Here is a 250394-nt window from a genome sequence, read left to right as displayed (position 1 = left end):
ATGCATTATTTATATGTCAAGGAATTTTCCGTATCTACGAATCTACCATCTGCGTTTAGTGGCAAAAATAACTAAACAGAGTTACTGTTCCACTTTCAATCATACCGTGAACACACGCCGTGTACAAACAAAATAATATAAATAAAAATTATCGATCGCTTCTTCGCTGACGAAAAAAAAAAAATTTATTACCAACGTGTCATGACCCGGTTGATACGCTATAACTTTTACAAGTAATATTTCTTCGTATCTCGAAAGATAACGGAAATATTTTATATGGAAAAAGTTACCGCTCCGCTCTGAATAATATTACAAACACGTACGATGTATGAATGCAAATAAAAGTTACGTAACTCTTACATAGCACAGCACAAAAGATCGCACATTCGTAGCAGTTGCAAAACAATCAACCAAAAACAACCGACAAATTTTATAAACACGTATAACGATGATTCGTACAAAATCGAACAACAGCGCATTTAAATTTTCACTAAAAAGTACCGCGTGGAAAGGAAAGGAAAAGAATGGTGGAAAAAGTATCGAGAATGGAGTTTCCACGTGGTGGTACGAGAAGGAAAACGTCTAACCGATATTAAATAAAAGAGGAACACTCGAGTGGAGTACCAAGCAACCCGATTGTCGATGGATCTTCAACGTCTGTTGTCGCGCGTTTCGTGTACGTTTATTATGGCGTACGATCACCATCGTCACTGGTGTGGATCGTCGGTGTAGCTGTTTGAAAATGCACCACTATTAAGCCGCATCCCTCGTATCCTTCCCGACCATGCGCGTACGGTATTCGTTGATATGCAGACGATGACACGCTTTCCGGTTCCGGCAGATTTCGCACTCTCGTCTCGTATATCGCGAGGCTGCTGGAGCTTCTCGCGCAAATCCTCCTGGGACCGCTTCGAGACGCACCGGTCTTGAGCTTCGTCCATTTTTCATCGCACGCAGAATATACGAGCGATCGTTATCGCACGATGAAGAGAAGCCAACACTTTCAAGCGGTTTTATTAATAGATGCTCTTCCGGATTTCATTCTTTAGAGCGATTTTGATCATCTCGGTTTATGAAGCTGAGAATTTTCGTGAGAAACTTGTTTAATGGAAAATAGGAATCGCAAGAGGAAGCAGGCCAATATTCGCTGAGAAAAACAAGAGATTTCGTTAGCGTGCAGTTTACGGTCCAGAACGGTAGGTTTCGACAAGGCGCAAGCGGACAGGGGCGGTAAAGGGGTGGATGATGTCCCGACGGTGAAAACTTTTCTCCTCGCTTTGGAAACACGATCGGACGATACATTGCCGGTACGTGCGGGGTATATCGAAGCTGGGCCACCGGTTAACGTCGAGTTTCGTGCATACGCGGGCCAACCAACGAAAAAGCTCGCTTGGCTGGTGCACGTGCGCTCTACGTACCGCATACGCTCCAGACCCGCCACTTCCCGCCAGAGAAAATTCGTTTTCCCTTCTTCGCTGTGTTCCAGTCTCCCCTCGACGATGCTTTCTCTTCGTCTGTTCGCGGCTGCATAGCGAATCGAGGCTGACACACGACGTACGAGCACGCTTGTAATCGCTTCGTGGCCCCCCTCTATTCGAAGACACACTTTTCTCCATTTCTACTTGGCTTCACATCCTTCGGAGACAATGTGGCGTCTGTCTTCGAGTAGCGGCCTGGAAAACGCGGCATTGCGCTAAAACTCAACCGCTTCTTCCGTCCCTTCTACGCCCACCCTTCTCTTCCCTATCCGTCTCTGTCCCGGGTGCAGACAACAATAACGAGACAAATATCCTTCTCTTCTCGCTTTTTCTGTCTCTGCGCGTAACTCTTCGACCGACTGCTGCAAATCACATTAGCGTCAACCTCCTGACGTGTTTCATTGTTTTGCAAGTGAAACGATGGCGACACGATGCTCGACTACGAATGCCTCTCGTCCATCCTCTTTCTTCCCACTACTACGGGTAGGTACGCTTTCTCGCGTAGCTTTATGATTCGCGTTTTCGGCTGGCCAGACTCGATTGCTTGGTTCCTCTCGTGTCTGGGTCACTCGACCTCGTTCGCCCTACGCCCATTTCCATCCATCCGTTCCTCTTTCTCTAACACGTTCGTCCTCCATCTGTTCATCCTGTTCCGGCTACGTTCGTTTTCGTTCCATCTTCGTTCAGCTGCGAATTTGAAGGATTGCGACGCGCTCGCTTACTCGTTCGTTTCGAGTTATGCAACTGAAGCACCGCTCGACTGCGTGATTATTTCATGCGTGAAAGTAGCGCCGGGAATACCAGTCGCATAATAATGTTGAATATGAAATTGCCGGGGTGCGGATGCGAAATCTCAGCGACGAAGCCGAAACGCTCCGAGGATTATCGTTTGACGCGGTCCGTGTTTCCTTTCTGCTTCGATCGCGAATCAAAGCCGATTCGAAACTTGTTGTAGAAACGTGTATCAATCCTACGCGTTTATTATAGCCGTTGATTCGCTAAATTATTCCCGTTTGTACACGTTAACAGCATAATTGGTTAAAAACGCGGATACTCGGCTGAAAAAAAAAAAAAAAAAAAACGATACCCGGGATATTTACAAACCCGACAATTCAATTTAAAGGATCCATCGCAAATTCAGTACGTAACACGATACAGATATCTGTTCGAATCTCGATTTCGAGCCACCGGTAACAGTACAGCTAAACTTCGAATGTACTACACGTACACGCGTCGCTACGATTCTGGTTAAAATTCAGGGAACCGGTGTATCGCCGGTGAACGGTGAATTGGTCGATTTTTATTGGCGCTTCCTAGTGCATTCGTGGCCCCGTTTCAGGAAGTGCACTCCCGCCCATTGTTAAGCAGATTTATACGATGCACCGATGACTATCGGAAACCGCGTCCACAGAGCCCTACGTTCATTGCCTTCCCATCTTTCACCCCTCCGGCCTCGTCCAACTCTTTCTTCGACCCCTTTGTTTTTCCATCATCTCTCTCTCTCTCTCTCTCGAGAATTTTCGCACGCATATTCTCGTCTCGCTCGAGCAATCGCCGCTCTTCTGCTCTGCTTACTTCCGGTCAATTCGAGGCCGTCGGTTCCATCGACGAATTATCCGGCACGCGAGCCAGCCTGGGGTGCGTTTCACCCTATCCACCTATCACTGTGGAATTCGAATGGAAAATTCGTGTTTTTATTCCACTGGATGTCGCTCTCTCGCCGAAGATTTATATGTTTTTATGCGTCACGTTGTTCGAGCGTGGATCGGCTTACCGAACCACCCCGCCTCGCATCCGTAATATATTTATTCGGACGCTGCTTTTGTACCGTTTCGAGTTTCGATCGGTTATGCTGGCGATTGTAGCCATTTCAGAGGATTCTACTCTCTACTTGTTCCCTCGATTTAAACAAGGGAAACTCACGAATCCAGCAACGTTCCGGTAAACGGTATCGTTCGAGAGTGTACCACTTACCGGGACAAAGGACAACGTCCCCGAAGAGCTTTATGGCACCGCAAGTTTGGCAACTAACAGTTTCTCCTACGTGCACCCGACTGCAATAAGAATGATTCGCCGTTCTCTTTCACCCTCGTTGGGATTCCGTGTTCATCGTTTGCCGATATTTCGAAAGTAAACTTCTACGAAGCTTCGTTCACAGAATCTAATGAGTCCGCTTGCTTTCGCGGCCAGTTTTCTTTCAAGTTTCCCTCGCCTCCTCGGCAGTCTTCGTCCAGACTCGAGCTCAAAGGGTGCTAGCCTTAATCCCAGATACTTCGATCACCTTTTATCCTTCTTTAACGACGCAACAATTTCACGGGATTCGACTGTCTTTGCGTTGCACATTGCGACACGATCGAGTTTTAGCAAGCTGAAGAAACAAAATAAGCAACCATTTTGTTCTACGTTATAGAAGGGACATGTATCCACAGATGAATAAATAAAGCGATGAAACCGGTTGTTACTTTGCGAAGAAGCATCACGGTTCGATACGTACACCACCGATTAATAATTCAATACCAATTAGCGAGCACTTCAACAACGAGTTGCTCGTGGCTCGGTGTGTTTCATGGTTCCACATCGCGGCCTGGCTAAATGAAGCGTTGATAATCCCATCTCGGACGATCCTGGTCTATTAAGAATCCGATCATAAACGTTCGCTTTCTTGCGGCTGTCCGTTATAAATGAAGACCACCGTGCCCGGAGGTTAGCAACGTACCGTTTCCTCAGCCAGAAATTCCACTTCACAGCCAGAAGGAAGGAATAATTCTTAAATAAATTTTTCTTTCGCGAAGGCACGCGCCGTGAACGAGCAATTAACCTCGACCGCGGAGGATACACCGTTTCTTGAACGAGGAGGGGTTCCGTCTTTTCGGCGGTAGACGATCTTTTAATCCAAATTAATGCTTTTAACGAAATTGCATGGAAGCCTGCAGCGATGCTGTCCTTTCCATGTGCCCCTCGGCTCGTTTTTTCTCTTTTCTTTTCTTTTTTTTTTTAACTGCCTACTTGTCTTTCACCGCGTCTCTTTGCTTCTTTCTTCCTTTCTGTTCTCCTCTGTTCTATCCTGTTTGTGGGCCGCGATCGATAATTTTATTTCACGCTGTATTCTCCCCTGGCTCGCTGAATTTACCCACTTTGCGAATCGACCTACTTTTTTCCTTGCTTCAATTTCATCAACGTAGGACAATCCTAAATCTTTTATTCCCCGCGTATCCTCTTCGTTTCTAAAGATCCCCTAGATTTCTCTCTTAATACAAGTCATCGTGTTTATAGATTTCTTTTGCCCCGGCTAAGTTTCCAGCAACGAGCAAACAAGTTTCACCCGAGGGAAGAAACTTAACGGAATGTCTGAATCTTCTTCCTTAATTATTACTCACAGAGATAACGCGATACCCTATACTCGTACAGAAGCTAGAGAAAACGCGCAGACAGATTTTCCTACGGTTTTAAATTAGAACGGCAATTGTAAAATTGCCCCGTGTCCGATGTACCGTGAAGGGGAGGCAGATACGAAGATCGCTCGGCAATCTTAGCCATGCTTATCAGCCAGCCGTGGCTGCAAGTAGTGGGACGAAGAATTCATTGAACTCTAACAGGCACTAGAATGGAACGATTTAGCGCAGCGGTGTACAACACGATCAGAGCAGGCTGCTTCGTGTTCGAAACGGTTGTGGTCGAAACGCGAATACAGAGAAAAAGACGGAGAGGGACGAGACCATCATTCCCTTCGATCAAGAGAGCGTACTTTCATCCAGCTCATTCCGGAGATCGTTCGTTTGGTCGTCCCTAATGCCGGAGCAATGACCTTGCAGCATTTCGCCGTGCAAACTGCAACTCATTCGGCTGTCTCTCTTCCATCCCCCTTTCTCCCCCTTTCTCTCTTGTTCTCTTGCTCGTTGGCCCGATACCCTCGCAGCAGAGATACACTGCTCTACGGTCTCTCGTTGCAATCTGCAACCGTTGCAACGACCACTCGAGTGTGAACGCAACGGGGATCGTACTTGATCGTTTTAAAGATCGAGAGAACTGGCTTAAAGAGGATATGCTGGATTTGCTCGCTGACCCCGCTGCATTTCTTTCCGCTCTTTATCCGTGTAATTCGTAATCGATGGCCTCTCGGTTTCATTCGGTCCCGTTGAAACCGCGATGATCTTCAACTTCCTCGTCGCTACGTACGAGAGGTATTTGATTGTTGAATGGTAGGATTACAGTTGGCCTGGTCGAGATTAGACCTGACATTAGAGTAATTAGAACGAGGGTTTTAATATTTCCTGGGGCATTTGTTTGGTAATTTCGAATTAGATATTGTATTAGCAATTACTCTACCGTCGTTAATCTGTACTTTAGTATCATTAGCGAACAGTATGTACCGTACAGGAGCGAAACGGAGGACGGTTTGGGTAAGGTTAGGGTAGGCTGTAACTCTGAGGATGTCTACATACCTGAAAATCCATTTCAGAATTACCTACGTCCTTTCAATCGCAATGGTCTAGCCGAGCTTAGTTTACACAAGACCACAATTGCTTCCTGTCGCCAAAGTTTCTTCGAATAAACTTTTGCACAAGAGGAACCGGACGAGAACAGGTAGCGCGATCCCCCTCTGGTACCATTCAATTTAATCAGTCGAATACTACGTTGTCTTTAATAGAATGCTTTATAGGGGCGAACCGTGTTTCGACATTTTCCAGGGAAATCGCGAGCAATCCCCGGAACAAGACGAAGGTTATTCGCAGAAATCGTGGCTGAATGAACGCGAATTCCGGGAGATTGAGAGCAATTTCCGTGGTCCGCGACAAAACAGAGATTGCGATTTCAGCGTGAATCATTTCGTGGCCGTAACTTATCAAGCACGTGGTTCGCTCGAGGATTACGTTGCAGCGGGTCGACTGAGTTTTTGTTAGAACACTGGGATTCTGAATGGAAAGCTCGGCTACCTGCTAGGCTACGCGCGTATTCGCCAATCAAATTTCTTGTTTGCACTGTTAGGTTCGTTTCACAACGACCATTTTCTCTGGCGCCGGAAATGCCTCTTTCATCCGCGCTACCAATTTTCCCGCGTTCCTTGCCTTTTCTCTTCACCTTTCACCCATCTCAAACACCATAGACGTTTCCTTACCACAAGAGCATCACGGTTTTATCGGCCCTGTGTGAAAATAGCGAGCGGTGTAGGACGAGTAACGCTGGTCTGAAGCAAGCCTAACCCAGCTAGAAGGGAAGAGAGCGGACCAAAGTCTGCTACGAGGCTGATTACGAAATGGAAGCAAAAAAAGACGGCATCAGGGTATCGGGCCGAAGGAGATAAAAACGAGGCAGGGAAAACGAAGGGAGCGAAAGCAGGGGAGAGGGTTCGTTCGAGATTGCCTCGACGGTTCCGTCGGCCCGGCCCTTAACGAACCTTTAATGCCTAGCCTGGCATGGTGATGAAGGGAGCTCGAAGACGATCCCGTGCCGCCCGAAAGCGACACCGAATTCCCCAGCATTTAACCCGGTGCGTTAACCTTTCTGAAACCGAAGCAATTGCACTCATTGTCCGGGAACGATAGCCACAGAAGAAGTAGGATGAAGCCAGAAGACAAAACGAGATGGTGATCGTTAAGAGAAAAGGAAGAACGATGCAAGAGGCGGAGGGGAAGGATGAACGATTCAACGTCTAATTGGACGTGTACTTTTTCACCGGACCTTCCATTCCAGCGGCCGAGTGTGGGTGCAGGCGGCGGCGTTGGTCGGGGTGGCATAAAAGAAAGAAATCATCACGTACGACATTTGCCCCGTTGCATGTTTACTATTTCGTAGTACGTAGCTTGCCGGGAAGCCGTATCGTAGGTATGCGTGTCACGCGGCACCCGTGGAAGGTTAACGAACACGGTCACCGCTAATTGACTTTTTAACCGCTAATTAAGCCCGAGACGAGCCCAGCCGCACGATATCGTTGCGCCAGACGGTAGGGATGTACGGTTTTCGACGATGTGCACACCTTTTAAGTAGTTACACTCGTTGCTACCAACTGCGAGACCAATCGGTGCTGAAACGACGATGATTCACGGCTCACTTTCACTATGCTTACGACTCTATTGGGATCTGAAATTCGTGCCCCGTATTCGGAACGCGTTCTTTCTTCGCCAAAGTACCGTACAGACGACCCATCAAGATGCGTCAAATGTTCCTCTACACAGAATTAACGTGACTTTGCAGAATTATCGATGGCGTAATCGTTCACCTTTCCTCTGGTATCAGAAGCGATAAACACCGATCCCCTTTGGCTACGCGTCTCTGGCCACTGACACGCGATACTTTCGATTCGCGTACTTGAAAATGTGGGTTAATGGACGCGTCGATCTCCCTTACGGCGTGGCGTGGCGAGAGGGACCGTTGGTCCGGCGGTTGTTTTTCGGATGGAAAAAAGTTCGCACGGTCCAGTTGCCTCAAGGCGAGCCGGTAGATTGTGCAGACCCACGCAGGCTATCATCGAAGATTGCACCTGTGCGAGAGAATACACGGGAGTGTCTGGAGTGACCCCGTTAACGGGTCCTCGGCTTTCGCGTGTACGCGCCGGTAACATGGAATTAGCCGTGCAACAAAGGGAAATCGAGTGAACAGCCTTGTCGTCTGCGTTTGTTATCGTTGGCGAAGGTGGTAACAAGAAAAACACGATACGCAAATTTAACCTTCCTTTTCGTTTGATAAAATGGTTTATTTCAAACGAACACTGAGATCGTTTAAAAATATTCCAAGCTAGCGTCCGAAAGGAAACCGTGCCGCGACACTCGCCGATTAATACTTTAAGCCGGCGGTTTTTTGTCCCGAGTCGGTGAATTTAAATATCAGGCTGCAGAGCTTACAAATTTAACGATCTTGTCTGGCAGGCACGTAGCTTAGCAGCAGCACGGAGCACAGAAGTCATTAATTAAGCCTCGTCGTCCCTAATTCGTCGTTGTCCGATTTACTCTCGCCGCGAGGCGTCCCATGCTGCGCGCCGGCCATCGACACACTTAAACGGTCAGTCCTGATGTCTCCTTTGGTAACATTACGTAATTACCCTTCTGTTCGTTACAACGGACGAGGTAAGAAACGGGCTGAACGTTGATAGGGTGAAACGGAGAGAAGCGATGAGTCAGCCGAGACGGTGCAGTCGTTTAACCTCGGGTCGCATTAGCCGCAATCGTTACACCGAAAAAATAATTACACCGGTCGTTACACGGACCGCGTCCCCTCCCACTCGAACGCATAGCTCCGCTGCTTTATCGTGAAACGTGCAGCGGTTGCGGGACGCGCGTGGACTTTTATTCTGGACCCGCGGCTATCAGCGCAACTCGTTCTTAATTGTTTCAATTCGGGTCGTTGCGTCTTAGAGCGGACTGGACTCGTGCACGGGCCAATCGTAATTCCGACAAAGTGGCCCAACTACGTGAGCACCGACTATTTTCACTTTGCTCCCTCGTTCCTTAATAATTGACCAGCACCTAAACGGTTCCACGTTGCGGCGATTTCACGCCATCGTTTTCAATGCCCTCCCCGGTCTATGCGCGTTCGTTGAATCGATGCGGTTTCAAATCGCTGAATAACAAGTGGAATCGTTAACTGTCCTATTTCGGACCACGTCCGAATAGCTGGGAGCCGAGCAACGCGGTGTATCGAAGGCGAAAGGTAAAGATACCGTTCGAAAGCCGAGAAGCACGAATTTTGCCAAGGTATACTTATCGCGATCCGGTGTCGCGTAAATTATGTTCGTGCCATTATCGCACCCCGAAATCACGAACACCGTAGAAACGATTCGCCACGGTCGAGGGCAGCGGTCTTGAGGGGCGGTGGGTTAGGTTCGTTGTAGTGGTTAGGGCAAGTGGTAAAATGAGATTCGCGTGTACATTTTTTTCTTATCTGGCGCACGGGACGCGAGCGAAACTAGACAGGAGGGTTCGAAATTCTGAAGGGTGAGAACACCCTACGAACGGCGTACAGTCTACTAGCGTTCACGAAACCGTAAAATATCTTGGCCGGTGAGATATTTCGCCCGCAGGTCCTCGCTTCCGGTTTCGAAGGAAAGAAGAGCGAACTGCTGCTTGAAAACCGTACGCGTGGAAGCGTACGAGATGGACAGAGGAAGACGACGTAGGGTCGCCGCGAGAGGACAAGGGGAACGAAAGAGAGAGAGAGAGAGAGAGAGAGAGAGGAAGAGAGGAAAGAGACAACGTCTGGAGAATACAGAATTGGCCGTAACATAAAGAAGCGGAAGGTACGAGGATGGCAACCCTCGTGAAGGGGAACTCGTGATAACGTGCTTCGGATATAAGTACCGCGGGGAGTATGAACGTAACTCCTCGTCCTTGCACAGCTGCGTAAGTATACACTCTCGCAACTTCTCGCGAGAATACGAACCACGAACGCGTCCTACCTCGCCTCGTCTCACCCCGAGAACGCTTCGTGTGTCCGCGTTTTCGCATTTCCGAGGCTGAAACTTTATCTTACTTTACGACGAATCAACGACCGCGCTTTATCATTGTTCTCGACCCCCTACACTCTTTATGCCCAGCCAGTATTGCGTCCAGATTACGGATACTCACGATGGTAACGAGTCCGCACAAAGGTCTCGTTCCTTTCTTTCCTTTTCTTTTATTCTTCCTTTTTTCACCAGCAGCGAACGTTGGTTAAGACGGTCGAATAATCTTAACGAGACGCGGTTTCTACTTAGCAAAATTAGACGTTCCGCTTCCACCGGTGTCGTTCTTGGTCCCCGTAAGCATCGTCGCGCGAGACAGATAGGATCTTCCCGTTAGTAGCAGCGCCAGCTAATCGCGCGCATCCCATCGAGACGCGTTCCGTGTAAAAAGAGCGACAGAGACAGACAGGATAATCTTAGCTCGAGCGAAGCGGAGGCAGAATCCCTGCGAGAACAGGCCACTCGACCCAACGGTCTACCTCCCGTCCCGCTGCACCGAGAGGCGTGCACTCAGCCCGAATTTACACGCCAGTGTTTACGGGCCAAGATGGCGCCAGGTTACCACCCTTACGTGCGTTAACACCGCTACGAGAAATAGTGGCCGCGCACCCTCGTCTTCCTAGACAATGGGCACGATACCGTGGCCCGCAACAATGCTCGTCCAGGCCGCAACCGAACACCGTCGACGTCTCGAGGGGAAATAAAAAGAGAACGTCTCCTCGGGAAGTCTGCTTCTGGGTGACGAGGACGTTCTCGACGATCATCCCTTGGAATCACCTGCGATTCAAGCGCGGACTAGTTCCCTCTTGGACTCGGTATTTTGCAATCACGCGGTTGCAAGCCGACGTTTCCTGATACGATGAAGCCAGCCAGGATTTTTAAAGCATTTATCTTGAGCAGCGCTCGGATTCAAGTCTCGTGAAATATATGGAAGGGAAGAAAATTTTCTAGAAACGAGACTAGCCGATTAATGATGGCTCGTTGCGGGATGGATTAGTGAGAAACGATGTCGATGAATAATAGTCATAGTGAAGATAAATACTGTGTGAAGTGTTCAAGGAGCAGCAGCAATCGTTTGATATACGCAAGAAATTACATAAAAAATTAAGACACCTGTATGATATATAAGTACTTGTTACTGCTGCATCATACTGCCACTTGTGTCTAAGGAGATTAACCCACATTTCTATCTCAGCTATCATTACACGGTCATTAGTATAGTTGAAACACGTTCGAAATTTAATTACGTTACCTGAAACCTTGTCTTTCCAAGAGTGAGTAAGAAAAAAAAAAAAAGAAGTTGATTAACAGCAATTACACGAATGGCGAATCTTCGTTGCACATGCATGCCAGAACCGACATAAATCGTGGCCAATAAGTCGTTGGCTGTCGAGCGTCACTGTACATCCTCCAGTCGCCATAATCCGTCGGATGGACTGCATAATTCATTCTCTCCGTCATTGGCAGGCCTCGAAGTCCGATGACTCGTTATACCTCGGCGCACGAGCTACGATTACCGAATGGTAATGGCGTCCGCTCGCATACTCTTACCGTTCAGTTTGGAGTGTAACTCGTCACGAACGGCTGCGAACCGACTGCAACTGCAATTAACTTGCCCGATTTGTCGTCTGATTTCCATCGCCAGCTACCATCTCAGAATTCTCAACTTTTTCTAATTAATTAAACGCGTCTCGTCGAGCTCGAGGTCGATTCGCGTCCGTGATCGAGATGATCCAGGCAACTTTCATCCCAGACAAATTGCTTATACCGTATGACGTTCATCGATTACCAAGGGTTGCGTTGAAATCTTTCATAAATTCCTTTTCAACCGTGATTCGAGTTCAAAGTTTCAACGCTTTCGTCGAAAGACTCCATCGTCATGCGTCATTAACACGATCTCGAGCTCGCACTTGGCGAACGTGTTTCTGTTCGTCGTCTAATGGTCGCTAATATATCATACTTTTTTTTCAGCTGTCACCTATGCGTCATCTATTTCGCGATCACGCGTTGCCAGTTTCCGTCGACGAACCGACGCTACGCGACGCGACGTTTCATCCATCCTCCGTCACCTCTGCTCTCCACTTACAAGTTCTTCCACTCTCCTCCGCCTTTGTACATCCTTCCGGTATCCTTATTCCGCTTCTATTCCAGAGCCAGACATGCAACATCCGTACAGCAAATACAATTTTATAGTCGATACTATTCCTCCTCGAGTTTTATCATCGATTCACGGGAAGGACTGTTGCATCGCTCTGGATATGCATATCTCTGTTATCAAGTCGATGCACACGGCTTCCTTTCCGACGTTTTCTAGCCTCCTCCGCGAGACACAATACGCATTGCATCATATGTATGTAAGTCGAGCTACGTAGGCTCTTTTCAGCCAGGAATCTGTTATTCACTGGTTGCCGCGTATTTTCTCAAAGAGCCTTGTCAATACCTTCGCTGCCAATCTTTGCATCGCGCGTACCTTTAATCCGGTCTCGCGAGGAGGGAAACGTGCAACACCCCTCGAGACGAGGGCGGAAACGGAACGGCGCGAGTAAAATTTGAAATTTTATGTGTAGCTGACACACCGTTTCCTCGAATAATTTCGAAACCTTCCGCAGCCTCGCTTGGGGGATCGAATGATCGAAACGTCGCGTCGTGTCGTCGAGGAACGTTGCTTTCACTGAAATTTGAATTCTCCCCACTCGCGGCGATGTACGGTTTATACCCAACGTATCGTTCTAGTTTGCTCGATACTCTTTTTTCTCCATCTTTTCACGTTGCTTTCGTTACGCGCGTTTGCCTGCAACGTATCCACACGACGAAGAACTGGCGTGGGCGTGTATGCGTTGCACGCTCGCTGTATAAGCACGCGTCGCTGTGCCACGGCATCCTCGAGGGTGCTTCCCTCGGGGATTGGAATGCTTTGCCGCCCTCCCCTCTGACCTCGCCTCCGGCTTCTGCAACCCTCCTCGCTACAGAAAATCCAAACATTCTTTTGGGTTTATCAACTTTGTGTTTAATTCAGGAGATTCCAGCCGGAGAAGATCCAGCCAGCTTAGCGTCCTGAGAGGCGACCGGACGTAGCCAGGGGAACAGGGCGTCGCGTCGCGTAAATATTGCTTTATAATAAACCCGAGGGTTCAACGGTGAAAAAAGGAAAGCATCCAGAGAGCGTTTAACGTGCTTAGAAAATGATCATCGAGCTCGATCTAATAATCCTTCTCTCCTCTTCCTCGTCGATTGGTTTACGAAACACGCCGGCGAAATCCGGTAAGTGGGCTGCGCGATATTAAAAAACTGCTGCTCGTTAAAAAATACTTAACCCGGTGGAAATTGCAGTTGGCGCGAAGTTGGCGAACGAACGATCGACAGCGACGGGTTCGATGGAAATGGAGAGTCCCTTCTGGTCGACGATATCGAGGCATTAATTTCACGGGTCCCTCCCGTGGCGTGTACTTTAAAACTCGTTATTACGTAAGCGTACATGCTCTTGCACCAAGTTACGAAAGCGTTATCGATGCTCTTTCTCTTTTTCTCTTTTCGTTTCACCGAACCTTCGCCGGACGGTGGTTCTCTTTCCATTTAATTTTTATTCCATTTATTTTTTTTTTTTTTGACGAGAGAGTATTCAAGAGCGCGAAATCCGACGAACAACGCACAGCGTTCCGTTCTCCTATTATCCTTATTATCGGTATCAAGTGAAACGAAAGTTCGCAAACTTGGGAATCCCGGGCGTCGAGCTTCGTTCCGCTTTATCTGCGCCAACCAAACGACCACCTAGCCTAACTTACCGATTCCCGACCTCCTAATCTCGCCGGGATACCACTGGCTAACGTACTTTCCGACCCGATAAAGACCGTTTCCTACGTTAGATAAAGAGCCTTCACCATCCGTCAGGCCATGTTTCCACCGCGGTGTTACCTTGAAAAACGCGTCACGTACCGATGGAAATCCCTCGGAGCAGATTTCACCGCGAACAAATTCTCTGTCTCTCTTCCTTCTTCGTTTAGCTCGTCGGCGAACCGGTAAAACGAACGCGTGATTCGCTGTTCATCGATCTTCGACGGTCTTACGCGAGTCTGCGAAGCTTTTAAACCTCGGGAAGCGGTGTAAATCGTTCGCTGCAAGACCGTATGCATTTTCTGACTTAAACTACCGTGTCTAAGACGGTTCACTTTTGTCTTTGTCACAACTCGCCAAGTCTTGTACAGATAAGACTGTTTTCACAGTCGGTTCATACGATTTTCGAAAGTCTTAACCAGACCTGTACCTCAGTCTTGCTCGTTGTTTTCGTTAACGAGTAATTTATCATTCCCAGGGGCGGCTTGTCGATGACATCTTGAAACATTTGGAACGCTTCGACGCGGCGAGAGGAATTAATTCCGCGCCGAGGAGGTCGGCTATTATTTTTCGCGGCTTCACGGGATCGTGATTCGAAGTTTTTAAGACGACGAAGGGTTCGAACGTGGTGAGGGCCCTTGAAAGTAGGTAGTCGCGTGTTTGTGACACGCTCGTCGGTTCGTGCGCCCGCGCGCTCGCGCGACCTGTATTGATTGAATTAATTGAGTGGTCGGAATGGCGGGAGGACGAGAACGGCGGTGCACACGTGCGCATGGTTCATAGATTTCCCGTCGAGGTCTATGTAAGCTTGTACGCGGATAAGGGTGCCGGATGAATGGACGGATGAAATGGATTTACACGAAGCGGCCGAACATATTTCAGGAGATCATAAGAGCGAGCGAATCTCAAAGATGGAGTGGAAGAGCGGAGAAACCGGGAGATCGACCGCAGGATATGACAGCCGCACGAAAGCGTCCTTCCTCGTACCGTGTTACGACAAATGTGTGCTAGCAGGATCGATCGAACGTCTCGCGGAACACGTGGTTCGGAACATAATGGGAAATCGATATCATCCCGGAAACGTCCCCTTCCGAATTCGTCTACGAAAAACGAACCATTTTATTCCGCGATAATTGGAATAAACGGCTCGGTTCGTGCTATTTGGCATAGACTAGAGAGCAAGAAGCGAAACGATGATCGTGAGAAAAGGGAAGCTTTCCCGACTGAAATGCTGGAAGGATCAATTTATAGTGGACGATGCACAGTTCCGAGCTATTAAACGATCAGAAACACAGAAGCAAGTGGGCGTCGAGCATAGCACTGCGACGCGGCGTCGTGCTACACTTATATTCCTCAAACTTTACGACGAATGAAAGAGACATTTCTTGGCGTGCTACCAAGAGAAATATCTGCGGAAGAAGCGCGTGTGGAGCTTTTATAACGGCGCGGAATATGGATGAATACTCTTTCGCTGAAAGGGGCTACTCTTCGAACAGAAAAATTATCGGCATTACGATTCTCTCGGTTATTAATGGGCTCACCATTCAGCTTGAAATCACGATCTCACTAATAAATAATTTCCTCGAAGAGAAATCCAGATATACACGATATCCTGTTTATCAAATTTTTTCCTTTCAATACGTCTGGAAACAAAACATTCAATAACTTTTTTTTTTACCATTTACACACCGTATCGAAAGATAGGACGATAAAAATATTTTTATCATTGTACGCCGTTCTAACGCTGACAGTACCAGATAGGTTAAAACCAGGCAGAGCATTTGGATGTAGAAAATATTGGGATTTTCTGATCTTCCTACCACCCTGCATACACTACGGCCCGAACAGGGATGAATTTAATGCTCACCCCGTCACCACCTTTGCCCAGGGTCAAATCCCAGCTACCGGAGGTCCAACAGGATTATCGTAATGGTTCGCTAAGGTTCAACGCTGGTTCTCGACCTCTGTCTACGTTCGAAATCCTGGAACAGATCGGTTGGGGAGTTCTCCGTTTGCCATCGTTCCTCGATACGCGCTATCGAGCACAATATCGAGGACGGTCCTTTAGTTATCAAAGCCACACGGAGCCGAGAAGCTTACACAAAGCTACGGAATTATTATATCATCTCCAAAACTGTTACTTTACGGTTTGACCGAATTAATCGTCGCCACGTTTCGTTTCAAGGTAAATTATACGATTTTCACAACGGTAATGGTAATTAGAAACATCGTCAAGCATGGAACAGGTCAGTTTTACGATGCCATTTCGACTTCATGAGGATAATAATGGAAGATACTTAATGCGACTATAATGATTTACAACGACCCATTTGCTTTCCATAATATCATTTAATCGCCAGTCGTTGAGCTCATTTTTCGACCGTTCCAATGTTGGATATTTGTATTTCCGGAACAATTCACATGGTACGTTCACCAAAAGGGAATTTGTCCGTTTGCTTTCACGTTGGTCAGCTGTAGTTTTTCATCTCGTCAGCTTCATTAGCTTCGCGAGACACGTTTCGCGTCCGATGCAATGAGACTGCCGGATGTAGAAGACACGAGAAGGCAAGAGACAGGAATGATCGACTTCTTTTTCCTGCACGGAACGGGACAAACGGGGAAACGACGGGTCAGAAGGTAGCAAACTCGTTTCTTCCTCCTCCTCTTTCCCGCCTGTTTCCCTCTCGCTTCGGCTACCATCTCCTCTCGCGTGTTCTTTTTCTACTTTCTTCCTTTATTTCCTACCCCTGTCTCCGGTTAACGTCGCGAGTCACGTCGTGTCAGAAGGGTTTTGCGAGCCACCGGATGACTGCCGGCGGGTGATACGTCGCTTTCTCGCGTGACGTCACCCCCTTCACCCCTTTATCGCGGAAGAAAAGCGGCTGATAGCGTTGGCGGTGGTCTGGAAAGAGAGGAAGGAAGAAGAAACGTGGGGTTGGAGTCGGGTGACCGTCCGCGGAAAGCTCCCTTAGATGCGCCAGAGAGGCTCAACGTTACAAATGACCGCGGCGCTATGCATATCCGACCAGACCCGAGCCATCACGAACCCTTCTACGAGTTGAGAAACATCCCTCGTCCTCTAATACGTCACTGACGAACTTCCGCTACCCTTCTCTCCTCTCTGTCTCTTTTCCCGCTTTCCGCCCTCTGCTACTTTCCGTCACACTTAATCGCCGCGACAAGTGCCATTATTGGAAAATTTGTTTTGCCCGTCTTGTGAAACATACGGAAATTTCATGGATGCATTTAGTTGAAGTTCTTTTTTCCTGGGTATCTTCTACAGCGAAAGCTTTGATTCTTATGAGTGGACGCGTTTGATGAGTTATTAAAATCCAAGCCTCTTTATCATTCGCGAAATTGCAGCTTCCCCTTTCCGTTGAACACTTCAGTGAAGTTGAACGTGATCGAAACTTGAAAGGAATTTTTGCATAAATCTGTATGCGATAAAGAAGGCCGAAAGAAACGAGACCGTGTACAAAATTCGATTTCCGTCGATACAGCCGTGAATCCTCGTTTCAGTCTGCCGGTCCCGTACAACCCCCTATTATTTTCTTTATCGCGCACTCCCTTTTGGCTGGATAAACGACGGAACGGATCGCATAGTCGAAAAAGCAACGACGATAATTCCTGATCAGCGTTAGGCTTCAAGATTTATCGATTCGACGCCTATTCTGCGGAACATGGATATAAATGGTGACGATTACCCTCGAACAACGTGAACGGATTTCTTGCTCGAAAACCTGTTGATACGTAGCCGAATCGCGTGTATGGGAGAGAACAAATATACGGGAAGCAGTATCGCAATCGCAATTATGGTGAACGCATTTTTTTTTCTTCGTCTTCGCGCGTTTTCCACCCCTCGTATTCACTGCCGGTAAAAAGAGCAGAAAACAGAGAACGTTCGAGGTGTGAGAAAAGAGGAAACGAGCCGCGTGTACGATGAAGGAGGATAGTCGAACGCGTTGCAAAAGAAGAGAGCTAATTTTTAGCGAGGGTGGAAGATGAAGGTTGCAGAGGGTACAGCTCGGAGTGGAAGGAAAAAATGGAAGGAGATAGGTTGACCTTCGCGAGGAGGATGGCAAGTTGAACCGGAAAAGACGGGGGGTGATCGCGTTTGCATGCAAATGCTGCGCGCCACGAGGTAAATGTTTCTGCACGATAAAAGTCTTGTAGAGGCTCGGCAACCATAGCGCAAATTTACGTGGATCCCCACCGCTCGTCTCGAACCCTTCTTGCCAACAGGATGTTCAGCTTATACGGTCGCTAAGTGTCTGCAGATATATGTATGTATATGAAAGGGGGGTAGGGCGAGTAGGTAGGAGGCACTTCGGTGCATCCGAATTATTAAGAACCCCTAAGCCACTCTTACCACTCTCCTATCTCTCACCCTCGGCCCACATTCCGTGTCCTGTTCGTTACATTATCAAAGATGAACGAACGTTGCTGTTATCTACGATCACTTTTTAAACCACCTTCATGCCGATATGTTTATCTATCGTTTCCAAGATGGTTCCTCTCTATTCGCAATTATTTCGTTGGAAAATAGAATTTATTAAGCGCGGTCTTTGTCGTGAGAGGGATCACGATACAAATCGTTATCCTGGCTCGGTGGTTTTAGCCGGCTCGCGTTAATTTCCCTAGCTACGGAAATCCTAATTAATGAGGGTGTATTATGAGGCAGGGGGCTTGCCGGGTGGGTTCGAACGGAGGTCAGGATGGGGTTGAGAACTGGGCCAGATTGGTCGAGACGATGTAAAGAGGCGGGGTACGTGCGATGCAAGGGAATAAGAGAGGTGAAACAGGGAGTGAGGGGAGTGCAGCAACTAATCGGGTAATTTTTCCGGCATCAGTCGGTGAATATCAACGCCGGGGTTGAGCCCCCTGTGGCGTTAAGAACGACAAACGATCGCCGATCCGTCTGGCTCAACTCGACTTCCTACCGACAGTCGCTCGCTCTGCACCACCCCATCGAACCCCCTCCCAAACCCCTTTTCGAACCTGTCCTTTTCCCCCGAGGATCCAACCTTCAAATCCCTTTTCTAGCTTGCGGAACGATCGTAGTTCTACCACCCTTCCAGGCATGTTTTTCGAGTGCGGAACTTGCACGCACACACGCCCCGCAGGAAGTCTGATCGGGACGGGTCCGCCGTTTCGCACCCCTCGAAGCGATCCTTCTTGAAGCGTGTCGAGATAATTGCTAGTCGAGGGGGCACGAGCACGCGTGTTTGAACCTGCTGAAGGGAGCATTGTTGTAATTCGGAAACAGGTAGATAGCATCTGGTCGAGTCGATCGTCTGGAAAATATAGGTCCAGAAATTTTGTCACCGTTTCTTCTTTTTTACGCTCTACCTGTTTTTTTTTCCCCTTGCTCTATATTCCGGATTACGTCGTTTTGTCGGGAACGTTAGAGCACGTGAATCTTCCAACAAAACGAATTTCGCTATCCGAAGTAGTAGCGTAGCTGGAAGATCCCGGGGCGATGGGACACGGACGTTATCAAGCGAATTGCAACATGGGAAAAGTTCGAGTACCTGCGAACAAGAGAAAATCGTGTCACGAGAGGAAAGAGTAACCGCTTGTGCCGTGCGGTTAACCGGAAACGGAAAAGGTCAAATCGCGTCTGCGGCCAAGCTCGGACGGCCGACGAAGAACCGCGATAATTGGAACAAAGAGACTTAGTTCCAAGGGCTAGAACAAGTCCCCATCCTCGGAATCTCTCTCCTTGATTTTCCGCCTCTCTCTTTCTGACAGCGATAATGTTCAACTCTTTCGAACTCCGGTATACTACTTCCGGGACACCAGGAAATTTTTCCCTTTCCTTTTTCACTTCTTTTATCCTCTGCTCGTTTCGACTCGTTCGTTTCTGTAAATATTCATATGATACCTAAAACTGCTTGCATGAAAATAACTTGATTAATTCAAGCAATTTTTTTCAATTTTACAAAGTCGCCCGTTTAATTTGTTTTCAAGTATCTCGATTAAAGTGTGTAGGAAGAGATGTTCTGTCACCGTTCACGTGCACCGAACGATCGATGAATCATCTTCGAGTCATCCAGTTGAATCGTTAAGCTCGATTCTCTTTCCTCGATAAACGAGAGTCACGATGCAAGATGTAACGTCATTCTATTGTGGTCAATGCCAATTCTTAGCTTCCTCTCCGCGTTTACGACTCACCATATTTACATAATGGGTATCGAAAGCAGCGTGATTTCCACGAATCAATGCGTGTTTCTTATAACGCGATCGTGGCCAATGAGTACGCAACTGCTAGAGCAATGTGTTCTCAAGTGTCCCCAAGGAGGAAACCCCGTTTTATTCAGCGTTTCCTTCGTCGCCCTCTAACACTGTCGTTCAATCACTGTCCATAGAATACCTATTTCGCGGCTAAACGAAGTTAGCCTCTTCCTTCTCCTGTTTTTCTTTTTTCTTTCGTCAGATGTTGCTCGTCTCGATCACGAGGGAAAGAACGCGATAGGGTGTATGAACCCTGAAGAAGAAACAGCGACGGATATACAGTATCGTTCAAAAGTATTTGCCTGTCGTTAAGCGTATAAGATACTGCGGGAACATCGAGTAAAAAATAACAAAGTATCGGAAAACTGATCCAAAGTACTTACTTATATTTTCATGCAAGTTATGGTCTGTGCGCGTCAGCGTGCACCTTATTTTTATTTTTATGCGGATGGACACGGACAGGGGGTAAGTAGGTTGACGGAACGGTTTAGTATAAATGGACCTTTCGAAGGATCAGACACAGATCTCGTGAATAGGAAAAAATATGGATGGGTAAATACTTTTGAGAGGTAGTGTAGGGTGGCTGGAAGCACGACGAGGAAGATGACGACCAACGGAAGGGGTGGTGGATGGCGTGATCGGTGTTGTTTCAACGTGGACCGAGAAGAACTCTCGGAAATAGGATGGAAGGAGAGGTGGGAAGGAAAATAAGGCGGAAGCGATATTGCTCCATGTGGCTGGAAACTCGTTTCGTCCATTAAAGCGCGGTTTCTTGCCGGCATGGTTTTTACCCTTGAAAGGATCTGCGAAGCTGCTAGCGGACTCCTGGCCCCGACAGATCGTCGAAATATACATGGACGAAACACAGCGTAACGTCTAACGGAGCTTGTCTCGATATACAGCCTTCAGGATACTCCATGGTGACTCACCCCTGCAAGTCACCCCCTTGACAAAAGCCTAAGTGAAATTTCGTGCCGTCGTGTTCTCTTTCCTTTTCTCTCAACCCGTTTCCACGCTCGCTGAACATCGCAACGCTCGTCTTTACGAGTTGAAATAAAGGATTCTCCTTGGCTTCGCGAGGCTACCTTGCCTCTCTTCTACCCCGAAGCTGCTTCCAAATTTTCCTACTCCACTTCTCCTGACGGAAAGAAACCTTGGCACGACGTCCTGCCGCTTGTGTCGAGGCTACGGTAAAAACCGTTTAAAATACGAACGACCAAGGGAGGAGGGACAACATTCGAGAAATTAATTCCCCGGGATACTTAAACCCGTATGTATATTTTTCCTGCCGCTTCTCGGAATACTTGCCAGTCACTCGATTTAAAACACTTCCGTAAATTGGGGTCGAAAGAGAGGAGGAATTATTGCGAAGTTAAAAGAAAAATCTGAGCACTCCTTAGTTAATAAAAGAAATAACAGTTCCTATTCAATAATGAGAGAAAGGGTAATAAACGAAAATGATTTCTGTCGATCAAACGCCGAGCAGTTTCTCGAAGGATCATATATTTAACCTTCAACTACGTGGATAAACGAGCCTGAAACAACGTAGATGTATTGCCGGTAAAAAACCAAGCACGTTCGGTGTAACGAAGGCTCTTGCGGTAGGCGAAGTGTGTACCCACGCGTGCCACGACTCGAATAAAGGGGATAAGGTTCGAGGCCAGGAATATCGTTGATATATTGCGCCCAGTCCATATCTTCGTATTAACACGCACAAAAATGGACACCCCTAGTTTACACAACCGAACACTGTAATCCAAAGTAGTCGTAAAGTTGCATTTATTATCGTGGTTTAATATTCGAGCCGAATAAACAGGTTCTCCGACTGAGGTAAACCCTTAATATGTTACGGATTCCCTGATTGTTCGACGTTTTATTTCAACCCTCGCAATACGCAGATCTTTTTTAATTTTATTCCATGAAAATTAACGAAATTTTCAGGTACTTATTTTAGCAAGAATTCCCGAGAAAGTAACACAGCGGACATAAAGTAATCCCCTTGGTATTACGAGGGTTAATGGGACTCATCTTTCACGGCACATTTTTCGAGCCTGTTTTACTTTATTCATATTTTGGGAAGAATTTTCTGGTTTTCGTTTAACCCTACCGGCACTAATCTCTCGGGAATGTCATAGATCTCAAGATCATTATAGAAAAGAAGCAGGACACTGCACGCGTAGACCCTCGGTGACAAATGTTATCCGATTTTAATGGAGACAGGTCTCATAGGTCTGGAAGTGTCCGGGAATGGTAGGGGATATAAATTCCGGCACGAGTGATTTCACGTCAGTGATTTTAATTCGACTTTAACCTGTGCCAGGTTATCAGGTGGCAGGGATTACGGAAGGGTGGTTTTTTGTGGCGTTGAAATCTCGACCCCTAAAAAGTGGGGACCGTAGAGATAGGAAATTTGTCGGGGGTTATGCAAAGGACAGGTCTCTTCGTTATGCATAAAGGGAATTTCACGGCGCAGGCTTATTATGGCAATTAAACTAGATTATGTTTTTAATTATTAAAGCGGCACTTCGTGCCACGGAATTCGATGCTGCATCTAACAGCTAATCACCGCTGTTTCAGAAACGCTTTAAATAGACGTCACGCTTCGTTTGCACGTACGAAATTTTTAAATACCACAAAAGCGACGTTTCCTCGAGCGTTTACGTAAACTCGAGACATTTAACTCGGGGATTTTATGTTCGATGATTAAAGTAAACGAAGCCATTAGATATTTCGAATAATTCATTCCACGATAGATAAAGTAAAATTCAAGTTATGTGCACTTCTCCGCGTTAATGTTTTCCTGGAATTTCTTCTCCCTCCTATAAAACAGGACTATCACGTTTCACGTTTCGTCGATGCAAGTTAACAACAAAGTGCAACATTCGAAATGTCCTATTGAAAATGCTTATACGTAGGTAGTGATACCTACATTGTAGGAAATGTTGAATTAATCGTATCTTTTGATCTTGCATTTCGTTTCCTTTGCACTCCGACGGCTACTAATTCCAGTAGGTTTTCCCGAGGTGCGAGGAATAGTCGAAGCTGAAAGCACCATCCCAGATAGCACGATTTTGCGGTTCGCGACGACCAGCTCGCTTCCTCAGGCTTTAATGGACCACCGGGACGAAGTCACGGGGACAGGAAGTGCGCCCTCGAGAAGCGACATGAAATCGCGGTTAACCATTCGATTTTGCACATACGGCAACTGCTAGGAGGGAAAATTCGATTCTTCCTTAGAAGCCATTAAGTGCATGGCAAATAGGCAAGCACGTTAAGGTCCATCGATCAACGGAGAAATTGAACGAGCCAAATTAAAACGATTATGTTCTTTCGCTCCTTGACGAAGTTCACATGTCGAAATACGACCTCACAATAAATTTTATCGCTTCATCGGAAAACCTTTCTCTACCATGGTATATTACACGCATGTAACTACGCTCGTAGGTACGTAGAAACGCGTTACTCACGAACGAGGGAAAAAATTTGATATATCGCAAGTTGTCGGGCGTAATGTGTCTCATACATCATCCGAAGGAATGCGAATTGAGAGCTCCCTTAATTTCGTTCAAACCCTCTCGTACAAAGCATTTTTACGAGTCTGTTTGAAGAGAAGTCGGTCGATTGGTCCGTGACAGACTGCCACCGATGGGGAAGAAAAGGTTTCTTAAATCGCTGCGCTGTCTTTGTCCCACTCACAGCATCTAATATTCCAACCATAGGGGTCGTTTCTCTAATACCAGCTCCCTGATGTTTTACATCGTTTAATTCCATCTTTACATTTTGAAAATTTCATGCGAAATGTAACTAGTAACTGATTTTTGCACAAATATCCTCCTTTAAGCCCGAAACGATAATTCCTCTCGATAGTTTTATCAAGTTAAACACACTCGATTAAAACTAAATATGCAGCGACGATATCGAATGGTACACAACCTTCGTGTGCACACGTTAGTCCTCATTAGTAATCGGACTTTCCCGTTCTACCCTGTTTCGAAAGCGGTCGAGGAAATTTATTTCGAATTCGTGGCACAGATCGTGATTTATCACCGTCTCCTTCGCGCAACGCGAACCAAAGCCATCCATCGGATCGGCAGATGCAAGTTGCATCCAAGACGTAGCGTTCTTTATTGTCCAATGAACCGGACTTGGGGCCGAAAGAGATCGTTAGCGTTACTAGCACCCGTACGTCCTCGTCCCATAAATTCCAGCATCAAGGATGCGAGTGCACACAGTCTGTCCAACGAGGGTCATTCGAAGAATAACAGTTGACACGAATAGTTGCGACTATACGCGCTCGTTGCAGCCTTTGCCGTGGCATTATGCAACGTAAGTTACGTCACCCTTACGGTGTTTCTTGCCGGTGCTCCGAGCACGATCGCGAAAATCGTGAGCGGGCAAAGAGAACACGCAAGACACCGGGCCGAATGCTCGTTGATCATTCGTGTATCGCGCCCTGTTCACCTTGGACCACACTCTGCTGAAACTTGCACGCGTGGAAGCGCTAAAAATCTGCACGTAACTCTGGATAATTGCAACCTCGACGAATATTAATCTTCGCTCTGTAAACGGTCAACGTGATTTTCTAATTATTTTCAACGATATATCATTGCGCGATAATATACGTCTATGAGGTAAAAAAGTGAATCTAAGTAAGAAAATTACAGTAATATTGTAAAACGCAAAGTTGGCGAGGATCATTTTATGATAAACACAAGGGAGATAAGGCGGCAGACGAGGATACAGAAGTTCAGGATATCCTCGGCTATTGCACCCTGGTGACGGGAGACGGTCGACGGTCGAAAGAGGGTTAACGATCAGGTCATTGTACTGTAAGATGACCTTTCGAGCAACAGTAGACCCGCTGACCGAAAATACTCGTAACGAGCGAACTCGGCTATATACGGGCCCTGACAAAACGACGTTAAAGGGGTTAACAGTCGTTACGACGATGCTGTGTTAAGATATTATCGGAAATAGGCGATGTGAGAGCATCAGATCTTCCGGACCCGATACCGTTACGTTTTCTTCGTATTCTCCTGTTCACGGTGCCAAACGGCTAACGAAATACTGGCGTCGAACCGAAACGTTAAATTCATCAGCACGCGTTTGTTCATCCGTTGGCATCGCGACGAAATCCACGCGTATATTTTCCATACAGACACGAAAAAATAGGAGGAGAACAGACGGAAAGAAGAACGGAATTAACGAGAACGAAGCAGGCGAACTTTTCTGCGGATGTATGCGGTCGTACAAGTATTTTCCAGACTAACAAACATAGCTAACGGCGAAAATCGACGATCCTATGTATCTCGCAACAAGAAAGCTTTCGAGGGTTGGGCTTGGATCCAACAACAACCGCCATATTTATGGTGCCGAGCGTCTTAACCCAGTGAGAATCGAATGTAGCAGTGTATAAGTCGAGAGGTTACGAGAGGTCAGGATTCGATGGAACGCAACGGCGGAAATTCATCAGGAAGATATTAGCAATATTTGAAAGTCAAGACGATTATTTATCGTGCTCGACTGTTATTGATGCGCTCCGAAAGCACTATGCTCCCACACATCCATCCGCTATTTTTCTCGTTACGTTAACGTTAGACGACTTCGTTGGAAACGTATCGAGGGCAAACATTTCTCGATGTATTCTTGACCGAACGAATGCTGCTATCTTTTAATCTGGACCGTCGAAAATATTTCGTCGCAAAACGGACAGCACGGAGAAAAGGCTAAATAGAAGGAAGCATTTCGAATCTGGCGGTCAGCTTCTCCGTGCAGCAGAGCGATAGCTCGGCAACGATAGCTCGAACGGAAACGAGGTACGGTCTTGATAAGTGGAGCCGGTCTTCTAATTCCATTCGCCATAAATGCCGCTTACGTATCTAATCTGGCATTCCCGAGCGCTGTACCAGCGTCAACAAAACAGCTTTTAACGAACGCGCTGTATCCGTGAATCACGTACAACGACAGAACGCGTTCATCTCCTTTGCCTTCTCCGTTTGCACTCTGAAACACGCGTTGACTCACGACCGATTATTCATTTGCAAATAATTCATCGTTCGCGTTCGACGTCGGCCGCGAAAGACGACTAAACATACGTGCGCGAGAAACAATGGCACGGTAAGGTTTTCTGAAACGATTCGAATTTTATCGGTCGCTCGAATGGGAACTGTGCGAGGATGTATCGAGCAAACGGAGTTAACCAATTTAAACGTGTATTAAAGTTACAAGATTAGAATCGCAAACAGAGAATACAATCGCTACTCATGCAGTTCTTGGAATCTTTATATTCTAACGAAGAGAATGGGTTATTAGAGCGTGGTAAAGAAAAGTAAGCGGTAAGAACAAATAGTTTTGCATTAAAAGTAATAGATAAGATTGGAGAAAAATACATTAAAAATAACATTTATATTACAGAAACATTTCTTGGCGGGTTTGATCGTTATAGCGCTAATAAACGATAGCGGAATGCTTTACTTAAGCTTACGGTTTAATTAATTGAAAAAAAAGTGGTAGGTAGTTTAATAGGATAGCAAGGAAGAGAGTACAAAAAGGAAGATATAATTTGTATGATTCTGTATAAAACGGTTCTTCTAAGACCGTTCCGTAAGCATCGTAATCCCTCTAATTTCGTTCAAGGATATCCTGGGAAGAAAATGGCATGCGAGTCAAAGATCGTTGGTGGACGCGATGGAAAAGATTCGGGGAAGCGGCGTCGCGACGCTACCGAGCAGTGCTGCCACGACGCGAAGCGGTCGCCGGCCGCGTTAGAGCGTCGCCGGCAACGAGCGCGCGCTCGGTACCACTCGGTCGGGTTCGGCCGAGTTCGGCCCTGCTCGCGTACAGTTATGGCAAGGGAACGTCAGTCACTCTTCGGCGCTCGCGCGGAAGAGTCTGTACGCATTAACGGTTGGGGATATCGTTGCTCCTTGTGGAGTGTTTAATATCTCGTCGGTGTTTTTTCGCCATCCATCCCCAGCGACGTGTATTTAACTCGATCGTGGTGACCGGCGCGATTTTAAAACCGTGACGTAACCTCGCGACGTCTAAAAGTGTCGCGGGAAAAAAAGCCGGTAGGTGACGGCAGAGCCGCGTGTGTTCCTCGCTAGAGTGTGTTTGTACACGAGTTTTCGGAGCGAACGAACGCGAGTGATACGAGGCTGTTTCCTGCGAGAAAAGGAGTCTCAGAGAGAGTCGAAAAATCGGAACATCCTAGAGAGTGAAGTAGAAGAGAGAAAGAGAGAGAGAGAGAGAGAAAGGAAAGCGAGAAGCCGAATGAATCGAACAGATACCGGGTCGTTACTCGTGCCGGCGCTTTGACGTTTCGTCTTTCGTTCCGTGGTTACAAGGATTCTCGGCTGTCACGTTCCACGTATGATGGATGCTGTCGCGCGTGTCTCGTGTACGCGACGCTATCAAGAACAGACAGAGCGTCGATACGCACAAGCAACGGCGTTGCAGTGAGTTTCGTTGTCCGTACTAGCGCTAGTGGCAATAACAACAACAACAACAGTAAAGCCGGTAGTGCAACGAGATATATCGGTCTCACGGCTCGAAGCAACGCATTTCGTGGTGTTTGTGCGCGCGCGGAAAAAGGAAGCGGTTTGGAGCAGCCGGTCCCTCTCTAGTTCTCGTCGAACAGAGTCGCCCGTGAACCTATCTTCTCGCTCCGTATCGGTCCCTGTCGGTCATCCTACTACGGTGACGCCGTAACCGTCGGTGTTTCTTCGATGATAAGCACGTGTGCGTGCCACTACCTGCTGCTGCGTGTACGTGCGTGCGTTAGAGTCACGTCGAGTCGCGTATCGGCGTGCAGTTAGTGAACGCGCTCCGTTACCATCTAAGTCCTTCGTATTACCAGCCACTGAGCCCGCGTAGTTTTGTTCTTTTGTTATTCTTGTTGGTTGATTTGCTTCGGAGCCATTTCATTTCGTTGTGCCGGAGCCAGTTACGAACGGATCCAACCGCCGTAACCATGGATATCCTGCCGAGCGGGAACATATTTAGGGAGTTGCAAGACATACACGACACCGGATACTTTTCGGCCCAGCCGTCGCTCGAGGATCATTGGCAACAGGTAAGCGAATTCATCTACTTTCTAGCAAGTTTTCGCAACCGTCTACACACGATTATGTACTTACATATTTCTTTCGAACATGTCAATATATACAATGCTAGGAATTAAGCCGCGCTAACGAAGAAGTTCAAGTACCGGCCGTGAATTTTGAACGCGTAAAGGCGCTCGTAACCTCGACCGCCATATTTGAATTTCTAACGGTCAACGTAGTAAAGCCGCGTCGCGTCGTTGTCCATCGAGATCACTGACGCGTAATCAACCAAATTATCTGCTCGCTCGCGCGTCAATTTCACAAAACGGCCAAGATTATTTACAAACACGGTATCGAGTTAACATTGTTGTTGTCGTATCGGATATTTTCGTACGCTCCGAATTAGCGGGCAACGGTAGTGGATCGCGTACATATGTACATGTAGTTTAACCGGTGGATTTTTTGGCCGGACTCCGTTTAAATCGATTATCGATATGCGACGGGCTATTATGACGGGACGACCTTGAGCCACGGTATTAGATCGGTGTGTACGTTCAGTGACGCGGCCAAGCGTACTATAGACGGCGCGTCCTGTTTGTTTACGAGTGTGCAATGACCTTCCAGTGGCCGGGGAAGGCAAGAGGGGCGCGTACTTGTTCCCCATTCAATATCTCAGTCGGAGTACAACAGTTTCCTCGGTTCATTTAAAATACTACGAACGATGGCGCCATCAGACTATCCGCCTCTTTCCTTTTAAACCTTCAGGGACGATAAACCCGTATACCAGTCCGGAGAAAATCATCGCGGTACACGTGCGCGTTTGGTAAACACTTCCTTACGATCTTACGGCACAAATAAAACACTAAAATTTAGATATCGTAGAATTTATGTGTTAACCACTTAACTGCGGAGTTTAGGTTTAAAAACTCCTCGCAGTATGCGGAATTAGAAAAAAGTCATGCAAAAGGAGGAGGGGTTACATTTTTATTCGATACAAAATTAACAGTACATTGTTGAAAAGGTTGTTATTATTAAAAAATTTTTAATTGTCAAAAGATAATAAAATTCATATAAAATTATCAATAAAATTAAAGTATACAAATCAATTCGGAGAATAGTAGATGCATTGGAGAAAATAATTAACTCATTGTCAGTTTGTAAAAAATAATACATTGTATGGGGAATGCCCGATATATCACAGAGAATAATCAATTTTTTTAAAATTATAAAATACCCTAAAATACATTGTTGCAGTTCTATTGGTAATATAAAGGAAACATACCACCAAATGACATTTTTATTTCATCTTATTGAAATTTCGAGTTTTTATAGTCAATGATAATTTTTTATAGTAGAATATGTGTATACAGTCGAGCGCAATTAACTGGTTAAACGATTTACAAACGTAATTCATAATTTCTTACGAAATACTCTTATCCGAAAGCGTGTCAGATGGTTATAAAACGTATGATACAACTGGAAGAAAGGCGAATTCTCGTTTATTAGATAGCAGCGTGAAATGAATCGCGTAGTTTTTCCTAGAATCTGGTATCGCAGTTATCTTGCTGTTTGCAAACATTATCTAGGTCAGGAATTTAACTGTTGATTATATTTAATGAATTCTGGTGTACCCTGTTACTTAATCACCGCTAATTAGATGCGATAGCTATAAACGAGCAAAGTTGAGTTTCGTTTAACGGAGTCAGGAAATCGTGATCGATGTACACGTACACACTTATACACAGGCACGTAGAATAACGATTCAAAGGGTAATTAAGAGGAGACAGTTTCGATGAGCTCGAGAAAGTAAGCGAGTGTATCGTCAGATTTTATCGAGCGTTCGTGTAATACCTTTTAATCGTCGTTTCCTTTAATTACCGATGCCGTATCTGATCGTTGGGCTAGGAGGGAAATTTATGGCAAGGAAATCTCGGTTTGTCGTTTGGAACTCGACGTTTGACCCGCGCAACATTGTTGGGTCGGCTTTAGTTTGGCGCGCTGCCTAATTGAACGTCTCGAAGGGTTTCCCAATGGAAAACCGACCGCCACTTTAGTACTCGCTTTCTCCTCTTTCTCGTTAATTACCCGTACGATTCACTGTTTTTATTATCGGCCAAGAAATACGTCACTCCAGCCAGGCCAATGTCTATCCTTCCGTTTCATTGTCGATCGTGATTCTTCTGTTTGTTACACGATCGAACGATTCCCAGGTTGGCTCCGGTACGTTTGTAGAGATATTAACTAGCTTTTTGGGATAACATTTCGCAAGTTAACACGCTGATGTACACGGACAGCGTCATCCGATCGTTGAACATACGGTTCGGTCACATCGACAACGCGACAGCGTTACTCGCGTGACCGATAATGCGATTCGACAGGTGCTCTCTGTCGTATATTCTTGTATTCCGAACTTTACACGAGCCCGTTTCGCCGACAATTATCCTCGCTGCCGACGAAATGACCGGCCGATGCAGCGGGCTGTCGAAAACGATGTAACTCGGCCGATTTTCAGCCGTGAAAAACGAGCGAAGAGTTTCCTCGGTTTAAACGTGCGCGAGCATTCGATCGCGTGACCGTTCGTCAAACTGGAAACCTTGCTTGAAAACTTTACGACTTGTTGATTTGGAGTTCGGTGACGCGGTTCGTTCGAACGCTGCTCCGTTAATTATCAATTGTTATGACAAACTTGTTGCGCGTTCGTGTAGAAAGATAAATTAGACGGGAACGCGAGACGGTGTTTTTTCAGCAGGAAAAATAGAATTATGAATTGAAAGATGGTATAGGTCGTTTCGCAATGCTTGGATTCTTTTAACAGCAATTCCCGGAACGCCATCTATTAATGCAACTAATTACGATAATTGCCAAGACCACATGGAGTCTGCAAAAAAAATAAAAAGCGAGGATAAAAATAAACGGGTGTAAGGTGTCGGACGACCTTGCTGAAGTTTCCTTTCATCTAACACCTGATGCAATTACTGAAATACATCTTACGTATCGAGTAGCGATGAATTATTCATTCTTGATACGCTAAGCGGATCCAAAGGTCTGTAATATGCAAGTTACCGTACTGACCGTCTTCTTGCTAATTGTAGTATAGGAAATATCTTCTTTTTTGTAGAAAACAATTCAACCATCAATTGCTAAATATATATTTTTTGCTAGAACCATCCTGTTTGCTCGAATAATACGCGAGAAACGATACCATCATGCTCGAATTGTTCGTGAAATTGTTGATGAAATTTTTTACTTCAATCGATCGAGTTCGTTTGTAATATTCACGATTGAATTTTGCCTTCTATAGATTGTATGCATTATTCGGCGAATAAAATGTTGCGTTCTCTTTTATCTTTCTATTTAACCGGCATAAAACGATCAGAATGACAACGAGTCGCAACATCCAATCGACGCGAGGTTCGAAATTTTTCGCGTTTCAATCTCTGTTTACCGGTTGGTACGTGAAATTGCCGATACTATAAAATATGCGGTATATGTACAGGACGTTTTACAATTGTTCGCGTGAAAGTTTCGACTGCGAGCGTGATTGCCCGCGAAACTTTGGCGCGAATGAATCATACGCTCGTGACAGTCGCATCGTTCCTATTTTTGTATTCTTCTTAGACACCAATCGCCGATTCCACTTCGTATTACGACACATTCGCGATATTTTATGGCGTGTGTATCGGTACACGTACGTTTCACAATCTCCGTCCTGTCGTCGCTCGGATTGGCGACAACAAACTCTATCTCTCTCTTCCTCGCAGTTGCATTCGCTTATCTATCGAGAATTTCGTGAGAGTTTCTTTTGCACGACTTTCACCCAACCGTGTATTGCATCCCTCTTCGAATTTTACAGACGAGCTCATAAATAACCGAGCGATCGAGCCTGGATACACGCGAGAGATTGAAAATTCGCGTTCGGTTCGTCTACCCTTTGTTGCGCCGTGTTTTGCATCCAGTACGTAAGAATTGGTGCGACGAATCGAATCGAGGGTAACGATTGTTGAAATTTTAAGATAGTTCAACATTGAATACCATGAAAATATTATCCTTTTACATTTTCGAATATCTAAAAATTTTTAATAACTTGAAACCCGATTTCTAAAATAAAGTTGACTGTATCGTTGAATCCATAGAACCGGGGAAACACCAGTGTATATTTATTCGAAGCTTATCTCGGAAACAAAATTCGAAAATCCCGCAAGCTCGATATGTACACAATTTTTTTTTCTTTTAATAAAAAACGGGAAAAATCCCCGGATGTAACGAAACGATAGGGAAGGTTGGTTACACGGTGCGAGCGTATATTTTTGAAAATGTATTTCGTACTGATCGAATACGAGGGGAGATGTTCTCGCGCGTACATGCCTACACGTCCGCGATATGCATACATTGCCGTGGTGGATAGAGAGAAGAGAGGAAAAGTCTCTGGGAGGCTTTAAAATGGCACACGACACCGGTGACTTGACCGAGTGCCGGTGTGTGTACCGATCCTTTCCTCTGCCACTGTCTCCGCTGTTCCGTTTCTCTTGTGTTGGCATTGGAATAAGAATATCCGGACGCACAAAGGCGTTTTGGGTGAATGGGCCTGACGTAACTCTTTTGTCTAGAACACGGGACCGTTGGTACGCGACTATGTCCCGTTCGTATTTCCAGCTTCCAGCACCCCGGTTTTTCCAAGCCCCGAACCCCTCGGTCGCCTCTGGGCCACCGATGCGCGCAATGGGACGAGAAACAATGGTTTCCCGGTACAATGGCTCGCAATGTGAGTGATGCGAAAGATGCCATTGTAGCCGTGGCTACGGAACGTGGCATTGTTAACCTTCGATGGCACAAACTCCTTCTCTAGCTAGTCTACCTGCTGCTGCCTGCGTTTTCTTCGAACCCTTTTGCCGTACTATCGTGATTTCTGCTATCTTTCTTTCTTAATATCCATCCGCATCGATCAGCTGATCGTGTCAAGTTTGCCGGGTCTGTTCGCAACGCATGGGAAGTATCGATGCGTCCCGTGAAAACCTCGAGCGCAGGATGTTCTCGCGGTCGTTACGGTACAATCGCGTTTATCCCTCGTTCCCGGTTCCGTTCCAAGGGGTCCGTGGCGCGAACACGGCTCGTTTCGAATACGCAGCCTCGGGAACGCGTGGTTTATTTCTGAGTTTCGCCTTGGTGCGCTCACTACGATGGCATGCCGAGCCGAGCCGAGCCGAGCCGAGACGGGACGCGCGTGCCAAAACGAACACGCGTGCTTCTATGCGGCCGTATCGCGGTACCGTTTCCGTTTCGAATCGCGTTACGCGCCGAGGAGAAAAATCGATATCGTTTGGGAACGATTATCAATTCGGTCAGGTTGCTGGGGATAATTTTATCGCGGGTCAGACCGAGGTTAATCGAACTGATCTACCTGTACAACTTATTACCGGCTTGCAACGGCAAAGTAGATGCGTTCCACGATATCCGGCGTAACCGCGAGAGGGGCGGGACAGGAGGTAACGGGAGAGAGATTTGTTCGCGTTTAATCTGGCGATCCGGGTCGCGCCCAGGTCACCGGCAGACTGCTGGAAACCGGAAATGCGGGAAGGGAAGGTATAGTGGCGCGCGAGTTCGTTTGTAGAGAGTCGATCGCAACGGGAGAAAGAGATGAGAGAAACGCTTGGGAAAGCCGACAGAAAAACGCGACACAACCGATCAAACCGGTCGGTATATATGTACACGGTACGTAGCGGAGCTAGACGTCTTGGAAGGACGTTGGCCGCACCTCGGAAACCTACGCCTGCCATTTCTCATCGAAATGCGTGCCTTTGCGTAACCCAATGTCCCTCCTCCTATTCTCGAAACAATTTTTCAATGAACGAACTTGCCACTGAATCCCTCGATCGACATACACTGATTTGTAACCATTTTTATTTGGACTGTGCATGAGTTTCACGCGTTCTTCCAACCGATTGCCTCCGGTTATCGTAATTCTCTATCTCGTTTCTGTCTGTGAGTGATCTTCGAATAATTACGTTATCTCAAATCATCGATTCGTTTACTCCAGAAAGCTTCAAATTCTTCAATTAAAATCCTTTATCGCGTGTTTGTGATAGGAATAGATTAAAGAAATTTCTCCGCGTTCTATTATTTATTGTATCAGCGGGACGATAGAAAACGGATAACCGTGTGTGGGAAACGCAACCACGTACCCCGTTAATAATTGACCATTTTGTCGAAGACACAATCGGTAGAGGAAAATTTGCGTAGATAGTCACGCTCGAATTAACGCGCTTTTGCGCGAACCGTCGCTTGTATCGAGCTGCTGCTAGCAAAGCGAACAGAGAGGGCGGTAGAACAGAGGATACAAAACCAAAGAGAGAAACAAAGGACCGATAAAAACAAATTGGTCTTCCTCTACTCGTCCCCTTTTATCCGTCATTCGGTCGGTCGATTTGATCGGTCGGACAAATTTTGTGGCCGTTTTGTTCGACGTGCGCTCGTGTTGCGGCCAAAAGAAATATAATCTTATTAAAATTTATCGGACGTCCAAACGCGCGGAACGTTCGATATCAAACCAGTTGCGAAAAATCGTTCTCTCCTCGTTTTGATTACGTTTATTCTGCAAATTATTCTCATACTTTTCGAAACGATGATAAATTATCGTGCTTCAAATTACGCCGATCGTGCAAGGTCTCGTCTCGATAATAAGTACGATACGTAACATGTTGTATGTTTGTGTCACGTATTCGAGCATCGTGTAGTTTCCTTTAATTATTTACAGTTACCGAGATACCCGATTGCCGTATAACGCGATCGCTATAACGGTGCGAGCAACGAGTAAGTGCGATTTACTGTTTTGATCAATTAAGGTTAGTCGGTGGAGGTGGTGATTAGATAAGATAGCGAATCAACTACACCGATTACTTGTACTTTTCACGTTTATATTTTTCCATCGTTATATCGCGACCATAATCCGCGATGTTTCCTTTTTTTCTCAATCATTTTTTCTCGAGTGGTCGCCGAGAGATTTGTACAAAGTTATTTTCGCGCAACGATTGTCCTAGAAAATGTTTGTCCCCCTTCGTAATCGATAACAGCGTTTCGCTTGTTTTACAATTTATTTGACAATTTATTTCAGTGCTCACTTCCTCGTTTCAGCACGTTTAAAAGGTGTTGAAAATAAACACGCGTACGTTTATCAGCTGACAAAACGGTTTCGTAATCGGTACACGATAATTTTAAGACACTTACGCGAACCATCCCGGAGGTGATAAAACTTTTAGACAAGAACCTTTAGGAGACGTCGCGGAGTAATTACCTCGGACAGTTCGATCCTCGTTCGTCCTTACCTCGAAGGTCTTGCAACGTGCAAATATTGTAATTCCACAGTACGCGTTTCGCGTGTACCACGCCGAGGATTAAGACACGCGTCCTAAATAAAAAAGAACCAGGTTTCGTATTGTAAGTAAACGCTATTAGAATAACTCTGCTAGTTGATTAGCTGTCGGCTGTAAATTAAGCGAGAAAACGAGACAAGTTCGACGACGAGTAGGCTTAGACGCGTAGCTGATATTTAGAGAAGAAATCATCTACATATTATACATTTTCTTTCAACGATTGTCCACTCGGAAAAGTCATCAAGTTTTTCGGGTATCCCTTATTTAGCCGACGACGGTTAAACGGTAAGAACATAAAGGGCCGTTTAATTTTCGAGGATTGTGTACAATTTCTTGTTTACCGTGTTACCCCACGTTAATTCTTGCTAGTCGGGAATGTAACAGATGGTGTTTTCTAAGGGCCACTTTGTCAGAGTGACGGACAAAGCTCGACTTTTGAACCTCCCCATGGGAGCAGGGAATGTTACAAGTTAAATATTTACCATTTGTATGCAGGCGACGGGATTATAGGATCAGAAATTTCGAATACGACGAGAGGTGACGCCAGACCCGTCCAGCCTTTCTCCCACGAATGAAATTCCTGCATAAAAGAACACCCTGGTGTATTTGTTGAACGAAATTACGCAATTGCTTCAACGACGAAACAACGGTGTTTTCGAACACATGCTTTCTCTCGCGGTACAGAGTAATGTTCAACTTCGAAACATGTCAGATGGTCTTTGTTTGTTTACAGGACGACACGGTAAAGTTATTCTTAGAGCTCGGAGAACAGCGACTAGTCTAACTTTAGAGTGGCGCCTTTAGGCCGCGTTTCTAAACGCGTCGTTTAGCATTTCCTACTGGAAAAAATTCAAATAATCCGCTAATAACATTCCATGATTTTTCAGTAATTATTCTCGCGATGATTCAGCGAGACTTTTTCTTTCTTCAAGTAATTTCCTCGAGTATTAACGAGTGAAATGTCAGGATGGCTAATTGAATATCTGGTCCAGCTGATAAATGGAAGACGAGCGTGTTTTAAATTCGGCTTTAAAGCAGGAACACCTGCACTTTGGCCAGACCTCTTTTCCGATTAGACTTGAAGCTTCGACGAGGATCTAACTTTTGGTAACCGTCACTAATTTTAGTCTCGTACGTCGATTCGGTGGAAATAAATGGATCCGCTTAATAAACTCGAAAGGAACGTGCATTTCCCTCGGTTCGACCTGATGCTTGCTTCTAATTCGTGGACGACACGAATTCACGATAAATTCGGCGTCGAGAATCGATTTCAACAGACCCGGCCGATAACTTTGGATCGGGCGAAAATATAAATAGGAAAATGCCGAGCTCGGGAAATTCGCAATACCGTGCCGGGTTGATTGATGGACCGTGATACGTGTAACCGTGCTATGATTGATAGACTCGTCTATGCGACTAGTACGTTTACTTCGAATTTTTATGATTCATCGATAAGCAGCTTCCAGGTATACCGTGGTTCGATCAATGAAGCCGTTTAATTTGTATCGAATGACTCAGCATCGAATTGATTACCTTCGAAGACCATTTACGTACCTGACACTAAATTTCTTCGATCGTACGATTAACCGTATAAAAATTTTATTATTCACTCTTCAATATGTACATCCGCGCTCCTGCCACTCACTCGATAGAACATTCATAGAGTCCTGAAAAACTCCGCTTCGTTACGTAACTTGATTCAACGTATATAATTATAAAAAAGTATCATGAATATTGATGCTCGATACTTCGATCCTCGAGGAACTTTCGCTCGGCTGTTGGGATTAAAATCTCCCTCACTCTCTTTTCCCTCTGTTCTTTTTATTTCTCGCTGAATTTTCTCTTCGACCTCTGCTCTTCTGCCTCTTATCTCAGTTTCATCTGGCCCTTGTCCCGGCGGGTTCTACGGTTAAGCGGATCCGTAGCGACATTTGCATCGATGCTAGTCGCGAAATTTTGTCCTCGTCGATCGACGGTTAAGAGGATCGACGAGGAAATCCGGTCGCCAAAGGACAAACAACCGAGGAGAATAGGTAGATGACTGGATAGTTAGGCTCGTCTTAAGCTGTACAGAACGAAACGGCGCGGCGTTCTCACGGCCGGAAGCGAAACGATAAGTTGTCTGTTCGTTCAGCCAGCCAGCCATGCCGTTAACAACTTGCAGACACGCGTTAATGGGTTTCAGCTCTGTAAATACATTAAGGTTGCTCGTCGTTACAATCACGTGACCCGCAAATTTGTTCGCCGTTGTCATCGCGGAAGCATTAATGATCAGTCGATAATGTCAACAATCCAGAATTTAAACGAAGAGTAAGGATAGTGAAAACGTTGGTTTGCCCATGCAAAGATATCAGTCGTGCCATGAAATCTGTTTCAGGGGTGTAGGAAAAAAATTCTAAATTTTTTGGAGAACATCTGGCAGCGATAGAAGGGGCTGGCGCTACTTTTTTAGCTGTTCGCGACGTGAAAAATCGTCGAAAAGAATATGCCTGGTGTAGTACATATTTCAAGCTTGTCTAAATATCCGCGGGAACCTCCTATTCCCTTTGTTCAGTTGGAATCCAGCGACGAAATAAAAATTATTATTATCTCTGCTTGAAATATAACCTTGGAACAGAATTGCCCCGTTAAATCAGAAGAAACAGGTAGCATGTAACGCGTTACGCGGAGTCGGCTCGTAAACAGGATTCGTTTTACTCGCGGGACCTGAGACAAGGGAAAGAAAAACTCGATACGACCGATCGGTTTCATATCTGGTACTCGAATTTCCCGTGTTGTCCACGTAATCGTTACCGATCGCCCCGGCTTCCTTTCGCATGAGCGCCACTGAATGATTCTCGAGCCGATCGGCTGGCGTTGTAACGGAGCATCATTGATGTTAATGAGCTAGATTGGAAAGCTGTCCTGCGTTTGAAAGTTATTGAGCTCGGAACGATCGGGTACTCGAGCGAGCTGGTTCTCGGTGCAACGAAGAAACCACGGATGCACGCGTGCACCCTGCACCTGGACGAGCTCGTACGCACACGCTTCGAGGAAGCGTAATTTCATGAATGAAATCTGAATAAATCAACGTACCGTGTTATTACCAGGATAGAGCGAGCCAGATAAATCCTGCTAATAAACAATGACGCCAGTCTCGACAACTATCACGTTGGATTCACAACTCTTTCTTTTTTTTTTTTCTTCAACGACGCCAACGTGCTCTATCCATCGAGACGATATCTTTACTGCTAGCCACGTTTATCGCTAAGAAAACGCATTCGCTGGTTACACGATTCGCCAACGATAAGTCAACACGATGGATAACGTGGTCGAGAGGTGTACAAGCGATAACGAATCGTTCTTTTTCCATTTTTTTTTTTCATCGATTAACTTCGCTATTCGATCGTCATTGCAAGCTACAGTTTCGAACGATCCTTGTTACTTCTAGTTTGAGAATCGCTAGCACACACGCTCGATACAAATAAGATATATGCCCGGAACGTTATCAGAACTGGTCCTGTCGCTGTACAATTCAATTGAACGCGATGTCCTGGAACGATCTTGCGGTCACTCTTGATGCACGATCTCTTGAACGATTAGTTTCGTGATTCAATTGTCATGCCACGTTCAAGATTCAGTTCATCGAAGCTCTCACGATTGTCATGTACAATTATATTTAGTGTGAACGATCAATGTTATAGATTGTTCAATTTTCCCACGGATAAATAATTATTCTATAATTTTAAATGATATTCATACTAGAAATTACAGGTTAAATTAAACACCTAGTACAGGCAACAGAAGGTTGATAGCAACATTGTGCAAGGTTATCTGTGCTGGAGGGCACATCAGTCCTTCTACCTCGTGATCTGAGAATCACTGATAAGCGCGTACTCGGCCGATACAAATAAGATATTTGCTCAAAGCATTATTGGAGCGGCTCCTGTCGCTGTAGAATTCCATGGAGCAAGATGTCCTGGAACGATCCAGAGCAACCAGTTTCGCCATGCGATCGCGTACGAATGATTTCTCTTGTCACAAGAGATGATGGACGTGTATTGTGCGCCTACGTCCACGTAGAAGGGTCTGCTGAGCGTGTTAAGCCATTTAACAACGGGCCTCCTTTGCCGTATAGATATCGCGTCCCGGGAATAAATTAAATTTCTCCGATTCCTATTAATATTTCATAAGCGTTCCGTCAAATTGGGCGAAAGCTCGTCGACTGATCGTCTCTTTCGTTCGCGTCGAAGTTTGAAACATCGTCGAGGAAGAAAACGCGAGAAGATTGTTCGACGGGCATCGATAGCATCTTTAAATCATAATCGCGGTGTTTCGCAGATGGTAGTTTGTTTCGTTGGCGTGGTGCATTGCGTAGGCTCGTCGTTGATACACGATACCGTGACTTTCGACGCAGAAGGGATTGGCAGACAATTATTTACGTTCGCTTCGTCCAGCTGGGAAAAAAGACGAAATTTATTGTTCCGCTTTCCCTGTCTCAGAGTACAGATGGTAGGTGTTAAGCAGAGTGATGGCGGTGCCGTGGTAATGTCGGATCTACTTGCGACGTTATTTACTACTCGCGGGATACGCGAAACCGATTGTTACTAGAATCGAAAATCGCGTGTATCTTTGCTCGGACGTTCGTGAAGAAAATCGAATTACCTTCCGTCGTTATTTTAAACGATCGCGATCAATTGTATGCCGTTTCATGGCGTCCACCGTATCGAGGTCGAACGTCATTCCTCGAAAACGATTAGATTTTTCCTATTGGAAATTGCATCGTTACCAGACATCCCGGCAAGTTGAAAAGTTTGTGACGTCAATGTGCTTCGGTAAATAGGACTGCAGAGACAGATACGGTGGCTGGAATCGAAACGTGGAGTCGGAAAATAGATATTGATCGTGTCTCGTGTGTACAACTCGTGAGTACTACGCGTCGCGAGTACACGTGCGCGTTGTCAATGAGGGAAGGATTTTTTGAGCATCCCCAAGCCAGCGATGCATCGAATCGACTCGTCCCTCGAACACTCGTACATGATTTTAATGTAAATATTAAGCCGTGTAATTTTCGTTCGATTACGATTTAAAATCGGAGCTCGCTTCATCGGGGCAAAACAGTTGTAACGCGAGAGGGAAGGTACTCGAGGCTTAGTTTAAAGTGCACACGACAACGTGCTTGAAACACGAAGAGCGTGCGTGCGCGAACCTGGTTGTATCGTTGTCCCTTACGAAATTCGATACAAGCGCGATATCGATACCGACAGGCGCAGCAGAATGTTGTTTTCGCTGTAACACGCGGAGATCTGCTCGTTACCGCGCTTCGTTGGCCGCACAGAAATCGTTCTATGGACATGTCCTTGCGAATTTACGCGCGCGGATGTTCCGACTCCAGAAGCGAGCCTGCAGCTTGTCGACAAAAGCGAGAAACGATAGTTTCCGTTCCATCGATTAGCTCCCGAGCGCTGATAGAGGGGTGAACCGTGACCGAGACCTTTTCGAAATGAACTTGGATCCTTTGCCACACGCGGATACACGCGTCTGTTCAGCGACATTAATTAATTCGAAAAGGTCGGTGTAGGCTCGTTAGGTAAGCCCTGTGATCAGGTAATTCGCTGTCGTGTTAGGTGATCGCGTGCCGCGATTTTTTGGATGCTCCGCCGTGATATCGTAATCGATAAATAGAATTTGTAAATCTCACGGCAATTACTTAGAGCGACTCTAAACTATCAAGACCATTCTGCTGTCTTTCCGCGGAACAAGCATTGGTAATCGAGTAGAGTTGGTTGCTTAGTTGAACGATTTCGGTTTGTCGAAAGCAGTCCTCTCATCGATCCTACCTTAAATCGCTTTCGTCGCGGTCGTTCCGCGAACAAGCTGGAAACGTGCAACTCGTAATGCTTGTATTCATTCGACGTCGCGACTCTGGTCACGGATACTGCTACAAATCGTGGAAACGATCGTAAAATCTGCAAAGGGGTTGGGGGTAATTACGGAAGCGGCGCGAGTCTGAACGGCATTACTTCCGTCCGATATTTTTCCATTTTCACCGAGGTTGGTCGCGGCTGCGTTTTTCGACGGTCCTCTCGTTTTCTTTCGCGAGATCAATAAATCGCGGAACCGTGGAGCCTCGTGCACGCTCGTTCCTACGCGTCTGCACACAATCCTGCCCGCCGACAACCCTCTCTCACCCCGTTGCCTTTCACGGAAGCATTCGGAGCCGGTCGACCGAGCGATAATAAAATAATTCTCCGCCACAATAGACAATGCTCGCCGGGATGATAGTAATTCAAACCGGATGCAGGAAAAAGAGGCCAGTCGCTTTCCGTACTTCCGCCGGCTGCACGCGGATGCGCCCGCCACGTTTCCCTGTGTCTTTCGCTCTCCTTCTTTTTCTTTCCTCCTTCGCTTTCAATCCGTTCTTTTTCCCATCCTATCGTCGACCGTTTACCAGCTATTTCACCAGTCGTTCATCTCTTCCTCGACCGAACCTTTTCTTCTTTTCGCGCGAAAATTTGTCGCCAAAATGAAATAATATGGAACGCGTTGTAATTTACGCGGCTGAGAGATGGTTCGTTCGTTTTTCCGGGCATTAACGAAAAAATTCAAAAAGTCTCGCGAGTCGTTTATAACAACGCGGTACGACACCCGTTTTTCCGCACGGTCATGCTCGGCCAGACGATTACGATCGTTCCAGGAACGTTCGGTTGTTAGTTGGCGACAAAGCATCGCGTTGTATGTAAACGAATCGGTATCTCTGGCGATTTGCACAACGAGAAGGAGCCAGGGGTAAATCATCTACCGTCGGTGGATCGCGATCCTCGGTGCTCAACCACTCGCTCCGACGGATCATGATGAGATAAAGCGCGCACTTGCGACCGAGTATCTCTGGTCCCCGTAATTACTTGGCTGTCGTGGAGAAAAGAAGATCGTCGCTCGGTTCACGGTCTTTGCCTCGAAGACGGCCAACGAGTTTCTTCACGGCAGCTTCTTCTCCGCCCGGTTGTACTTTCTTTCCTCTTCTTTCCGCTTCTCTCCGTCAGCCCCGGCCGTCTGTTTCGTGCCATTTCGAAGCGCGGTGGTCCGTCTTTGCTCGAAAGCTCGACGGGCGAGTTTTAACGAGAAATTAATATCTCGAGTAAGTCGATGACTCCTTCAGAAGGAGGTGCTCTTTATCCTTTTCTTCGTCTATCTCTATCGTTGCACAGCACCCATCCACGCTGTTTCTCCTTGGTTTCCCTTCATTTTTTCTTGCGTCTCCCTTTTGCTACTCCTTCAGAAGTCTACTTTATCCCTCCGGTTCGCTCTAGCCGGTTTTTCGTTGCATCTTCCTCTTCTTTAAGACGAGGGACACTCATAAAACTTCCCTAAAATACGATGTGCTAAACTTCTTGGTCCTTTTCCGTGACTACGCACGGTTTCACCCCGTATTCTCTAAAGTGCAATCATGGGGTGGTTAATTAACCGAGTCGTACGGTTAATTAACCGATCAATGACCGCGTTCCCGCGATTAAAACGCAGGTGTATTCTTCTGGAACTTTTCAACGTTAAATTTAATCTAAAAAAAGTTCTATTTCACGTTCCAAGTCCTTGAATATTCAAACGAATCTGCCAGTATCTGGCAGAATTTTTCTTTACATAATTTTTAAATCGAGCTTTTTATCGAACTCGTATTTCTGTCCCCGAGATCCTTTGCTAAAATTGCGTCTGACGCCAACGATTCAAAATTTTTCACCGATCCGAACACCTGATGTCATCGCACAATGACGCGTCGCTTTCGAAAGAGATATCTTTCGCGCGGAAAACACTTCAGATATTTCCCCGTCGTGTTCTTTCCCGATACTCACTCACCTTCCGTACCCTATTTCTCTCGTCGGCCAGTTAATACCAGCTGTCGCTCAGTCGTCGGCTTCCGAGTACTGTGTTGGGCCTCTGGGTTAGCTTGTTGTACACATTCGAAACGCAGTTTTGGCAGGCATCTGGCAAGCATCCACGCCAGGATACTCGAACAGTTTACACCTCTGCACGTGGCGACGCCAGGATCTGAATTATTTTCACTTTCCATTTTCGAAAATGCTGGAGTCTAGGAGCTAGAAGCTTTGAAATATTACTTCCCCAACGTAAATCATAAAGGAATGAATTTTTCAAACAATCTAGATTTCCTCTATTCGTCGCATTAAAGACCGTCGACGCCGAGTTTCGATCGCAACCACGGTGCTCCAGTTGCTTCGCTTTAATCCACGAAGAACGGGACGCGACGCCAGCTGCTAATGAATTTACACCGTCGCGTCTCCTCTAACATCATTAGTATCTTCGTCACGGTAAACAGAGCCCCGTTCTGCCCCTTTCCATCGGCCAGATGTGTATGATCGTTAAAAAAGATTCCGCTCGAATATATAATATAAGAGGCATTTCAAAGTGTTCTATCTTATGTTCGAACAACGCGTGTGTCGATCGATTGAGCAATTTCGTGGAAACAGTGAAACCTGTGGTACTCCCATATTTAGTCTGCTGTCGAGTCGTTTGTTCTTCCGCTGTTACGGAACAGGCTCGGTCGCGTGGCGTATATGGAGAAACATCGCGGCGTACCTCTGCCGTGTACGAGCGTTATCGGAATGTATTTAAAACGACTACTCCATCCGCCGCTTCCGACGATTTTTCATAGAAAACAAACGAGGAAGGATAGTATTCGATAAACGTATGTATGAATAAAAGGGAGGATTTCGGAGAACTTTTTATTTTACTTTAAAGTATACAAATTGTAGTTACAGATAGGGTGATTTTTAATAGCACTCCCATGGCGACAAGGTTTTTCTCGCCAGCCTTAGGTCCCGTTCTAAATTCTTTCTCGACGATAGACATTTTTGCCGGTCGGTCTCTTGTCGTTTGCTCGCGTTCCATCGTTTCTTATCCAGCACACACGGGTCTCCCGGTTGCTTCGAAGAAAAGCACGTGGCGACCGTGAGTGGCGAAGAACGTTTTCGCCTAGAGGCCGTGGCCGCGGAGGGGGTGAATCCGCTTTAATTTTAGCCATGCTCTTCCACCCATGCCGTGGCCAGGCCATGGTATGCACGGTGGTGCTCTCGGCAGCAGCCTTGGCATCGCAGACGCATTATTCATACCTTAATGAATTCTCCCGTACCCCCTTCCACCTCTTTCCCTCCTTCGATCTCTTGCTAGCCCCATCGTTGCATCCGTTCCATCCACGTGCTCTTGTACTTCTACCCTCGCTAAGAAGCCACCAAAGTCTCTCTATTTTTGCGATAACATCCCTTGCTTCGCTCGTTTCCTCCGCTCCTACCACCATTTCGCCCAGATCTTCCCACCCTTCTACGTATTTTATTTATATTTTTTCCACGGTTCATCGTTCACCCTGTCCCTTTCGTCCCTCCTGTCCCTCCTGTAACTCGTCGTGCGACAAAGAAGGGACGTTTGCTATCGCGAGATGAAAAGTCCCGGAATGTTTGCAGTCGTTCGCGTAGGAAGATAATATATTTCGTGAAAAGCAGGAATATTCTCGAGTGTGTTTACGTTTTACTCTAGGCTCAGCCGAGGTACCGTCGCTTCGAATTTATTCCCCCGAAAAGTAATATCGGATCGTGCGTTAGAGCGGATCGGGTTATGCGCGACACGATATTACATTCAGGGACGCTACATCACCGTTAATACTGCGACCATGGATCCCACGATGCTATACGTCACGCGACACACCAACGAGAGCCACGATCGTCTCCGCTTTCCGCATCCCCTGTTTCTGCTAACTCAAGTTCAAAGTATCGATCATCCCCCGGGCCAGACGCGGCGGGTGGCAACGACGATACACCAGTTCCGGCCCAACAAATCGTACGCGTCTCGCGAACTCAAGTAAACGGTGCCCGCTAAACTTGCGCCTCTTATCTGTGCAAAGGAAGAAACATTTCATCTGCGCCGATTTTAACCCCTTTAAGTTGATGTTATTTAAAAATTTCACATTTCTTTAATCATCGAATTTTTCACCTATCAATTGAGATTCCCCTCTTAACGAACCACCCTACTCTAGGGTGATTCTTTCTTCTTTTTTTTTACAATTCTTCCCGCATCGTACTCAGTTAATTGCAGTATCTTCGAACCCCCGGTTCGGCTCGAGATAAGCCAGGAAACTTTTAATTGCTGCTTCCGAATATTTTTTTTCTATGCGCGAACTTTTCGACGAGCAGAGGGTGGCAAAAGTCTGCGCCTGCGAGTCACGCATCCTAGCATCCGCGGCTCCATTTTCTCTGCAGTCTGCGCGAACGTACACGCGCTCGTAAATACACACACCTGTCGCGTATCGCGTCCTGGTAATTTTCGTCCGAAAACCAACTAACCCGGGCTAGGAGTAACGAGGAACCAGCGGTAGGGCAGGGCTCGTTGGTCGCGCTTGGGATGCGGCTACCGCGCGATTTACGCGCTTTCCTCGCGCTGAATTTCAAATTTTACCGTTTCCGGTCTGGTCATCTCGCATTGTTCTCGCGCGAGTTTGCTTTTGTTGTCGTGCTAAGCGAGTTAACTTGGTCGAGGCTCCTCCAGTTCTTGCTGCAAAAGAGCACACTCGTTGTGAATATTGATGTCGAGGGTAGTTCACTTTTTCTTGCGTCTCGTGTAGCATATTTTTGCCTCTATTCCCTTAGCAAAAACTCCAGTCTAATTCACGGTAATAGAACAGCGAAAAGCACCGCAAGAACATCACGTAGAGCCTTGTTTCAGTATTTATCGCCGAAGAAGATACTGGCTTTTCGAAAATCGTTTATATTTAAAACTGATAACGAAACTTTTTCATTTGTTTTACCACGAGGAATCAACAATTTTTCGCTTCTACTAAAGTACAAGGTACGATGCTTCGTTCTGGGATCTAACATAGACTGAATCATCCCTTCAAAGGTATCAAGTTTTCCTCGTAAAACTCTCTTTACACATTTCCCTACAACTCGTTTCGCTGGTAGCCACTCCAACCAAGAATTTTACGAGATTACGTTGAATAGAATTTACAAAAAGAATTCATGAAGCACTACATGAGAGGCTGGTGTAGCTCGCAGTAACCGTAGTGTATAAGGGAGAAAAAGGACAGGGGATGGTAGATTGCGCCCGAGGTTAGTTAGCACGGCTCCAGAGATACATATTAAAAGGATTCGAATAAAACACCACCGAAAAATGTATCTCGTGTTGTAGCACACGTGAGATACCCTTGAATAACATTTACAAAACAACGCATCGGGTCTTTCCATTTCTATCTTCATCCCCGTGGCCCAGCGGTGGGCATAGGGGCAAGAAATCCAAATAATTTATTCGAACGTTTTGGAAGGGAATTTTCCGACATTTTTCTAGGCAGACAACGTTCGGATTATAGATACATCAGACTATTGTAGAGACACGAGGTTGATGCAGTCTAGGATGGCTCCGGTTGGCGCATCCCCAGCCAACAGGACGGCATTCGAACACGGCCCGTTACGATGCATTTATGCGGCCAAGGCTGCAGATAAGGAATGACACTGCTCTTCCTCGGCCTGGTCCAATCTTCTTGCCATCTCCGCGCCGTTCCAGAGGCTTTTACGTTCGATAAGATTTGCATGAAGGGCTTCCAGCCGACAGCGAGGCTAGGCTCTGCTACCCTTGCTATCGTTCCACCTTTCAATCGTAATGACGATTTATACCCGCGTGCTACCGTCATCTTCTCTTCTTTGCCTCACCCCATTTGTCTAGCAACGCTGTTTCGTTTACCCTCCACGCTGGGCTCGAGTATTTTCGAAGCTTCTTGCTATTTCTATCGACCAAACGATCGAATCTTGGAAGGGTGAAACGTGTGCCGGTATCTCTTCTTCAACTGTGCCTGGTTTATTCGAGTAGTTTTTCTCTTTAAGTAAATGTAACTTGGAAATCTTCGTACTTGATGCGGGTGCTGAGTTAAATATTTTCGAAAGGTTCCTACTGTTTTGAACGACCTAACAACTGAATTATCGAAGGGGGAAATGCGTGTTCCTTCGGTCGATGAAAAATTATTCAACTTTTGAACTATACTAAGTTAACCTTCGGGTACATGGACCATCGAAATGTCAGTGAACGTTATATTTTCATATGCCCCGGGCTGCTCGACGTTTCGCATTAAAAGGGATGACATCATCGATGAGGAGAGAGCGATACACGAAACAGAGTGGTCGAAGTTCTGGCACCTTGACCGAGATAGAGAGAATCGAGTTAAATCGATGTGTAAAAGGTGATTCGTTATCGAACCTTTTACTCGTTCACGCACAATAGCGGGGGAAATGTGCACGCGAAATGCAAATGTCGATATATTTTACCCTCGTCCGAAGTAAAGAACAATGTCGAGTAACCTTCTTTTTCATTCACTGACATTTATCCTCGGGCAACACAATCAGCGATAAAAACGTCGAGTACAAAGGCTGTGATTATTAATTGCGTGTAACCTTATTACGTGGAATTATCTTAATATTGCCTGACGATAACGTAATCTCTGGAAAGCCTGGGCAGGCATGACGCGTAGCGAGCCAGTTAACGCGAAATTTACATAATCAGCCAATTTCCTGATGCGTATTTTCACCGACGCTCGATATCTCTTTCCCGGTAATCCGGATCATCGACGGTTCCATAACGTTCGGATAGGTCCATGAATCACCGAGCGATCTCGTCTTCGAAACGGATCTCGATCGGCACACATTTCACCGTTTCACCGTCATTAAGAGAAATCAGGGATTCTCGGTTTACTTGAATTTCGCGAGTTTTTCATAGATTACAAAGCGGCTTCGGTAACTGACACACTTGGAAAATTTTTTAAGAATCTTAAGAATTTGATCGCATTCTGTTGGTACGTCGGTGTGAAGGACGGAAAGAGGAATGGGATCGCGTGTGTTGGCGCGAATTCGGTTCGAGAGGAAAGAAAATCCTTTCTCGTCACGACGGACGACTGAAAATCGGGGTACTCTGGCGGGCGAAGAAAACGAAGATTTATGGTCTCGCTCTTTCGAGATTCTCTTTGACAGAGAAGGCGAAAGGTTTCTCGAAGAAGCGAAGCGGGGGCCAAAGCTGTACGGCAACGGGCCGAGCCGAGTGTATTTAGGTCGCGACGAGCCCTTGGGCTGCTTCGTCGCGCGGAAAGACGAACGCGTGCACACATGCAACTCTCGCTAGCGGCTTCTTTTTTGCACGCGTGCAATAGCGTCGACCCGCCCCCTTTCCTTTTTCGTTCTAGCTGTAAATTTTGCTTTTCCACCCAACGCGAACGTTACCCCGTGCACCGTTCCTTTTGTTTCGACGCCATCTTTCCCCGCGAAGAGCGGCGGGTACAAAATGCGCTCTAAATTATTCTTACGGGTCGCGTTGAAATTATTTCTCGTTTCTTTGCAACGCGCCGCGAATAAACGAGGTGTTGCGCGTCCGCGTTTCTCCCGGATTCGTTCTGTCTCTTGTCCAACCGATTAATCGTCGATGATTCAATGGCTGACCGTGATTCATCGGTTACAAGAGTTCGTCATTCTTGTTGTTAGAGACGAAATGAAATTCAATATCCACTTATGAATCGTAGTTAATTACAATAGAAAAGTTTTGCTTCATAGGATCTTGAATATCCTTCGAATCTACTATCATCTTCACGGACTGTTTGAAACTATCGAGTCAGATTCGAATCTACCTTCAATACACTTAGATCCCATCTCTACCCGCTACCCTTCTCAATCAATATCTCGTGTTTGTACAATATTGCACACCGTTTCGATCCCCGGCAAGGTTACCATAGCATTCCGACAAACTTCCATCAATCATCCAGCAAGGAACACGAGTTAACGAAAACGCGTTGAGAACACTTGTCAAAACAGCGGCGCATTTTTCAGCCGTCTTTACCGCGTCGATTAATCATAAGAGAGTCAAATAGACCTCGTCCATATAGGAGGCTCGGAAATTTTTCCATTCGTAAACTCATCCGATCTGTTCATTTCGAACGATGAATTCCCGGTGCGATTGCTCGCGGCCGCCTTTTAACCGGCTGGTCGGTTCGGCTCCGCTTATCGCGATCGTTCGACGCTGAATCGCTGGACCGCGACGAACTTTTCACCTATCGGAATCAAAACGGAGCCAATCGTTCGCGAACGCGTCGAACGATGCTGCAAGCTGCTTCTATACCCTCGTAAGTTATGCGGAAACCTAATCGAGTTCGATTCGCCCGTTGGCCGTGCACGCTTGGTCGAAGCGCGTTATACTTTCTGAATAATAATCAACCGCGTGTGCACGCCTTTCCGTCCCTTGGAACGGCAACCGAATCCGTGGAACTGTGCGCATAGGAATTGGCTGGCGCGCAAGAATTTCCAGAAATAAATGGATATGGGAACCGGGATAGAGAGGAGGCGGAGGGGGTCAAGGAACCGGGAATGACGAGGGCAAAATCTGGAAGGAAAAGGGAAGCGACGGTAGCGAAGGGAGAAGCTGATATTAACGGTAATGAATAGCGACGGAAGAAAAAAGAAAAAAGACAAGCGAAGAGGGTGGAAAAATATAACGCTGCCAGGGTGGAACGGACAAAGAGAGCAATAAAAAGAGACAGAGAATGGTTGTGGATTGTAGAGACTGCAGGAGCTAAGGGTTCGTTTTTACGTAATACTAACGGTCACGAGTTTTGCAGAGAAGAGTTGGAAAATTGAAAGATAAAATGTGAAAATTCTTCGATATCATGACAACGCGACTTTTCATGTCAAAGTCATGGCAGTAAATGTTGCGACGTTACCATCACGTACCCTAACGCGAGAGAAACGGGGAGGGAAGCAGCAGGGTGTAGGATCGTATGGCATTATCATCGCTAATGAATATTCAGTTCTGCTTGGTTCGACCATTGGCGGGCTCAGGTCGATGTCGTGACTCTAGTCGCAGGTCCCGTGACGATTATCGCGATTACTCGCGGTAATCGTCCTGCTCGTTTCATCCCCTACAGCTCGAAATTCCCGAGTCGAAATATAAATTCTAGTTTCATCCCTCAAAAGGCCTCTAAAGTTCTTTTTATACTTACATTTCCCGTGGTAAAAAAATAATGTTGTTTTGGTTCTTTGGCAAATTTAAATTTTGACTCGAGTTTTCTCTCTGCTAGTTAGCATCCATCTCTGTCCTTGTTCGTTTCATTTTCAATCTTTTTGTTTCCCGTTTCGTTTCTCTTTCAAACGCCCTTTTCTTTCGTTTTTTCCTCGAATTTCCTTCTCTGGCTGTCATTTCCACTCGCTGACTTTCTCGAGCGGCCAACATGACGGGGCGAACGTCGTCTTTGGACGAGAATCGCGCGATGGAAAAACGCTTTTCCCCCAACGCTGTAAAATTTCCAGCCGAGGGCAATTACTTTTCGGGAGGGTTGGTAGTCGCGACTGTTGAAATTGTGCCTCGTAATTAAACGTAATTACGAGCTGGCTCGATCAGTCGTCACTGAGCGGGCGGGCAAGAGTGGCGCGAGCCTGGTGAAAATTAGGCCGAGCTCGTTTCGCATAATATTTCTTTTCTCTTTTTTTCTCCCTCCTCGTTTTTTTCACAGTCGCCGTAATTACGAACGACGCGCTGTTGCACTTTCGAGACGTCGTTGCGTAATCTCGATCACGACCGAGCCAACGATAATTGTACCATTATTTCCACCGTAATCGTTGCTCGATATTTAATTAATTTATTCCGATCGTTTGGAGAAAAAGGAAGAATATGTCTCGATTCTCTGTAAGGATGTTCGACGCGAGAACAATCGTCGCGTTTGCAATGAATGAAATTCGCTCGAATGGAGTCGCTTTTAGGGAGCAAAGAAAGCACCGGCGAGCAGCTCGGGGAAACTTTATTACCAGACTACCGGAGTCGTTATTCCTGATTTGCATTTGTTATTATAATTGGGAATAATCGATGCTGCCGGCGTATAACGACCAGACCCACCATTACCACGCTGTCCGAAATGGATCGGGACAATTACTGTCGGAGAAACGAGCTGGCTCGATTCGACAAAGTTTTCCTCAACTTCGCGACGTCTTCCTTCTATTCTCCATCTCTATTCCCCTCTCTCCTCGTTTTCTCTATTTTCTCTCCTTTTCTTCGTTCAACTTTTCCCGTCGAACGCTTCGCGATTTTCACGCAGACCGCTCGCTCGTGTCGCTTTATCGGGTATGAGAAATTGAGCTTGGTAATTGAGACGATGTACAATGTTATACAAACTCTGGGTATTAGATTTGATCTACTTTATCAATCAACTTTAGAAGAATCTTCTTTCAAGCTTTCTCAGTTTGCGGGTACTCGGCGCTTGAACGAAGCGACGTGGTTGACAAAGTGATCGCTAAAACGAGCATTGCTCGCGAGTTCCACGCCACATTCGCTCTCATATTTCTCGCCCGCGACGCGTTACTTACCGTTATTAAGGTGGTGTGTGTTCGCGACGCGACACATATGACCGTCCATTATCTGCAACGAGCCGCGAAAACTTATTTAACACTTTGAACGCGATGCTAGTCGAAAATCCTTTCAGTTCGTAATTTTATTTTCAATCAACCTGGTATCCTATTTAATTCAATCTGTCACTGTTTCTTTAATTATACAAGTGAAAATTGATGAAACAAGGGAGTAGTAAAACGGAATTTCATCGGCAGCAATAACCCGATTGCTCGTTCGTGCACGGCTTTCATCTTCTTTAGGGCTGTCAATGTGGCTCGGTTAATCACCGCGCTGGATATAGGCGACGAGCGCGTACACGACCGGAGAATAACGAGAAGAGGACCTCTCTAGGTGCACGATGGTGTAGGTGTTGTTGGTACGACGATACTGTAGATCGTAGAGAGGCAAAGAGCCCTCCGGCGCGGCGGTTGCTCCAGTTAACGCGGCCGAGCACTTATCGGAAATTATCAGCGAGACGTAACCTCCATTACGTAGCGAACTACAGCTCGTTAGGGCCTATCTTCGATGCAGGTTAACCGCGTACACCGTGTACCCGTGTCATCGGGTCGGCTATCGTGCACCAGGCGACCGCGAACTGCCTTCCAGTCTTTTCTAACGGGCATACCGTTGCGTCTTTTCCTTCCTTCTTGGTTCGTTAGCTCGTACTTTGCTATCGATGGTTAATATCGATGCCACTTAGAATTTTCTTTCACGTTCGGCAAAGTCGCGATGGAAATTTTCTGAAAGGCCAATAAGCGAAGTACATGTACATAAGTTGTCCACTTGGTTAACTGTACGCTTCGCGCGTCCATTATAATTTCTGTGGACATAACGTTAAACGAGCGTAAATATAGGATTGTGTTTACCGTTTTCTACCAATAGGCCAGTTCGGACGGATTAAGAATCCACTCTATCGGTGCCTGGTGTTGTTCCATGATCGCCGCTATTACTCTTGGCCGGTGGTTTCCTCCTGCTTCTTCCTCGAGGCCGAGACCCTGAAAAATAATTACCACTGGTCGGTTTCACGGGCCATCGAGAACGGAAAGAAAGAAGCTTTCTCGACAAATTGAGTAATAAATCGCGACAGTTGATCCCCTTTTTTCCCCCCTTCTGTTTCTCTCGCCCAACCCTCTCGATGCTTCTTCCGCTCGCGTCTGGCCGTTTGCCCTGGTAGGGTTGTATACACACGCGTAAGCAGAACTTCTCGCTCCGGTGACGCTTACTAGGATGATTTCGAGCAGGTGCGTTAATTGGAAAGTTAAGTACCAGGAAGTGGGAGTGTGGGAAAACAAGTTTGCGTACAAACTCGGTAATTGATGTCAGAAGAGGAGGCGGACGGTCGTGGATGGATATTCTCGTTTCGCGTGACCCGTTTCTTCATTTTCTTTTTCTCTTTTACGATCACTTATGATTAGTACAAGTAAGCATGAAAGAGAAGACGTCGAGTAACGAGGATTTCCGTTTCTATGCTTTGAATTAAAGAGACGAAACTCGCTGGCTGAATATCCACGCGATTCAACTCTTTCGAACGAGCCGGATCCGTGTCTTTGGTGAATTAGAAACATTAGGGTCGCTGCTCTAAACGATTCGTCGCTCGTTAGCGGTCCGAATGAAAAATCACAATTGAAAAGCGAGTAAATTGACGATCTCTCTATTTTCTACGTTACTAGTACCTACGCGCGTAAACTCGACACTCTGTGATCGATAAAAATAGCGTGGTGACGCGTGAAGGAAAGATACCGAGGAAAGTATGTCATCGTTCGAAAGCGACCCACCAGACGGTCTGTCGGTGGTTGCGTGAGCCGTACACGGATGGATATTACACCGTATTATTCTGCAATCAACTTGTCCTGTCGGTTAACTTCGATAACTGGATTGCGTCGTAATAAATGCTCGGTTAGAACCACCACCGGCTGGCAAGTTTCGCTCTCCTCATTGTTATTCCGTCGCGTGTGCGATGCCGCCCGCGTTACACATATTGTTCGAGGAGTGGCTGCCTACTCGAAAACTTGCACCTTTACACGTACACAGAGACACACGCACACGGTTCGTTTCATTATTCTCTCGTAACGCGTCAGCGGTATTGGAACCGAGTCTGTTCGTCGTTGGGAGGAAAGAAAAGCAAAGGTAGTTTTCAATGGAAAATCTCGCGGTACGGAAAATGGTAGCGAGAAGGGTGCAATCACCGGGTTTTCCATCGTCTCGTACCGTGTTTACTCTTTGGATTCGTGGATCGTTGACCACGATCGGGAGTAACGAGCGGAAAACGATGAAGTGTGATAGATAAAACATTCAGCCCTCGGTAGCTCGCGATGCGCCAGAGTTTCCCTCGTTTCGTCTTTGTTCTTCTAAGATCGACTGGGATGCTCGTAAATCGACGGTGAACCAGTTATCGGCTACGAGGGGAACGAAATGTTAGTTACTTCGCGAAGGGGCGAATCGACTGTAACGTTGCTTGGCAGGATAGATATTTGTTCTACTTTTAGTACACCCTAGGATCCTCGCCTCTAATGCATCTGGATATTCCAGCGGAACGACGTGGCTGCCTCGCTGCTTCATTTTGTTACCCTTAGAAAGAACCGAATAAATATTTTCAGCGTTCGCGAGTGAATTGCACGATTGCTTTAGCAATTAATTATTAAAAACTTGGAAGATTGATAGGACTCGGTAAACGTTTCAAAGAAATCAAACGTAAAGTTGATTGCAAACGAAGGTAATAAAAATAACGAACGAAACTAGTGATGTACAAGTTTTACCTGGCTGATGGAGTTGATGGAAAATTGCGTTCGCTATCGCAATTAAAGAGTATGGTCTGTCGAAAGATGAAGCGGCTGATATTGGCAAACGCGTCACGGCGAAATGAATAGGAAGGGTAGTGAAAGAGGAAGTAGCGGTTGACGTGGTCGTGTCTCGAAATTGATAAAAGTTTCAACACGGTTCTCGTCGTAAGGGTGGTCATAAAACCGCGGTGCAGCCTCCGGTTTCAGATTTCACCCGATACCAGGGGGGGTCGAACGTGCATCCTGCGAGTGGCGGTTATAGCTGGCAGGACTAAATAGAGGTCGGATGGAATCTCGTGGCAGGAAGGTCGTCGAGAATCGCGTTGGTTTGATGGATGACCCGGGGTTTCGAACTATTTTGCCTCGTCGGGGGCTTCGGGCAAAAACCGTTATGGATCGAGTCTGAAGGTATCGAAGTTGGCTCGGGGATAAGTTGAGAGCCGTCTAGTGGGGATAAGGGTAGGGGGTGGAGTGTGGTAGGGTGGTGGTGGTGGTTGGAGGTGAGAGTTCGACGAGCGATCGCAAGAAACTCTCAAAGAGAGGCTGAGGCGTACTATCGATTTTCTTCAGGGTAGTCGTCGTAGTCGTCGTCGTCGTCGTCGTCGTTGTCGTCTACGTAGACGACGTTGTACCTCGGAGGAAGAAGGTGCAGTCGTCGTGCTTCGATTCGTGAAATTCTCTTTGCCTTCCCTCTGTGTCGGCTTCGAGCGCAGAGGGAGAAGATGGCAAGCGGGAAGAAAAGAGGAGGAAACAGAACTGAATTTACGGTGCCACGCGTTCTGCAGAGCCTGTTGGTTCCTTCCTCTGCTTCTATCTCTCGACGGCGACTAGCAGGGAAATTAGAAGAATTTCGCGTTGCTTTGATCCCCGTGGATCCTTTCGATAGAATTTTCGTACGTAGAAACTCCCGATAACACGAGTGTACTATTTTTGTTTTTACCCTGAAAATTGATAGCCGATCGATTCTCTTTCCCAGCACACACGCCAGACACACGCCTGCTCCGTTTAACGTATTTCATTTTGCAACGTACATCGTGTAGCTGTTGCTGCCCTCGAGTGGATATGATAAAAAGAAAGCTCGTATCGAGAAGTTACGATGTCTCTGGGAATTTCTAAAGACTACTCTCTCTTCGAAAAGAATTTTCCTACGGAATATAATGTCGAGGCTCGACTGTTTCACCCTTTACGAGCGTACGAATACGATAAAAACGTATTATCAATAAAATACTAAGACGTTTCCGGCGAGATATCGGTCCGCGTCGCGGCTCGCGCTAGTAAATGTTATCGACATCGTTCCAGGGTATTTATCGACGCCACGATAAGTACACTTTACCGACGATTACAACCGCTCTCGAGATATCAGCCTTCGATGATTCCTTCGCGATCTACTTTCGAATCGAAGCGTATCACGACAGAAACCCGCTTGCATCCCCTAAGAAAGTACGCTCCCTTAAGCGTATCCTCGAGCAGGCGAAGAAATACGGACAAAGTTTCTTTGCATTTTGCACGGTACCGTTTCTTACCCTCTGTGTCCTAACACATTCGTATCCGTTTCGCTTTTTTCTGTCTGGGATCGTCGCGTTGGTTCGTCCAGCAACGGAATTTTTTCCTCGCCTAAGTCGTAGCCGGAGCCCTCCGGTGTCATAATACGATATTCCCCGCGAGTTCAGGGGTCTCCTAATGGAGTTTGCGTGTAAGAATGAGACAAGCTCGAAGCCAGCTAGCAAGAGACGACACCGGAGACGCCGAGGGAACCGGCATAGCGAAGCAGACGACGACGATGCTACCGGGCTTGGCAGGGGTGGAAAAAGGGAAAGAAGAAGGGCAAAGAGTCTCTCTCGCTTCCCGTTTCTTTCTTTACTCGTCGTCTGCTCGCGCGAGGGTGGGATCTATATAAAACGCGGCGAAGGTTAATTTTATTTTACCTTAGCGGGACGAGTTTGTAACAGAAAGCTGCTGCTCCTGCTTCTGCTTCTACTACTTGTTCGTCCTCGCTGTTTTTCTCCCTTTCCTCGCCTTCTTACGATACAACCTTTCCCTCGCGCTCTACTTCCAACCTCCCTTGATGGCCGGTAGATCGACGAAGAAAGAAAAGTTGATAAACAATCCTGTCGCTTCTTCCGCCCCCTTTGTCTCGTTCTCGAAGGCACGAGCGAGCCTCGGACGAATCGGTGGGGTGGTTGAAGAAAAGGGGAGCCGACGAAGTGCTGATATTAACACCTCCGAGCGAACGAAACGAATTATTCACTGGCGCGAGACGGTGGACGAGGAGGTGACGGCGGAGGCGGAGGAGGCGGTACGTCGTCTTGGGAGAATAAAAGAGTACTACGTGGGATCGAGCACGCGATGGAACGGGGGCGGAAAGCTGCACCGAGAGAAGAGCATCGCGCCTTAACCTCCCCCTCCCCTCCTCACCTTTTTTTTTTTCTTCTCTTGATCCGATGCTGAAAAGCACGTCTCAGTAATCGTACCGACCTATTGCGAATATCCAATTCCTTTCTTCTCCGGGCTGGCGCGCGTGACGCCGTTTCTCAGCCCGACTGAAACGCAGGCTTCGACGTGCCAGTTCCACTACTTGTCGAGGAACGTATGCACTTCCAAGGAAGTCTCGACGTGTACACTCGTTTCTCTTTAACCTCTCAGCCACGGCATAGAATTTCGCTTTTCTTTCTCCTACCGCCAGCCCGGCTGCTGAGAATGTAGCAAGCAATCGTTGCTCTCTTTTATATATTATCTACTCTTCGTTCGTTCGTTTCATTTCATATCAGTAAGAAATAACGAGAACAACTCGTCGAGTTTTCAATAATAAACGTATTTGGAAAAATCCTATCGCATCGAACGAAGGATCAAAATGGTTTATCGATTATCTGCGAATGATAAAGATGTTCAAAGCTCGATACTAAGGCGTCGATAAGTGACGTGAGTAATAGTAAAAGGATTTATCGAAGATTCAACAACGATAGAAAGAGAAAAAAAACGTTAACGATCCACGTTTACGATAAGTAGCACGAGCAAATCGCGAGGTAGTCGCGTTATCAAGCTTAAATAACCGCGGCTCGTTGCTTGACCGAATTTCATCGAAATTGATCGCGCAATTTCGTGGTCGTAAAAAGTATCAAGAGGCGGTTACGTGCAGTTTCGCTCGAGTTTCGCTGCGTAATCCACGAAATCATGCGTCAAGCGAGGCGTGCGAGCGAAAAGACCGGCTCTACTCGTGCCAAAAGTCCTTTCTTCGCGTCGCGCTGCTCTTTAATGCGCATCCAGTGCATTAAAGAGAGATTTATGTGTAATTCGGAATAACATCGCGAGGCGAGCTCGATTTTTTACGGCGAAGCAAATGGACCGCGACGACAGAACCGGTGCCATTATAACGAGCACTGAATTGCAGCCATCGCGCCGGTCAGTAAACGAAATACAGCGGACAAGTTCAATGGGGGGGACTTTGACGAATGAACGCGTTTATGGTTCGCCCTCGAAAAACTCTGTGCTCTTCTACTATATTCGTCGGGAATTCCATTTTCACGACATTACATGCATTAGCTTTCTGACAAGATTAAAAACTGACTCTATATCAGCGTTGAAATCCTGAAGACTCTAGTTTGGAAGAAGATTTGTTCCGAAAGCTTCTTTCCTTTCGCTCGACAGTCTGTCAAGTAACGAGACATGCTCAATATTCAGAAACGCGTAACATATGGCATTTTACCGCACGTGACTAGCCTGTTTACGATTTTGCATAGCGGAAATTCCCTGCAATTTACATCGGCTCCGGGGATTCTCGAAAGTCGGCGAGTTTGTCGGGTAGCAGAGAAAAGCAAGCCGCTTGCAAGCTTTTCTCTGTATGAATTTCGTATCTTTCGCGAAAGTGGAATGAAGCAAGGCAGCAACGCTCAGAGTAAATGCATGCACGCTCGCTTTAACGTCAGGTCCATTTTCTGTCACGCGAGGATCCCTTTTCCATCCGCACGCTCGCGGGAGCACACGACCCTGTTGCTTTTTCTTCGTCGAATTTCCCTTGACTAGCGTCCTTCGTAAGTAAGATCTCTTGAAATGTTATTTTCGCCCGCCTCGCTCGACTCCTCTCTTTGCCAGCCTCAGTATTTTTATGAGCAGAGTGGCTGGGTGTCCCGCGTGCGTCTACCATCTTCCGACCGTCTGCGCGCGATTGTAATAGCTCCCTCAGGCGTGTACGTGTACGGGGAGCCCTTTAGCGGTCGTTCTGAATTATGGTGGTCCCGTAACGTTCATACGTGCACGAGGAACACGACGGGACGAGCGTTCCGCGGAAAACCGTCAGGAAAGTGGCTTCCACTTCTCGAGCTACGAGCATTAGAGCGCGGAAAAATTGAGGCTGGTCGATGGTGTCGTTAAAGAAAATCGACTTCGTCTTTGATGTTTCCGTACGCTTCGATCGTGAAAAATTTCGGTGCTTCTCGAAAGAGACGCGATTTCGAACTGGTCGACTGCGATCTCGTCTCGTTTATCGATTCGAAAGCACTCGACGGACGAATGGATGCGATAGATTCGAAAGTTTACAGGATTTTCTGAATACGGAATGGGCCGGTGAGAAAACTGGTTCCTCGTCTAAACTCACCGACCACGAACAGCGATATTATGCACCTTCGACTCTCTTTGCAATCTGTACCGATCAGAGAGAATACGAGGAGTTTATCGCGTAATAACCGTGGCTGTTGTAAAAATATTCGAAGCTGCGAACGCGACTTTTACTGTTGGAAAGCGAGCAAGAACAAAATGGTCGGTGGATCGAGCGGAAACGGGTGAAAAGTTTTTAAAGCGTCGTAGGAAATGAATTTTAATAGAATATTTTTTATTGTGTTTCACAAACAACTTTCGACCTTTTATTTCCTACGAATAAATAAATAAACGTGTAATTTACACGACTTGAAATTTAAGGTAATGCTTATGGTCGTCGTTGACCACGTCATTTACATCTAAAGAGTTTCTCTCTCCGGAAGGGTTCGCGTCTTTACGATGGTATCCAGGTTTACTCGTTCGAGCGGATAAATAAATGAATAAATATTCGCTTCTCGTCGCCGGTGTACGGTAAATCCTTCTCGCCCACGTTCCACGAGCCGTATTCGAAATCGGATATTCGTTACGCGTGTCAGACACGTTATTCGTGCCAGGTAAAACGAGGGAGCTGACGGACATTTAGCGTTGGAAGGGCGGTTGGTCGCGATCGTTTGCTTCTGGCTGGAAGTTTTACAGAGAACCGAGAGCGAACAGCTACTTATCGGTCACGACAGGTCGCGCGTTACTACGCGTGGTCGTCCTCTTTTCATTTTCTTCGTCTACGTAGCTCGTGTCGACTTACGTCGCTGGCAAACACGAACGGGGAGTACACGAAGATTCCGATAGAAGGAACGTGGATGTGACGCAACGGCTGTTTGCCTTCGAAGATACAGCATGATTCGAGCGGATACGACGTGGCTCTCGAGACTTCGCCGTTTCCCAACGGAAACCAGAAAAATTCATGTCTCGCTACCCTCTCGCCGACAACCGCTTCCTCTGATTTCGTAGAATGGCAGATTTCTCGGGAAATATTTGTTATCCTAGACGACAGTCAACGTTGAAGCTACGTTTGGATTTTACATAGAATTTTTGATCCTCGCTGTTTCGACGAAGAAAATCCTACGGAGTTTGTTCGTTGCGTGGTCTGTCGTCGTTCATCAACAGCTTCGCGAGGGAAGTTTTTCTTCCACGCGCTGAAAATGGATGTTGTTCAAGGAAGAAGAAATACCCAGCGAATGTAGAAAGTAGGATGTTATTAACAATTTTTTATCAAATAACAAGATAGAAATAGAAGAATTATAAATAATTGATAGGGGTGTATGGATAGTCGAAATTCCTTTTAAGGAAAATTCTCTGGATACATTCTGATCGTAACAAACGACCGCCTCTGCGTGGATTCAACTTTCTAGAAGCTGAACTCAGCACGCGGAAGGGAAATTCTGGCCGAGTTGGCCTCTTCCGTGTTTTCCTCGCGGAACGGGTTCGACGCGAGCAAGGGTAGAAAAGCGAGAACGAAAGAAGTGCCGGACGTGTACGTGTACGGTTGCACCAGCGGCAGCGTTCAGGTGAAATATCTATCGTCGATATGGAGGAGAAGCAGAAACTTTTCCCTCCGCATTTCCCCGCTCGTATCGCGAGTACAGTTACGACATTCGCGGGAGATAACATTACCGATAAGCGACTCGGTATGTTTGCCAAAATTATCTACCTGTCAGAGTCGCTTCTTCTTGAGGCGTACTAGAATCGAAGAGGAAGAATTTTTGTAAAATTTCTTTCGATTATTCTTCCATTGAAGAAGGGTCCCAAGAAAAGCACCCCTACGGTGACGACAAGCAACTTGAACGTAATTTTAAAATAGCACGTAGGATTATGACGATACAGAAGGTCGCGGGTACCATTATCAGGAAGATTTATAAACCACGCGATGGCACAGTCTGATATGTCAGAAAGCATAATCGCGTGGACGTTGCGTAGCTCAGGGACACCGTTCGGAAGAGACGCAGCAGCAACCATCTTTTCGCGCAATTTTATTTACCAAGCAGTAAAGATCGGTGAGCTTTTTGATTGCGTTACGCCGTGGCAAAGCGGAATAGTCAAATGTTTATTCCTGATAAAAGAGAGCGGCGCTCGTAAAACGTATTCAACAACACGCGTTGACGTCGAACCGATTGTGAAGCAGAAGCATTTCGCGTGTTCCGGTTTATACGACGGCTGTCAGCTACCACGACTGAAAATCGATAAGTTTACGATTGATTTTTTCATCGACTCTTCCGGTTCCACGGATCGACTAATAACCGAAAGTCGAGCGTGGTTGATTCTCGTTCTTGTCCTTTTTTCTTTTACGAGTCAACTTCCGAAAACCATGACGCTTTTACACGTGTCTCTTTGCATACTATACTCTCATTCGTGTCCCATCGGAGCCGCATGGTCTTTGGTATCTTTTGGGTGGCTAGTTCGAGTTCCGCTTCCATAGCCCGACTTCTTGCGTCGGTTTTATGGATTCTTCCGAAACGGAAGCCCGGCCAGAGTTTGCCGCAACGTTTCCGTGAAACTTGTAGCGTTGCGAAATTTTCATCGTTCGCGTTGCTCTCTGAAAAGAGTGGTTGGAAAACGGGCGAGAAGAGTTTCGCAGTGTCGAGGAACTTGTAGCGAGTTGTTCTCTTTCTTCGTGAACCGTTTCTCGCTTTTCGATGGAACTTTGGAAAATTCATTTAGCTTTTCCTACTTCGCTTCTCGTTTACTTCTCATTCAGCTGACGCAAGAGCCGTTCAAATTATTAGGTCAAAAAGTAGAAAACAGCGTTTGAACGTTTTAGAAATGATTTGAAATTAGTTATCTTTCGACTCTGCGTAGATACCATTAACGATTATTATTTTCCTCGTTGAATTTTTTTCCTCGATCGTTCGATTGTTGGTTGACGAGCAAGCATTATCGAACAGCTCGTAAAAATGGTATCGTTTTATAGAGAAGGACAGGACAGGACAAACAGAGATATCGTGGAAGCATTAGTCGTGACGAAGGAGTGCTACGATTCTTCGGAAAAGGTTCGCCGAGTCATTCGTCAACCGCGTCGAGTCATCCGTCAGCTATCAAGGGAAGGGGACAAAAATAACCGTCAAATAGACGGGGAGAGCGTATCGAAAGAAGCGACAACGGAGAGGACTTTTTCCTGTACTTAAATCTTTTTCAACGTTCCCGCTGTGACGATGGGACGGATTCGATCGTGGTAAAAGCAACAACGTCTGTAAAGGATTTCGATTCCCCGTGTATTTTTGCGACGCCTCTTTTCCCCTAACCTCCACCGGAGTGTTCCTTAGCTGGAAACGTCATCGAGATGAAAAGGAAGCTCATGTAAATTACGATCGTCGCGAGACCCGTTGGGTAGAACGATGAAAACGCGTTTCTCGTTTCTTGTTCCCTGTACGCGAGCAGGATCGTTTCGGTTTCCACTAGTGTCGGGCGAAAAATAGAAGGAGAACAAGGGAAGAAACCGGGAGAAAGAGTGGCGGGTAGAAAAAGGAAGACGATGCTGGAATTGCCTCTCCGGTTCTGCCACGCGTATTGTTTTCTTTTCGCCGTCCATTTACTTTTCCTGCCTCTTTTTCGCGTGTAAGCTTATCCGCGAGACGGCCAGAGGGAAACGCACGTACACACAGGAAGCGTGCTTTCGTCATTTCAGGACGCTTAATTAGTCACGCCCGCTGGTAAGCGTCCGGCGAAAGATTTACGGCTACCCCTTCTTCGATGATTCGCAAAGCAACGACGAAGAAGATTTTTGCAAAGCCGGTAAAGCGAAATGAGAGTAAAATAAGTGTCCCGGTTTTTCAAGCTCGATCAGCACGTCGTCGATTCTCTACTTTCTTTCCACGAAGAAGAAAACACGGAATCGACGTGGCGTTCATCGTTGGGTGATTAACGATGACGGGAAGACAGGTAGGGTAAAAACTGGGGTGGATGAAGTGGATGGGCCGAAGGGCTGCTGGTGAACGTTATCCAAGCATCGAGCGGGCGGTGTGTAAACAAAGAAGGAAGAAGGTGGACCGGAAGAGCGGAAAAGAGCGTAGGAAGTGGAGGTTGGGCTCGGGCCGTCTACACGCATGGCTACACACAAAGAAACTAGCGGGCAACCCCAACCGGTCGTATCAAAGGCGTGCTGGGAAAGCTGCAAATGCGCGAAAGAATGGGTTAAAAACCCGAGGCGGCAGCCGTCGTGGTCGTCGGTGATGGTAGTCGACGTGCCGGTGCTGTTCCTAGGGGCGTGAGGGAACGGAGAAAAAGAAAACGGGAAGGGGTTTCCAGTGGAAAGGTTCTGAAGGACGTTGAAGGACCTTAAAATGAAAACATTCCGTCCTCAAAGCGCCCCTTCGCCGACACGCGATTCTCTCTTTTTCTACCCCCTTACACCACCCCTCTGTCTCTCGATTAACGCACCCTTCGCGGAACCTCATGTCGTTCCTTTTTGAATGGTGCGGCTCGATTCGCGGGGAAGGAAGCCGCTAGCTTCCCTTGATGAGGGCCGATTCGTTGCTCGCGCCAAAAGCTGGAAAGCTCGTTTGCCTCGCGTGTATGGAGCGTAGGTGTCGTGCGCGCGTACGCCTCGAAAAATTGCTCCACTTCCTTTGTGCGTTTCGCCAGCAAGAGGATTCAATGACGCGGCTCTTTTCAGCGACGCGACGGAATGCGATGCGTTCACAGGATTCTTAATGGGTTCGCTGGTTCGCCCGATGAATTCCTCGCGATTACCAACCCCTTACCGATTCGCTCGTTAACGCTGTCGATATAGGCGGATATCGATTCGAGGGCTCGATATCGTACGGTCAGGAATTACATAGGTTCTCATGAACGGTTGTTATTTCTTGAGAGGCAGTCGTTTTCGTGGAACGAGCATCGACAGCTAATTTCGCGAGAGAAGGTTCGTTTCATCCTCGTTAACGAAAGTGACGTTTCGAAGATGAAGACTGGCAACGAGAAAAAGATGACGGGGCTACGAGCAACGTACAGGCAATTATAATTGCCAGTATGGAATTCTTTCACTCTGATAATTAACGCGTTATTAACTGGTTGCTTTATGCGGTAGCTAACTAACGTCACCGGTTGATGAATTTAAATAATTATAATAAATAGGAAATAAGGATAGTTAGCGAAGTATGCGGTTCGTGTAACGGAATATCTACGATTATATTATTCGTTCCTCGACGAGTGAACGATCGATCGCTTCCCATTCCTCCTGTTTCCCCATCAAAGTCCCAAAGGAATCGACAGGGCTGTCCACCGTTCGATGCTCGCCGAGCACGACGGTGGACACGATACGTCGTTAATCTTTCGCTATGTGGTTTCCAGTGAAACCGGAAGTCCGCCTGGCAGCCAATGTCACTGCCAGTCGTCATCGTTCGTCTCGATGTAATCTTTGAAATTGCACCAGCACGGCCTGTTTCTCCAACGAGAACCAACCTGTTCCGTTTTTGACGCGTAATTTCTTCTGCGTTCGCGTGAAACCGTACACGGAACGACACCGTGTTTATAACTTACAGCTTTATCGTTTAGTGTTTCACAGGAAAAACACAGCGAAGGGGAATATTTAAATTGCACTATGTAAACCGTGTTACGCAACCAGGCTGGGAAAACGAGCAGCAAACTGTGCGAGAGATAAGTCGTACGATACGGAAGGTACGATTGTGTAACTCGTAGCAGACTCCAAGGAAATTGGAAAACAATATTACTTGCGATAAAACGCAAGTCGCTGAAAAAATATAGGTACCCTTTTGTTTAGAAAAACGAATGTCATCTTAAAATTTTTAAAGCACTTCCACTTCCGGAGCTGACACACGCATCGCGTGATACTTTTGGCACCATTCCGTGAAACACCCCACATGTGTACATAAAATTACTCTGGACATTAATTTTCGTACTGTATGTATTATTGAAATCGTTCTAATGGACCCTATTCTATATAATTTAGCCGATGTTCTTTCCCCCGGCATTGTCCGTTCGAATGTTCCTTTTTTTCGAGATCTTTTTTGGTAGAGGCAAGTTTTTAGCCACTAATGCGTTCGCACGAAGGGGTATCGTTAGATACGGCCGTGGCAGACGTCGAGTCAGCTCGGGTTAATCGATCACGAGAAGAAACGTACGCGGGTAGTCAGGGATAGACGAGCAGCGATATTTCTCTCGTTTTACAAGGGAAACGGTCGTAACCTCGGCACATCCGTCGAGAAACGTACACAACGCACATATGTAGCCACGCTTGCTAGCCGTTTCTGTAATGTCACGTATCTATCCTTCGTGTTTACCTATCGCATCGATAGCCGTAGCCCGAAGTTTCCCGGGAACCGAGGGAGGCTTTCGGGATACGACGGGGCGACGTTGGTGGCCGATCTCTCCTCGTTTTTCATCGGTTCCAGTCAATAAAGCTCGTGGCTCTTGTTTTGCCTTCGGCTGACCACGCCAGCGCGATTCCGTTCTTCTGCTTTGCAACCATCTCCGTCGTTTTTCTCATCTCCTACGATTTCCTCCTTCCACCTTTCTCTTCGCCGCCTTTCCGACCTTTCGATCTTCTGCTTCGCCCTGCTAATTCAGCCACGCTCTTTCTTTCCCACGAAAAGCTCGCGATAGAGACCAACAGAGGTTCGATATTTTGCCGGAATTATGAAGGCAAATAACCTTCCACGAAAGCAAATTGCAAAAATTCCCGATAAATGACTGGCAGTGGTTAACGTAGTTTAAAACGTCAGCTTAAAATTGACTTGTCGATTAAATTGCATTTCGCGTTTGACGGTATTTTTCGACTATCCCGATAGCTCGAGGAGGAGTCGAAAAGTTCCGCAGACAGTTTATAGAAAGTTTACTTTGCATACCTAACAGATATTTCGACAACTTAAAATTACTCCAACTAAATTCACCGCGCTAAAATACTCACTCCAATTTCAAAAATAAACTTGGGCTAATTCTCGACACGCTTAGCGAAGTATGTATTAACGAGCAATTAAGAAGGACGTTGCAAAAGACGTCTGGCTGAAAATTGGACCGCTCGTTTTCGTATATCCGCGTTGAATTTAAATTCGTCGTGTCCCTGGGATAATGGGGAACATCGTCGACGGGACAAAGTCGCGTACCGTGTTTTCGCGTTACGAGCAGGAAGAGCAGTGTGTACACCGACTGCTACCGGATTCACAGTCGCTGCCCTCGGTACAAAGGTTGCTCGTTGGCCAAACGACGAGCCCGTTCTGTGTCCCTTTTCCTGGACGTCTGGTCGTTCTGAAATTCTCCTCGACCAGCCCGAAAACTGGCAAAAGAGCGCGTTGGAAAGAGCCGCGACGAGGATATCGGTCGCCGGTTCTGCGCGAACGTTTCTAACCGGTCCCACAGGAAACGAGCGCGAACGAGAAAAGAACGAACGCTGGTAAGGAGCCATACCAAGGAAAAAGGAGTTTCCTTTGGCCAGGGGGAACGAATTTAAGAAAGAGGAAAAGATAACGATGAGACGCGTGGTCGTTGCACCCGTTGCACTCAATATAAGTCGGTGTCTCTTTTGGAAAATGATACATCGTATATTTAATAGTTAAGCAACAGATTAGAAGAGACTTTATGAAGAAACGATTTAGTTATTGCTCAACGCACGAGTGCGAGAATAACGGACGTTCCACGAAGAAAAGGAAAGAGCCTCTACTTTCTCTTGTCTCGCTCTCACCCGATTTGTCTGGAGTCGTTGCAGGAGGGCTGTCGCAATGACTGATCGACCACCTTCTATCTCGCCGGGAACAGACGAGAGGAACACGACGGTGTGTCTTGTCACCCTCTCTCTAGACCTTAGATTTATTTGCGCGGAGCCCCCGCTAGAAGAAACGGTAGGCTGCACGATTTGATCGAATGACTCCGGATCCTGAGATCGGTGATAATGAAATTGCCATGAAAAATGAGGAAAAATACCGGCTAACATCTTTACAGCTACAGACGAACTTCCTGTACGATAGGTTATACAAGTTGAATTCAGCTGGTGCTGAATAACTCAACAGTCTAATAACAAAATGAAATTCGAAATTCGAGTACCGAACGTTGATCGCATCTCGGAGAGCATCGTTTTAATTACTTATCGTCCGATCGTCTGGAAAAGTGCGCCACTCTCGATCCCCTCCCCCTCAGACCCTTCATCAATATTAAATCCACGGACTCGTGGAGGCGATGGAAAGAGGGATCGTCCTAAACGTCGCACGGACACGGACACGAGAACCGGCTGGGATCCTCGTTCCATCGGCGAGAGGAGGAAAAAAGGATCGAGGCGAGATCTTGTGCGATCGTACGGGTACCTGGCAGCCCGTGGGATAAGGGAAGATTAAACGAAACCTTAAGCGACCGGGTCGTTTTTAGCTTATACGGGGTGCCAAGGTTTTGGTGGGAGGACACGGGGGATGGCGCGTTGGAGCGTTGCGGGGGTGCAAGAGGGAGAGACAGAGAGGAGGTTAGAGGGATGGCTCGAAGGGTTCAGAGACACTTCCAGCAGGGGGTGTTCCCCGGATCGCGCGAGGGTGTTGGAGCCTGTACGTGTACGCACGCCCGTGGTTCGTTGTGTGAGTTGTGTAAAATACGAGCATGCCGGAGTTAAGCCGGCCATAGATCGTGGAAAGCGGAGAGTGAAAGAGCGTGAGAGCGAAGGGGCTAGGAGGGTCAGGAGGGAGAGTTTCAACCTCACCTTTCGCGCCAGCTACAGGAGTCTGCTCTTTCGACTCTGGAATCTTCTTACGTTTTCCTACCTTCGATTGTCTTCGTCGTCTCTCCGCCAGTTCCCTTCGACCCTTCTATCAACCCCTTTCTCCTCGTCGAGTGCTCGATTTCTTAGCCGCGATCGGTAACCAGTCGACTATTGTATCGTTGCAAAGTTCAAGAAGAAGATCAACATTCCCACCGTGGCTGGTGGAAAATTTTCCGCAAAATCTTGCAGTATTTTCCTCCGTCCTTTTGTATACGGATTCCTTTCCGCGTTATCTCCCGAGACTCTAAGAGTTCCTCGTTAAATTATTTATCTGGCAAGTTTGCGTGCGCCGTTATCTGCTTGCAGCGGACGCGACAATACGGCCGCCTCTTTATAATGCATAAAACATAAATATTCTGAACGATCGAGCGAACGGGACTCGGTGCTAGGAAGTTACCTAATTACCCCATCAAATTTGCATAGGGGTCGCGGCAGAATAGTCAATTAAACGGCACGCGGACGCGTCTTCGCTTTATTGCCGCGTCTTACGATAATAAGAGACGCTTCGATACGACGCGACGCGACGCGACGCTTTACACAAGCGTCCCGTTGACGGCACCGTGAACACGGTACCTCCAAGGGTACGTCGATATCTCGCTTGAAAAGAACCGCGTTACTTCTGGCGTCGTTCGTTGCCACCCTCCGCAAACACCTTGACGTCTGGAATAAAGACAGGGGTAGGGTGGTTGCGATAGACCATGTGCATTCGTCCCTGCTTAAAATGGATATTAATGCACTTAGCGGCGGGGCCGAGACCCGACCTTAAATCCTGGCTTATGAATGCGTAATGACCACCGGTGCGCAACTCCCCCCGAACCGCACGATTGCAACCTCCCGCTTCTAGGGGGGTTGTAAAACGCAAGTCAGTGAAACGAAATCAGTGTTTAGGTGATTATAATCTTCGCGAAATATTGTTCGAAATATACGTAGAACTTAGGCGGTAAAAATTTATGAAATTTAAAGAAAAAAATTGCGGATCTTCCTGTCGAACGAGTATCGATGAACGAGCTACGAGGGTGCAATTCTCAGGGCCATTGGAAAAATCGAGGGATATTAAATTTCAGGTCGGTCGACAGCCGGCAATAATGAAATATTTTTAATTGACTCGAATTCGCAGCTAGAAGCTCGATTATTGCACGCGTCTGCGTGGGAGTGCGATAAAACCTGCGTTTTTTTCGACGAAAAGGATTGCCTCTGATGAACGTCGCGAACTTTATAACTCCGTTGTTGGAGATAAAAAAAAAATGCACAGAGGTCTCGTTCGTTTAGAACCTACAGGATCCTTTGAACGTTTCAACGACGAACTTTTGTTTAACTAACGATCCTTTCATGAGTCGCTTAAAGCGATTCTGGTGTCGACGTTGGCGCTGCTTTTTAAAATACGACTCCGAAAGCTACCGGCCGGAGAAACATGGCGAGAAAGAGAGGTAAAAAGACGAAGAGGATTGCGTTCCGGCCAGCGAATAAACCTGGGGAATATCATTATCGCACAGCCACACGTGGGCATGCATACTTTGGCATTGAATTTCAGCACGCGTGCAGTGTTGCATCGACGATACGACCGGCCAAACTCTTTGGCCGCGTGCATTCTGAAAGCTTTCGACGTGATTCACGATTCGAACACGCAAACGTCCACGGGAAAACACCGCAAGGAAGCTTGCTCGACGGGTTGGACCACACAACTGAAAATTTCACCTTTCCTCCGCCTTTTCATCTCCTATGTACGTTGCATGTTTTCGCCCGATGTCACCTGAATTACCCGGTGAATTGATAACAGGAATTTTCAGAAATGCCAGATAGTCGCGTTAAATTACACGCGATAAACGGCTCGAGAGCTTAGAAACTTCCGCGTAAGCGAGGCGAGTTGCGAACTCCTTACATCATGAATACTTTGAAGTCGTTGAAGCTTGCTTGTAAAACTTCACTATCGTATATTTCATTTTCTCAATCATCTTCAAGCTATTTGGTATATTTGGTATATTTGGTATATTTGTTCTTACAATTCGAAAGAGAAGAGGGCAATTTCGAATAACGAGAGGCAGAGAACAGGATGAATGTTCAGTTATTGTTCTTATCGTATTCATCGCAGAGGCGCCGCTTTAGCGGTACGCCGTTAGCGAGATTTATCGAGCAGATTCCTGGGATGTCTAATGGCGTCTGACGGCGTCGCGGAGATCGTCGATACACCCGGAAAATCGGTTTCAGCGCCATTGCGCTTGGCTCTTAACGCCACCATGAATACCGGAACACGCGTTCGCCAACGCGATCGATCCACCGTAGAAAAACTCTTCAATTTCCATGGAGATTAGTTTTCATCCCGCGATACTTACGACTCTATCGAATTAAATGGAAGAATGTTTATTAATCCTGGATTAAAAAACAAAGATACACTATCCAGTATGACCAGAGGAAAATTTAGACATCGTCGTTTGTGCAGGATCGTTGCTTTTTCCACTGGATCGTTTTCCTTTTTTTCTCTTTCCTCTGGTTGCGTGGTTATGTGTCTTTAACGGAGCTGAAAGCGGGGGTAACTGCCTCAAACGGATAACAGCAGCGGAGTAACCAGATCTAGCAACCCCTCCTCGGCTGGCAATTCACTTGCTCGCCAACTCGCTCGTCCGTCTTTTCGCTCTTATCGACCGCAGCCTCCTATTACGCCATTTCTGGCGTAAAGTCGCCTTCCAGGCTCGCGTTTCCACGATTTTCCGTTTATTTTTTCGGCTGGTACGCGTGTTCCACCCGTGAACTTGCCGGATACGTCGAACGATCGAAACCACCCTTGTTATTCTCTTCCGTTGTTTCTATACGCTGCTATTTTCAGTCGTTTATACGTAAAATGTTTCTACAGGTGTATTTTTTCGTATATAAGCAAGGTTATCCACGACTAGCTTTTTCGATTTAAATAAATTAAGCAATTGGTCCTGCTCTTCCGCGAAACAATCGATTTCCTAGATTTCAAAGAACAAGAGATTACCTGTCATTTTCTTTGAATCGATAACACGATTTGCTTTCTGAAAATAGCGAAATTTCCAGAAGTCGGAGGTTAAAAAAGTGACGGGAAACAATTCGCGTTTCGGGGTATACCCACGCGTAAACCCTTCACGGAAGAAATTTCTTCGTCGATACGTTGCTGTACGGAGAATCGATTGCGTGAGAAGTCGGTCGATAATCGAGCCAGCGATTGCTCACCGATAACACTACTAACAAACAGAGGAACGTTAACGAATCGTTTCGAGTGAACGATAACGAAACGATACGAGCGGCGATGATCGAACGTACAGTTACCTCAGACACCCACGCAAAGTAGATTACGATCAGGCGAAAGGGTTTCTATTCGAAGCGTTCCCTGTTGAGCATCGGGACGACCACTCTCGACCCCTTTTTTCTTTCAGTTTACCTCGCGACGAAAATAATATTACCTGGATCGAACGGATAGAAGATTTTTCGAGGGTCGACCGAGCAGTCCTGGCTCGCAGGTCAATCTATTTAACCTCGGATAGATCGAGTATCGAGGGATCAGCTCCGGAGGACGCGTCGCGTTGCACAGAGGAGAGAAATCCCAAGAAATAAGGGAAACAATTTTTTTCACTCGAAATGATTTTTATTAACTCGTATACAATATTCATATAATTTGACTCTGAGTATTACAATAGAAATAGAAATATTTTGTTAAAAAAAATGTCATAAGTTTGAAATTTTTACTTTTTTTTGTATTCGTTGCGCTGCCGAACCGATGCGATGGGTTCGGTGGATGACGACAATGCTGAGCCTCGCAGCGTAGTTCGCCTCTTGGAAATCCCTTTTACGGCTTGTCCTTCGACCCCTCGACGCCTGTAAACCTCACAAATTACGTTCCAAAGGGCTAGGCGGGAAACTCGGCTCGGAGCAGGTGCGCAAATTCCATCGTACACACGCGTCGCGTACATTCACGTACACGCATATTATTATCTTAGCCTGACTCCCTTCCGGCTTCTCTTCTCCTCTCTCCTTTCCCTTTCGTTCCGACTGTGCGCTGCTCGCACGGCGAGACTGTCGCTTTAGAAAAGCAGCGTACACGGCGTGAAGACTATTATATTAGCATAATATCGGCAGCCGATGCTTTTGAATACATTTGCCGTGGACTCGCGGCGAATTTTATGCGAACGCTCGAAACCGCTATTTACGGTTTTCAAACGAGCGCCAAGTTTTCACCACCGAAAGGCAGACCACGACCACCCGTCTGCTACCTTCCCTTATTATGCATCGGTTGGACGCGTTTACTCGCGTGTACGTACGCGAGTGCGCACTCGTGCGAGGACGTAGAACGGTAGACACGATCGCGTGTTCAACGACGATTCGTCTGGCTCCCGTTGAAACGAGATTCTACCTGGCCCTGAATTTCGAGCGGGGTAGATCTGAAATATGGCCGCCTTGCACTTAACGCGCACTTTAAGTTCCCTTCCTCCCTGTCTAACGGCGATTTATTCAACCGGCGTGAAACTACGCTCGATCGAACTTTTCTTGCCTCCCTTTCGCAAAGGAAATGAAACTTGCTGCCTTACAAAAAATCGCTTCGTGCTACTCTTTTCTTTGACGCTTTAATTCTACGCTCTAGTAATATTACACAGTCCCTAATTTTACTCGGTTCAAGGTGTTACATTCAGAGTAGAATTTTTTGCATTTCCCCTTTGGTCGACAAATTCCTTGCCGGTTGGTATAATTTCACGTACGACGATTGCTCCGAAACGTACCGTTTCAGCCGTGGTTTCCCGTTCGTTCGCCATTCGTTCGCGTAATTCTCCTTTCCGTAGTTTTCGTTCGGTCGCTCGTAAACCGCGAGCTCTCGCTTTTTGCGGACGACGAACGGGCATCTAGCTCGTCTCGGTTTACGCCGCAGAAACCAGCGACGGATACTTTTCTCCCGTAGCGAGAATCGAGCCGAGCTAATTCGTCGTTGCATAAATCCGTGGAGGTTTCCTGGTTCGCCGAGGTTTCCTGAATTTCCAGCGACGTGTTTCGCGGAGAGGATAGGAAGTCGGTTCGGTTCCGAATCGTTAGCGAAGGAAATTGTACGGTCGGCCGGATCTTGGCCGGTATTTATAAATTTATTATTCAACGCGTCGAGGTGTTCACGGCACGCGGTGGCCACGGTATGCTTGGAATGTTGCAAGATTACCTCCGGGGGGAACGCAGAGGTTTTGCTGATCGAACCGTTATCGTAGCTGCGCCAGCGATTGTCGGCGTGTCATTCACCTTGCCGTTTTCTGCACCGACGTATCGACATTTTTCTCGTTCCTTGCTCTGCTTGCTTGCTACCTCGTTCGCTCGAGCCGTGTTATTTTCCACGCGTCCAACCATCCTTTTTCGACGATCAATTTCGATATGTTACAGTTAATACTCTTCGATGCCTTCGGGTGTAAATTTCGGTCCCGAACGAAAATTCACCCAACGTTTCGTCAGTATTGCCAGCCTAATATCCTTGTTCGTGTTTCGATGTGTTGATGACATACACAGTCAATAGGTTAACTCGTACCAGGTATCAAAAACGGATGATCCATGCTAGCGTGAAGTCGCTCCCACTTAACTTGGAAGCTTTGCGGCTAGCACCTCTACGCGCAAGGTTTACGACTCTGCTTCCGTTTCGGACTCATATCCGGAACTCGGCTGCGAGTATTTGGCCACGACTACCTGCGTGCACAGACCCGCTCGTTCTCCTAACTATCGCGTTATTTATACTCTGGTCACGAGCCTCGTTACCAACCCTCTCCTTTCGTTATGGAGTTAGAAGGCGAGCATAAAGTTGCCAGGCTCGTGGCCATTTTCGTTTTATAAATTATACATACTCTCGTGGCGCCGTATACACGGCACTTGTTTTTTGCTTATCAATTACAACTTAATTACCCTGGTCGTTCGATCCGGATGTTACACGAGAGTGGAAAGTGCGGAGCCGAGAGGGGAAAAGGAAGAGCGTACGCGAGGATAGCGACAAACAGCGTTGCTCGGAACATTTCATTAGCCAAATTGGATTGCCTGAAATCGAGTAAATTTAAATCCAGCATCGCGATCGTGCGATAAAACGTTTGCGATCCCACCATTCGAACAGTGTGTTTTTTTTTTTTTTATCCTACCCCATCTAACCCACCCCTCTCTGCCCTTTCGATCACTTTAAATGGATTTCCACGCGAAATTACAACGCGACTCTCGCGTGCCCGCCCTGCGGTACTCTGTTTGCCCGTCTCCTCTCGCGCCCAGGAAAATCCCATCGTCTTTTCTCCCCCAGGAAACGCGTACAGCTGGCCGCTCGAACACGCTACGCTGCGATTCTCGTCAAGAATCTTATTTACTCGTACGTGGAAGAAAAAGGCACGACGAAGGGATGCCAAAGGGAAAAAGAAATTCTTATTTATGGCGGGGATATTTTAATTTACTGATTCCACAAAATTCACCTTCCTCGTTTATTTATTCTCAAGTAAGACACACGCGATACGCTATGGAAATCGCGCGGAGCACGCTATCGTGGAACCGCAGAGAGGAAAGCGACAAGATCATTAGCGACCAGACACGCGTAAAAAGAACGAAGACGCGGAAACGCGTGAGTGCATACTCACGGAGAAAGTTCTTTCCATATCGTACCCATAGAAGATGAAGAAAAAAAGGCAAGAGAGTTAGGTGGAAGGGTCGTAAGCGGGCCAGCAGCGGACGATAAAATTCGGGCATTAATCAGAATCTTGTTTCCACGCCGGGGACGATCTCTCTAACGAGGCACCGTCGGCCATTGTACCATTTACACAATTACACGTTTCCATTCCCTCCGGATGTTTCCGCGTTTATATATCGGCGTCACTGGCCAGGTAAATGTGTACGTGTAATTCCTGCTTGGATGTATGCGTGTACACACACGGTCGCGTAAGAGAGGAGCGTATCGCGCGGGATTGCCTCGTGTCTGACGGCGAAAGAGAAGGAGGAACAGGAAGAGGAAGTGGAGTCGGCGGAGAAAGAGGATGAACGAGAAGGGATAGAAGCGAGAGGGTGGCGTTGGTGGCGGTGGCGCGGCGACGGTGGTGGTTGTGGATCGGTTGGGGTGCTGGTGCCGGCACACGGCGCACGGCACACACCGGTCCTCTGTTGAATGTAAAAGTGCGTGCGGCAGTGTGTGTCGGTGCGTACACACGTGTTATTGATCGCGTCGAGAGCGCTCGTTCGTTGCTCGCTGCCTACTGGCCCTACCAGCCACCCGAGCTAACAGAAACGACAACCACATTTTCCCGCTAACTCTATATTCTCTTGGAGACCACTTTGCACCAACCACGCACCTCCCTCTCAGAGTTCTTCTTTGTCCTCCGTCAACTAGATGAGAATCCCTACTCGCTTCGAAATATCTCCTTGCTTACGCTGACGACAACAATCAACCGTTTAAAACGTTCACCTGGATAAACGGTTGAATCCGCACGATACGTGCACATACATCGTCAAGTTTTCCCTCTATTTACGCGTCGAGCTGAGGGCAATTAGGTAGCACGGGTTAAACATTATCGAACGCGTATTATACACGGTAACTATGCGCTGTTTGCCGGGCATACATTAACGGGAGACGTTAAATATCACGGGACACACTGTATACACGTGGGCAGCATGAAAAGAAAGGGAAACAATGAAATATCGGATATTCCAAGAATTTCTTTCCCAATCCTTTGAGTTGGTAGAATATGATTAAATCGTTGTAGAATGTATAATTTTTCATTTATCCAGTTGAAGAGCAGTTGAAACAACAAGCGAAAATATAGTTGGGATTAGGTTGAGTTAAAACTGCGGATCCCCGGCTCGACCGGTCGAATATCGCGGAATTATACGAAGTAGTCGGATTTGCGGGGACACTGTAATCGGAGCAATTATTCGTATTACCGTTCGATTCGCGAATTTTCAGAGGGACACCCCGCCTCGCCATCTCGTTCATGCTGTTTGTAATATTTCCATATTTGTAATGTCCTGGCTGCAGGTTAATCCGCGAAAGCCGAATAATACGAGTATCCACGACCGCTCAGCGATATCCGTGTTAGCCGAATAATGCGAATATTCGTATAAGCCGGATCACACGGATGTCCGTCGATTTATAAATTCACGTCCGCCGCGATTGTTTGCGCGAGCTAGTTTTACTCGACGAAAATAAACGCGTTCCGTTATTAGCAATTTTCAGTCAACATTTATTAAATCATCCTAAAGGTGTTCAGACTTTATCTAATCGATACCCGATAAAAAAATATTGAGCCTATTTTACCGCACACACGATTGCTCCGTCAATTTTAAAACGCAAAGTTTACGATCGTAAAACAGATTCATCGTCTGCAATCGTCGAATATTTCATCGAATTTCCAAGGGGCAAATCGTGGGCAATTTTACACTCAGCTTTCGTCGTTTTTCGTTGTCCGCGTGTAAACGGCTGGCGAGTGCGAACGAAAAAGGAAAAAAAAAAATGGTAGATTCTTTATCAAAGACTCCATCCGTCTGCGGTTAATGCGGCTTCAACTTGCGCGGAATTCGATGGGAAATGTGCGTCAGGATTTGCCGCCGCCACGCATCTATCTTTTCCCGCAATCGCATTTTCGTTCGCGTCGATAAAGGGTGTGTGCACGCGTCTGGTCGCGTTCCACCGAAATCGCTTCTGTCCTTTGTGCGAGTTTTTCGGTTACCTGTAGCGTTTCCCTTGTTCAATCGCGACGCGATTAACCGAGCTTCCATCGTTCCCCTTTTAACCGCCGACAGAATTTTATTGGCTGGTTCGCGTTCTCGTTTCGCGACCACTTTGTGCCACGTTTCATCGCGATCCTTTTTGTTCACCGAGCTGAGCATTGGGAGACGTTAAAACTCGTAAGATATCGATGAAATAATCATGTTAACCCTTTCAACAATTTGATGAAGATGAAAAATATGTCGCGAGGTAGAAGCTGTAGATTGGGCAAGGAGGGAAAGAGATAGAGTATTGTAGGCTGTCCAGCGATGTCGCGATAGGAGGTCTGATGTGTAGTATACCGAGGACAAGGGCCTTTGACCCTCAGCAGTCGACCTCACCTTCGTACCTTATCGGCCTTGGGAGGGATGTAGCGGCGGGATCGGATCGAAAGGAAATGGAGCCTTTTGCGTGATTCATGGGTTCGAGTGCAGCACGCAATATATATCCAAGAAGCCGGAGGGAAAAGTTTTAAAGCGATTCGCTATGACCGTTCGAACCGAGAAGCCGCGTGTTACTCTCTTGCGCCTTAAATCTTGTCGGCGTTCGAGCCACCGAGAATCGACGTCGAGTAATGCGAAACGGTTCGCCACTCCACCACGTAATTCGGATTTCACCTCGGCCGTTATTTTCCTTTTGGTTTCGAGTATCGACAAGCCCGATGCAGTGGGCGGCATTAATTTTCAATCGATACACCGATTTGAAATTACGCTCGCGAAACGATTGTCAGCAACGCGCGAACGTAATTTCAATTTCCCTTTGTGTTTACCTTGATCGAAGATTACACGTGGACGATTCGCGCGATGTCGGCGGTGTTTTATCGTAAAAGTTGAAGCGCGCTTGGCACCGGTGTAACGAGAAAGGGGTTGATTTTGTTTCCGTGGAAGTCGCGTGTTCCGGTCTCAACTGTCCGTGTCCTGGTACACGCACAAAACGTGCCAGTCATTAAGGGCCGTTTCTCCCGTAGTTTCTCTTTTCTGCCACCGCCATCTATTTCCCTGTTGCGCTCGCGTTCGCCAGGAAGTCGGACGCGGTAATTACAGGGGCTTCAAAGGGTCTGCTTTTGGCTTCGACGGACAGCTTCGTGGGAATTCAAAGCAACTCGAAGCACCCGCGAGCATTGGGGAGATAACCCCTGTCGGATCGACACGAAACTCGAAAGAAACGAGATTTAACCCTCGAAGGGGTTGAATGAAAAACCAATGACGCATTAGCCCGATACCAGGTCACTTTTCACTCGTAGTTAAGTTTTCATTCTACAACCTTTACGCGATTTCGTTGGAAACTTAGAATACGGGTTAAAATTGATCAGATATCGGTTGGACGAGGGTTAAACTGGTCGAGGAAGGGTCATCTTCAAGGCTTATAGAGGAAAGGTGTCTCTCGTTTGTTTTCAATGGCGATACGTGAACACCGAATCGACGTCGAATTGCTTTATCGAGGGACAAATCTGGTCGGGAAAAATTGGTTGATAACCACGGCAATTTTCCGAGCGTTGCTCCCCTCTTGGCATAATCCAATCGAAAATCCTGGCTACAATGGTCGCCGAGGAATATAAGAAAGAACGTGAATATCGATTCGAAAGGATCGAGTCAGCGTGGCTCGTTCGACCAGCCCCGTTCCCGCATTCTTCCCTTTTCCCTCGCGTTTTCGCGGCGGTTTTCACGTCCCAGAAACCAGTCACCGGAATAAAGGGCCTCCATCGTTTCGTCCATAGAAAGTATGCCCACGCTTACCAGCGTGGCGCGCGTTACATTTGCGATTCGCCTTTCACCGCTTTGTTCCACGCAAACGAGCTGACGTTCGAATCCACCACTTCCCTTTTTCCTAACGTCTTTAAATCACCTCGAGAAACGAGTTCTCTTCTTTTCTACTTGTTTCTGTCATTCTAAGCTTTCTCCTTGATGTTTTCTTTTTACTATGATTAAATAATTGTGATACACAAAGGAACTCAGTTTTCTGATCGAACGAAACGAATTTTTAATATCATTCGAAACAAAGCAGCGTTTAATTTTCTTTATCATTCGAAAGTATTTCAAGTCTTCTTGTCATCATCAAGATCCTTAGATTAATGACGTTATCGCTTAATAATGCGATTTCAATCGGCCCGTCGCATCGTGCGGTGTTGATTTGCGCAACAACCGTGCCGTTCTCGTATATCAAACAGTAACCCTAGTTGTAACAAAAGACACGTATTTAAGGAATGCGCTTCGACGTGGCACTCGAGTCTCGTCCACGTTCACACCTTCCATCCTAGGTGTTAAAGAGTCGAGCGTTATACTGCATCGCGAACGTTGTTATTGGCCATGGTAACTATGTCCGACGCGTTTTCACGGGAAACAAGTTCGCAGGAGACGAAACGGCAGCCGTAGGTATTTGCATAGGAACGGTCTTTACGCTCCCGGCTGTTTCGTAGAACGCGAGAAATTCGCGAGGGGAGCTCGAAAATGGAGCTGGCCTAATCGAATGAAACTCTCGGCCATTTTTCCTTGATCCTATTATATATTACGCTTTCCCTGTCCACTGTGCACGAGAAGTTACGAAATGCATGGAATGTAATCAGCTAAAGGCTTCAACCGAATTACAGAGAAGGTCGCGATTATTTTAATCCTAATCTTCACCCATGCACCCAGCACTTTCTACTTAACACTCTAACAATATTAGATTTATCAGAAATAAAATATCTTAGCGTGATTCTCAAAGTGTTAAAGTATTGTAAGCACAAGTTACAGTGTAAGCAACGTGGATCATCGCGTGTTACCAGCTACGAATCATACATTCGATAAACGGTCGACAATCCCGGCGAACACGCGAGCGAGTTATTAATGAGATTTTTACCTATTTGTCGTTTCTGTATTACCAAAGGCTTTATATTCGTTCGTGTTCATCGAGGCCGCCGTTCACGAATTGATAATGAGATTCGAAGCCGTTCGTTGATTCGCGTATTTATGAACGGGTCTGCCCGTACACCGCGAAAGTTTGCGCGTTAAAACAACGCGGTCAGGAGGATTTATTAGTAGTTTTTAATGAGCCGTGGCGAGATTATAGTTAAAAGTTCCATTTTGAGGTGTAGCGAGTACTAAGACGATATTGCTACTTACGAGCACGGTTCTTTCGTTATTTACACGGTTCATCGTAACTTCTTTCTAGATTCATCGCGTATCTACGTTTACCAACATCCTGTTAAGATTTCTATACAGGACAAGAAAGCTTTCGGGGACGAAGTTGGTGCGTCGTTGAAACTCCCATCCTAATTGTAATAACGTGAAACAGAATTCGCCAAGTAGGTTGAGCGATAAACGCTGGCAGGGAGGGAAAAACAAACTCGTAACTCTTCCTCTGAAGACGCTATCGATTATTCCCGTCAAGGTTATACCCCTACCGAGTCACTGTTTCGAAAACATCCCGAGGTTTCTTTTCGTTCAATCGGTTTTCCTTCGTCCAATTCACAGGGGAAACTTTTTCTTTTACGGGGATATCTTTTCTAGAAACGAATAATTTGGGTATATCGAGGCAGGTTGAAATATAGTTTTCCACGGTCAGACGGATCTGTTTTCGAAGAGTATGGCGTAGCAGGTAATCACGCAGACAGTCGCGCACGCGTGGGCATGTTTATACGCGAGGCGCGTATAAAGCAGCAGCTCGCTCGAGCCGAGTCGCCTAGCGCGGTCCGTTCTCGCGCGTTAAATTAATTACGGCCGTCGCTATCATTTATTTTCATTTCCCCCGCGGCGAATCGCCCCCTGCCACCTTCGTCCCTGCATCCAGCTACCCCTCTGGATCCCTCTTACACCGTACAACCACCCCTTCCTCCGTGTCTGTGCCACCCTGCGCGTTGCCCATAGTCAGCCCCGTTAGCCGAACGCATCCTGCGGACTGCTTACACGAGCCACGACTATTACCGACCGAATTATCGCCATCTGACCCCTAGCCGGCTTCTACCTTAAATGAAAATAGACACCTCGCTAATGCCCCGGATGCATTCTCGCTTTTAGCCGCAATTCGAGCCCGGCCTCTCCTCGCTTCTCACCCTTCTGTCCCGTGATTTCGACGGACCATGGACACCACTGTGCTCTGGCCTGCCCTTTGCCACCAAATTTCCAAGGGAATTGGGGCCTTTATACTCGCCCCCATACACGTTCCCGGATACCGTGAACTCTGGCTCAATGAACGGATTGATGAAACGTTTCGAACACCCTCATGATTCTTCGAACGTTTTCTACTTTCCATCGGATGCTGTTGTATCCGTTTTCAGTCAGAGTGTTAATACCGCAACATGTCCATTCGTAAAGCTGATTTACACGAAAGCTTTCTTTTCTATCTGTATAGGGTAATTGCTTGGGATTAGCTCCGATTAAATTTCCACCATCTGATCCCGATGGTAATTCCCTGCTTATTATGTCGAAACGCATGAATCCGGTAATGGTCCCCTGGTCTGTTCTCCAAATTCGCCATGTGCGCCATTGGATTTTCGACTCGGTCGAGTTCAGGGAAGAATTCGAACGTAACGAGGGGTCGTTTCTCTGGACTAGATCGGGGAAAGTTGGACATTCTTGCTTTAGTTCCAGTCTCTTGCAAATTATTATCGAGAATTCAGTGCCATTTAAACGTCCACGGATTCGTCATAAAATTCCTATTTCTCGCGCAACGAGAATCCTCGGAGAATCCTCTTACCTCTGCACCGTTCAAAGCGCATCTTCGCCGTTTTCCCAACCGCGCTATTCATTCGACTTTCTTAACGAACGTTTCGCAAGGCTGCGCGTCAGCTTTAACACGACTTTCAATCGTCAGAGAATAGCCGGGCGCGCGTATATTCAGGGCAGAAATTCAAGAGACGTTCTCGGAGCGCCATCAAAGGCGTATTACAAAAGGACACGAGTCGAAACGGTGCTGACGGCGAGACGCAGCGGTGAGGGAACGCAGATAGCGGAGAAAAGTAGCTCCTAGAAGTAATGTCAACTTTTATGTAACGGCCATTGTCAGCCGGGAGCGGAGTTCAGTGGAAGAGCGTTACGATTCTTGAAGCACTTCAGCACTCGTCGCCGAGTCAGAAGTAAAACGTCGCGTTACGAGCGTTCGCATGTATCGTGCTGAAAGACTTTTTCTTCTTGGATAATTCAATGATAAGCACCAGATTTCACCAGAGTTCATTGATCTCGAAGATCCGTTTAGCGAGCGAGAGTACGACATTATTTCACGAAATAATCTTATTAATTGTTGTATTATTCATTCCGTTAGAAATCCTTGCTGAAACTCGTTTCATTCTACTCGGTTCTAGTCCGTAACTCGACAAAGTTACAAGAATATGAATCGAGTAATATTTAACGCTGACACACGATTACGCGGCAGCTAACAAGGATGATCGCAACAGGGACTTTGTACGCGCGGAAACGTCTCGCGACGGCGATTATTTCGCGAGTAATGGGCCAGGACGTTGGCTGCAGGGTTTTTGCTTCGGCAAGATGAAGCCGTCGCGTAATTACGGGCCTCGTTAAGCGGACGCGCTCGTCCCGGTGTCAGTGTGACTCGTATTTAATTAGCGTTATCGCTCCGTGCCCGGTGGGTGCACGCGCCGCCGCGCCGTCGTAGCACGCGCGGAAACGTCGCGGCGCCAGCGTCGAAACTTTCGCCTAGCTCTCGCGAAGGAAAGTTGAACGCGCCTTCCTGAATATTTTATCGCACGGATCGTGCACTTTGCCTCGGCCGGGTACTTTGTCGGTGAAACGGTTCATTTCGTGACACGACGACTCTCGAAACTCGGCCAACAGATACTCGGCCAATTACCCGGCGATTTATAATTCTAAGCCTCGTCGATACCGTTTCTAATTGCGTCTGGCTGGAATCGCGCCACGTGCAACGGCAAAATTTTCCGACCGATCCGTGAAAGAGCTAGATAATTAGAATTCCGCGAAGCAATCAAGCGATACGCGTAAGGAATCTGATTTTTTTTTGTCTCGAAAGGAAATGCTTCGCTTGACATTTCTCGATAAGGTATCTACCTTAGAATCGAGAGTGTATCGATCTCGGTTATCTCGCTAATCAATCTATTAATGATTTCAGACGATATAAAGAACTGCAAACCGCAATTTTTCGCCATAGTTTTTGTTGAAGGGTTAGGTGAGAATATAAGACTCGTGTAGAGTAGAATGTGTGTAAATAATTATATTTAAAGACACAACACGGCAACAGTTCGTACATTCATACCTGGAATATTCGCAGGCGTCTGAAAACCGTAATTTAGCCGATGTGCTATAAAAGAGCTAGGAAAAAGGAATCGGCTATTTCCCAATATCTGTAGAATGTGAGTTTTCCATGACATGTACTTTAACAGTTTTCCATAACTTGCTGAAACAGTATGGAATTCGGAACTTCCGTTTCGAATTAGCCATTTCATAATGACAGATTTCACTGTACTTTCATGACCGTTTCTCTTGGCAAGTTTCTTGCTCTTGATCTTACGGAACCGCAAGCAATTACAATTCCGCCCGTGCGAGATCGCATTACGTAAGAGCGCAGCGGCACGGCGTTTCGCGGCGCGTTCGATCCGAAACTGCTTCGCCGACGGACGGAGCGTAATTAATCGCGCGACCGTGTCGTAATATCGCGAGAGAGCCGTGCGGTTACGTGCCACCACTTCCGAGCCATATGCAGCGCTCGAAAGAGCTGGCCCTTTTGATGTCGACCCTCTGATGTCATTAACATTACTACCAACCCTCTCCTTCCCTCTTTCTCGCCATTTTTTGCCCCTTCTATATGTATTTATTTATGCCACCACCTTCTTTCATCTACTCATATAGGTACTTCTCTGTCGCGTTGCGTTTGCACCGTGGAATTGTAAAATTTTACGAAATGTGCGGTCGTCAGAGTATTCAACAACACTGATACTTGTAGTAAAATTAGAGGATTTTCTTTCTAGCAGAGGAAAATTCTAGTTCTGCCAATGATAGCATATCAACGTAGAATTGTTTGTAGTAACTTGTAAGCGGTTTATCTGGCCTATTTGTGCCTCTTCGTGTCCCGACGTTCGTTGCTCTTTCTGATCTTCCTTTAACTCGTCTCTTACCTACCCGTTGTATCGTTCCACGACTCGAATTGAGACGTCCGGAAGACGACGTCCATCCTCGTTTCCTCTGTCCATTTTCCGAATAACATTAGGGGTTGTAAAGTTAATTCGATCGAGGAAAGGGACGAAGAGGGTAGACGACGGCCATGGTCGTGTTTCGGGATACGGCGCTAAGGAAAAGGGCTGAATTGAAGGTCGTATTTATCGATAACGACGCACTGAACGTCGTCCAGGATCGTGAAATACCGCGCGCACGGAAAGGTTCGCAGGATGAGGCCGACTTAAGATCGCGAGCGGAACAGGAAGGAGCCGGAGCTTTCCTATCATCCGTCTGAACGATCCGAGCGTAAGTTGTTCCCTTCTTCAGCGTTGCTTTCGAGAAGAGAAAGTTAGGCTTTTCCTGGTCGTCGCATTGCGGCGAAAAGTTTGCGGGGTTCGAGGATCTTTCTCGACGGGCACGACGAGTGCTCGGTTCGAGTGCATTCGAGCCCCTGCTCTCGTGCATCGATCCTCTTCGCTGTTCAATTGGCACCGCGGCGTGAGCGCGTTTTTCACAGCCGTAGGATGTTTAGAGTCGTTTTTTCTGCGGCCCGTTTCCCCCTCGACCGCGAACAATGTGTCGTGACGGTAGGTGCAAAGGTGAAGCAGTTTATAGGTCAAGCATCAAGCGCCTACTCAAGTGCAATCAAGCAGTTAGCCAGCTAATAGGCCGTTCAATTCGAGAAGAAAAGCTCGAACGAACCGACTGACTGGCCCGTTGCACCATCAACCTTCTAATTCTCTCTTCGGCTTAATAACTATCGATCCGTTTTCGGTTCTCATCGATCGTTACATGCATCACGACCGACTAGTTAGAACCAACGACGCTGTTATCAGGGTTAATCGATCTTCGCGATCGATCGTCGCGAGCGACACGTATTCATTGCCTCCGTTGAGAAACCTGATGGACGCATCGATCACCTGCCGCTCTGGAACGGTTAAGGTCCCTCCCATCGGGCACCCATTGCTGCTTCTTTCTCGTGAAATCTCAACGTTCCCTTCGCTACTCTGACAGAGAAACGGCAAGTTTCTCAAGTTTCCCGAGTTATTTGAATTCAACGTTCTCTTGGATTATCGTGGCACGATTGCCAGCGTGATTTTCAACGAGAAACAGTCTCGTTGGTACGTTACTCTCTCTATCTGAGTTTCGATAGCAGCGGCCGCGGAAACCCGGCGAATTAAATAATTATCCGTACGGCCGGAACTCGTTGACGGATCTGGTAAACTTGCCGGCTAAAGGAACATCGTCTACAGTTTGGAATTCCTGTTCATTGCTAAACTTTGATGGGATCAAGCTCGAACGAGACGATGCGGATTCTCTGCAGCTTCCTTCTCTGCCGCTTCGCAAACGTGTTTTCTTCTTTCCCTTCTTTTTCCGTCTCTGTTACCGAAGCGGTTGCGTCGATTACGAAACTAACCACACACAGATAATCGTTCGCTTACACGGCGAGAAAACCTTTTCTCCTCTTTGTATCTTGCCACGATAACATCGTGTGTACACACGACCTGCCGTACGCGCAGGTGACACGTACGACCACGTGAACAACGATAGTTTTTCGCAATCCTATCGGCGAACGTTCGATCGTAACGGTACCTGGGTTATCGGTTCAACCTCGATATCGATCGAAGTGATGAAACGTACAATCGCGAAACAAGGTACGAAGAGGGATTAGCGATTGCACTAGGTATTCGCGAGGTTCTTCTAGTGTACTCTCTGCCACCCTAACAGAGAAACGCATCCCGAAATTCACGAGGACGCGGTGTCGTTTTGTTCTCGCGTTAACAAGGGGTACTAGCCCAAAGTAACACGAGAGGGATTCTCTACTAAGAACATTCTACCCCGTGTACAATTACACGGGTCATTTTTCATGTCGACCTGACATCGTTCCGCGAGTCGTATATAACTCGTCTCCAATTGATTTCGAACCATCTGCCTTCGAGCTATTGCAAATGACGCTAAAGATCCGAAGAAAGCACTAACTTCATTCGCCAATAAAGCTATCGTGTAAAGTTATCGCGGTCGGAATTATCGTTGCGTGAGTGGTTAAATTGATAAATGAGAATTGTTCGGAATTTTAAAGTGGTTTATTGTGTTCCACGTTTTATTCGAGACCGAGGTATAAGTGATAATTGCGAACAGGAAAGTTCCATAATTCCGGGAAAGTTTATACACAATTTTGCAGAGCTTGCTTGCGTTAATTGTGACCAATCAGCGCATAGGGTATTCGGTCCATTATATAAGTCGCTAATGGATAATACTAAACTGTAAATTGATTGATCTACATATTCTACGTGTACTTTTCAACGTTCCGTTAACTTGATCATTTTCCTTTTGGTTTGGAACGATAAACGCGTATTATAGCAACGAATCCCGCCAGACAGGAGCATAGAACCGACGGGGGAGCTTAGAGTAGGCAAGCTGAAAGAGGGAAAAACGGAAAAATCCGGTTGAATGGTCGCGACTCGCGCGACCATCGGTCACAGGTAACCATCTACACACGCGATTCAGCCTTAAGTGGCCTTAAATCGATGGGAATCGGTTGATATGCACCGGTAATAGAGACCGGTCGTAAAGGGAAGATATATCTCGAACGATAGCCGCGATGATGTTCTGTTAATGCCTCCGTTAAGGGTGAGCCCGCGAATAGTTAATTAATTTTACGATAACCGAGCGAGATAGCGAGATGAGCATCGCGATCCTTATACAAATTAACGTCGTTACGTTTCAATCCATTCCGAGGCGCGTTACCGGCTAGTTGCTTTTGCCTGATCTCGCGTTCTTACCATTTCTTTCGATTACACCAATTAATACCATCTTGTTTTTCTTTCAGGTAAGAGAGATTCGATTAAAGGCATACGGTATCATGATTCGATCGTTGCCTCGTCTTTTCCTGGTCTACCGGTTCGATGGTCAGAAAAACGAGGACGAATATGGACAGCTGTATGGTAAAGTACTAATACCTGCTTTTCTATTAATAATTGTTGATAATTGCGACATTTTTGCGAACTATGGTATATTGTAACTTGTACTATAACTGTTTCTAAGAAGTAATTTTGCTTCTTTTTCCCTCCTTCGTTTAGTGGCGGGGGGGAGAAGGTTTCGTCTCCCCGGACGCCTTTGGTTCGGGTCGGGGACCGCTAGGTGGCGGCGAGATGATCGGTGATCAGTGTTCTCGCTGGCGGTCGCCCGGCATGTAGTTCAAATTGCGGTATGATAGGTGTCCGGAGCAGGGATCGTCTGTTGTCAGCCCCACTGACGAGTCTGACAGACGATCCCGAGACGAAACGCCTTTTTCTCCCCTCTCCTGCAAATTTTATTTATCTGTAATTGCTTGTAAATGATTCGATCTGCCGCAGCAGCGGTGCAACGCGTTCAGATCTCCAATTTCCGGTAGCGTTCGAAGCCATTTCACGTTTTGCCCCGTCTGTTGGGGACGTTTTATCGAAGCTTTTCCCAAAACGCAAATTTTTCATCGCAATCGATCGCGGAACAAATTCGAGCGTCAGTCACGTCCGCTTCCTCGAATTAAATGCATCTCGCCGCTGTCGTCGTCGTCGTCGTCGTCACAGATTGCAACCTTTTCGTTCGCGTTTTCGAAAGAGGCACGTATACATAGAAATCGATTGTGAATCGATAGAGGAACTCGTTTTCCTCTTGAATGACGTATCGCGACGTGCCAAAAATGACGAGTCTGGTGGAAAGGAAAGGCTCGTCGTCGTCGAAGGTTGATTTTCCGGTTCGGAATCAACGCCTCGACGTCTACGCGCGTATCAACGCGGATTAGCGAGTATCGGTGTCTCTGAAACAGGTCCTCCTTCATCTTTCGCTGGATTACGTCGAGCTCCTGGAAATACAGACGATCGAGGCGAGTCGCGCAGCCGGCATCCTCGCAATTTTTATCGTTTCGTCATGCAAATCTCGGTGAAGTTAATAGAGAGGTCGCATGAAGCCCGCAGGCTCGAATAATTTGAATTTTCCCCGAGAGCCGCAATTCTTTCGGTTCCGTTGAAACGCATGGCTCGACGCGAAGGGCAATAGAGGGGTTGGTTATTAATCACCGTTTCTCAATAAAAGTACCCGCTCTCGCGAAAAATTAATAGCTCGCTCTTTCGACAAAGGGTTAAACGTTACTTTGTTGGAACGTCTCCTTAATGCCTTCCGCTTCTTTTTAATACCCTCTCGGCAGCGTATAATAATAAATTACCCGGGCCAGCTCGTAACGAGAGGTATTTATTTTACGAGATTCGTCGCTTTCAAAGCGGCAAAACTGCTTTCATCGGGCTACTTTATCTGCCAATATTCCCGGGTTCGAGTAAATCCGCCAAGGAACCCTTGCAGTATCCTGTCTTTCGTGCCACCTTACGCATCGTCCTTACGCGACCCGCGATCATGAAGACGAGGAAATATATGAAAACAATTTTTCTACAGCAAAGATTTGAAACGGGGACCATTGTCCTAACCACTGGCGAGTGCAACTTGCACGACCAGTCGCTCGGTGTAGATACGTGCATACATATTTTGGACTTAGCCATAAACACAGGCTGCACCAACTTTCTGATTTATTAGTGACTCTTCATCTCGATTTCTTGTTCCATCCGGGTCGATTTTACGCCGGATACACGGCAGGCGTGGCTTTGAGGCGGTACAAACCCCTCTGGCTAATTTATTATTATCGAACGCAAGAAGATCTTTGTTTTAAAATTTAACACGGACGAACCGTAGCAGGATGTTGGCTAATGTTCCTCGATTCTTGAAATTCCGAGTTACCTTAGGTAAAATGAACATTAGCACGTTCACCGCCGCAGTAGAAATACACACGCGTAGTCAGACAATTAATTTTCTTTTTTCTTCCGTTAATCATTCGATTACGTTAGATTTAAAGCGTCGAGGAGAAGGGAACACGTGCTAATCTTTAGGTGATGGATGGAGCAGGAAATATTAAGTTCTATAAGAATCTTTATTAAAGTCGAATGTCTTTGCGACGATATACTGCCGCTTCCTTGACGCTTCATAAAATATAGCTCCGCTATTAATCGTAAACTCGTTTCGATGGGCTGTTCCGAACACGCGTATCAGGAGCCATAAGTAATCGTTCGAGGTAATTTATCGAAGAGTCCAACGAACGTGTCGTTTCTGAGCAATTTTTTGGCATTCACGGATTGCTTTAACGGAATAAGCTCGATAGGGTTGGTTCGTTAGGGACTGATTAAATCCCACGTGAGTGAAATAGAAATCTTGGGTCATTAGGAAATCAATGAACCTCTTTGGAATCGTAACGCAGCAACAGGACTACGAGAGACTTTGCAGGTTCTAACCATCCAGTTCACGGAATGGCAGAACTTATCGCGCATTATCCGAAGGATTACTATTCCGCGATCTCGACGATCTTAAACTTTTAGCCGGCCTCAGCCACGGTAAAACTCCGTAAACGGTGTCTGGAGACAGTTGAACGTCTCCGACGCTAAATTCGCGACGCGCCGACGAAGCAAAATCCAAATTTTTCGAATTTCTCCTGAAAATTTCAAACGAAAAGCTGCCATTATTTCTCGTCAAGCGTGTAGATATCAAGAGACTAGCGAGACTAGTCGCGAAGCTTTCAGGCGATTTATCGACGGATTATGAGCTAACGTTTCGTATCACGAACTCGGCTATTCGACTCGGTCAAGAGAGTGGCTCTGCCAGTGAACCAGCGGTAAATGTACCGATAAATTCTCCGAGAAAAATGGACGTTTAGAGGGTCGTGTGTCGACGGTGCTCTATGAAAAATCGAGCCGGTCTAGCTGCGCGCTGTTTCGGACGCAACGATACTAATGATTCGGTCCCGCGATCTTTATCGAGAATCTCACGCTTGATCGTTCTAGAGATTGAATTGATAGAAGGAGAGGTTGCGATATAGGGTCGATTTGTTGCATCTATTCGCTCGTGCGACGATTTATCGATCGCAATTTCATACCGAGCAGTTATAATGAAACAAATACAATTTTCTCGGATTGAAAATCGCTAAAGAAATCCATAGAAATAAAGTTTCGTTCGATTATTCTCGGGAAAGCCAATTGATAATTCTATCAAATAGATGAGGGAGGTAGGGGGTTAATTCAGAACCATCCGAGTCTATAAGCGTCCACCGGAATCTCTTGTTTCAACGCAAGGATATTCGAACGTTGTGCGCAAGGATCTATAGAAAGGGATCGATAGTTGAAGGCGAACTTGTGGGGATAGAGATTGATGGAAAGGCAAGAGAGAGAGAGAGAGAGAGAGAGCAGAGAGACTCAGCCATATTGATCACTTACCCCAACCCTGTCCGAAGTCGAGCAGATGTTTACTTCGTCGGAAGTGGTTTAGCACTTCATGAAGCTTCGCCGATAATTCCTCGTTAAATCTCGTATATTTTTGCATGTCGAGCTCCTTAATGATCCAAACCGAGAGCGAACTAATTAATCGTCTGGCGATCGAGTCCTAACGCGAATCAAATGAAAAACGTTCGATTTGATTTCTTCTGCATATTCATCAACGTTCTGCTTGCATTCAGTAGCAGGTTCGGCAAACTTTTTCTTTTTTTTTTTTAACGAAACCACTGACCTTGATACATATAATTGACCCGGAAGAGATCGCGACGACACCCAGGGCTGATTAACGTAACGATTATCGGACTTCGTTACGAACGAAATCGATTTAGATGCGAATCTCTGGAGTCGGGCATCGTTTCGAGTTCTCGACCTGATATCGGCTCCGGGGACGAACGAGAGAGTTCCATGGCCTCGTTAATTACACGACTCGCCGCGAAACTTTTCTACGATTCGATGGAAAGAGCTTCTCTAATGGGTCCGGTAATGGTTTTACAGCGCGGTCGGGGAATTCGGGAACGAAGCCGAGACCGGTTCGATTTTTGCGCCTCGATAAATAGCACCCCTGCCACGCGCTACCATTTAATGGAACTTCCTCTCGATACATGGATATCTTGATATCCTTCGATGCCCACCTTACTTGAAATCTTCCATTTAACATTTGCAAATATTTAAGGTTCGATTGGGTTCCTTTTCTCCTTTGGAAGAGAGCTAGTATGTCCTATTTGTAAGTTCAACTCTGAAATCTGCTTTCCCCTGTTCAACCTACGAAATGTCTTCCGGTTAATTTACCCACCGGTCGTACGACGAATTCCATATGCCCGTTTTTCCCCCCCGGTGGATTCAGAGAAAAAGCCTCGAACGGCACAAATTGCGGAGGAAAATTGTAGAGTCGAGGTCCAAGAAGCGGCGTACAACTCGCAATAAGGCACTCGACTGGTCGGACGCGAGTAATTCCGCGGAAAAAGCGTTCTTCCGGACTAGAAAGGCGGGCATGGCAGTCGGAATATCGGATGGCTTTCCGGCGAAACACGCGCGCGTTTCTGCTCGTAAAGATGCTCATAAAGCCTCGCGATGGGTATCGCCCTCAAGGCCCATAAAGCGAAGTAATCGAATAAAATGGAATAAATTGAATCTTCTCATTGGTGAATTTTTCGAATACTTGTCACGAGCCGGCGATATTTCCGACTTGTTTAAGGTGAAACAGTGCAACAGATTGCAATTCCGTTTACTTTATTATTACAAATACAGCATATGAAATAAATAACTAAACGTACAATGTAATTTAGATTCTTATTCTAAATTGCTCCCCGATTTATGGATGAAAATGTACATAGAGGAAGCTGCTACCTAGGAAACCGAACTGTATCCTGTCCGTTTTCCTTTAAGACACCGCAAGATCGTAAAGTCGCTTAATCGGATGAGGCTCCACGAGGTCGGTACGTAAGCCGAGAAATTGAAACGCTCGTAAACTCGTAATTCCCGAAGCGAAGTTCCCGCGTATAGCAACCCTTGTTGTTTACACGCTCCTCGCTTTGAGTTTGTTTCACCTTCAAAGGAAGTGCATTAAATTCGCGCGTCTATGCTTCCGAAATCGTTCGACGAATTTTACGCTCGACGATGAAACACGCGTTTGATCAATGACTTTAAAAATCAGCTCGGTGCACGTCTCGCGCTGGCTTGGATCGGATCGGTTCAACTTCGCTTCCGAGTTTACAAGAAGTTCTAATAAGAAATTGCTGGGATCAACTCTAAGGGAAGTTTAATAAACCCCATGGAATACGCTCGATACGCTGACGACATCCTCGCGGGTAAAGAACGCGCGCAATCGAGCAGCTCGATCGGTGGAAGTCTTGGATACCGCGTTTACAAGGGCTTTCAACCGCCCTGCTATCTTCTCTCTACTCCGTGGAAGAGGTTCGCCTCTACGACAACGAGGACTCGCTATCCCCCGATAAACAATGTCAAGCATCCTATTCCACGTCGAGACGCCGCTTTTACATCGCACTCGTTAAGAGGGACTTTTTAACAAGGTAACTCGCCGTGGCTCGTTGCCTTTTTTTTTTCCTCTCGCGTCGTAAGTTTCCCCTCGCTCTCTTTCTTCGTTACCCCAACGTTGCTCGTTTTTCCTCGGGCTTCGCTTTGATAACCTTATCCGCTCTGTAATAGGCCGATTAAGAACACCGGTGGCACAGGTGAGAGGATCGGCGACGGGTGGGTGGTTGATTCACGAGTTTCGGCTCGATGCAAAAAGTTCGTCACGCTGGATAAGTCGCGTGTCTCGATGACTGCGAGATTACCGACGCGAAAAAGCAGGCACGCACGCGTTTATCTCGTAATTAATTCGTAAGTATTACGAGCGTTATCGTTACGGCAGTTTAATTACGCGTTTCCGCCTCACCGGCGGCTCCTAATTATGACGAACGACGTGATAAACAATATCAGATTGCCGTCGACGCGTGACGTTTTATTGCATTCGGCCTGTGTAACGATGCAATTAATGGTCCGTCCTCGTCGCGTAGTTGTAAACACGCCGAATCGACGCCCCACGCGACCCAGGGGGGGGATTAAATGGCACAGACGAAGCTACCCGTAAAACGACCAGGTGCGTCGCGTACCTGCTGCGTTTGACAGGTGCGTCATTGTTGACGCGGAGCGGTAGCAAAGGAAGCGGTAGAAGTCGGTTTCCGCTCGCTTCCATCGAGGGGAAAAAACGTGACGCGACTGGGTAGAAAGTACCAGTGAGTTTCGATGACCCATCGATCGATCACCGTCAAAGAAATTCGATTAAAGCACGCATTTAATTCGCGACTCGTTCAACGAACAGCTTTTAATGTCAAACGCAGGAGGAAAATGCACATCCATCGCATCGGTTAGTAACGCAGATACGAGGCGAGGCAGCACAGCGAGAGGGTGACCAAGTTCATAGAATACGGGGCGAGAAAAGCATGGAGATAGGAAGGGGAACAAGTCCAGTCAGTCACTCGGACATTCACAATATGGATCCCTTTGGTGTAATCGCGACGTAGAAGCCCCTTGTTTCTGTGCCCCCAGCGAGAACCCATCCCTGCACCTTCTCTGACAGCCACCCCCGCGCTCGGACAGACTCTCGCCCCATATTCTCCGTCTAATTTGCCAACCTAAGCCGTCGGGACCGGTTGGACAGAGCGGCAGCGACGGTAGCTCAACTTCATTATTCTCTCATTGTATCAGCACCCCCGCGGACATAAATCATGGAGGGTCCAGACTCCCTCGACCCGTCGCCAGCTAGGGATTTAGTTTGATTTTCCTCCCTGAAATTCCGTTGTAACCTCCCCTTTACGCGGCGACATACCGACTCACCGACCGATTTCTACTCCAATTTCCGCTTTTTCGGCCACTTATGGCCGCTGACAGATAACTTGTCCTCCGGCGTTTCTATCTCTTCCTTTGTCTACCTTCGCATTCTTTTCGTCCAACCTTCGATCGAATACCAGTATTTGGTTCGACTCGAAAAATATATTACGATCAATTTTTCATTTATTTGGTTACTCTAGATTGCAGTATATTGAAATTAACGAATTTTTCATTGACAAGTTACATTCATCGACGTTACAATTGACGGTATAGCTTTATTTTTTATTCATTAACAGCGTACCTGTGCGTGCACAAACAAAAGCATTCTTTGTGACTGACATTGCAATCTGCCCGAATCCCCGAACAAAATTATTGTTCATAACGTACAAAACAGCGATGGTATACGTATCAAAATTTTCCTAGGGGTTGACAACATATCGCATCGGTCAAAAAAAAAATTGGTGTCGACGATTTCAATGCGGTGCCTTCCAGATTAGATCCAGGTTCAGTTATTCCTTTATGTACAGATTGAATGGTATAATGAAAACCGCCGATGGCATTCGTTGGCGATGGACACCATAAATTCGAGTCGACTGCGATTTATTTATTCGTTATTGATAAGTTAATGAATAACCAGTACCCAGCAGCTGCGATGAATCTTGAACGTTTGATAAACTCGTGCAGGTGAGGTCCAATTAATTTTAACTAATGAATGTTCACGGCCCTCGAGATCTAGGAAACGTGTTAATCAGCAAGATAGAGGCGCATCGTTGGAAACATGGTGCTTTAACCCTTAACTGTTAATCGCAGATTGAACGGGCTAAGTAAGAGGGTCGAAGATCGATATCGATTCAAGGGTATGTATAAGGGTGTTGCGTGGCAAGCATTGTTAAGATGCGACTCGAGCCGCGCGGAAACTTATAGCCGGCGATCAAATTTTACACGTGTAATAACATTGTACCGTTAATGCCAACGGATTATATTACACACTTAAGCGTAACTTGCGCCGCTACGCGTAATTATGTCATCGAGGCATCGACGGGAACGTGCACGGTATAACGCCAAGATCCACTGTTATAGACGCTCCCTGTGCATTATATTCATGAGGCTGCGAACACGCGTAAGGGGTTATACTTTATCCCGGAGGTATTTTAGAAAAATCGACGAGAAACGTCGATGGATGGGAAACGATGAAATTTTAGCAGGGCTCTCGCTCGATTTCCTTGCTTGAATTTTAATGGCCCAACAGGCAACAATACGCTACTTTACTATTCATCGCTCTTCAATATTCGAAACATCGAGAATAAGACGTTAAAATGTCTAAAATGATGGCTAGAAATTCTTGAAAATCGTAGCGGTAAGTGTTCTAAAGTATTTTCGAAACCACTCGTGACCATTGTCGAGGAAATTGAAGGATTCGTGATTGCCTGGGACAAATAGCGGTCGATCGATGAGAATTCTGGTCTCGATAATGACGCGAGAGTAAAGTACAAATGCAATAGAAATTGATAAGAGTGTATTTTGAAAAATCAAATATAGCGTGCCTCTTTAGCAGTCTGTTAGCCACTTAGCATCGCTTCAGTGTTCTTTCTTTTCATCGCGAGTGCATAATTTAGCAAACGCAAATCCACGGTGGAAATACGTTAATATCGAAAATTACGCGTCGACGCAACAGGCGCGAACAAGGGTGGAAACGGCGCGGCACAGGGATGAAAAGATTCATTTACGCAGCTTATTACTCTCGTTGCATCCGGCATTGTTTGTTCGCGGCACTTTTTTTCCCCTCGTTCAACGCGCGGCTGTTAAACGAATTTAAGTCGGATTATCCGCGTGCGAACGGTAATTCGGGACGAAGAAACTGGCTCCATTTACCTTTTCTATTTCCTGTCTCTCGCCAAAGCGGTAAGGTCGAACGTTCAGGGCGGTTCCAATGATTTAGAAGTCGCTGGGAAACGTACGAATTTGTCGTCGAGAAGACGGACCGCCCTGATCGAAACAATTTATTGCCGAGGGTCGATAGATCGTCGCGATAGCGAAGTTCGCCTCTATAAAGTTGGTTGTGCCACCAGTATCGATGGTAACTTGAGAGAAAGCTATTGCGTTGGCCAAACTCTCGATCATCTCCCCGTTAAAATACTGCTATAGAACGGAACTTCGAACCTGGCCTCGCTGCTACTACATTTTCGATAAACTACTGTCTCCTCTGTCACATATTCGCGTACACGTACAACCAGCTCTCCCCTTTCGTTTCGTATTTATTCAACGTCAAACGTTTCTTTAATGCAATCGTGTTACGTCGCTGCTAGTTTGTAAAGCGCCTCCATCGTTTTGGAATGAAACCCTTTCACGAGAAACTTGCACCTAAAAACTCGGTTTAAAATGTAAGTTTACATCCGAAATGTAAACTTTTACGATTTTGATGTGAAAGCAGAGACAAGTTTCAACCCGGAGGTCTATAAAAGAAATGGTACTTTGGAAGGTTCAACCTAGTTACAAACTAGTATTTATGTCCGCTGAGGATGCACAAAAGGGATTTGGACCGGAATCTCGTTCTGCGACTGTAAAAAGCGAAACAAATTCCAACTTGGTGACCCACAAAATCTACACGACTATTTACAAGGCTAAAAAGCTCGTGCAAGTTTCGAACTTTTTCAAAAATCTCCCAGTGAAAGGGGCTACTTGAACATCAATAACAGATAGAAGGAAACGAATTCGAATCGTGTCTACCATAAATATTTTCAACAATCTACCGATGTTCAGAAGGATGAAACGTTTCCAGTATCGTTGAAACTAATCTCGAGTCCCCAGAACGATCGTACTCGGCCCTTTATTGGAGTCAATACCGGCCGATCGTACCATATATCACGCGACGTCAGTAATAGGTCGGCCATTGGTATCGGCACCCGGTTACGAATATGTACCTTAAATCGTATCGACTCGCACGACAGTTTATTATCGGTAAATCCGTCCGAAACTAATGCTTACTGGACATGGTTACACGCGTGGACCAAGCAAGACAAGTTTATGGGATACCAATGGTATGCTAACGATCATCGAAATTTTTATGAAATTTCAAATGAAATTCTCCGTATCGTATCCTTTGGAAATCGAGCACAACTGCAAGTGAATGATTCGATTTCGAATTCCAGTAGTACAAACCAATCATTGAACTATTTTGTATTCGTAAACGAAAGATACGAGAACCTGGCTCCATTACATCCCGGATTGTCACGATATTCGTACGTCGACCGCATCTCCGCTCGAACGGGAACCAGATTCGTGGATTTACACGATGTTTACATGATTTAGCAGTCTCGGTGACGCGCGTGTACGCGGCGCGGAACTTTGTCGAGCGTTATCCTTGCGCATGCCAGGATCGCTGGTTTGCTGGTCCGCGAAGGTACATGGTTCTCGTCGACAGGAAACGTCGTGTCTACAAAGTTTCCTTGTCACCTCTCTCTCTCTCGTCCGCTTGCGACGTCGTCGTCCTGCGTGTAGCATCTTCCTCCGAGCAGTTAACCCTTCGCTTCTTCTCGTACTTTCAGCGTGTCCGCGTGTACGCTCGTCTCTGCAGCTTCGTCCGGGAGCTTTTAGTCCTGGTCTCCATGGAAACACCGCGACGAGCGAGCAAGACGGATAGAGGAAGGAAAGGGTGGTCGAGGAAGGGGTGCAGGGAGGATTCGGTGGATCTGGTCTTTCGTGAAAGGGAAAAAGACGGGAAGGACGGTGTTCCAACGGTGTGGACCAACTTGATCCTTAGCGGGAGTGAAAGGAAAGCTTCCGGTTCGAATTCTATTGCGCGAACAATGCGCTCACGATAATGCTCGTTTCGGCTTTGATTCATTGCGCTCCGTTGCGAGACGGATGAGCACGAAACGTTGGCACGGTGACTCGATCGACACGGAAGGAAAGTTTGCTGCTTCTATGGACGATCGCCTTTGTCTGATACGTCTTTTTATTCTTCTCTCGAACGTGGAGCTTCAATTTCATTCTCCATTCTCCTCGCTTACTCATAAAACACGATCGAGAGCGAGTTCTACTTGAACAAAGAATTAAAATTAAAAAATTTTTATATTTAATCTCTTTTAATTTATCAATTTTTCTGGTGTTTCGTCGCTTCGACGCGATTTCCGATGAAAGATCAACGCCGCAAGGGGTTGACATTTGCGTTCGACCGTGATCCCGGAGTTTCCGAAGATTCCCGGCTACTTCTCGTTTAATTAAACTTCCCGGATTTCTATTATACACTGGAAACGTTTCCTTAGCCCCTCTCATCCCCGTCCTCGTGTCTCGTCTTCCACGGATTACGCTCGCCAGAGTGGAATGGCATTAAAGCCGCGTCGCGACGCGTCGCGGCTGCAGGCTGGTTCCCGCGGGAACTTGAAAGTATGGATTACGCTGGCACGCGTGCGCGAGCATATTTTAGCGTGCCGCGTGCGCAGCGGGGGTGAAGGAGGAAGAAGCGAGGAGGAAACAAGGGTTGAAACGACGACGGACGGGGAAGTAATTCGCGGAAACGCGGCGAGGGGTTGGATCGCGACCGCGTGGACTCGATGAAGCTCGATTCGAGGGGATGCTCTTGCTATTTTCAGATCCTATATATGCATCGATCCATTTCCCCTACGCTCTTGTTCGATTCTTCGTGAACGAGATTCGATTTGCTATTTTATTTATACTGTGGTCTATTTGAATTAGTAATAAGGGGTAAATTGTCTGGTTATGGAGTTATAAATGGTAACGGTAAGGTGAGAAGTTGTCAGCTGTTTTATTATGAAAAGATAGATTCATAAATTTCCAATCGGTAACTGAATCATTTTTCGTAATAAGCTCTCGATCAGGGTACAATGCAAAAATCAGTCGTCATTTATTAGAAAGAGATTCACGCGAGATTTGTCGGTGTAGTCGACACGCGAGCAAGGTCGAAAAGAGGCTAGAAGGAGTGAATGGATGGACCGTGGACGTATTTCCTAATGACCGTGGGTCGGGGATGGGAGGCGGTCGGTCCGTCGACCGATGGTAGAAGGGGCCATAGAAACGGCGGTCGATATGTCGACGTACTAATGACCCGTACGGAGTCGGGCCAACAGACTGCTGGCTAGACGCGATGGCACCACTACCGGCGGTTTTCGCTCAATTATAAATTGAATTACTTGCCGGCTCGCTGAAAATGGCCACGGTTATGCGCCATAAAAGGGGAAACCGACTGGGCGAACTAGATGACGGCACGGGGGAGAAAGGCGGCTTAACCGGAACCAAAACGGCTCTACTACCCCTTCGACTTTTTCGTGAACGCGTATCGGTCGAGTAATAACATCGTCTTCCGGAATTTTCCAAGGAACTTACCGATAGCGAAGTAAGGCTAACACGATGATTATGCTAACGTATAATTTAAGAGTCATAGTCAGTCTGTCATTAGTTTAATTGGTTGCTAATCGGTGTAGAAATTAATGATAGCAGATAACAATGGACGTGTAATTTCCTTCAGTGCTCTTCTTCAGGGGAAATAAAATACGAACGATGGGTTACACCCATTTACGATTGGTGGCGGATTACCTGAAGAATCTAATGATTTACCATTTGAAACTTTGGATTCTTAAGTCATGGTCTAACGACAGTCGGTTTATGACAGGATAATGCTCTAATGAGTTGTATTAATGCTGAAAATATAGCCGGATCGATGTGCAAATGGTAATTAGGTGAATGGAAATGTGTCATAAAGGTAACTCGTTAACGAAGTTTTTGAAGCGTGTTTGGGAGAGGCGAACACACGACCTCGAGAGAACACGTCAGCATTCGCTATGTTAACACGGTTAGGTTTCACGCGAGTCTCCAGAGGCACGAACTTTTTCCAACGATAAACGTTATTTTTATCACCGAAACTATACCGCGGTCCGGTGACACGCGACGTTAAATAATAGTTGTTACAAGGTAACGCGAACAAAGTTGTCACCGGTTTCCCACGTTGAAAAAGCTCGCGCCCGTGAGCTAGCTTTATTAACTTGGCGGACCTCGTTACGAAGAGCCAGGCTATTAGCGAGGCTAATCCGCAGGGTGTGATTTATCGAGCGGAAGCGTGGTCGCTTATAAGGACCGTACGAGCTGTGGTCGCGCGCGAGTCGAGCCGACTCGTTCGCTCTCTTGGCACGTCCGTAATTAACGATAGATCCTCGATCGCTCGTAGACGATCCTCGTCAACCACTTTTACGAATCAATATCCTTGCCTTGTTGTTAAATTGACCTAGATATCCGTAACACATTTTTTTTTTTCAAAATATTGATCTATGTATCATAAAGTACGCAGATGGGTCAGACAGCTCGATAGAATTCGTCTCGAGGTTTGCGCATCGATGCACGGCCGGTGCATCCACTTTTCCCGGTGCATCCGTGCACGCATACAGATGCGATGAGTCGGTGCCAGTTACGTATTTACACGGTACGATGCGTGGCGACTCGACGCGTCCCGACGACGTTCGCACACCCACGCAATACGCCGCCAGCCGCGCATGTCCCTCTCTTTACTTCATGTGTTTGTGTATACAAGTATGTGTGTGTATGCGCGCAAGTGTACGATCGCGAACACACTCGATTCGTGGGACACGAAAGAGAGCGTCTCGCTTCGGTCGTGCTCTCGTGTTGTACGGGATGTTACAATGAGCGTGACGTCATTTCCGGAATATCCAGTGCCGAGCCCGAGGAGGAAGCTAGGTCGGTAGGTTGGTAGGTAGCCAGATGGATGAACTACGGGTTACCGTACTCGTATACCCAGTGTCCGAGAAATTTTCTATACTTCCTCAGAATTCTTTCTAAAATAATTCACTTTGATAATCACCAATGTCAGAATACAAGTATCTATCTCGATGCAAATAAAAGAATCTTTATATTACGGGTTAAATCGAAGCGTCTCGACACCCTATATAGCAAGCTGGCTGAGCGTACGATATCTAAATGGTAGACGGTTGGCTTTTCTTACTTACCGGAAATTACGAAATGGCGTTACTTTCCGCGTTTCCGTCGACGTAACGCAAATACGAATCCCATCGACACCGTGCCCATTTCCGTGGATTAGGAGGAGACGGCTACGACGACGACGGGCGTACGTACGAAGGGGTTGCCGGATCGGCAAGGGGGAGAAGAGCCGACTCGGCCGAGCAAATGCCACTTCATACGTCGTTGGAATGGATCGAAGCTCGTGCTGGCGGGATTAAAGCGTCGATCGCAGCACGATTCTCGCAGGAATTACTGCCTTTGAGATCCGCCAGAGAGAATTAAACGCGGGAGAGAGAAAGAGGGAAAGGTGGAGAAATTGCTGTTCGCGTCCCGCCACCTACTCGAAACGCTTTATTTCGTTTGCTACCATGCGAAAGCACTCGCCAGTTTTCGCGTCTTCCTGCCTCGTCAAAACACTTATCCATATAAAATGTAAACTTAGTCACCGCGCGCCGATTCGCAAAGCGTCGATACATCCCCGTTTGAACCGGTGCAACGCTCTTCGATATCTCCGAAAGTTTCACACAGTGGAAAATTTCAACTTCCTTCCCCTCGTTCTTTCGCATTTAAACTGTCGCGACAGAAAATCACTTTGCACCGTGCACGTTTGAACGCGGAAACGTTCGTTCCGCATGTTTCCGCGCATCAAACATGCAGCAGGTTTGAAACACGTTCGAAAACGAGCGATGATAGTCGATGAAAAATCCATGAAATTCGAACGACGTTAAATCCTTCGGTCGATTTCATTTTCAACTCGTAAAACGTATCCCGATGAACCCTCGACGAAATGTCAAACGAGAATGGTTATTGTGTCAGGTGCTATCTTTGAACAAGCTTTTAACAGCAGGGCTCCACGGTCATGCCGAAGCGAGGAGTAACAAGCACGATACCGCGAGCCGAGTAATTTTAGCGTGCTTCCGCTCGGCGAAAGTCGTGAGCCCGCCTGTATGTATCTGGCAATTAGGGCCGCGTGGGCGTGCAGATGCATCGCGCGATGTAAACGGACGAGGTACATCGAGGTTGCACGCGCGAGGATTACGTAAACGCTCGTAAAAGCGGCCGACGAGAATCTCTTTCGACGATCCGTGATCTCGGGACGCGTGCAAATCCAACATCGGAACAGCTGTTCATGATCCGAATCGAAAGGGACCAAGCGTTCGCTCGATCCTCCAAGACATTGCAATAAAACGACGAGAAGTTAACTGTACCGTCGAAGACATTGCGGTGAAAGACTTGGTCAGTGAATACTAGAAACACTTTGCACCGTGTTTCAACTCTGTTCGATTTTCCAGTGATGCGTTTATTAATAAGTTTGCCGATAAACAGCGTGACGCGTCGATTCATTGTTTTCACTTGTGCGATAACGAGCTCTCTCATGGAAATACTCGGGGAATGTGGTATTTCTTACTAATAGCTTCTAGATTATGTCATCGAAATAGAAAGCAAAAATTTTATTCCGATTTCACATTGTTTCTATTATCAATTGTATAGTAACACTTTCTCTCAGTTCAATCGCTTAAGGGTTGAAACGTATAAGCATGCTGCCATTTAGAAACATCCGTTTAAGGAACGGTAATATTTTAATAAGATTGCGAATCTTTCAGCAACAGAGGTAAAGAAGTTGGTATCGATTAATCGTAGAAGAAGTCGATTGCATCGAGTCGAAGAGTCACGTAGAAATTCCCATCGGAGCGTGCGTGAGATTTTCTTGGCGGAGCGGCTGATTCATCGCGAAAGCAGGCGCCGGCATTAGCATTTATCATAGTCGGAAACAAAAATATAGATTATCGGCTATCGGTGGCTCGCGAGGACTTTGTAACCACGGTCATAAATATTTCCCACTTGCCACGCCATTGATCCGACGCGGTGCGGCGCGACGCACCGCCTGTTCGAGCATCCGTTGACCGATAACTCGCATTATGTCACGTCGTGGCCAGTAATCGACGAACAAACAGCGTTCGTTACCTTTCGACGACGTTGCCCGGGGTTATGAATGGGAATCATACGAGAGAAACCGCTCCGGAGCGTTCGTTGCTCGCGATCGTGATTTGTAAGAAATTCTTGCCCACGTAAACAGCATGAATATGTTATCGATTTTCAAGTGTTATTGTTTGAAAACGTTTTAGAAGCGTTTTTATGTTTTCACTTGAGCGTCGATATACTATAATAGATTTCACAGTTGTTATCTATTTTTAAGATATCTTTGGCCACGTCATGGGTTGTTGATCGTCGAACTAGCATTCTTAGAGATAAAAGCTTGGAGGTCTTATTTTACAGACGAGTTGATAATTGTTTTTTCTTTTTTTTTTTTTTTCTCAAAATATAATAGAATTGTAAGGCGTTTGTGCATTCGGAGCACCCTGTACATTGCAGCCTACCAGTTGCAGGACGAGAACTGGCGCCCTCTCGCTGAGGTATTCCGTCGACGTACCGGTGATTGATTAATAAATATTAAACGGTGGTACCGAGGTGGCTCATATTCCCGCTCGTCAATCAGCCGTTTTATGGCTCAGAAGCCGTTAGAGCGACGATCAAGTTTCCAGTCGTAAAAGTCACTGATACGATGTCCGAAGTTTTCCTAATCGAAAGACAGATTTTCACGTACATTTTCCTCGATCGATCGATCCCTCCATCGTATCAAACGATTTCTCCTTTAATATTTCGTATAATTTTTTCGCCGTTTCGTTTCATTCGAACTGGAATCGTTTCAATTCCTCCAGACGAATTCAGTTCTACGAAAGTTTCGACTACTCGAGGCTTTCTCCAAGGAAAAGTCGAAAGAACGCGTATCGATTCCGTTGCGGTAAAGAAGGACCGTATGCGTGTGTATGTGGAAGCATGCATGGGACCGCGGTGCGAACGCTCACGCACGAGTATGCAGTTGGCAAAGCGTGCAGAGGTCGGTGCAGCTACTTAGGTGCACGCGAGCCTCTGCTACACCTTCGAGTTCGGGCTAAGAACGACGAACGATTCCTGTGAAGTGGCGGAATGAAAACAGGCTTCGACTGGAGAAACCACGGCCTGGAACTGGGTTACGGAATACATACCTGACGCGAGCGCAAAAAACGCGTGCCGACGAGACGCGTTGCGGAATCAGCCAATTCTACCGGTAATTGGAACTCTCTGTTTTCATTCGTGAGATCACGAAAAAATCGCCCCGAATCGAATCGACTCTCGTAAATCGCTCTAATAAGCTAATTTCCGATACTCGAACAAGAATTTTGCAGAGTTCCCCAAGTATGAATCGTAGGCTCAAATTGAAGGTGGCTGTGCTTTGATAGTTTCTAATAGTCGAGCTGATACATAGTAGCTTTTTCTGTCATCGCTCATCAACGGTAATCTCGTAGACATAAGTGGTTATATATCGCGAACGATTGAATTGAAGTTGACGGTGTGTGGACGTTTCAAGATTAATACGATGCAAATGTGATTAACGCTTTGATTGCCACGATTAACAGTAAATTTATTTTACAAAAACTGACTTTTTGCAAGAATATCGCAAACAACACGACTCTGAATACTACATGTATCCCGTTGGAATTCGAGGAATACGTTTGAGCGGCTAGATTCCAGACGCTTTGAACGTCAATTCTGGCACGCTTAGCGACGACACGCGAAAATGCAGAACGTCGTCTCGCTGCGCGATGCACGCACCATCCCCGTGTTCTGTCCCTTTTTCTTTGTAATATCCCGGGGGTCATTGGTATTCTTGGACGGAGTTTTAACGGCTGAACGGTGCAAACGATCGACGTTCTTCCCTCGTTCCAGGAACGAGGACGTGTTCCTCTTCGGTGAAAAAATCAGCCGCGACGTCGAGCAGGTTTTCGAGTTCTCTGGTCCCGTGTCCTCTTTTTTAAGGGCAGGATTAAATCGAGTTTTCGAACGAGTCTGTCGGATGAAATACGTAGGTACGTAAAGGGTACTTGGCGCGAGAACGAGCAGCGAAGAAAGCGAACGAAAGTTGAAAAGTTGTCGAAAATTTCAAAATCGAACAACGATCCTTTATTCTTTTAAATAGCAATCGAAAAGTAATGTCTTTTGTGGCCGATTTGCAAAGTCGATCGGTCGTGAGTTCGTCGCGAGCGGATAATGGGCTCGTGTTTTCCTATCCGTGCATTGCCCACGCGAACAGATTCCGTTACCGTACACTGCATGCGATATAAATAACGACGTGGTGCCTTTACCGGGCGAGTAAATCACTTTGTAGGCCAATTATAGGATTAATATTTATAGCGGCCACGCAACTGGCCCGTCACTGGCCGAAGGGACGCGTAATCGATGATAAAACAGCGTTCATCGTGTTCCCGGCTTCTTGCGATGCGAACGCTACCATGCAACAAGACGTTCATTTATAAACCATTGGAAAAGGAAGCGATCAATGCTCAATTTCTTCTTTATACCCGTTCCTTAGCTGTTTCCTGCTTTCTTTTGCTTTCGTATGTTCCTGATGCGTTCTAAGAGAAAATCGAACGATCGCCAATTTCCTTTACAATTCTTCAACAGTTCTTGAATCTCGTCAAATTCCTATGTACAAAAATTGTAACCAACAAACATTTTATCTTTCATCAAACGTGGTCTTTTGGATGAGCTTGGGGTTGCACAATATCTTTTGACAAAAATATAAGTGTACGAGTGTGTTACATGTAGCCTTCTCTAAATAATTGTCATCCCTGAAAGTGTTTAATGAAGCCGAGGAGACGGTGATAAAACGGAGACTCGCGAGGAGGGCGAAAGACGAAACTCGGAGGAAAAAGGGCTTTTGTAACGTCCACGAATCCTATTATTCCGCGGAGCTTTTCCCAGAAATTACAGACTCCTAGTTCTCCCTTTTTCTTCTGGATGGAACGAACGAGAACGGAGAGGACGTCGATTCGGTCGAAGACCGCCTTTCACTGACCTACGCGAGCGTACAACCGACGCGTTCCCAGAAACGACGTCTACGCTCTTTGCGTAATCTCTCGAGTCATTGGAACGCCAGATAATTAGGTTGTCGGAATGGAAAACAATTCGAAATTCTTCTGCTTGTCTTTTGGCGGGAATCTTTCTATTTTTTTATGGTATGGAAGACGTATTGAGAAATAATCGAAATTGCATTTAATAAGAAATAATTATTCGTCATAGAAGACCATCAAGGAAGATTGAATAATACTTTGGCACTTTTGAAGCATTTTATAAATGCTCAAAACGTGTTCATCCATTGAAAAGGCACTTAATCACTGCCTCCCACCCTCTATCAATCTTCATTGTTGTTTACCGTTTCCTCTGTTCTCTATCGTACCGTTAATTGCATTTGTTTCGTTGCGATTCGAATAACGAGTATTTAAAAAGCTTCGTGTAAGTTAATTAAACCGTGTGTACGCTTCGACATCCTTGTTTTACAGCAATCGTATTTCTGTACATGTCGTGGTACAATTATATACTATAATGCATCGTCACGAAACAATTGTTAATGTAACTCTTTATCAAATTCTAATTCATCAAATTTGCATTTCAACTTGTAATCAATATTTTTCTTTCTGATTTCAGGTAAGAGCTCAATCGTACCTCGGGCTACTGTAACCCCGTTTCACACCACAAACAGAAACCTCCCTCAAGGGAGAGAGAGTGAGAGAGAGAGGAATGCAGAAGGCTATAAAGGATCAAAGCTACTCGTCCCGTGGCATAGAGAAACGAAGGTAGGTAAACTGAATTTCCAGGTCCAATTTTACGTTCGCACAGCTGCGAGTGAAGTCTTAAATCAATTGCTGGCTGCTCTTGCGAAAGGGTGGGATGGTCCTACAGCGGGCGGAAAATGGGCAGGGTGTGGGTCTAAGGTTGCACTGAACTCCATAATTAGTTGGGAACCCGAAGCCGACGAAGCTCTCGGATTTAATATCTTAACGCCCTCCTTAACGCGTCCCGAAATTTCGTGCCGCGTTGCTATTGGCAAGCTACGCTACCTAGGCTTCAGTTCTCGCTGAAACTTTCCTCTCTCTCTCACCCTGTCCCTCTCTCTTTCTCTATACGCACCCTTTCCATCTTCCTCGTCTGTCTTTGGCTTGTCGCTTGCCACCCCCCTGTCTACGACTCGTTCGCCTTCCTTTTCGATTTCCAGCTCCGAAACTGAGGCCTCGAAAGAGAAGCAGTTCGGCAAAGTTTCTCGCTCTCGGGTCTCACCGTGGCCCGTACTCGCTCGAAAATTGCTTTTCCACGCAGCTTGACGAGGCTTGAATCATTAGACTCGCGTGCAACGGTGAACAAGTGGATTGTGAAAGAAATTTCACATCGAGAAATATTAACACCTTGACGCCTGCGAGAATCAAAGATTTCGCAAACACGTGACGGTAGTGATATTTCGAATGATTCAAAAACCACGTATGCACTTTGCAAACTCATTCTTTTGCTTTGCTATCTGTACTCTTTTCATAAGAATTAGCAACTTCGAAGGTTTTTCTGTTTCCTGAGGATCGCCGGCACACCTTTATCGAGTAATTCATTTGCAGACAAATTTGATATTTTATCGCTAATTAATTTTTTCTGTTTGTCTGCTAGTAATTCTGTAAATAATCCACTCACTTTTTTCCCTTCTTTCAACACGCAGCACTCGTGATGTTCATTATCATATTGTATGAATAATCAGATGAATAACATGACTAAATCTTAGAACGAATCGTTTTCATCGAATAATCAAAAACGCGTTCAGCAACGCGAAAAAATGGCAGCTGGTGTTCTGCAGCTCGCGATTATAAGCTTTGTTTTACCGCGGGAACACTTTGCTTTACAACGCAGCCAGCCAAGCGCTGATAAAACGTTCACCGGTGCAAGTGTTATCTGTACCAAACCACCCCCTCGCGTTTTACACATTATCCTCGGGACCCATTGAATATTATAACCGTATCGGCGTATAAGCTTCGTACGCTTTTATGCGACACGACGATCGCAGATTCGCCGATTATCACGGGGGCATTCGGTATCGCGGCGCGGTGCAAAATAAAGCGAACTCGCTTGAAATAGTTTAATCGACGTGCACGCTTGACCGAGAGGTCGAAGATCGATACCTTCCGTTTCGTGTAAAATTATCGCCGCTTCATAGTTCACCCGATGAGAAATACAAGAGTTTCTCTCTGGAGTTTTGGATTATTCAACTTCTTGCCAAATATTATGGGTTTTCTGTTCCCCAAGAAAAAGTAAGATTGCTCGTATCGCAGTGAACTTACCGAATGAAATATATTTAGTTAGATCTATTTATTGTCTTATAAGGTAGCATCTTTTCCGAAAATAGAGTAGAAGAGATGGTTGGCGGGATAAGACCGCAAAAGCAAACATTTTTCTCGGAGGCTAGGGCGCGTCAAGTAGATGAAACATCTGCAAAAGCAGATGGCAGCCACGTTGTCGTTGGAATCGGGAGATAGACGATCGAGAAGCTTGTGGCAGATGGCACGTGCTTGCCTCCGTTATCTTATTTCCCGTGCAATTCTCTGAATCTTCCCTAAATTGCTTAAATCGACCCGACTATCGGCTTATCTGATGTTTACTCATATATTCCTATCTAGAAGATGTCTATCGGGCAATATTTTATTTCCCTGCCGGGGGAATAGACGAAACAGTTGCGTCGTTCTTTTTTCGAATTAACATTTTCAGTCAAATTTGTTTCTACTCCAAATAGTGAAGTATTTTCAAGCATACACGAAGAATCTCGAACGAGATTTTACCGTTTTCTGAAATTGTGAAGCGAGAGGGTCGAATGTTTGATCAATTTCATTTAAAAAAATCGTTGGAACGAACTCCGCGCAAGGTATAATCTCTAATCACCAGCAACCGGAATCCAGGGCAGAGGTATTACACAGAATTATTTGATGATCGGCGAGATAGATCGGGGAAATTTTTCAATTACGTTCCCTTTTAATTGGCGCGGCAAGAATTTGATCTGGACGAGTCGATGCCAAGAGTACTGGAGCGCGAGTTCCATTGGCATGTATCGAATATCACAAAATTTTCGAAGGAAAAAGGAAAATTCTTCGTCTACGCGCGCTCCAATATTTCATCTCTCGCGTTCGATTCATCGATTAACATTTCAACGAATATCTTCGAGACTCGTAGCATTCTCTAGAAAAATTCAAGATTCTTCTATTTTTATTAATAAATCAAATTATCCGCTCGATCGGGCTACCTGACGATAGATTTTCATTTACAATGGTAATCGCTAAGTTGTGAATATTTCAGTGAAATACGGTAGAGGATTTATTTCTGCATGCTTCTCCGTTGCTTTCGCTTCCACCCTTGTCAAGCTTCTTCGACGAACGTAAAAATGGCCAAGCACGTTCTGCACAGCAATATTCCAATGATTCCTCGCATTAAACCCTCGGAAGATTACCCTTAAAGTGAGTGGAAGGTTTTAATCGACGAATTCTCGTTCACCAAGGGCTAATTTTTTTCAATCACCACTGATATTTCGACGCTTAGCGTCGGTCGCCTCAGTGTATTTATAGGATTTAATCGATGACACGGTTATCCAGAGGCATCGGCGCGTGACCCGCATATTCCTGTTGCAATTCGATTCAACGTTACAATGTTGCCACTTGCCTTGGATGACGTGTATTCCAATCGTCGTCCTAGGTCGCAAAGATAGCCTGTTGGACAGGGGTTGAAGGAGGGGTAGAAGATTGAGAAGACGACTCGCGTTCATTGATTGATTTCGGCTTCAGACCGATTCTATTTCCACGCCAAACGTCTCCACGGGACGAATCAATTATGTAAACGATCTTGAGCGAAAGATCACGGGGAAATGTGGATCAATAAGATTGAAAAGAAAAACAGAATATGGTACATAGCATGGTTTATATATAACCATCGCTTGTGATTCATTTAATACATTGAATGCTAAGAAAAGAATGCTAGTGGCGAATGCTGAGAATATTTTCCCTTTTTTCATTTTATAGTCAATTTCCTTCAAAATAGATTGCCAATAATTTTTAATTGAAAATACTTGATAATAAAATTATCGCGAACGAACATGACAATATATCTGTAGCGTAGTTGAGAAGCACAGAATCAAAGGAATCATCAACCACGATCATCGCTATTATTACCGTTCATTATCATAGTAATGAGCGAAACAGCCTCTTAAACTAGTCGTGTATTTTAATTATCATAAATCTAGTTACGCGGCAGGGGCAACACCTACACGTGTCCCGCTGTTTAGAGCCGCTAAAGTTCGCTTATTATTCCACTATAAACACCATAATCAACGCTAACCAGGGCAAAGCGTCATGCTATCCTCTTTGTCTCGGGATTCAGGTTAGAAAAGTTCACGGTGCACCCCTAACACGATTATGCTAAATAGGGTAAAATGTTAAAAATAATCGCGGAATCGAGTCGATCGTTATTAATAGACTTCTATTATTGACTCCTTGTAAGGGAAACGTGCTTAAAGGTATAATAAAGAGGACAGTGAATCCAGATATACTGAGGTCATACATGTATAAGTTTTTATTTCCTGAGTTACATCATGTTACACTTTCATCGAGAAGAAATAGCTTTCATGTTTCGTAATTAATCTAATCAGAAAGTGAAGATGGACACGGTAATAGAGTCAGGCTACCCTTGACGCTTCAGACCCGGGTCCAGACGTTTGGAACACTTCAAAAGCGTGACTATCTAGCTAAAAAAAGCTCAAAGCTTTGGTTCCGGCCATGGATGCGATACGAAAGTTAGGGGGTGCCCTTGGCTAGTACGTGACCGCGCGTTTTCACGAAATTTTTCTTCCCGTTGAGAAGCGTGGAAAGTTCGCTTCGAATTCCTGCTACGTAGCCAGAAGCTCGAGAGGGATGCGTACCCTGTTACTACGTGCTTCTTGGAACTTTTCAATGGTGGATGCAAAGTCGAGGCTGGCATAAAATTGCTTAATCAAAAGTACTGACTATTCGTCGACAGACATTCTGTTCGTGTTTTCTCGCATCGTAATCCAACTGGAAAAAGTTACCTCGTTAGATGCGGCTAACTTTAAATAAAGTCAGAATGAGAAATATTAAATAATCAGTCGAATACGTGACTTACGGAAAGATATTTTTTTCATTCACTTTGTACGCGCACATTTATGGCGCCAGCCCTTTCTTTGTTTCTGTTACCCCATTCAGCCCCGACCCCTAGGCTTCCCGTCGCTCTTCCACTTCCGTCAAAGTCACCGAAGCGCATTGAACTCCCAACAATGTAGCTATCGCGCTCGTTTGTTGACGTTCGCGTCGGCAGTTCTCCGGTGTATCAGCGACCTTTACGAATGCAACAGCGTGCACGCCGGCGTAGGTGCACGCGGCGCGTCGCGACGCGTATGCTTTTCGCATGAGAACGCAATCGGTCGGCTCGCTTATATTTGTTGATGCACACAAGTCTCGTTCGCGATCGGCTCGCGGGATCGCATCGCGATCGATCCGCTGGATCAGCGAGTTTGCTCGATCGGGACAAATACGACCGCTTTGCTGTCCCCGGTCCTTTGTCGCGTTTGCATGCGAAAATTCGAGTCGAGTTCTCTGTATTTCGCGTCCCTTTGTCGCGGAAACGAGCGTGCAAAGTTACGTTCAGGGACAATTCGGAAGTGGAATCCGAAACACGGGAAATTGTTTAAAAAAATTGCTAGTTGGAATTAGCGTTTGAAGGAACTCGCAGAAATTTTATGTTGGTTCAAGCCTGTTCGGTTCGAATAATCGTTGGTGATCGTCGAATGATTCGTAGTCGATTATGAAAGCGTTCGGGATAGAATCTGGTTGATGGGATTCGATTACTTTTTAATGCATTAAACGACAGTTCGTCCGGAGGGCATTAACGCGATGATGTCACTTTTAATGCAACACCCGACAGCTAATGGCAACAGGTATGGGATTTTTCAACCGTGTTATGAGGTTCGATAACTTTGAACGGTGCCATTTGCCGTCATAATTTCATCCGCGAGAATAGCAATTTTCATGTACCGGTGTGCGTGTGTTTTAATTCTGTTATTTATTGCTCGCGGTACCGTATCAGAAATGAATTTTTCACACGCTTTTATCCGCAACACTCGTCTCGACACCTCGAACGAAGCGCATCTAAATCCATAGGACGATTTATCTCGAGAAAGCGACTATCACGGTGCAACAGCTGCGTGAAAGGGGCAGTCCAAGAGAAAGAAACGACGGCGAAATTTCAGCGAAACACAAAGTTCCGTCGCCGTGTTGTCGAAAGTTGTCGAGCTACCCTCGGTAAATCGAAAACGAGCGTGTCGACAGCTGCTGCTTCGAAAGGCAAGCTGGCCATCTCTCCAGGTATTCACTGTCAGCTGGAACGACGAAAACTCGATAGCTACCAGGAGAATCGTGAAGGCTGATTCGCCAGGCGTACGAAGCCACGATGATCCACGTAGACTCTCCCGTACGAGCGTAACCGGACGATTACCTCGATAATTTCATGAATGGGCCCGCGGCAGTCATTGACTCCACTTGTGCTGGCAGCATGAAAGAAGCGAAAAAAAGAGCTTCTATACAAGTGGCCCCCTAGGCTCACCCCTTCGAGCTCTACAGCCGACTAACCAGCTACCTCCCTCGGTAACACCACCACTGACTCTCCTACTTCTCGTTGCTGTGTGTAGTGCTTCAGCGTCTCTCAAACTCGTCTTACTCGTGATTCGAAGGCGCACGGTTTCTTCCCTTATCTTATAAATTTCATATTTTACCACGAAGTCGAATGATATGAATTTTGAAAATAGGAACGTTAATGTTATGCAGTATGTGTTAATTAAAATGATGAGATCTTCGACCTATAATAATAAATAGGTCAATATTCTGGCGTACCTGGTGAAATTTGTCTTGTACTTCAGGATCGTATGCAATTCATAGCATCGTTAGTAGTTGAAATAAATTTTGAAGGAAAAGGGTCGAGCGAAAGGGTTGCATTGAGAAACGCTGCGCTAAGCGGCTCGTTCGTGCGCCTTCGTCAAAGCACGATGCACTTAGCTGCCGGCGTGTACCGTTTCGCGTTACGCCATTGTGAAGGGCCCTTGTCCCCCGGCACACTTCCCATTGTCACGAAGAAAGTCGGCCCGTTGCATGGCGAAGTGTGTCGTGCAACCTGTGCGAGCGTTGATTTATTTTAGCGCCGTTGCACGCTCTTTCGTCCGTTTTCCTCGGTAAGTCGGTGAAAATTTTCGCGAGTACCTTAGCCGCCGACTGACACGATCGTTGTTGAAGGCGAGACAACGCGAACCGGATGAAATTACCCACGTTGCTGGCTACGTTTACGAGGGAGCTAGCAGAGTAGCGCGGATCAGCGTCGAAACGCGGCCGTTCTAGGTTTACGGAAGAACGGTTTCTCCTGTACGAACGTAATCGAGCCGCTCTTCTCGGCTTTGCTCACCTTTTATTGCGTCGCACTACTGGCTACACGCTGTCCGCGTGACGCAGAATTCTAATTCCGGGCACCATTTTCTTCCTCAGCAAGTATGCTTACCGTTCCGACGGTAGAAATAGAATTCGTGAGATTGTTCGAGCCGGGAATTTCACGATTACTTGCGTTCCAATTACCTAAATTGAAAATATTTCAAACTCTCCGAAAGTTAAGATAAAGTTGAGAAATTATTTATACCAAAAAATGCGTGCCAAAAAAAGAATGATCCGGAAAATTTTCGCGCTCCCTTCCTGCCGCGGCAGAAGCTTTCTTCCATCCTCCATTCTTCTTTTAATGAATATTTTTGGCCGCGATTTCAGCGTGCTTAAGTTCCGCCGCTGGCCCGGTACGGTTAAAGCGTGCCAAGTAGCCACTCGGTTGAATTTTTAATAAACGTCATATTCACGTGTTTTTCTTTCGGCACTGGAGAACTGGGTCAGTCGCTATGCGCGTCGCTTGCGAGTAAATTCGCTGAAGTAATCCCAGAAAAGCGCCGTCGTGTTCCTTGCCACCGAAAAAGCGTTCATCGGCGTTTTCGACATCGTTGGAACACACAAGAACAGCGGAATTTTTCCTGCTAGATAACGATCGAACGAAAAAGAACCAGCTTAGCATCGAAATTCTTCGCTATCTTCATGGCCGTTGCTGAAGATAAGCAGCTGGTTCTCTAAACGAGGTCTCGTAAACCCGTAGAAATGTTTTCGAACGATTGTATACAGACGAAACAGGTTGTCAGAAATCAGGTAAAGAAAATAAAAAAATAAGCGGAATACGTTTGACCTATAACCTACTAATGGAGTTGGATCAAAGAGATCGTTAAACACAGACATATTACTGAAATGTTGCAATAAAGGAGATTGACGAATGATCCTGTGGCAACGAGGTATGCTTGGCCGTAGATTCAATAGCTTTACGACTTCGTGACGAATCATAAATAGTTTGGTAAAAGCAGCACCATCTTATTGAAAAGGTATCGATCGACTACTCTTCACGACCAGGCCGATCGATCAGGAGATTAATCTCTGCGCCCTGAAAGTAATCCGCGTATCAACGCGACTATAAGGTCTCGCGATTCTCACTGTTCGCGTAAAATTGAATTGCCTCGTGACTTGTATCTTGCTCCACGGTTACGAGCTAAAGGAGATCTTTGATCATAAATTTCATAGCTCGTGTGCATCATCGTTGCCCCAATCCTCGTCTGTCGTATTCATCCGCGATTGTTTCTCAATCATCGCTAGCGTTCAACATTCGCGCACACTCGATTTAGTCGTCTGCGTTGATTATGAAGATGAAGCCTGCCGTTGGTAATGCATGCAGTAGAAGTTGCGTTATAAGATTAATGAACAAATAGCCCTCCCCATGGAGAGAGGCTCGGATGAGACAGAGCCAAATATGGCACCCTAGCCCTCGGCTCCCATGAATGATGCAACGCGCGCGAGCGCCCCGCCATTTACAATCGAGTTATTATGCACCGTGCGCAACGGGACATCGGTTCATTTTGCATTTTTTTTTTGTCTCTTTTGCTTTTGGTAGACTGCAACTTTTTCAACGACCGCCAGCGGGGAAATTTGGTGCACGGCTTATCGGTGCTTCGTTGTTTCATGCCCCGTGATAATGTGCCGTTTAAAATCATATCGATCGAATGCAGTACGCAAAAATTCATAACTGCAGCCAAATTATGCGACTATGACTCTTGTTGATTTTTATCACATTGCAAGGGTTAATGCCTAAAGCTAGAAACACTGTACGACATCCGCGTGTTTGCGCGATTCCATTAAAAAATCACGTTAATTACGATTGAACTGATTATCGCTACGAGCGTCGGCGTTTCGCGAGAAAGCGCTCAATTATTTATGCCAGCTATTCAGCGGGATATGAAAATATCAATGAAAATTGGAACGCTGCCACTCTCTCTCTGTTCATCCTCGTCGATTCTGTGCTGAAATTTGCAACGCGTCAAATTACCCGAATTCATTGTAACGCTTCGGTTGACGAGCAAATCTCGACGCTTCTGGTCGTCGAGGAAATTTAAACGAAAACGTAAACGAATTTTGTTCCGTTGAAACGACGTCGTTTGGTAGCGAGTCGCGAAGCGTGTCCCCGGTCAACGATAGCGTAACGCGTATCTTCGTGACGGAAGGACGCTCGTGGGAACGTAATCGAGCCTTTTAATGAACGGATTACAAGCGAACGATAGCAATTTGCAGCAGATTATACGCGGCCGCGAACAAGTTCCGCGCTTGCGACCCATTTTCTCGCTGCACCAGCCTATGCCGTTGTACGCGCGTGCGGTCCTCGGGATAATTAATAATGGATCGATGCGCGAGTAGACGATGAAGATCGAGCTGGTTAACGACCAAGGGTCGAGTGCTGAATATAAACCGTCGATGACAACCAGGATAACGATCCTACAACGAGAAAGACGATCGAACTCGAGGAGGAAGAATGCAAATTGAATTCGACTTTTTCAGTTCGATTGTATTAAATACACCTGAAAACTAAATAGAACAGATATCGAAGTACTCGTTTCGCTTTGAAACTGTAAAGTCTAAACGGGAGAACGACTTGATTCATTTCCCATACAGGCACACGCATTCATTACATGTCCGTTCGGCTCACATGGGTTTACCATACAAATAAGGTTAGTTCCAGGAGTTTCTGGTCTTCGTTAACGGAGTCGGTTGAGTGAAAGAGAGTTCAGTGAAGGGTCGAACGAGAAGGAGAAGCGGGAATCGTGAAACTTTCGCATTGAACACTACCGGTATTGTTTGCATGCTGCCTCGAGAAGGGAGAACAAGGCGACGTTGTAGGCCTTTGCTGCTCGATCTTTTCTACTCGCGATAACCGACGGAGTTACGATTCTCGAAAACATCTTAACATACTTGCCTAGAACCGCTTTACTTCTACTTTCTTTCTCTTCTTCGTTAACGATGATCGATGAACAATGGAGCGACGTTTCACGGTTTCGATAACTAGTCGACGTAACGCGTAATCGTTTAACGCTGTTGTTGTCCGTCGATCGCAAACATCAATTCGGACGAGCGAGTTACACGGCTGTCGGTCGCGATTTCGCGACAACGCTCGGACACCCGCCGGTAATTGCCGCTAATTTCCTCTGACAATCGCCGGGCACGGATCCGAATTGTTTCAACGAGAGCCATTTACACTCTGTTATGTCGTGCATCGGGCCGGCAAACGGTGTCGTTCAACGGAAAGAATGAAATTTTCCCGGCTTCCCTTTTGCCCTCGTAATTCGGATTAATTTCGCGTCGTTCGGAAAACGTTCGACCGACCGAGTGCTTTTTTTAAAGCGGAAAACACGAACCGAACTGTTGTCTCTTCGGTTTCGTCATCCCCATTTTGTTTTTCAAAGATCGATGGATGCATCGACGAGTAGCTTCGAGTCGTCGCGTCGCGTCGGTTACCAACATCGTTTTTAACAACCTTCTCGACCTTTCGACCTCTCGAGAGAGAACCTCGACACTCGAGGATCGAGTGTTTGACGGTGATCCTCAACAGAAGCGATCGGGCCACCCGTGCTCTGATGTAGGACAGACCTCGTGTCCTGTTCGTGGTACGATCCTTAAGCTCGTTGGATTGAAAACAGATGAATTTTCGTATCGGATTTAACGAGTTTTACTGATGCCTGGTAATAAACGTTAGCCACTTTAGACACATTAAGAGCGTACAAAGAGTTATAATAAATAATAGGTCCATTCAGCAGCTTGTAAGAGGAAACGCTTAGAACAGTGGATTATATGCACCCTCGAGCTGTCTGCAGACGCTTTACGACTGCAGCAGACAAAGTTGCAAATTTCTTGCCGCACGTTGCGGTGCATATGCGTCGAAAAGTGCAGCAGGAGGCGCAGATGCAGCCAGATGCGACTGCGGTGCCTGTTGCGTTTTTGACCGCCCCCGGTTGTTTTACAAATTTAGAATTTACCCGTCTGAAGTTTCATTTCTAGGATATCTCGAACGTGAATTAAAATGTTTAAAATTGATGATTAAAATTTGTATCTATGCGAGTTAAATTTAAAACACACAGGGACTCATTGAAGTAAAGTTAGAAAAATATTATTAAGAAGAGGGGCAATTTGATCGAGCTCGCAACGAGAAATCGTTTGGTCAAACTGCCCGCGTTTCACGAACCTTTAAGCGATTTCCATCGAATAATTAAACCCTTTGATAGCCGTCACGGTCTCAAAATTAGGCTGTCACTACGAGGGAAATGAAAAAAGTTGGTGACCCAGATGTGACCCACTGTGACTTTCCACTAACGTCCCGTATATTGGTTCCTTTTTTTTTACACGATTTGGGAACCCATTTGAGGGTAGAATCACCCGAGGGAGAAAGCATGAAGCGTTACCGTGTTAGGAAAGAGAAGTGGAAAGCAACTGCTTTTTATTTTATTATTTGAAACTTGTTGCTTTTCGACCAAGGATTGAAACATAAGGAACGAATATTTTCATACAATTTCTCTATTCGGTTACAAAATTCTATCTTCAGCATCAACCTCGCGATTCCGTAATCACGTCGTTTCTCACAGAAACCTCAAAATATAATCGACAAACAAGAAAGTACCCATCAGTTGTAGAAAAATTCTCACAGCTGCACTTTTTTCACAAGTTTTTGCTTTTAAAAGTTCCACCAGAGCTGGAAGCTAAATAGTTGCGAAACTTGAGCGATTTCATATTTCTTCTGGAATTTCTTGGCGCTTTCCACCCTGCGCTTAAGCATTCGATAACGTTGAAATTACGATCCTAAGAAATATAATAAAATGCGATGTTAGTAGTTCGCGTCCATCATACCTTTGTATTATTAAAACGACAAGTTTGACCGACGAAACTTATTCTTGCAGTTTGTTCTTTTAATATCAATTCCTCCCGCAGGGAACTTAGACTATGTTCCTTCTGTCTCGAGAGGAATTTAGAATTTTTGGCTTCAGTATCATTAGATAGATGGAATTCGACATTTTCCTAGCACCACGCTCACGTATATGTAGATGTCAGGAATCCGTCCGGAAGGTCGGCGACGCACGATACTTAGTATTAGACTCCATAATGCTTCCTATCATTTTTCTTCTAGTTCATTCTTATCTGAACACTGTCAAATGAATGATCGATAAATGGGACGATGCTTAGCGATTGTATAGAAGGAAAGAGATTTCAGACTCACCACCGAGTGTCTCTTCAAACGAAGTAGGAGGAAAAGGAGAAGGCGAAACTGACGGTTTTTCATTTCAAAGGTACACTCGTGGCCCCGCTCAAACGCAAACTGGCCTCTTTGTAAACGCTGCGGAATTCTTATTTCCAAGTAAGCTCCCAAGAAGAAGAGAGGCTCTTTTAATTCTCTTTCATAAGCATTCAGACAAACAAGCTGCAGTTTATGAGTGTTGTTATGCTGCGCGGAAGCCGACCAAGACTTACTTTTCAAGGATAAAAACCACTACCAAGCAATCCAAAGCTTCTAAACATCAGATCGCTGCTATTGTTTACTCGAAATCTTCCCGTTGTCGCGTTCCTTATTTTTCAAGAATCATTAGTCTTCAAGCGATCATCGAAGAAAACGGAAAGGCAATCGTTTTGAAGCCGATCGAGAAAAGACACGCGGATAAAGAATGCCAAAAGTTTTTCTATAAATGAACCAGTCGCGTTGATCTCCTTTCAATATGGCTGTGCTTAATTGAATTTCGTTTGTCCAATCAGACATTCAAATTCGAGGCGGGCTCTAGCCGAAGTTCCGGTGCGGCTACCAGCGACTCTTTTCATTTCCCACCAGTTTGATTTTAATTGAACGCCGACAGTCGCGCGAAATATCGGCTCGTGCTACGACTACGACAACGATGACGACAAGGACGACGACGACACTGACCATCGATATTTCTCGATTCATTTTAGAAAATGGTGTCCCAGTCGAGGGATGTGCAACGAACGCATCCAGAAATCGTATAATGGAGGGGAAAATAGTTGCTAATTCACTTTTCAGTTAAAAAGACTCGAGTTAAATGAGAATGAGACGCGGTCGCGAACTTTAGCCGAGTTGCCTGAACGTTTCATTAAAATCCTGTTCATTAGACATTACCATATCCCAGGGCGCGATTATTGGAAAAGTAACTTTTGCACGGGAACTTCGTGGTCAGTCGAGTCGCACCGGCCGATCGCGTATTTTTCGCGATTATCTTGAAACGATCGAACAAGCAAGCTTCGAAACGACTCGACGAAGGAGACGGAACGAATTGAATGAACAAGTAGAAATCGTGCGAGAGAATCTCGAGAGATCGAGGCGAAATAAAATGGACGGTTGTACAGAGGAGAGTCTGTTAGCCAGCAGGCCAAGGTGAATTCGAGGGAAGTGAAACTTCGTAAAGCTTCCCCTTCCCGCCCCTCACCCCATAATCCCGCGATCTCGCTTGACGTGAACCATGGGAATCTTCCGATGAGACTAATTTCCCCAAGGAAATTCCTGGGGATTGGGAAAATCAGTGGCCCAATCGATTCGGGGCGTCTCGGTGCAGAGAAATTATTCATTCTCGATAAAGAGCGTAGTCGTTTGACGAGCCACCGGCACCTGTGGAATCGCTGAAATTCTCCACTTCTTGTCTCCCCGCCTTCGACGCTTCCATCGATTGCACCACTTTTTTCTGCGACCAAACGGCTCCCAAATGATCTCGTTTTAAACCTCTTCAAACGCGCAGACTAACCCGAAATCTGTCCCTTTCAACGACTCCGGAAAATGTTATCCTTGACGACGAGGAAAGATCATCTCCCCTTGGGCTCTCATCTTCGAACCTATTAACAATTTAAATCAGGTTAACGCGAGAAGGTGAAAATTTAGGAAATTTCGCGCAGATGCGTCGGAGAAATTTGGGAGATTGTAAATCAGCCGTGTTTCGACGAAGAACGCCGCGACGCGATCGATCAATGGGAAGTCGATGCTCGCAGAGTGGACATTAATTGCTGGCTTTTATCGGGAAGAAGCGGAAGGGAAGGGGGAACGTTTTACGGCCTAATTGTCCGTCGCGTCGGTTCGTACGGGCGCAGACTTTTCGAGTGGTCGCGATACAGGTGACTTGTTACCGCACTTGTTACGCGTCGTTCGCGGTGAACAGCGAACGAGCTCTCCGCGGACCACTATTATTTCGTTGCTACGTGTGTAGAACTATAAACGAACGATCTTGCGGCCTGGGGTGTGGAATTTTTGTTAAAATCGATGGCTATTTTCTCTGGCATGTAAAACACATTTTTTTTTTTTTTTGGTCGAATAACCGAGCTACGAGTTAACTGGAAAATCACTGTTATACATCTACTCTTTTGCACCTATTGCTCGATTGTAACGTTAGTTCCATGGAAACTAAATTCTACCTCAAATATTCTGATAAGAATGAAATCAGAACGGAATCGTTATTATCCAACGATTGCAAGTTAAACAAACGCGATAAATCGTCGAGAAATTGAACGTCTTATCGACGGTACGAAGTTTCACGCCATCTTTCCAAGAATTCAAGGAAATTCTTTTAGTCGAATCGATAGGCAAATCGACGACTACGAGGAGGACATTTTTTCGAGTAAAATGGTGACACCGAAACGGTCTCAGAAATAGAATAGCGGAGGATCGTGGTAGGCTAGAAACTTGTTTGGAGTCCTTGGATGTCCTCAACGGTTCTTAGCAGTTCTCAACGGTGCTCGGAGTTGCTCGTTGGCCCAAGGCCGCCTCAGAAACGGCCACATTCACCGAGCCTGCATTCAGCACCGTGCACCACGTCTTTTATGAACCTTGGGCCTTGAAGAAGATCTGATAACGAACGCTTCGAAGCGTCGTTACCGCTTGCTCGCCTCGCTAACGGGAAATTTATGTTAATTAGCCCGCGCGCCCGTTCCTCTCCGTCTACAAACTGACGAGGAACGTAAAATCTGTCCATATCCGTGCAACTCGAGACCGTATGCGAGCCTATGGAGGAGATGAGTCAAGAATTTCGGATGACATAATCGTTTGAGGATCGATTTGAAAGTAGAACCCGTGACGAAGATTTTTTCATGAAAAAATCATATTACACGGCGACGAAGAGGACCAGCTGGTTACGAAACGGTAGTCGTTACGTCGCGAGTCTACAAACTGGTTAAGCCGCAAGATAAGATATCGAGGATCGCGGGCAGATTTTATCGTGGCCTCTCTTAGCATATAGATCGAGGAATAGCCTAAACGGGAACAGGATACTTCTTTCTCGTAGCCGTCTCATGGAAGTTCGCAGAAACGAACCGCGCTTCAAGATCGACTTTAGATTGGCAAAGTGTCTGAACAGGGGAAGCAAGTGTCGCGTCGACGAAAAGTTTCACTGTCGGAGATGAGCAACGGCGAACTCGCCATCGACGACGCTACCCGTTCGTGGAACGAGCCTCGCGTCACGCTCTTATGAACTCTAGTTGGAAACGAGTACTTACGTAATTTGCATCTCTGAACGCGTGACGCGAACGTTAACGCGTTCAGGTGCGCTTGCAGGTGCTAAAATGCCAGTCCGAAATCGTTTGGCAAGAAAAAATGTGAATTTAAGAACGTGTAAATGGGTTACATAAACCAGAACTCAGGTGTTTTATAACCTATTAACAACTTCGATGTTGTTTTTACGACTGTCTGATGAATCGAAGCAACGAATTCATTTGGTAGATATTCGAGGTGATTCGAAGTGATTGCTTGGACTACTAAGTCCATCGCTAACGACGTCTACGTAACCAATCTTGCGCACAGCTACGTAAATCCTCGTCAACTTCGTCCCACTATGTGCCCACCTCTTTACAACTTTCTCTCCCGACGAGTAAAAAGGACGACGACTCAGCTTGTCCTGACAGCTGGTCCGCGCTGCATCGTGGAATTTGCATTTTTATTGGAATCTTATGTCCTACGAAAAGACGAGTTTCTTCGTGATTGAAAAACGATCCAATAAAGTATTTGAAATACTTACGTTAACATCTCGTGTTCGAGTCGCGGTGTTAGCTCAATATTTCTTTGCGATTTCATTTAAATTCCACGCGGTCGTAAACGCAGCTGTCGATAAATGAAATTTTCTAGCCCGGGCACGTTTGATATTTTCGGAGGTCTAGCCGGTGCAACGAAACGAGGCGATTTTACTGCGATTTTACGTCCACGAATGATGTCAGCGACGAACGCATGGTGCGTGGCCGAGAAACGAGATCCGCGAGCAGGTAAACGAAACGACTATTGGAAGGAGCTTCGCAGACGTTGCGTAACGGCACGACCATTTTTACCTGCTTAGAACCTTGGTACCAGTTTCTTTGCCTAGTTTAGAATGAACGCGAGAAGAGGCACATAACGAGCGCGGCCATAAAAAGCGAGAGTATCAAAGTGATAAACAACGTTAATCGGAGCAATTAGACGCTTCGAAAGACTTTTAAAACGCTTCGTTTTCTGATAACTTCGCCTTTGATGTTTCTTTTTATAGAAGATAGAGTCTTCTTTAGGAACTTTTTGAGTTTTCCAGAGTTTCTTTGATCCTTGCTGTCTTTAGAAATTCTTTCCTCTCGCCAAGTATACTGTTGTCAATTAACAAGTTTCCAGAGAAACTCAGTCGTGTTCCTTTTTCAATCGATTTTCATTGTTCCAATTTGGAATTTGGATACCTTTATAATATCCTCGATCGTGCATATGCGATGCGCAATTTTAAGGACAGAAATAGCATTAATTTAACAGTTACAGAATGGTACGAAGTTCTCGGGGCATTTCTCTCCGGCGAGACGGTTCTCTTTGCTCGGAGAAACAGCCGTTCATAAATTTTCCGGCCGAGATGTCGGAGTTCCGCGTCCCATTAGGCGGTTTAGCCCGTGGTGGAACGATTGGATTATGATCAAACGGCAGAAAGCAATTTCGCGGTGGGCCCGTTCCTCTTAGCTCTGTTGTGTTCCACCACGAGAATGCAGCATAATAATAACAATGTATCTCCGACGCACAAGCACATGCATCGAGATCGTATTCTCTGTTGGCTGTCTAATAGAATTTCACGTGTCCATTTAAAACAGAAAAGAGAGCCAGAGAAAGGGGAAAAACGAAGGAAAGTAAAGAGGGGGAAAGGAAGTCAATTAATGATTATAAGGCTATCGAATGAAGGCTCTGATCAAAATTGCAGAGAACCAAAGAGGAGAGTGGATAGATTATCCGTCCATTAGCATCGAAAAGTATCGCGATTGAATATCAAACGCAGACTATCGATCGAACACGCTTGATAGGTACCTGGTACCTCGAGTTTCGGTCTTGCAATTTATGGTCAATCGTTCAGCATGGCTAAACCTGACGGTCGGTTCTGGTCGAAATTAAACAAAAACTTTCCTTCATTTGAAAAATAGCTTTATTTTTTGTTATAATACTCTACAATAAATAATTTGGTACAATAATTATTATTGTTGATCGAAACTTAGGCTTCGAATAGCTTCGGTGTATGTAGCTTTTCATTAATGTATGTCCAGTATAATCGCGCGAATGCCGGCCGGAACCGGGTCGATATTCCTCTGGTCGTTCTTCCGGTAATTTATAGTTTCGTGTTACGACGGAGAAGCTCCATGAGCAGAGCGTGGAGCTGAATTAGCCCGAACAAGGAAGTTCGAAAATTATCTATGTCGGACCGATCTATATTTCTCCGGGTAACCGTCGGTTACCGGGGCTAATTGCTTGCGATGAATTTTATCGTCCCGGAAAGGAGAACCGACAGCGGAGGAACAACTATTAATTGTGTTTTTATTAGCTGGTAACAGTTGCTAACACAGAAGTTCTTGGATGTCGTTTGGCAAAACGATTCTGTCACCGGTGAAAATATTCTTGTGGAAATCAGTAATTGATGAGGTCAAAGTACGGAATGAAAAATTGCACGTTAATTTCCTTAAAATATCGCTACCTCTGCAGCTACCAGCGAACAGCATTACGAATTCAATTTAATCAAATAGTTAGAAAATAAAGAAGGAAAGAGACTTCTGAGTACCATTACCAAATTAAACACTGAATGGAAAACGGAAATCAACTTTTATTAAAATGTACCGTACCAAATTGACCGTGCATCCCCGAGGAAGTCGCTTTAATTCTGACGCGAATCGGTCGCGAGTCACCATCCGGAAACTCGTTAGCGAATCGTCCTTCCGTGGTAGGTGTAATTAGTCCTCCCACTGGCTATGCGATTTGTCGAAGTTCCTTCTCTGGTGCCAGACGAGGAAGAGGAAACTGCCTGGAGCACTGGTTAGGAAACGACCGAACTGATAACAGATTTCTAGATCAACGAGAAGGTTACATTAATCAAACGCATCTCTAATGCATCGAGAAAAAAGGAGATTTCTTTCTCGTTAACTCCGAAACATTCTAACTAACGATTACCAAGAATCTCGTATTTCGCTTAGAAACTCCATCACGATCCCAGGACTGATCAGCGTTAGCTGACAAGCTAGAAAAGCAAAGGACACAGCACGTAGATGATGATACATCGTATAAAGTTTCCAACACGTGCATTCCTTTAGGTAAGACTGCAAGCCAGTCAAAAATAATGAACGCCTCTCTGTCGAGCTAGCTAAATTCGAGCCATTTCTTGATCCCGTATCGAGTCGCAATTACTGTATAACAAAGATTCGTCGGCCACTCAAGATTACCTCAGGAAGTGATCCATAGCCTCAGAGTCCGGTCATTAGTCGGGAACTTCGGAATTCGCAAGAACCAGGACGGATAGATCGATGTTCGACGGGATCTCGACTAGATTCGAGGCCAATCTAAATATTTGGAGCGATGCTCGAGCGTAATTGAAGCAATTTCGTCGAGGGAATTATTTCGAACTCGAGTTTATATCGTGGCATCGGATGGTTCTCGTACGTGACTCAATATGACACGTCCAATAAAGAACGGTATTGACTGAGCCAAGGGGGTTGCAGGGCAAGGATAGGATCGGAGTTTAGGTATTTCCAGAATCTGCAGCGGAGCTTCTCGATTCCCTGGAGAACCTTGGCGAGCGAAACAATGTTTCCATAGTTGCGGCGCGAGCTGGTGAATCCAGCCTTTTCGAGGGACCAACCACGACGACGTGGCTGATGACAACGAGAAGAACATAAGAGGCGAGCGGAAATACAGCGCGGCGCGACGCGGCTACCAACATCCGACCGTTTGGAAGCCCGGCCGACTTTCGTTCCAATGGAACTTTCATGAACTCCGAGGCTCTATGTAACGAGGATTTAATCCACTGGCGCAGGATTCTCTTCTTTAGACGCGTTTGTCTCCTCTGCATCGTGATTCGTCGAGTTGAATGAACGATGAATTGCTACTTCTTGTAATCATAGGAAAGCGTTCACTTTTCCAGCATATAGACGTACGGTTTTCCGAGAGAAAATCTTCAGACGGTCGTCGAATATTTCTTCCGTAAACTTCTCAAATACTCGTGACTACGTACTCCCGGTACTTATTTGTTCTGCAAGTTGGTATACGATATCGAAATATTGTGAAACTAGCGCATGAGAGGTCGAGAAATCCGTCTGTTTCGTGAAATACCATTACCGTTTGCAGAAGGAAGTTTCGCGTATCGCGACAAGAAAATCGATTTCAATACCCGCGGAGCCGGCTGAAATTGAGTCGAAAAGCAAAAGTAGAGAGAGCAGCCGGTCTACCCTCGATGTTCACGCCTTTGCGCGACTTTCAAGCTGCATGCAGCACGCGTCCTCGTCAGTTTTCTAGCTTCTTCCACGGGCTTCTCTATGGAACTTTAAAACTTTAATCCCGACCCGACGTGGTCAGTGGCCGAAGATAACTCAACAATAGAGCTGCCGGCGAACAGAAGGCGGACGTGGGTTGAAATGCAGCGAAATCATAATTTCCTCGACGCTGTTATACACAGACTGATTCATCAACTGCAGCTTCGTCTTCGCGAATGATAATTGTTTCTTCTGCTATGGGATCATATTAAGGAGAAGCTTTTTCCCTACGGAACATTAACTTCCTTCCTTTACTTTCCTCGACGTTCCCTTGATTTCTTCTTCATTTTCCATTAATTCTGCGTTAAACAGCAAACGCTCCCTGCAGACGTGCCATTCTAATTGCTTGTCCAATGGTTACTAGCTTTTCCTTTTTTACTCTTAACGAGTTGTACGAATGATAAACGATATTCGTGTAAACCAGGTAATTTGATGGTTATCGAGTGGAACGATATATCAATTATAAATCAATCTGGTAATGACGAATCCCGAAATGAAACACGACCGCGAATCGCCGCGATGGATATCGCAACGATCGGATGCGTTTACATCGGAAACGTTTCCGGTTGCACGGTGGATCGTGTTCGTAAAATGCAACCCACTGTCTGTGTATTTTCCCCGGGTTCGTTAAATTCGAGATGCCGTTGACCGTGTGCCCGTGTCGTTAATGGCCCCTGGCCAAAAACCGGTGAAACCGTAGAACTTTCGAAAACTTTCACGGATAGTCGCGGTCCCGGAGGCGGTGCTCGAGGAAAGATTGAAAAATTCGTGCATAAAAGTCGTGACGTTGTCACTTTCTGTTGAGTAACATTCCCGTGAAATCGTCGAGGTTCGTGAACTTTGCCAGGGGAAATGAACATCAAGCACGTTTAATGACGCGTAAACCTACTTACACGTTGTTGCTGGTAGTCTTCTTTTTCTCAGTGCCGTTATCTAGGTACAGCTCGTAAGGTATAAGAAAATGTTCGCTTAGAATAATGGTGTCTAGAGCCGAGTCGGCGTCGAGCGAGTGAAAGTTCCAAACGAAATGGTCGCGATGCTATTAAATACCAGGGATGAAGAAAGTAGTGGAAAAGTTGCGAAACGGTGACAGACAAGTAGCGAGGAAACTGGATCGAGCGTGTGAAACTAAAGGAATTAAAGTGTTTGTTGAAAGAAAAAAAAATTGTGAATATCGCGGAGACGAAGAATCCAATGCTGTCTCGAGATTAATTGCTTTGAAAGTTGAAGAAAGTGTACGGCCAAACTTGAAGACATCGTATGAGAAATAATGATTAATCAGACGCATAATTAATTTTCCAAATGAATCGATTCAAATCAGATAGATTTGACGTAACTTTTACATAATTGTTCGACTAGCTGGGCGAATCGCATCGCGAGTTTTGTCTCTCGAGCCACGTAGGCGGTTCGATATAACGTGCGATCTTGCCAAATGTTACGCAACGATTCGTGTATTCGAAGGGGGTCAAAAGCCCCGAACCTATCCTGTTCCTTGGCAAGAATCTTGGATGCGGCGGCGGCGACGCGAGTCCGAGCGTGCGGCCGCGTGCTTAATGGAGCGCCGAGCGGAGCGCTCGTCTCGAAGATGTTTCTTCGTTCTATTCATAGAACAACGAGAGTACGAGCAGTCAATGAGACAACATTGTCAGCAGCTGTGACGATGAGGCTGCGTTCTTTTCGACGTCCTCCTCGATGCGACTCGAGGCCGCGTTCAATCGGCGTCGATGACCGGCTGCGTAGGCAGACGCCAATTCGTTGCACGTCGGAAATTCGAAACACATCGGGAAAAATTCATTGGAGATTATAGATTGCCGATCAAATCAAATACGTGTATTTGAAAGGAAGGGAGCGATTCCAGAGGGATGGACTTAAAGAGGCTGTATTCTTGGTTTGCTCGAAAATGTTAACGAAACGACTCGATTTAAGACGACCGCATCCATATTTACGGTATCGATGAAAAACGAGGCTCGGGTGAAAGATATTTCGTATGTTTCAGCTATCGATTAATTTCTAGAAAAGGGCTCTAAGTACTGCGCAACGAAGGCTCGAACGCTGCGCGTATCGATCCCGTCTTGCCGGCAGCTCCTCTCCTTTCTCGGAACGGTGCGTTTTTTCCTCTTTCTCCCTCTACCCCTCTCACTTTCATCCCCGGTTTCTTTCGTTCGCCTTGCTCGCACCCTGTGCTACTCTCCGGCCTGCTCTCACCCCCAGCCGCGTCGCGTTGCTCTTCCTTTTTCCTCTTTCAATCTCTTTTCTCTGTTGGCTTCTTTCGTTACGCATGGCGGGCACGAAATCGTGTCGAGACCTACCGTGAAAGTGGACCAATGGGGTAGGGTGGGTCGAAAACCCCGAGTCACGTGAGCTTTGACTAGCGAGCGTTACGAGGGTGGATTCGTGCACTCATAATTATTTTTCTCTCTTTTAATTTTTTTTAACGAGCGACCCCGCTGGAGTACGCGAGAACATAGAATGAATGGATGACAGGAGGGGTAAGTTGGGAGGTTACGAACTAGATGGACGACGATTGGGGGAGAGAAAAAGAGAGAGGAAGCATCGTCAAGTTCCGGGAGACGTTGAACGAAAAGAAAAACGGCGCCGGTTCACGAAACAGAGAAGCTAACCGCGCGAGACGAGAAGCGGGGATAAAAGAAGAAAGAAAGGCTTTAATGTTCTCTTCACCTCGTTTTTTCCTTCTCCTCCCACGAAACAGGATACGCAACAACCGACCCCTTTTTTCGATAATTCTCGTCGGATGAGTGGGAAAGTCGACGTTCAAACGCTTTTGTTCTTTCGCGATCTGTTATTTACGAACGATCAAACTGAAGAAATTTAAGGTGCTACCGTTAATCAAGGGTTAACGCGTTGCTTCTCACGCGACGATAATTATCGTCGCTTTAATCCCATCCGTTGCAGAGATCGTCGCGCGTCGGGTCGCACCGTGCGAATAGGTACGCGGAAAAAGAGCGTCAACGAGGATGAAGAGAAACGTAGGGGTTGCAGGGTGACACGGTGAAGGGGTTGCTGGTGAGAGTCTGAGGGTGTACGGGTGCGTGCAACAGCTGCTCTCGTAGGTCAGTTTCGCGGCGCGTGCATGTGCCAGCGGCATGCACGGATTAGGATGCAGTTGCAACGGATTACGGTACGGGTTCGCGAATCCGGAAGAAGAATGGCGCCGTTCGTATTTTGCCACCAACGATATTCGAGCCAATTGATAACGAATCCGGAGCAAGGAAATACCGTGAGCTCGTGAAAGACGTTTATTACCTCATGGGTTTGATATACGAGAATCGTACCGGCACGCGATACAAGCTAGATTCAAGGAATTAAGCTTCGTAAATTTGTCGCCAGTACTTTTGCCCCTTTTAAATTGCGATGAAAGAAAATAACGTGACCCGAGTCGCACGAAAATTGAGGCTTACGAAAAAATTATTTGAAACCTCTACCGTATTCTGTTTCAAAGTTGAAAGAAAGAATAACCGTGCTTGCATAATTAACCCTCTATTCCTGGAAGTGAATTATACAGCAATATGTAAATTGTAGGATACATTTGTCCTGCACGTGAAAAATATCGAGAAAGAACACGATACAAAAAAAAAAAACAGCCGTTGGATTGTCTTGCAAATGCGTTTCGAACGTAACAACCGCATGCAGTGGCCACAAATTTCAAGTCAGCAATAGTTGCGACCGCGTCGTAAATCGCGACGTCTATACAGTATCGTTACTTCGTTTCCGGTGGATCGTCGGATCTCCCGTTAACACGCGAACCTCCGTTAGTTATTGGACACGAAAACAAAAAAACAAAAAAAGAAAGAGAGGAAAGAGAAACATATAAAACTGTCGAATTCGCAAGCACGCATTGCCGATGCGGTTTTTAGACATCGTGTATCGACACTAATGGCTCGTTCGGAGGGGTTGCGTCGCGCTTTATTTTTAAAAGGCAGCCACGACCCTCGGGGAAAAAGTGCACCACGAAATGCGTACGATTTTATCATTTGACGCTCATGCATATTCATCGGTCGCCGACATGGCCCTTTTTTATACGGCCACGTGTCTGTGTTCCCCGGGTAAGCAGCGGATGTACCGAACGTCACAACCCTGCAAACGCAAGGTTGCAACTGGTGGTGGTATTAATGCCTCCTTTTTTTCCCTTACCGTCCCTTCCTATCTCTTTTTCCCTGCTTCTATTTTTGTTTCGTTTCGTTCACGGTCCTTCGTTTTTTAAATTTTCTTAATTATATCGAACGCGGTCAGTGATCATCTTCGACGAAGACCATTCTGTTTTCAAGCGTGCACGAGCGACACGCTCGCCGTGAAAATAGTATGTTCCGTGTAAAATTAGCTAGAGTCGCCTCGTTGTCGGCAGACAATGATATCCGCTGCGCGGATGAGCCCGAAATCGTAAACGCTCGACGAGGACGCGTTCTCAGCAATCGTCGGAATACTTAGCTTCGCTATCGCGTTCATTTTACGAGAACGCGTTTACAGCGGGACTCGAAGTACCCGGTGAAATCGTCTCCGCGGTAATTAGGAATTCGCATCTCGGTCGAGAGGTCGTTTCAGGAAGCGACAGATTCGCAGCACGTTGTCCGGTCGGTTGTTATTTTCGGGCTGCCAAAAGTGACTTACACATCGAACGACGCTCGTGCATTACAATAGCTGTCTCTCCTCGGTCTGACGAGAAAGTTGAGGAATTTTATAGCTTTGCAATACGTCGAACACGCAGGATATTTCGCGCGTAGAATATTTCTAACGCGACATCCGTCGAATCTGAACCGTCCTCGGCCAAAAGGATAATCGAAGGACGAATATCGAGGAGCATAATGAATAATAACGCGCAGAAAATCCATGAGAGTTAATTGAAAACGGCGATGCGTGAGTAGCAACGTGACGGATTGCTGGCTCGACGAGCGTAGCTGCTCAATATTAGCTCGTTAACGTTGCCTCATGGCGGACGATATACGTATAAGCACAATAGAATTTTCGATGGCGCAATCGTGCAGCTGTTGCAGACTGCGTGTAGATCGTCTTGGAATTCGTTTCGATAAAGAAAAGTATGCGTGATCGTTGGCAAGCTATTAAGACTCGGTTACTCGTACACTAAATTTTCTATCTGTTCGAGCAAGCATTAGAAACGTTCGCTTGTTAGAGTCGCCGCGAGGGAAACATCAGTTCGATCGATTTCTATTTCGGTAGCCTCGTTTCCTTCGACAGTTTAGAGGGAACAATTTTAACCACGAATATTGGTTCTCCCGCCAGAACTATCGACGATCAATCGAGTTCACGGAGTGTTTTAAAACGAAACATCGCGTCACGTTGACGGGAATATTTTTAGAAGAACCTGAAACAAAAAGAAGGAATGTAATACAATTTGCATTTAACTTAATTACTGAATAGTTGAAACTCTAAAAGGAGTTGAGGTTGGAAACTAAGTTGGCTACTTTTGGTTCGTCCGGGAATCAAATTGGCAGGCTTTTATGATCGATACGAATCGATGGACTCGATTTATTTAAGGGATAAAATCGAAATTCAATTTCAAGATTAATTAAAATTATTTCACTGTCGAACACGGTAGAGAAATATAAATGGAATTAAAGCGGATGATAGGATAACTTTCTAACGGTTTGTTAAAACCGAAAATGATCTTTCAAATGTATACAATTGAATATTACTGTACTATTATCTTACTCTTTCTTTTGTAACCATGAAATCGACGTTTGCGAAGGTGGAAATATCTGTAAAATGGAAAATAACAGGCACGATAAATATCCTGGCGTACACGGTTGAAAAGCACCGTGATCGTTCCGCGGCGTAAACACGGAATGTATCGAGCCTCGACCCGTTCCCAGCTCTCATTCACTCGGAATACAGCGTACGCATCGAACGAGGGAAAGAGAGAGAGCGAATCCGCTCGAGTACGTACAACGTATGTAATGTACGCTGTTAGACGTCTAACCTTGGACGGGAAGCTTTCCATCGTACAGTAGGACACGCATTCCTTCGTATGCTTGGCTGGTATGTCGAGGTGAGCAGCGGCATGCAACGGCATCCAATATTCGCCGATAGGTCGCGGTTACGACCCGGTGAATTCCGTTTGCCGCATACCGGGTCCCTCGTGCCGCGCCAGCTGCTTTTAAGAGTGCCACGCGAGCTCGAAATCGGCTACGTGATTCCTCCTCGCTGATTACGTTCGTGGCGAAAGAACGTTTCCCGCAGATCGAATCGCGACAAGCGTCCGACATTCCCCGTCGACGCGGTGTCTTCCGGAAAATTAAAACCGGCCTCGAATGCGCCAGATTCAGGCTGGTACCACGAAGAAACATCGAGCAGACAATCGAAGTATCGATTCGAGAGTTTCAAGCTGCGATTCGCAGGCTTCTAATTTAATTTAAGAGCACTTTTGCGCCGGCGAATATCGGCGGGAAATCTTGTGCAAACGATCCGGAGAGGACGGCGATTAGGTTGCTTTGGATACGCCCTTTCGGTGTTCCAACGCCCCCGCATTGCATACACATTTATGCGCATATTCATATCTAAGGCTTTTACCGTCGCGCTGCAGCCTTAAGTCTCGATGCACGTGGGGCAGGCCTGTCGGTTATTGCCGAGCTGAAAACATACCGCACGCGAACTTAACGCCGCCACGATATGGCTCCATTAGGCTGGCTTCGAATTCTGCGGCGCGATTCTGCGATATCTACGATGGTATCATCATCGGCGTGTATAAGCGGCAATAGAATCGAAAGGGGTAATTTGTAGCTAGTAGCTCCCCCTGTACTCGAAAAGCCAGACCGACGAACAAAATCTGCAAGAGGCTGAAAGAGCACACTCTCGCGTGTTTCCACCGTGAAACGATACAACAATGTACCATCGCCTAGGCAAGTAGTCTACCAGTAGCAATGATCAGACGGATGCTACGAATACGTATGTATGTATCGCGAGAGGGGATGATTGCCGGGTCACGATGGAGCTCGCCACGAGGCTAGAAGGTCAGCGATCCGAGGGAAAATCGAGCAACCGGCTACGAGAGTACTGGTAGGTACTTGTCCGGTAACAAAGTGGTTGCTGCTCGTAATTCGTTCGCCGCCACTTACGGCGGTATTGGGCGAAACGGTGGCGGTACAGTTGCACGAATCGCGATTCGGGCTAGTGGCGGGAATGGCAAATCCCGCGCTCGTTGTACCTATCAATTACGAAACGATAACTGTTTGCCCCGGCTACGAGATAGAGAGGCGCGTTATCAGCCATCCTGCCGCATAATGGATTCATCCCGACCATCTGGATTCGTTTCCCTGTCCCTTGTTCCGTCTGACTCTCCGTGTTTTGTCCTCCCTTCGCCACTTCAACCCTCGAACCGTGTCCCTCTTCCTTTCCCTTTCTCTTTCTCTCTTTCCTCGCTGACTCTTCTTTCCTTCTGTCTCTCGGCCACTCTCCCTCTCTCCTCCCTCGCTGTATCTGTAGTCTACGCCACAAAAGCGAGCTCGACCGTGCTTGATAATGAAACGGTTTCGCGTTTCGTGCCGTTGTTCGCTGGGAACGAGGACGAGACAGAGGGACAGAGAAAGAGAGGGTAAAAGTGGGGGTGAGAGAAAGTACGAATTGTGCCTTGGCACACACAGTGGAGTACTACATCGGAGTACTCGACGTAGAATGGCCGCCGACCACGAAGCACGGACAATTAAACCGTTCTGTCGTAAAACTCCCGTTATAACGCCCCCTTCCCTCTGCACAAGCCCTCTTTCCACCGAGACTCACGCTTACAACTCCGTCGTTTCTCTTTTCGCGCGCGATTCTTCTCCTCGCTTGTCTTCCATTCACCAACTCTATCGTGACTCCTTCCTCAACCCCTCGCTACGATCCTTGCTACGTTTCCTCTTTCTCCTGGTCCCATGGTCTTTTGTGCCGCGGCTTATGGTGCTCGTCGAACGACACTCCCGATCGACACTGCACACCAACTGAGCGTTATGCAACCGATACCACATGCATTGGATGCAGCGGCAACCTTGTTTACGTGTGCACGCACGTAACAACCATTCGGATCGCTGTTCAAATCGGCCTACAGAGGGATTGTGAGAACGAAATTTCTTGCTCGAGGGCTTTATTATCTCTGGGAAATCGCAGACGAATCACAATATCGAGTGGCGCAATCCGGACGAGCTTGCGTAACAATTAATTATTTATCTGTGCATCGCGTAACGAGCGTTTCATTGCTGATTATTTTTGCTAATTGCGACGATCAGCGTTTCGCCTTCTGATCTCTGACACCCACGCCAGAACTATCGACTTCTTCCTTTTTGGAGTCGAAGACTTACCGTTCGCTTCCTTCTCGCATGTAAGCACATAAGAATCGTTTTGTTTTAATTATTCGTGGGTGTTTGTATCCGTTGCATAAACGTTCACCGCAGAAAGGTTTGCATAAAAATTTTACGCATTTTTTCCAAGTTCGTTAGAGTAGTTTGCGAGTTTTCGTGTAACTTTTAACGACGCATCGTCACGCTCGGCGAACCCTTTCGATTTTTAATTTGTATCAAATTAAATGCACAGTACCGTTCTAACTTTTATCTCGAAATCACGTTACACCGTGTCCCATCATTATACGCGCGTTGTTGCGTTGGAAAAGTTTAATCCCAGCGAAAATGGTACCTCTTACCAGGACGGAAGTGTCATTTTAATAATTAATCAACGCGTCGAAAGCGAGTCACAATCTACTCTAAAAATATTTTCTTTAAACGGAAACGTTTTAATGGTACATAGAGAGGCAGCGAACGCGTTACACCGAGAACGGACATAAACATTTCCCTCTCGGAAAGCTTTGATCTGGCCTGTTGGTAAAAGCCAGCAGGAAGAGCCGAGCGACTCCCGCGTGGATTCTCGGCTCGATCAGACTTAATCGACCCCTATAAATAGCCACATTTCAGTCTGGATACTTGACGATGGTAACACGAACCCGTGGGACGTTGTCTGCTCTCTGTTCTACCCACGTTTGACCCGTCTGTTCGTCTTTCTTCGCGACTCTTGCAACAGTCAGGCCGTACGATGGATCGTAAAGGCTCGTTCACATTGGTGGGAATGCAGCACGTGGGTGGATAAGCGTGGTTCTCGTTTCCGCGGGCCACTTGAATGGTCATTAACTTAATTAACAGACGACGTAACGTCCGACTGGTTCGTTACGGCTCGTCACGAAAGGAGCCGGTCATTCTTCTGCGGTCGCTGGCTTGACCTTGGACGGTTTTTAATTCGCGACAATAAGCCGGCGCTTTTATACTCTCCTGTCTGATCGATTGTTCTCTTAATTAACTAGAATTGCGCCCGTTGGAGGTATCGCTTTGGGAGTCGTTTTTTAACCCGTGCTGTATCATCGGATGTTCCTCTTCGCGCTTCTTTTGGTCGGAACGAATCTTCTTCTTTTAATGACACAGAGTATCAAATTGATATAATAATGACTCAGTCAGTTGATGTGTTAAATTTAGACTTGTATCACGTTGCGAAAGTATAAATTGACTAATTGTTGCGTAATCTTATTAGTCATGAGTTATTAAAACTTCCTACACATCACCGTGTTTATCTCCAATTTCAGAGTTCAATTTCTTGCGAAACGAATCTTATTAATTGAACGACGATCGGACACTGTTAACACGTTGAACGCCACGTCACCCAGATCTGGGTGACGGCTATGTTTCCACAGGGGCCCCGTCACCCGTAAACGGGTGACGCTATTCTTCGTCCAATTAAAACAGGATTTTTGAGGTAATTTATAATAGTTTTATTTGTAACATTATTATGATGAGTATAAACAACAGAAAGTAACAATAAACTATAAAATAAACAAAAAGAAACATTAAAAATATACTTATATTTGGTTTTATATAATATACTATTTGGTTTTAAAATATTATAATATTTTATTAGTTATGGTATTCGTTAAAACATTTTAAACATAATTGAGGTGACTGTGGACACTCTGGACAATATGTTATAGTCTTTTGCACATTTTTTTTGCGTCCTGGCGTTCGAGAGTTTCCCTCTGTTTTGCGTAGCACCGAACGCACATTCTTCTAATAGATTTGGGCCCCGGGAGAAACTCCACCGATTTACGCTGGGCGTTCAACGTGTTAAAAATGGCAGCCGTAATTTTTTCTCGGGTTCAACGAGTAATTTACGGTTTGAAAAATATCCCATTTCCGTGGAAGAAAGGTCCATAGACCCGTTGCAGCGACGGCATCCCCCGGTCGGTTCGCGTCTTAAAATTCCTCGCATGCCCGTCTGGCGAAGTCCGCACGGATCAGCGTCGGGGCGCGCTGCTCGCGGACAGCCGTGGCATTCGAAGTAACCCGCGGCAATATTTCACCAACACGTGCTCCCATTGGGTATCGAGGGACCCCGGTATTTCGGCGGAAGATCGAGCCGACCGAGTGCGGGAGACAAATCGACCTCGAAATGAAACGGCTGTCGTCGATTTGATTTACGTGGCCGGCGTAGGGGCGTTCATTATTTATGCGTCGACGGATCGGGAATTATTGAACCGCAGGGTAAAAAATGCTCGACGACCCTTCCGTCGTGCCTGCGAATCCGCCATTTCGCTTCGATACGGATTGCAGAATATGGGAATGTCAGTTTATGGATTCCATGGACGTCGGTTAATCAGGTCATCGTTATCCAGAACAAATACACCAATGACAATGTTATCCATGGAAATTCGGTCATTCGGCAAGTGACTCGCAGACGGCATAAAGGGGAACAACACGGAAACGTGTATGATAAACCAGCGGTCGTTGATGCACGCGAAAAGGCTGGCTCCTCTGCGAGAAGAAAAGAAGCAGAGCCAGGAGAAAAAGTGATTCCGATGTCTGGAGTCATACTCGAATGGAAGACGCGGCTCTCCATCGATAATCGATATTCGTTATCAAAGGCAAAACCGGAAGCGGAATGTCTGTCGAGAGGTAACGATACGCGGACCCTGTATAACTGTATACCTTTATACGTGTGTTCAAAGGCGAAGGAAATTCTGCTTGTTCCTTGCAGACACACAGAGGCTTACGATACGCCATCCACGTTGTGTGTATCGAGTACGTTCGCTATCTACCCTCTTTATTCCTCGTTCGGTGTACACGTCTTTTTCTTCTTCTTCTTCTTCTTCTTCTTCGTCTTCTTCTGCTTCGCCTTTATCCTGTTGCAGCGCCGTTCGAGACACGAAGAGCCGCTTTCTAAGAGTTACGCAACCCGTGCCGAGCCGTTCGTTCGTTCGTTGATTATTTTTCAAAGAGCCGCGGTTCCAGAATTTTTAAATGGCGGTTGAATGAAACCGGTTTCTCTTGGTCTCTTTGTTACCCTTTTGCTCTTGCTTCGCTTCCCCCGTGGCGTGCTCTTCAGCTTCGTAGCGGATCTCTCGACGGTACTCCAATCGTGCGTTGCGTGTCTCTCCTCCGCTTACCCTTCGCTCGTTACAACCTCGAGATCCCTTTTCCCTTCTTCGCTCTCTCCATATCCATTTTTATTGCTCGTCTTCTTCATCCTCAACGATGGCGAAGGGTGGATAACTCCCTCCGCCGCGCCGGCTCTCCAGACGTTTTCACGGATGCGCCGCCAGGCCGTAACGCGGTATCCTCCTGTTCTTCCTCGATTTTCTACGGCGAATACCTATTCGAATACCGATACTTTCAGTCTTTCTCGTACGTAATTGCGATATCTTGAACGCGGAGTCTCGCTAGATGGATCGAATTAAAATCTTCGTTCGTGCTTCGAAAGCGAACGATTTCGTTACCGTTCGCCATTCGTAGCGGGACCATTCTGAAAATGGGAATGGAACGGCTTTTCTCTCGTCTAAAGTTATTCCTCACGTTTCCCTTGCATTTTACGTACACGGTAGTTTGAAATTTTAACGAGTATCTGAAAGTCGGTCGCGAATTTTCCGACAAATTCCTGGAGGAAAGCAGAAAAAACTTGGACGACGATTAATCAATCAACAGGAACGGAAACTTCGAATAGCACGGCCTGTCTCTCCGCTGCAGTTCCCGTCGGAGCTTACTTAATCTGGAAAATGACCAGAGGGCGGATAATTAGCGCGGCAATTGCCAAAGTTTAATTGGAAATCCGGACGAACCTTTCTCTTCCGCGAATTCGCCGACCGATTGTTTATGCTCGCGGTCGTGAGTCGCGGTTTGCAGCTGCGACGAGCGAAATGGTCTACCGTTAGAAAGTTGAAATTATGGCTGACAATGCAAAATGGTAATGGTTTTTCTAGTTTCGCAAGCTTTTAGAGAATTGTTCGATGCTTTCATTAACCGGCTGCACTCGAACGCTTAGCTTCGCACGAACATTATCAAACTTGATCGTAAGTTATAGAAATTTTCAAACAAACGAGTGTTTTTAATAGTCACTCGCTAATTTCATCGATAATTGGAAGGGTCGATCGTTTACCCTTTCCCGTCAGATTCGTGGAAATCTTTGTTGAATTCAATGAAATTTCTTTTGAGAAATTATCGAACAACATCGTCGAGGATCCAACAAGTATCACGATTGTTCAGTCCCTCGTAGAAAACAAAGCTCGCTCTCTTCGTTCCTTTCGTTTAACGCATTCAAACGATGGCCGTCCTCGATCCTGACGTTGTGCGTGCACAATCGAGGAGGAAGAAGTGCCGTTTGTTATCCTCCCCAGCGGAGTCGGTGAAAGAAAGAAATAGGAAAAGAGAAACCGCGAGTTGATTCGAAAAGGGTTAAAAGCACAGGGAAGAAGAAAGCAGAAAGGGTGGATGGATGGAAGACTTTTGTCGGCGAAACTGTACGGGACCCGACGCGGAAAAATTAAGATCGATCCACTTAACTGCTCGTCGAGAATTCGGGGTGCGTTCGTGGGATTTCACGTGGTCGAAGTAGGGGTTAGGGTGGCCCTGCGCATCGAAATAAAGTTATTAAACCTGGGATGGGGAGAGGGTGGAGCCGCCGCAGCCCCCTATCGACGTTATGCGTACGAATGAGTTATTCCTTCGCCTTAATTCCGTTCCATTAAGCCGAGTACTTAAGTGTCCGTGAGGCAGGGAGGGTGAGCCGGTCATTAAAGGCGGCATAAACATAGCTGGGTTAGGGGTGGGTGCGTATACCGTTGTCGCGATAATTCCACGGGGTGGAACGATCGTAATCTGTTCGATGCGGCAAAAGAAGCCGGATAAGCGGAAAATATTGTCGCACGACATAAAACGTTTCCCTTCGTGACCATTACACAATTGCGTCACGTTGGACGTGAGTCTAGGGGATGAAATGGACCGCTCGCTATGATTTTGGAAAATTATCATTTTTGTCTTCCCTGTCCCAAAAACCGTGCGATCCCCTTTGCAAGATCTAATTAGAAAAATACATAAAAGAAGTTTGGCCATCGTGAGGCAAGTGGTTAATATTTCCAGGAAAACGATCAAAAGTTATCCGAGGCTCCTTTGACCGTTAATTAATACGTCGTGAACAGACCGCAACCGAGGGGTGACTTTTTAATTTCGAGAATGTATCGCGTCGTCGAGCGTTTTCTTCCAATAAAGCCGACGATACTTAAGCCGCTTAAAGGTATTGTGTGTTTTGGCGGGACGGAGGGACGACCCTCGAGGGTTTCTGTCGCTTTTTTTTTTTACCAGCGAAAGGGACGTTGTTTCGAAAATATTCCAATCTGCCGTCTCCTTCGAACAGCCTCGGGGAGCGAAAGTTGGTTGTTCGAACTTAATTGAATCCGATTAATTGATATCGGATTTTCAAACCTCGCGTTTGATATCTTGTCTGTGAAGTCGTAACCAACGGAACGGAGCATCGTGGTCGATGGAAAAACAGCGACCTTTGAGGAAATATTAATTCGCAGATCGAGTCGTTGATTTTTGCCGGTAGCGTAACAACTTCCGGCAGGGGGAGGTTCATAGACTTGTCTGCTAGCTCAGACAAGAATCGGCCAAAGCGGATCGTGCAGCGGACAGAAGGAAATTAATTCGTAAAATTACCACGACCATAATCGCTTCAACGCCCAGACCGTGCAAAAAAAAATAGGAAGAAAAAAGGTCGAAGGTACAAGAGATTGCAAATTAGCGGTGCTTTTTAACGCAGCTTCGCTGCCGTTTAATCTCATTGGTCGGAGCCATTTCTCCTTTACCTGGCCACTTTTTTAAAAGCGTCCACCGACATCGATCTATGTCATCGATTCTACCTTTTTCCTCGCAGCGAACGTTCTTCCTTTTTCAACGAATACTTCGCTATATTATAGCGTTCGATGAGTGCTGGTGAAAATGTGGATGATTTTTAATAGATGATCGATGAGTTACGCGAACTTGAAAGATGTAGAAAAAAATCCCGTTAGGTAATCTACGATTAACCCTCGCACGAACAACCTACTTTTCCAAGCGAGGTTCAATGATCTGTATAGGTTCAAGGCTGGAGGTTCACTCGTAAGGTCATGAAGAAATAATGAAGCAACCTTGAAACTATATTTTGCACAGTTCACGATAGAAACTCTCCGAGTTTCGACCCCCGCCTTATAGACGAGGGTGAGGTATACGTGCCATTGGATTATAGCGTGTTATAGGTCGCGTGACTGAGAATCCACTCCAGATCGAGCAGTATGAATTACATAGTCTTCTTAGCGTGTAGAAATAGCAACAGAGCATCGAAATAAATTTCTCAACCCCTTGCGTTAACCCTTGTGCGCGCAACCAGGTAATTGTCTACCAACTTCTATGCTTCTTTTCAATAATTCTTTTATAAGGGTTAACTTTTATAGATTGTTCGTTCACGTTAAATTCAACGGTATAACCTTTTAATAATTTCGCAAACGAATGAACCGAAATTTCCCCGAGGGACTTCTGGATCGTACTCAAGGGCAACGAGTTTTGAAATTCGTGGCACTCGATCCATTCGCCACGGCTGAGTAAACGATGACACAGGGGTCTGTAGTGGTGTTAAGCAATCGTGATATTAGGCTATCGAGCGTACCAGGGTCAAACGAGTTCACCCTTCGGAAAAAGTGAAAGAGAGCTAGGAGAGAGGGTGTTGTTTTTCGAGGGAGAACGAGAGAATTGGAGCGCGAACGAAACCGTGGAATAGCTCGTGCACCGAAACGCTTCCAGGTGAATGAATAAATAAATAAACAAATAAATATGAAAGTAAGCAGGAGAGACACATCGAGCGTGGAAACGTATAACCGGATTTTGGGAAGCCGAGGATATTCAGCGGTTCTCAGAGGGCTTCTAGAATGCAATAGGAAAGGGGTGTCGAGGTAGTGGAAACGCAGGATTCGTTGCAGCTTCTAGAATATTTCCTTCTTCGAGGAAAGGAGCCTCTTCCTTTAATCTCTATAATGGACGAACGGATTCTGTCTTTCCTGTCTGAGAACCGAGACCAGGATCCTCCTTCGCGGATACTTATTAATGAACCGAGGGATGCTTATGCGTGTGTATGTTTAGGTTTAAAGTATTACCTTAAAAATTCAACCTTTGAGGTTGCACTTTAAAGCTTCGAGGATCCGAGACATCACTAATTCAAATCCTGAGTGAAATCCTGTCGAGAAATCCATGGTTGTTTCAATTCGCGTGGCAGACTGATCCTCGCGAATTCCGGCTTCGGGAAATCCTCGAATCACGGCCGAAGCGTCGACGCGCTTTTCCGAAAAACATCTCGAAAATCAGGGATTCCTGACGCGACGCCTCGAGGAAGAAGCTCGACCGGATGATGGCGGCGGGATTTCCTCGTAGCACCGGAGGAATAGGATTCGTTCGTTCCCGTTCGCGTGTTCTAGAGTCGAGGCACCAAGCCGGTAATCGATATACGCGTCTAGCGTAGCCTTCATCCCCGTTTTCCTGGCAGTTTTTCTTCTTCGCTTCCAGCTTCGACGTCCCGTCATGTTTCCTTCTTTGTTTTCACAGGCGTGCTCCACGATGGAATCCTCTGCAGAGGAAATAGCCGTGGTTTCGAACCTGTCCACCGAGTCAACCAACCCCTCTCGCCTTCCTTCGACTTCCTCTCGCTGCTTTCTGGCCTTCCGGCCAGGCCAGCTAGGTCGCGATTGCGATCTCCACGTCTGCCTCTGAAAGGACACTTTTCTTTCTTTTTTTCTCCTAGCAATCCGTTATCGTGTGTGGGTTGCTTCTTTCTTCCTCTCCACCCCTGTCTGCTCCTTTGTCCTGGTTCCTTAGGCTCGAGCTAGATGTTCCTGATTGCGTTCTGCAGCAATCCAGACTTTGATTCTTCGAGGAAACGTCGTGACCAGTCATATATGTTTGTATCGGACTGCTGTTTTCCGCTATGCTTGTGGAAACGTGTGCCTGGAATGTAGATCGAGACGTGTCTTTTCCTTTGGAATGCGTGATTCAAAGTGAAAGGCATCGGAATTGAGCAAGGAGATGCGACATCGCTTTTGATTATGTGGGTTTGATATTCAATTCATTTACATGGGAATTTGAAACACGGCATCGTTAGCTCGTTACCTTACATTCTTACCCGATATATCACCGATACAACTTTCTCTTTATTTGGAAAATCATGTAAGTCCAATCAACGAAGAAATAGGCAGAACGATCGGGAAAACAGGCATCGAAATTGAAAACGCTTATTACCATAACACGTAACAGATGTGACCACGCGAATTACAGAGGGCAATAGCTTCTGGGGTTCCCTTCGATCGGTCATTCGACTCGGCATCGTCGAAGCGAATTCCATGCAGTATACAAGTTGACGGATCGAGCCATTTCCAGTCGACGCGTCTGTTACGTTTTCCAACTGGACCTGGAGCTGGCTTGTATAAATAGCCGCAGGGAGAGAGGAACTCTTCGTGTTCCTATGTACGCTGTATGGCTGTAAAGCGACTGCTTTATTGCGACATATGCCGCGACCGCGATGGAAATTTAATAAGAAGGCTGCAGAGTTAGCCGAGCCTCTCTCCGTTCTCTTTGCGACTTCGATGAATGTTTCAGCAGGGCCAAACAACGCTCGAAACCAAACGTTCCCGGACAAAATGGAATTTAAAGAATTGAAACTCGTGATTAAATAAGACTTTGCCGTTTTATCGCGGTTCGTGGTTCTTGGGCGGTGGAAAACTCGTGTCTAGTAAAACGATAGAACGTTTAACAACCAGCTAGCACTTCGTTAGAGTTGGTTAACGAAATACGAGGATCGAGTTTAGCTGTGAGCCCACCTGTTAGGTCGTGCAGGAAAAAAGAAATGATACCCTCAGGAACTTTCGAGCTATTTGGATGTTCGAAGAAAAGGATAGCGACAAGTTTCAGAGGCATCGTTACGGGAGAAAAAGGAAAAGGCTCGTAGGAAGTCGTAGCACGCGCGGCTGAGAGCTACGTCGAGCTTCGGAACGACAGTGTAGCTGGCGGCAAGGATTGCGGCTTCAACTTGGCGGGAAAGTTCGCGCCAAAGTTTCAGCCTTAGGCCCGAACTGAAGCGTCCTCGGGGAGGAATTTCGAGGGGACGCGTGGAACAAAGCATATGTCCTTGCCGTCGCGGTCGTTTCTGGATAAGAAAACGAGGAAAAGTTTAAGTATCCTCTCACGACAGTCCAGACGTTTCTGTCTCTCCTGCGGCGAGGCCATCGCGAAGCTGGAATTTGTTTTCCTGTCTTAATAAATGGCAGACGCATCCAACGTGCCTCGTATTCTCCGCTGTCCTCTTATTTTTCCTTCCCTCTTCAACCCGAGGTCGTTCGGTTATTCCTTTTCTGGCTGACCTTTCCGAGAGTGCTTTGTCAAATTGACCTTTGCGAATAGAATATTTAAAAGTATCGCAAGAGAATTTTTAAAAACTGCCATGCTTGGAAAATTGAAACTATGTACATATGGCTGAGTTTGTGGTTGTCTATATTAAGTATAAAAAATTGATAAAATGAAAGATTTACGTTCGAATCTCGCCCCAAACCTATCGAATGCTTTTCTCTCTATAAAAATTTGATTCTTCGCGCCAGTAAACCTTTCGTCGATACTCGTTCATATTTTAGTTTCACTATTCTAGCTCCCTGAAAATTCGGCAAAACCGAACAGCGACGGAAACCTTGTTTCTTAATTTAATATTTTAGGAATTGGTGGAAAAACAAAATTCAAACTTAGAAAATACAATCCCTGGCCCCGTAGATTCGATTAAGACAGTTCGAATTAAAACTGACAAGGCCATTTTATTTTTGTTCCAGGTATGTACATTTTCACGAGTAATCGGTATCGACGCGAAACAGCGAGCTTGCGAAGAGAAACAGAGCAGAGGGCTGGGTAACGTATCCACGAGACCTTTGATGAAAGTTTTACCAACGGTGCTGGATCTCCCTCGTATCTCAGCCCATTTAATCTTTCACGCTCGTCCTCTTGACTCAGTTTCCCGGAGGTCGAGTGCACGCGGAAATCGAATTCACCTGCGAGCCTCGCCGTGTGTCCACCGGTGCTATTCACGTTCTAATCTGGGCCAATGAAGCGCTCGTTGCCGGCATGAATGAAGAGAGCCTCCGTTCTATCTCGTTTCCTCTCTCTCTCTCTCTCTCTCTATCTTTCTCTCTTCTCTTCTATGCGATGTGTGTGAGAGCTCGTAAACGCCACGACCCGTACTTACCGTTCGAGGACGACGATGACACGTTTGCTGGAAATAGAAGCCCGCGTAAGGCCCATAACGGTGCACACTGAACAGGTCTGTTTAAATTTGAACGACTCGCATAATCGGGTTCTTTCCAGATACTTAATAATCCGCGATCATTCGCGATAAAAAGTCGAACGATGATAGGTGATGTAGGAATTACGGAGTAATTGGTGCTTCTATGACTCTTAAAGACGTATGGGGTAGACGTATATTTTCCTCCAAGTAGGTTAAACCAGACTCCAGTTCTGGAAGTAGCTTAAACTGTTTTGATCTAGATGAAACTAACTCCCCGTTTCGAAAATGTACGGTTACTCGCGTAGCGAGTTTTGAGATAGGAAGAAAGTTGAAAACCGCCGCGTTCCTTGGAAATACGAGCAATTGAGAAGTTTCGGAAGTATTCTTAACGCGTTCGCTATAAACTACGAATTCAACCCTCGGCGGCGGGAGGGGATTTTAATTTTTCATTGCCCTAAACTTGAATTATTTCTCGAAAAATAACTTGTTAAGAATTTTACGAATAATACGCTGCTGAAGTTGCCTAGTTGCTCTCGTGACCAACGATGCTAACAGTGCAATATTTCCAGAGAACCGTCGAGTCAAATGATGTTTGCTTCGCAAAGTGCTTAAAACGAATGGAACTTGTACGCTCCGAGGAGAAGCAGAGAAATGGGAGAGAAAAATATAAGCGAGTAGAGTTCTCTGTTTCCTCCTTTTCTTTTTTTCCTTTCTTGTTCGTCTCGAAGCGCGAATTAGTATGCTGGAAAGGAAAGCAACGCGCGATAATGCGATATATTCCCGTGGAAAATGAGAGCGCGTTAAAGAGCGCTGGCTGTGGCCGCGCGTCTGCGCGCGTATATCTAGCCGTGTTTATTGCGTGGATGAAATACCCTGGGGCTAGCAAGTACGGCTATATATGTATATATGTAACACAGCCAGACAATGTCCGTGTAGACCAGTAATCTTGCCAAAGTTCGGCCCGGCGATGAGAAACTCCCGGGGATTGGTTTCCAACGCGCTTGGTATTCATCGCGGCGACTCGAGCGTGCGCACGCTTGATTAAGAAATTACAATTCGTCTTTGGCGCGTTACTCGCGACTGGAAACTTCCACTTCCATTGCACTTCTCTTCAGGAAATGACTCCAACTGATAGCTGTGCTACATTAATTCGAAGCTACAAGTTTGAGAAAAACAACCCCCTGAACAGCGTCGGTTTTCAATTAGGATAGTCTACAACGAAGACTATTTAGTACAGCATTTAAAGGAAGTACCTTCCGACGACCTCTGTCATTCCCTTGTGTCATCAACCCTTTTCCCTCTCCGTTTTCTGTCATAATATTACCCTCTTTCGTATATTCTGCAACCCCTTCTTCCGCTCGTTTCCCTGGAATTCACCGTTTCTCGATTGTTTTATTTAGCAACGTTTATTCATTCCTTGATCGTTAAACTCGATTTTATTTCTATTTTATATTTATTGCAACACACGTTAATTACACTTTCCCAGTTACAAGTTGCAGAATAATCATAAAACTAGACATATTTGTTTGGGAATAAATAAAGACAAAGGGTAAACTTCCCTTTTGCGTGTTATCCACAGGATTCGTTTGAAGGCAAGTTTCCGAAATTCGAAAAGTTGGTTCGCACGTACCGAGGGAGGAGTTCGTTCACGCGGGGCGGTATGAATCTCGGAACGAGCGTAATAAACGATCCCCGGCCGTTTCCACGGCGACTGCATTTGCGACACGTCAAACGAGCATATATTAGACGGCCGCGTTGGAAAGCGATCGACAGGGAGTTCGGAAGATCCGTTTATCGGCCGTTTCTGTTTCCGCAATCTCTGTCACGAGCTAGTGTCACCGATTCGTTCGATGCAACGCTTTCACCCTTGTTCGAGCGATGAAGTATGCGCGGAATGCTATTAGCTCGGCCACCTGATCGTTCTACGGAATGTGTTTACCGTGGAAACGTTCCGTAGCAGACGGGGTCACGAGCGTACTGCGAAAAGGCACGAGTTTTTTCGTGCGTGTAATTCGGTTCAGAGCGCGCGCTGTCGCAATGAACGCGTCTGGCAGCATGAAAAAAAAAGGCACATTTCGTTTGTACCTATGAATTTTCTGCATCAAGAAGTGCAATATTTAAGGTATTTCAATGGAATATTTAGAACGTTTAAATTTCGGAATTGTTCCTTTTATTAGAGTACATAATTTTGACAAGGATTTATTTGATTTATACTTATCGATCTTCGAGCCGAAATAGGGGAAGTGGAAACAAGCCACGAGTCGCCCGCTGTTCTCCCTAATTAGCGGACGTTGGATCGGCTCCAAGAGTATCGTAGATGGACAAGGGCCGGAACAGACGCTGGAACCGCAAACGTTTCGCATTCCGGGCAGCCGCACAAATCTCGTGGACGCGTATCTGACGTTCTGGCCGAGGAGAACAGTCGGCGCGGACAACGATGGTCGCACTCCTGACGAGGGACGATGGAAGCCAGCACGGCGGTTTCGGAACTCGATTCCCTTCGCTGCTCCTTCACGGATCGACAAACGCGTCTCCGACACTCGATTACTGTTACGCGTCCGTAGCAGCCTGCGTGAAACGTTTCCGAGCCGCTCGGCTGCTCCAATTTTCTTGAAAATTAATGATCCAACGAGTGAACCTGTCGAAACGATAGGATTGCGTTGCTAGGCAATCGAGAAGCAACGGAATTCGTGGAATGAAAATGAAGGTAAATACCTTCCCTCGTACTTTTGTCATAGATGCGTCGCAAGAGAAGTTGTACATGCGTAACGGGAATAATTTAGTTTTCCGGGAAGTTAGGAGCAAACTGGCATCCTTTCTTCTTCCATTTTGCTCTCGAGGCGAGTCCTCTTGAGAGCGAAGTGGGAGGACGGTTACCAAAGGGCCGCCTACGGGGTTTACGACCCTCGAAAGGCCCTTGGCTAACGACGTTACGCGTCCACCGACGCGCCCGGTATACTTTAGGAGCTCTCCAATTAATTATTCCGCGGGATTTTGCTCCGATTTAATTACGGTTCTTACCATTTCGGTCCCTTCCTCTCGTATCTCTCTCTCTCTCTCCCTCTCCCTCTTAACTTCCGTCTACTCTCTTCTTCTTTTCCTCTAGCCAGTACTTATCTTCGTCGCTTTCAGCGACGGCGTTGCTGGGCCGATCTTGAAAGGCGAAGATGTGGATGGATTTCTTAATTAGGCGAGACGACTCCTCGGCTCGCACTTTAATTTTCTCAAGAACCACCGCTTGACGACCATCCTTCTCGCGCTCGTAATTACTCCCAAAAATTATAACGTGTTCTGCTCTCTAAATAACCCTGTCCAGCGTGAAACGTTTCCCTGCTCTCTTGTCCCTACTTTTTCCTGGTAACAAGAACGTCGATAAAAGTTCGAGGAACGATATTAAATCGAACGTACTCTCGACTACACCATGGAAATTAGGGTGGCTCGTCGCGCGAGTTATTGGCGTGTAATAGAATCGAGACGGAAGGGTGTGCAATTTCTTTTTCTATCAGTAGATGCCAGGTCTCTTCCTCCGCGAGGGACGACCGTCTGAATTCCAGCGGAAGTTGTATCAATAATTCGCGAAGGGAAATTTTCCCGTTTATTTCGAGTATCGAGATGTATCGATTGTATCATACACAGAAACAAAAATCGTACTTAGATAGAAGATACTCTAATTTGTTACATTGGTGACACTTTGAAGGAAGGGAGGAAGTAATGAGCTAGGAATCAAAGAACTTGTACGCACAGTGTCTTAGATACTTAATTTATTTCAAATAACAATCGAACATTTTTTCTCAGCCAACTTTCCACGAAGCTGTCCCCCTTTCCTCTCGCGGCGAAACCGCAGACGAGCGTGCGTTACGGAGAAAAACGGGAAACTAAATAGCTGCACGACGGCGCTCGTTCGTACGGAAAGCCTCGCAGAAAATCACGCGTCAGCTCCAACAATTTTGCGGTCGCGGCCGACTACGGCAGGGCCGTACTACTCGCGAGCGGTCTGCTCGGCTTCTGGGTCGTTCGTTTGCCAAGGGGGATGGACTTTCCCACTGACGCGGCATAAAATTCCAACGATCTCCGCCCCTCGTCGAGGTAATTTCTCCTCCTCTCTCTCCCTCACGGACCCTTTCTAATGTCTTCTTCCGTGGCGTGCATAAACGCGTGCCCCTAAAATGAATTCACTAGCGGCCAGGGCAGCGTCCTGTCCCATCCCTTTTTGAAATTTCTCGCCCGTAACACCCCATTCTAACGCGCAAAATTTAATCTCCCGCTTGCAGTGCGTTGAATTAAAATATATGTGCAGAATGTTCGTCGGTAGGTACATGGAATGAAAGAGCGAACGAGAGAGAATAGAAGAAGGGCGGGCACGAAGGTAGCGTAATGAGAACGGAGGATTGTTCCGGCCTGTACGCGCCTCAAACGGTATTTCAATTTAATAATGGCGTTTCATTACGCGGTCGAGTCGCCGGTGGTCGCCGTCGAGACGACGCGACGCGACGTATCGCTTTTGACCGAACAACCGTGACGAAACGTTGCGCAAACCATGCGTTTTTATATATATTTCCTCCTTACCCTTTCTTACGAAGATTCGCAATTATGTTGGCAGACAACATTTCCGGTTCACGAGGCTTTAAAGTAGAAGTTTATTTGCGGAAAACAGATTTTTCACAAATGAAATTGATAATGTAACGTTATCGTTGGACGACGTTGTTTGAACTGGCTTCAATTCGTGACTGCTTCGTTACAACGAGACTGCTACGATTCCTTCCAGCGAATCCCCAGGGAAGGAAGAGTGTATCCAGCTGAATTTGCGGCCTCGCGAGGTGTTTAATATGCCGGGACATGCGGCGTGTTCGAAGAACATTAGCGACCTCCCCCAGAATCAAGCAAGGGGTTCGCGCGAGAGGGGTGACCAAAGCTGAGGGTGCCTTCTCGTTCTGACTGACGGTAGAATCGAAACACCCCCTCCCGTTCTTCGGTAATCGTCGCAAAAAAAGGATGAACAGCTAATGACGCGAGGGTTGTGCTGGTGATTCGGAAAATTGTGGCCGTATAATCGGGCTAATATCATCGATCCAATTCACACGTACCCGAGACACCTCATCGTTCTTCCTCTTTCGTTTCACCCTTCTTCTGCCGCGATCCCAACCTCTTCTTCGCAGACGAGGGGGTGAACATCTGAAGGAAATTTCACTAGGAAGCTTCATTTGCCACGATGGTGCCTCCGCTTAAAGCCCGCATCCTTTTCGTCACACTTGTCCTCGAGGATCCGCAAAGAACTCTGCAGGATCCTCGAATTCGCGCTTTTCGTCATCCGACGATTTACTTTGAAGCGTATTCGCTTTGAATTCGTAGCCTCGCGAGCTCGTTAATTTCAATATGAGAAATTTCGGAATGCTCGTACAAATTTTAATCGCACACGACTTTTTTCAAGAAACAAAAATATGAGTTACGGTTATTACCGTTGAAAAAAGGGACAGCATTGCAGGCGATGCAAAGCATGCTGTTGGTAATACATTAACTCTGTTCCGTGTACGATCTTACAAACGATAAAGGCGGTACGCTTTAATTTGATTTACTCGCGCGTGCCTGGAACACGAGACGCGGTCGAGTCGTCCAACTTCCTGTTCCCGGAACGGCTGCGTCTCAGGAAGCACCGAACGTGAAACGTAGGCGTTATCTACGAGCGTCCTAGTCGTACGATTCGATCTTCCGTCGTGGCTCGCCACTTTCCAGCCCGAAAGCCGAGTCATGGAAATTAATCCCGCTCGAAGCCGTTCCGTTACGCGTCCTCGTTTCCCTTACGTCCGCTTTCTCAAGATTTTTCCTACCGGTTCGACCGTCTAATGGGAACGAATATGATACCGTATTCACCCCGTATCCTAACTCCACCCGTCCCCCTTTCTACCCTTCGTTTGTCGTTCGATCTTCTTTGCTACAGTCATTTCGAATTCGCCCGACGACGCTCGGCGTCAGCATTTCTTGCAGCCCGCTGCTTCCTCCTGACCATCGTCGTCCTTCGTTTCCGGAACGACAACGTCTACAACGACGACGAGAACGACGGGAATTCGACGTTCCAGCAGCACCGAGGATACACTCGTTCGTTTCAGTGTTTTCACGAGTAGTCGGACATCTAACCCAGCCGGTGCTGTTACCTGACGGCGATCGTTCAAGGAAACCGATTCTGTCAACGATCAGTCAGTCTTCTTCTTTCATCTCGTTTCCCGCCGTGTTCCCTCTCGTTATTCGCCGGTCCTCGGATGTAGCGATCGATGCTGGTACTCTTTCGATTCGACGACGGGAACGAAGCGATTCGTCGGATCGAGAGGATAGAATGGAATCGTTGGTAGAATGGAAGGAAGCGGGGGTGTAGGGTCGCTGGTTACGCTCGCAGAAGGCGTCCCGTCGGCAAGAAGTTGTAGGTCGGGTACACGATGCATCTGTACGATGTTCGTAGCATTTGCTAGCCGAGTCTTACCACCCTCTTGGGCGCCATCTATCTACTCTCGCTCTTCTACCGCCCATCCCACAGGAGTAATTTTCTTCACTACCTCTCTCGTTTCTTTCCCCGCCGGGTACTTTCCTTTTTCATTTTCCCTCGTCCGTTCCTCGGGCTCGTCGGCCTGTCTCCTCCTCTCTTTAACGAGCTCAGCCAGCTCATCCGCGTCCCGATGTTCCTGCTTGCATGTAGAATCGCCGTGGCCGCAAGAATTGCGTGGAGCGTTCGCCACGCTGCGGGCGAACCGCTCCCGCGTCGAATGTCTCGCGGGAATCTCGATCTACTCCTCTCCCTCTAGCTCGCAAAGTTTATCTTCCATCCGTGCCTCTCGCCGCGTCGTTTCTCTACCTCCTCTCCGTTACTCTTACCGCTACGTCGAGTTAATTGTCTCTTTATGTACCTTTGGACGACGCCTCTCCACCTTCTCGAGGACCTCTCGCCTCCATTTGCGACGACGAGTCGCTTAACGATCGCACGCCTCTGCTATTATTAACAATCGTTTTCAACCAAGCGCAGACTTTTATTTCGAAATTTTATTATCGCGATATCGCCAGGTTCCCACTCATTCCTCTCTGTGCGTCGTTATAATCTCATCGACGAAATCTATCGTTCGTTTCTTGCTTTCCCTGAAACTGGCAATTACCAGCTGATCGTCGAACGAGTCCAGTGAATCATAACGCGTGATTCATGGGCATACGTGTTGCCGAAGCGGCGGACATAAAATACGGCAGAAAGGCAGATACTCACGTGCTCGCCTCGTTCATTGACGGGGGGTCGGTACACAAGTAAGGGGACCCCTGGCGACTTCGACGACCCCCCAAGATCAAGATAACAAGCTTACGCCCCTAAAGCCGGCTTAATTAAAGGCCATTCGAGCGAAATCGCGAGCACCGGAATGGCGACTCCGAAAGCAACGATTCGATCCGATCGAGCTACCTGTGCTACAAAACACAGAGATCTCATCCTCTACGGATAGCTTTCATCCTTTTTATTCTTTCCCAGAGAATTTCGGGAAACTCGACTCTTCAAACCAAACACTCTATTCGCGTCCCAGCGTCAACGACGAATTAACGCGCGATTAATTATTCCCCCGGGCGGTAGTCGTCCATAAACGTAGGACGCGTGTAAACGAGCCGTACCGCGTGTGTGTTTGGTCGGATACGCGTGCGTGTACAGGCTGTGTTTCTAGGCCATTGTCGAAGGGCTCGGTGCTCTCGGTTTAATTGCGGAAACACGTGACCGGCTCGTTAAAAAAAAAAAGGGAGAGGGAAAACAGAGGTCGTCGGTCTCTTGGTTCCGGGCCCTTCTAATACCCCATCGTGCGGTGTCCATCGAACACGCCATCCCCTCTCTCGTTATTAGGAACCGTCCGATTTCCTCGCCCTTTTCCACCCCTTGTCTGTTCAGTTGTTCCGCGTGCACGCGGCACGCGTACGCGTAAACAACGCGATCCAGAGTAAGCAGGGTTGGGTCGAATGAAAGAGAGATAGAGAAAGAGAAATAAGGGAACGGATAAATGGGGTTAAGGTATGTTGACTATGGGGTGGGGTGACAATAAAAAGGGAGGCGAGATAGGCGTGGACGAGGAAGAAGGGCGAAACAGGTGGAAGAAGGGAAAATGCTCGGGATCGCCGAGCAGAAAAATTTCATTATCCTCGCATTGAATTGGGACCGAGGGGTAGGTCGGGGTGGCTAAGCGTTCCTGAAAAATCTGTCGCCCCCTGTCGATTCAGCTTGCGCTCGTAGAGTGGTGCCGCTGCTCGTTGAACTTTCGCGAGGGACTCATTTAACTTCCTTCGTTTCAAAAGCAATTATTCCGACCGGGGCACAGACGATCGTTGAACGATGAAATCTTTTCTCATCACCATCGAACGTGGCTACCTCGCTCCGGGACTCGACATTTTTCACTTGTAAAAACCTGAGAAGCTTAATTTTCCTTCGATCGTTGTCGCGTTTAGAAAATTTTTCAACTTACGCGAACGAACGTTAGTGAAAAACAAAAAAGAACAATTCATTATTTAAAACCCTCATTACCTTGATCGATACTCGATTATTTCTTGTGGCTCGTTTTTATTTCAAAACCGTTTATTAAAATTCTCGGCACGCGTACAACAAAAAGAGGGGTGATCGCTCGTTAATAAAACTTTCAAACGACGATCAGTCAGACGAATCGGCTATGGGATTAACCCCTTTAATAAATGCTTACTTGAGTTTTAATAACGCCCCGCGTTGTCACTCCTTTACGTTCGGCGTGTCGCTAGACAGCGAAATGAAATTTATGGCGCGTCGCGACCCCTTTGCATCCCCTGTACAACCAGCTACCGCTTTACCAGGCGACGATCATTCTTTTTCATTCATATTACAAACTAATATTGTCGCGCCGGAAAGATGAGCGAAACGCTTGCATATAAACACGCGACTCGACTATGGTTAGAGAAAGAGCGGCATGGAATACTCGGTTCTTTATTAAAAGCACAACTTTCCCCTTCGTTCGTTCCACCTACAGTCTTTATGGCTGCTAACCACCACCATAGGATCGCTCGTCTTCTAGCCATGTAAGGATTCGCTGATCCTGGTCCAATTGGCGGATGTGTATTTAATCGTAACCCGTCTCGGCGCTGACTCACGTCCTTAATCGCTCTTTCAGATGATTCATCCTTAAAACTCATTCTGTTTATTCATACAGGATATTACGTGCACGTTTCCGTTCACCATGTTCTTGGTAATAATGGTAATGATCGATTTGGTAAGAATAAAAGCGCCGTCTACTGAAACTTTCAACAAGAAACTCGAGTTTTAAACGCGATTCCAAGTCTTGGCCGAAACTTCGAGGCAAAGTGTTTTGTCGTTGTATTTGAAGGGTAAGCTTGTTGCGCTTAATTGATGCTGTTGTTCGCGGAAGATTTCGTAGTTTCTTTCTTCAATTAAGTCTCGAAGATTTAGCGTTTGAATTTTATCGAGAAAACCGCGGTAAAGGGAAAACTAAAATGTTGAAAGAAATCTGAAAATACGCAACACCTCGAAGAAGAATTAAAAGTTAATTGCACAATCGTGTATTGCACGTGCAACGACATTAAAGAACATCATCCTTTCCGGTACTCGACATACTCGCAGACATACTCGAGGGGGTGGCAATTGCACGCGAGCAAAGGGAGCCGCGCAGTTTACGGAGTACGGTCGTCGCTGAAGGAGACTAATTCGCGAATTTCGAGCGGGAAACGAAGGTGAAAGACCGAAGAAAACGGTCGCCGACGATGGCGTCGGAAGAAGGAGGGTGGCTTTCAAGTCTAGGGTGCAAGAGTCGGGGAGATAGCGTCGCCTTTGAGAGGGTTGCGAGTTTCCGGACGGCAAGGACCATGAAGAGAAGGATCCTTAGATTTCAAATTAAAGAGAAATTCGAAATACCGACCACTTTCACAAAGCCGTCTGCTTCTCTCACGATTCACTGTCCTCCGTTCTCTCCGCTCTCGGTTCCGCTCTATCTCCTTTTTCGGCCTCTGTACGCGCTCTCAACCTCCTTCCACCCCTTCTATCCGGCGTATTTAAACTTTTCAAATTGAAATTGTTTTCGATATCCGAGCGAGTGCTCTCGAAAGTGGGAGGAGAGCAGTTAGGAAGACCATGAACGGCCTCGTACACGTTTTCATCCCCTTGCCGCATCGCGTCGTGCATTTTCTCCTCGTGCCTTTAGATCCCGAGACGATTCTCTCTAGCAAGCTCGTCAACCTCACTCTACACTCTACTTCGACTCTGCGACTCGGTCGACAGGTTTTTGAACGCTTTGAATATTTAACTCGATTCCGTGACCCACGGCATATTATGCCGCGCACTAATTACGACGTAATTTAGAAAGTTCCCGTGGTCGGATTTTTCCCTACCCCCTTTTCATCCGCTGATCCTCGACGCTACGTGTTGTCCGCCACTTCAGAATTCCAGCAATTTACAGCTTCCGCCGGTTATCCCGTCGCAGAGGACGCATTAGAGCGCAGCGGCAACGTTCGTCGTCGGCGACGACGACGAGAGTCGAGAGGCTCGTTTTGCGGCCGAGTGCCGCCTCCGTTCGAATTAAAATCCTCGCTGAAACTGGCCATCCCCACCGATTCGGTGTAGCCGTTCTTCTAATTGACGCCATAAAACGGACTATTGTACGCGCGCGTAAAGCTTGCTCGCGAATTTCATTGTCGACCATTCTCGTAATTGTTTTATGCGCCCTCTCTCCGACACTCGACCGACCGATTAAAGCACAGATTTCTGGGATAAGATTGTATTGGTCCTGGCTGCGCTTTACCTACCCTCACGAGGTAATAATAGTCAATTATCGAGCATTCGGGTATTCAGTTAATTGAGAATCAAGGATGTTTATACAGTTCTACTTTCTGCTCGACATTTCTGAAACACCATTCCTAATTCTGCGAACAATGAAATTTCACAAACGAACGAGTCTTTCTCGATCACTCTGTAACCACGATTTATTTTTCAATCGTGCACGTGTACACTGTGCCGTTGCGCCCGATGTAGGTTGGCAGGTTGGCGACGTTCCCTCTGCACGCTCGACCGGCAATCGCATAACAAAGTAGCGCGAAACAATGCTCCGTTTCTCTACCCCACTCTCTCTTTCTCTTTCTCTTTCCCTCTCTTTGTCCTGTCCTCTTCCCTTCCCTCTACCATCCGTCGTATTGCGTTTCTTCCCTTTGCACCGATGCAGAACGTACAGGCAACAATGATATCGCGCGGTAATAGCGTACGCCGGTTCTCCCGTAATAATCCTCGCGCTGTCTGACCGCGTTAGGCTAGAACTACTGAAATTCCAAGGCTGTTGCGGCTGCTAATAGGGATTACTCGCGGATTTTCCCTGCCACGGTGAGCCGATAATGTCGTTTCTATTGTGCTGCGATAATCGAGAGGGGAAAACGCGCTTACGTGGACATGATAGATTTCCTTGTTGGTCGGTGTCGAAATTTTGGAAAATATCATTCGCAGGAATTCTTGCCAATTTCATTCTGAATACAGCCAATACAATTTCGGATAATGGGAAGTTGTAAGTTAAAATATTTAATCGAAGAATTACATTGATTTCCTCTTTTCCGGCGCGCCGTTATAAATAAGTAATGTCAAATCACGTCGTATCGAGGAAAGTTTGATCAGTTCCCGGCCGCGTGCCCCAACGGCATGACGGAAAGTCGAACGATGCTTGCATACTTCATGACACCTGTTTACAAAGTTTCCATCCTTAAACGAGCGCCGCGAGATCACGTCTGAAATTGGTACTTTGTGTCCACCTCCGTGGTGTTCCCCTTACGACCGCATTTCACACTCCATATCGATCCACGTGACTCCGTTTCTTCGTTTTTTACTAGCAGAAAATGAAGTTTCAAGGTACTTAGAAAAAATAATGTTTCAAGCTTTACGATAGATTCGCGATTACCAGAAACCACAGTGAAAGAGTTCAAAAGAGAAGCAGTTGAAGTTGAAGGTTACAAGCCTGTCCAAAGTTAGCTCCGAAGCGATTTTCGCTGGACTTGATTCCTATATCTTTGCGCGTTAGAAGTTACTTAACTTTTGATACGCGACCTTTCGAGGACTTCCTTAATTTCCGGCCACGCGGACTCTTCCGGATGGCGTTTTACTCGACAGCAGACAAGAGTTCATTAAGGTTTTAAGGAGGCGTCGTATATATTCTTCTCCGAGACGACGCAGCGGTGGCGCGAGTTACCCCGACGCGAGACTGTGACATGAAATTTTTCGGACAACGTCGAGGTTGTTTGACGGATTTTCATTTCAATCCCGCAAGAATAAAAATCTCTTTCTATACCTATATATTTTTCCATACGAAGATTAAACTAGTTACAATTTTATTTTCGGTTCGAACGCGCGATCCTAGTTGTTTAAGGGCACTAAATACTCAATCCCCAGTGTGTGCCAGTTTTCGTGCAAACGCGAGCCCGAAAAACATAAATATCGCCGCGTTCCAATTAAATAACTCCAATCGGCGTGTATCAGGAAAATTTATGTCCCAGTTCGTACACCCGAACGATTCCATCTACCGATTCATCGCCACTCCCCTTTTATTGAAAAAAAAAGGTTTGAAAATAAATGCGAAAAAATAAATAGAGATCTAGTTCAAACACGGACGATCAGAAGCGCCTTTGGTCCGTCGATATCGTAAGACAAGGTATCTCGTGTAACATCAAAGACGAAAATTGGCCCTTTGATCAGGTCTGAGAACGCTGTTGGTCCGAGGTTGGCTGGCCGTATATATACGTTCGTTGTAAGCCGCGACACGATTTTCGAGCGTCTCGCCGGTAACTCGTAAAAGAGGTCGAGGCGAGAGAGTATCGAAGAGAGACGGCGCGTGGCTCGAAAAACCGCAGCCTGTGAAATTCGACGCTGAGGTAATTTGAGAGCCGTGAGAGGGTTGTCGGTCCGAGGGATAAGCAGGGGACGAGGTTTGACGGTGGTTGGTGGCGGTGGTGGTGGCGGCGGCGGCGGCGGCGGTGGTGGTTGGGGGTGGAATTTCTGGGTAGGGTTTGCCGCTCGGGTTTCTAAGTTTATTAAGTCCTACCGCGACTCGCCTTATCTAGCACGGGGACTGGAACCGCCATCCACGCTCTTCTCCTCCCTTCTGTCTCTTTTTCCCTCTTTTCTGGCTCGTTCTTCTTTCGTTCTATGGCTCTGAACAGACCGTAAATTCATATCTCGAATAATTTTCACCCGGACGCAGAGCCGGGCGACTTGGCCGGCGGCCAGGATTTCTCGTAAACTCTGCTGGCCAGACCTGGCTTCCTGTACTGTGTCCCTATCCTCTCGAAACCTGCACGTTTTGCCACCTCCTTTCTTCTTCTTCCTCTTCGTTCTCCAGAGCAAACCGGAGAGCCTCTTATTCTTTTCCTCGCCCCTTACCGGTTTCGCCCGGATATCGGTTCAATCGTATTTCACCCGCAGACGCCATTGGGACACCGTCGAGAACCTACCGTCGATCCTAATGCTTCCATTTACCTCCACCAGGATTTCGGGCCACCCTTGGCTCTCGTCGATAATTTTCTCTGATCACCCCCTACGAATTATTGTTTCACCTTTTTTCTCTTCGACATGTTTGAAAAATATTCCATTACTTCTACGGGACGGTACGTGTAACGTACACCCTCGCTCGTAAGTCATTGGACACTTGCTATTAAATGCATGCAATATGTATTCAGTGTATTGCAATGGAAAAAGCAATTAAGCTTCTTATCAGCTGGATCCATTGATTGTTAACGTGTTTGGATTGAATTCTTAAACGAATTAGACGTCATAACCTGTCGAATAATCGCGTCGTCGCCCAACTTCGTCTGCCTCATCTGGCTAACGATGTTAGCCAAAGGGCGCTCGTTAGCGCGGCACGATCATAGATGCAGCCATGTTGTTCTCTCACCAGTTCGAGGAAAGCATTACGTCAACCTGGACATCTTCAGAGACATCGCGTAACTGTGCAACCACTAGAGAAATGTAATGCCTTCCTCGAGCACCGTTTCCTTACGCTCGGCCAAGAGGAAAGGAACGATAAGACCAGTGACTTTATTCGATCTTCAGTCGTAGTTTGGTTTGCATCGTTCGTTGCACTTTTCTGCAACTGCGATGCCTCCCCATATTTTCAGTTATTCTGAATTTTCTTCTGAATAGTGCAACCCACTGAATCTTTATTTAATAAAATCTTACCTTCTGGGTTCCTTAGGATATCCAAACACATAGAATATTACCCCTCGAGCGTCGTTGAGTAGGGCAGTTCTCCCTGAAATAATATTGGTCGTATAAATATCCCACCCTAGTTAAATAAATATTTCTTTTCTATTTCTCGAATTGACTCGTCTTTCCCTCGTTTAATTGCTCGCTGCAGTCGAATTTGTCCGAGCAGAGTCGTAATTTTTCATGGATGATTACTCGTTCTTAGTTATCAGTTCTTGAATGAAGCAACTTCTATGGGTCTCGTCCGATCGGTGATATGCCATAGAAACAGCACCCACGGGATTGACGAGCATTAGTATTCCTGGAACACCGTGGTCGGCCGTACCTCCTGGTGTTTTCCGCTTCGGATTTGCCCTGTGCTACGTCCGTATGATTGCACAGCCCTAGCCTCTGGGGTGCCGACGAAATATACCTCTGGCCTTCGCGGTCTCGCTTGGCCTCTCCATGGTAAATACAAACACAAAGGGAGACCGTATAACTGGTCCTGAAAAAGGAAAATCAGAAAATGTTTATGGTCATACGGCTGCCCCGTTGTTGGAACCTGCGAGTGGAAACCTTTCGATGGTTTTCATACTTCCGCTTTCTTCAGAGCAAAGCGACACGATGGTACACGATCGCTTGTAATTTCTATTAAGGTGCGACGAATAAAAAATCTATCGCGAATGATCTAGAAAGGATTGGATCATTAATCGCCATTAGCCAGGCAGCTGGATTGTCCGTCGCAGACACAGAGAGTAGCTGCGCGTGACTTGGAAGTCGTCGGGGCAGGGGGTCGCAGCAGAGGGTATATCAAGCATACACATCTCGTAATCCTGCTCTGCATATTAAGCGATCCTCGCTGCCACCCTGTAGCCCTGATATCGAGTATTCCGTCCCGGATAGACAGCGTTGGCACGTCACTCATGAACTCCATGCCGTGGCATATGCCGATGATTGGCCGCCGACCGTCAAACTCATCCCTCGCGTTTCGATCCCCGATCGTGTCTGCACCCTTCCGTATTCTCCGTGGTCGAAGTCCTCTCTGTATGCATCAGCGTCCGTCTGTGTACGTGTGTTTGTGTACGCATACGTCAACGGTTCGAACGAGCGTCGTCAAACATTTTGATTTCAAGCAGCGAGCACCGATGATTTCCCGCCTAGACGCTTCGAATGCTTTCTGGTTCGGATGAGCTTCGGTTGTCCGGAAAAACGGTTAATTTCGACGATCACGCATGAGTATCGAAAGTATTTTCAGTTACTTCAAAGAGCCGCGTTTTAATGAAAATCTCGAAACTGGTCGGTGTACCAGTCGCGTATCCGTTTTCATCATTGCCGTCCCTTTCTGTCCGACTCCGGTATCAGAATTTCCATCGTCGAGAATTCGCCTCGTTACACCGTGTCTTTACCTTTGGCTTAATAAGCTCGCTCGACGGGGCTGGACCGACTCGCAATTACGCTCTTCCGCGTGGTTTCCTCGCGTCCTGCTTGTAATTCACGTTACAGGTAGAGGCTGCTGTCCCGCAGAAATTTCGCGTTTCCACGTTTCGTCCGTGAAATCGATTATACCCGTGTGTATCCCGCGGCGCGTCCTCGTGACCGTCGCGAGGGGAACTCGACGACGATTATTTATTTATTTTGTCCTCGGTCGACCCTCCATTTTCTCTCTTTCCCTTGTGCAGAGGGCCGCTCTCGAAGCGTACTTCGTGCAGCAGAATGGGACACGGTCCGTGTTCGCAATTTGATGGCACACGGTCACCCACGCGGTCGTGACACGTCCAACCTAATGAACCTCGCATGATAGAGTGCGACCACGGACCAGCTAGCTAACCAACCTGACGAATAAAAAAAAAAAAATCAAGTGAAAAAGTGGGGAAAAAAGAAGAAGGAAAAGGGAACGAGTTAGCGGAAGGAGAAAGCGAGTAGAAGCGAGCGTAACAAAGGGAAGGAAGGGTAAGAGAGGAGGGAACGATGGGTTCAGCGTAGAATAGAGAGAACGAAAAAGAGGGACAGATGGGGACAGGAAAAATGAAAAGCCGTCGACAGTGATTAATTGCATCGCGTCGCGCTACGTAACGAGCAATTAATTATTATCGGGTAATCAAATTGGCTGCTCTACTCCCTTCGAAACCCCACCCCCGACTCATTTTCCACCTCTCACTTCTCTGTCTTGCTGAAAGTGTCGCTCTCACGCGCCTCGTATCCGTGATTTTTAATTAGTCGCGTGCGACACGCCGATCGCTGTCCGTTTTCACGCCAGAACGGATCCTTTCATCCAACAGAGTCAGGTAAAGTTGGTCACGTCGAACTTTTCCACCCTCTTCGTCGCTTATCGTCGAATCTCGATTCGTAGCTGAAACGTCGTCTTATCAGAGCTCGATCGTCGATAAATATTATGCAAACGATCGATTCGTCTTTCTTTTATCTTCGTTCAAGACCAATCTACCACCACTTGGATCTCATCTAACGATAGCAACCACTTTTCACCCCTTGTTCTGCTTTTACTTGACCCACCGATCAGATGTGCGCCGCGGCGTGCGTGCACGAGACCAAGGTTCTCCCAGTTTTCCGCATGACCCGCGACCCTTACGGCGGATGTGTGCGACACGCAAGCATGCAAACGAACCTTATGACTCACCGAATCGCAGCCTGCAACCGCGTTCGCATGAATTATCCAAGAAAACGCGTACCGTGGAAAGAATCGAACGAAGAAACGAAACGAGCCAGAGCTCGAGTTTCTGCGCGAACCTGATCGATCGCGTGCCAGCTTCGAGGCTGGGCTAGTATCGAAATTATGCTCGCAATTTTCGTGCCGCACGAATGCCTCGTAATTTTACCACGTTAAAGCGTAATTCTGTTGCAAAGAGGAAGAAATAGTTATTACTAAAATTTGTCAATTCTTACGAATCGCTTATGTGCTCTTCCTTTATTCTTTTCTTCGTATAAAATTAACATATCAGATAAGGTATCTTGTATCTTTATCTCGAGTCTAGAGATTTCGAGGTAGATGAACTTCTCCATCCCTGAGCTCATGAAACGGTCGAACGCACCGCGTCGGTGGTCACTCGACGCCCGAGATCGGATAGAAAGAGGCGACGAATTCAAAACGAACCCGAATCCGAAGCTGGCGGAAATGGAGAACGAACATGGCCGGGGAATGAATCACGTTCGCACACATTCGTGTTGGGGGACGCGTGCGCACGCGAATTGTCGGCGTCTCTCGGTCCCGTTCCAGGCAAATCCAATTATTCGAAACGAGACCGCAAGCTTTTACGGTCTCGTTCAAGCCTATCTATTTATACGCGGTACGCTCGGACCCGGGGCTTTTGGGGTGGAAATGTACGGAGGGATACCAAGTCCCTTCCTCTTCTTATCCTTACCCGCTGGCGTACGGGGGTGGCGGAACACACGTCGACTTCCCTTCTTTTCCTTCTCTTCCCCTTTTCGGCTTGTTCCGCCACGGTTCTCTCCTGGGAGATCCCGTCGGTGTTCGCGTGTGCACCAGAGACCCCTTCGTTTCGTGGATCCAAAGACACACGGACGGGACGTAAAGTGTCGTTTTTAGGAGGGTGGATTCGAGCGTGGGCTGCAAGCGTTACCGTTGCCTTTTTTTTTCTTTTTCTAGGGAGTCGATCCGAAGGTGAATACTTGCGTACCATTGTCAAAGCCTTTTCAAATATTTAGAATGTTTCGTACTATCATTCGAAGTGCAATTTTAGAGTGTGCAAGGTATACTCCATGTGTATGTAAACATTTAATATATCTGTAATTTCTAGCTATTATACAAACTTCTACCATTTGAGTAACTGGTTTGGTCGATAACGATTTGCTGGTAACTCGATTAGAATATTAAAATCAGTGTACGTGTATGCTGCAATGCAGAGAAACTCGATAATTAACCTCTTATAAAACTCGTTTCCTTCATATCTAGCTATTTCGTGGCAAGAAAAAGTCGCGTTATCAGCCGATGAAACGAATCAACGAGCAACAATCTCGTGCTCGAGCAGCCTCGAAGCTCGATCGTGCATTTACCAGGTTGCATTCTCGATGCACGTGCATCGTTGCAACGTGGCCGGTCCGAATACACTTATAGTTGTAATCGCGGCTGCAGGGGAACTGCAGGCGAACTGCAGGCGGCGTGCAAAGCCGACGACGGCCTCAATAGCTCGCTTCCGTGCCGACCAGCCGGCGTTATTGCCATCTAATGGCGACTACCTACCGGCTGTGAACCCACCAACCTTTACGACTCCTTTAAATGGACAAGTTTACCGGTTCAACGAGGACAAACGCTGCTGCCCGTGGAACTTTAATCGTTCAGGAATGAGACTGTGGATTGGTGCTTCTATCGGTCTTGCATCGGATTGAAATAAACAGCCGGAAGCCGTAGCTCGTCAGTGGCCCGTTTTCTGTCATCCGGTGTAGATAAAGTGCGATAAGGTTGGTACGGTTATTTCCCTCGAAATCGTTCATTCGTCGATGCGATCGTTGATCCGATGGTCAACGATGATTGGCGTCACGAGTTTAATCAAGTAATTGCGATGTAAAAAATGAAATGGATTAATAACATGAAGTAGCACTTTAATAACGTAGATTGAAAGTATCTTTATACGATTAGTTTCAATGTTGCGCTCGATGTATTAATCACTTAGAAATCTTTAAAAATATCCTGTGGTGATAAAAAATGCTTTACAGCTGTGTAATCAAATCCAGAATAGGCCTACTATTGTCTGTACCGATATCTAATCGCGTTTCAAGGATCATTTTACGATCCAGAAAATGTTAAATCTCAAGCACTTTCGTTCCTCAGCAGGACTACCCGTTATTTCCAACGAGTTTTACGAACATTCTTCGCCGTCAAGTTCTAAACGAAGCCGATCCGAAAAGCAAGTAATATACGTTATACCGTCCTCCATTCTTCAATTTTTAGCCGCCTATGGTTCGATTCCTGTTCCCGAGATCGATGACGTACGGGAGGGTCGAACGAACCACATTGCGATCGCATTAATATTTTAGCCGTGTGTTTGCGATCGTCAAACAATCCTGCGGGTATGGCAAACGCCTGAACGCCGCGGTTCGATCGTCGTCCAGCCGAACGGGCGCCTGTTTGTCGTGCCTGGCGTCGTTTAATGAGCCAGGAATTCCGAGGATTTTATCGCCGTTGTGGCGTGAGTCCTGGTGCTCGCGAAGCGACCGTGTACAAACACGTGCTTGCATTTTAATGGCGGCAAAACCGTACCGTTTGCTGCATTTCCCATCGACCTGCTCGATCAATTGTTCATGAACCGTCCACCGGTAGTGCGGCGACCCTGACTGCTTCGTTTCCATCGAATACCATCTCCAAAGACGAACATTTGTACGGTGGTTGACGATGCTCGATTGCTTTTCAAAGACTCTACGTTCACCCCAGAGACTGTGCGACTCGACCACACCCGGTGAAATTAAAATCAAATAATTTAGGGTCCAGTAGAGTAAATGAAGATCGATGAGCTAGACTGTGAGGATACACGGGAGCGTGAAAGGAAGCGTCTATGGGAGGCAGAAATCCAGATACATTATCCAGTGCTGGCGTAATAACGGCCGTCCGGACAATCGGCAAGCCTGACCAAATGGAGGTGAACTCCCTTGGTGGTCCCTTATTCTTCGTATAGGCGAGCTCGTATACCGGGCTTACGGAGGCCGCTGCCCGTCTCGTTCCACCCACGAACAGGGTGCACGCGTACCGGTCCAACTTACCACAAGGTTGATGCACCCCCCACGAGCAGTCCCATCGGGACTGCACCGCGTTCGCTCGGTTAAAACAGCGGGACGCGTTAAAGGCGGTCCACGCGTTATGTCAGCTTCGTCCCTTGGCGCTATCCTGCTCAAAGATTGCGTCCACGGTAAAGTGCTTTCGTCTTGAAGATTATTTTCTTCTCCTGTCGAATTCTCGCGAGAAATCCAGCAAGGTTAGCTGTGGATAAAATTGTCTTGGAGTTTCATGCTGAGGTGATTTTTCACGTTCTATTCGTTAACTGTTTTGTTTGGTCCGTTTAAACGGATCGATAGAAGGAAAATCCGAGATTTTCACTTGCCTGTACTATATTACAAAGGTACAGGAAAACGAGAAAAAAAAGCAAACGAATGCAGTATCTCTTTAAACGCGCCAAATATCCGGCTCGTCATTTTCACGAGAAGCTCTGACAAAAACGTGCCGGACGTTTCTCCGATAAAACGCGGAAAGGAACGTTTCCTGTCGACGTACCGACACGCGTGCAAAACAACAAGCTAGAACGCGACAATCGAATTCGAACAAACGGATTAATCCGATTTCACCCGTAGCCGATCCGTTTTCTCCTGGCGTTGAACAAACGCGACAAACGCGTCGCGTTTCGCGTTGAAATTGCCACGCGTCGAATAATTAAAAGGACCCCGGTTCGCTCTGCTGGCGAATTTTCGGCGGATTGCGGCGTCAAGGCTCGTTCCTGTGGCGCGCATCAGAGCGCAGCTGCGTCTTGAAATTGCCGGAAGACGCGGCTAGAAACGAGCGGCTAATACGCCAGCGTGGAAACGACGTCGCGACTGCAACGGGTCGGTTAATAGGTAGCTTTCGCAGCGAGTCGCAACAGCAGCTGCGTTAATTAAAACTACGTAACGTCACGCAACGCTCGAAGCACCGCCTCGCTACGCTCGCATTTACGCTCGAGGTTGACGCGTGCAACTTCCAGGCCGCTCGCTTCTCGCCACGGCAATCTCCCGTAGGCACTAAACGAACACCCTTTCATCGCTGCAACGACGATATTTACGTTCAAGTAGCGCCACCATTTTACGGCCGGCTTTGTTACGCCGCTTTTCAGCAAAAGTGTTTGATATGGTGTTGAAGTGTTTGAAGTTTCAGTCGATAGGCAGCGACGTTCATTCGTTTATCAAGAGAAGGAATTGTAATTATTCGAAACACCTCATTTCGAAGGTTCGAATAACATTATTCTTCGGTTCCCTGGTTTCTACCACAGCGCTTTTACAGTGTTTCTCTTTGTCATTGTTTTATCATCACCTGTTCCTTTAACCAGCACAATTTCGCCGTTTGCGCAAGGTGGAATCGCTTGGAAGCGAAACGGTGGTGGAGCGCAACCGCAACCAGCGGTTGTGTTGTTTAATTAAAAAAGAGAAAAAAAAGAAAGGAGTGCTTGAATAGGGCCCTTAGCCAAGCGGAGCGTGTACAGCAGCTGGGATCTATTGGTTTATCTCTTTTCGTAGCTGCTCGCACCGATGTATACAGACCGGAAGAAGAAACCGCCGGCGCCACGTAGCCGAAGAGTTGACTAAACACTGGCCCGCGCTAGTATTCATTAAGAATTTCAAGCGTTCCCTCTGCTTTTAAAGCTGAACCACCGCTCCGAATTGAAATTCTCCCCTGTGGAATCTCTCGGTTCACGGAAGTGATGCACGTTGAGGTGGGTTTGTTGAGGTGATTCGCTTCAATCTGCGAAAGAATGTTGCAAAGCCAAGCTGCTCGCTTCAAATGGAACACGTTCGAGCTGCCAGTGTGAAAAGATGCAAATAACTGATTCCCTTATCCAGGTCATTCGTGAAGCTATGCTTTACAACATCACGCTCGATACTCGAAAATGAATTACACGAACTTACTCGAAGAGAGGCACCTAATCTTGGTGTGACCTAATTTGAAATAAAAATTCTGATGACCCTGAAGAAATATAACAATTAGCCGTGCAATACTGTAAATTGGAAAGTTTGCGAATTTTCCGGAGATATCTGGTAAAAGAGGAAAAGAGGGATTTCGCGTTTTCTCGACTAAAAGTTTCTTTTCGCGGGTGAGAAAGGGCATGGAACGGCGGTCTCTCATTCTAGCCGGCTTCCGGCGAGCATTCGACCAGACCCCCCGGGATTCAGAGTATATGTACAGAAGCGTACCACCATCCAACCCCCTTGTTCTCACCCCCGTAACCCGGGGACAGAGTCTCCGGCTTCTCTGCTCGCTGGAATGGACGGTGTGACAAGGTACGGCACAAAGGAAAACTTTCATCTACCACCCGCCACGGAAACAGGGTCGCCGGTCGTGGCATCGCGACGCGAGAAGAAAGAAACGGAAGGTTTATTTTTCAGAAGGGAGCACAGCCTAAGATTTATGTCTACTCTCACCTGCTGACGCGTACCACGCTTTTTCTTCGAATTTCATGCCAGCAGAACACGTCGATACTGGATGGTCCAATTTTACCAAGGGGTCGATGCATAATCGGGGAAAGCAAACGTTTGAGCGAATGAACTGGATGTAAATAATTTGTATTACACATAGAGGTATGCGGAGGGTGATTCTGGCTTGCAATTAATTAGCATTTTGAAAATGTATATTCACGACACTGTATTGGAGATAATGACGCGAATTCGAAATCATTTCTATCAATATGCTATTGTTTTCTTCCTCTCTTTATTTTTCCAGCAATCAGTTATGCATGCAAGTTATTTTTAAAATCGTGGAAGTAAATTTTTGTGCGATATACGTTCATTCTTTTAGAAGATAGAAACTGAGACAAAAGAGATTCAACCGGAGTGTATCTTGATCTTACAGCGTTCGTTCCTGTTTCTTTCTTTCTTTCATAATCTTACAATTCTTTTGGCTTGTATCTTACTGCTCCTTCCGAGACCCCATTGTCTTTTCATTCAATGCAAAGTGGGACAGAAATGTCACTGGTAATTTTATAACTTCGATCGTAGATTTTCTTCTTAATTCGAAGAAAATTGTTATTTAGTCGTCTGAAAAGTTGCTGGAATTTTTCATATCGGTTAGCTGAAAAGTGTCGAACTTTGTCGAAGTGAATTCAACGGTGTTTGTCGCTCGTATATCGCTGAAAATTCGCTGAAAGCGTAAGTTATACCGCGAAGCGGCCCTTCGACGAGTTTTCCTGGTATCGACAACACCAAAAATGGAACTACTGGACTGAAAAGTTTCCTTTAAGGTTGCACCTTGTCGCTCTTCCGGACGCCTTTCGACATAGTTGCTCGATATCGCTTCGATCCACGATTTCGACACGATTCCCGGCGTGTATTTTTCTGGCTGAGAAACGTTTAATACCTTGGAACGGTTGGTAAACGCGGAAACGAGTTCAAGATTCTTCTTATTCGTTCTTTCATTCCGACGAAATGAATTTACGCGAGTAACTTCTCCTACAATAACTTCGCTTTGCAACGAGTCTTTTAATTTCAGGTTCGGAGGAACGTGGTCTCGGGATAAAAACGCGAAACCAGAAAAAGCTTCTTTTGTGCGATTCGTGTTTGTATAGAATAGTGTATTGCTACCGCGTCTCAAAGCTACCTGCAACCACTTTAAAAAGTATAATTTTTAACGCGGTGCAGTTTAACCGCGATACAAATATTGAATACACCTCTGTAACGAGTGAAACGTTACTTCTCAAGAAATTATCTCATTCTTTGATCCATTCAAAGTGTTATTACAATACGACCCTCAGAACCTTCTTCTTTAGGCTACTTGATTTTTAGTCACTTGTGCATCTTATCTCATGGACAGTTTTTTAAGCACCGTCAAGTGAAATTAAGCTAAATTTCTGGACATCGTGAGCGTGTTTCGCGAACAGCTTGTTCAAGCCTGGAGCACGATACCTCTGGGCGCGGTGTGCTAAGCAATAGGTCGAAGCTTCTAATTAAAGGTAAATAATCTCACGCCCGGACAGCGCATGAATACGAGGCCGTAGGGAGCTCGTTTGCACCCTGCTTTCGCCCCGGCTTGACACTGGCCTCAGGGTGAACACACAACCGACAACTGTGTATTTCGTGGAGACGGTAGCGCGAGCAGCCAGCTCGTACTAGAAAATTTCCTATTCCCTCGCATAAGTAGCCTTCTACACTTCGTTTCGTGACAATGTTTTACTAGCTAATGTTCTTGAATAAAAATGGTACTTTTTTGTAAGAACCTAATACCACATCGTTTTCATGTGAAATAACAAAATAATTGGAACCAAAGATTATCGTAATAAACGTACAAGGAATTTGCGGTTCGTTCCTGAAATCGGGTCAGTCTATTTCGGATAGGGCAATCACCCTCGACGTCAGATATCGGTCGGTTTAAAAACAGAACGAAATCATAGGATGTGGTGTTTTTTTCAGAGTGTTTGAATCGTTTGATGTTATCGCGACAAATGGAAACGTTGTTCCGGGACCACGTATTGAAATATTTATTCAGAGAAGCGGCCGGTTCGTTAGACGCGATCACACGCGATCCGCGCCGCGTATTGACGTACACGTTCGTTATACTCCCGTGTACGCGTGTATTCCCGTCGAATTTTCATGGGACCGGTAGTAAACTTTTCGCGAGTAATCAGTTTCGTCCAATATCACGCTGCAATCGTACCTTTTAACAGCGAAAATTCTACTGGGATATCCATTTGATGCTTAAAACTCTTACTTTAAGTTTCATATTTTTATTCTAACCGGCGCTAGTTTGGCGCCGCTCTGCGTACATATTGCAAATCGAAATTCCGCTCTCGATACGTAAGCACGAAGCTCGATAAAGTTCACGATTAAACGATTATCACCGGTCAAAGATAGAGTCTCGATGGGTGTGTATTTTTTTAACGAACGCCGATCGGTCGTCAGCTGGCACACGACCGATTATCGGTGGTGGTGCCGGTTCGACTAGGAACGACCGGTTTCAATTTGCAGGTCAGGTTATTTGGTAGGTTGGAAAGGGGTGGACGGGTGCAGAGCCGCGGCCGGTCGGCCAGCTCGCCGGCAATTTGCAATTTCCTGCCAATTCTGCTATCTCGGCAGAGTACGCGTGTAAGCGGCCCTGCGTATGGCCAACACCATATTTCGTCGAGCCTTAATTTAGGAACGCCGAACTCGCGTTATCCGCGCGCCTGTTGCCCGCTCGCATTACCGGCCGATGCGATGTAACCTAATCTCGGTAACGAATTCGGTCAACGTATTTCCCATCCACGATTCCCCCGAATTCGTAGTCGAACCCGGGCTACGCTTTCATCCTACAACGAATTGTCTCGCCTAACCGGACAGAGACAGAGAGAATAAAAGCTCGCTAATGTATGCAAAACGCGTAATACCCGGCCAACACGGTGCTACGCTCCGAAACGAGCGCCGCTCGAAGGAAACGCCGGTCCATCGAGGACCGACGGCTATTCGGAGAAATTGCTTCGCAATCAACGAGCATCGAGCCGAAAGGAATATGTAAATCGAGAGATTTTTTAACAAGTTTCTGCCTGCCATGCCGGTGCGATGCACCGTTTGCTTCTGTTTCCTCTTTCTACCTCGCTCTTTTGTTCTTCCCGTTGAGTTTGTCACCGGATAATATTCGATTTTTGCTTTAATATCAAGAAATTTGTTTCGAACCAAGTTGAATTTCTAACGAAAAAATAAAAACAAAGGTTTCTCTCCCTTCGCTTCGTGCTGTAATATTCGTCAAAGTATTTCCAGCACGATTTCCATACGAATTCTCTGCGATGCTACGGTTAAACGACGCGGTTAACAAGAATTGAGACATTACGCGAGGAGGGCTTGCACCCTAGCGTGAATTAAAGCGATACACGAGTTGGTTAGAGCGTTCTAGAGAAAACGGCATCGAGTCAGTTCTCGTCGAGAGATTCAGCTTCCAGACGAACAAACGGCTGTCACCAATGGCCAAATCTCGGCCGAAATACATTTTCCTCCGTGTTTCTGGGCAACGCCGCGCCAGGATACGTTCTACACCGTACGGTCCACTAAATTCGGAACAATTGGAAATAATTATAGGTCGTTACGTCCAGAGAATAATAGCGAGTGTATTACGGAATCACGAGAGAGGTTGGCAAGGCGAAAAAGGAAGGAGGAGCGACGAGAAATTACGCGGTCGTAGTTGAAGCGTCGGCGTTCCGCCTGACAACCGTTGCCATTGTCTTTAATTTCGTTACGGCAGAATTTTATTAACGATTCTTTGCATAATTTTTTATCGCGCAATAAGTGACGGGGTGTTATAAAAAAGGATGTCTGAGTTTAATAAATCCTGTACTTTTTCGCGTGTATTTTCCTGTGATCCTTAACCTTGTCATTGCGAGAGAATTCAACACGAAGAGCATATCGTGGGCAACAAATTTTATAGCAGCGACAAGCCAAAGCTTTTGGTGACTATTTCAAGAGGTGACTACAAAGAAATTTTCTCTGCTAATATCGGCAACTTTCCAAGTACATTGCGCGGTAACTCATAAAAGTTATTTACGAAGTTACGTTTCATAAACGTGTTTCGCTTTCGTAAATACGAGATATTACATTTTCTAAACATGTTTTCCGTAACGCGTAAATACGCCATGTATTTAAATGTGTTTGGTTTTTGCGAGGTGTGAAACGAGCGGGAGCACAACCTCGAGCTAAATTGTTTTTTTTTTCCTGTGTTTTCCAGGTAAGCGCTAATTTTCACCGGTCTAAATATTTTCCGAGCCGTGGCTGTACCCCAGGGGTTGCCGACGAGAGGGTAGTATAACCATGGCAGATAAGAGGACGTCGAGAATCACAGGTATTCTAGCAAGCTCCTTTATTTCTAATTGCATTTCGAGTTAATGGAATACGCTTAATCGCGCAACCGAGTCCGCCGGAATTCGAGCCGGCGATTCTGCAAAATTAAGCGGGTCCTTTTCCGTCTGCAAATCGTCCTCTTACGTGATATGCGAAACATTGTGCACGCGTGCGCATATACGCGAGACACATTCCTCGCGTTCGCGATTACTCCTCCAGCTTTGTTCTCATTTGCCACACGATTGTTCCGCATTGTTGCACAGATTGATCCTGTTTGATGTAAAATTTGCCAAAATCTCTCCGGAATAGATGGCGTAATCTTCTTTTTAAATTAAGAAGTTTGTAACGGTAAAAGAATTATGATTTTTATTCAGGACTTGAATTTGATTCGCCAAGTGTGAAATTAGCCTTCCGTCGTGTGTCTCGCACCTACCGTGAAATTTACATTTTTTCATTATCCGAGGAGGATTATTATTTTGCAACAATGATTAACAAATCATTTAGTCGACGATGTTTATCGATGTGTCCATTAACAGTAAATAGAAAAAGGGTCGGAACTTTCGTAATACGATTTGCACATTCCGGATACGAGGGTCCATTGTTGTTTGTAAACAAATACATACATATATGGAAGATATTGTATGACCGTGCTTTTCCCAACACGTAATCAGCCTTTCCGCTTCGTGACGACGACTTTCCGCATCGCCATTTTCTAAGGGATTCGTATTTCATTGGTGCGCGCAGAATTTCGAATCTCGCTATAAATACTCCCCCGGGATGAAACAAAGAAATATGGCACAGGTTTCGGTGCATCTTACGCGAATTCTATTAGAAGAAGCAAAGAAACGGGTCAAGTGTTTTTTGTCGTGCGATTGTGATGGATCATTCGTTGCATAAGACACGCATCGATGAACGGTTGAAAATGTAGACGAGATAAACTTGGGAACAGCACTTCTAAGAGCACCTTTCGTTTCTCCGGATATGTTTAACGTAGAAACGGCAAATCCGCGGTATCTCTTGGCCCCTTTTCTTCAAAGTTAAACATTTACGTCAGGAGGAAGAAAGGCAAACTGCTAGGGATGAACGGATCCGTTCGTTCCTTTGCCACGTTCGTATCAGCCAACGCACGTGGTCGCAAGCGAGAATCGTCTTCTTTCGGAAATTTCTCTCTGCACGTATCCCCTCTGCAAATCTTACGATCGAGATTCTGTTCCAGAGCAATTGAGAATCGTTTTACTCGATCGTAATAGAAATCGTTGTTTTATTTTAATTCAGATAATTCGAGTAACTTTTGAAACACAAGTATTTGTTTGTTCAGTTATCGAATGACTGTCGTAAATAAAATTGGTTTTGATTCATGCGGTTGATAGGTTACTTGGTAGCTTTTGATTGAACGTCGAGGCGTCAGGTAGGTCGATCGATCAGCGGCCTCTTTAAAGATTGAATCCAGCATGATACACCCAGGAGATTCATAAATTGGTATCAGCTTACGAATTCAATAACGTCAGCGCGGATAAAGCGTGCAAGATCGAGCTCGTTCGAAAACAGTTTCGCCAATTTTAACGCGACGTTAAAGTTGCAACCGGAACAGATTGAAAACTCGATGAAACCTGCCCTGAACTCGTTAAACGAACACACTGTGTGTATGCGTGCGTGTAACTGATCAATTTGTTGATCGTTTGTTGATCGAATCGATCTTACGAATATCCGATACCAGCAATTTTCTCTGGAGAATCGAGTATCGTAGCGAACGAAGCCCCGCGAAAAACAATGCGAATAAAAAATGGGAACTTCGGGGCTGGTTCATTTTTTGCGCTGACGTTTCGCAACGATACCGCGAACAGATTGGCGAACATTTGCAGCCCTGGCAAACAAAGCCGCTTTTCCTCGTAGGAAAAACGGCCACCAATTACTAGGCTATTTTTGCATAAACGCAAACGTAATTTCCTCTCGTCGGTTGGTCGGTTTGCTTGAAAGAACGCGGGATGCCCGCTAGAATTTCTACTTAATTGCGTTCAAAGGTCTCGGGATGCGGCGATTGCCTATAAATTTATCGTGCTTTCTTCCATGTTTCAACCGCATCCATTCATCATCGTATCGCGTGATTCAAAGGGGTTAAAAGATAGATTAAACCGAGTAATATCGCTTTTTCTTACTCCAATTGGGGCATAACAACTTTTTCACAATTAACACCGAATTTCAGCAGAAAGTTTTTAAGAAATTTCACCATCTAACACGACAGATAATCGACGTCACGGAACGCGAGCAACGCGAAACGTTCAGACGACGAGCGGAATTTCACGTGACTAATCGATGCTAACGATGCTTTAATCGCATCGACGCCGACGCGCGTTTTTCCACTCTTCTTTTTTATCCATTTCTCACTTAACGAAGAATTTTGGCACAGGGTGAACGAGAATCAGCCGAATACATCGATCCGACGATGTTCCAAATAACCGGTCGGAAGGGCGCGTGATCCTCTGCTCTATTTTTCTCCCGGGAACGATAAATTAAAATTAGCACGCGAGATCGTTCGGCGGGGTAGAACTGAATATGGTAAAAAGGAGGGTCGTAGCCGGGACGGGTGTGTTATTTATGCCTCGACGTGCACACTCTATCGTTCCGGTTTTTCCTTTTTTTTTTTTTTTTTTGAGAGAGGATCAATCAACGCTTATCGATCGATTTAATTTAGTCTCGACGTTCAGCCGAGTTTTTTATACGCGTAAAACTCGTGTTTATTAAATTATCGGCGCATTAAGCATCTGCGTTCCGCAACGAGCTGCAAAATGCGCGAGTTGTTATGCTCGCTCCCTGAGCAGCCTCTGAATTAAGTGGTTCACCACTTTGCTTCGAAATATACTAGAAGGAGAAAGAATCCATCTTGACCTATCTTTCTTGTTCGACAGAAGTTGTTTCATTAGCGAGAGATCAGTTCGATTATTCGTTCATTTTTCACTAAATAGATAATGGTCGAAATTTTATTTATTTTTTTTTTGCCATTTCCTGTCTGACCGGAAATGGCTGATAAAGGGTTGGCTCTAGAGCTAATCTCGCTCTAGTTCACTTTAGCTTGTTTAATTCGAAACAATCCTCTTGAAAAGTAAAGTAACAAGCCTGACCAGGCATACGCGCGAAGACATAGAACGTGACCGCGTAATCTCGGTGCGTTTCACTGTGAAGCTGAAAACTCGTAAACATCGCCGGCAGCGCGGCTCGGCTAGGCGTAGGGTGCGATATACGCGTCGACCCTTGCGACATAAAGCACCGTTGTCTCGGCTAGGTTGCCGAGCCAACGTAATTTTTCTCACTTTGCAACTTGCCCCGTAAATAATAGCACCGTGTACGCCTCGGCCATAACCTTCTCCTCGTCCCTGTTGCTCGTTTCACCGTCGCGTCACCCTCGATCCACCCCTATTCGTAGAAACTGCACTGTAATCCCGGTGTACTCGTAAGTTGCCGGCAACGAGAAACGAGGAGCTCCGCCGTGCTACGTTGCAATTCGCCTCTGGCCAGGTTTCGAGCGGGTTTGATATTTATGGTAATACGACACCGGGGGATCTATCAGTCGCGATATTCCGGCGAGATCGGGTGACCGCGATGGCCCGGGGTGCACTCTTGATCCTGAAAAGAGATAACTTCGGTTATCGAGCGAAATGAAATGCGAGCCGACGAGTTTCGTGTCTGCCATCCCCCTCCGTCAGTTAGCTTGTGGGTTCTTAGTTTTCCTCGTTTTTGTTTTGCACTCGCCATGCCATGACGATTCGCCCCGATGCAACACGGAAATTTACGTCAAAGGTGGAAGCGAGCTGCGGAAGTTGATAGAAGTTGTCATTTGAAAAAATTCGAAAGCCAATATAGGCAAGTGCGGAAACTAATTTTCAGCCGCAATAGAGTATTTCAATTTTGACCATTCCGTAAACCTGGTCTCCGTGGCGAAATGCAAGTACCAATGCGCTTAGGTGCGAATTTCCCCTCCAGAACCTATAATGGAAGGGAGATGTCAAAGGTGGGCATTTTTCCTTAGAAACACCTAATTAGCGGAAGCGAGAAACGCCTATTATCAGGTAGCGTTAAAGAGAATCGACTGTGTATTCCGTGTGACTTTTCTGCCATCTCCGAATCCCTCATTCGCCCATACCATCGTACACCAACGTTGCGCAACGATTTACGATTTATATGCAAGTAACATCGCGTTCTTGGTGGTGGTTGATGGGTCGCGGTTATGTTTAACCGTATGTCAATTCTCAGACACACTGTTGGCCGTAGTCGGTTCGATCGTAGCCAGATGCGCGTAATGGCGGCATTTCCGGTGAAATGGTGCGGCGTATAGCGTCGCCAGCGCGGATCCGTGTAGCCATTAAGCTTCGCGTCTACGGTCAAAGACGGTCGCGACAAAAGACGAATCGGTGATCGAAGAAGCAATAAGCTCGCGTTATGGCGTCTAGCTGGATGAAGTCGTCACGGAGGAAATGTCCTCGTCAGGGAAAAATCGTGGCCATTCGTGGCGGACGTGGGCTGATTTCATTCGCTGTATTTCATCGGGACAAAAGACCTACCCACTTCCATTATGCCTGCTTGTTGGGCACGCGAAAGCATCGATCGCCAACAATAACTCGTTAATTATGTTAAAAAGTCAATGACGACGTGTTTACTTGGCTCGAATCGCTCGACGAACTTCCCCATTGTCGAGCTAATAAACGTTGCCGTGATAAATGAACCGAGGTTTCAGGGAGAACCGTTCGAAAAACTCCGCTCCACCAGTGCAGCGAATGGAAACAATTCGCGGAAAAAGAAAAAAAAAAAACGATCGAGTAACGAGCTATTTTAATAAATCCAATAGAATCATTTTCAAACCTGTGTGGTCTGCACAGCTGGGGTAAACGGACGTTTGTTCGTTTCGGCAAAATCGATCACCACCGTGTGGTGCGGCGAGGAAATCGTATCGAAGAGCAACGCGATCAACACGCAACCAGCGTGAACAAAAAAAAAAGAGGGGAAGAGAAAAAAAAAACACGTTTCAACGGCAAAGAGCACGACCTGATGGGCGTGAAAATTCGACGGGAAAAGTGACGATAGCGACGATAAGCCGGCCCGGGATACTGGGTTAAATCCACGGAAACGCCGTGGCCCGCGTCAATTACCCGTGCGTTTATAAAATATTTTTCGTCCGTGGAAGCCCGTGCCGGGAACACGGACGACGCCAATCAAGCTGACCGAACGCTGGCATTCATCTGTCAGTGGCGGATAATCCAGAGACCGCAGAGCTCCATGGTACTCGACGCCTCTCATCCCCTTTACCCTCTACTGTCCTCGCCAACAAGCCTTCGTTGCCATGAAAAATGCATTGGTTCAGCACGCGGCCCACCCTTTCAGCTAGTATAACGCACGATGTCCGTCGCGTGTACGCGAACAGCTGATTGAAATTGCACGCGAGCGTACCGCCTCTTCCGCTCGATTCCTCCGAGGCGAGGGTGGAGAACAACGTTGTTCGAGGAACTACGAAAGGCAAAAGCAGCTGCGCGATTGCAACCCCGGAGGGGGAGGGAGAGGAATTCGGAGAATCGTTGGAGGGTAAAACGCGGTTTCGCCTGTACCCGCGAGCCTCGTTGCTCGAACGAAGACATCTTTTACCTTGCTTTCTGAGCGGAAATATCGAATCGTTTTCCGTTTGCCTCGCGATATTGTTCCAGATAGTTTGCTTCGTTTCGTATGTGCATATTTATTTATTGTTATTTTATTCCCGACCGAGAGCTGGATCGTTCGATCAACTTTTGCCTGTTGGCTTTGTAATTCGTTTTGTATATTGGATGATTCTAAACACAGCTGGGGGTTATGGATTTCTTCTCCAGCAGAGTTCAATAGCGATTGCTCGAAGAAAATATTGTATAGGGAGAAAGAACATTGAAATTGTAAATTTGAAAACATTTTTATTTATTAATTATCTTGAAGTCCAACTTAAACGCGCAAAGAATCTCCATAGATTTTTCAAAGAACTTTCATTTAACTCGGTACATTGGCACATCGGGGCACACCCTGCGAGTCGGATATCCGAGGGATCTCGTGAAAGCACCGTTCTTGCGATTTCCTGGGGAAACGCGAGTGTTTCTACCCGTACGTACGGAAAGAGAACGATTCACGCGTGAAAATGGCCGGGAGTAGCTCCTTCAGCCCCGTTCTTGCGCTTTTGTTCCTGGCCTGATTCGGCTTTTCCACGGAGCTGCGCTCCGAAGACGAAGCACTCGCTGCCACGCGAGTTCCCTCCTTTTGCCTCTCGCAGTTTCACCATCGCTAAAGGGTGGTGCCGTTGTCGGTGGTGGTAAAGAAGGATCTGCCTGGTCCCGCGGGAACTGGGGAATTTCCGGGTCAAGGGAGCCGGAATTGCTATCGTCTTAGGGACAGAGGAGAGGTCTTGGGATTATAGGTTCAACGGATCCGACTGAATCCCTATCGTCTACTTCGGTTGAAACTTTCAAGGCAAGAGGCGTAACCCGACGTTTGATTTACCGTCGAAACTTCCGTTGTCGCGACTGATTCCGTCGTCTTTCGTCACCAATTAAGTCCTCGCGTCCTACTTCGTAAGTCCCTCCGATAAAACAATGTGTTGCACTTTCGAAACTCTTTTATTACCTGTTCCGCGAGAAAAAAGATGGAAAGGGTGATTCGGTTGGGCAAGAATGGTTTTTCAAGATTGTACGGTGAAAATAAATTAAAGACCCTCGATTTTTTTTTTATTTTAGATCCTGGCCCTGCCTCGAACGGATATAGAAGTTCCTCGCGATTTATTTCATTTCCAGGTCAGAAGAGCTGAAACTATCTTAGGGGCTCTTGAGGGCTCGGGATTAGATTTAATAGATCCAGGCGGACTGCTGCTCTCTCTATATACGGTTATATCCAAAGATAGACACTACTGACGTAAAATCGCCAGATTGCCAATATGCTCGTCGACGTGTCTGTCCTTCGTAGCCTGATCAATCGCAACAACGAATCCTCATGTTCTCGCCTCATTTATTCTTTGCTCAAATCGTTTCTCTCGAATCCTCTCTAATCCGACTTTTTGTTTCCTTTCGTGAAACTTTGATATTAAGCTCGGTCGACCATGGGCAATGGGACCGTGTCACCCTGATCGAACCTAACTAGATTTATTCGAAAGAAAATGACTAATAGTAATTATTACACAAAAAGGCTTACCATCGTTAAATTTTGTTTCTCGTTTATTCAATGTACCATTTAACTTTTGAATCACCAAGTCACGAGTAACTGACAGAAACGACTTAAGAGAACGTGAGGTGTCCCCGATCTTATTATACCAGGGGAGCTTATGTAAATAGTTTCAACGGGGTGTTTGGGTATCCACGCAAACTCTGCCGATGCAACTGCACGTAACATCATCGAGCTCGTTTACGTGATGTCTTGCAAGATTTGGCTCAGTGATGTGGCTAGAAAGCATCCTATTGTTTCGCTGTTAGAACAAAATCCTATTGCGAACCTGTCCCCCAAAGACAAAGCCTTTAATAACAGATAGATCGAAGTACCGTTTGATCTTTGTTCTTTCATTTCTCCGCCTTTCCGAACGAAACTGCATAGTGCACCTTTGATTGGATGCAAATATTAAAATTGCATACCTTGGAAAGGATCGTTTCAGAGTATTATTAATTACTTCAATTAATTCGTTGAAAAATACGTTGTCTCAACGTATAATGAACGTAGCAAGGAAATCGCAAACAGTAATTATCGCGCATTGTAATGGAAAGAAGATATTTCGGATTCTCCGCTTTGTAACGAAACGATAAATATCCGAGCTATACCATGAACGAGCACGTTTCACGGTTCCAGGAGCACAGATAAAGCCGAGAGGTATTTTCCAGCGTTATCTTTCGAAAGGCGGTCGAAAACGGGATTAAAAAGTCAGCCAGAGGAAGAGCTGCCGTGAAAAGAATCCTTCCATCGAATTCTACGAGACAACCCCTCTGGCCGCGATATATACTCTTTCTCTATTTCTCTCCATTTCCGGCCTTCTTTTCACCGTTCTCGCGATTCTTCAACGTCATCGGCGACCGATAAACATTCGAGCCCGATTCTCCAATCGCGTCGAGCGTAAGAAATGGAAAGTCATAAGTCTGCGAATACGATCGATTACCGATCGCCGCGCCAGCTGTTTCTCGCCGCGTTGAAGCCCTCCTCGAGACTGGAAATCGAAGTGATTCCACGAGATTTTCCACGAACGAAGTGGTCCCGCTACGTGAATATGGAACAGGTACCTGGAGAGGACTAAACTTTGCGAAAAAACAGCACGCTACCATGCATATGCATGTCGCGAGTTTTTATTAATGGCCCGCGCGAAAGTCGGATTGCCGAAGTTCGAGGGGATTTTTCCTCCCGTTTTCAATGAAATAAGTGCACGCTTCGAGGATCAATATCGCAACGATGTTAATTGCATTGGTACACGTATTGCAAGTAGAATAGATGTATGGTAAGGTGGTTTCTAGTGGCTCGATCGAAGTTGCGTTCAATTGAAAATGGGATGGATGCCTGGAAAGCTTTGGTACTTTCAAATTATGGAGGCTTTCAATAATGGTTTACCAAGGTCTTACGTACAGATCGTAGATTATGGGATACGATCGTTATGGCTCGAGCTACAGCTCGTTGCGGTGGGTCGTATGGTTCAGCTATTGAGGATGTTCGAACGTTTTGTATCGTTATAGCGCCGTCTATGTTATACTTAATGATACTGAGAAATAGTCGGTATAGTTACTAAATTTGTTGAATAAATTTTCAATCTGTGAATTATGTTATTCTGAAAAGCAAGGCAAGAAGTTATACATAATTGATTTTCCAATTTAGGATTTAACTAGACAGGGTGCTTAAAGGTATTTAATTAATTTGTTCTATAAATCTTTTATGAATTTCCTCGAATTTCGTCGCCTTTGTACCGTCGATATCAAACGCGTTTCAAGGTTGTTACCTATCGAAAAGTTGGAGGAACTTCCGGCAGGATATTGTTCTAGCAAGTTTCTCATCCGATTAGTCACAAGTCAATTCACATCGTGAAATTTCCAGGGGAAGGTAAACTTTTAATATAAGCGCCGCGCCGCCGGCCAGGATGCTATACATATATCATTTATAAGTTGGAATACCCTAATAGAGGGGTGAAGTTAAGAGGGGGGGATAGGCGCGCTATGGTATAAGGAGGTACTTAAAACTTTTTAAAACGTTCTCCAGGTGACGTTATGCTTCAATTATTCACCTTTCCTCTACAACCACCGATCGATTCTTTCAAATTTTATGATCCTTGCTTCTGGTTTCGCTAAATTCTCCTTTTCTCAAAAGAGCAAAGCTACGTTATTCTACTAAATTTTTATTAGAAAAATACCGAATCCAGCAAGAAACAACATCGATCACAATATTTCAACAATGTGCGCGTCGAAACATCGCAAGAATCCACCGCGTTTCCTGTCGGAAACCAAGACGGAGCAAAAAGCGAAACAGGGACGAAGTCTTGTCCGACAAATTGGCTCAACGACGATTCCCTCGTCCCTCCAACCGTTCACCGATCGCTCCACGAAGAAAAGAGAGAGAGTAAAAACGTCCAAAGCAAAACTTTTCCCTGGTCGAAAGTTTTCGAGCGAGTGGCACACGCGCGGAATCAGGGTGAACGGCGTAACGCGCGAGGGGAAGCTTTCGAAGCGTTGGTAGTTTCGCGTGTACAGCATAAACCAACTTGGAAATTGGATTAGAGGCATGGTTGGTCGGCCATGATTTTCTGAGAAACTCCCCTGTGCTTTAACGGCACATCAATGTTTCTAATCTAGAAATGCCTTGTCATGAAATCGTGTCTATTTCTTTTTTCTCTTTGTCTTCTTCTCGCCGACGTTTACCGATCGCCTGGATTTATCGACACGTTAATTTCCATAAATCGATATATTATTTCGCGATAAATCCTCGGTGTGCACGGGTCATATGTTTGTTTTCGGGAAATTTTCCTGTCGTACGAGCAAGGCGATCCTTCATAACCGACGACACCGGCGAAGATGAATGCGATTAGTGACAGGTACAAATGTCTTTTACGTTTACACGATGAACGATGCAATTTTTCGTTTTCTTTTATGAGAACCACTCCTTCTACACGTTTTTCCCGATTTCGTTGCATTTCGGGGTAATTTGTGACTCGAGGTCTGACTATTAACCGCTTTTTCTACTGCGCGTTGCTGAATTCGATCCAACAGTTAAGTAATATCATCGTACCACGATAATATTAAAGATGTAGAAGGGAACTCGCTCTCTGGAAGTTCCATTAAGAGTTATCTTTCGTTGGTTAAGTGTAAGCCTGGAGCAAGGTTGACGCGGAAGGTGAAGCTTTTGATTCGAACGAAAGGGTTTCTGACTCGAGGCTGTCGCCGATCGATCGGCCGAATTACGCGGGCATATCGATAAAGAGAGGGGTGTCTGGCCTGTGGCGGATCTTCTGCAGCCGGCAGGTGGATAATGCCGCGTACACACGCGATTCTATCGATTCCGTATTCGTACAATGGCGACGGCAGGGTGGAGGGTGTAGGAGGCGGCGCGCCATTCACCGGCGCTGATGAGAACAAGCGGCCTCGTAAGGGCTGGAAAGTAAAAGTCTACGGCTGCGCTCTCCGCTGAGCGTATACACGACCGAGAGACGGCTTGCTTTCAACCGAACGACTTTCGACGTGCCAGCTCTTCGTGAATGAGTCTGGCCCGTCGTAGCCGTAGCCTCGAAACGATGGGAACACTCTCGGCCGATCGAGATTCCATTCGACTTGCTTTCCACTCTCCAACGTTCCGGCGCATTGTCCTATCTTTGCTGAATTCTTTATCGTACGCAGTGCTACCTGTCCTATCTCCCGTTACGATGAGGAAATGTTTTCTATAGGGTTCCATTTGGAGAAATTTCACTGCAGTAATATCTATTATACAAATTTGGCTTTCATAGAAGCAAATACAGCGGAGGAGTTGAAACAAACGTGAAATTCTTTTGTGTATATTTAACTGCAACAACGATCATTCCCGTTTCGCGGCTCGTCTACGACTGTTAGAAACGAATTAATCGGTCGGTTAACTGACGAGAGGTACGATTTAAATATCCCTCTAGCGAATTTCGCATTCGTCGAACCGTGAGAGCCGGAATAATTGATGGAGGCGAGACGGGCTAAACGGAAGCAAACCTGGATACGTGTTTTTCTTCAGGGGGGAAAGTTAAACGTTACCGTACTCGTTACTGAGCTACGTGGTCAAAGAATATCTTGGTATTCTCATTCGGGGCTACAAATGCCCCGTGAGTTTCTTTACCCTGTTTCTTCTTCTCGTTATCTATTTCTTCTGCTTCTTTCAATTGGAATCCTCCTCTGCTGAATGCCGGGCGGATTGCGATCGCTAGAAAATTTCTACGGTCTGTGCAGGGTAAATAGAAGACCGAATGCAAGCGAGTATTTGATCAAAACAAAAAAAAAATAAACGCGAAATTGAAGTGAGTCGCGCATGGTCGAGTTAAATCGTCGACAAAACAATTTCGTTCAGCCGATGAGTTTTTTCAGGTAGAGAGAAACACGATTAACAGTGTGAAATAATTACGTTCCCAGTGGTCTTTAGTGCAATCGGTTCAGTTGATTAATAATCCTTGCACTTTTAAAACTTGCTGACCTATGTCACCGAACTATAAACTGTGCATCGTTTTCGAGATGAATACCGAGATGAATTTTTCTTTTCAAAAAGCGGTATCCAACCTCTCCACCATTCGTCAACGGTAGAACCAATTTCGAAGGGGTCCTCGGATCCCAAGTGCATTCGCGGTAACGCAATCGGTGCGTCTTAACTAGTGCGAGCTCTGGTCGGTCGAGGGTTTGCATGTGCTTCGAGGCAATTTTGCGACGTGCGTGTTACCCCTGGTCCCGGGTTGGCTAGCAGTAGAGACGGGAGGATTCGTAAATTTCAGCAGCCGTGACGTCGTTGATATAACGAGGAGCAGTGCATTCCGGGCGGAGGTGGACCGTCCGTTTCTCCACTCTATTCCACCGGAATATCCATTAGTTACAGCAGCACTGTTGACGAAGCATGTTATTTCCCCTGTGTACAACGTCTGGCTCCTCCTTCGTCGCTTGCTTCTCCTCCGTCCTTCTCTTTTCATCTCTGATTCGATTCCATCCCTTGAATTCGCGTTCGTCTTCGTCGTTTGTTCGTGGTTTTGGTGACGAACACGCGTCGAATTCGCTGCCGATTGAATTTCGCTGGGGGATCCGTCACCATCTAACAGAATCTGCTGTCTTACAAAGCTACTTCCTTTTTCGACGGATCTTTCCATCCGTTTTAGAGTTTTAGAGTTAAAGTTCAGGATGATTGACACTGACAATTTTCACAATTTATGCCGCAACGAAATGTTCCGTTCCAGTAGCAATTCGACTTTAGAGTTTCAACAAAATTTCTATTAATCTCGCAGCTAGCAAATCGCCATGTAAATTAACGCGAAAGACGTTCTCCAGAAGGTAGGGAACAGGGATTGCGATGAAAACCGAAAGGGCTTAGTTGGTCGAAATGAAAACGGTAGTATATACTGGCATCGAGAGAGATGGGGAGTGTGTCCCCATTTGGAATAGGAAGAGATCTCGCTAACGATTTCCTGCTCGCGTCTTTGTTCGCGCTAAACGCGTCGCGACGCGGCGGGCCAAGGCTCGAGGGACAGGGAAATCCGGAAACGCGGCAAAGAGTTCTCGTTGTTTTCCCCAGCTTGCCGAAATCGTTGACTTTCGTGCCTGGCTGCCACGTGCGTCGGATTACGGGGACGTAATCGTTGCCCTTCATCTTTCACGATCCGTCGCTTCCCATCCGGTGCGCGTCGGCTTAGTCCGGAAGTTAAATAAATGATGGAAGTCGACGAGGACGTGCAGTCGGGGAGGAAGCTAAATAAAAGACATACACGATCATTCGAATGTCGGAAATTTGTTTCGCCACGCGTACTGCTCCGAGGGTTGGATCATGACACTCCAAGTCATCTTGACTCGGTATTATCAAGGCAAAGAGTTAACCGCTTTCTGTTCGAAGCATTCACAGCTGATTCTAGTATCGTTTACCCAAAAGATACTCCGGAAGCAACGAATTATAATCTCGATTAATGCGAAACCCGTTCAAATCGCAGCTATACCATTCTCCGTGGAACGCACGGCACCGTGGGTTCCGTCAAAATCAACGGCACATTCTCATGGTAATACCGCGCAGCCCAAAATAATTTCCAGCTTACTGGGCGCGGCTGTTTCCGTTTTCAGAGGCAGCAGGGTCCGCGTACGCGTATAATGCACGTGCGCAACGTGGCATAGAGAGGAATCACTGACGGAAGAAATAAATTCGTCCGGGTATGGCGGACAAGTACGGGACGATGGGAGGTGAGAGGTGGACGAGAGGGTGCACAGGGGTGGCTCGGCGTCGCGAATAGATCGGGGGCGACGTATCGGACGAAAATCCCGACAGTGTTAATTTTCCAGTGGACGGTTTCCCCTGGCGGAAGCTCTTGGACGTTGGCCCGCAGGGAGCGGAGAGAAAACGTAACGCGGACCTCGATCGTACGACTGGCCGGGTTCCCCGCGGACCCCACACACCCTACCTGCATCGAAACCATTCCCCCTCCAACTTCGAAATCCCTCGTCAGAACCCTCCGCGTGCGTAGAATTATTGTTGATTAAAGGCATTGTCGGATACCTCGTTGAAAACCCGCGACGTGGACGAGCGGCGATGCACCCGACGAAATTGCATTTAGCGGTTTTGCCCGCGCCACGGGATACGGACGGGCTCTCCTCGTTCTTTCGTATGTACCGTGTGCTGTGCTCGTTTTTCGTTGAATATGGAGTCCGAGGAAGAGTTCGCGATTGATATTCAATCTTTCGATGATGGCATTGTTCGATCTCGACTCTGCAATGGAAACTGTTGACACATCGAGGGGCCACCGGTGATCAGCATCACAAATTTCATATGATCGAATTGTTAAAAAACTAAACGTGATCGGAATTCATGAATTTTCGAGAACTTCTCTGTACGCTTGGATATATTGTTCTGACGAACAACGTCGATCTTTCGAGCCGTATCAACTGACAAAGTCCATGCTCGAACAGGAGCAATCGAGGAAAAAGGTGAAGAGGAACGTGTCTATCGATTTTGCGGCGCACTCAATTTACCTAAAGGGCAAATATTTGCCAAATGTCCAGCTTGGAGGTTCATCAAATCCGCATTACGATCGGCGGCTTCGGCCCGGCGGAAGCTGCAATCGTAATTTCGCTAATAAACATCCATCATCGATACGCGATGCCAGCTCATTACGCGGCTACATCGATTCCGGCGTTGCCTCCTCTGCCCCCGATACCGAAAATCATCCGCAATGGCGGCTGGCATTCCCGTGGCCAGACTTTTGCCGTTGTCGGTTGACCCGTGACGCGTTCCCCTGTGGCTATGACAGAGTTAAACGCACGCATACAGTGTTCGGCGTGAGAGGACCGGGTAGATATTTTATTTCGGACTCCGGCTGGCTATAAATCGCGTTAATGGGGCGATTCTTTAGGCTTGGTTCACAGTGGAGAACGAGCGGGACCGAGTGCACGCTCGATTCGACCACGAGGATGGATCAGCTCGAGCCGAGGAGAAAGAGGAGTAGAAAGAGCGTTAGGTATGCAAGGGCTGGGGCTTATGAAGCAGCAACCCCCGTTACACCCTGGCGATGGTATGCTATAATCGCGAGTCTGCCCGATAGTCGGGGCAAGGTGAACGCAACAGGGACCAAGATGTCTGTATATCTTTATAACGACGTCGTTACGACGTCGTTTGTTAGAGGCGCCACGGCGCAAAAGACCACCCTCCTCGACGATGACCTCGACCCCGACCACCGTCTATTCGTGACACGGTTGGTAGAAAAAAGAAACAAGTTTCCGCGCAAAATGCAGCCATTCGGTTCTATAAGCTTGATAACGGATAGACGTCGCAGGGAAAAGTTACGTAGATTATACAGGGACGGGGTGGCATGTTGATGCGAAAATAGCTTCGAGTCCTGCTCGGGGGTGTTATTGTAGCTTGATACAGCGAAGGATACGCGAGATCTTGAATTAGCAGCAGGATTGAAAGGTTTTCGCGTTTCAAAAGCTACGGCTTTGAGAACTATAAGTAGATCCGCGCCATTTTTTGTCTTCCGCTTAAATCCTCTTCCGACGCTTTGTCTTTCCAAGTCGCATTCTTCTCGGCGTCGCGTCGGGGCGAAAAGAAACCGCGTGAACGAACTCGGAGAATCCGCTTGAACAAAAATTTCCACGCGTCGTAACTTTTAGCGGATCGTTCCGCGCCATGAATCTTTCTTCTCGACCACGATCTCTATTTAAAGATACGAGTCCAAAGCGATCTACCAAAAAATATTCTCGAGGATTGCAACGTCCACGCGAAAGGTTAAAGGGTTCATTACTCGAATTTACATTGGTTTAACTTCGTTTCATCGAATCTCCGCGATTACAACGTTCTGACATAAAAATTTCAATTTCGTTCGATGAGTGTTTTTAACCCGGATCGAATGTTTTTTTAAACATTGGCTTCGTTCAACATTGAATTTCTCCACGAAAGGAGCAATAACATTGGTAGCAGTTTTTCCGACGGATTAATCGGAGTGGCGATCAAACTACTGGATGTTTTTTATTTACTTACATAGAAGCTGTTGAAAGACGCGAATTCGATCCGGTACGTAAATACCCATGGAAATGGACAAGGTACACACGGGATGTAAACGCGTCTCGTCGAATATGATTTCGAAGGTTTCCAATTTTTGTTTTCCCTCTACCCACCCTCTCGTCTCGCTTCATTTTTCCTCTCGTTGTTTCGCGTACGGCGAAATGCGTGCTTGAAACGAGTATCGACGCACTTGAAAAACGCGTTCCATCGATACACCATCATTCGGATTGATGCGCGATAAACTCGCGCGCACACATCACCTCCACCACCATCGGTACCGACAGTGCTACGCTGCAATTTCTCTAATTGCACGCTTTTATCCTCTGTGTGCAATACTTTTCGCGACTCGTGACGCAGCCCGTGCCGAGGGTACTTGATTTCCATCGATTGAGTTTTATCGCCGCTGGAAATATTGAAAACATTTTCGTTTACCGCGTGCCTTCGAAAATTCGCCCCCCGACGTCTGTATCAAGAGCGACTCGCATCCACCGATATATTTTAACATGTAATGTTTCACCATTGTTATTCCCCTTCCCTTTCCTCCACTCTGTTTCATTTTTTATCGACTGTATTGTTTCAACAGTCATTTTCGAAAGTTCTTCCGGGTGCTGGTCATATCGTAGTTCTCGATTCGTTCTTTATTTCGCACGTTGATACGTGTTTCCCCTCGGAAGAAGCTTTTCTCATACCCGAGGTAGTTTCGCACGACACGGCGTTTCTAAGGGATGCTGTCTCGCACAAAGCGTCACGTTCGCCCTTATCTTAGCTCACGGCCGGTCGACGCTGTTCTTCCGCAAGAAATCCCGGCTGCTTTTTCATCGGCAGAAATCAGGGAGCGTACGGAGAGATCGTCGCGTCGGTCTGATCGTGCGTGACACCGTCTACTGCAACACGAGGTCTAATGGAAAAGGCATCGTGGAAAAAGCGGGACGCGAAAAATCGATCATGCGGTAATGTTTCCGTAATGCCGACTGATGCGTATCTGCAACGGTATATACGATTTCATCACGGCCGAACGTGCTCCGCGGACTTCGAAATAAAGCTTCCCTTCTTCCTCGCTCGAAGAAGAGGAAACGAGAACTGTGTAGACGCGATGGGAGCAAAAGAGAAAAGAAACTCGGCACTCTTAATCTCGAAGGTTTATCGAGGCCGACGTAAATCTGTCCGAACGCCAGGCGTTTCTCCTGTACCTTATCGACCGAGTCTCGATAATAGACTTACCCTCGGCCCGTGGTGTACCTTCGATCCTCTCGCTGCTCCTTCTCTTACGCGTCTTCCAGGAATCAATTACAATAATACAGCGTGAGCTTCTTCCGTTCGAGTAAACGTCAGTCGGGCTAATGCGATTCCGCGCGTCGGTTCCCGAGGGTGCACATAACGCCGGCTGAAAAATGGAACTCGCTTCCGTTCCAGCGAGCGCGACTGGACAACGACGCTCCTACGGGAACCGAGGACGAAGAGTCGAGTTAATTAAGCGGAAGTTTGAAATATCTTGGGGCCGAAAGTTCGCGCGTGGCAGAGGACTCAAGAAGTATCAGGAGCCGGAGTAATTAAAGCGCGACTCGACGTTGTGTACGTGTTACATTTGCGAGAGGGTGAAATCGCAGTTTTTGTTGAATTTTATTACGAGTTTTTGCCGGGTTGAAAAGTTATTTCGGAATCGAAATCGGCCAAGTATCGGGTGGTAGGTAACTAAAATAACGGTGGGCAACGCTCAACTTTAGCGCGACGAAAGGGCGCAGGGGTTGGATAGTGTTTCTTGATCATTTTTACTATAGCAAACTCGTCCCTAGCGTGGAGACGTTGGATACAAAGAGACGTTTCTTATTTTATTTTATCTACCGACGAGCGATTGTAGGGAATGGACGTCCCTGTTCCGATGGACGGTATTAATCTCAGACGCTTTTCATGCGTTATCATCGCGATATTCGATGCGGCCACGCGTATATTCGCTCGCCGAGTCGACCAACGATGGCCAACATGAATTAACGCCCGTAATATTAATAGGATGTTAAATTAATATTGTCCCGCGGAGGCAAATATAAACCCCGGCGAATAATATCGTTCCGTGTAACAGTGAGCAACGACATGGGAGTGTCATCGATCAGCACCGATATTGCTTATAAATTACTGTGTTACCAACTCGCCATTACTTGTAAATCATGCCCCGTTCGTTATTATTACATCGAACGGGAAGCATTGAGAGCGTACAAGCGTATACATTCGACGATTCTTCTGTAGGAATTAAATGCAGTATTTTTCTCACTAAATTTATTCAACAATTAGGTATTCGTGTAATTATAATTAGAGACGAAACAACATTCTGTATAAATGAAAGCTTTATTTCGTTCTTCGATTACAACCGAATAAGACCGATTTCCAATAAAGTTTGACTACTTAGGGCTGCTAGTGTAATAGAAAAAAAAGGGTCTCTCCCTTTCGTAGAAAGGATGGCTCTTCTTCGCGATCCCGTTACTAGCAGCAATCGCGAAAGATAGGAAAAAGTGACTTTCGGTGTCTCTGATCGCAATCCAGGTCAACCGGGGTCTGTCCTCGACTCGTGACACCGTCCTCGTGGAGACGGTGCCCGTAAATAATTCAGAAGGAAAGGCGCCGAGAGGCTTTGCCCGGTCTCCATGACGACAGATTACAGAGTCTGAGGATGTGCACGGCCTACTACGTTCTCTATCCCGTCTCTTCTTCAACTCCTCCTGTTCACTGACGAGGCACGCTGCTGTCTTTCTCCCTAGCTCTCCGTGTACGTTTGTCGTCGATAGCCTTTGCCGACTCCTAAGAACAGAGAGGGCGGACTTCAAGAAAGCCAGCGTAATTTCGTTCTGCGACGATTCTAACGATTTCTTCAACATCCTATCGATCTACCTTAGATTTGCGAAGTTAACACTTTAACTACCACATAAATCGTAATAATATGTTATTTGAACGCTCTATGTATATATTCCAGTGAGTAGATAGGCGAGAACTTCTTGAGAATTGCTATTTCGGTCCATCCCTTGGTGGTTGGTACACAAAGCGGCGGCCCAAAACGATCAAAGTTCCAATAAGTGTCACTTCCTTAATTCCCAAGTGCACGGTGTAGATATTCGGGTCGACGTTTCGTACAGGAAGGATTAAACACAGTTGATTCGCTGAATCTGACGAATCCCAACCATGACGTTCTATTCTCATCTAATCTTTATTTAAAGTTTTGCAGCTCTCGTGATCGGAAGAAGGGTTAAACGCGTTCAGTCTTACCGATTTCGCGCATCGCGAATGGAAATGAGTTATTTATAGTGGAAGATGCTGACGGGCACTGACGACGATGTCTGGAGAAGTTCTTTAATAAGAATAAAACCGTACGACCCGTGTACATAATTCGTTCTGTTCAGAGTCTGCCAGCTGCAAGAAGAAGCGTGGACGAAGATAGGGGCAAAGAGGGTTTGTGTACGGGGCCAAGGATGACGTGCACGAGCGCAACAAGCCGTTCTTTCTTCGGTAGCCTCCTAATCAAAGTAGGCTGTCGTGCATTCACGGCCTAATTCGAGAAAACACGCGGCCCCTTTCAAGCCTTTGATCGCCCGTTACCATCGCGTTAGGTGCGTGTACAGTGTACATACACCGACGGGCCAGAGCGAAGTTGGCTTTTCACGGCCTGCCTTTTCACAGGGCACTCGTTATTTCTCGTGAAAGAAGTCCCGACGACCAACGAATGAAGCTCCTCCGTCCCGTCGGGAAATTATTTTCGTTGCTTTTTAAACGATCAACCCCCGCCCTCTTTCTCTCCCTCGCTCTCTCTGTATAGCGATTAATACAGCCGGTGTTTGCGCGAGATACGTTAATTAATAATTAGAGAAGCTCACGCTCGGACATGATTACGCTGGAAGACTGATAAGACGGGGCTGGTTTACGCTCGAGGCGAGATCGCGCCACTCAAAGTAGAACTCGTATACACAGTATTCTTTTATAACGTTCTTCTAATAACTAACGTAATAACGTGTATAAATTAGTTATGTCTAGAACTTTAACAAATACTTTTGTCATTTGCTTAGTATTCTCTAGAAAAGCGGATGGGATGTTTCGAGGGTAAAGAACGGAGTGGAAGCATTTAAGTGGAAAATGAATTAGCATAGTAAGAGGCGATATCTTTTAGTCGCAAAGTGTACTCTCCGGCTCGGATGTCGGCGTGAAAATGTAAACCGTGTCCATCAGTGATCAAGCCAATCGCGGCAGTGAAAGGCTCGTTCAGGACGATGGTATTTCTAGTTCCGCGTAGAAAATCGTTGAACGTTTAGGAGAAATAGAGTCGCATTAGACAGGTGGTCACGCTCGATATTCCATCGGCTACGTTTCAATCTTCCACCGAGAATCTCGATAAACGCGTTCCCCTTTTCCTTCGTGTTCAACGCCGATTCGATTTACATACCTTTCAACGTGACTCAAACGCGCTCGGTCGTGACACGTATCGCACGATGCAACGAAGAAACACGCTACGAACTGTTAACTGTTTCTGAATATATCAATTTCTATCCGTGGACGAGATGGAAGGTAAATCAATTAAAGATACGAATTGAAACGAAAGATTACAATTTTTCTTCGAACTTTTAAAGAAACTCGAACTTCATCGAACTTTCCCCCAATTTCCGCGAATGATCGTAGCACGTATTTTCACCTATCGGTTCGATCAGAAAGTAAGAAATAATTTCTAATAATGCTGGATAATATAATGGAGAGGCGAGCATTGATCTCGCACAATCGAACCGTGTACACCGTATTGGAAATATCGTATTGATATTTCTAGCCGGCACCGAGGAGGCGAGGAAAAACGAGCACGAGATGAAATTGTATTGTAAAGGAGAAGGCAACGGTGCCCTTCTCGCATTTGCATTAACCGTAAATGTATCACGGCTTGGTGGAAGACCGCGGGAAAGAATTGCAGAGGAAAGTTATTCAGTTAGAGCGGTGAAATGTAAACACCAGGGGTCTGGGTGAAAAGGACAGGCTAACGTGGTGGAAAGTTTATTTTAATTCATACGTTACGCTCGTCTTCTTTGCGAATTGATTATCTTCCTCTTTCAGGAAAGGGACGCGTTAGGTAGATATCATTCAGAAAAGTTAGCCGAGAAACGGTAAAGAATTTTCACGAAAGAACGAATAATTGCTGAAAAAGCAATTGTTTTTCTTTCTATTCTTTTTTTCCCGAGATAATACGTTATCCTACTCGATTCCATTCCTGATGAAATCGAATCGAAAATCCGTGATTTCATTTATTAACGGGAACGCGATTATCTCGTCAACTGGAAAAAGGAGCGTTTTACGCGAGGGTCCTCGTGCTCTCGTGGTAGCTGGCAAAATGAAGCGTTAAATCGCATCGTTTTCACCCGAAACGTTCGCGCTCACGCTGACAGTAATGACAGTAATGATCGACACGCGCGTTGTCGAGCTGCGTTTGTTCGATAACCGTGCGTCATCGACGAGCAAACGCTCGAAACATCCCGAAAATCAGTCGTTATTTTCGTCTGCTCGACGAGAGTAGAGAGTAATTTTCAAAATTGATCGAGTATTAGTCTGCGTTCAATTAACAGACTCGTTTGAATAACTCTTGTTATCTTCAAAATAAGCTTGTGAATTTTTTGTATGCTCCTAAAATCTGTGGTCTGAAATTCGATTAACCATTCGTTACAAAGCAGACACGCGAGAAGACAATATAGATTGATCGATGAAACTTAACCAGTGTTTATTACGTTATTCGGTAATTATATTATAGACATGACGGCGGTGTAATAATACGCTCGATAATAATAACTACTATTATCACGCTTGCCGAGCAATGATTCTGTAATTACACTGATGATAATGGGAATTACCGGTGTCACGTTATTGAGTAATGCAATAACCTCGATAATTGCAATGATCGTTGTTAAAATCTATCCTATCGACTGTTCTATTCTCGAGCGCGAAACAATTTTACTCGCGATTGTACGTTTTCTAGAGAACGCATCGATGAATTTGTCGCGTGCTCCCTTTCATGGCTCATACCTTTACCGATTTTTCTTTTTTCAATGCTGCATGGAGCAGTCGGTTCGCTGACCGCGTATCTCTTGCGTTTCCTTGAGAAATGTGGCGCGTCCTTCATCTTTACGCTGCTCGTCGCTCAAAACTGCATTCGGTTTGACAGAGCGTGCACATGCGCCTTCTATTTAAGCTGGCTGAATTATTTTCGTGAGCCACGAACCTGGAATTCGTGCTGCTTCCCCTCTGTTCCTACTACTTTGCTCGTTTTAAATTATAACCGAATCCACGATATTTTGCTTAAACATTAAATTTGAAACGTAAAAGGTGTCAGTGATAAACATTAGCGATTCATTTAGACGGTATCGTTAAAATTTTGCTAACAACTTGCAAAAGTAGCTTACAAACATATCCTCTCTGGCACGTTTCAGAGTCTGACTCTGTTTCGAGACCCGTTCGAAGGTAAAACACGATCAATTTAGTTATGTAGCAACCGGTCAGATTCGAATGATTACCTAACCGGCACCATGAATGGCTCCATGATGTCACGAATGAGTCAGCTTGTTGCATCGTTTTATAAACCTTAAAAGCACGTTATGTATGCGTACCGTAGGAAACGTGTATAACCGTACTCCACCGAACGTGTTCTTAATTTTAGCCACAGTCTCTGCATGAATGTTCTGTTTGTCGTGTAAACATCGTTCCTCGTACGAGGACGTGGGGCTATAAATTCAACTGAATCGAATAGTTTTTCGACATACTGAAAGTAAATCCCATGTGTTGGCCTATGGTAAAACAACGGTAAAAATATATATCAACTGTTTGTAATTTGTGGTAGCAGTAAACGTACAAGTTGGAAAGATTTCGTTGCAACGAATCGAGGAATCTTCGAGTTTGTTTCTGTTCGCGGTGGCGTGTGGCAAAGTAATTTTCTGCTACCAAAGGTATCCACCTCCCGTGCGGTTAATTCGATCTCGATACTAGTCGCGATGCGAACGAGCTCGTCGTGTATCGCGTGTCTCTAATTCACTGATTACAAAGTGTATATAACGTACGCAAGTTGCAGAGCCAGACCACTTTATTCGATCCGATGCGATGGTAATAAATAAACGAACGCGAGAACATTTTGGTTGAAGATCGATGAGGGTGCCTTCCGTGGATTCGTTAGCATAAACAACGAGTACATACCGCTTTCTTTCGGGAAAAATTGGTTATTTCCCGGCGACCCGGTAAGCAAAAGGGGTCGGCATGGCCGGTAGCTGGTCGTAATTTCGCGTATTTCCTGCCCCTGGCAACGACACGAAAATGCAAACATACCCTCTCTCACCTCGGCCACCGTTTGTTCTCGTTTATCCTCATTGTGCGCGATGACAACGCGCCGTGCCGGGTATCACATCCAGCTTCCTGCGCGAGCAGTCACTGAATTAGATGTGTCACCTGTGAATATCATTAACGACCCTTACGATGCAGCTGCGCTCGTCTCTCCCTCCGCCTACGAACTTCGCCTTCCTGTTTTAATTCCGGTTACAGGATTACGTGCCGCGGAAATGTTTGAACAGAAAACAGTGCGAGTTAGAAAAGTCAGACAGGTTATTGTTGAAAAGTGAGCCTTGTGGGGTTAACAACCCGCTCTGCCGTTTCCAAGCTTTTGCTTATACCGGCGGTGGTAAAGGGTGCAAATTGCGCTAAAAATAAGTCCACTCCCCAGCAGCCACCATCCTTCGCTTGCTAGTCATCGTTTTCGGGTACGGAAGACCCAACACTTGACTCGTTGATATTGGTACGAAAAAGCTAATCTGAGTGGGTGGGACTACACTCTACACCCACCAGGCGCCTTGCGCTCATAGAAAAGTCAGACACGTTGGAATCGATAATCTACGGGTGGGAGGAGAGTAATGTTTTACCGATGAAAATGAGTGAAAAGTGGTCGGTAATGCCCGCGACGTCGGCTCGTCGCAATTTCCCTCGGCGAATATGACGGCCACACTTATCAAGGAACGCGTGCTGCCGCGTTCTGTCACGTCTGTCACGTCGCGGAGTAACGGTGGATCGTGTACGAGTTCGTTGCTTGCCGTTCGCTTTGTTTCGATCCAGCGCTTATGACGCTTCCAAGTAACGCAGTCGATGCATGCCGCGAGAATTACTACAGCACCGGGGAGATTAATCACGCGATAGCGCCTTAACGACTCCCAAGCGACAGACTTCTGTCCCCTTCGCTCGTTTTTTTTCCCTCGTCACCAACCCTGATACGCAACATCGACGAGCCTCGAGCTCACCCTCCTCCACTGTCGACTGTTTCGAGTAATCGTTCGGTACTTTTCACCTAGGCTGCGATTCGATTGATTTTAAAGAAAATTTTATTTATTTTCTGAATAACCATGATCGTTGATCGAGGATCCGTGGATAACGTTTCGAAGAAGAGCCGATGGGACACGAAATCGCGACACTCTACTCGATTTCGAGAAGACGAATCTCTCAAGAACAATACTGATAACAGAGGAGACGATTAAACTTCCTGCGATTAATCCCGCTACGAAATTTAGCTGGTGCGAAATTATCAGAAGGCTGTTTCCTCAGGATGGATGAACAACTTCGTGCTAGTTTGGAAGCGGATAAACCCCTGGCGAGCACCGGGTATCGATGGAAAGTTAACGAAACATCGCCGGGTATCGGTGTGAAATTTTTGAACCAGGAACCTTCGAAGATGTTTATGAAACTTCAAATTCAAAACGTTGCTTTCTCATCGTCCGAGAATAAAGAGGCAATGGATACTTTAATTGGTGAAATAAGAATAAGAATTTAAGATGAACGTTATCCAGGCGGAAATCGAGCAATACGAAGGAACATTCCATTGGTGATCGTAGGACAGGTGGGTCTGTATCTCAGGCTGGAAAACACGCATGGAGGATAATCAGCATCGTGGTCGAGGCCACGATCCCCGATTCCCGTTAACCAGCTGCACCACCGATAATAGTTTTATATACCGGTTCCTCGATTAAATCATAGCCAGCGTAATGGAGGTCGTCGGGCTTCTCGTGTACGGGAGAGGGAAGTTGGCGTGCAATTACGTTTGTTTGCTCGGACGAGAGGAAGCAACCCTCCTCTAACTCGGAGCTGGTAATCCCCGAGCTCCATTAAGATTCCTAGGGACTAGGATCGACCTCTCGCCGGGATACGGTTATAACTTCGACCCTCTTCAACGTCTGACGCTCTCTTTTCTTTTTCATTCTTTCTCGTTGTTCTTTTTGGAGAACGTTGCTGCGTCCTCCAGTGATACTTTGTTAACCCGTGTGAATCGTTTGGCTCAGGGTGACGTTTTAGGATTTAATATTTTAGGCTATCTCGACCCAGAAAAACTGTGTCCCTAGGGAAGATCGTTTGTCTTTTCTTTTATTTTCTTGGCTGGTTTCTCGTGTCCACTGTCTCGTTTGGGAAGACGAGTTAATTGATTCCAGCTTCAAGTCGATAATAATTTTCTCCTGGGATTCCATAGGATATTATGTGTTGTATTTTACAGAAAATGATAGCAATACGATAGGTATTTAATAAAACGTAGTAGAAGACTCATCAACAGTACCGTGCGAGTTTTCCTCCGTCGATTAAAAAAAATTCAGGAAGCGAATAAAACCGACGTTCTTGCATTATTAATTGTACGAGTGATCCCGTGAACAGGGAACTAATTGTTCTGTGATCGACGCAACTGGCCTACAAACGGCCATTGTTTTTCCCTACGTAATCGACAAATCGTTCGGCTTCGTGCTGCATAATTCAACAGAACGGTTAGATTTATTCGTTAGAAGATCGCGATGGAAGCTCGCGGACAATTAACGATCATTACGATTCCGGTGGGTTGTAAATAGCGATGGCGAAACGCTAGCCAAGCCACGTATCGATTTTATCATCTTATTTCAGCCAGATAGGAAGTCAGGTAGCTCTGTACAATAAGCCATAACGTTTTCTAGTTAACCCGGCCCATTCAGAGATAACCGGTTGTCCAACGGGGACCTCGTGCACTAGGTAGCTAACATAACGAACCAAGATAAGACATCGTTGATCTTTGAACCTTCTATTCTCTCATATTTTCCTTCCCATTTCTCTCTATTGATTAATCCATTATGAAAAATTGTCACTCGAAGCTGCACTATTTTTTCCATAGCTTCTATTTATTAATAATTATCTTTAACGGAGGAAATACCATCGGTCAGGGAATATGTACTTTCAATGAAATAACCATCGGATTCGTTTCTTATTCACGCAACGTTCTGAAAATCTATGCCCGAGCATCGAAGCGTAACGCGATCGAGCAGTTTTATATAGGTTCGAGTCTTAAGTCCGTTTTTCTTGGGTCACGCTTCGAAGAGTTCGCGTGTTCGTTCGTTAGAGAGATCGATCAGCAATGGATCATCGAGATGAACGTGTGTGTTTCACGGATCAAGGGAAAAGGCAATTTCTTTCCTCGATCGCCACTTAATACGTCGATAGTCTAATAGCACGGCCTACTGCCGGTAGACCTTTGCACCTTCGTCTTCATTATCCGTCAACCACGCCTTGGTCATTCCAGGAGATCGTTGATCTTTGCTAAGGCCACGGACGATTGTATCTCCTCGTTGCTTGGTTAGCTAACTGTATTTAATGCAACCGCGTACAAGGTACGCCATATATATTCCAAGAAATTTATTAGTTAGAGGAGTTTCATTTGTTGCGACCTCAACGCGGAGGTGAATGCGATTATTAAAGACTCGATGATGTCTTCTTCAGACATTTAGAGAATTTAATTTTAGACCCAAGGAGAGTCCCATTTATTGTAATGAATTATAAAATTCTATTTTCTGATCAATATTTCCCTCGCGTCCAACGTAATAATTTCATTTTAGAAATACAAAGATAATTTCTCGCGCAGAGGGGGTGGAACGTGTACAAAAGCAGCCGGATACGTGAACAGATTTGATGAAAGGATGGACGGCAATTAAAACCGCGATCAAATCTTCGATATTTCAATCGAGGAAAGAAAATCGAATCCAGCGTCGTTCCCATTACAATCTACAGCTCGTCGAAAGGAACAAACGTATTACAGAGTGGAACGAGATATCGAAAAAAGTGAGAATGAAAGTAATAAACCATCGAACATGACCGATCGCTGATTACATCGGGCGACGAAGAAGGAGACAACGATCCCCGTTCTTTGGGCGAGCATCTTCTTCGACGAGGTTTCAATTACACGAACGAGGGGGAGGGAAAATTAGAGAGGACGCAGTTGCACGCTTTTCATCCAACCGTCCAAGAGCTGGACAAGAAGGACGAGCTGAAAGCTGAGAGAAGTTTCAGCTTTGCGTGTTGTCGCCGCGCGAGCAAAGTTTTGACGGCTGCTGTCTCAGAGCCAGGGAATTAATGAGATTCCCTTCTCCTCCGTCGTGTCGTCGGAAAAATATTCTCGACTGCATTCTAACCGTCCTCTCTTATCGAATCCCTTGAGTCCAGCGAGGAAAACTTGCGTCGCGTCGCAGCTGACTCAAGTGCCACGCTCCCGTGGATTACGCGGCAATTTTAAACTTATTTCGACGCGGGATTTATGTTTGTCTGGAAAACAACGAGCTTGTTGTTGTTGTTGTTCTTGTTGGATACTTCTTCCTTCTCGTTTCGTTCTTTGTTCTTTCATCGATTTCCCTTCGCCACCTTCTACGTTTTTTATTCCAGGGGTAAACTTCTTACATATTTTATATTCTGCGTCGATGCGAGCCGCGGTCCCGTTGCCTTCTCCCGGCTTCTTTCTGGGATTAACCGGGCATTAGTGTCGTCTCGCCAGAATTTTCTGATTTATCGTCTCCATGCTTCTTTCCCTTTAGCCACGTAGCTTCGTAGAGAAGAGAGACGGGACGAGAATTCACTGGTAAATTCGTTACGGCTTTCGGTTCCAAGGGAAGTTTCGCAGCTACGTCGATCATCCAACGGTTCATTGGATTACGTGCTTTATTTTGAAACGTTCTTTGTACCTTTTATCGGCAAAGACGGTGCAGCGAAACGCTGCCTCGGAAAGGAGCGCAACAATCGCGGAAATGACGAGAGAACGTTAACGGCGGAGCTTGGTAAATCAGAAATCAATTTTCAGACAGGATTCTCGCTCCTTTGAAGGAAAAGCAGGCGGAAAATTGATGATCGTGGAACGAAGTTTTCTCGTTTTACGTGTACATGAAACGAGGTGTTGTAACTTGAATTCTATAAAACGGTACAAAGTATTAGAACGGTTATTGGAATCAACGTAAATTGTTTCAACTTTCTGTAAAAAGCAGTTACTGTATTTCCACTGAATTTAACTAAAGACGGTTCTTCTAAAAAAAAAAAAAAAAATAACCATCGATCGTTCTGGTAAATCGTACTTTTACTCCGGCCAGCATTTTTTCACGCGCAAAACCACCAAGAATTTCCACCAAGAGGAAAAGGGTGGACACGCTCACAGTCGAACAGCTAGCGCACACAAACCAGCGATGGAATTAGTCGGTGGTCGATTCATGAAGAGCTATTTTCGGTATTTCTAATTCCGGCTGATCGGGGAGAGCCAGAGAGAAGTTCGCTGTAGGAGAGAACTTTTAAATTGGAGTTTTGACTGGACGCATTGAGACGGACTTAATGTGATTTCGAATTGGCCGGAGGCGCGCGTAGAAGGGGCGAGGAATCGAACGGGTGGAAGAGGGTGAATTCGACATCCGCCGACGCTGACGCCAGGGTTGCGAGAGTAGTCCGACGTTCCACCACCCGTCCATACCCTTTCTCGATCCTCCTCGTTCTCTCTCTGATCGCTTCCCCGTCCCCTGTTCGTCTTCCTCCTCCAGGCAAAAACGGGGAATCCGTTGAATGAGACCGATTGACTTCACCGCCCCGACAAAAGGTCCGTCGAATCGCGTCGGGGAAATTCAGCCACCACGTTTTTCCTGCCCTTCGAGCTGAAGGGTGACGCGGATCCCTGCAGGAATGCCGAGGGTGTGCGCTCAGAGGAACGCGAATGTGCCCTGACGTCCTAGACGCGTCTTTGCGAATACGAGGGAGACACGAGTTTCCTTTGCTTCTTGCTCTATTCGTTGCATTCAATCCTGTAGTCATTTCTTAACTATTTGCGATCGATAGAAATCTCATTAAACAGGAATTGTAATAATTTTTTCAAGCAACAAGCAATTTTATAAGCCAACGTAATGTACACACGTTTCTGTATCGAGAAGGATTAATTGCATAGATCTTCGTTAATTAAATGATAATCGAGTTCCATGATTGAATCGAGTCATTCTGATCGATAATTAGCAGAAAGATTATCGAACGACCGATTACAAAGCGATTGCAATGCGAATCTCGTTAAGATCAGTTATTAGACAATCAGATAATTTGCTCGTGTTTTTAACGTAAATCGCATGAATTGCGGAGGAAAAGCAATTTTAGCAACGAAAATAATTTCCCGGTCAGTTCGAGGGGTATCGAACCACCGGCGCTCGAGAACATCCCATCACCGTGCACACCTTTTGCGATCACGAAACAATGGGGTCTAATCTCGTTGCGACTGCACCATGCGTGGTTCTACCTGTTTCGCAGAGATAACGCACTTTTTCCGACAGCGGGTCGTAATTAACGGACGATTTCGGATTGAAATAGTGGACAGGGAGCACACATACCGGGTGTGTCATGTCAATTGTTGCATTTATGAATTGAAACTCTGCGATTCTCTCATTACATAAATCCCAATTAATTCTAATAATATTGGGAAATTGTATAAACAGATGGTCACTTCGGTTCTCTGATATTTATTTAGTTATAATCGTAACTTGGTATCTTCTAAAGTAATTCTACGATAAAACAGTGTTTGAACAGCACTTTTGCATGGTGATTCTATTCATCCCGAAAGCCCTGTACAACCACCACCAGTATTAACCCCAGCCCCCTCTGGTCTAGCAATTAACCCAAGTGCGGGATTCGCAAAAACGGATTTCCCGAAAGCGTGGCGTTAAATTAACGTTTGCCGGCTCTGATTGTCGGACTGTGGCGTCGCTCGACCGGAAATCGCAGCTCGAAAGGGTCGATTAAACGACCGCTCGTTGATAACGTCCACCGTCTCGATTTTGATTATTCTTATAACGTAGCTGTTCCATGCGATTCGATCTAATCAGCTGTCATCCCTACGTACATTGAAAAATTACTAATTTTCAAATTGCAATTGATATTTCATCCCGTAAATCAAGATATCTCTTGATTCTTCAGGTAAATAATCTAAGTGACATTTATACGATCGCACCCCTAATCAGTATGATTTATTCATGTGGATATCACTGATAAAAGAGAAGACTCGTAATACCCTCAATGAAGAAGCATGCATGGTCAGATAAGAGAACACTCCGACGAAACTTGGATTTCGTTTCGATCTACACCGATTCGTACGAGGGTGAATGTTGCTTGTATGGTGGACATTCGCGAACACAAGGATCCACCGCGCACGTGTACCAACGCAGATAGAAAAAAAAGCGAAGGGCGTCCTACTATAATGGTTGATTCGATAACGAGCTCTTTCTCCGAATGCGGAGTGGTTGCGTCCGAATTGGTCGGATTTGTTTCGGAATGGGACCGGTCTCGAGAGTCGAGCCGGATAAAAAAATATCGAGGGTGGGTCGAAACAGAGGGTCGAACGAAGAAAGAGAAGGATTTGGTATCGCGCGGCCGTACAAAGAAAGAGAAACGCGGTCGTCGTTCGAATACTATAGTCGATGCAAAAATAAATCCTTTTTATTCAAGTGTCCCTTTCACCCTCTCTCGTCTCTTCTGAGCCATTTCCTATACGTTGGTTGCAGTCGCGATCATCGCTCGAGATCAAACCCCCCAAGGGCTAATCGAATTTAATATCATTTGATATTCGTTACTTTCATCAAACCACCCCGGAATCGTGTAGATCCTCGAAGACACGTATTAATAAAATTGCTTCCCTTTGATGGAGATTTTCTAGTTTACGTATCAACGTACGCAAAGTATGCTACACGATTTTCTTATTCCGCGAACGAGCTCGATCTTGGCACAAACATGCTGCAGCATTCGAGATCGTGCAGACGATTCTCTGATTCTTGAATTCAAACGAACTCCTCGTTTCATCGACCGCGACTCATTAGGATTCATCGACGATGACTCGTACCGATTCGTCCGTCAGATCGCATCGATTGCTCGCGCTATTTCTAGACGTTGTTTGTTCAAGATTGCAAAGTAACAAAAGCGAAAATGTTGCCGGGAAGAAAATCGTGTCGTGGCTACGAATCGTACATCAAGCAAGCTACGATCAATTGTTCGAGTTCGATACTCGTTCTATTGGACCATCATGGTGGCACGTTCGTTGCTCTCAAGGATACTGCAGATGATCAATGTGGGTCGATCCGGCATCAGGATCGCCATGACCCGGCTCGCCGCAGCGATTCTTTTTCTATGAACGACTGCTCGAACGACGTGTCTGCGTACAAATTGCGAATCTCCCTACAATACGTGGCGCCCGCTATTTCTTCCTGGCAGATTTGCATGAACTGGAACGTTGCCGTTCCGGAGATCGCCTCGCGATGATTGTTTAGCGTGACTCGAGGGATGATTTATCGATGGCTGTGAAAATACCTTTCCACAGATGGTTGATTCATTTCTACGAGCAACCGGGACACGGATTATTCCCTTAGCTATCGATTCCTATTTCGTCAGTGTAGAAAAGACGACCTAGAATTTACGATTTATAATTCCAAAATCTTGAACCTTTAACTTAAATACGAGATCATCGTCAAGACAAGAGCGAATTCACGATTTCCGTTGGAGAGGAACGAGCATCGAACGCGTCGAACGAGCCGGGAGTGAAATACTGCGGTCGAAGGAGGGCAATTTTTACTCGAGACAGTGCCAGTTTTATCTGGCAAATTTACGAGGACGAACAGACCCGGGGTTCCATGAATTCCCAGCTGGACTGGGGATAAATCCGCATCAGGGACGCGAGCGTCGGCCAGACTGTTAGGCGAACGGTATCATCGACGCGAAAACCGTCGCGCGACGATCTTTATTCTTTCACGCGGCTCGTTAATACTCGTGAGTGTTCCAGCCGAAACGCATTAACGTTGAACAACGAGTACTACACATATGCGTTAGATTATTATTCGACGAACAGCAACAAAAAAAATTCAAGACAAATGCAACGACGCGAGATGCACACGCGTCGGACGCTCGTAACGCAGCGTCGTTATCGTTACACCGGTTACGCGTACGTTGCACGCTCGGAGCGTAACGACGGATTTTTATGGGTGCACGTGTGCGCCGACGTGTTACGAAACAACGTGTCCTCGTCTAAAGGCGAGGAAAATCTGCTGCGAATTGCGCAGCCGATAGTCAATCGTTTAACGAGCCTGGCTTGCACGTGTGATTGTTAATCATTTTTAAATGACGTGAAAAATCAGAGCAAACATGTGGGTTTAGGATTGTGGATTGAGTTCAGGAATCAAAAATTAAGTCATGCTTTTTATGATAAAAAGTATTCGAACTGCATGCCGGGCGACCGCTTGCGAGAAAAGCTCGCGAAACCGACCATCTCGCCGTCACCTAGCGGTCTCCGCTCGAACTAAAGGCGTCCGGGGAGACGAAACCCTCTCTCCCCCTCCACTAAACGTCTACAATATATTTATTTTAATTACTACAATCCGATTACATTCCATTACCTGTGTAATAACCCTATGTTCTCTGCGACCCCTGCAAATGCAAGACGATGTTATCCAGAAAGAAGCAACACGCGTGCACGTTCAATATCGAGCTGCATCCGGAACAGCCGGTCCTGCCCCTAGCTTCAGCATCTTGAGCATCCCATGATCACGAGGCATGTGCACAACGTGGACGCGTTTCATGGTGCATCGTAGCTCGTTGCACGTACGTGTACTATATGAACGCATAGCGGGCATCGCGCGCGTTCTGTAAGTAGCTCGATCCCCCGTCCGCGTTCCCTGCCATCGAGTATTTCGCATAGGTGTGCAGCCTGCGCTGATGTTCCCTGCACCCAACCGCTCCCGTCCGTCCATAAAGTTCCAATGGAATTGGAATACAATGCAGGGTGACCGTTGCACACGAACAACTTCATTAAAACGTCCTACGAAACGCGCGACATCCCTGTCACGAAACTTTATCGGCTTCCACGTCGTGTGAATTTTGTTAATTTCACGAATTTTCCAAATTATACGCTCCAGTTTTCAAAATTGCGAACATCGTGCGGGGAAGAGCGTCGAGTTTACTCGCTTCGAGATAAGGCACCTTTCTACAGGAAAATCCACTCAGTTTTGTATCTAGATGGAATCTAAAGATAACAGGTGACTTCGGTGCTTTCAAACTGTAAATATTAATCTTTTAGAATCTTATGGTATAGCAAAGAGCAAGCAATCGATGGTGCCTTCTCTCGTTTTAACGGAAGTTCACGGTTCTTCGATTTCGAAAAAGAATGTGTCTCCCTCGGCTATTTTTCCGTCCTGCTCGCGTACACGCTAAGCGTGCGCTAAAGACTGTGAGTAAAAGTAACAAAGTTACTGTGAAGAGATAGGTCACGTCGAGAGTTCCAAAGGATTCGCGAGGGAGGGTGGACTATACACTATACACGATGCTTGTATACTCACCCCCTTCAGCCACGTTGGAAGAACATTTCCAGCCAACGTAAACGAGCAGAGAATCTTATCGGAGTTTGTTCTTCGCGATTTTCACCTCTCGCGCTGACTGCGGGACCAAACGTTGCGACGAATTACGACGCGATTTTCCGCTCTTCGTTCTCCCTCGTTCTTTGTCTCGAAACGGTGCTAGTCTGCTTTTAAAAATCCGCCGCTCCTCCAGTCTCTCGAGCGTGCTCGAGTTACGATCAAAGCACGAACGACGACTTCTTTCACTGAGGATACACGGTGCGTGGTTTAACAAACGTTTCCTCGAAACAGTTTTTTCCGGCAAATTAATTTCGAAAAGATTTTAACCCCTTTGACGTAGCTTCTCATGTATCTTCGGAACATGTAATTCTTATCCGCAATTTCTTTCTATTAAAAGAAAATTTCATTCGCAATTTTCTTGACACCTTTTACCTCGTTCTTAATTTTTCTTTCGGTCCAAAAGGGGGATGACGACGAAGAAGTAAAAGGAAATTCAAGGGCGCAGAACACCTGCTAGTGGTTTTTGTCGCTCTCTGCTGTCAGTCGACGACGATCAACCGACAACTTCGTAAACGATGTTATCAGCCCCTTTTTCCTCGCGCATCTTACTCAACCTCCTATGTCTTCCTCCCTTTTCGTTCCCTCGGCCGTTTTTACGAACCGCTCGAAGGATCACCCTCGACATTTTTCTGTGGTGACGCAGAATTTGGGTAATTCGGGGGTCCAGCTGGTCGATAATCGAATTCTTCGATTCTGATTGCGGGGAAAATGATTTTGAAGGTGTTATCGCCGATCGAAAACATTCGTCGCGGTTAAAGAACCGTGAGAAATCAAAGAATCCCGGGGAGGATAATGGCGGCTGATTGCGGCTGATCGAGCTGGGAGAGTGTCGGAAAGAATTCCAGAAAGTCGTTGGGGTGGAAAACGAAGGGCAGTAATGCGTCGTCGCGAGTAACCGTCCCGATTGAATGTGTTCGTTAAAAACGTACATCGAACGGATCTGAATGACCAATCAAACTTCGTGTCTGACCAATATTATCGAAGATGATTGTTGAAATCTCTTGAGCAATCGGGAAAGTACGCTTGAAAAGTCCAAGTGCCAGTAGAAAAGAAATTTTCGCCTTTCTAATAAGGGTGCAATCAATTTTATAACGTTGCTATTTTCATAAGGTTCGTATGCAACTGGGCAAAGAATCTAATCGGGATGTTTCAATTAACCGATGCCTTTACGACCTGGGACCATTTATCTTCATTTGGTATGGCGTAACGTGACCCCATCCCTTCGACGTGGTGCGATAGCAATCGCGCGATTAATCTAGCACACAAATCCACGGCAATTAAAACGCCGTGTCCGATAAAAGATTAATTCGCGGGCCGACTGGCCAAATCACTTGGCGATAGCAACACGCGGCTTGATATTAATACGCGGATGATAATTTACGGCGGGCAAACATCGATTCCGACATAGAAAAATCTTTCTCACTGCTAATAACAGAATTGATTCTCTGCAACTTTATTTCCTGCATTCGACGTGAAATTTTCGCTGTTTAATGCGAACATCGCGCCAGTAACGACGTTCGTTGTGATCGTTCGTTGGGATGGCGAACGAAGCGAGCCGTGGGTTCTTTTCTCCACCCCCCTTCCCTCTTTTTAACCCGAAGAATAAACGAATAAATCGGCGTTTCTTTATGCAAACTTGCGTTTAATTCGAGGGAGAAATAGAAAGGCATTAATTTCGCATGCAAATACCGACGGCTGTGCCGTTTCTGCATTGCTGTGGGGTTGATGCCAAGGGAGAAGAAACTAGATCGAGCGAGACGGAAGCATGAAGACGAATGCGAATTAGAGAGAGATGAAAGAAGGGGTAGCTCTGGGGAGGGAGAAAAACGTGAGAAGGAAAGCAAAGAGGGGAGGTGGAAATAAATAGAGCGAAAGTGGATGCACGACGGACGGGGGTTAACGGAATGGGAATAGAAGAAAGGTGTAAAACGGGGAAAACGAAGGGAATGAATGCGCGGAGAGGAAAAAGGGAGAAGGATTTTACGGGACGGACAGTGACAGATAGATAAGGGGGTTGTGGAACGAGGGTGGAAAGGGAGGGGTTAAGAAACGTGGGGTGCATGGAGAGGAGAGGCTTTCCAGGCTGAGAGGAAGGGAAAGTAAAGTCGAGCTTCCAGTCAGGACTCGAAGTGGAGGCGGCTTTCACGGTATAATCAAGATGTTTGTTGACGTCGACGACGAGGGGGTGGTTGTTGGAGAAGGGGCGAATGAAATAAACGTAAGAACCGAAGCGGAGAGAGGAAGGGATGGAAAAGACACGGACGTAGGCAGAACCCATGGGGAAAATAAGTGTCGCGAGCTGGAACGAGGAAGGAGGTTGCGAATAGGGGGTGGTAACGAAACGGAAATGCGATTCGTAAGAAACACGAGTTTAGAACTTGAAACAGCTTGATAAAATAGCAGACACGAAGATAGAGAAGGGCGACGAGATTGTATAATTAAAATTAAACTCTTACAAAGTGTTCTAAATATAATGATGCACCCTCGGGGATAGATTAAGAAGAACGGCACGTCAGTTCAGTTGAATAAACGAGTTAAAATAATTATTCATCAATTACTCTCATTCTTCGTTTTAACTAACTTGAATATTTATATGTTTCAGGTAAGACGACTGAAATTTTGCGATTACTACCCTTAAGAAAATCAAAGGTGATCGTAAGTATCTTTTTGCTGTTAATTTTCAAGCGATACGAATTCATTTCGATGAACTCGTCCGAAAGCATCGGATCGAATGGTAAAAAACAGAATAGAAGAATAGAGAAGGTTGGAGCGTAGTTAATTAAAACGCGATCGTTCGTATTCGAGCCGCGTACCGGTGAAAACTTTCCAGCCGGCTCACGGGTGGCTCGCAAATCCTCGTGGCAGCCGCTGGAAGGAAGGCTTCACGGGGTCTTAAAGATGCCTCGTCGGAATAGAGGAGTGGTTTACGGTATTTTCAGTAAGCACCAGAGAGATGGTAGCTATCTCGTAGCGGTAGCGGTTTCTGTTCCGGAAGACGGTTTACGGCTCCGCCAGCTGGGAAGCTCTTTACGTGCCAAGTGTTGGATTCTGGCCGAGTGCGGAAGGGTATGATTTACGATCGACCGCTGTGGTTTCGATTAATTTCGCCGGAAGTAGGCAGCTTCTTCGACTTCAAGGTCGCTTTAGACTAGGAGTAAGCGTTAGAAGAGTCTGTCAAAGTACTATGATACATTGTAATCCAAGCAAATTAGGACAATTGAATGAATTGTCGTTTTAAGGCGGCACATGAACTTTGCCTCCATTTCAAATAATGCGCGGCACAAAGAACGCTTCATCGTTTTCATTGGCTTCGATATCGAACTGTTCTATAACCGGCTCGTAAAACACGGCTGGCTATTTATTTGTTTACAACCCGAGGCGCGGATTGAACGGCCAAGAGGTCGAGTCTCCTTGCAGCTCGTACGACGTCGTTACCGATCTCATAAAAATCTGTTACCGTCGTTGCTCGACGATATTTCTGTCCTCCCTGGGATCCGGGTTCGTCGACGTAGATAGGGAACTTTGTGATCGAAAGATCAACTAACGCGATTCGTTCCCCTTAATAACGCTTCCATCCCCTAATCGTGAAAAAATCGTAATCCCTTGGAACGGTAACTGCCATTGTCACGAGGGAATTCCACGCGAGATGACCTTCTCCGAATTTCACAGCTCATTATGTACCATAGGAATGCGGTAATATCTTCTCTCAGCTTCGCCAGTATTCCTTCTACCCTCTTACTTTCCCGCCGTCTCAGCCGCGGGATGTTCTTAAAAGAATTTGATATCGAATTCTTCTACCTTCGAGCGGGTTGCGCGTGGCGAGAGAGAGCCACAGGGAAAGGGGAGAAGAAACAGGGGTGAGACGAAGGAGAGTGCATTATCTGGAAGTTGAACGGAATTCAGCCGCACACCCCCCGTCGTGCCAACAGGGGGTTGCTTTCCACGACAAGAACTCCGGGTCCTGGACTCACGAAGGCTTACTATCGGTAACGCGGAATTACGCCGGCGGATAATAACGTTTTATGCCGATTTTAATACGCGGCCACGTTCCTCCTCGTTCAATCAACGAATCACCATCGACGAGTTACGGGATTCCGTAATCCTCGATTCCTCGATATCCCACCGGCTGTTCCATGGGAAAATCCTCTTTCACTTCTCCCGTCACCTTACCGTCATCGACTAATTCCTTCAATTCGATCTTCGACGCGTTAGACAATGTCCGGAGGGGATTATGGGAATTCGTGATAACGATTGAGCGTTGATATTTCTCAGTGATCAATTTAAGTAACATAAATCAGGATGAAATGGCAATGAATTATAAATGAATAGGTTAGTAATACGGAGACAAGGTTAAATAATTTTTCTATTGTCTTCTTTTCTCACATATTACGATGTGCATCTGATCCTTTTTCTAGTATACAAGAATAGTAGCGAAATATCTGGAACAATCTTGATAAACAAGGTACACAAGGTTACAGCCTTACCCACGGACTTCTATCCTTTTAGTTCTTCTACTTTTTTTATCGTGTATGCAGCGAAGCAAGAATCCCGTGCAATTAATATTTTTCCCAGCGATCGTTGTTTCAGGGCTTCTGAAAAATTGGAAGCTCTCGGTGATTGATCATCCAATTACGTAATTACACGATGGACGGTTGTCGTTAACCAAACTCGTCTTTCCTCCCTTCGCGAGATAAGGGATGAAAGCTCGTTTTAATCTTGACGATCTTGAAGCCCATCGCGTGGAATTATGGGGGAAACACTGGCGATACGGATAATTCATTTTAAATAATTAAAAAATGAAGAGAAATAAAATCACTAATAAGACTTTAGAATTGTAAAACGCATCTCTCTTCTGGAGAACCAACGAGTCGTCGAGTCGCGGTTTCCGCATCCGCTAAACTTTTCCCAGAACGGCGAAAGTTTGAATCACAGTTAATCTCAGTCCGTGAAACGCGTGTCGTCGACGTTGTACTAGCTGGTCGTTTAATAGCGACGGTTAATTAAATTGAATAATTGCACGTAAATGTCTAGCCGACGCGGGTGCTGCTTCGCCCTCGTGCTTTCCAACGTTTCCACGTTGCACGCCGCGTTTTACGATCGGCCGCGATTCGTAGCCCCGTTAGACACGGAGTTGCGGTCAATCTCGATGGCAAACGAGCACCGGAATTACCTGAGACACGTACACCGTCATCGTAAAGCTGTTTATGGGACAAACGAGATTTCGTCGCGAGCAGGAAACTCTGCTTCTCTAACACCGTCACTTTGCAGTGTTTCCTCGAAGAATCGGCTGTTTGCCTGGGCTTCCTTTCCTTTTCATTTGTTTAACGGTAGAGCACACTAGCGCAAGTACACTAGTGTTATTCTATTCTACCCTATCAACTGTTAGCTTTAGTACTTTACCAACCGCTTGCTCAATCGTTTACGCAAGTACACGTAGCGAACAGATTTACTCCACTAGCGCTAGCATTATCCTACCATTTACTTTATCTGTGTAATTTAGGCTTACGTACTTTATTATTCCATTTTTGTTATAACCGTTGGAATAAAAAGTGAAAAGAAATCCAGGATAGAGGGGTTGAATAAAAGCGAACGATACAAGCGGATTAACGCGAGTTGATCGCACGTGAACGCAAGGTAACGCGACAGTGGGCGCTTGTGTTATAATGAAGTTTCGTAATTAAGCAAGTAGATTAAAGGACAGCTTTGGTAACGAACGCGGGAGGATAGAGTATTGCTAATATTCTACATCATTAACTGCTCATCAAATTGCGTGCCTACGTTAAATTATACCGTTACATCGGTTGACCGTCGGCCATCAGCGTCGATGCAGCGTCATTTAAGCGTGCACCTTTTAATCAAATATCCCCCGTTTATTAATCCAACAGACGACACAGGAGCCCGTTCTACGGGATCGATTTTGATGCTCGTCGAAATTAGAATCGCGTGGAGAAATTAATCTAATAACCAGCACGTTTCGAGCGAGCCAAGAACGTCGTAGTCGTCATTGTCGATTTGCAAACGCTCGTAATTAGTCGGTTACGTCTTGCTCGTTCCTCGCCGCTCTCGTCGACAGACGTTTCATTTCCTCGAGCAATGAAATTATCCGGTAATGAATTTAACTTCCTGTCGACCGACTTACGATCTCGCCTCTTCTCGTTCCTGCCACCGCTTTGATGTCTGCTCGCTCGCCGATACAGCCTCGCGTTCGCGTCTTCCGATTGCATTTAACGCATCGCCAAGAATTACACTGATATTAAAAGTATACGATACTTCATGTTAAACTTTAAAGTGTCTCAAAATGGCAGTCGAAATCTCTTTTTCTGACGTTCGAACTAATCGAGGCGCTGATGGTTGGAAAATGGTTTCAGCGGTGTTCCGTGTAAGCAAACACTCGGCTGTTGAGCCACATCGGATCCGTGGATAAATATTTCATGGAAAAGAAGAGCAAACACTTATGCAATTAATGCTTTCATCCGACTATTTGTGCTTCGTTGCAGCGTTGCGTAAGATAGCATCGACAAATCGTTCCTGGCATTTACTTTTCTCGCTTTATACCAATCTTTTCTTTTTATTCCAACGATTAATGCCGAGCAGCACATCTCGTACCATTTTATAACAATTTCACACTGATCTACAGTTCAAACAATTGGTACGTACTCTTTTAGATTGCGAATGAACTTTCGCTCGAAATAACTTTATTGCAGCTCTAAACGTGAGATGATAAGGAAAATTGCAGTTGCAGGTGAAAAATGACGCTAACCGATCGTCAAGAGGGTAATGCAACGAGTTGTAATCACGGCAGCATAATTTTCACGCGTTGGAAACGCCTCTACTCCATCGCCTTGGGGAATAACGATCAAACACAGCTCGAATGCTGTTCTTTTTTTATTACCTAATATTCTGTTATACATCAGATAACGGTCAGATAACGCAGTGATTACGAGAGAGAATTAAAGTGCTCGTTTTATGGTTCGCGAGCGAGGAACTCGGCAAGTACGAACGATACAATTTGACGCCGGCAATTAATTCGCGTTCCAGGAACGCCTTAGCTGGATGAAACGACTTCCTCGTATTCGTGTAACGCGCAACAAGTGAACAGGAGATTCCACGGTACACGAGTGACACTTTACCGGTGCATGCGTGTAGATCGTCTCGTCTTTACTTTTATTTAAAGGAATTGCAGCTCGGGAGAAGCATCGAAGTTTCTGTTCGTTCGAGACAGTCTCTCTCGAACCGGTCCCCCGTGGTCGTGACGTAAATTTCAACAGAATTCTGGTAATTTCGTGAATCTCTCCATGTAAATTCGACTGGAAAGAGGAGCACAAGCGAGCAATTTAAGGACGAAAATCACTGGGAGATAGGGAATTGCTGTTTCGCGACAATCTTCACGATTCTCATAAAATTCAATTACCTATTCTTTATCGAAGAATGCTTCGCGAGAACAGATTTGGTAATCATTTCTTCGAAACTGATAGTGAAATGTAATATTATCACGATAACTCTTTGGTCGAACATCTCGAAAGAAAGGGAAGATTGCGAAAGGGTCCATTTTCTATCGAAAGACGTTGAAATCGTCCTGTACGAAAGGTCCCAGGTGTTCCATACGAGACACGCAAACTAAAGGCCGTTCGAAAGAAATTACCTTTATCCCGACAACACGTCCCGTCTCTCGCCACCGTTGGACTCGTTCCTAACGAAATTTATGGACTCGGTCGGTGACCACGATTGGAAGAACGGATTCGATTGCCTGCGAGGGGTAAACGTTTTCGAACGTCCGTCCAGAGGGACAGGTGTTCCTTATTCCAACAAAGATGCGTGGTAAGGTGGTCGATCGTGTTCAGCTGAGATTAGACAATTCGGTTTGGCAGCTGCTTCTCGAAGACAATCACGGTATTTCATCGCTTACATTATTTTCCAACAATTTTCAATAACAATTTAAACATAGTTGTACCACGTTTCGTGGCGGTCGCGAAGAATCATCCCCTGTACGTCGGCCTCTTACCAGAGAGCAGAGGTTTACGCATGACTGGAGACGCACGGACCGGAAACCGGAGGCTGTAGACTGGAGCAAACACGCGCGAACACACTTATGTGGACGTATAAATACGCGAGGGTGGATGCGTGTCGGGGGAGGGTTCGCGCGAGCGCACGTCAAACGTAATCTGGTGTATGTGTTGGCGGTCGTAAGGGGTTGTGTCGTAGCTCGTTGAGGGTTGGAAGGGGGACGGGAACGAGGCAGGGTGGGACATCAAAGCGAGATTGGCCGTGTAAACCTTCGAGCAACAAAGTCGATTCTCCCTTCCTCTCGCTTCTGTTTCCTCCGCCTTGTCCGCAGTTCCACGCTGTTTGCGTGCCTCGCGTCGCGTCGTCTGCGTCTAAAACCTGTTCGGAATGAAAACCAGGAAGCAGCAAGGACCTATCCGGGGACTCCCTTAAAGGGTCCTTGGGAACGACTGCCTGTACGCGTTGCCAATAAAATTTCCAGACTCTGCTCGAGTTTTGAAAGCAGCCTATTCACTGAACGGAGACATCGTCTTTGCCGACAGATCGAAGAATTACGCGGAAGATTGAACGTGTTCTCGAGTGTTTGATAAAACGCTTTGACAGAAATCACTTTTTCACTTGTACGTTGGAAATTTGTACGTACCAGTATCGTACGATCGAGTATCGTGCAACATATGACGCCGACGGTGATCTGTTTTCGGTCGGGATATCCTATTGAAAGGGTTAACTGACGAAGCGTTAGAAGTAGTTGGCCTCAGAGTGGAGGCCTAAGCGGCAGGAATCGATCCAGCTTTACCTCGCGTCACGACGTGCCGTATAGCGGTTGAATTATGCATCGGCTGTCGAAGAGGAACAAAGAGGGTGGAGGGAAAACGAAGACGAAAGGGAAATAGACGAGCACGTGAGCTAATCGAGTCGTTAACGAGGCAATGTCAAGAGAGAAAGAGAGAGGTAGAAGGGTAGCGAGGCTGAAAGGTTGAAAGTTGAATTTATCGTTCAACTTTTTCACGGGGAATAAATTACGCGGGAAAAAATGGAGCAAGCGCGTCCGGTCGTGGCCGGGAAACACGGCTAGCAGAAACAGAGAGAAAGAAGCGCGACGGTGCTCGGAAATAAAAGGTAACGCTAGGAACTCGTATAAATAACGGGGTCGCGTGCGACTTCTCGCGCAACACTCGTTAATTCGTTATCCACTAGGTACCGTGCTGTTTTTCCTCTTTTCTCTTTTCTTTTTACTTTGTTCTACTTGCGGATTTGAATCTCGTCCGGTGGTACACACCGTATGCCATTCATTTTAAAGAATGAATTAATAGTTTTTCAACTTCTACAGCTCTTTTATTCTTGTCCATTTTCGGGACGATGAGGATGGGAAAAAGGTTGGACCTTCCGTCGAAGGGTTTACCAAGGTCTATCCGATCCCATGCCTTCGATCGGTTCGTTACGTAATGTCGAATTATATCACGCTTGATGGAGGTCAAAGAAGAGAATCCTTTCGAGGGAAGACGATTGCGTTGTTGTATCACTGTGGGAAGAGAGATTTGTAGAGAATAGATGTACCATTTGTTCTGTCTTGCATCAGAGCCTTTCCCTTCCCTTCTCGCCTTTACCGTTCATTTATCTCTATCTAAATTTTCCTTCGCCCAAAGACGGAAAATCAACGAAATTAAATCAGGACAATTTCCTATAATTAACTATTAGAATTTCACGCTGCGCGAAGCGTGTCGATGAAACATCGTCTGAAAACGAAACATCAGGAGAGATCATTATTTGTCGTTTGATGCGAATCCTCCGGTAATCTGTCGTCTCGCGAGTTTCCAGTACTCGAGCCGTGGAGGTAACCGATTTTGGCTATTATCCGCAGAAACGCGATCTTGCGCCGACGTAAGAAAACATAACTTTCCTTTTCAAGAGGCAGCCGGGAATTCCATTGTGTTGCAAGGAGGGTCGGAGTCGCGAAGTCGAGCCCGGGCCATTGTGTGCCTTGTGGCTTGTGGTGCCGTGTTGAATTCTACCTGGCCCCCATTATATCGGCGCTGAAAGTGGCGCGGCTGACGAGGCTTGTGCACGTGCGTGGCCGCTCGCCGATTCAAGAGGCTCGGCCAGGACAATGAACGAGCGTGCATCGAGGATGGAAAGTCTTTGGTTACAAGGGACTCGAGGAATAACCGCTCGAATCAATGTGCAGTCAAATCTACTGGGTGGTAAAAAAAAGGAAGATTCAAAGATTCGAAAATTACATTCGGTGTACACGTAAGAGCTGGATTTGTAAAATACTGAACACCCGATCCATCCTTTCTAGATGGTTGCGATACAGCCAGGTCGTATTGTAGTCTGCGGTTTCGGCTCCGATAGACGTCAGCAACTTTCACGTGCTTCCCCATAAATGGCGAGCTCGGGTTGAAAGTGAACGGACGGTGTTACGACGCGTTGTTTCATCGGTTACAAAGTTGCAAGAACTTTACAAAGAAGGAAAAGAAGCGAAGAGGTTCGATCGATTAATCGTGCATTGTAGTCTCCTCTCTAACGACGACGTTAGAAAAGAAATTCTACAGCAGGAATAAATCGTAAATCTGTCGTGTCGCGTTCGCGAAACGGCTTCTCCTGGCACAAGCTGGAGTGCCAGTTGTCCGTTACACGCGTGCTTCCGGTAAATGGAGCACCGGAACCGTGCAGAAAGCGGAGCGCGCGTCTCACGATGCGCCGCACCGTCGTCGTCGCCTTGGCCGTCGTGCTTGTCGTCGTCGTCGAGCAAGTCGACCGGCTTAAAATTATAGCCTCCGGCTTCGTCGACGAACATAGTAGCTAACCCGAAGTTTTCCCTAGGTTCCCGCGTCGTGATTTACGCGTTCCTGCATCCGCGGATGGTTTCGTCCTTTATAGCACTGTTTTAGAGAAAGGGTACATCGAAATCTTTGGCTAGCATGTAAGTGAGTCGCGTTCGGTCGGTCCGATCGGAAGTGCCAGAAGCGATCCCCGCGAAGATTTCCAGCGTAATTAGATTTTCCTTGTTATTTGATAGCATCTGCGAAAGCTGCTAGCGTTAAAAAAATAGTCAGGGGTCGGACTCGCGGCGGTCTTATCTTAATTCAAATCGGAATTGAAATTCGCACTCGAACTTGTGTTATCCCCGGCGTCAGCCAGATTTCGCGTCACCCAGGGCTGCTCTTGTCGTCAGCGTTTACTTAATTGGATGGAAGGATCACAGGAATCTAGCTGGTCGGTTCTTGTGTCGGGTAACGAGCGGCAAAGATCGCGATATCATCGATGGTTCACGTACAATCGATTTGTTCCTCGCCACGGCGAGCATTCGCCGGGCGTCCCGCTCTAACGGCCGCCCCAGCGCGTGCTCTTATGAATGATAAACCCGACCTGAAGAGAGGGAAGCATTTTAGAAGCAGGAAGCGAATATCCTTGCGTGAGAGGGCCAACGAAGGAGGTTTCCAGCCACCTACACCATCGTCAATCATCTTGCTTCAGACAGCGATAATACGAGATAATGTGGAAATGCTGAGTGCAGTTGGTTATCCAACCAGTCACGTCGGTTCACTGCATTATCTGTGTGCACTTCGCTTGATACGTTTGTTCGCGTGCTTTTATGTTCCAAGAAAGATGTGGCTCGTGTCACTTTTTTCTTTCGAATTCAAGGTGGCTACGTTCCTAAAACATTCCTCGCTATCCCATGAATAATTTATTATGTATGTTCTAAAAATGTTTAAGAAGTCGTGTTGGTCGTTATATCGGTGTTAACGCTTGTTCGAAGCAATATCGCATTAGGTGGATGAAAAATGATAGATCCCTTTCTCGTGTTCATTATCGAAATTTCACGCTATTCCGTTGTCAGGTTGTCAAATTTTTCACGGCACGTTTCCAAGTGGTCGAGCCAATATACCAGCAATGTAAAACGCAGGTAGCTAGGCTGGTTCGATGGTTAGCGGAGAAGTTTCGGAACAGCTCGTTACATGCGGCGCGTGTTCTCGAATAGGATGTCACGTCACGGTGGAACGTGCAGTGCAGTCTCTCTGCTCCCTCGTTTCTGCATCCGCTCTCTCCTCGTTCTCTCTCTTCGTCCCTCTATCGTTCTTTCGTCGGTGTTTACCCATCCCTCTCGTGACTCGTACAGTCGTACGAGCGTGAACCGTACGCGAAACGTACGCTCCCATACGTCCCGCGTACCTCTCTCGCCACTCCTGCTTCCGTATGACATCCATAATGTCTATCTATTCAGTCGACCGAGCGCTGCCTCTGACAGCGTATGAATTCCAACTTGAATATGTATTGTCGGCAGCAAATTAATATATACAGCCGCGAGACTCGCGCCGGCCCTCTTTGTCCCTACTCCGCCACTTTTCCTCTTCGTCCTTCGATATCATCCTAGTCGTACCAGCCTCTGAATGGAATTTCATCGTCTCCGTTAAGGGTTGCCATCGTCGACGCCAACTTTCCGACTTTTGCCACATTTTAAATTCATTTATTTTATCGCGATAACTACCAAACTATGTATACATTGAAAGTTGGACGGTAAACTTCATTGGTGGATGGATAGCATCGTTAAATTAGCTAGGTTCCATCGGATAATTGTACGAGTAACGAGAAACGAGTCGTGGATAGGCCAGCTCCGGCCAGGGTAGACGAAAAAGAGAATATTGAAAGAATCTTTGGTGAATGTAGAAGGCATGAAAGAAGCAGAACCAATCGTCGGTCGGTGGCATTATAGTTCGTCAGGTAAGCCGCCTTTCGACACGCCTCATTACGCAGATTTACGTCGAGCAAGCGAGTAAGCCAGCCAGCGAAAAGTCGGCGGTGTGCTCGCGTAAGCGCCGATTCGCGGGGATGATGAAGAAAGCCAGGAAGAGGATAATGAGAGAAAAAGGAGCCGGGTAACGGAGAAGAGTACGAAGGAAGAAATCGCGTTTTCAATGGTGTTCTTTTTTTAAGAGTAGGCGGACGAAGAGGAAAGATGACCAGCAAAGGTTCTTGTATCTGCTCCGTTCCGCTTGCTCTCGGAAATTTCCGATGCTTAGCGATCAACCACCCGTCGCAATTTACACGACCACCTTCCCTCTTGCTTCCCTTCTCATATCATATCTCTTCGCCACGGCAGACGCTGTTGGTCGTCTCGGGTTTCCTTGTTCTTTAGCCTCTCGCTACGATCTCGTTCTCTTCCGTTTGCTCTTCGCCGGTCCTCAGTGTCGCGCGTAAACCAATTAGGTTTACGATAGACCTTCGTTTACGCGACGTTGGTCCACGATTTATTACGCAATTTGTATCGTGCCCGTAAATGCAGATAAGTTTGATATCTGCCTGAATCTTGGTAAATATTGCACCAAACACCCGAGGACCTGTTCGTTTGAATAAGGCCGGATCCACACTATTTGCCTGCCCACGGTCCGCTCGCAGTCCACTCTCGGCCCGGTAAAATCTTACGGTATTCATACTATTCACATTTTCGGAACAAGTCGCGATAAGTTCAATCATGCTTCAGGAAAATATTCCTCACGATTTATCAAGATCGGATCGTGATCGGATCGAAGCTGGAGCGTTACGCATAGTACAAATATGCTCATGCATTTACATTGTATTATACACCTATCCCCTGATTAACACGGTACTTTATTTACACGATTTCGCTTTCACACGGGTTTTCAAATAACGGATTAAAAAAAAAGCTGGTAAAAGTGAACATTTTGGCTGCATGCATATTTCTACAGTCATTTTTTAATTCCGTTAGTTTGGTAATACCGGCGCACATATTTCCAGTTATTTTTTAACTCCGTTCTTTTGGTAACACTGGTAATCACATCTGAAAAATGGGGGCTCCCCATTTTGCTATATGTAAAATTAATTAGAAGCTTATACCTTTATATATTTGTCATTTTATGAATGGACTGTTATGTACATCTTTTTCAATATATATTAATTTTATTTTACGTTGAAATAAATGATCGAATTATGCACATTTTAGTTTCTTTTCGACTACACGATTTTACGTATCAAAATCCACGGTTTTCAGAGGAATTTATCTTCCGTGTAAATCAGGGGATATGTGTATTTTACTGGATCGAGCGGACCATGAGCCGACCGATAGGCTTCCAAACGCGATCTTCTTTTCATTGAATTCTTCTTCTTGTTCGCTACATCGTAGAGGTGGACATAGTCGTAGAATCCTCGCAAAAATGGCTACGTCGTTGCTTTGAATTTCGACGAGGAAAACGTCTTGGAAGGTAAGGGAGCGTGGCAAATAGGTAGATGGGGTAAAGAAGGGATGGTAGGAGGGCAAGTTACCGCAGAAGAATCTCAAGGAATGTGAGAGCGATCTCGAGGAGGTAGAACTACGACGGTTTCAATGCCGACGACGAGTTTTTGCTCGATTTGCTGGAGTAGAGTGGAGAAGATTGCGAGCCAGGGTGGTAGGTAAGTGTGCCTTGGAGAACGAGCAGGAAACGAAGAGAAGAGAAGGCTCGTTCGAATAGCTCGTACGTAGGTGGGTACTGAGTGTACATACGATAAGAGCAGACTGCCGACGAAAAATCTTTTTGATCTCGAGTGTACCAACGAAAGCCAGTTAGTTTGCGGTTGGTTCTTCCGAGAATTTGAACCCTATGATCCTTGGCACTGATCCCTCTCGTGTGCCCGAATCTTCGAAGGGGGCTGATGCCGAGCTTTGAACGCTGCTCCTGGAACGGGGGAAAGACGAGACAATGAGAAGGAGATCGACGAAGGACGAACGCAAGAGGATTCTCCTCCTTGACGATAAGCCCTCGCTTCACAAAGGGACGGCGAAGGCTAATAAAAATCGACTGTTTGCTTAGCCAACGCTATTACACCTCTCCCTCTTCCCCTGATAGCACGATAAAACGGCCTGTCGACGGAATTGATGCCGCTTGTACGAACCACCTCCTCTCTACCGCGTCTGCGAGAGAAACGTGTGTTCTAGTTAATTGGTTTCGTGGCTACAGTTGATCGATTCCATTCAAATACCTTTTCAGTGAAATCTTCGGGACATTTGGAAACAGTTTGTTACCGGATTTCTATGATATTTCAATCTTTTCAACTTCGCGTAGATAATTTGAAAATTTAATTGGTAAGAATACAGATTCTACTCTGTGATATCTTGCGAAAGAATTTCGTTCTAAATTCGTCCATATGGTTTCATCCATCATTGTCCGCGGTTAAACGAATTAATTTAACTCGAGAGAAACGTTCAAGAATCCGTTGACCGCCACGTACGGAGCTATCTTCTCGCATTCCAGGCCGCTTTCCCGCGTTTCCCGATCACAGCCCTCGTGGACCGTTACAAATGACCGCCTAACGAGACTGGACGCGTGACCGCCGCTAACGAGGTGACGTCACAACAATAACAAACAATTGCAGCTTCTCTCGTCCGTTCGTACTTATATACGACTGCACCCTAATCAGACTAGCTAGCCCGCATCGCGTTTCATTGGCGGGAAAAAGCTGGCAACATCCTCCGGGCATCTGTTCGTTCTCGGTTAAGGGTCGAGGGGTGGTAAAGAGGAGAAGCTGAATTAGTCGTAAGTCAGTCAGCCACGGCTTGTTAGCGTCGTTAACCCTGACCCCGGGACATGCTGTTCGGCCACGACGGCTGTTCTGGTGAAAAAAAAAACTTTCGCTATTCACGGATCACGTTTGTAGCAAAGAATTCAAAGTATTCTGGAATTCTGAACAATGATACGCGATGAGCGCATTGCAGAAGGAATAATGGAAAAAGGAAAGATAAAGCTTATACAATTGTGGAAATTGGATAAAGGAGAGTATCCTTTCCAGAATCGGCTAAGAAATCACGGAAAGCTAGAAAATCCTGGTGTCATCCCTCGGAATCGTTAATCGGGGCAAAGCTTTCCTTCGTTTCGAACGGTTCCGTGGCGCAATAAATCCAGAACGGTCGAACGAGAAGCCACGTTGGCTATATAGAAAGGAGGAAAGTTGGCATGGCGTCTGGTGGTTCGACACTCCTCTCGATTTCGTAAAATCGAGATAGTAATTCAAACGCCTAAAGGGCCACGCTCGTAAATCCTGCACGTCGTGCGACAAAGTGTCGCCGTGCGGTCCCGTATCTTCTCCGATTGTAGCGTACGCGTACGTGGCGCTCGAACCAGGACACGATATATTCCATTTAATCAGTTCCACCGACCGAAATCCTGATATCCCGTGGAATGCACCTGACCCCCGACCGTCCCTCCTTTCTCGCGGCAAACTCGTGAAGAAACGAGACATGTGGCGAGCGTTGGCGACGCTTTCGTCGAAATTTCGGTTGGTCGAGGGGACTCGATACGGGATTGCCGGTACGAAGTTGAGAAAGTAGGAGTAAAGGACGAGATAAATTCGCGGGTTTACGGCACCTTTAAAGTTGCGGGAATCTCTTTAACGACTTTGGCAACCCGCCACCGTGCTTCTCCCTCGAACAGCATTGACGGTTCCAGGACCAGCCCTGGTTATCATTCATTTTCTCTCGACCGGGCCCGCGGGTCTGTCTGTTAATGACAGCGTCACGGAATTACTGCGGAAGTTCGACGAGCAAGCAGCCGGAAAGGAAGCTCTTAGATTATACGTCCTGCGCCGACTTTTCTAAGGGCGAACCGAAGTAAGAAGATCGCCCGGCCGACGAACTTCGACGATAGGCGGTAATTGACTTTCAGACCTGCTAATTCCCGGGGATCACGGGGTCCTATGGGTTTAGCCAAAGTACGGAAGTTATAAGCACCGAATTCTTAGAGCTGAACCTAGGTTGACCTCCATTAGACGTGTTAATTTAATGGTTACCGCGCCTATTTACCTTGATTCAATCCAATCATTTACGAATGTAGCTTCCCTTATACGAGGTCTCTAGAGTTTCGAAGCGTCCTCAACAAAGAACAGGTGTATCCGCATCCAACGTGTCCGAAGTCCTCTATATCTAATCCCTCGAGTTCGAGGTTCTCTGTTGAGTTTGATGAGACCAGGATTGCCGTTATCGTGATCCAACGAAACCAAGCTTGTCGGCACCAGGTCCCACGAGTATCTCCTCTAATCTATCTCGTTAAAATCGATCCTCATTCATACTTGAAACCGCGTGTCGCGTCTACATGTTTCACCGTTGTAAACGTTGAAGCTCGTTCCGCCTCCGTTTTCTCCCTTTCCGAGTTGGCTCTTTCAAACGATTTCCAACCTTTCTTCTCGTCCCTCGTCCGAGTCTGAGAGTCATTTTGTAGAATGGTTTATCTTATTGTTAGTGGCGGGTCCCCCAGGTTCCGCGGTCATTACCGTCCAAGTGTCTCCACAGGCTGAGTAACGCGGGATTCTGGTTTCTCGGAACCGTATGGTAGAAGAAAACGAGTCGAAAGAGGCGGAATCGTGGTGGAAAGAAAAGTCCAGCTGGATGTACGACGGCCTCGATAAGGGAGTTCAGGGTACGCGAATCGTTTTCGATGTCCTTCTCGTCCCGATCCTCGTTACAAACCCAACCCACTCTAATCTAACTACGTCCCCTTTATCTTTTCCTTGCTTGTTCCGGACCGCGTGTGTCCCGGCTCGAATTGGACGCTTTGTTACGTGGATTCTCACGGTTGATACCGTGATATCGGCTCGATCCTATCGGACGGCCATTATCTCTCGCAAATTGAACGTCGTTTCGGATCATTGATGGCTCGTTCCTCCTACTCCTCTTTCTTCGGGGCTATTTCAAAGATCGAGGGCGTCTCAGTCGTGCTTGAACGATTGCACGCATGCAGAAGAAATCTAGCAAGTGCAGCGATAAAACGGATCATAAAAAACGGGATAATGGTCCGGGTAATGGACACGGTAGCCGTGCACGAATGCAAAGTACCGATTCTTCTCTTATTTTTCTTGCAAATTCTACGAAATAACAGCGAACGCAAAACACCTGTATTCGATCTCAATTACTTGCAACCTCTATTTTCCTGCATTATTCCAACAGAGTCGTTTGTCAAATCGCCTTCGAATCTGTATCTCGCTCTAAACGTAGACAGGTGAACCCTGGCTGTGCGGTAACGAGTATTAATGTGTCTTATCTTTCACGCTGGAAGGGTATTACCGCTCAAAGAACTCTGGAGGAAGTGGTGGCTGAATAAGAGGGGAACAGAATAGCAGAGAGAGAGTGAGAAAGGGAGAGATAGAAAGCAGCTCGAGTCTGTACAGCCGGGAGCATGTTGGCGGAATAACCGGGAAACGAGCTCGGAGGGAAGATGGCAGCGTAGAGCATGGGCTCGATGGAACCATCGTCGTACGGAGCAGATTTCAAGCTTATACCTATACGCGCGGCCAAGTTTTCCTCTCGTTATGAATGAACAGAGTTGTCTTTGTGCTGTTCCTTCCAGCAGCAAGCCGATCTCGCGGAGAATTGCGTCTCGTACAGCCACTTGTTTACACACCCCTTCAGGGATGCGCGCCAACGACCAACCACCAACATCTTTCTTCGTCCTTACGTTTTCTCTCGCTCCGCTTTTCTCATGCGATCAATCACATTATATTCGAGACTTTGATCCACGAGGAAGGAAAACAACGAACGAAAATATAGCTGGAAGATGTTCGAAGACATCAAGGGGTTGTTAGTTACGAAATTTTCCCTGAAATTCGTACGATGCTTGCGAAAAGGAGTGTTGTACTCATCGTCCACGTGCCTTTCTCGTGTTTCATAGTCACGTACGGTCGACTGTCGCAATTGTTCGAGGTTGCAAACCTCAGCTGCACGTGTGAACGCGTCGCTGCAACGACAAACTTGAAGGAAATATTTCTTCTAAGCGATTCTCTTTTCACGGTTCAATGACGATCAGTGAAATAAGAATAAAGGTTGGAGCGACGGTTCCAGGGATAGTCGATAAAATTCCTTTCCAAGTTATATTAACGCCGTTACTCGCTTCCACGAGCTTCCTGGACGAACTTTAATCGTGAATAATGAAGAAGTCTAAGGGTGATTATTTTTCTGAGCGAGGGGACCGACGATATTGCACGGAGCACGCTAACTTCTTCCAGATGCCATTTTTCGCGCTTCTCCAAAGAGATCCCTGCCACGTCAGCAAGACAAACTTCCTTTCAGTTTAATTCTCCGTTAAAACAACCAAACTTCGCTCGGCAATTAACCGTTATGTAGTCATTAAGATTCGCTTTCAATCTTTTGGTATATATTTCTTCTCGTGAAGCAGATTTCATTAAATCTTTCATTTTAAGTTATTGCAGAATCTTAGAACCTTTGATTGTTAGAATTTTGAAGTAGCAATATCGTTTGTAGGTAGAGTCGCGGAAAACACCGGAGACAATTATCTTGCGAACGGCATCGTCGTATCGGAAGTCTGCCGAAGCCTTCGGGTTCGTTCGCAGACACCTGCGGCGACGCGAACTTCCCGAAACAGACGCGAAATTATCTGCAACAGCCTTACGCGCGAAAACACATCGACGTAGTCGTCGTCAACACAGAGACTCGCGAGTTGCGGAAGTTGCACCACGGTCCCGTAGGCCGTGCCAGTTTGCTACAGTTCCTCGGAGACGAAGAGCAAAGTTATGCTACCTACTGCGCGAGGAATTGTGTTAAAACCATGGCCCGCAATCAGATTACGTCGTTGCTAGCTCGACAAGTCCTCCTCTACCCATAGCAAGATCGTCTTTGCTCATCGTTTAGCCGCGACGAACGCTTGCTGTCGCTTTAACAAACGTTTCCGACCTCGTTTTAATATTTCCCAGAGAATCGCAAACGCGATGGCTGATTCATGCGAGGAGAAATTTAAATAGAAACATTGTGGCTACCTTGGAACGGTGTATATCTTGAGGATCTAAGCTATCCGTAGTAGAAGAACGCTCGTGGTTCAAGATAAATGTCCTCTGTATATTAAAACGCGGTGGCTTTAATAAAAGTTCCTCGATCTCCGAGACAACCTCTCATTATGCTACCGTCACCGTCCTTCTTCTCGTAGATAGGAATTATTCACGATGAACTTCGTGTTTCGTGGTATACCTGTAAGAAACGTCATCAGAAACAATTTTACCACATCGTTGATGAATATCAATGATTTTTTAACAAAGATCGTAGATGTTACGAAATGTACGCTCGTCAAAATGTTAATTATCGTCCATAGGAGAGGTAAATCGTGCGGTTGAACCGAGGGTCGTTTTACTCTGCTCGCAGGCAATGGTACGATAACTACAACCGTTCTCCTCGTGTACCTCCGCATCTTCCTTCAGGCATTCTCCGTCAATTTATTACCATCGCGAACGGTTACCAGCGCCAGCGACGGTTTTGTCCGATCAAACCACTTATCTCTACCGCTGCCGTGCAATAATTTCTCTTTTCTATAAGGCCAGTTTGGGGGCTGGCCGATAATGGTACCAAAGACGCGAGAGAAGTAGAGGGAACCTTCTTTATTCGTAAGACACGAGCTGGATGATACTTAACAGGCATCCCTTTCGTGGAATTCGCTTCGACTTTGCTCGTTTAATAAGACATTTGTAGATCGTGCGGCAAGGTAATCTAAAAATAATAATAACCATCATGAATAATGTTACGCAATTCATGAATACCTAAAATTACCTTGTACAACACGCGCATCGTAACCACAAACTGAATACACGATGCAAAGTTTGCATAGGTTTTTTCCTCGAATACGTATTTGAAATACCAGTTTCTCTCGGTTAGGCGACAATCAGGAGACTTAATTGATCGCCGAGTCACGTCGAGCTACGTTTCGTCTTAGTCGAATCGCAGAGAAAACGCAGAAATTGCGGTCGCGATGGAATATATATTCAGAGAAGGTCGTACCGTTGTAATTATCCACGCGGCACCGACGATGACTATGATACTAGGGATTTCCTGATCATTGTAACACTAATTAAACCGGAGAGATGGCACGCAACAGCGGCAACATCGTCGTTGCATTTTGATGGCAAACAGTAACAATCGTTCGTCGAATCTGCATATCTATCCTACGCTATAAATTGCTCCCAGCTACGCCCTCTGCATTGCTGTAAATATAATGAGGGACGGTATTGTAAAATTCGACACGCGGAATCGATGAATTACAAACAGTGGTGTATGTAACAATTACCAAAGCCCGGACGTCGATTGATTTCGCATTTCGAATGTTGCGCAAAATCATCGTCAGACCGACATTCGTCGCTTGCAGGAAGCATTAATGCTTTTGATCGATTGAATCGGCTCTCTTGCATTGTGTGTATATCGCTTCTTGATCCTTTTGATTGAGTGCTCGATAACTCTATTGCTAATGGAGGTATCGAAGGACAAATTTCACCGTGTAATTTTGATATTCTGTCGATTTATTCGATTTAAGAGATTAATTGCAATAATTCTGCGCCCTACGTTATCTGTTTGATGCAATTGATGAAACACCGCGTGCGTCTTAGAGTATATTTAATTAACTCGATTCGTTCATTGTTGCAGACATGCTACGAAATGGAGAGGTACCTGAAGGACGAACCGAAGCTACAGTCGTACAAAAAGTTGCCCACAGAATTGGACACTGCACCCTGGAACCTCTTCAGGGCGCCTCCAATTTCGTGGACAGCGTCCACCGGCACCGCCAACGCACAATTCGAATCACCAATCAAAATGGAGGTGAGTTCTCAATGTCCCTGCTCAATGTTCCCACAAGGACCTTTTTTTTCGTACAGCCCGTATCAAAGATTTCGTTTATCTTTCTTTGTTGCTTCATGCGACACAGGTGACGACGTCGTCGGAAGACAGGGAAACGCTCTGTTTGGACGACATAAAATTCAGTCCCGGCGATCACAACCACAACGGCCGTGATAGGGATCTGGACCGACACCTTGATTCCCTTTCGACGTCGTCGTCGAGTTCGGCGTGTTCGGGGTTGTCCTGGGATAGCTCGCCCTCCGTCTCGTGCAGGGCGTTCATTCTCAAGAAAGAGCCCAGCGAGGACCTCGAGGAGGATGAGGAACACGAGGTACGTTCAAATCCGATTTACATCCGACGCTTGGCAAGTTTCTGCCTCGGCTGATTCCTTTCATGCTTCCTTCGTCTCGACTTGTACCTTTTATTTCTTGTCGACCTCTTCGAATCACTTGGACGAAACAGATATTCCCACGCAGTTGATTACTTTACATTAACAATTTTAATTTAATTTTTCTGCCAAGTGAACACAGAACGCGTTAATTGGCTGGCCTCGAACTACCCGACGCGACGGTATACATGTCACAGCAAGAACACCTGTATTTACACACGACCTGTGACCCGCTCTTTCAATCGTTCAATTCCGATGTATCGCGAACACAATGCCTGTCAAATTTTGATCAGAGTACAACGGCAGTTACACAAATAACGATTTTTCCCCGGTTTTTCATGATTACGTATCGATGGCGCGTGTAATCGAACCGAGGTACACGCGTGTGCGTAACACCGATAAGCTGGTGTGTTAATCCGTTTATGGGGTTATTTGCCATTGATCGATTCGCACGGGGACCTCGTGGTACCGCGTGGTATCGATGTTCGATACCGTTTTAACCAGTTGCTTGTACTTTAATCGGAGACCCGTTATCGTAATCCCGTTGCGTAATGAATTACGTTACCGGCAACAGGAAATCGAGGAAGAGGAGGACAGCGGCTGCGAAAGCGAAGGTCAAATCCTGACACCACCGTCGAGCCCCGGCTCGGGTCAAGGTCATTCCAACTCCAGTCACTCGTCGAGTGGGAGTTCGATGCTCGACGTGCAGAACCTCAACCTTCATGGAACGGGCGGCAGGAGCGCCATCGTCAGGGTTACCACCAGCAACGCTCAGGGTGTCGCAAGGTAAGTGTCCTTTTTTAAATATCGAACTCGTATTTCACGAATTTCGTTGGAAAATATATGTAATAATGGAGCGAAGATACAAATTGAATCGTTATAAATTAGCTGGTTAATTAAATATTTTCTCTTTTTTCTTTTATTACCAAGAAAATATTACCTTCTCAATTGCGTGACTAAAGTCAATATTTCTCTTCTGCTTGGAACTGTTCATGTGCAGAAGTTTCAACGTTACCATTATTTAATTACTTGCAAACGTTGCCTAAAATTGCGATCATAAATAATCAAGTCCATAAATCAAATTAAGATCCTGCTGTAAGGAAGAAAAAGCGTAATACTTCATTCAAATAAAGTTGGTAGAAGATCGATGGTAGAGACGATTGGACGAATGATTAACGAGCACCATTCAATTTCGTCGCTAGTCGAGAAAGTTTTTCTATTTTGTTCAAATTTATGCGTCTGTCTTTGCTGATGCATCAAACGCAGACGGTAAAACTTCCGAGAAAATAAATGAACCAGACGAACATCAAAGTTTCGATATTTATTTTTGATAGCCTCGGTATGCCACGTAAATAGTATCCCACAAATTATCGTAGAAATACTTTTTTCAAGCTTCGACCATTTGTATTCTTTGTATACCATCATTTCAAAGGAGTAGCTGATCAAAATTTAATGAAACATATTTCTTTGATATTAGCGATCTCTATTGATTACTCGATAAAGATAATTATTTGAAATGAACGCGATTTCGCATGTAAGCTGCTAAAGGAATTCAGTATTTTCGTCGTTGATCCGAACCGAGACGTGTGAAGGAAAAAATGATGAAAATTGATTTTTTTTTGCAGACTGATCTCCGTCACAGCGAATGGTTACCCAGCGGTCTCGGGCACGCAACATGCACATGCAGGTACAACTGCAGCTGCGACCACCGTGGCCAACAGGCACCACGCGAGAAGCCATGAACACAGTCCACCAGATACGAAGCGCAGGATACACAAATGCCAATTTCCAGGTTGCAAGAAGGTGTACACCAAGAGTTCGCATCTGAAAGCCCATCAGAGGACGCACACGGGTGAGTGACAGATTTTAATTGCTGCTTATGAAACAGAAATGAACAGACCGAGAACTGAAAATCAATATTCACCGAAACAACGCGCGTGTCACAAATTACAAGAATAACCAAACGAACGCGACCAACATTTGTCACTCTTTCCGCAATTAAGGTAAACGCATCATCAATACGATGAGTTTGCCCATTAATAAACGGGTGCACCTCTGTCTCTGCAAACGATACGTCGACGCTCGATTATTTCGCAAGCTTCACGCAACGCCGCGCCTCCTTTCTTCGCGATTCGGTTAATCGTTAGTCACGCGATTATCCTCGCCGTCTGTCGCTGAAACAGATGGGAAACAATCGTGGACGTATCCCGGGAGGAGACGAGACAAATTCCCCGTCGCGTTCCCTGCCTCCCTTACCGCGGCAAATAACAATGCATAATTAATTACGAAGCTGAATTAAGGGAGCAGCCTGTTTCGGCTTATACCACGGCTCGATAGTCGAACCGGGCACAACAAGCGGATGAATGAGAAACCTAGGCAACCGTGTACCAGCCAGTTTTATTCGATCGATAAAGGTATTAACTCGTTAAGGATCAAGTACGAAAGTAATGCAATTTTTACAATTTTAAGCATTATTGATCTCGCGTGGTGGGTTCAACGATCTCGCAAAGAATCGCTGTCTCAGAATCAGATTCGATTCCACGGAAATCCTTCGACGATAAAATATATCGTCGAGTCCGACGAGTGACGCGAACCATCAAATATTTAGATACGCGACGGGTTTTCATGTATCGCGCCGTTCATAAATTTATCTCGAAATCCCTGCCATCGTTACGTCGAATCCGCGTACCCGACACGTCCGTGTAATATCGCGCGCACAGGTGATTAACAGTGTGTACGTGGTCGCATGTATTTCACGTGTATGCGTTTATTTACACACTGGCGTGTGCTCATCTGCATCGATGCACGCCGCGGGTTGTCGTGTCTACAGGAACCGCGCGGATGTGTAATTTTAGTCTCTGTATTGCTCGCGAAGGGAAAGGAAACAGGAACAGGAAGAAAAATAAACAAAGATTATTTTCTACAGAAATTTGTATTGAATAAATGTTTCTTAGTTCAGTTTATAAAATGAATTTCACGCGTTATGAAACAGTCTGTATAGCGGGGTGAAAAGAAAGCAGGAGAAAAGAGAAGGGAATAAAAGGGACGTATGCGATGGGGATAGTGGGCAATAAGAGAGAGGTTGACTGGGACGCCTTCATCGTGCAGCGTGGCAGGTAACGTCGGGATTGCTTCTCGCGGATCGTTAAGCAGAACTGCTAACTGCGGGATTATGCATACTGCGGGGCCCGTCCCGCAATTATGACTCTGTTATGAATTCGTCCTGACACAAGGATCCCCAGCGGGTCGAAAAGGCTGCGCCAGACGACGTCTGCGTCACGTATCGTGGCTTGCCAAACGTTTATTTCGTTGAAAACCCGCGATGGGAAATATGCTGAAAAGGACGCCAGCACGTGTGCCCGTCTCTAGCCACCCATTACTTTCCTCGGTAATTGGTTTCCCGGTGACGGATGTTCCGCCGCAATGGATTTCCAGGATTTTCCGGTTAATCGTTCGTCCGTGATCCGTGTAACGGGTTTGACGTTGACAAGGTTTCGCTTAATCCGTTTCGATCTTGTTTTCTTTCATTTCAACCGACCCTATCGATATTCAATTTCGAACGATCCTTTATCACAACCGAATAATAGTTTTAAATAACGGTATCCATTTATTTCTTTTCCTTCTACGTCGAAATTTCTTTTCTCAAGACGAAACAGACGATTTTCTTTTCTCGAGGAACCTTGTGTACCGCCCTCGTCCAGATTCGAGAAGAAGGACGAGGGTCCAGGACATCCGAGACACGGAGGAAAAAGTTCCTCGAAGAAGACGGTGAAAGAGCCTCGGAGTATGGGAGACGCAGAAAACTCCCGGCAAACTTTCTTACGGAGATGGAAATACCGGTATACTTTGATCTCGGTCGGTGAATCTAATTACTGGGCGGCTCTGCAAGGAGGATGAGAGGAGTACTCGCGAATGGAACGGGACGCAAAACGAACCGAATCGTCGAATCACGGTTAGGTACCAGCGCGGCGATCGTGTGGCCGAGTCAACATGAAGGCTCGTTACGAATTCCATCGGCGAAGTTTCCTTTCGAGGATCTTTCGGCCTGCAGACGAACAGAGCAGGTCGTTCATCCCTGACCCGCCTGGGCTCGTTCACGAGCAGATCCTTCGTCCTTCTGAAATCATCTCGAGAATCGCGCCGCACCCTCTTAACGGCGAATCGATCCGATCCGATTAGACGATTTAACCAGTCAAAGCCATCGTCTACTCTCGCTAATTCCCTCCTAACGAGCCGATAAGATGTTCGCTCTAAACAGACCGGCCGTGCTCGATGCTGATGAGATCAACCGCGACGCTATGGTTTTCAGATGCGATGTCGGCCTCGATAAATCGGATTTTGAAGGTCTTCAAGTAGCTCCAAGTTTCACTAGGATCTATGTTAATCTTTTCTTCTTTTCCTTTCTGTGGAAAATATCCATTTTGTGGAAAGGTAATTGTATAAAAGTCAAAGGGATGTCGATAAGAAATATTAACACGAAAGCGTTAAACATTTTTGAAGAAATAGGATTTGTTCCTTGTTTATCCACTTTGCCCGTCAATATCGCGTTTCAGTGATTTTTTCGTTTTTTTTTGTCGGTGCAAAGCCTTTCTATACGATTTCCTCGTGGGAATCAAGCGACTATCGATCCGCTGGTCCAACAGTCTCTTACGGCAACTATACCGTGTACATTGAAGACGGGAAGCAAGGGACCAAAGAAGAAGAAGAAGAAGAAGGGAAAAAGAGAGAGATTTCCAATTACAGGGACTTTCTGTTCCGGAATTCCATTCCAAACACCATTGTTCTCGCGTCCCGAGTTGTGGACAGGACTTTGATCCCTCGAACGGAGTCCAATCGCTTCGCTGGAAACTTTTCGCAATCGTTCCCTTAGTCCCCGTTGATGGAATGTCAATATATTTGGAAAATTAACGGAACGACCGTTATTCAGTGGATTTACCCAGTCACAGAATCGATACGACAGTTTCAGCTGAGTTTACAAAGAAAGACGACTTTTGCAATTTCACGTTCCTTTACGTACGAAACGTTTCTGTTCATCGTACATATCGTCTAGCTTTTAATAAGGTTCGATAACACCCTGGTGAATCGTGGGTGGTTTGTTCTAGTTCGTCACGGATGAAATGGAATCGAATGGTCGCAAGGTCGTTCGCTTGAAAAGCAATAACCTGTCCTCCCCTTTCGTCGCGTTGATTGCCAGTCAGCTTTTTAATTGCAAGTTCGCGAAAGAGCTCAGTGATCGAGGACACGCTTTTCATCGAACGATGAAAGAGCCGCGAGTTCGAAACGATCTGAGGCGGTTTGCTCGCGCGGACGGAACGCGATTACGCAGCGAGAGGCCGGAAGTAGGTCAGCCGAAGCGCGATAATTTACCTCGGGACGCGCCTTAGAAAATGGATGGCAGTCTGCGACGTGAACTCAAACGAGATGGGAAATGAAAGCAGGGGTGAGAAATTATTTATCGCCGCCTGGCCTTGTTCCTCGTGTATCCGTACTATGAGTGTATTCGGTAAGGACTCCTTGTGTGCGTTATCTGTACGTATGTGCATCGGAACCTTTCGAATTTCTGGTATTTCTTACGAGGAGAAAAAGCTGATCTTACGATTACAGAGTATTCCAGAAAATTTATTAATTCCCCGAGCTATAGATTTTGTCCGAAGGAAATCTTGTTTCGTCCAAGCTTTGTAAGGTTGCATCGAGGGATCTGAAATTGTTTCTACGATATAAGCGTCCGTTTGGCAAGGGAACAGATTGTGGTAGCTCGATTTGGCGACTCGGTGGCGGAAAAACAAATCGGTCGCCGCTTGAACGTCGGGGATGATCCAAAATTTGCCCGCACATCGATCCAAAATCTGTGCTGTTCCACCATTATTGGAAACCGCTGGCTGCAGTGCATCGAAGTAATGCGATTCGTAAATAATGGCTGGAGAAACTGATCTCGGCCCACTGACTTCCTTTCCTACCCGTACTTCTGCACATCGTCTACGTCGTTCTCGCTCGAAGGCGAGTGCATCTGCGCGATTGAACGCGTCTACTCTTGCGCTTAAACCGCAAACTCCAGTTCTGCCTCTCCTATGTTTCCTCGGCAATCCGCCGATCGTGGCTGATCTCTCTTCTTTCCCATCTTCCCTCTCTGTTCCTCACTCTTTCTGTGGCTGCTCGAGCTTTTCAAACGTTGCTGCTTAGCTGCAATCCGATACGATGCAGGTAGAACGTGTTTTTTCAAAAATTCTCCAAGGATGCCGTGTTGATGAGCTTGTTTCTAATCATCTTTGAGATGCTCCTCTTCAATATCCAAACAATATCCCCCTGCTGATTAATTCACCGTTCGATTATTCCGCAGCCTCTCGCGGCCAGAACGATCTTTAAATACTTAAACTCGTTATCAGCATGCTCATCTATTATTCTCGAAATAATCTTGCCGAGACGGTATATTATTTACAAGGAAGTTCGTTCGCCGGCAGGTTATAGTTACCGGTTCTCCCGACGCCGTTCATGGGTGTACACGTGCGCGCACCCGCACTTATCCGCGCGTGGCCACGCGGACTACATATTGATTCGCACCTCGGGCACTGTTCGAAACACGTTCGAAACACGCGCCGAAGTTAGAAACCGCCCGCACTCTTCCCGGTCGACGGAGCCTCGCGTCGGCAGCCCGGCACCGCAAACAATTGGAAACGTCGTCAAAGTTCTCGGTACAGTTGACAGCGAAACCGCAGTTCACAACACGAGAAACGTGCTATCTCCTAACCGTAGTCGATACTACCAGGACGGAAACAAGCAGCCAAGAACCGACGGTACATGAAACACGCGTTGCACACGAGTAAGAAAACCGCGCGCTTTGTTATCGATCTTCGAACGATACTTGGACCTTCTGTTGGCTTCTCATTGACGTTTCCACAGCAGAATTTCCGTGTTACCGTACACTTATATTATATCCTTTAATAGATTTTATATAACAGCTATAGTTAGGCTTGTTCGAGAACCAAGAGATAGTCGCAGTAGAATGTTTTAATAATGGTCAGACGTGTCGCCTCTACGAAGCATTAAATCCCTTTTTTGAAAGTTACCGCCCATTAGATAGTTTCTTTCATTTAGAATTCACATCTCGTTCACATTTTCAGGTGGTTCGCTTTTGATGAATCTATAAAATTAATCGTGTTCTACTTTCGACGCGTTTGAAACGCGTTCGTAAAAATCTATAAAAGGAAAAGCCTCGTTTCCACGTTTTTCGCTAAAAAGCTCGTGAATGTTAATTCTTCCATCCTTCGAACGAATCGATTTTTCCTTCCTTTCACTAGCGCAGCATCCAGGGAAAAGGTTCGAACGTTTTATTTCCAGAAGGGAAACGTTCCCGTTTCCCAAAGCGAACGTCGTGACCTTCCTTAAAACAAATACCTTTCACGCTTTTCTGCTCGGTAGTATGGTTATTTCTTTACGGTGGAAATCCCGTTTCATTTTTCATTTCTATCGGCCAACCCTCCCATTTTAGTATACGACCACTGTGTGTATCCCGTCGTTCCGGCACAAAATTTGTCCCCTTTCAAAGCGACTGCGAATCCGCACGGTTCCCTGCAAAATTTTTCCCGATCCAACCCCCCGCTCTATCGAGGGTGAGACGGGCTTTGACAATGCCGTCTCTCAAGTAGAATGGCGGAGGAAAAAAATATAAAACCTTCCTCCCTGTCGACGAGCACAGTCGTATTTTGGGAACCCTTCGTTTCATGGGAAACGTAAATTCAGGCCAGCACCGCGAACGATCTATCACGTGGACTTACAAGACAGCTATTTCGCAATTTCGAACAACGCGCGTTGCTCGTTTCATTAATCCGTTCGGCGAACCCATGGAATTTTTGTTCGATTAGGATTTTGCGTGTACACGTTCGTGCAGAGAGAGCATAGTAAAATTTGTTGCAGATCGAAGAATCCTCAGTCTGTGGAAAACGTGATAGAAACTTGTAAAATTGTCACACGTAGAAATACGTGTACGGAAATAGAAAGGTCGTTCACCCTGCTGCAATGGCTGTCAGGACAATGTAGAATTTTTCTTTGCGGTTCTGACAAATTTTTCCTTTTCTTACACGTTCAGTCGAAATTTTCGCATGAGGTACAGGATGTTTTCTTTTCTACCTCCTTGTTCAACGATCAACATTCTACCGCGACGAATTTCTATTGTGGAAAATCTTGAAAGAGGTAGATTTAACGAGAAAGTCCAAGGTAATTTTCTGGCACTAATTTGACTCTTTTGGATAAATAAAAATCATTACTGATCTTTCGTGGAAAATTTTTTTACTCGTGAGTTCTCAATTTCGCACTGTTGAAAGTTGAAATATGTAGTTCGTTCGTTAAAGAAGCCAAATCTTTTTGGTAATTTTTTTTACCGAGTATAAAGTATTTTTACACGTTTATGTAACTTTGATCGAAGTCCATTGAAACGAATTCAGTTCTCCGCGAAACGGGTTCCAGGTAGAAATTAAATTCTATTAAGTTCCCGTTAATTAAGAGTTCCATTTCTGTCGCGAAGCCGGTTCCACGAGGGATTCGAACCGATAAAATTCCACATAACCGTCTTGTATCGACTTCGTTTGATTCCTGGCAACACTGTTTGACACTTTCCGTCCACGTAGCACCCAATGTAAACGTAGATCCAGCTCCTGGAAGATATAACGTGCAACCGTTCCTAGAAAACTCGGCGCTTCCACTTGAGCGTTCAAAGAAGCGCGAGAAAATTTTTACTTCTACCACGAATCGAATTTCCGAGCGAAATTTTCAGACGTACGGTATTTACGATAATTCTAATCCTACAATTTGTATGCGATTTCGAAATCCCCTTCGAACGCCACGTTTATACGTGTACGGAAAATATAAACCACAGATGCGACTAGCAACTGCAAAATTATACATTGATCGTATCGAAACGGTTTGCAAATTTACAAATGCCGGTTTTTCGACGTGAAAGGCTCGTAAAAACAAAACCACCGCAATGACGGACCGTATAAGTAAAATCGTTCCAAGATTTCCGAGCGATTCGTTTCCTCTTGGAGCATGTCCATCGGAATATCCAGCGATCGAATCTCTCCCACATCGAAACTGTAAAAAATTTTACTCCTCCTGAGCGAATTCCCGGGTCGGAAAACTTTCCAGCCCTTCGTACTTGCCGCAGTCCGCACGATCTGTCACGCGGATCCGTGGAAAAAGGACCAGGGTATTAGACGTGTTTCCCCGCAGGAACGTTTCTCGCGACGAAACGTGTCCGGATGTAAAAGGGCCGGAGTGCCGTGCGACGGAATCCTTGGCCATAAATTCCGCTTGTCCTATCCGTACGACGACATGACGGAAGGTGGCCTATACATCGTCGCCGGCGACGGACTTAATAAAATGCAAAGACGACGAGCACACGTTTGCCGGGGACGGACTGACATATCGACGCAATACCGACCCACTCAGACCTCTCGAGGAACGTCAGATGGAAGGAAGGACATAGAAAAATCGTTCGAGTGCCGGCGAACGAAACCAACCAGCCACTTCTAGCTTCCTCGACTGTCCTCCTCGTCCATCGTTCTGTTTCTACTCGATCCGCTACGAGTGTGTTGGAAAATTTATAGAGAATGTGTGAATAAAACGCAGCACCCCCGAACGAAAGGGAAAATTTCTTCTACAAAGAGAAATGTAGAGGGATAGTTTGCGGATATAGTGAAAATTACAAAAGAAACATGCGCGAGTAGTCACCCTTATACTACTATCAACCCTATGCAACAAATAACCCTGGCGCCGCCAAACAATGGCGCATCATCCCTCTTTAAACAGGAAGAAATTACGTCGATTTCTCGAAGCGTGTATACGTATAAAGGCAGGAAATAAACAGCAGGCTGATATTCATCCGAAAGGAAGACGGGGATGTTGTCGGAGGGGGCTATCGTTCATAGCAACGTTCGTTACGGCTTCGAAAAGGGGTTGGACGAGGGAGGTGGGGGTACAGGTTAACACTTTAAGCCGTCCTGTTTAATATGGCTTTATTACGTAGGTGGTAACGAACCGCCGGGAGGCCATTATGCGGCGATAAAATGCGCAACGCACGATGCACCCACACAACCACTACCACTCGGTTCGTCCACCTGGCGCGTGTTTCTCTCGTAACACGCACACTCGCCGATCCTGTACTCGCTCGTTTCGACACGCACACGCGTCCAAGTTGACTGACCCACGCTTCGTTCGACGCGTACAACCCGCTCGTGGACACACCGGCTGCGGTCGTTCGCCGCGTTACGCAGTCACCATGGTTACTCAAAATTCAATTTGCCTTTTCGATGCGATCCACGCACCCATCCACCCGTGCCCGACCACTGATTTTTTTTTTTTTTCCTTCCTTTTCTTTCCTCCGCTGTCGGTTTAATTGCACGTGTAACTGGTACCGTTGATTTTTTTTCTCTCTAACTCGCTTCGACCCTGGGAGATTTTCAGTATCGGCTCTACACAAGGGGATGGTTCGAGGCATTGGCTTGTGGAGAATGGTGGGAAAGGTAGGAATGGAAGGTGGAATATTGATCGGGGAACACTAATGTCCTAATAATGAGAGTGTATAGATGGAGATAGGGGGTTACTGTATAGAGATAAAGTTGGAGGGTATAGATACAGGCGAGACCGTCCTGTTAATGAGAGCGTAATGGGACAGCGATCGCGATATCTAGTTATTTTGAAAGACACCCATATTCTACCTTTTTCCATTCAATTTTTTTTTCTTCATACTTCTTTGAATTCTTCGTGGAACACCGGACAGAGGCGAGCGATGCGAATTGAATAAATTATTCCAGAAATAATATAAGTGGATAAAGGTAGAATACGGGATCTCTGTTTCTTCATGATTTTACTCTAGTGCTCCACTTCGAAGCGCATCCGAAGTAGAAAAGAGTCGCATTATAGACAGACGGTGCTCTTTGGACCATTCAACCTCCGGCTCTATCAATATTTCCCGGCTGTATTTAAAAAAAGAGCTATAGACTGTCCCAGATTCGCTCGGCGTACTGCTATAATCCACAGTTCCCGACAAACACCGTGGAAACTCGGTGTTTTAGGAACACGGTTGTGTGCAGTGGAACGTAACAGGGATCATGCTCGATTTAAAGAACATTCTGAATACCTGGGAGAAGAAAACATCGTTCCATCTATCTTCAGCGAACGTTTTTGAAATGTCAACAAGTACAACACATTATAGACCCATGGACAAACTCAAGTTTCATTTCTCTTCGATGTTCCATGCACTCGATAACAACTTTTTGGTATATTTGTTAGCGGAATGCAACGGACAAAGTTTGTATTCGCTGCAGCATCGAGTCTCTTTCACTTCATCCTGACTGAGCACGGTTTATCTTGGTCTTTCACGGAATTCCTGCCAGCCTGATAGCGATTCCTAGCCATGCACCGTGAAAGTGACGCTCATTCGTGCCACCATTTCTCTGGTGTCCTCGAAGAGGAGGGATGGTTCGCTTAAGAAGATGCACGAGACGACGTGGGTGTCGTATTTTCCGGAAAACTCGTGGCTTCCCGAATGTCGGGTATCTTTGTCGAAGCAGTCAGAGGGGTTGGGGGTTGAATTTGGTTATGCGCCGCCACGTTCGAGCTAGATTTGTCATCGTCACCTCAGCCACGAATTCGAAGCTCCTTGAAAAAAACCGGATCCTTTGAAGGTTTCCTCCGAACAACTTCGAAGAAAGAACGAAGAGGAGTATGAATTTTTTCAATCCCTTCGTGATACCTGAAGCAAACGTCGTTTAGAAGAATTTCTAGCCTACCACGCGACGATAAAGACGCCCACATTGGTCGCTACATCTTACTTTTTTCCTCCTTTTTGATTCATTAAATTTACAACGGTGCGATGTAGATGTCAAACGTTTTACACCCGGTTTTATACGATCGTTTATATTGCTTTATCCTGGCGGTTGTCATTACGCGCTCTTTTATTCCGGTTTTTATGAAAGACCAAGGCGTACCAGGGGCTGATTACAGCGCAAGATACATCGAGCGAACGTTGCGCCGTCACCGTGTAACGAAACGCTTCCAATTCTACCGCTTTAAAGTCCGTCGTGAAACGTCTCCAAAGCTTTATCCCCGATCGTTCGACTTCCAAATCCTCCGCAATCTCCCAACTTGTCTTCCAAAATCTTCGCCTGTCACTAAATCCGCAAAGACAAAGTCTCGAAGTTTTTCAAGCCTTAATAGCAGGCTTTGGGATATATGCGACTTCGCGAAGTCCTTCAAGACTTCGTTCTCCAATTTCAACGCTATTTTATTTACATTCAGGGCGGTTTCGCTCAGAACTTTCTCCCTCTGCGATTTTAACCCTTTCAAACGCGACAGGAGACTCGTATATCGACCCCTGTTTTTTCATCCTCCTATGCTCTTTTTTTTTTTTTTTACGGTGCAAAGTTCTGCCAGGTTTGTTAACCTCGACGTCGAAGCGCCACAGGTGGTGATCCTGCATTTTCTGTTCCGTAACGCGAGTCTCATCAACGTCAACCACTTTCCATATTACCGAATAGATTATTTACGGGTTAATAATACGCTACCCCTTTCCCTCGATCATCCCTTGGAAAGCGTGGCGCACACGTGCCGTCGGAGAAAATCGACGAGCCACCTTCAGCCCGTCGCGTTTTATCGTCGATCCAGCACCCGTAGCCAAGAGAATTTTATATGCGGAATTTTATATACCTCGGCCAGGTTTTAGTAATTTTAAGGGTAGACGCGCGTGCTCGGAACAATAAAATCCCCCCTTCCGTACGGAGGTGTACGAAGCCGGAACCTCGTGCATTGTGTCGCGGAATATCGGCCGGTTATGAACTGGCTGCTGTTCGCAAAGTTTATTACACTGCCGCTAGCGATAACGTTAAGCGCTATCCCTGTTGCTTTTTATTAGGTTAATCACCGTTTGACACCGTCCTTCGAAGATTTTATACGGACGTTGCTGCTGCGTTCGTTAGTTTCACCTTAGGCTGCTAATTGCGAACAATCCTTTTATTACTCGACGAATTTTCGCGAACACGTTTAACGTTGGAGTTGTTTTTCTGTTTCAGGAGAGAAGCCGTACAAGTGCAGCTGGGAGGGTTGCGAATGGCGATTCGCGCGTTCCGACGAGCTGACCCGCCATTACCGCAAGCACACCGGCGCGAAGCCGTTCAAATGCCGGCACTGCGACCGATGCTTCTCTCGCAGCGATCACCTAGCCCTCCACATGAAGAGACACGTGTAATCGATCCTCACCGCCAGCGGTCCTCCACGCTAGCAACAGTCCAGGACCGACAGACGAAGCTCCTTCCTCCCCGAGGATCTCCAAGCCCGAACGGAATCCTCGTGATCGCGTTTCTTCCATACCGATGCACCCGACGAAACACGCGGCAAACCGACCTCGATCATCGACCATCGACCATCGACGATCGTAACGCCGCGTCATTTTAGCGTGGCCGTTTAAAGCCACGTATTCGTCAGGGTAACGATCGTTCGACATCCGACGGCTTACCGTTTCCAGCAATGATCGATGATCAACGATATAAACGGTGGAGAACGTTCACTTCCGGTGGGGCGGTTGTTCTCAAATACGAACAAGAACCGACCGGGCAAGTTTGACGTTTCGTGCACATCGATCGACAGATTGCAATGGGAAATTGCAACCGGCACCGCGTGCTCCTCTCCTCGTTGATCGAGACGAGTTCTTTCGTCGGAAACACGGAAGAAGAAGTTTGCCACGGGGCTCGAAGAACGACCGACGGTACTTACCAAGCGAGACAGGACGGCAAAATATAAAAGACAACCAGTACCAATTCGATCAGACGAAGCCTCCGGGATGAGTGGCTTGAAAGCAGCGTGACTCTCGCTCGAAGAGTCTCGTCCGGGACGTTAATCACTGCCAATTCACTAAATTCTAAGGTCAACGCTGTACCGTCGGGACACTTTGAGCCTGGTCGAGGACGGGGAAGGAGCGAACGGGACACAGGTCGGTTCTTTCAGCGACAACGGTGCACGACTCGCGTAGAATCTTGTAAGTCGTCTGCCTCTCGTAAAACGGTCGAATTCTCGAGATCCATAAAACTGAAATAATCGTGAAAATAAAAAAGAAAACAGTAAGTGTACGAAAATTCTATGGAACACGATAGCGAGCAGACGATGCATCAAAGGCGTCGCGACGATGTTCGAATGAAAATCAAGAAATCCCGATTCGCGAGGACAATAATACGATGTCTGTCGGTGCCAAACGTTATTTCCTTTCCCCCTTGTTTCCTCTCTCTCTCTCTCTCTCTCTCTTTTCTCTCACGCGTGTATGTGTATACCGTTCAAAACACACACTCTCTCTCCTTCTCACTTTCCCCAGCGAACGGGGCTGTTTCGAAGAAAACCGCTCGTCAGTTGAAAACGTGTACGACGCTTTTGAGCCTCGATCCTACGAGGACGAGCAATAATCGAAATTGTGTTCGCGAACGAACGGGACCGTGGAACCGCGAAGGGTCGTCAAAGGGTCGGGGGAAGGGTCACGGAGGAGCAGGACGTGTAATTGAATACGTGATTTCGGCCAGTTTCGACGAAGGCAAAGTTTACCGTGCCGTACGCTAATCCCGAATTTACAGTACGAATTATATTCGCCAGGCTCCTCCCTTCAACCCGTTTTCCCCTTCGCTCTGTTTCTCACCCCCCCTGTTTCTTTTCGCGTCCCCGTTTCTACGACGTCCGCGAACCAACGATGATTCGACCGTTTTAGTATCGCGACATCATCGCATCGAGTGATTTTTAAGGAAGAAAGAGCCGCGTCCCTTCGCCACAAGGTCGAAGGGTGATCCACGACATCGAAGAAGACGATGATTCTCGTTTGACGAGCGTAGCGAATCGAATCCCAGTCCCGATTAAATCTTTATTCCTTAAAAATTCGACGGAACAAGGCTTGTTTCGTAGTGGCGCGCGTCCTATGGTTTTTCAAACGGACAAATCTGACTTTGTACTTTTGTACGATTGCTTTCTTTAGGCGATGTTTCTACTCTTCGTTTTACGCTTCGCGTGGTCGACGAACCGCGCGGATAAGGGCGAGGGGTGGCGACGATATCGGGGGCTGACGGGCGAGACTCATGTCGGAGGCTCAACAGAAATAAATGATATAAATATATAAATATAATATATATTTTTTAATATTCTCGTCTTACTCACCGAAACAATATATTATTAATACGTAAGTGGACAAAGTATAAACGGGCAACATTCCGCACAAAGCTCTAGAACCGTTTCCACGCGTCGAACCCGTTCGATCCGACCGCGCCACCCCCTCTCGTACTCGCGCGAACCGGATGGCAGACGGCGACCGTTCACCACCGACACTCTGCGTCTCTCGTACGTTAAACTTCCGGTCGGAGGACACCGTTGTATCGTTTGATCATCGATTAACCGTGCGACGTGGCGGTACCGAAACTCACGCAGGGGGTAGAAACAGGAGACGGGGGGATTAAAGTGTAATAATCATCGATAAGAAAAACGTTAAGTATTCGTCGACGACGACACCGTAATGGTAACGCGACGATAAGTTACCCGACGATGTATCCGGGGACTGAACGAAACGAAAGGATCCGTAGATCGCTCATCGAACGAATGGTGAACAAAATAGAGTAGTAGTAAAATATAGTTGATAACGTTAAGGGGTAAATGCGAGAGAGATAAGAGAAACGAAATGGAAGGAGTTTACCGCTTAAGAAGACTAATCTTACCTGAAGGCGCTTTAGCGTACAGATACAGCCGCCGATGCTGGCGAGCGAAGATTTAAACGAAGATTTAAAGAAAAAAGTAAATACAAAAAAAAACAAAGAAAAGCAAAAAAACAAGATAATGAAACTAAATTTTAAATGTTCAGTGGCCAAATAAATTAACTGATAACGCACGTAGAACGTAAAACGATACCGTACCTACTTGTAAGTAAGCCTGACTGACTGACGAGAGCGTAGACGCGGTTCTCGCGCGTGTGGCTGCGTTTTGTATGCGTGCGACAAGATAATTCGATGTTTGTGCACCTGTATATCTCTTTAGTTTTCTTTTTCTTTCTTTGCGTCAATGCATGGGGGTGCGTCGAGCTGCGTGACGTGAGCGAGTGACCGTCTTGTTATTTTTTTTTCTTTTCCCTTGCGAGAATGTGCTCCAAATTGAATCGGGATCGGGATCGAGATCGGGGTTTGGGGGTGGGGCTTCGAGAAATGAAAAAAACCCATAAACGAATCCATTTCGAGGGAGATCTAAAGAGATAGAGAGAAAGAGAATGAGAGAAAAATTAGAAAGAGTGTGTGCGATAGAGAAATAGCAAAGAACACTAAGTTTGTATATTGTGCAATTTTTGTCAGTGTTTCATTATTTGTTACCATGTTCACGGATAACTATAAATAAAGTAAATATATATATGCAGCATTTACAAGAACTTAGGATAAGGAGGATAACGAGAGCCAGATGTCTTTTTGATAGCCATATATTGCGAGGTATCGTGAGGCGGCCCTTCCAGGACGCCCCGAACACTCTTCTTTCTCTATATTTTTGTTCTTTCTTTTCTTTTCTTTTCTTTGTCTCTGGTAGGCGAGGTGAAACGAGGATACGAAAACGGTGCTCGTCGCTCGATCACGACGATCTCTCGTTACAAGGACCCGTCCTCGTCTTCGTCCCGATCGTTTCGCCTGCAGGGGACGAAACGAGCCACCCTCCAGTTCCGTTCGAGATCGACAAATCCGGAAACAATCTTTGCCCTTCGTCCCTTCGCGACTGAGAAAATTGCTCGTTCCATCTTGCAACGTACGCGACGATGATCGCGAGCCGAAAAGAAAAAGTTACTCGAACGGCGACGACGACGGTGACAAAGTGAACCATCGAGTTCGATAAACGATCGATCCTCGCGATCGCGACGAGCTTTTTCCCGCGTTTCCATCCCGGCAACCAACGAAACCCTGTAGATATATAATATACATATATATATATATATATACATAACGAACGATCGAAATGCAACGCGAGTGCATTGTTTTCAAGCTCGGTACGCGACGGAAAATTATGGAAGAATAATGAAAATGAGAGAAGAGGGATGACGTGAAAAGCGGACACCTTAAGAACTAATAAATGGTAGTTAGAAGTTTAGTTAGATAGATGGATAGCTAGACCGTTAGATAGACACCTTTAGATAGGCAGATAAATAGATGAACGGAGAGAGGAAAGGAGAAAGAGAAGAAAGAATGATTAAAAAGGGGTGGGATTCGGGGGGGATTTAAAAGAGTTATTATATAAAAGAAAAAAAGTCTATAAATATAGATAGGTGGATATACATAGATAGAGATGTAAGTACCTAAGAGAAAAACTCTAAAGGAACCTTTTAGAAGAAGTTGTATCGTTGTACGAGGTACGATATGTGGACATAAGTGTTTTATGATACTCGCGTACAATAAGGTCGAGGCGAACGATGAGAAATGGAATGAAATTTCATGAAACTGAAAAGCTGAAGTGGAATACCAAACGGGCAACGAATGAAGTAGGGGAAGGAAATGGGAAAATGTAGACAAATCGCGGCACCGATCGTAACTGTATTTAATTGTGGTCTAAGCTATTTTCAGTCACGTTGTATAGTAATTGTAAATTACAGGATTTTTCAATGTATGATAGGGAACAGCGTGAATGAACGAATGATGGCACGAAAGTGGGAGGAAGGAAAAAAAATATGACGTTGAATAATTAGCTTTGTGCGTTAAACGAAGATTTTCAAAAAGTCGAAAACGAACATTTTAGGCAAGGTGCGATTGAGTTAGGTAAGAGTGGAAAATTGGGAGAGAGGAGAAGAAAGTTTTCTTGTTTCTCGATAGAATGTCTTTAGTAGACGATCGGTTTCTAATTCCGTGAACGGAGAAAGAATTTCGTTGCTAATCGGAAAGCGACGATGTCTAATTAAATCAACGATTAATTGCCGCGACGTAACACCACCATTCATGGAATTGCGGAAAAAAGACGCTTCGGGGAAAAGATAGTTTACGTAAATTGTTTCCCCTCGATAGTTTCTAACTTTTTTACAAACTAACGCGTACCGATTTTGAATTTTACTACACTCCTCGTTGAATTGATTTTCCAAAAGAGGAAAAGGATACGAAACGGGGAGGAAATTTAAAGCACTACGAATCGAACTGATTTAAAGCACTAACGTTATTTTTAGGGAATCACGTCTTTAGGAGAGATTTAAATTAAATATTGAGAGGGGTTAATGATTAGTAGACTGTGGATTTTTATGCAAATATATTTTCTTTCTCCGAATAATTAAAAGTATCGCTTTAATTTTACATGTTTTACAAATTCGAAACAAGTTATTTCATTTTCACGTATATATCACGTATGTTTTACATTACACTTCTTATGTTACAAGCGTATAAAGTTCCGCAGTCTAGTGATTAGTGTAACCGCTAAGGGTGTGAAGGTTTCCGCGTGATGAGAATTTTCCTGTGAGAATGAGAGCGCGAGAGTTGTCTGAAAGTTAGGAGGAGAGAAAATAAGAAGAAGAAACGAAAAAAAGGGAAACGTGTGAGGGCTGCAACAGAGAGGAAAGGTAAAAAGCGAGGCGAACAGAGTTGCGAGGTACCTAAATTTTAAAAAGTGACCTTTGGCATTTAAAGACTTTTAAAAATCGTGCAACGAGTTAAATAAAACAAAAAAAAAATAAATAAATAAAACAGAGGACGCCGCGTATTAAGGGGCGTCCGTCCTTCTCCGTGTCTCTAATTCATTCTTACATGATGCACGCACACAACAAGAAATAAGGAACCGGGTACACACGCACATACGGAAAACACTTCCACTGGGGTGATATACGTTCATCTCTTCATAAAAAAAAAAAAAGAAAAAGTAAAACACTGCAACGATAAACTCATACACGCACAGTCCGTACACAAAATGACGCGTCTTGATCCCGTCACGAAACAGAACAGGAAAAATCAAGGATAACAAGAAAGGGAACTCGATACAGGTGAAAGAAGAGGGTTGAAATTCGATTACGATACAGAGGGTAGAGGTAGAACGAAGCTTGAAGAGAGGGCAAACAATGCATTCCGTTAGAAACTCGCTTTTCACGAGGCACGTAACAACCAACGAAAATATTCGAAACGACGAATTATCGCATCGTTGGTGTGCCCGAAGGCCTAACCAGAATAAATCGAACGATCTTGGCCGTGATTCGAACTTCGGGCTAGTCACCGCGAGATCGACTCTCCCTTTGAGTCGCAACAGCAGAATTCAACAGAAAAGATAAAGGAACAGATAGTAATAATGTGACTGTTTTCAGGTTGGGGAGAGATCATCTTGCGGTACGAAGCCGAAATCAATCTAAAAAACAAAAACGACTCAACAGTCACCGCATAGTCACTGTCGTCATCCAACACAATTCATGGTAGGGTAATAACAGTATTTTTAGGGATTTTATACAGGCATACGACCGCGAATCTGTTTTAACCACGATTAACTGTCGATTATTGACGTTTCTTCTTGTACGTAAAACGAACACGGTGTGTTTTCATTATTAGAAGTAATTACATTTACAGCGAGGAGTGAATAGGTGGGCGCGCGAGTGATCCGTTTTTTTCTTGTCTATGAAAACGAGCGTGTGATTGGAACGAGGAAAAGGTGGGAATGATTGCGAACAAAGTGAAAGTCGAACGAGAGATCTTTTCCGACCTCGTTTTGTCTACACATCTCTATTTGTATAATTGTGAATAATTAACATATTATGATAATGTGATTTATTACGTGTGATCCTTCGAGCGTGAAAACGTGGAGAAACATTAAACAAGTATTTTGTATTACGACAAAAGTTGAACGAACGATGAAATAACTGAAATTGAAAGGAAAAGAAAATGTGAGAAATAGTAAGTTAGAGAAAGAAAGACAGAGGGGGCGAGATTAAGCGAGTGAAGAGTCTTGTAATCGCAGCTTTCTTTACCGTCGGGGAATAAGATTATAATAAACGAAGAATGCGCTTCAGCAGTCGTCGCTCCTTTCTCTCGACGTCGTTTCTTCTTCTTCATCTTCATCTTATTCTACTTTTTTCTTCTTCCGTCGATGCTGTGTTCTGCTGCTTTCTCATCTCGGGGTGATCGATGCCCCTGGAAGCAGAAAAACTAAATTATAATTCTAAAAAACGTATATTCAGTAAACGATTTCGAGCGAAAATCAAACGTTTCAATGCGTTATCCTGCTGCTTCAGCATTCTGGAGGTTATCGATCACCTCGTCGAGAGGAACATCCCTCGACACCGCTCTTCTTGGGGCTGTCCAACGAAAATCGAGCCAACGAACCATCTCTGGGACCCCGTCGATATATCCTGCCCATGTATTCCATAGGTTGCTTCTGCAAACACGTGGCAATGTCGAATGCACGTACACGTACACACGGGGATCGTGTAGCTCGATCTGTAGCGTGTACAACAACCATTTCGTTTCGAAACGAGCGCGATTAAGCGGGTACACGTTTTTTAAATTTACGCGAAATAGTCGTGGCGCGGGTTGGCCGGAAACGGGGTCTCGTCGTTCGAACGGTCTCGACGCTGGATTTCAGCGAGTAACGATGCGTATTGTATACGATTTACCAGGGAAACCTGTCCTTCGAACGACTCGTATCGAAGAGGAAAAGATAAATAAACGGATCGAACCAGGAAAAGACAGGAGCAAAAACGGGCTGGAGAAAAGAAAGAAAGAAAAAAAAAAAAGAAAATATCCTTCCAGAGTATCGGGACTAATTTACTAATCGCGACTTCCAGACAGTCGAGAACTTTGCGCTGATTTCAAACTCTCTCGAAGACTCGACGTTTTGTACAATGGATTAGCGAGAACTCGTGTAACGAGTCCAGTAGGTGATCACATGTGATATTTGTATCGGCTATTATTATATAAATATATATATATATGTAAATGTAAATGTATAATTAGAGTATTCCGTTAGGATTACCGATAGTAGTTAGGTGGAAAGAAAAAACTGAGAAAATATGATCAAATCGTGAAAGAGAGAGAGAGAGAGCGTGTGAGGGATGAACGAATATTGAGCCCCATTTTTAAACACCGTTCCCGCAAAAAAAAAGAAAAAAAAAAGAAAAATAGAAGCACTGTACGAAATAAACATCGAGCGAAGAATAACGAAGGTTTCTCCCTTTGAAACGACGAGTGCTCTCGTTTCGTGATCAACGCCTAATTACTCTTTACACGTACGCAGGCCTACATGCCGATTCCAAAAAGGACACGCGAGATTCAACGAGGAAAAGATGGATAGGGAAGTGGCACGAAACGTGTGCAAGATACTTTGGCAGGAATAGACGAATCACAACAATAACAACAACAGACTCGCCTCGAAAGTCTTCAAGCACGAGATACTGTAATTTTCTACCACGTTCGTCGGTTGTTCGGGATTTCGAAGGAATCGAACCCGAACACGGCAGCAGAGCCGAGAAATATTTATCAGTTGCGTCCTACAATCGACTGATACACCCTTACTCGTGTTACCCTGCGACCCTTGAAATTGTCTGGTAAAAGTTACTACCACCCTCTTTTCTGATCCCTCTCTAAGAAAATATTCATAGACGTTCGATTTTTTCTCCTCGAAAGGTTGCCAGCTTCGAGTTCCAGTTAACCCTGATAGAGTCCTGTAAGGTACAAAAATTCCTTATCCTTCTGTGTCTTTCTTTAAACGCGTTGACCGCTGCAGTGAAAAGGGTCCGCGTATGGTCAGACGCGCTAATATTATCGACGGCCATCGTAGCATTCCTTTTACTTTCTTTCTATTTACCGTGTTACGTATCAATTTAAAAACTTGCAATTTCGTAGCAGATGTAAGTTATAGAAGTTTGTAAAATTTTCTGGTGATTCCAAAGAACATTGAAAGTTTGAATCGAACGTCCATGATCCCTTATCGAGGCCCAACAGCCCCATTGGGTAGGAAAGCGAACCATGAACGACTGACGGAGGGATAAAAACGAGCTAGCCAATCAACAGCTCCACATTCGTACGTCTAATTCTTTCCTTTCTTCTTCTACTTCTTCTCCTTCTTCTCTTTCTTCTTGTTGGTTCTGCAGTTCGTTTCCAACTTTCGTCGAGGGAGAAAAAGGAAATCTCTATTCGACGATCGATCGAAATACGAGGAAACGAACAAAGAGCCAAGAAGATTCGTGTATGAGAGAAAGATCGCGACTGCGTGCACGTGAAAAGAACAAAGATGTACAAAGAAGCTTAAAGATCGCAAAGACGCGTTGGCGTACCGGATGTGTGCATGAAAAGGGGTGTAATATCTCGTGGTAGCGGCGTGTCGAGAATCAAAGCAGTTTAATAAATAAGAGAAAGTGAACACGGGGGTAGAAGATAAAGAGAAGACTCGGAAACGAAGAAACAAAGATAAAATGTGCGTGCGAATTGTTTCTTACGACTGCTTTGCGCGGTAATTTTTACGAAAATTATTTACCCTAACGCGGGGAGCCTTGATTGCTATCTTTATATTATCGATATCGCTGCTACAATTAAGAATTGTAACAACCCTTACTCTTTATCGCATTGTTCTTTATCTTTTGAACGTTACCCTTCGTTTCATTCGTTCATTGTACAAAAGCGAAAGCAACGACGAGCCGGGCGATTCGAACTCGGCTCGCGAGCTTCGAAGCGGATCACCTGTAAAGACGACGTTACGCGTCGATTTCCAATTGATACCGGACCACGATCGATCGATCGTTAGTGTACGATGCGGAGGATGGCTCGACGTTGACGAGAGAACGTTCTTCCTGCCCGCTTTTGCGATCGAAGCGTTTTTAATTCGATGTGTGCACGAATATCGCTGAACGATCGATGGGAAACGCGACAATCGATGGACGACGGATCGATGGAAATATTTTCAGAGTGCATTCACGCGATTGTAACATGGTCGACAGGGACGATACTTTATTTTTATTATTTTCATAAAAGTCCCTTTGACTGATCGCAACTTTCTTCTGCGCTCTGGAAAGAAAGAATAAGACGAGAGATAGATTTTGCCTTCGAGACGATGTCCTTTCACGGCGCGATTCCCATCGATTTTAATAATTGTTGTCCGCCTAGAAATGATTTTTGCGTAAACGAATGGCGCACGCTTCTTTACTCGGCTAACGGAGCGACCGGGTCGGCCGCGCTTTGTAAATAATTAATTAATAAACAAATTTCTCATCGTGCTTGAGTGAGCTTGCTTTTACAACACAGAAGTCCACCTTCAATGCGTCACCGATCGACGCGATCTTTCGCACACGCGATTTTAATCAATCGTTTTTAATTAGCAATTATCGTCGTATGAAAAATAAAAGAGAATTAGGAAACGCTTTTGAACCTCGATCATAGAGGTTCGAGTTAGTCGAATTTGTTAACGTCCCTCGATCGTCGTCGGGCTTTCGAATCGATTTCAAGTTCCCTGCACGCTCGAATCGATTCGTTGTTTTAGTAGAAAATTCTTAATTAGGTGTGAATTAGCGACAGTGCCGGCCCATCCGCTCCAAAACGATGGCCGTTTCTTTTATGCGAATGATAGCTCGGTCGACTTAAAAAATTGCTTCGTGTTTACACGAATATTCGTCGCGTTACTACGATGAATTTTATCAAAGAAACACTTGAGATTATTTCATCCTAATCTTTCGGGATAATCTTTGATCGTTAGCTGTTTCTGAATTATTTGAAAATTGTTCTAAGAAACGATACTCGAAGTTTCCTACGAAAGTATTTCCACACAGCTCGAAGATGTGGTGAGTTTTTTCGAAAATATATAGAGGTCGTTGGCCACTGTGGAATCGAATAAAAATCGCTCGGAGGTCGATTGAACGAAAGAGTGAAAGGAATGAATGAAAATCGAAGGAGGTAGATGAAAGAAAAGCAAGGGTTGAAAGGAGACGGAGATGGGAAACGGATGAGAGTGAGAGTGAATGGGGAAATTGAATGGGTCAGAAGTATGTAAAAAGGGAGAATGGAAGTTTTAAAGGAATCGCGCGTGTGTCTCGCGTAATTCTGTGCACGTGTATTGTTGCGCTGCTTGCGGATATACGATAATGCATACACGTGTACTTGCAGTGTGCATGGAAACAGAGAGAAAGAGAGTGAGAGAGAGAGAAAGAAGCGAAAACGAGCGGCTCGAATCCGCCTCGCACCACTTTATTCCTCTTCATTCTTTTCTTTCCTCTCTTGGTGGCTCTTATTAACACCGTAGCGTACTCTAAATATCGTTATTTTTTAAGAAGAATTACATGAAG

At 46.1% G+C, this 250394-nt stretch overlaps 1 protein-coding gene across 3 annotated transcripts; it reads left to right on the top strand.

Moving 5' to 3' along the window:
* The first annotated feature begins 26822 nt into the window (after positions 1 to 26822).
* LOC114880102 (Krueppel-like factor luna) lies at positions 26823 to 249332 on the top strand. 3 transcript variants are annotated; one of them, XM_029195749.2, is made up of 7 exons: positions 86484 to 86580; positions 105829 to 105977; positions 225550 to 225723; positions 225830 to 226072; positions 226704 to 226915; positions 227755 to 227981; positions 239191 to 249332. In XM_029195749.2, exons 1-7 carry the CDS (start codon positions 86499 to 86501, stop codon positions 239364 to 239366), a joined length of 1263 nt encoding a protein of 420 aa, XP_029051582.2. In that variant the 5' UTR covers positions 86484 to 86498; the 3' UTR covers positions 239367 to 249332. The 3 variants fall into 3 exon arrangements, with proteins under 3 accessions (XP_046141603.1, XP_029051582.2, XP_029051574.1); XM_046285647.1 differs by lacking the exons at positions 86484 to 86580; positions 105829 to 105977 and adding an exon at positions 26823 to 28051; XM_029195741.2 differs by lacking the exons at positions 86484 to 86580; positions 105829 to 105977 and adding an exon at positions 170611 to 170710.
* The last annotated feature ends 1062 nt before the right edge of the window (positions 249333 to 250394 follow it).

The sequence above is a fragment of the Osmia bicornis genome, chromosome 5 (assembly GCF_907164935.1).
Source record: "Osmia bicornis bicornis chromosome 5, iOsmBic2.1, whole genome shotgun sequence".
Classification (NCBI taxonomy): Eukaryota; Metazoa; Arthropoda; class Insecta; order Hymenoptera; family Megachilidae; genus Osmia; species Osmia bicornis.
This window is presented reverse-complemented; position numbering and strand designations above follow the sequence as displayed.

What these genes read in the sequence shown, in the direction of transcription:
- LOC114880102 (XM_029195749.2), top strand. Translation starts at nt 86,499, where the DNA reads ATGATTCGATCGTTGCCTCGTCTTTTCCTGGTCTACCGGTTCGATGGT. An exon ending in CGTGGCATAGAGAAACGAAG is followed by an intron (nt 105,978 to 225,549) that starts GTAGGTAAACTG and finishes TCATTGTTGCAG; the next exon opens with ACATGCTACGAAATGGAGAG. An exon ending in AACGCTCAGGGTGTCGCAAG is followed by an intron (nt 226,916 to 227,754) that starts GTAAGTGTCCTT and finishes TTTTTTTTGCAG; the next exon opens with ACTGATCTCCGTCACAGCGA.